The following is a 283,217-nucleotide window of genomic DNA, read 5'->3' as shown; positions in this document are numbered from 1 at the left end:
ATGTTCAATAAAAAAAACAAAGTTCCTCCTAATACTTGCAGATGTATGCGCATTTATATCACATAAGTAATTTTAGAAAAAAAATCAACTTTGACCAAAAAGTAGTATTCTTAACTGCATTAACATTTGACATCATCCCTTGATACTTCCAAAATACTCTTATTATTAAATAACAATGAATCATTCCTAAGATTATTCCAAATCAATAGATATGTATAAGGTAAATGAATTTGACTTACTCAAATATAAGTAGAAAATTCCAAGACTTTTATCTGATTAAACTTGTTATTTGTTTACTCTGACATAGTAGCTAAAAATAAGGAATGAGTAATTTAATTTATCAGATTGGATAAGCCTTCTTATCAATCCAAGTGACTTATATCAGGTTGTTTTGCAGATTGTATGACAATACATGTATTTTTTACCATATATAGGTGGTATCAATATCCAGTTTGATACTAATAAAAAAGATTTATATAATGTTATGTCATGATGTGACCACATATTTTCTTATCATTAATAGTAACATTACATTATATATATAAAAGGAATGACTACTTTTAGTAAAATCATTAATAGGAATTTTGTCTTTTATAACGTGGAATAAAGTTTTTTTTTTTTTAATTTCTACCAGTTGTTTGTACTTCATACAATCAATAAATTGCAAATTGAAAATATTTTTTATATTCATTTTTAGTTTATTTTATTTTATTTTTCATACAAACAATAAATTCTGTAGAGCGCAACAGCCAGCAGTACTTTGATACTATAATAATTTTTAATTGAGAACATAATATGTTGTATTTTCCTTATTGTTTGTCAAACTACACTAAAATATAATAGTTTTCAAAATTTTACAAGTTTTCTTTGTCTGATTGTCCGAAGTATTAGTCTTTAAAAGTATAAATTGCAGTGTAACCTATTCTCAGAATTCTGAATTTATATTTGACCACACATTTATTCATGAGGCTGTAGCAGGAAGTTACTAAAGTCTGTACTTAATATCAAAGTTTTGGTAAACAACTACTAGTTCCAACATTTAAGGTGTAAAATTCAAATGATTCAAGGTCCTAACATTGTTGAATTCTTCCAGAAGGCAAAGAGAACAACATAAACATTGAAATGATGTTTAGAAGTTTTTAAACTCTCATAACTTACATTTATGAACTTGGTTTCTCGTAAAATGTAGAAGAATGTGACATTCTACTAGTTTACTTACCGTAAGCAAGGATCTAGAGGTCGGTACTGAAGAAACGAAGTCATTTGTGGACGATCCTTGCGATGATTGACTGTCGCAGGAAATGTCAGACTGGTTTGATTGACTATCACTGATTTCTAGCTTCATCGTCATCAGTTCAGATTCACTTAGTCCTAAATACACCACAAGATACGATTTACGTAATTTCCACGGCAAACAACGCGTATTATCAATGCGATCTAGAACTTCAAACAAAGTTTAGTTCCGCGAACTTGCGAACTATCAAATACTGCGAAGTTTCTTGTGACAGTTCACTAATGACAGCAGCCGAATCAAAATAAGGCGCCTTGATTATTGAAAAAGATTATCCAACGAGAACACAACAATGATGACTCATCATTGCAGTTTGCACACACAAACGAATAAACGATGACGTAGTCCGTCGCTTTGGGGATGCCCTTCTCTCCTAAGAATTTGTAACGTTCCAAAACAAAACGACTTAAGTGCCTACTTTTATCATACACAGAGTAACTTTTTGGTAGTATTGTCATACTTCAGTCTGAACGAAATTGAAGGGTGATCTCACCGTCTAAAAATAGGAAATAGCGTGATATTCAACCAATAGCAGAGCCTTGTTCCATTGACGTCATATAAAATTCGACGATATGACAGAAGTCCTTTGTAGCAACTTCGGTACCATAAAAACTCATTTGCTTATCACCTTAATGAAATTGACTGACAATAGTAATTTATTAAAATCATCCAAAAAAATTGTGCTTCTTTTTTACCGATGTTTTTTTTTTTAGCATTGCATTCACTTAGTTTTTAGGAACAGTTGGTTTCCGAATATTTGGTTTGCAAAATATCCGATCACAAAAATTCAAACTGTTCACAACTTACACAATAATAAGCTATATTACTGTGTAAGTTGATTAAAATGGTACAATCTTATGAATTCCATGTGACTATTATATTTAACTATATAGTTGTTGGGCGTTCAGGGAATTTTGAAGGATTTTTAAGAGGAGAGTGATCCATTTATGATGAGCAAAGTTATCACTAATCCCGATGATAAAGTTCGAAGTTGTAATATTGTTTCTGCAATTTTAGGCTAGTAAATAAAAAAATCTAGTGCCTAGAAACTGAGCATATATGTAACTTTAAATCAAAATCAAAATTCATTCATTCATGAAGGTCAGATTACATTGGACAGCACCCAGTTTCGCCTACCCTTCACCGCTTCCTAAGTGTTTACATGATTAGTTCATTTCTATTCGATTTTGACTATTATAAAACGAAGCTGGCTGTTAGTTGGTATCCCAAATAGTAATATTTTGAAGTGGTGCATCACTTTAAATGTCACTGCAGTTATCTGTCAACTTTTGTGTTTTTCCTGGTTTCATGGGACAATGCAAAATACTTAGATATTTTTAATTTCAGCCCTGCCTGTCAAGCTATTGGTCTTGCATCTTGTGAGAGTTTTAATGGACGCATACACCCTTTCATAGAATAAGTTATTATATAGTTAAGGTGAACGTTTAATCGTAATTATTTTAGCTATTCTGCCAGGTTTACGTTTACCTGATGTTGGTTACCATCTGCACAGCTAATTAATTAGCTCTTGCCTCCTAATTACATAAAATTAATATAGTGGATAGTTTTGTCGAACTTGTGCTCTAAAACATATTTCTTTCAGTTTTGATAAATCTAGTTCTATTGCTTTGAAAGTTTCTTTTTTGCACATAACCTATATCAATGTTTACATTCAATTTCTTTACTTTAGAAAAATGTCTGGGAAGAAGTGCAAGCACTGCGGGTCCTCGGACATCGAGGTAGACCCGGCCCGTGGTGATGCAGTGTGTACGAACTGTGGATCAGTGTTGGAAGACAATATTATTGTAGCTGAAATAGAGTTTCAAGAAAATGCTCATGGTGGTGCCTCTACCATTGGACAGTTTGTGTCAGCAGAATCTAAAGGAGGTGCCACAGGATTTGGGCGAGGTAACTACAATATTTAAATAGAATTTGAAATACACAGTCTCTTCTAGTTTTTTTGGTAATGTGTAAGTCATGTTAAAATCGTATGACGGAATTCTCTCATGATTGTAACACAAAACTAGATGCTGATATAAAGCATACTCATTTATACAGCATCTTAATTTAAAATTCATGTAGGTACCTTATTTTCATGAAATTGTATCAAAATTGTAAAAAAATATATCAAATTGTCTATTCCATTCATGCTTACCATATACATGATAAGAGGTCATAATATATTTAATAAGAAACTTCATCAATATTTGTATGCCAAAATGATAGAACATAGGATTACTGTAACCTCTTGTATATTATATTTTACAGCATTTAACGCTGGTATTGGCCAAGAATCCAGAGAAGTCACATTAAGAAAGGCTCGGGAAGGTATCACAGCTCTCTGTCAGCAGCTGCGCCTCAACCAGCAGTGCATAGACATAGCCTGTAACTTTTACAAGATGGCCCTGTCTCGTCATCTCACTATTGGACGGCCTTCAAGTCATACACAGGCAGCCTGTGTTTACATGACATGCAGAACAGAAGGCACAGCCCGTATCCTTTTAAAGTTTTAGCATAATAGGTGTAAAATAGTTATGTTTTGAATATCCATTATCAGTAATCCCTTTTAGTTTTGGAAGTGGTAAATCCATATTGTACAAATATATTTAAAAAAAGACTTTGAAATACATTCTAAATAATTAAAATGAATAATGAAGTAACCTACTTTTTCAAACAATATTTATTTCTTAGTTTCTATTCCTATATCATTGCTTATCTACGAAGAACAATATTGTGAAAGAAATCTATTATATTCTATTTTTTACATTACATTCAAGTTACAAAAGCTCACATTTAACTTTAATTTCCTGAACTGTGTATCTCAGATTTACTAATTGATGTGAGTGATGCTGTACCAATATGTTGTTATCAACTTGGCCGCACATATTTCAAGCTATCAAGAGCCCTCTGCATCAACATACCTCCCACAGGTAAGTCTAATATTTATTCTTATCAGCTTCTTTTTTTCACTTAAGCTAAGATTAGGACTGTTAGTTTTAATAAAATGTATCAGCATTATCTTCTATTTGTCTCGGAATCTCGCCGCTATACAATAACAACCGGTCTAGTGTGCGACGGTCTCGCGACGACGAGAGATTCGTACGAATAAGCTAAAAAACTATGTAACCCATTTATAATGTTGTGTTATTATTTATTTATTTTTATATTTCGGAATAAAAATGTATTGTCCTGTGAATATTTAACTGTATAGCTATAATGGTTCATGAGATACAGCCTAGTGATATACGAGCGGACCAATAGCAGATCGTTAGTATAGTAATAGGGTTTCGTTTTTACTCTTGGGTAGAGACACCGAAAAAGCGCCGTCTTTGTTCTGTCCCTTGCAAAGAGAGAAACAATGGTTTATGCAAAATGTTTCATATCTAAGTTTCATTAAATGACACGCCATTTTTTTTCGGTCCACTTTTAGAAGATTTGGCTTGCTTGATGAGCTCCAGTTGTGCCAGACTAATCTACAGATTATAACTACTTACTGGTGGACCACTGGCCATTAGCTGCGCCACATTTTGATTTGTCGCTTTCCGCTTTTAGTATCGGTGTTTTTATTTCTTTAGCTATCATCTCGTACACTTTAGGATATCCTTAGGAGTCATATTTTAGAAAATTAAAACAATTTTCAAATTTATAATTATTTACTATAATATATTGCAATGAATTTGTATCATAAAAGGTCTAGAACCTATGAATTTATAGAGAGCTTTTACGACACCCATATCACATTCTTAAGGTACGAATCTTATTTCTATCCAAGTTCAACACTATACACAAGAACTTTAAAGTTTTCCAACTTAACAATTTAAACATTTGGGAATGGTTAAGTACCTATAATAAATTTTAATTGAGATTTGTCCAAATATTGAGAAAACTAAGTGATCCGTTTATTATACGGAATAATAGTTAAAGGGTCGAGATCTAGTCGATTGTCAGTCCTCATTAGTGGTTGTGTTGGCCATGGAAGTGTTGACTGTGGGTCCATAATAAATAAGTTCTGGTATCTGGCCTCCTTGTACCCCAGTGCCATTAGTACTCTCAGATGAACAATGGAACTGGAAAGTCACTGTTCCCATGTACACCTCACTCAAACCTTCTTGTCCAAAATAACTTAGTTCACTCCCATCTAGTATTGCTGAAGCAGTGTAAAAACACTCTGGTTCAATTTGTATGGGATTTTCGAAGTACACATGGAATGTGTTACTTGATCCATCTGAGAAGAACTTTGTGTTGTTCTCTGCCAGCACTCTGCCCAAGCGTTTCAACTCAATCTTTACATTATAATCAGCTGCTCCATTAGACGATCCATATAGACCGAAACCGACGACGAAAATTCTCTTGTCTACACAAAACTGTATGGAATCGCATCTGCCGCGATACCGCCATTGATTACTTCTGTAGGCACAGGACTGGAACCTGTGGCAAATCTGTAAAAAAATAACAAGTTAATTAAATATGGTATATTTGAATTTTTTGTAATTTTTTGTAATTTAATTTTGAAATATGGATGTTTATGTAATCTTAATAATTACCTGAGCTTTGAGTCCTGCTCTTGATTTTATAGGATAAGATAATAGTGGTTTGCTTGATGCAGTAAAATGCAAAAATATATCTATAGTCTCTTGTGGGGTTAAGATGCCAATCTGAGCTGCACTGTTTGCAAATTCTTCTAACGACATAGTAGGAAATCTTATCAAGTATATGGCACCTCCAAGCATGGCCCTTTTGTTTGTAGGAGTGGGATCAATTTCTCTTCGCAGACATTCAGCATGTGCCCAAGCTAAAGCTGCCTCAAACAAGTTTATTTCCTTGCAATTAAGTGTTTCCCTTGCTAATACTGATTCTAATGTTGATACATCTATGTCAACAAAGCCATCTGAAGTCAGGGCCATCTCTGCCTAAAAGAAAATAATTTGTGTTATTTTAGGTGAAGGTATATTGAAACTGCAATACAATTTGTTCAATAGTTTATTTATCTATATTCATTACATTAAAGATGTTACAAAATTGCTATTTTAACATTTACATGCATTACACAACATTCATAATGTATGACTAACACACCAATGCATATTTATTCAAGCAAACTGTATTGCAGTTATTCTAAATCACATAATTATGATTATGACTAGAGGTACATAATGAGAGCTTAGTGGAATGTAAAATATTTGTTTAGAATTATCTTAAACCTATATCACAACCTAAAATTGAGTATACAAATGCTTTACTTTTGTGGCACATATTAATTTTAGTTAACTTTGATATGAAACAACACCGAAATAACTATGAATAAATTACTAACTTTTACTGTCTAATAATAAATACTTCAACAGTTGTTTGTCTGTCTTCCTATTGGAATATAATAGATTTGTGTATTTACTTGTTTGTTACAAGATCAGTCAATAATTTAAATAGAATGTTACAAATTGTTTAAAAATGTCTCTGTACTTAATTATAAATATGGACATTCTCCATACTTCCTGGACTAGAGAATATTCGACTGGACGAATCAGATAGTTCAAGCATTAGACTGCTGTATGATGATGATTGTTCAAGACACATAGTGGTGAGATTCTCTGCTGATTCACATACCTGGGCATCTATCACTTCCCAGCACCTTTGCATCAGTTCTGGTTCCTCAAATAAACGGGACTGGCTGAGAAGTAGACATGCATTCTTAGCTGTAAGACTAGTTTCCAAATAATTGACACAAGCTTTGGCCAAATGTGGGACAATGTATTTTTTGGCGACATACAGTGTTGATAGCACTGTATCTGCCTCTAGCTGTATTTCATCACAGTAAATGTACCTAAAACAAGCAAAATGTTAGTTGATTAACAGAAAACAACTTAACATAATTGATCAAATACAAAGCTGAAAACTTACTTTAAAAGTGTGAGAAAAGCAGAGGGTTCAACATCAGGAACTTCAATCTCTAGCTTGCATTCTGCTAATCCACCATAAAACATAGCATAGAAGACAGAGCTTGCTGTCGCTAATACATATTTGTGGGCAGGAATGACTTGAGTATGGCCTGAAACATATAAGAAAAATAAATTAGTTTAAACTTGTAAGATTATTTATTTAAATTGCTACGCAATATCAAGTATTCAGTATTATGTTATAGAATGGATAAACAAAACCTTGTGTACAAAACAAACTAATACAATAATACTGATAAGGAAACATACCGGGTCCTCCAACTATGAATGTGATGTCCGACATAAGTTGGTTATTGAACATCGCAGCATTTCTCTCCCGCACTGTGGGTTTAGTGGCTTGCCAATTGGGGTCTAAAGTGGCAGTGCCGGGCGGAGGGGCCGGGGAGGTCGTGGGGGAAGGAGTCGCGCTTGTCGACCCACAGGGGGACGGCGGCCCGCTGTAGCACTGGGACACCTGCGTGCCAGTCTCACGCTGCGACACCGTGTGCGGTGGTGACAACGATAATCCACCACCATTGTTGATATTTTCGGCTGTAAAAGACCAATACACAACGTTCGTAAATGACATTATCGATGAGTTAAAAATACAACAGATGTAACAGTATTTAGGTCGTGTACTAAATTAAATGTCGCGAACCATGACACAGAATTGTATTCGTTAAGCCAAACAACCGTAATTAACCCATTTGTTGACCTTTTCAACGTCTTTAGCACTTATTTCAATTGACACATAAATAAATCAATATTTACAATGCTTCACGAGCTCACCATTCATCCAAGCATTCGTTTGTGCAACAGACATACTATCCTGTAACCTTTTCGGAGGTTTTGAAACGATTCTAGAACACAAATTCGACATACTGAATATATGACCTCACAATATTTTTAAAATTATCTCGCAAACATTTAGGCCGCGAGCTTCAAGCAGAAACGTCAGCCATTTTGTTTTTACTACAGAGCTGAGAGCGGAAAAGTCAATGATGTTTATAGTGTTGTCACTTTGGGACACAAAATACCTTTTGAAATTACTATTTTAATATTTTATTTTTTATTTTTCGTCTACTATAAGTATTTATACATGTTAAATAAATATAACTAAGCATTTAGATGCTGAAAATTTAAGACGCTGTAGTCAACCATTGTATTATTCCTAACTGACTAAAATACAAGTTTTAACTAAAGCTTGTTAAAAGGGACCGGACGTTGATGCAATTCTTAATTTATAAATAAAACCATTATCTTTGTCTTTTTAATAAGGCAACACTGAGTCAAAGCGGAGGTCGCGGAGGCCGCGCATGCGGGAAAATGTACTGGCACTGGGCACTGGAATAAAATGACATTTGGTGCGTTCAGATACCTGACTATAAAGAGATATATCCGTTATGTGTTTTGTACGTACCTTGAGCTAGTTGTCTCGGACGCGGTCTGTACCCTCGCTCTCGCGGTTCTTGACAATTGTTTAATTCGGCGAAGCGCCCGTCCTCGTCAATAAGACTTTCAAAGAAATCCACGCTGCTATTCATCGATGATCGTACGTGTAAATGACACGCATACCATATAAACCTGAAAATTAAGAGAAACTATTTACAAACAATGAATTAAAAATATATATATTTTTTTTTTAATAGGCCTGTTATATTGAAGTATTTTGTAGTATCACTACACTACTATACTTTATTTTACAAAAAGCAAATGTCATACACTTCTTATCGAATATTTTTTTATTGGTATCCTCAATTCGTGGAATCTGAAAAAAAAATATCGTGCATCTCTCGGTTTTGCAAAAATAAAATGTGCCCTAACCGGGATCAAACAGGACCTGCGTATTATCTGTCTTCGAAGACAATTCCTTCATATCAAGCCATTTGTCATAAGTAAAAATAATATTGTAAAATTGTTGCAAGTAATACGACAGCTGTTATATTGCTTAAGTTTTTTACAACCTTTATATGGGAAAATGATTATCGAGAACATGGGAAGATTATTGTCTTTATGTGAAGATAAGTTGTATTAATTACTACAACAATGCCTGCAATTCGTTTGTCCGCACTTTCCTCCTTTTTTCCCCTTGTCAAGTTTTTCTTTACACATTTTAATTGATTGATCAATACCCAAATCGTCCCTATAGGTTCGTGGGACATTTTTTGTTTAATTAAGGTTCGTTTCCAGTCAGCGGATGAAAAAACGAATACAATTTGAAGACAAGTGAAATCTTAAATAAACTTGTGTTTATTTTCACTATAAATTATTTGAATAATAGCTATTGAAATGTATGAGATTCTTTATAGTATTGTGTGTGTCGATTCTAACGACGTATTCTAGTATTATTGGGAGAAAGTTCTAGGGCTTACTGTGAGAGCTGGGCTTTCATTCTAGTGTTCGCAAGTATGACACATTATTCTGATGGCCCTAGACATTGAATGGAGATATTCTATGCATAATTTTGTCTTTGTGTTGAGTATATTTTCTTTTTATGTCAACGTTATGGCTTTTACTATTTTATTATGCTGTCAACTATTGCTTTTTAGTCTTGTGTATAGCTAGAAAAAATTAATGGCCTAGGTACGGACGGATATGACATAAGAGGAAATAGTCAGCGACAACTTTTATTTTTAATGCAATTGTCACGGAAAGATGTTTCAAATTTCTCATGGACTGGAGGATTAGGTAAAGGAAAAGTTCAAAAGACGTTAAAGATTCCAATAAGATAAAAATATCAGGGCGTCTCTCCTATCTTTATCCTAAACCGATAATTTTTCTGTTTAACTCACCAAGAAACAATCACTGAAAGACTCTCCCGAGTCATTCAATCATTATCCGTATAATATTTGCGTGCATGCAGTTTTTGTCTTGTCCCATTCAAGCGAAAACTATTAAGGCCACCCCGCAATAATGACGGAACGAAGAACTCACGCAAATGTTTTCAAGGAATCGTCGGCATCCTCCTACCAGAACAAAGATGATTTTTGCCTGTTAATTGAAGACAAACTTGTGTCGAACTTTTTACTTTCCGAGTAGATGCAGGTTACCGTTAAACAGTTTTGTATTCAACATATGATTTGCATTTACGAGCTTAACCAAAATATGCAATTTGAATACCGTTAAGGGGAATACGTTAAAATTGATGAGTTTTTTTTCGTAATGTTTTCTTTAGTGGATATTAAAGCAATCGTCAATAAAGTATCTATGATTATTAGTCGGATGGCAGACACATGTAGGTAAGTGGTAAACTTGGATATAAAATATTCTTTTTATTACGGTGGTTTTACTTAATTTAACCGTAATTAATATCGTAAGTATTTTTATTATCTTAAAAACAGAACATCGTATTTATTATTTTCAGTTAGTTTTCGTAATAAGTAGTAATAATTATGTACTATAAAGATGGCCATGTTGGGATAAGTTTCTTAGTGCTTTTTATACTGATGACAGCGGTCCGACAATTTAACCACAATAGTAGAAAAGCATTATCAGGTTTGTTTCCCTTAAAACATAATATTGGATAGGATGGGAATCTAATAATTCCTTCCGCTTTATGTTGAACGGAACGACTTGCCAGACCCTTATTGACTAAAACCCACCCATGTTCCTTTCTTTGACCTTCGCGATAAGCCCGTTGTCCCGGAATTCAAATTTGCCTAACCCTATTTCTACGACAAAAATCTTAAACTGAAATTTCGTAAATATCTGTCTGTTCAACGACAAAGAACATTCTGGTAACATGTTCGATAAACGATACTCTGTAATACTGTCATGTGTTGGACGAGAAAGGACGGTGACCATGAACTGAACAGCTAATAAAAAGTTACTCATAGCGGATCAGTTTAACGGCGACCTGACCTTGGCTACTGGGGATCCCGGTCCTGCAAGGTTAGGCACGCTATTGCTTATAGGATTCATGGTTAAAGTAGACGTGCTCCTTATCATTCATTTTTTTTTGAGTTAGTTAGGGCTCGGTTACTGTGGATAGGGTTAAAACGTGAAATAAAGAGTACAAATATATTTTATTTATTTAGGAGAGGGACGGGAGGAGACAAGATTATTTTTTCAATCAATAATTACGTTGTTATCATTTCAGGTAGGTAACCAGCTTAGAAAATTTTTAAAAAGCTTTTTTTTTGTTACTTTCGTTTTAAAGACAGTTTTTTTTTTGCATCCACTGCAGAACAAAAGTTAGGATAATTCAGACGACTTTTTATGGATCAGGTTTTAATTATATATTCTGCAACTTGTTTTGAAATATCACTATCGAGAAGTTATGGCGAAGACAACCGATAAAGTTTTTATTTCTTGAATGATATTATAAATTTATATTATAACGCGTCATCAAAGAAATGCCAAATCAGAGATCAAAGTTCAATTCAGTACATTTATCGATATCCAGTTTATTATCCAATGTCCAATGTCCAATGTAGGTACAATTATTTTTGTTGACAGATCCTAACTCGTTATCTAAAATAATCAAAGAAATGAATCTATATTACTTATCTAATTATTTACATGCTGACCATAAAAGTGTATTTCAGTAATTTAAAGTCATTTTATCGAAAATTAAACCCAAGAAAAAGAATTCTTTAAGATTTACGCGTCTGTCAATTTTTTTTTGTTATTTTCTCGAAATTACCAAAAGAACCAGCGTAATAATTTTTGATACCGCAACGTATTTTGATATTGAATCGAAACTTCGTTTCGCCTTCTATATTGTGAAGAAGACAACGGGCACTGAATACAAATTGCCATAAATATTGCTCGTAATGAAGCTAGCCGACAATTAAGATTTTTTTTTATTGTCTATTATAAATCTAGAGGCTTTTGGTCATACTGAAATTGCCCATTGGCCATGCCAACCCCATCATATACAGAAATCGTTACGATTTCATACGAGCAGTTCGGAATGTTTACGGAAGCAAAAAATATAAATGTACATGAACAGACTCCTCGACAGTAATACTAATATCATCCTCACGACACTTGCATTCGCTATCTCTGGTTCAGGATCTTCGTTATGCTGGTTATGCTACGATATATAATTATATAATTGGCATAATTGCCTATGAATCACACCCCTGAAGGTGTTATAGAACTGTAGATATATATACTGACTGTAGGGATGTTTTTCCAATATGAAAGCCAGTTAATCCCACAAAAATCTTGTATTTCGTTATACAAAATATACCAATTATTTATTCTTTGTTTGTTTTATACGTTTTATTAATCTCCACTTTTCATATGAACGATGATTGCACTAATTAGTAACTCGTATTTATTTAATTGGATATGACATTTACGAATCAGTGAATACACTGCCAGTACGACATTTGACCCCATTTACATTCAACTGTGTTTTGGTTTACACAATTGTTGGTAGCCTGGAGGTTTCAGACCGGTTCTTATCACAAGGTTGCTGAGTCAAAACCTGGCCAATTGCCAATATGACTTTACTGGAGATTATTGGTTTATGAATTTGTCAAATCGTGTCAAGTTCCTTTCAAATTGATAGCTAACGATATTTACCTATACTGTCTTCATTATTATTATTAAAACTTTCAACTTAGCACTGGCAGGTCCAATAAAGAACTTTAAACATGAAAAATAGAAAAAAATATAATTGTCAAACCTCAAAGTACCTACTATGACAGATCGTTAGCGTTTTGATCAATTAATCATATTATTCAGGCTAGTTATATTTGACAATTGATCAAATAAAACAGCATTTGGACAACACTAAGAATTAAAATACTAGTTTTCACCAATCCCTTTCTGTCAATAAGTAATTTAAATTAGGTCAATAGCGCCTTGAGTGACTAACTCACAGTTTGACGTTACAAGCAGTTTACTATTCATAAAATATGCCAATTTAAAGTACAGATCGTCTGTTATACAAACAATAAAAAAATATAATAAAAATGTAATAACACCGCCTTTGGTATCAAACCGTGACATAGCACCACTTGGGCTCACTAGACCGTTACGAGAAAAAATTAAAAATTGAATAAAATCACGCCCATTGATTTGATCAACCTGTTATTAATTCCGAACTTTGACTGTAAGTAGGTATGCAAGAAGGTTCCGCATATGTAATATGAAGTTTAGTGCAGGTATTCGACCGAAAAAATACAGCTACATGCGGTCGCCCAAATTGCTAATCCCGTGTAAGGGATAATCCCATTTTTCTAAAATTGATTAAAACCAGCCCTATTATTAATTCTAATCCATCCCAGAACATGTCTGCAAAGTCATTTACATTCAAATTTATTACATTTAGTGTTTTATACTGTGTGCTTTTTGCTTCGTCTACATTCGACTCTGACCATTTAGGTTTTAAATTTTGCAATTGTGACACGTGATAAGTAGAAGAACACGTTTTGATTAATTGTAAAATGTACACTTGTACAAATGATCTTTTGCCGGCCATGAAACTAAAAGTTATACTTGAACCTTTTTGTCAAAATGAGATTAAGGTCTTGTACCACATTTTTAACAATAATACTACTTACGTTCTAAATTTGTTCCTTTAAAAGCTTGTAATTGTAGAGACGATTATTTTTATCTGCATGCATTTCGACTTATCTGTTTATTATTCAACGATGGTAATCAGACATTTGGATTTTTGAGAACTGTAATTTTGTTTTAAGGTAATGGATTCCGACGTACAAAAAACTCCTACACGTCTACTTTATTTATTTTTATGATAGGATTGGAAAACACGCTTATGTTTATTCTTTTAGGGTCCTTCTCCGTAACTTCCAATTTTCAGATTATTATTGATTGTTTTTGAGAACCTGTGAAATAATCTAGCTAACTAAAAATGTACATCCCAAAATTTGCAATGTAAAAAAAATCTTTTTTCGCAAAAATAACTTATATTTTTTTTTAAGTTTTCAGCCACAGGGTTTTTAACCCAAGACTGACACATTTAATATTTTGAGAAAAGTTCCTATAGGGTAGTTAGTTAGTTAGTGGCTTTATTTTCAAAACTTTTCCCGGATTTGATACTTGAGAAGATTTTAAGTCTAAAGTTGCAAAAATAAAATTCGATGTTTGTTTAGGGAATAAAATTCAAGTATCTGTTTATCAAGAAATTATAGAATTTCTAAAAGAACAGTGGGAGCAAACCTTATGGATTCCAAAGATTTGCAGTTGTTTTCGTATGAGTTAGGAGAACCTCCGTAAATGAGCTATAAGAATGGACATTGTCGTAGGGAAGTCAATAATTTATTTATTTTGTAGGTAAAGCATTAACATCACACTACTTATAAATCTAGGAAACTACCTATTGAATTTGAATAAAACATTAATTATGTATAAAATGTCGGTGTTTACAAACAAGCATTACTGTATATGTATTGATAACAAACCGGTAAACAAAGAACACGAGGTCGGCTTTGGTGAAGAGCCAGCGCAGGAGTACTTTCCCCACCACGACTGGAAGCTGACTGGGCGCCCTGGAGCTCCTCCCCTTCATTTCATTCCTGAGGGACACCGAACGTGCCCTTGCAACATGACCACAGTCTTAACCATATGACAAACAATTGACAACACAACACTATGCTCACTAACACGGGTAAACGAACTAATAATTTAATATTACGATCGACCGAACAGTTACAGTTTAAATCCTCGTGGATGTATGCGCGCGCGCCAATGCGCTAGGCCGACTGCGCTTGGTATCGGCGCGCGGCTCACGATCGGCGCGCTGTGCCTCCGGCCGACTCTTGCGCAAGGCCACTAGGGACACCTGCTTCCAGTGCAGACAACTTGGACCGAGAAAGTAGATGATGTCATAATATCAATGCAATTCGTATAAATGCAGTTTCAGCTAACGATATGCGATTATGCGAATCTGATCGCCAAATGTAGATAAGACAATTTTCCAGTTAATTTGAGCCTGTTTGAATTTTGAGATTTTAAAATGATCACGTACATTTATGAAAATCTCAAACTTGTGCAAAAATTTTAGTGCAATACAGTGAAGGTAGATCAGACTATAATTTCTGTGGAGCAGTAAAACCTGAGAAAAACTTTACACCGCGCAGTTTGAATGGAAATATCCTGTACTTAGTAAAAAGGTAGTTCTCACACGATCTTGTTTAAAACTAAACAATTTCGATACGTATCCGTAACGTGTGAATGTGTTACGACATTTGCAAAACAAAAGTTCACTTGATTGTCAACTGTAACTGCAAAAAAAAACAATTTTCGCAACGTTACGATAAGTGCTGTGTCAGCATTAATCGGCAAATACTTGACCCTATAGCATTATATCAGCTGATGATAAGCCAAAGTATTGGTGCCACTCTTATTTGACCTTAGGGTCACGGTTATTTTGAATAAATGACTGGTCTAATCAATCTCTTTAATTAACAGAGAGGTAAGAAGCTGTGTATTACACGTAAGATTAAGCTAGTTAGTTTGCGATGGTACAGCGCCAACGAAACCCGAAACCCCCAAAAGATGGCAAGTGGAGACAAACTGGTCCCGGATCCCGGACACGATATCCTGTATCCTACAACCTATTATTGCAGTTTTGTAAGCACAGCATAGAGCGGTTTCTCTCTTTTTCAACTGCAATTTACTTTAAGTTGTCCTGGTAGGCTTTATGGACTCACGTAGATTATGTGTTCCTATTGCATAGTCTTTTTTTGTATAATAAGGAGTCTAGATGTCTTAGTGTAGGTACATGGATTAGGACCCTACCAGATACTAGTTGTGTTTAGTCACGGTGAGTTCAAAACCAGTCTAATATTAGTAATCTTTTATGTTACTCATCTTAATACGGAAGAAACAGTACAGTTTTTGATCGTCATGCTCGAACGGGATATTGTTTGCAACCTATCATGCTGAGGATAGTTTATTTTTTCTTTAATTTTACACTGTCGCTAATATGTTAAGTACTGCAATGTTTTTTTCTACACTGTTTTACTTGCGGCGAAGGGAAGTGAGTCAAGTAGAAGTAGTTAATAATATAACTAACACGGTTCATGAGGTACAGCCTGGTGACGGACATACGGATAGGTAGATAGCTCAATAAAAAGGGTTTTGGGTAGGGAACCCCAATAATATTGGGACTTCTGTCACATATTCATTTGTAGAGTAAATCGAGAAACCCAATTGAAAATTAATTATTCAAACTGTCATTTCTATAAACTTGACCTCATCTCAAACACTCAAACACCCTTTTTCTCGAATAATTAATTTCCAAAATCATGTTTATATTTTGAAAGCGTTTCGAGGTCCTTCATTGCTCAAACGTGAATTTTATGTTTATTTAATTCACTCTTCATATTCATACGACGAATGAGGTTAGCGCGGGTGGCATATAGTGCCATCGGCATTCAAACCGCGCATGCGCAGCCTGTAAGCAGACCATATACATGCTATTGCTGAGCGAGATTGCCTTTGTTTTCGAACGAAACACGTTTGGTGGTGTGGACGTGAATGCCGTTACTCTAGTCGGAGATCAGGTTTTAATACGATGATAATGTAAGACACGGTTTGTCGATAATCTGGTGGTTTACTTGTTCTAGAGAATGTTTAATTAAATCTTTGGTATTTAACGACGGTTTTATGTCTGGAAAGCGGATTCATTTTGAGATGTATTTCTTCTAACATATCATGTTTTATCAAACATACTGATAATACTGACTAAAAAAAGTAGCGGCATATTATTGTCCTTTTTTCCAGTCTCTACAATTTTTCCCTTACTGCTTCCTCTTGAGGAAACTTTAGGGAGCTCAAATATTCAACCAAAAAACTATAAGAACTAAAACTCATATCTATAACACGTTATGTTGTCTTTGTCTACGGTAATTGGGGTCAGTTTTTCTGATGAAATGAAAAGTTTATCTACATCACTTTGTTCTTATAGTGCCATGAATCCATGGCTATAGGAAAACTGAAAAGTATTCCAAACTAAGGTCGTTGCGTCACCACAAGAATAGATAGCGTTTATTTTTCCTTAAATTGATTTATTGAAGCGAATGGAAATAGTATGATTTAATGCCATCTTCAAAATTAACTATAAATGTTTAGTTTACGTTACCAATTTCTTATGTTCCGCTTTAGGATTCCGTTATTTCTTGCTTTTTAGTTTCCTTTACTCGAAAGGAAAAAACAGAACCTTATAGGAAGCACTCCGTTGTCCGTCTCTCTGGTTGTCTGTTAAAACTCTTTCTCTCAGGAATGTTTGGAATTTAAACTGAAATTCCATATCAAATACCCAGGTATACGAGTTCATTAAAGCTGTCAAAAGAGAAAAAAAAAACTTGCAAGCCAACGGAATCAAAATCTTATTATCTTACAGCCGCTTATGCCGAAAATTTTCGATACTCGTGAGACAACATAATCTACAGGGTAACTAAGAATCTTGAAATTTGGTACTAAGCAACATTTTTTAGCACTGATAAAGGAAAACCAGCAAAGTCATAATTTCTGTTACTTTAGTACTCTCTATGACGAGGCTAAATAGTTCGTAATTCTCGTTACGAATAGCTACGAAAGACTACGGAAGTAGAATCAGGAAATAGTTTGAATATATTATCTGCATGTGTATTGATATCATCAACGTACGCTATCTGGGTATTATCCTTGATACCGCTTTTCCTTAACATAAAGTACGGGGGGTCCACGATGATTCTTGTGAAAGGATGTTACGCAACCACTGCCGATGCTAATTAATTTGCCACGAATTTTACATCCACCTTGGAGTTGTGTACAATTGTTACGCAAATTATGTGAATATCCAATATATGTATTTGTTGCTTTATGTGTTCGGTTAAGGTCGAGAGGTTGTAGATTATGTAGATAATATTTATTAACAATTATCGTTATGTATCTTAATGTCAAGTGTTTAAGTGAGCTACAAACTTGGATTGAGTAGTGCCTAGTACTACTAAGTAATAGTTTTGTTGATGAAAACGTTGATTTATAAAAAACCGTACCTTAAAAATTATATCTGTTTGGTTAAGGTCCAAAAGACTCCGTTGTCTGTCCGTGAGTCCACCTGTCACCAGACTGTATGTAATTAACCGTAGACAGTTAGACAGTTTTAAATTTTCACACATAATCAATTTTATGTGGCCGCTATAAAAAATAACAAAAATATTTTGAATACGAAAAAATGATTTTTTTTGGGACTTTTTTGAGTAACTAGTACACACAGCAGACAAGATAAAAAATTGATACGGAACTGGCCGAGGGCGAAACCGACTCGCATTTCGCTAGTTTTAATATAATATCCGTTCATAAGTTTTTATATTGGTGCCAACAGCCGTGAACTGACAAAAATTGTTAATATCTGTAACGTCAGCATTTTGGAAACACGTGACATTTAAATTAACAACGATTGATTAAAATTTCGTAATGCAGACGTAGAAAATTATGTAAATTCCAGACAAGATGATAATTTGCTGAGACTCGTACATAATGAGAAGGTCATTGGATGCTGTAATTATGGTTTAATGATAGTTTTCAGTGCTAACACTTGTAGATGACGTTTCAAGTTTACTTATGGATCAATTACGAGTGGTCTACATAACTGGCCCAGTTTGAAACCAGTGTTTAAAGGACTATAATTAGTATGAATGAAGTCTATTTTTTTCTGATGATTGCGGTAAAACAATTGCATAGTTTTGTCCTGAATTAAGTTTTCTCGGTACTGAGACTGTACGCATGGTTGTTTGTTCACCTGTTTATACCTGGCATATTTTTAATTTTTATATGTTTTGCAACGTCAGAAGCGTCCTATCTATAGCCGGAATAATTAACACTAAGGGCCTGTTTCACCAGCGCGCCGCCACAAATGTTCCCGTTAAGTTATATGTCAGCTTTTTTCATACAGACAATGTAAAATTTTGCAATTCAGTGATTGTGAAACAGGCGCTAAATCATACTGTTCGAATACCGGAAAACATTCAATTTCAAGGAACGAAGAATTTAGTTTATGTTGTATAACTATTTAACTTCACTTCCAAGTTACACAAACACTGCATTTCGTATCGCACGCCTCACTAGAGGGTGCAGTTCCGTATCGTGTAGTTAATCAGCAATGCATCAGGCGGTCCTTGGTTCAAGTCGGAAACATCGCTTTGAGGTGAAGGTTGCACTCCCATACTTTCTAGGCTAGTTTTGCTGCTTCAGATAGCATGTAAAACGGTTTCCTCTTACATTATACGAAGAAATTACATTTCTATGTCAAGGACGTTTGGATATGCAAATACTGGTAACATAAAACATGTTTGCGTGGTGTTAGAAGTTACTATGGCTTAGAAGTAGTAAGGCCTTGCGGTTCTGTGCATGGATTTTTATGCAAGAGGTTCGAACCCAAGGAGAAAAGTAGCAATGTAACTTTTTTAAAGAAATATGGTTATATTGCACTTTCTATTATAAGAGAAGAAGAATATTCTTTAGCTCATGAGTTTCGATTGACATAGATTTTATATTTCTTTGGCATTTTTTATGCGTATACGTTGAGTATGTTACCTACATATTGTTGTTAACCTCGGCCTAAAGTTCTTGAACTATAACTTAAGATGGAGAAATTTTATACAGCACCGCGATTACTCATTACCTCTGTACGAGCATTGTATTCTTAAAGCAAGCCCGCACTGACCTTAAGGATCCAATAAAAATTCAGCCTTAAGATGCAATTGCAATTAAAAACTCATTAAAATTTGCCTTATTTGGCGGCAATTGTTAGTTTCGCAATATGAATAAAACAATTGCTATTTAAATAATGTGTGAGCGACGCTTGATTACGTGTGTCGGGTTTATATTGCCGATTAAGATGACTTCTGATGTGTACTTGGTAAGCATTCACTTTGCTTTGGTCCTGCTTTATTTGTATTATCACCTCCTCATGAAATTGTATTTAGCAATATTGTGTTAAAAATATTTTACTTTGAAAGTTGTAAATTCGTAATGCAGAATTTTCGTTCGACGAGTTTGCAGCATAGCTCCCCGAACAGATTGACTTTTGTTTTTGTATCGGGAATTTTAGACATAATTTACTCGTAAAACTTCAGTCTGATGTTGTCTTACCACATTGACGAAGCTTTGATGATACATTCAATTTAAAGTGACTTCAAAAAAGAAAGGTTCTTTTACAAGTAAAAAAAAATTGCGGTCGGAGTAGTATGTTTCAGAGGTTGATTCTATAAATACTACTTACTTTCAATGAGTTTAAATATAACGAGGTTTATTGATACAACTTTTACGACTTTGATTCAAGTCCCCAATGTTTTAAGCCGTGTACATATGTATGTATGTTATAATACGTGTCATGGGTGGATAGTATGCAAAATTTTTATTTTAGTTAAACTAGCTATTGCCCGCGGGTCTGCCCGCAAAAAAATCGAAAATGATCGAACGGGAACATAAAATCGGAATAAAACCGTCCTGTCTTATATATCTTTGGTATATATTAATAACCACGTTCAAAAGGTACAAATTGCGTAGTGATGTTCATGTTAAGTATGTATTCGTCTCAACATTCTTATTTACAAAGACGGTGTGACACTTAAGGTTGCCTTTTAACTGAGTGACGTTTGCGAATAAGGCGGTTTCATCTTCCAAAGGTACCAAGCAGACAAAAAATCGGTTGAACTCAGTTCATTAACACTTTGAAAAGACGTGCTAAGGTTACATTAATAAAAGAAATACATGTATGTACCATTAACTAAACTCGTCGTTATTGAAGTAAAACCTTCATAGAGTAATTATTCATTGTTTTGTTTATCCATCTTTGTAGTCTTTGTTTAATCGTACTTATGTTTTTTTTTATTGTTATTTAATTAATCTCTATATCTATTGTTAGTTTGTTATCGTGTTTAGACATTTCAAGTAAGTGTACCTCTAAAGGTTACTGTCAAGAACTCAAGACGTTTTTATTTTATTTATGGTTATAAATTATTTATAATTTAGTATAGAATTTAATTGGACAACAATTAAGTTTATTTGCAAATCCTTGGGTCTTGGAGGGGTTCTCAGACATAAGACACTCAGAACAAGCCTTCGCGGATAGGATATCATAAACGCTTGCCCTACGCGGGGAATAGAATCCGCGAGACGTCGCTCAAAGTGGGTTACTGAGTTTAAGTATCTCATAAAGTGACAAACGTAATATAACGTAGAAACAAATAGATGTAATTAAAAACGTTACTTAATAAAGATCTGTTTGTGAAAACCGTCTTTAATGAATTATGTATAAGTCGACAGGTAGCAAAGCATTTTTGTGACAAACAATATGTTTTGTTTATAAAATGACATGTATGCTAAAATGTGCAATCCGATGGAAAATTTACAAGCTCTGAATCTGATTGATATAATTTAAATATTTATATGAATAGTTATGCGTCATATTTGTTTAAAACTGTTTTTATTTCTGTCTGTATTTAAGATTGGCTCTTAATTTTATTTTTTGACGCATCATTGCTATAAAAGCGTCTTGGATACATTTTCTTAAAATAAAATTAAGTTAGAGATTTCTACCTGGCTTTTTGTTCCGCCATTTTTTAACCTTGACATCAATCAAAAAAATATACAAAATTATAAATTAGGAACTCTTCTTGCCTAAGGTCGTTCTTTATTCATTTTTTTTATGTTTGGGACAATACCACAGAGGTGTTAAAGGTAATACAAAAAAAATCTTTAACGTTAGGTACTATATGGCATTGTCTGAATTGTAAGTTAGTTAAAGTCAGAAGAAAAATGTAATTGGATTATTTATATAACCATTTTCTTCTTTCCGACGAGATAACAATACAATAAAATATGTTTTCGAATTTACCCAATTCACAAACGAAGTGCGCTGTTCTAATAGAACTGGAAGTTCCTACATTATTAAATTTATTACAAAATGTTACATATAATATTATCCGCACAAATATCTTTCAAACACATTATACACATAAACGCGAGAAGTCTTGTCTAGATAATTTTAACGTTCACATATTTATGTAAACATTATAAATCACTATTAAAATGACAATTTGTCTCTAATTTAAATGCATTTTAATATTTTTTTTACAAGAATAAAGTCAACATAGCTAGTTTTGACCTTTGCCATCGTTTCAACTGTTACTATAATTCATTTTGTGACTGCGTCAGCACATATTTAAGGACTCCGGTTGGTTCCGAAACTAGTCGTGTGATCCCGATAAGTACCTGTGATTTTTTTCAAACACGTCTGAATTTTGAATAGTTAGTTGGTACTAACGAACAGTGCTAGTATTATTTCTAATATTTAGACATACCTATTGGCCCATTGCTCCATATATAAACGAACAATGCTATCTTAGTTTACGTCACTCTAATGATGTTAGTCATCTTCTAATGCATGAAGTAAGAAACCCAGATTTGCGGTTTTTGAAAAATAATGGTCGTGTTTTTTTTTATGAATTCTTTGGCAAATTACCACTAATATTGGCCTAGCCGTTTAAGTATTAATAATGAACCTATTTGTTTAGCTAATGCTTAGTTTGGATTCGGTAATTAATACTTCCACGTAAAAAAATGTCGTAAGTAAGTAAGTAGGTAATATGAGCATTATTATGTAATTCTGTTCTATGCGGAATACCACTTATCATCAGTTATTAAAGCAAATTTCTTGCCTGTGTAAGCCAGAGGCTGCTCTACGCTGTGTAAATCCCCCACGCAAAAATGATTTTGACGTGTCTGCCTGTCTGTCTATCTGCGGCATCATAGCTCCTGAACTGATTGACGGATTTTAATTTAATTTTGAAGGTGATTTGGAATTATTTGCGTGTCCTTGGACATGTTTGACAAGAATCGGTCGAGTCGTTTAAAGTTGTGGGTGTTGAAGTTTTTATTGTCCAGGATTTCACAATTTTTAATTTAATTTTGTTTTTTATACATTTTCGAGTAATCTTGTTAACAACGTGCGTGTAACAAGTTAACGCCTTAATCTTTGAGGAAGCCATTTACTATCGGATACGGATATCCTTGTTAGGTTTACGGTAAGTAACACCTACTACTGTATGTGGGTTAGCGTCTACGTGCGAGAGTCAGCTGTTTTGTTTACGGTCAAAATACACACGAAGACGTAAAATTACAATATTTTTTTTATTTTTTTAATAAATAAATGCGGACAACATTACATACATTGTTCTGAACCCAAAGTAAGTTGCTAAAGCACTTGTGTTATGGAATTCAGATACAACGAAGGTACCACAAACACCCAGACCCGAGACAATGTAGAAATGTGAATTTTAAGAATTTTTACATTGACCCGACCGGGGATCTAACCCGGGACCTCAGAGCTAGCGACACCTTGAAACCGGTCCGTACGCCACTCGACCACGGAGGTCGTCGAATACACTATACATTTTATTCTGTTATTGTTAATCGTAATACTTGTTAATAGTTCTCTGTAACGCACCATTGAACGGATTCAGACGAAACTAGGTACACAGATAGTTTATAGCCAGGTTTAAACATAGGACTTTTATCCCGCCTTTATGTTCCCGTAGAATAATTTTCGATTTGAAGAGGGCGAATCCGCGGGCAGCAGCTAGTTATATTAATAAATAATTCGTGTTCAATGAGCTTAAAAAAACGTTTTAGTTTATTTCGAAGTTACGAAGTTAAAAATACTAAATTGCTCTATTTGGAAAAAAACACAAAAAACACGCAAATTAAGCAATGATGAAGATCTCAAAAAGTTGAAGTATTTTCCTTATTTTTGTAACAGCATATAGTCCATTATATGCTGTTGCAGATATGATTGTTGAAATCTCACGATTTTATACCATTAAGACAATATGGACGCAAGATTCTTTCTTCACACTAGATTAAACTGTTTCTAACGAAACGTGTAAAACAATAGGTATAAGAACATTATCTGAATATGTTAATTTTAGCAATTCAATCTGAATGTGAATTTTTAATTCAGAAAGTCTTAAAGACCAAAAACTATGAGTATACTAAGATAATACGAAATTACAAACTAATTAATACATTTTGCACAGATTTTTCCTTAACTCTAACTTATAAGTCAATTGATATCAAGACATGTTGGTTATTTATAACTTGGTATTATCGGCTAATCGGAACGAAATTAAGCGCAGACAAACAGATTTCCTCACTTGAGATATTTAAGTAGTTAATTGACAAGGCCATTCTGCAAGGATCGATTTAAAATGCACTCTACTGTACTAGCTAGTTCATGGCTAAACAGACCAACGCTAAGTGCAGCAATTTTGTTTAAACTATTTTGCCACCGTAGCCCTCTAATTGGTACTTAAACACAAATTGAAGTGAAGACGTTGTGCCAAGGCACATAAAAGCTACGTATGGCACCATGGTGTTTGTCCAAAACATTTAGTATAATGTGATAGCTGTGATATGTAATTATTTTACCCATAAAGACGACTAGCATAAGGCTAAGTGGCAACTTTAATTAAAACGGCGTTTCATTAACTGGCTATATTTTTGAATAAGGGAGACTACCAGGGACCGTCCGGATACTCATTGAAAGGGTTTTTGAAGGGGTTTTTTTAAGCGCTTCAAGAAAAAACCCTATGACATATGTTACACCTTCGAACGGGTTACTGGAACCCTGTTCTGAACAGGTTACCCTTTACTACCCTGTAACACTGTAACAGGGTAACCCACTCCAACCTAAGACAATGCAATATGCACTCTTTATCATAGACATTAGTTTGAAAATAGTATAACCACGAGCGCACGTGACATCTTACCGCCCAGCGGCGCCATTGTTGCATTTACCGAGCGACTTGTAAACATGGAATAAAAATCATTGTAGATATGATCTTACAGTTTAATTTTGCTTGTCGCACTTTTCAAACGTTGTGATATATATTTTTCGTGTCTATACTTGTAGACCAGGGTCGATAATTTTTAAAACCAAATTAAAAAATAGTAGGATGAAACCCATTAGAAAAGGAGGGGAATATTATAAAAATGAAAGGAAAAATAATTTACGGGTGATCTGAGGTCGGGAAGGGGGTGGGAGTGACGTTTGAAGAGTAAAAAACGGTTTTTATCAATTTCCGGCAAAACTAAAATTCGTATCGAAAAAAGTCAAATGGCAAAGTTCTAAAAGAAAAAGATCTAAAACTTTTGTGTTTACATTTTTTTCACATAACGTCAAAATTTATGTGAAAAATCTAAAAAACCAAGATTGTGGTTTATTATTTTTATCTTTTACCAAAATTTATTTTTGTAACGAAATTTGGTGAAAACTTACTTTTTTGTGTTCCAAATACGCTGTAATTTATTTGATTAAAAATATTTATTTTTTCACCTTATTTTGAATTAATATAAAAAAACACTCTAATTTTCAATCGAAAATTCACCCGTCAAATCTTCTCAGAAAATGCAAAAAATGAAAAAAAAACTTGTATTCGATTTTTTTTTAAATTATTATAAATAATTTCATCTAAAAAATTTGATCTCATTTTGTGTTCAATAGACCAATAATCGAGGAAGGTTTTAGGCTAGGTATATAAAATTACGCTGCAACTAATAGGAGCGAAGACTTAATGGAAAATGTGGCAAATACGGGGAAAAATATTAATCTTCGAGGGCTTTCGTTCAAAAATTCCTAACTTATATCTTCTAACCACGCGGACGAAGTCGCGGGCAACAACTAGTTACCTATATGACGTTTCGCGCGTAGGTAGTTTGTCCGAGAGGCGCGACGCGTCGGCGATAGAAGAAAATCAGCCGTAGTCTTAGTAAAGCAATGAGGGGCCGCTAGGGTGCAAGTATGCAGCTCAAGTTTAGTGGGTAATTCAGGGTAACACGAATAAAAGCCTTTCGTGAAGGTAACCACTTCAAAGGGTTAAGTTATTGAAGGGGTTAACCCCTTCACGTGGTTACCATAATGAAGGTGTTAACCATTTCGCTGGGTTTCGAGGATGTAACTCGAACAAAAGGTAACACTGCGATATGAGTTACCCCGTGTACGGGTTACCCTGTCAAACGGCTTAACTCTAAAGTGGGGTTGTCCGGTCCCTGGAGACTACTTAAAACAATTCAGTTTGTCAGGGATATTTTGAAAGCTTTTAAGAACTTTACTTCAAATTTCAATCTTTATTTAATATTAATTCTTACATATTTTCGTCAAAAATTACAAGAGCTTACCCATCCATTATCTTTTCCAGATCCGTGCCTGTATATTCTTCGTTTCTCGTCGCAGCTGCAGTTTGGGGAGAAGTCGCACGAGGTCAGCATGACAGCACTGCGCCTCGTCCAGAGAATGAAGAGGGACTCTATACACTCCGGACGAAGACCTTCTGGGATTTGTGGAGCTGGTAAGATGGCCTACATTTTGTTAATGTGATTTTTTAGCATCTAGTCTCACTGTTGGGTCATAGCTCCCCATTCTTCTTCTACTTGTCTTGTAAAAACAGATTTTGAAGTTACCTTTCTGGCGTAGAATAGATTTTAGGTGATAATAATTGGTGTAAATAAAATTGCATTGAAGGAGAAAAGGACAACTCTTTGACAAGCAATGTGAAGAAAAACCCAGTTGTTGTTTACCTAATTATAAGTAAATAATTTATGTCACACACATGTTATCACACTATGTCACCCGTCCCTTAAAATTAAAAGACAGTTACTAACTATACGAAAACGTTATAATTTAAACCATATCTTGAATTCTTCAATCAAAATCTTTAATTTAATATTCGCGGAAAATAATCAAAATACTATGCCCCACACGGCACAAAAAGTTAATTGCAGAACGGGAGTTACCTTATTATTTATTTTCGTCATAACTTGTTTACCGAAACAAAGTTTCTCTTTATACAAACAATACACAATCTGACCTGAACAGTGGTTATTTTTAAGTTTAACGCCTTCAGTGTGTTTTAAAACTGGCTTTTGGCCTCTTTGAAATTGCCAGAAATTGGTACTTACTTATTGATATAAATAAATGTTTGCAGACCACAATGCATATGTTTGACGCCTAGGTATAAAAGTATAGATACTTTTAACCTGTCACATACATATTTAAAAACTAGCTGTTGCGCGCGACTTCGTCCCCGTGGGTAGAAGATATAAGTTATGATTTATACCTGCCCTGTTTTTTTCACATTTTCCATTGTATCTTCGCTCCTATTAGTCGCAGCGTGATGGTTTATAGCCTAAAGCCTTCCTCGATTAATGGTCTATTCAACACAAAAAGAATTTTTCAATTTGAACCAGTAGTTCCTGAGATTAGCGCGTTCAAACAAACAAACAAACAAACTCTTCTGCTTTATATATTAGTATATAGATATAGATTCATACGCAGAAGTGACGTCACGCGTATCACCTGTTCATTATATTTTGGTCAATATGTTTGAAAATCCTTATAATTCATTAAATTACCTGACGGACATTGAAAAAAATATCTAAATCACTATTATTTTATATTAACACTAGCTGTTGCCCGCGACTTCGTCCCCGTGGGTAGAAGATATAAGTTATGATTTAGGTATACCTGCCCGGTTTTTTTCACATTTTCCATTATATCTTAGCTCCTATTAGTCGCAGCGTGATGGTTTATAGCCTAAAGCCTTCCTCGATAAATGGTCTATTCAACACAAAAAGAATTTTTCAATTTGGACCAGTAGATCCTGAGATTAGTGCGTTCAAACAAACAAACAAACTCTTCAGCTTTATATATTAGTATAGATAAAATTTTGATAAATTGTACCACAAACCTACTTTTTTTAACAACTTCGACTAAGCCTGCACTTGTCTAGTTTTATAATGTATTCTATTGCGTGTGATGGCATTAATTTGAAGATAGGTAATGACATAATCTTCTTGAATATCGAGAACTTGTTTGTTCGCTGAAATTCTAATGAATAGTAATTGCACGGAAGTAACCGGGCTGGCCGTGATCTTGGCAAATTTGATTTCCTTTGCCTGACGTGTGTATGAATATTTGGTTGACATTGATATTTCCGCATCGATACCTGAGAATAATAGTGATAGGACATGCTATGTTAAGAAATAAAAGTCCCACAAAACATTGATTTCTGCTATAAAATTGTATGTATAACGCCACCTACTCTCAAACTAAGCAAAATTGTAAAAAGAGATTTTTAAAAAAAAATGATAAAAAGCGCCTCCCGCTGTAAGAAATGTAATCATTGTGTCGCGGGGAGTTTTACAAACACTTAAATCACTTGCACAAAGACACCCAGACTCAGAACAAGCATTTTTGAATCAAACAAATGGTTGTCCTACGCGGGGATCGAATTCGCGACACGTCGCGCTCAGTGGGTTTGGCGTGGTGACCTCAACCACTCGGCTATCCGTGCAACTGATAATCGTATTTATTTATTTCTAAAAGAACTAGAAAATATAATAATTAAATTACATCGTACTCATACTACTCATCACATACACATTGGTCTAGAGTAGGAATAGTACACATGACCTCCGTACAGCATTCAGAGCCACTAACCACTAGACCATCATGCTCGTTATCAAATAAGTTAGTATCACAATACAATAGCAAGACTCATATCCTAATATCCGTTCTTTTTGTTATCCACAGCATTGTTAATAGCAGCGCGGCTCCACGAATTCAACCGAACACCATCCGATGTGGTACGAATAGTCAAAGTGCACGAGTCGACGCTACGCAAACGACTCCTCGAGTTTGGAGACACGCCGTCCAGTGCCCTGACTCTCGAGGAGTTCATGACAGTGGACCTAGAGGAGGAACAAGATCCACCGGCGTTCAGAGCAGCCAGAAAGAGGGATAAAGAACGGTTACAGAAGGTATAACATTTTTTTAAGGTTTTTTAGGTGTAGGGAAAGCAGAGAAATGTAGAGCTGAAATTGTAATAAGGCAGTGATTAAGTAATAAATAAGGTTAATAATAGCCTATAAATGGCCCACTGCTGGGCATAGGCCTTTTCCCATTTAGGCAAAGCACTTGAGCACCATGTTAGCTGAATGCGGATTGGCGATTTCAGACTCCAATACGTGGAGTCCAGGCTTTCCTTTTCCGTTTGTCAATATGCAACATCACAACAATAACAATATACAACAACTTACATCAAAGAAACGATGGATGGATTGTGGGAAAGATGATATGGCTGTAAAGAGAGTTTCTTGTGAGATGACGGCCGATAGAAAGGTATGGAAGAACTAAGAAGACGACATGTTGCGCCGACCCCAAATAAAATAATTGGAATAAGGACAGGGGAATGATGAATATGCACTTACATTAAAATATAGAACAGTGCGTTTAGATTTGATTTGATCATTTTATAATGTAATCTTAAACGTTTATAATTGTACAAGGGGAAATTCCCGGATACAAAAACAAATAATTGAGCTTCGTATATCAATTCATTGCTGAAAATCAAAACATTGCTTTCCTACATCAGAATAGAATCGCAGACAGAAACCGGTTGAAGGATGCTTCCGCATTATTAATCAGCACAGGGCGAAGTAAAGTTCAAGTCATAGGAGGAAATACCCAAACGTGTTTGAAATGTTGCTAAAATTAATGTGATATTTTTGAATAGCAAAATATTTGTTTTTTGCGCTGGCCCAAAACACGTTTGTCGTCTATACTCTGAGGGAAGTCACGGATATTCCATTTTTTTTACATTGCGTTATTTTCCACCTCGGTTAAGAATATTTATCAGAATATACGTTTTTTCCAAAAAAATATAAACAGATTTATATTATTACAGACGTTTTCGATTTCGAAAAATGCCTCGTAAATATTTTCGTACACTTGTTTTTCTTGGACATTACTACGAAATAGTATAGTGTAGTAGGGGTCACGGCCGTACGCCGTGTTTACGACTGCAAAATGATTTAGTATTCCATGCAAATGTTATAAACGTAACGCGGAAACTGTTGGTTTGGATTATATCTGCATGATTAGTTGATAACAAACCCGTCTTGAGATGACGAATTTTTGTTATTCTATTCATAGTTTTTTTTTGCTCTTATAAAATGTATTAAGTTATTGTTTGCTAAAATATTTAGCTGCACAGCAAATCTTATTAATCTGGCTATCGCATTAGATTACAAAACCTGTAATGATAGTTGTAGAAGGAGATATTGAATGAAGATATTTGAATAAAGAGCATTGAAAGGTTGTCTGTATAAGACGGCTTTTAGTGATAAGACTCCCCATCGTGGCACCATGTCACTATTTTCTTTGTCGAATCATGTGCAATAAATAATATTCTATTCTAAGATAACGAATATTTCACCTCTTTTGATGCATATAAATGTTTATTTCTTCATATACCTCTGGTTTACCATAGTTTTTTCGTACGCATATCAAGGAACCCCGTTTTAATGTTATAACTGGCATTAAAAAGTCCTGTTCTTTGTATAGGATGATAAAATATTATTGAACTACTTTATTGTATGGACAAAACTATGAATGCTAATAGGATTCATTCAATAAATTGTGAAACATAACATTTATGCTTGTCTTAAATTTCACAAGAATGCAAACTGGTATGGTCAGAAACGAAAGTCAATTAACAGAATCAGATTTTCAAATAACTATACACCATAGCATTAAATAAATAAGTAGCATTTAAAATAATAGGCTTGGGTACATAGAAAAGTTACAAAAAAACAAGACACCACTTCCTGCGAGAATATGAGCTATTCGTTAATTGGAATGTTTCTATCGACTTATGTTCCTGGCTGTACCTATTTACTTTTAAAATCTTATAACAAATTGATTTTCCGAATATACATATGTTAAGCTTGGCTTTAGTTCACGTCATCATATTGATTAATGTTCGATTAAACCAAGTTTAACATTGATCCTAGTTGTTGAATTCAAACTTTCTAATAAGTTAAAAGTGCTCTTTAGATCAAGGACAGCTTAAAAAGTGGATTATTGCCATTAATCAAATATTGTTTTCTTTAATTCTAGTTAATGGAAGAAGAAGACGGTGAAAGGGAGCTGACAGATCTGCAGAAGGAGATAGAAGCACAGCTTGAAAGAGATGGCAATAAAAGGAGAAAGGTGGCAGCAGTTATCGGGACATCCACAGCGGTCTTGGGAATCGGTTTGTTATTTTATGAAAACTTATAGCATGAAAATGCTTGGCTCATCCCTATAAACAGGTTAAAAGTGACCTTATCAGACTCAAGACAAACGTATTTAACGAAAACACCCATTTTTTTTTAATTGATCGGCGACTGGTATTATACCACATGGTTTCACAGACATCGTCGTCATGGCTTAGGCAAAATTTATAGTTTAAAAGTAAATGAAACAATATAAAACGGTCTAAAAAAAATTTGCTAGTCATGATTCTTAAGATACAAATTACTGCTAAAGCAATTGAACGCAACCGCAGATAGTCGGGTATCATTTTAATAGCTAGCATTAAGATTTTTTAATTATTAATGTAGCAATAAATGTTCCATACACCATAATAAAAAAAATCTGAAATTAAATCAGTGATTTTGCGTTGCCTCCAGTAATTATTTATGAATATTAAAAAAAAACGTGATAACATAGGATCGGGATATTGGATGGAATTTGGACTTTAGATCTTATAGGTCTTATACTTGTAACTTTAGTTCTACTCAGCATACATAATGTCCTGATTGTTTTTAATGAATGTTTAAACATAGACAATTAGTATGCGAGCCCGTCCGCTATATCGATGACCTTGAACTAGTAAACTAATTTCGATGAAATATGTCTTAAGAACTGTCACTAAAAAACCTGCTTTCAAATGCAAATATTCGTCTAAATTGCTTCATCCGTTTAAGCGCTACGTTATCACAGATTGATTCGATAAGCAGATATCACTATTCAACCTGTAATTTCGATATTGTCGATTTTGAGATCCTCGTTTAAAAGGAACCAAAAATAAATGCACTCGAATGAAAGCAATCTAAAATGAAAAGATAATAAAATGAGAAAACATGAAATTAAATGAAATGTAATGACCGACATAGATGCTTTGATACCTATAGAACTTTTACCAAAAATATAAGTCTAAAAATACAACAGTGCATATGCAAGTGCATGTGTTAATAAGTCATCTCTTCAAAATAAAACCGCGTTCGTTTGTGTGTGTTTAAGTGACGTTTTACATGTTTATTATTTAGTTTAATTATATGCTCTTTATTAGTGTAAGTGGTTTATGCCGTACTAAGGATAAGTAATAATTATTTATTTCATTTATTTCAGATGAAACATGTTCAGAAGACGCAGAGGCTTCAAGGTTCGCGGTAGAAGACACACTGGACCGCATCGGGGAAATAGCTAAAGATGTAGAGGATGTTCCCTCTAAAGACGACAGCAGAGTAAGAAGTGATAAAACGAAAATGGAAAAAGGACTTGGTCTGTATTTTGTACAAACTGCACTATTAAACATTTAGCTCTAAAACGTTGCCTAGTAAGATTTTAAATTATTTCATACTGTCTAAATGTCTTAGGTTTTTTGATTATGTGACATTTTATACACATTTTTTTGTATTTATACAGAGACAATCAAATTGATAGCCATCGAAACTGGCTAACTCATAAACACTAGACCGATTAAGAAAACAGTTACTTATTTTCCAATTGCTATTACAGGTCCAGACTTAGCCGTAATAGGACTTGGAGAAAACAGCAGACAAACAGACGACAGCGACAAGTTCGTGAGACCGGAACCGAAGCAGTTCAGCAAGGACCTGCACACCGCTGAGGAGTTGGTTCTAGAGGAGAAGGACGAGGATTACATCAGCTCTCTGATCATGACCGAAGAGGAGGTACGGCATAAAGCTATGCTGTGGAACAAGATCAATGCTGGCTATTTGAGAGAACAAAAGAGTAAGTATTTTTTTTGCCCTTGCCCTAAATCAATGTGGAGTAGCGACTTGACTTATTAAACTGATTTAAGTTTATAGCGCAAATTCTTCTGGGTATATATTGTAGTAATGCCAATTTTTGCACTTGCCACTATGCGTGGTTTACCCATTAAGATGATTTCAGTATTAAAAAAAAACACTTATTAGTAGTTTATTTTTTAAGTAAAAGAAGAACTTCGGGCTAAAGAGAAGGAAGAAAATAAGGACAAAAAAAAGAAATTGCGTGGTTCCTATAAAAAGAGAACTCCGTGTAACGCTGCGACTGCTGGAGAGGCCATCGAAAAGATGATAGCCGAGAAAAAGATTAGCTCCAAGATCAACTATGATATTCTGAAGAGTTTAGACCACCCAGGGACGCCGTTACCACCTACGCCGAAGGAAACTGTTGTCGCTGAGTGAGTATTTTATTAAAAGTTAGTGCATTGTGGTAAATTTAAGTAAATTTAAGGCCCTTATGTAAGTAAGGTATTCAGAGTGCATTCAGAGTTTTTGCTCATTTAAGTTCAAATATTGCACTTTCCGTCTACAAAAAAACGATTGAATTATTATGTGGCTTATATTTAATTCTTAACATTCAATTTACACCTCAAATTATACAATACCCTTCTTGTATTCATCAGTGCTACACAATACAAATTTAAAGGTAAATGTTGTTATCTTACAGGAAGAGACCTCCGCCGACGCCTAAGAGAACAGTTCCAGCATCGCCAGTGCCGGCGTCCCCAGCGCCACGCAAGCGCAAGAAGAAAACTCCCGCCACCCCCGCCACCCCCGCCACCCCCGCGGCCGCCGCCTCCCCCGCTCCCTCTCCTGCGCGCGCGCCGCCTACGCCGCAAGCTCCCAGCACGCCTGCTGCCGTTATTGGTCAGTACTTAAATAAGCCTAATTCTCTAAGACTTAATACGTAGATTGCCTTTTTTATTCTGTGCTTGCTTTAAACATTCAATTTTCAAACGATAGAAAATTGTGGTACCAAAGAGTGATGATTGAATTAAATTTGGCCTGGGATAAGGTGCTGATAAGTTCGATGATCGACCTATTTTATAATAATTGCTATTTAACAGATATCGCGGACGACTACGATGATGAAATCGAAGCGGAGGCAACAGATATGACTGGGGAACTATCCCTGGCCGCTATGCTGCAAAATGGAGAAGACGACGATTATTACGATTATGAGGAATATTGATACATGTATAGAAGTAAGGGACGGTAGCCATCACCCCTCAGCGGGAGTACGTATCTTTCAGAAGCAATAAACAGCAAAATGAGCACAGTTATTGTCTGAAGCAATAAATTGAGCATAAAATTTCTATGATAGTTTCGAAATTCAGATATGTCAATATTGGAAATACCAAATATTTCATTGCATTTCACACTCATTGCGTTACCTTAGGCTTGCTGACATCATTCAAACTGCAATCATTCAAAAAATTTACTTAAAATAGTAAAAATAGGTGATGTGGTAAATTTAAATATGGAGACGAATCTTTTCTTTGTTTCGTGAGTTAACGTACTACCAGTTGTCAAAGTTCTAGCCAGCAAAAGGCTCAACAACGGTGGGCTGGTTTCCTCACAGATGTTTTAAATTACCAAGTGTTAAATTTTATAATATGAACGTTAATAAGAAAAGACAATTGTAGTTGTTGGTATCCGAACCTACGACCTTTGACTTGGCGATTCAACTATTCTATCACTAGGCTATTACTCTGCTATTTTCATTTCATTTAATTACAAATATAAATACGACAAATTACAAAAAAAACAACAACTGTTCGATGTCCTGAGAAAGTAATCATTTTTTTTTTACATTTAGGCTTGTTTTAATTTTACGAAATTAACCTTTTCATTCAGTAATAAAAAGTTTATAGCAGTTTGTAACCTAGAAAAATTAAACAATAATATGATTAATGTAAATCGCATCTGAATCAAAAGTAGAAATGTATTTTAGATCTCATTCATTCAATTTAGTTATAATTTTATATAGTTGTTCCATCGAATGGCAATTTAAGGTACACAATTATTAAAGATTCTTAAAGGTTTTGTCGACTAGTTGAATTCGCGCCTAGATTTTTTCTATAAATTTATTTCCCATTTGCGAATTTTACTCTGTTTAATAATTGTGTCATAGTTAAAGCCGATTAAATACAGTTAAATTCTTCTTGTGATAATGTAGTTGTTTGTAATGACTACATGGTATTAACAAATTGAATATATTTTATTCTTTATAATAGAAAAAAATAAGTTACGCTAATCTTTACCTCACCTATAAAAGTTACAAAATTTAAAACATTATTGCTAAGGGGTAGATGAGCAGTTTTAAAATGTAAGATAATACTTTATAATTTCATGTATAAATAACACGAATTAATACATTCGTTTAAAATCTTGACGTCACGAATATTTAAATTTATTTAATTTTATTATTAAGTACATAATGAACTAAATACGTTTTTCGTGTCCCCACACAGCCACCTGCCCTATTGTTAAAAGAATATTTCCAATAGCGAGAAATTTTAACTAATTGTGTGAAATTATAGAAAATAGACGTGTTTCCTGCATGTTGTTTGACTGATCTATATTAATTTATTGAATTTATTGCGGTGTAGCTCGCTAGTTTGTGTATTAAGTTTTAATGTAGTTGTATTATAGAGATTAGTTGAATATAAATTACACAAAACTGTTCTGTGAACCTACCTGTGGATGTAAGTGGGTTGGTATCTTAAGTGAAATTATTTTACTTGGTGTATGTGTAAGATGTTATATTGAATTAATATTAAACCAATATTTACTAGTTAATTTATATGAAAATGCATATATTTTCTTTCGCCTGGTAAAGGCTTAGGCAAATCATGTGTTAGGCTTTTTAGCTTAGAATGGAACGAAATGTAGAGACATAACGAGTGTAGATTTAATGTAGATGTTGTCGCTAGTGATTCGTGGCTTTGCAAAAAGAATTGGATGTTTGACATTTCTGCTCAGAATAGAGTACATATTATAATTCTTCAAAATTGCTAATTTGCTATAACTTTGTCGTATTAAGAGAAACATGACGTAGTCGAGAGTAAAAATAACTCGCATTATTAACCTACTGTAAAATTTCGTCAACTTGTTCATGAGTTAAATTATCACTTGTCTATGTGGTAAGGTATTTATTTTTTTACGTGAAATGCAATATATTAGGACCTCACCTAAAATATTATATTAAAAATATTAAGGTTTTCCCGCATTATAAAACCCACAATAAGATAAGATTGCGCTTACACAACATTGTGTTAGATTATCGATACCTGCTTCTTAAGTTAAATTTGAAACAATTATTCCATTAATTTATACTTATGGAGCTACATACAGACACAGAGATTTTTTTATTTCATAAAAAAATCTGCCAGCAGACCCGCGATAGCAGATGTGGCTGATAAAGGCAGACTTCAGAATGTGACTTGAAAAAATTGTTGATTTTTAGGTTTATTATTTCAATTTAGTACTTTGTCTTAAGCAGGTATGAATAATTGTTATTTCTTAAGATTTGATATAACTCGAATGGTCTACATACGTATAAATAGCTTTTCTTGTGCTACGGTTTACATAATTGAAGTTGTACACCATTAATAATAATAGCAGCCGTGGATAAAAATAAAAAAGCCTGGAGATAAATATTATTGTTAATAAGTTATTATATAACAGTGTATATTTAAATACCTAAAGCAATAAAGGACTTGTTTTAAATCAAATTTTATTATTACTGGCACCCATTAGCCATTTACTGCACTCGTAGAATATTTAAAATTATGAATTTGTCTTGTTAATACTTATTGTATCTGTGAAAACTGTATCAAAATCTGTTGAGTCGTTTAGAAGAAAAAATCGGAAAAGAAATATATTTTACACCTTATATTGATAAGATCTGGTATTTGAGAATATTTACTGAAGTATACGTTCATTTATTTTATTACTCATAGAACACCAGACATCTTACAGACATTGATTAGAGGTATTTCACATGAAAATGTTAAACATTTTTATAAAATTATCGTATTGTGGTGTGGTTATTATCAATTCATATATCTGATTACATCATAAATTCGCCGCCGCAATGATAAGAAGAATCATATTAATATCGACTTGTCGAAACCTGCATAGAATACCGTTTGATGTTTTCCTACTGCGTTGCCGTGCCTCTTTTGTGTCGACCGTCGGCCACTTTTGAATGAGTAAGCGCGGTGCGTCATAGAAGTGACTCTAAGTACACATTACACAGTGCAGATGTGTGCCTAGCTTTGAAACGCTCTCAAGCAGAGGCGGTGAAGTGCATAGGGTAACGCAAACATTAGTGCTGTTCCTAATGGTTTGGGATTTCTTTGAAAGTTTTAGAAAGATGCTTGAGATGATGCAAAATTATTTTATAGCTCTTATTGTACTACATAAAGAAAGGATTTGGTGATATCTTTTTTATCACCTATTTAGCAACTTTATATTATTGTTACAACGCACATTTGATTTATAGATTATGGAGTGTTAATGAGATAGGTAAACAAAATATTTTGGATTTTCGTTTGCTTTGCTCCAGTTTAGTGACTTTCAGCCTTGACATTAGAATTCCTATAGCGGCCTTGAATAAATTCATAAATAATGGTTTACCACGTCAGTGCAGATAATATTTTAAATTTATCAATGATGTAAACTTACATCATTTTTACATTTTTCAATTTTACCAAAATAAAAAAACAAATGCTTGATCTGAAAATGTAGTTAGTGTGCCTAACTACATTTTAAATCACGTAAAAGTGATTGATTATTATAATGATAGTAAAAATGGTCATATACACTACACGGTAGGCATATAATTGTCTTAAATTCCTAGGATTGAAATTTAACACAATTTTATTATAATTTATTTTTTGTTCTTAGGTCCCATGTCCAATTATTATAAAAAAAAACATTTGCAGATAACAAGAAATTATTTCGTTGTAGGTATCTTGCCGCTGATTCGCAATAAATATGACAAAGTAATAGGTAGTGGTTCGAGATTGAACAGCACTATAACTGACGGACAAGTCGCTACACGACCGCACCTCCCTGTTGTTCAACGCGGTTTCAAAGCGACAAGCTTTCAAACGAATTTTATTTTTCGATCCGAAACGGGGTGTAGTGAACATAAGGTATTAAATATCTTCTAGTCATAATTTAAAACGAATTAATATATATTAAGTTATTTATTATGGGTTTATTTTGTCAATTTCAAGAGAGAAGAATAAAAAAATATTCTAAAAAGAAAATCCTCGAGAGAAACGAAAATGTCAAATATGTTTGTTTGAAAACAAGGCACGGCAGCATTATAATAAATTCTATTTATTTACGTTATTTGATGGATCAAAGTTCACGGATTCGACTGAAACGGTAAGTCTTTTGATTTTTCAATGGGTCTTATTCTGGATTAATTGTTTGGTGAATGAAACCTATATTTTTGTTGTTTATTTAATGTTTGGTAGCTAGTAAATAACTAGAAGTGCGCTTTCTAAGTAGCGAATATTGTTAACTTACCCATAATCATGGACGTAAAAATTCTGTGTAGGAAATTTCTAATAAATCTAGTGATGTAGGTAATCGAATTTGATTTATTTTGGCCTTTATTATATTCAATGTTGTTTTAATGAAAACAAAACACAGTGTGTTTTATTTTAAATTTCGCGCGGTAAATAAATGCGTAATTCGGATGAATTCCTAGCTTGTCAGTGCCTGCGTCAATTCTAGTAAATATTTGCGTGACATTCTTGGCTTTCTTGAAAATATAACAACTTCTGCCATTTTAAATATTTTCATGCGCAGACCAGACCTAGCATATTTGCGCTACGCTTAAGACCTACAAAGCATGCGAAAGAGTAGTTACGAATATGAACTTTACCCTCTATGAAAGAAAATGACAACCACTGACGTTTTAGACGTGCTTTTACGAATTTAAGCTCTTATTGACGCTTGTAGTAAAAATTATAATTTAAATACACTCCAAATTTCATTACTACCGGTTTAGTAGTTTTGGCGTTAAAGCGACATAGACAGACAGATAAAAAATCTTTTTATGATTTAATCATTGAAACCCGATTTATTGTGATTTAGAATTGTGAAATAAATATACTGATGCCAACTACTTTTTAAACTATGAAAAAATTCGAATAAAAATATAAGATTGAGGAAAACTTTTTAGCATGCCGAGAATATCAATTTTCGACAAACCTCTCTAAGTCGGTATGTTGGCAGCAATGAAGGCACGCATTTTAAAATTTGTTCAGCTAAAATGCGAAACAAAACTTGAATAAGCATCAGTTAAGAATTGTAAGCATTTATTTTAACTTGTATGCTAACGTGTCAGTTTACAATATAATCATTATTTTTAAAACCTGCCTATAAAATTTTGTAGAACTTAACTTGGTTAGATTCCGATATGTTGGCTGCATTGTAATGTTGTCCTCACACTTCGCTCTGTTCGGAACGCATACTGTTGTGAAGTTCGTGCTGTTGTGTGTATGTAATCTAAAAACACATTTTAGTTTTAGTTTGTGTTTATGAGATTCAATGTTCACCAAAGTGGAGTGCGAATTATACGAAGTTTGTGAAAATATGAAGAAAAGTGTGTTGATCGCTTTTTAGCGATGTGTGATTTTGATAAATTGAATTGATAGTGATATAATAAAATTCATGGTGTTGCCGATATTGTTAGTGCAGTTTGTAAAGTATAGTTCGAATCATAGGGTCCACAAACGAGGAGACGGATTCTATCATGGTCGTAAAACGGTAAGGCTAAGTTTATATCTTGATTTACTAACTATATTTCATTAGGAGGGTAGAATCCTGCCTCGTGATCGCTAATGTAATAATGCTTTGTTTCATGGGTGGCTATAATATCGTGCATAGTAGATCCAGACTGTGTTATAGGCAATAGGAGTCGCATAGATGTATATTTCTGTTTGTTTATGTTTGATATCAATTCGTCGAATACAAGTTTAAGAATTTCTGCGCATTATTGTATGATTGCTTCGTAAAGTACTGGTTGCCATGCGCTTTATTGCACGTATTCACATGTTATACACGCTAACGATGCGTTTTTGTCTGAGTTATCGATTATAAAAAACGTAGGTCATGATTCTCGAAACATATACGTAATTCGTTCTAATTTTGAATTTTTTTGCAAGTGTAACTTCAATATACAGCTGTTATTTTATGTGCTAATTCATTATGTTGGCATACCCAAAACCAAACAGTTTCATTTTATAACCTATTTGCTATTTTAATATAATTTGATAAATACATTACATTTTCCTTAACACTGTGCTTTTATTCATATGAATGTATTTATCAAGACATTGTCACTGTCATGGGTGTCAATGGTGGAAAAAGTACATAACAGGAAATTAACATGAATAACTGTATCTGAATAGTCAGTGGGCAATGGAATCAGTTTGTATTGAGGTTACTGTTACAACTACCAATATAACATATAAAAACATATATTTTTCTAATGTGAAGAAAAAAAGGACAAGCTGTTTGTTTACATTCTTTGTTCCTTTTGACAAAGATTTTTTATCAAAGTTCAGCAGAACTTTTGACATTTCTGTGTCCATGTTGAATTGTTTATTTATTTTATTTATCTAGACCACTGTGCCCCTCTGTGTCCCACCCTGAGCAAAGGCTTCTCCCAAATGATTCTACGATTCTCTGTCCTGGGCCACATGAAACCTTGTTTATATCACTAGTTTTCTTATATGTAGCTTAAATTGACTCAATAGTAAAGGACCTTAAATTATAATTTGAAAAATACTTAGTTTACACAAATTTTTGTTAGGGATCTATGTAATGCTCAGTTCAACACTAAGAACTGTTATATTTTGCTGATTCATTTTTCTTTTTTCTTTCTCTCAACACAGAAAACTCACAATAACTGTTCTTATTTATTCATTGTTCAGGTCAAGATGTCTTGATAAATTATGTTCGATAAAATGAAAGTTCAACAACATACCTTGATCATTAATCTTATTTAAGTCCATAAGACCTGTTTAAATATTGAATTATCATTTATTTAAGTAATTGTTCGGTATATAAATACTTAAGTTGGTATAACAAGCTATTTTATTTTAGTAAATACTGTAGATCAAAATAAGTAATATAGTCTCAGATTGAAAGGATATCCTTGTAAAACGACCTCAATACAGGATACATTTTTACTAAAATAAGCTAATTAGATCGAGGTAATGATAAAACAATTTATTTTCAAATTAACACTTTAAATGGTTTAAATATCTCTTCCTGGTTTTACTGTAAATTGTATTGTTCAATAATGTTATGATTTGGAACTTAATGTTGTTGATTTTGGTGTTACATACAAACCACAGTTGCCCTTTTCATGAAACAAGGTTTATATTATGTAGATAGACATCTTTGAAGCTTTCTTTTAACCGTGAAAACCGATGACCATGATAGTGACATATAGCTAACGTTTATACATAAAAAACCAACAACCATGCCCATCATTGGTTTTTAAATTCACATTAAAGTACTATTAATATCTTGTATTTCAAAAAAGTTTTATAATTAACAATCGAATACGTGAGAATATGTGGAATAAAATAATGCGGTGGATTTAGAATCACGCAGAGTAAACCGCGGCCGACATATTTTTAAACATCTCGCCTAAAATTAAAAACGTGACGTAAACTTTGACATAAATACTCTGATGTGCCTTTAAAACATTTATTTTCAATACTCGACGATAAGGATAAATACGCGTTATAATAAGCATACATTTTCATTATTTATATTAAGTATCAATCAAACTGCGTTCTGAGATACGACGTTACTTTCTCCGAGTATTTATAAGTTGTCAGTATTCGTTTAATCTGCTCGACACAGTCATCTTTAAATCTTAGTAAGAAATTCATTTTAATATTTACCGTATGTTATACCTGTGTTATCATGACAGGGTCGAGACCAGACAGCATGATTATCTATGTCAATCATTCCTTACCAGTTTTTATTGATAATGATGCGTATATCGTCTTAGATGGTTCCGAGGCGCATGTAAACGGGTGATTTGTTTTGTATTATTCATGAATAATAAGTTAAGTACGCATTTAATATCGCGTTCCTTGACTATTGTTCTCTTTTGCTAATTTATACCAGATCTAAGCAATTAAGTTTGTTTTGTTTTTAATTTTTGTGTACCTACCAATAATAGTTTTGTTTTTAAACAGAAAAGAGATTAATTTTAATGACCTTCAATGTTTACATTGAACGTAGATTGCTATACTAATTATAATCGTAAACTATAGATACAAACAAAAATAGTTGTGTTTGCATACTTAAACATTAAATACGTGATTATAATAATGTTATTGTAAGACTTCCTTAATAACAATACGTATTTAGGAACTTATAAAATTATGCGTCGATCCTTGTAATCTTACTTGCGACCTTGCATGCCTTTATTGCATCGTACTTCGCAAGCACTCGGTACAGAGTACAGACCGCCATTAATGTTATTCTTACGTTGTTATCTCAGCCTGCCGACGACCTCAGGCTCAACGAGTAATCGCTTCCACTTTTATGGTCCATATTCAAACAAAGGAATGCACATCCAGACTCCTCAAAAGTATTTCTTTCAACCGTCAGGAAATTTATTTGTTTGTTTATTTATTCGCCTCAAACACATTTAATGTTCAGGTACTTGAAGTATGACGTTTAAAAAACACTTGAGTTTTATTTTTAACGGAACCGGTACAATGGACAAAGCTGTGACGTTTGCGTGAAGCCCTCTTCGAACCCTCGCTCATTAAAGTTTCATCTTGGTAGGGCTGCGCTACGTCTCACTCGGTCCTTTTTGCTTTGTTGAATGCGGAAAATGTGTCGCCGAATAATTTTTACAATATATTAAACATTATCTTACCCTGATTTACTTTAGATTTAATTGTTTTCAAAGCTTTCATTTTCATTTACTTCCCAATTTGTACGACTATTTACAATGTCCATTAGTTATATGTAAATTAAAAACATTTCAAAGGTATTCAATGTAGGTGAAGGTGATATGATATGAGTTTTGAGTATCGAGTAATTTGTTACACATACATATATACATTATAAATAATTTCTTAGTATTATGAAATAAGATATAATAATGTGTAATATCAATTTGCCGGAAGCAATTTATACTCATGACTCTGCTTTGTACTTATCAGTTTTTAATTGATAAAAATCTAAGAAAATGACACAAGCTGAAAATATCTCATTAGACTCCTACAACGAGATATATTCCTCCTACTCCGTTAACGATAACTTAGGGATCTATCATCACTCGGTTTTCACCGATTCCTATTAGAGTATAAGTTGCAAATTATAGAGAAAGATGATTAATTTCTATGACCGACGATATTTTTATGTTGCTTTTATAAAAACAGTGACAACAATGCGATATGATCGGTACCTAATATTACTTGCACGAACATAGAGTATATTATTTACAATATATAAGTCCTATTACCTACTAACTAGTCACTATAGATGCTTATAATAGGATTGTGATTTATTGCTTAGTCATAGTCAAGACGTTTATGCGTAAAACTACTCGATTCGGCAGTCACTCAGATAACGGAACGAATGATTCAATAAAAAAGGAAAACTGTAAATGATTAAAAATGAGGTCATGTCTCTGAAGACTTGCTAAATGTAAACCTAGAAAAAGGTTATTGTAACAGACTTGAAACTACTTGAAAGATTCTTCGAAATGTTTCTTCATCCATCCCTGTTTTGTAAAAAGCATTATTTTTATGCTAAAACGATGTCCTTTTGTATTTCTACATATATTATAAAACCCCTATTTCTAATGGGTCGCCTCAACAATTATAGGCCGCCGGCAGTTCGACACCTGCCTCTAAAAGGTACGCGGGTGTGCTCACACCTGCGCGACAGATGTGTTTATCTTGTCATAGAAAGACCCTCCGTGAAGTAATTCCGATCAGGAAAGTGCTATTTCCGAGTTTTGAAATTCAATTTAATAAAACAGCGATCCACTCTGAGAAATCATTAAGTCAAATCTCGAGTGATTTAATGCACCCTTTTATTATAATGTTCAAGATGAGCACGTGCCTCTTTCTTAATCCTATTAAATTTGGAAGTCAATTGTATGCGGTCAGTCGATTCAAATTGGTTGGTTATTCGGAAGGTCACCCCTCCGAATGCGGCGAGTGCGCATGGACGCATGCGAGTGCCGACATGTTACAGTTCGCTGACCGCATGGCATCACTTGGCCTCCTTAGACAGTTCGATGTAGAGACTTGCTATTTTTTATCAATTGGTCAAATCAAAAATATTCAATATCTATACATATAATAAAATTGTAGAAAAGTAAAAACTGTACATTGTATTTTTTTTTAAAGAATAATTGCTGGGTGGTCTACGAACGATCCCGAAGCCAAAAATATGATTTTTAGAATTTTTGTCTGTTTGTCTGCATGTATGTCCGGAAAGATCTCGGAAAGTACTGGAAAGATTTGATTCAAATTCTCAGAGAATATCAACAAGAGGTCCGGTCAACATACTTTTTACTTATTATCTCGATTTTCGTTACAGGGGATGAGCAGAAGCCTTTTATGTCTGTCAACAAATATCAAATTATCTCATAAACTAGTCTAATATAGGCCTAGCGCGACTATTTCACAAGTAAAATGAAAGAAACATAAACTATTAATACTTTTGTTATTTTTTTGTTGATGCAATTGTTACTTCGTAATCGGTACATTCTTGACACAAAGGAACTTAATCCTTAACTGGAATCGCGGGTCCATTTTGACCCAACGACGACGAAAAAAAACCTTTTAATTTCGAAACGCGTTATCAATCGTTACTATTAAACTTCATTGTCTTGAAAATCACGCTGACAAAGTCGCGGGCAACAGCTAGTCAGAAATAATATCTACATCTCAATACAAATTTTTAATTGGAATTAGTGGAATCTCATATTCTCAAAATAACACTGAAGTTATGTATTTAATGTAATTATGTCACTTTCTTTACGCGTCGGGTTTGCAGTTTGCAGTTATTGCAGTTGCATATCTCATTCGTTTAATTGCACTAAATGGTTTAATTTTAATCATTGATAAACGTTAATTCTAGTAGCCTATCGCAAGACATTCCACGTGCGTTTGACGAACGATTGCAGAACGCCAAACCTGTAACAGTTTGAGTGAGTTATCGTTCAATTGTTAACACTTCCATTTAAAATATTTGTGCATCATGAATGATACGATTTAATTAGCATTATCTAGTTTGATATACCCGGTAATACGACGAAAATAATATTAATGCTGTGGATAAATAGAAAAAAAAAGAACATTGATGTTAAGCTTTATAGTCATTTTAGAACCTGCTATTTCAACATTGGCTAGATAGTATATCTAAAATAAATCGAAGTGCAGGACAATGTTCAAAAACAAACAACCACACAATGTACGTCTAAGTAATCCCTTGGTCGCGCCTCACGACGCCCACTTAAAAAATATGGGTGGTTCACCACAAACCAGCTTTCTTAAAGCCAAGCCAATATTATGTTTCAAAGGATTTGTGATGTCACCATAATCCTTATCAGCTTATAGGTTCCACAAACAAATCTTGTTATTGTTTTTTTTTAAGGAGATGGAATTATTCATTTATATACTGATTTAAGCTTAATTCGATTAAGATTCTTGTAAACCTGTCTGTTACATACACAGGTCCGACTAAAAGTAATTAAAAAGGAAAGTAGGAGCGTCTCAATAAAATGGATGCATTGGATAACAATTGAAAATTTATCATGGTTTGTGGTTGGTTACATGTTTCATTATTTGGTAAATAAATATACTAGAATCGGCATTACGATAATGTTGCCTCGATGAGTCCCAGTGGAAACGAATTATATAAGAACTAGGTCAAAATAATATTTCCGATCGATTTTAAGCTACATACATTTATAATGCTAGTTCTAAATTTGTAGAGTAAGCCTATTTAGTATTGTTTACCTTTACAACAAGAACTATAATTATCTACAATGACAAAACACAACCGCACAGCTGTATCTAAATATTTTGGAAGTTGTCCATCATAAATTATGTCGTCAAATCTGACGCAGACAGGCTGTCCTGATTGCGATGAATCAAAGTAATTTCCGCATCTTGTAAAAAATGACCGTTGGCTCGGCGTCCGTTGCCTATTGCCAGTTGATTATACTACACTTTTAATACCTCGCCTATGTTTTTTATCCTTTATAGCCATTTGTATTGAGATTAGCATTCATACAGAGAGGATACATGTCAATTTAATGTCCTTTATATCACAATCTGCTCCGCAAAACGATGCACAAAAGGTTTTTATTGTACTTTTATGACTGCCATTCTGTTCCCTTGAATGGTACTACGAAGAAATTTAACTGAATTGAGATGCAATAAAGGTGAATATAAAATTTTATCGAATTACATGTACGAAATAGATTTTCTTTAATAAACTTAAATTACTTTTTAAACTAATCGATACGAAAACCTAGCGGACGGTCGAGATAGAAAGTGTTTTAGTCTGACTTCATGAGAGCTTAGACTTGAGATCGTGACTGCGAGCGGTGAAAGTACAGACGCAAGGGATTCAATAGAACATTTTATAACAATTCATGTTATTTTCGTTGTCTCGGAACCTTCAATGAATTTATCTGTAAACGGAACTGGTTTAACTCTAGTGACAGCGACCACTGCGTAGGTGTATGTATGTACTGTATAACATTGCCGGCTACATCATCGTTTGTCTTTTAAGAAATGAGCCAAAGGAATTCTCGTCGTGTAGGAGTGATTCTTCGTAAACTTCCGGCGTTCCCACATTCGCCGCATTTGGTGTGTTGCGACGAAACCGGATGCAGCGTAGCCTTTTATCGCCACGTGCTTGGTTTGCCGAACAGTCAGTTCGCCATACCGGCGTCACCCTTATGACGAGCTGATTCACTTCTGTTGTAATTCTCGGAATGATCACTACGATTACACATTTCACAATTAAATCTGACGTGTCTGCAATGAAATCCGAGTCAGTATCTGATCAAAAATTGCAACTCTAGACAAAGGTGAGACTAGCGGAAGAATTATACGGAAAATATTGCAGTCAGACATGCAAATGATGTTAATTGCTGGTGTCACGGCATCTACTACCACGTTTTTATGTAATACCTCAAACGAGGAACATGTCATTTAGACTTTAGACGACGAGATAATCTAACTGGTAATTAAAGATAAAATAATTCTTCATATCATCGTTTATTAATATATCAACCGTGATTTTTCGACATTTGAAGTTAATTAATATTATTTAATATCCAATATGGACAATGGGCAGTCCAGTGAGCATTATTTTAATGTTGGCCGTAATTGTGGGTCGGCTTTAGCGGAGTGGCCTATCGTCGAACCGGGAGAGAAGGGGTGGCGTCGGGAGGCGGAGGGCTTTGACCCCGTGCCCGTAATCAGGGCCGCTGCGACCGGCGTTGTCCTTGCTTTCCTGCCTTTTTCAATTAGTAAGCATTTTTAGACGTCATCTGATAATGTTCTTTGTCTTCATAATAAAACAAAATAGGATCAATCATTATCTTATCGGTCAAAACAAAAGCGATGATTAAATTGTGCCATCCCCAGGTACTTGGTCGTTTAAGTATGTTTAGAGATAGAGTGGCCTAGTTCGCAGGCCGGCACCGATAACTTATCGTCGCGACGATCGATAGAGCACTCAAAGCACTAAGTTGCTTTTAGGCCCGAGAACAGAGTAATTCTAATGGTAGGGTGACGTTAGTTGACGCTTAATTACTACATGAATAGGTCTCGGTGAAGGGTTATGAACGAGTTATTGTTTATTAACCGATGCACTTAATAAATGTTAGGTTTATGTTGCTTGCGTAAGCGTCGGTGCATCGGCCGCAACCGGTTCTGGCGGGCGTGGTCATAATTTACTACTAATCTTGACCCACAGCTGTCTTGGACCAGTTTCTCGGCCTGATCCAAAGGCTTGACCCGTCATATCAATAAAATCTCACTTGGGCGGAAGTACAATCGTACTATATAAAATTTTGTGGGTGGTAACATCGTCGATAATTATCCCAACAGAGTAACTTTTAATAGAACATGATATTTTCCTTCTGATGTCTGATGTTATTGCTGTGATTGTTTTCGTTGTTGTGTACAAATACAAACACCTTATTTATCATTACTTATTTTGTACTATTTGTGAGTATTGTTATTTAAACATGTTTTATTTATTGTTACAGTGCTGCGGACAGTGCGGACTCACCAATACTGGAGGAAGCCGGCGAGAGCGGCTCGGAACAGAAGCCAAAGCCACTCGTCAAATATGGAGAACTCGTCATACTCGGGTAAGCATTGTCTCCACTTGACAAACAACCTGTTAGGCTTTGTTCTAAAAACTGACATGTTTCGAATTACTTTCATGCAATCTTCTCAGTTATAACCAGACAAAGACTGTTTCTTTTGGTACCGTTTGAGTTTCTGCGTAACTTACACGTAAACAACATAAATGTCCTTTTTGTACAACCGTATCAGAATATATTGAAAGATGCCAATCGGATTGTGAAAGGCAACGAACTCTTGTACTGAGTATAGTACGCTCTTTGAGTGTTCCGTCTCGTAAAAGACCGCTTGATAAGGAAAAGATAAATATCGTGTCGTAACATTCAACCAGCTACCCAATAAGGAGAACTAATCGCATCACAGAAATCGGAATACAATATCAGGAAGAAGGCTGTTTTATCGAACTCCAATTAAACCCATTTTAGATGTAGTCGCGATCGTCATGCATCATTCTAGTCCTTGGGTGTTGAAAGAATATAGAAAAAGAAAACCTTGTCGGTTATAGGTATACTGAATTAAAAATATAGGATATTTTTAGGGTTTCGCAACTAAAGTGCGAAACGAAATCTATTACTGAGACTGCTGTCGAACAAACGGACACGTCTTACCGTTCGTTACTAAGTTATATACCAAGAGCTGTGATAGCTAGGCAATTGCAATTTACACAATGGGCAATAATGGGCATGTATAGTATATTATGTATACCTGTTAAACAGCAGTTGTTACGGTCATACATTTCTCGGGTGACAAATGGGTGCCCTAATTTAATAATCGTTTATAAATAACAGATTATTTTTCTTTAGCCGCTTTCGTTTATTTATTACGCGTTGTGCTATAATCCTATAATTTACACGTAGAACAACAAGGTTGCTTCTGGACTAACATTATAGCTAGTATGTGCCAGTTTAACAAAACGTTAATGTGTATTAAGGTATCATCTTTATTGTAATATAATTATTATTTATTACACTCTGATTTCCCATTACATTCACGATATAGGGCAAAGAGTTCCTTCCTATATGACACCTTCGTCTCTTGTGGGTGCATTACGCACCTATAGAGTCAATAGCCTCATTGTAAATACATGCATACTGGTTTACATGAAGGGTGTTTCACATGCTTCAAACAAATACACAAGTCGGTTCCATTTCATAGGTTTCCCTCGTAAACAATGGGAGATCGCAGTGCAACATTTAACGAGACATTTTTTCTGAACAATAGTTTTCACACTTTTAAAGCTCGTTTGAAAGTATTGCATATTTGATCTAGATACTCGTATAAAAACTGCGTTGAAATATGTGTTCGTTAGCAGTGCTCGCTTTATATCAAACATTGTTCTATTAAAATGAAAATGTACATACATTATTTATTGCTTGTCAAAACTTTCTTCAATTATCAATGTTAAGGTCAATTTAAATGGTAAATACAAGTACGTATCAACGTTTAGTTTAGATCCTACTCTTATTAACTTTTTATTTATTTACTCAAGAAACAGTGTTTGCAGTTACTTTTGAGCCGTGCGAACTCACCCACGTCCCACAGACATGAATCTCGCACAACACCTATACAAACTAGAACGTCTAGCTCATAATTCTAAAAGATCGAGTTAAAATTCACTAAAAAAAATACGTGTTTCAAGAGTTTAGAAGGCCTAGGAATGACTCTCGACATTGAGGGATGTCAGACGATGTAAAAAATGTTCATTCAAACATACCAGACCAAAACCTGCAAATCAATTGATTTCCTACGGAAGCCATTTATTCTCTGGCCATTGTTTTAAGTGATTGAATAGTATCGTTATAGCAACAGAATTGGGTGCCCCTTACTCGTAGATATAAGCTTTAATTTTAATAATAACGCATTATAGTCATATCCTGCAAATGGTGTCTAAACGTTCAGTGAAATTGCAATCAAGACTCTCATATAGAAATATAAGAGAATTATTTAATATAAAAATGTGTTTGTCAAATTATAATTATCACTGTTGAATCGCCGTGTGAACTCGTGTCTAGTCAAACAGTCGTTTTCCCTTCAAACAACTTATAGTACAAACAATAGAAAACGTTATTGACCAATATATTCAATTGTCTTGCATATAATAAGATTTAGGTCGCCTTTGAATGTCACCCTCTAAAAGGCTTCTGGCTTGCAGTAGACAGTATTAATCACTATAATATCGTGATGAATAGCTGTGATGGACCGAGCTCGTTTCATAACATAAGCTGAACGAATTTTATAGCCGACTAACTAAGTTTTTTTCTTCCCATTTGTTATTATATCCGCTTTGTAATTATAACTACGCGGAAATTTAATTTTATAAGCCACGTCTGAACTGAACTAGATATATTGTAACACTTTGTTGGAGTTACATGTCCGTTGCAATATAAGAACGTAGTTAGTACATACGTAACGAAATAAAACAATCGAATTGATAAACATATGTACACATATAAAACTATGTACGTATGTATATTTGCTCTACAAAACATTTAATACTTTGCTGAATACGCACAAGAGAAAGTATAGAAATTCGTTCCCATAAAACAAGACAAAGCAAATAAACATTGATTTTATGGCACTGCGTAAATTGCCTCACAAAATGGTTGCCAATTTAAAGACAAATTGAAGGCCTTAGGCAAATAATGTAAGCACGTAATTACAATTGAAATTTTGTCGGAAAGTAAACGTAAATATTTGTACATGGATTTATTTATGTCTGTTGACATTTAGATAAAGGGAAATGATAATTAAATTTATGTGTGTATACAAAAATCCTTTGTTTATACTACAATTAAAGTCTGTGAATAAAGACGTTTAATTCAATAATTTATCGGCTACCAGCTGAATTTATAGAACTAATAAATTGCTGCATAGTTTGAGATAAACATATCTTTGTTACTTTGTTACTATTATAATCATTTTCTTTATTTAATGCTACGTATAAGAAAACCTGTAATAGAGTCAATAGTACAAGAAAACAATACAGTATTGGCCGTTTTTCCTTCCGTATTGATAAAAAACATAAACAATATAATCATACCAATACTACGTATTTACTATTTACCTTTGTTTTACTATTTTGTATGTGTTTTTGTTTCTTTCTTTCTTTATCTTGCTCTTAAGTTTGACATTGTTATCGGGGCATTGGGCGATATACTAACAAAATATGTTACTGTTTTCCTCTATATTTATTACCTATTTAAACTAGTTTTTTTTTTTCAACGGTGTTTTATTTCATAGAGTCTTTATCATTGCCTTGATGAATGCTCAATGGATGATGAGGTGGCTTAGGAACACTTTAACGATTAAAAGTAAAAACCCTGTATAATTATCTCACCGACATGTATTTAGAATAAAAGTATAACGTATTCTATTATATTTTTATTTATTTTGGTGAAACAAATCTTACGCGTGATATTATCTATACCTTCGATTATTCAAGTAATTCCTCTGAAATTAACAGACTAAGTACATAATAACATAAACCTATAAATACAAGTATGATCTGGTTATAAAACCAATCAGTCGTAAGTACTGTGAAATTCGCAGGATGGCTAGATGACATCACTAGCAGTGTTCAGTGTTGTCTCATTTCTTTATAGACTACGCGAGCACGCCTGCCTTAAGAGGCATGTTTACTTTATCACGAACAGCACTAGGGTATCACTTTCAATTTCCTCTTAACCATGTTTTATGTACTTAAAAGCTTTCGCTTTGGTCACAATACCTAGTCTTCTAGGTACTGTTCTAATTTTATTTTATTTAAAAATAAGAATTTGAAAAAAAAAAAAGCTTTGGGAGTGCGTTACAAATTATCTACCCCATACTCTAGTCTCTTTCCGACCAAGGCCTGTGTAAACTGGTGGAAAGTCAAATCTGTATAGTTAAAGTGCAAGTATTCGCGTTAATTCCCGAAGCTAAAATGGGAAGGCTAAGGAAAAAAAAAAACAAGATTCATCGTTTGTAATATTAATATGATGCATCGAACAGGCATTTCATATTAGACGGCCGTTAGAATAGAATTTATGAGGTCTCCGATCGAGCCCATTTGTACCCATATGGCAACGATGTCTGCGCTAACCTCACCATGTAATTTATGAACATCATATATTCTGCCAAAAGAACGGATAAATCATACCGTCGTGATCAAAACAAACAGCACTTAGTTTCTGTAATCTACATACAGCACGCATGTGGATTCTCATAATCACGGTCATGACATGAATTCATAATAATTGTTAGAACTTATCGAGTTCAAGACCAGCTGACCGCAAAATGGGTTTCTCGTGTTATGTATTCCTTCATGTTATCTCAAATTTATACTTGCTTATTAATATCATGGCATATAGCCTTAATCGTAATTTTTGTCGGGAGCCGACAAACCTTTACGTAAATGGTTTCTGAGCTCCCAATAAAATGGCAGGATTTCGAGCTCTACAGTTTAGAGTCTAAACCTTATTATTTGTCCTCCATATTAGTCCTTCTTATTAGTCCTCAGATTTCCTTAAATATTTTCTAATACCATATCAAAAACGGCATCCTGAATTATTCAGATCTTAGGTCGCTATCGTGCCTACGGCTATTGAAGCATATAACAAATTTAAAAAATCTTCTGACGATTCAAAATCCAAACAGTTATGTTACGTCGTTGGACAACATAAAAGCGCCTCTAGAATATAAAGATTTCTATCACATTAATAGGTCAGTATGTCGGGGTTTAACGTTTCTAATGCATCTGTAAAAACAGCGCATCAAAATGCTTCTTTAATGTCAGTAGTAATGTTTTTACAATACTAACGTAATTTTGGACAGTCCATAATACTCTGGTATAACTTGGTGTTAGGAATTCCAATAACGATACAATGTGCTGCGGAAGTAAGTCTGCGCGGGCGCCCGATGCTGCCAAAATAACTTTACTCCCATACGTTACCTTCATAACAAGCTAGATGCGTTCCTTATTCATTCGAGCAGATAATATCCTTGGACGTATCTTTTGAGTGTGAGGTTTAGCGCAATATGCTTAGGAAATATCGACCACCATTCTTCATACCATTCCTTCATTTACTTCAGTAAACGTAACCATGGCCAAGGTTTACCATTTTTAGAGCAATTTAAAACACAACACTACCTGCTATCTGTTCTTGTCAAATCACATACGTAATTGCCCTCTAGACGGCATTGTAACAAGTGACTGAAAATTTTGAATGCGTAACCATACACTCTTGCAATAAAATACATAACGAGCATGCATATTAAAGATTTCCGCCGAAAATATTCTCGTCGCTAAATTAGATATCTGATCGGCATCTCCAGTTAGCTAGCAGTCATGCATACCGAATAACTTTATTTATTTATCTGTGTGCTTGCTTGTACTACTATATAACAGTTTACTGTCTAGCCTATTAATATTCCGTTGGCACGTAAATACATACAATACTTGCGCAAATAATACGTTTTCTAAATCGATTTTGGCTAACGGAAGCCTAATTGCTTCACTTTGACGAAATCATTAATTTCAAAGACTTCTTGATTTCTATTAATTGTACTTTGAGTAACGTTTGAAGTTCCGAAATACAAAGTACCGAAGGAACTTTCTAGAAAGTGTAGGCGTTCGACTTGTTTTGATTGAAAGCTAAGGTCGAACAAATTCACATGGTTTGTGCTAATGTGGCCTTTGTTTTCAGTTATTTGGACACAGTTAACATACGGTCACGTGCATGGAGCGCAAGTTTTTTCACGATACACAAAACGTGCAAACTATTTGGCCTGCTACTTGTGAAAATATTTATATTGTAGAATGTAGTGTAGGTATTATATTTTATCAGCAGGTGCAGGTGGCGTGCCGCTAAAAATATTTACATAAAAATGATTATGGAGGGCTACTGTATTAAACTATTTATTTTAGGGTCTACTGGCTGACTAAATTATTCAGATACTCTCTCTAAGCTATTTTACCTCGGAACCGTGTGCGGTGATTAAACTGGGGTAATGACATACTTAGTTGTATGCAAAAATTAAAAGGAAATTTGAAAGTGTCGGCTAACCTTTTAAAGTGCAACACGAGCGTGAAATTACTTTCCCGCAATGGCAATGAAGGAATGTAATACTTTGGTAATCTGCATCGAATTATTTAAATGAAATATTTGTGAAATCAATACGGTACATTTGTCTCAATTGTCTAAACAATTTCTAGTTACAAAACAACGTCATACTCGTTTTATCTGTAGCTAATTCTGCCTGTCTGATCCCTGTTAATTAAGCCCTTAGCTTCGTCTTGCTTTCGACGTCATAGATTTGGAAAAAAAGAATCTGAAGAAATCATAATAATTTTATGAGTCTGAAAAGCAGGTGAAGATATTGAATATGTATTTATGACTAGATTTTTTAGTCTTATATAGATTTTTTGCAACGAGCTATTGAAATAGTTTCCTCGAACTTAATGTATTTCCAAAGGACCACTGGACCAAGATTCAAGTTTCAGTTTGTAAATTGCAGGCTAAATGAAAACCACTCCAATCATATACCGTGAAAATATAACATTTACTGGCAAATAAAATGAAGCACACGCTTCAATATATCACCCCTTGTGGGCTCGTAATACCCGCCAGATTCTCGTAATAAAATTTCATAACTCGGGTTGATATGCAGGGAAGGGTATGAGGACTTCGAAAACGATACATCATGATCCGTAATCCGTCAAGCAACTCGCAACCTGCCATACCCAATAGGGATTTACTTTACCGTTTGTTCATATAAAGATTGGCACGTCTTATGTAGTAAACTAACATTTTTGTTCTACCGTGCAGAAAAATTCGTGAAATAAAGTTATTTCCAAGCAATGCCGGTTTCCTTCAAGGCTTAATTAACAAATATTTCTTTCTATTATGTCAAGCTTTTTATAGCGTGTCAAACTAAACGCCGAGCATAGTGAAACGCGATGAGTTTGTACAAACCCAACTGTTTCTGCTAACATGCTGCACTGCTGGTATTATGTTTATATGAAGTCTATTTTGAGCTCCAACAAACTGTGCGTATATCATTAAGGTGTATTATTCAATACTCCTGGTACGGACGTCTCAAGCTGTTTGCATAATTTCCGTGCAACCGCACTAATTCCATTATACTGAAACGCTATCCCTATTTCTTCCCCACCGCTTAAAGTATAATCGTTTGCTTACGGGGGTGCCCGGGACTCATATGTCGGCAATGATCGATTTATTTCTAATAGGATTTTCCAACGTCGTACGAGGCCCTACCGATGTAAATACCATCCATTCTATTTTAAACACGACAAGTGTTTACATTATTATTTGACTTTTCTATCGATTTACTCATACAATAATTATAACAGAAACTATAATCTATTGCATAATATATAAGGCTTACTGATTTATGGTCAGGTTTTTCTTTTTCTGTTACCAGAAACAATAGTGCTTTTACTCAATTAAACCGTTTTATTGCTTGGACGTAATTCATTGCTTTCTCCTCGGCTATTACGAGTTGTTTTTCTAACACATTAATATAATAGCTATAGGTATATTTGTGCTCGTGTACACCGTCTACCTATTCTATATTCGGTGACCAGGCAACCACAAATTGTAGGCTCCCGACCTTTATTGAACTTAATGTGGTTAATTATGTTGAATACTCGCTGTGCTCCGTGGTTTCTCCTGGATAGTACAGTCTCTGTAAGAAGTACCAATAATTCTATACTTTTAAATTACTAACCATTTTTTTTATTTTTGTTAAAGAATGTTATTTTATAAAGGTTTTTAAGTATTGAATTTGTTGATTACAAAAGTGAACGCTTTCCTTTACAATAGCTGCCTGGGGGGCTGCATAGGTCGCAGAGGTTTTGATTGCCAATTGCTTTTATTCAGAACAATCTGAACGACTGACTGTTGATCAAAAAAAAAATACTTCTATCGCTCTCTGTCAGATGTTTTACCAATGGGCATAACAAAATTATAATATACAATATTCTCTAACGATGCCTTTTATATGTTAATCACGAAGTGTCTGTTCAAAATAATATGTAAAAAGATCATGAAAGTTCATGCTATTACTGATGTTTGTTATTTGGCAAACCAAAAATATTTCTCTGTTATTTTGGTAGCTTCAACAAATTATAAAAGAACTTTTTAATAGCATAACTGTGAAAATCACTTGGCCGTGCGGAAACGTTCTTCTGCTGGGAATCCGCGAGACTAAGGTTTTTTTTAACAAAAACATCTTATGTCAGACAGTGTGTTACGCCGACTTATATAACATCATACAAAAGGTTTGCACTTGTGCAGCTTCCCATGCGTCGAGCCGCCAACATTGTCTGATTTCTTGCCATTTAATAAAAATACTTTACCGGTGTGAACTACTCGAATTGAATTACCGACGTGTGTAGTTATGAAATGTATGATGATTTAACGCGTCTCTTGACGTCACTTTAGTATACAAATGACGTGAACTTGAATTTTGCGTCGAGTTGTGAACCTGAACTCGTTAACGCAATAAGCAGTTTTGTTTACTCGTAACGTGGTAACTTAATTAAGTAGTTAATAATTTATATAACTGCTATTTTAAAATGACCATGATTATATCCATGTTTATATTTAGCAGCTTAGCTGTGGGAATAGAGCCGAAAGATACAGTCGGTACGAGTCGATTGTTCGATTTAATTTCTCACGGAAGTTTAACCTTTCCCATCGACGATTAATGCATAATGGCTATTACTAAGTACTAATCACGTATTGTTGTAATTGTGACCGTCGGGTCCTAGGACTAACGTGATTATATCTGTGGATTTTGGAGGACTGTCGTGAATGTGTTGTTCTACATCATTCATCATTCTATGCTTCTAACATACACAATTTATCATAGAGGTTCTGCATTAAATGACAAATTGTTTAGATTCGTGGTATCTCGACAGTCGTCTTACTTCATATTATTATACATACACGTATCGTACTTAAGAATATGTCGGATAATATCATTTATATCTCCGTATTTTTACTTTGATTTCTATCATTTGATGTTTCATGGTTGAGATAACTTTCGCTGTATCATAATTCAAAATTAAAAATCGTTGTGATTTAAAACGTTTTCTTCGTTATTATTAGACCTAAATAAAGTAGTAGTGACGTAAAGACCTTTTAGTAAATGCATATATTTATTCCAGTTACAATGGATACCTGCCAGCGGGAGAACGGGGTCGTCGTCGAAGCAAATTCGTGCTATATCGGCGACCACAGGCAAACGGTGTCAGGCGCTCCAAGCACTATGTGGTCAAGACGCCGCACAGCAGCAAAGCCATCCTAGACGCCAGCCAGCACTCCATCTCTTACACACTCAGCCGCAGCCAAGCGGTCATCGTCGAATACACAGAGGATCCCGACACGGATATGTTCCAGGTAAGATAACAGCTGCTTTAATTCCTAGTACAGATGTGTTTTCCCCAATGGAAAACAATGACAAATAGGCGTTTTTAATAACTTAAAAAATGTATGAATTTATGAACCCACCAAAGTTTCAGCGCGTCCTCCGGATACACCGAACGTAAATTTTTAAAGTGGAAGCTACCGGACCTTCGTCTGGTTGACCTTTGCCCTTATTAATATAACATGCGAGGTCCGAGTTAAAATTATATTTTGTTTCATTTTTAATATGCACACAACGCTCTCTCTTTGTTGTGGCATACTTAAGACACGTGACTAAAAAATATCAACAGGATTTACGTTTGTCCGGTTTCAACGTAAGGTTTTTCCAAGTTAATCTTGAGGTAAACAGTCCACGTTTACTCAACTGAGCAGCTGACAGTTTCTACTGCGCAGAAAACCTTTAATTGTTCATTCTTGCTTTATAATACCTAATTTTTTATGTGTCGTCAATACTTTCTCCTACTGTGAACGGGGACGCACCTACGTACACTTAAATATTTGAATAGACATTGCTACACTATGGTAGAACAAAAAAGTCTTATGGTTTCAAAATCATATCACAAGATCCCCTCGCGTTGGGTCCTCTTATCGTACAGCAGACGTTGTCTGTTTGCTCTACAAAACATCAGAACAATGTGCTATACGAGCACAAACAATGGGCCTTGATACACGATTGCTAAATGGGGACGCGTATTTCACCGGTATGGACACAACCCTCGGTACGGAAACGCTTTAAAAAATTCGCAATGCGCAAATAAAAGCATGACACTTTGCCACGAGGAATGTTACGATTAAAAGGTTATTATACAAACGCAAAAACGTTGGTTTGCTGCCAAAAAAACGCTGCGGTCTTGTCGGTTTTTATTAAACGATACATTCTTGCATGATTCAAATCGATCTGCGAAATTAGGACAGAATAATCCGTGTTTTATTCATAAAGTTGCATGCAAACCGTCAGATTGTTGTTATAAATCGTTTTGTTTACGTTTTGCGTTGTGCGTGAGGAGTGTTTACCCGGCGGCGCGGCGTGTCGTCGCGTCTCTCATATCTAATCGGCGCATATGGGTTAGTGCCCCCGGGAGAACAATGCGTTGGTCCCTACAAGTCATTGATGTCCTGACCGCATGCGGAGCCTCAATCACATTATCTGATCTTTGAAAAACACTCCTATTTATGATAACGTTCAAATAAAACACAATAATACTCAATAAAAGATGTTGGTCCTTAATTTCATTGTTTTGTTCCAAAGAAGTCTTCAAAAAAACTAAGTTGTTGTTTATATCAACGTTTGAACAGCTAATTAAATATACATTGATCATAGAAACCTGTAGTATATTTTAATTTTACATTGTTTTCCTTTGTTTGCGGATCTAATTGTAATACGACAAAGCAAAATAATTAATTATAATTATTTATCAGAGTAATTAAAGTGCTTAACAGTTATGATATCGATTTTATTTCCGTGTACTTTAATGTAATTGAACAGTTAAGGTAACCGACACTCTTACTAATTTCTATGGAGCGTCAAGTTCGTTGCCGTCGCGGTCGTCGCACTTTACCACATCCTGTTCAAATGATTGAAAGCCATTTCCATTGTTGCTAACACATCGCAAACTTGCCGTAAAACCCTACACGACCGCCCAAATAAATATTTATTCCACTTGGAGTGGCACAGTGTGCACCGGAAGCGCCCCAAACATTAGCATATATCGCGTCATTGTTTACGACTAGATATGAAGTCGAACATGATATCTCATTCATACCCCAGCTTAAAATCACTGGTTTCTTATTATGGAGCCATCTAGCAAAGTATTCGATCGCATATTTTCCCGCAAAGATTTCGTCTACATCAAATATTTATTCAAAACCATCTATCAAAACATGTTTACAACAAAGAACGGCCTTAGTTATACAGATGCTATTCGCGCCTACCAGTTACGCTGTTCTGTCTAGGCCTCTGTTTTTATCTACGTTCTACCGAGCCACCGAGCTGTGAGCATTGACCGATTTGGACAAGGCCATGCTGGCTCCGCAAATCATGGAGATAACAATCTATTATATTGTTTAGTTACATTCACCAAACTTTACAATGTAACATCACATACGAGAAGGGTGTTCACATCATAAACTTGAAGTAATCTCCAATTCACATCTCTACCGGGTGTGCAGCCATGATTAATCAGTCATTGACCGTGTTCCACTGAATGCTATATTTACTGCAATTTCTAAGAGTTCGTTGCCTTAAGATATAGGTCTAGTTTTTTTTTATAAATATGCTAATGTTTTCTTCATACTGTGTTCGAGGTGAACGGAGCACGACTTTGCTTCTTTTAGCGATAACGCCACGCCTCTTCAATATACAGGTTTAATGACCTAATGACCCACAACTTTAAAATTTTTCTAACCAACTAATGTTAGTAATTTATTATTAGTATGTACGTAAACTTAATTAAATAGTTTGCTAATTTACGGATATTTTATAGTATTTTTTGTAACGTATGCTCAAGCTGTTGAAAGCCGTTATCCAAAAATATAACAACGTAAAAAATGCATAAAAAATCCGACCCCGAAGCGACATCACCGGCAATAATCATAAAAATTCAATGATGCATCACGGTTATACCGTTAACGGGGTGACACGTGACGTCACAGATGACCCGATCTGCATGTCAACGAGGGTAGGGCGTGACGTCAGCCTGGGGTGGGAGTGAGACACGGCGTGCTCGGGCCAAGGACGTCGCCGGGCCGACCGGCGCGCAACACCCGCCGCAATCGATACCGCGACTTGACAACCGCGATCTGCAATCAACTGCCTATCCTCACATCAAGATAAACATTTACCTAACCGTTCAAACACAAGAAGAGACGAACATCACGAAAAACGTTCTCGTTCATAGTAAACAGATTGTGTCTTATAAACCGTTATTCAAATGTAACCTTGCAACAACAACAATTTATTAACACTTTTAAACGAGTCTTACTTAGCACCCAGGCGCCAGAAGATAGAACCGGAATATTTGCACAAGATGTTTTTAATTTAATACGTATTTTAAACTAGTTCGTACAAATGAACTCGTTTACATATTCGTAGTAAATCCGAGTTATATTGCAATACTATGCATATTAGATGGAAAGGTTTTCTTGAGCGTACATTTGGGTTGAATTATGTCAGTGGATGTTAGTTTTTATTACGGTTCCCTGCGAAATCATGTCGAGCTTGGGTTATTTGTCTAACGGTCGTGCACCATCTCATGTATATTACATGGAGCAGATTGGCTACGTGTTCACCCCGCCCTGGTTAACTTACTTTCACTAGTGTTTTATCTTCGTGCAGCCTTCAAGATCACGAACGGAGAAACTGGTTTTTGTTCTCATGAATTTACTATATATTATGTCACGTTAAATAGTACGATTGAATATTATAGTTCTGTCTTTCACCGAATGATTGACCGTCCGTCGGTCAACTAAGCAATTACATAGTCCCATACTTCATTCATTCGGTATCACAACTGAATGTTAATGTGTTTGTATGAGTTATTAAGTGTATTCTTCACACACTTTCGATGAATAAAAGATAATTCAATGCATCTTAATCACAGTTCGAAATAGCACTCTGCGGAAATCTCTGGTTTTATTGTCGAGAGTGCAGCCTTGGCCGGTGTCCAGGAAATATCCCCGTTTTACTGGTGAAAGTATTCCTTTTGGATAGCTTTTACAGTTACAATAATAACGGTGTAAGTACAGCGCTGAAAATACCGGCGATAACAGAAAAATCTTCACGTTTCGTGTGCAATGAAATAAAAAGTGCATTCAAATGTAAAATAAATATAAAACAATGTCCATGCTACTGTAATTTACTAGCATCCATCCATAACAAAGTTGACCATTTGTGTAGAATTTCCATAGTACCTCTCGTACTCTCCCTCTAGGCAAGCCGCAGAACTTACCTATAGACTAAATTTAAAGCCATACTTCACTCACAGGAAGTTAGAAGGCTGTTTCGATATTGTTCTAACAACGGAACTTTCTTTATAACACAAAGTACTTCCAAGTCTTAAGTTTCCCTTTTATCTTTTAATGAAGTGTTTCACCCTGAAACGCTCTCGAACCGCTTACAAAGGTTATATACGCAATTAAACTAAAACTTTTTAAATTACGGCCAAAATTTTCAAATTGCTTAAACAAACACTGCATTGAGAAAAATTATAAATTTAATACATTTTAAAGCTTTCGTTTTCACAGTAAATTATTGTAGATGGTTATCATCGTTGTGGTCCAGACAATATTAAACCAATGACTTAGGATAAAGAACATGCTGAAAATTTACCTAGAAATCATAAAATATATCTTTAGCGCGATTAATACTAACTTCAAATTTTATGAAGATCCCCGTATTTCTAGTATTTTGTTGGGGTGGCGAGAGGGGTGCGGCGAGACGGTTCATCGGACCCCAGGAGATGGAGTCGCGACGCTCAGCGCTCATTATTATCCCTTGTATGTCTAGACGAAAGATGCTGTTGAGCTGGCATAACAGGGTCGTCCGTCCAGATCATTAATTGAGATTGTTAGTAATCATGTAGGGTTGCCTCCTGCCCTTTAATCAGCGTTAGAACACTTAAAACTCCATTGAGTTTCCAAGTCGGCTGTCTCCACAGATGACGCATTAATGGCAGTTAGCGGTTTAGATACTAAGAAAAATATTTATATTACTTATGTAATCGTGTTTTTCTTTCTATCATCAACCATCAAACCACTGTTGAATGTCAATTAAACGAGTTCGCTTGTGAACCTAAAGATAATAATTATGAATTTGAATATAAAAGCGATTTCTAAATATTTTATCTAGACTGAAAATGTGGTTGTTATTTGTAATCAATCCTTTTTTCTTTTTTATTAAGCGACTATTTCTTAGAGCATTAGAAAATAGAATCAAGGCTATTTTATACTGTATCGATCCGAACATATTGTTTTAAAGGACGACGTCGCGTGAAAAAGCACACCATAATTCATTCACCACACGAAGACTATTATAACGGAACCGTTAGGTTTGTGCATTTGACCTCCTTGTGGGGCGGCAGTAAAACCGCTCGACACACGAATCAACTTCCCAATAGATCGCTACACATAGATTTTACTAAAACGAATACATACCCGTAAGAGTGCAAGTGTGTATAACCACGCAACGATCCAGGCCGTTCTTGGATTGTGCCGATATTTAATAAATAACAAGTTATTTTAAACTCTTATAAATGTAGATTTTGTAACAAAAACAGCGATACGAACACCGCAGCAAATTGATAGCCACATCCTCGTTCCAATTTAATTAAAAGCATAACATTACACATAATGCCTGTGTATAGCGGAACTTAAACGAAATCACAGTATACTTTCACGGCTGGAAACGCGATGCCAGCTTCGTAAAAGGAACAATTTTCGCCTTGGGGACTCTCCAAATTGGGCCATCTTTAGAACCGCTGGCGTGCGACAGGCCATTTCATTTTTTAAACACCACAAGGTAAGGACGTGAATAAGATTGTACTTGCCGGCCATCTTGGAATATGGCCTTTGTTCGTAGGACAATGGTGCCGAGAATTGGGATGGCCTGTCGAGAACATGTGCGAATATGTGGACAATGGGAAACAATCGGCCACTCATTACGAATCATTGTAGTGATAATTTTAGTTGTGTAGGACATTTGTTTTGTTACATTGTATTTACACCGTACGTTTTTCTACTGAATAGACGGTGTTCGGTAATTTACGCACTGACCGTCAACATTTTAAGGTCAAGTTGTTCAAAACAATGCTGTGAAAATTTACCTTGCTAACAAGTTTGAATTACAACTGATTGTGGAATCGAGCGTCATGAATTCAGATTTTACAGTTTAGATACTTTTACCATAATGACCTTTTAATGAACTAAACAACACAGGTAATTGTCGTTAATAGCTGACCAAAGTAATACAGCAAAAAATCGTAATTATATCACATGGTTTTGCGTTTTCTCGAAAGCTGAACGATTTATAATAATGTTAAGAATGGCTAAGCATGTTGGAATTCCCCTGATGCTCTATCCCGCAGGCAATATGTTAATAAATTCCTCACGTCATTCCTTACAAAATAAATTTAAATTAATCGCATGGAATATAAAAAATAATCATAGCACATGATTCAAAAAGGAATACCTTGTCACTAATAAACGAAGTTTTAATTAATTGACAATATTTTGATTGAATTTCCTTATGACCGACCAACTTTGCTCTAATTAATAGTTAATACATAATTTCCTTAATTACGGCTATAATATTGCATTTATTATTCAAAGTAAAAATGCTTTTTTATATGTTCCTTCAAACATGTTTATAACCGAGAGAGTAATTTTACAATTTTTCTGAGTAATGTGCAACGTGCATGAACGTTTAATTAAATAAATTATTTTTATTCTTTGTATCGTGCGCGTGCTGGCTGTATTTAAGTGTTGCTAATTTAATATTATCAGATTATCGAGCAACCAGGGTTACTAATGCAAGTATAGAAAATATAAAATCGATACCAAAAATCAATAAAAAGTGTTTGTCAATTCATTGGTATTCCATTGAAATAGAGTAAGATTTTGACGAAAGCCACTTTTTCTTCTAGAATTTTTTACGTTTAAATTGCGGACTACATTTACTTTGATTAAAGTAATTAAAATTCTTAACTGCAACGATAATAAATCTTAATACAATTAGAAAATAATTCAAGGCGATGCTACAGTTATAACACGATTGTGTAAACAAATTAGATTAATTAATGCTCTACACTGCGCTGGCTTGCGAAAGAACAATGCAACGCATGCAACTAGAACGAAGGATGTCCCATTTCGCGCCATTTTGCGTGGGACGGCCTCATTGAGCGCCGGAATTCGTCCAATATCTATCTATACCTGTTATGTTCTGCGCTTTGTACTAAAAGTCAATGTTTCTTGACCATTATTTACGCAATTGACCAAGTCAATCTCGTATCTTTCGATAAAGAGTTGCTTTCGAAAATCGGTTTCTTATGTTGCTATGAGTAACGTAAAAGTAAAGAATGTAGTTGCTATAATTATAAAATCATTTTCTGTATTATCATATGTTTATTTATACCTGTTTAATTTTTGCATACTAAAATATTATTAAGTTGAAAACTTTAGGAGGAAAGTAAAGGCTAAAACTTATACTCGCTCACTCGTTTCAGTGTTTGTGCGCTCAAAGTTTGCAAGTAGTTACCCCATGTCCTCATGAATCCATACGTTTACACTTGTCACAGCCACCCGCAGTCTGCAAAAGTTTAATTAAAACTGTTGTTTTTGCATTCTTAACTTCATGTTTTCGCTACTGTTCCCTTCTTAAATTAACCTACAATCAAATCCACAACTACCATAGTATAAAACGTTCAAAAAAAGTATAGAATTCAGCACCTCTTGAAATAAGAATGTAGGACTTTTAGGAGCGAAACGACAGGATGGAATTCGTAGAGCATCGTCACGCTTCCACAACTGCAAGTTCCACAATATTACTTAAGAGGTGGTTGTAGTCCCCAGAAACCCCGTACTCATCAGGTAGTCTATACTTTGCAGTTGCAGTTATGTATTGTAGATGATTAGTGGTTATTTGGATGGTGAATGTTCCATTCCAATGCGGCATAATGTCTGTGTAGGTAGCATACAATTGGCATTAGCCTTACATGTCCTAAATTGTACGGGACTTTATTGAAATGCGTGTGAACAACGGCTGTTTCAAATTCAATTGTAAATTTTGTATTTTTATTTTATTTTTATATTCAGTAAATACCAATTATTTTTGTTTTGTATTGGGTAATTCCGATTGACAATTAATACTAAAAATCAAGCTTTATCATAAGCAGTTAATGGTATCATTTGTAACGCTCAAAAACCCATTATTATGTAACTAATTATCAGTGAGGGTTTTTCACGTGCTACACAAATCTCACAGTGTACCGATTTCTCATTAACTCTTTAAAAAGCCGGATGATAACAGAAACGTCTTGACTTGTCTTGACTTATTAATCAGATCAGTCTGGTAGGACCCAGACCACATTTCTTTGGAAAACACTCAACGTATATTTGTGACTACAATCTTATTGATAGATGTAGCTCTAAGCGATGTAATGTTATTTATCGTCCACGATATTCTTGCTGTTTAATTTACAGAGTTGTACGACTGTCTCCTCTCTCGTTATTGAGTGTTCGTTGATATGTTCGTGTAAAGCACTCAAAGGGAGGGAAGGAAGGTCTATTGACAGTTGACAGCCATCCAGCGGTATGTCTCGTCTACAACGAGACAGGACCTCCGGGCAATTTCCCTTCTTTCACATTTTCATATCAGTTCCCGATATGGAAATATAGACCTTATTGTCGTACCTCTACATACCGAAATCGAATATCATGATAGCCATGAATTTTCAGGTAGCCAAATTTAATGCAACATTCGTATATCGACGAACATGTGCGTCGGTACACGTGCTCCAAAACGCTTGTGACATGTGGGGAAGTCGGCCACAAAAGCTTACTGGGCTAGTGACAAGTGACAATAAAGTGATATTGGGATATTTAAGGTCATTATATTATCCTGGTATTTTATAAATACATACATAGATGTCGACTTTTGGCATGTCCGACGTAAAAATGTGAGCACTACCGGTACAAGTTGCTACAAAATGTACTTTTTATATTAAACGACCGATAGTAATATTTTGCGGTAAGCGAATCGCGTCCGCAGTCTTGTCAGTCAAACTAACTCTTTACGTTTTGGCATCCTAAGTATAAGTATACTATAAATTACACTAATTCAGACTGTATTTGTAGATGCAGTACTAGATAAGGGAAAGAAAACGTCGCTAATAGTTTATTTCTTTCATCACGAACCTAATTTGATCGTTCTGATATATTAAAGGTTCATTGTTCAGTTAATGCGGCCTAATTATGTATACTGTATGTTTTGGAGATAGTCATGTGTAGCCCCCGTATTTTCGCCTACATGCCGCCTACGTTAAACAATAATTGAATGCTCAGTTCCAAATCGCAGTCACGACATGTCCACTCGATATTTTATCCACACTGAAGTATTTGTTCTATTAAACTATTTTAAGTCACTTTTCTACTAATTAAAACGGCATTTAACAAGTAATTAGTCATTTTCTAAGACAACTGTGAATTCTATTTACTCCTTACTATTCATTTTTTAATAACGGTAATATTAAGTAGTTTGTCGGTTTTGGGACTAATGACTGTTGAAAACTGGCCTGTTTCATTCAAATCAACCTCAACCGGACACTACACAAACGGATCAATCTTGTATTATTCAAGTAAACATCTAACTCGGATTATATTATATCTTGTATGCCTGGCTGACTTAATAGGTATCCGTTTTCAATAAGGTAGAGCGACCAAACACTGTTCACAAATTACTTGGACGTCCGCAAAGAGCATACATCTCATATGACTGGTCAGGTAACACGAAACCCACTTGGTTCTCTGAAAAAATAACGTGAGTTAAATACTTGAATTGTGCGTTTTGTAGTATTCTGCAGTACCTGAGTTTTTATCGTCGCTTTGATCCGAATAACAGGAAGCAGATGAATGCATAGTCAGGTAAATGGAGCCAGTGTATGCCCGATGGCACTTTCTAGAGAATTATTTTAAAGATCATTCGTACTCGTGTATATTGCATAAAAATCTTCCAAGGATTAAATTGCATACCTTCAAAAAGTCATGGTTCAGTTACTATTTCTATATGTTCTATATTGGACAGACAAATGGTGTGTATTTCATTCGCTACCTTGTCAAATTAGATTGTGTAGCAAGCGGAGCGTGGTGATAACGCCAGTATCGAGTTAATGTAAAGGAAATTGCCTTCGAGTAGGGGCTTCAGTTGCCAGGCGGGGTAACACAGCCCCTGCTGTAACTGCTCACACCTGCGGTAGCCATGAATGTTCTAAGACGGGGATATTTATTGTCTCCGTTATACCACTACATTATTGAAAGCAATAAATTCAATTATTTATGGCAGTAAAGTCTTTCAATAAAGCAAATTGAAATTCACTTCCCTATACAATAGAAATTTCACTTCACAAGAGAGCTGCAGCCGGACGTAACCGACGGCACCTACAAAAATAATAGAGGAAATAGCTAGAGAAGAAGCAAATCGAATTTCCTTTCCAAATGGCAATCTTGAAGATGCAGCACGCGCCAGACACAATGGATCCTAAAGCACTAAACTGTTCAAAAGACCCTTTTCTTACGAGCGCAGCAATCAAACCACGTACAATTTTAATTCTACTTGACTACTTTTGTAGGCGAACAATTAGCAGTGAAGCGTATAATGGAAATTTATTAACGCTGCCCCTTAATTATATTTTAACTGTATTTCGAGTTTGTTGAGACAATCTAACGTTTGTTACATAAGCATTGTAATATAGCTGCGGTTTCATTATGTAGGTTCTACTTACTTATCTAGCTGTGGTCAGCTGGTATCAGTTACGTTGGCCACTGCGTTGCCTTAACGATAGCCAGCCTAACATGACACAGCTCAGACGTCTCTTATTACACCTGATTATAAAAAAATATGCTTGTCTAATTTCCTGTATCCGCTAGCATATCGATGTGCACTTTTGTCACAATATTTAATGACTATGCAAAAAATAATGTGCAAATTTTCCTTTTAGAATAAAAACTTCTTTTTAGCAGTAAATGCATCGATGAACATGGGCCAACACGATATTAGAGCGTAAAAGTTAAGATATCTGTTGTACTTCTTTTACCCTTTGCTTAGTGAGTGTTGAGCATAAACTTGAAAAGACTACGCAATTAAAGGCTGTTAGAGAATAATAACCATTCGAAACACGCCCGATACCCGTGCGTGACAGGGTCCTTATCTCTTTGCACAAGATGTAATAATCGATTGTTTTGGTTAATATTGGACCGTAGTCCGATTGGATTTGTCTTGGTGTTAAGATTCTAACGCACTAAACGCTAACGACGGTTTATAACGGGACAGTCACCGGATAACATTTAATCTCCACCATCTTTATTTACTCGTCACGCCTGCTGATCCAATTCTGTGGTTTGGTGAAAAAAATACAATTCAGAGTTGCTCAATTGAGACCTAGACGCAGCTGTCGTCGGGCAGTAGATTTAGTGCCACTCAGATTGAAATTTGACTGATGGAATTGAATTAGAATGATGTACATCATAAAACTCTAAAACCCAATTGTATCATCGATGTACTTATATTTTGCTTTGCGCTCTATTAAAGTAAATTGTTGATTACGATTAAACGACTTGAAATAGAGCTCCTTTAATATTTATACCTTTAGGAAGGACAAGCCAATTACCTACAACTTAAAGTTCAAAGAAGTTTCCACATTACCTATTCACTATTCAGCCTTGAAAAAAGGTAGGCCGATCGATTGTCATAAAGTTAATTACACAAGTGCATAATGCAGGGCGGTGTGTGTTCGTAATGCAGTCGGTGGCATCGGGGCGGTCGCCGGGCCGCGTCAGCCTCGTGACGCAAACGCCTCGTCGGCTGCCTCAAGTTACCCAACATCGGCAATGCGGCTTCGATCACGCTAAGCTGCATTCTTATGCCTAGTGCCCCTACAAACAATATTACAAACACACCAACAACACGTTTCACGCAACAAATTCCGATGATGACTTACTGATGCCTGTCTGCTTACCTTTGTCTTCGCACCGCTAACAAATCGAACATGATGTGCGTGATCATGCATGTGAACATGCCGATAATTCTGTAATTTAAATTATTACACTCCAACGCTTATCTTACCTATTTGTATGTAACCAAGTAATAATCTAAGTGCCACGGTTCAATATGTACGCGTTTCCGACGTATCGTTATGCTCATAAACTCTTCAAGTTATTATTAGTTAATTGAACTCAATCTTACCTAACATCGGGTGAAATTGAATTTCGAGATTCTCGTAATTGGGAATTAAAAGGTTGCTTCGAGAACGAACTGTGTAAACGAGCATTAATTACGAATCACTTGAACGTTTTCAGTTTTGAAGGTAACCTCAAACGCTTAAACTCGAATGTTTTAATACAATGCCCGATGTTGATGTAAAAATAAAATGATGCTGACGTCCCAGTTGGCTCACAAAATAAGGCGTATGATTGCCAAACGACGAATGGGCCAACAAGGCACTCTTGAGAATGTTTATAAAAATGGAATTCACTCCGCAATTTACCAACAAAAGTTAAACAAGATTACGAATCTCGCATTGAATATTTAAATTTAAGATATTAATGATTTCCTTCGGCCTCTGCGGTACATTTGGAGGAGCACTTGACAGAAGGCTCGCGAATCTCGCCATTGACAATCAGAGCGCTACGGTCACTCTTTGGAACGGGTGACGTAAGGCAGCCTTCACACTCCTCGGCTGCTGGACGCTGTTCCTGATGATTTACCCGATAATCTCGTACCTTTCAATAAGCAAAAACCTTTTTGTCATTGTAAACTATAAGCTAAGATGTTAGTCTTGACGAAAATTATAGTCGATCCTTAAGACTTATTTGCTAAGTCCGTAGCCCCGTATTGTTGCTAAGCTGTAAATCAGATGTAATTATGCGGAAACATTAGATATCATGATTACTAATTATGTATCAACAACAAATAATACAATATTAAACTACGCACATTTCTTCGTATCAGCGTTACAATTAGTTGGGATTTCCAACCTCGTAAGCAAAATATTATACATAATATATATTTTTATGAACTGTTTTAAGTGTCTGGTATTCCCCATTACCGATATTAAAAATATATTGAACGGTATCTTGTAAGTTATCAATATATAGAGATAATAAATTATTATTTTCTATAGCTTTTGTTGATAAATGATGCACTCGTAACGTTTTAATAATTATTGAACTGTCTCTGCACAATTCGCAGATCTCTTTTAACCAGAGAAATGCACATTACAAAAGATTGTTTAGGTAATTGTACTGTTGAATACTTACATTTCCCTACTTACTCTTTGACGGTAAAAATAATGGTTTGAATGTGAACTGTATTATATAAATTAAGCACGATTCTTAAGTCTGAACACAGTCAAAGACACATTTTGTCTTCGGAACAGTACATTCGCTGCAGCTCGGTGTTCAATACGCAAAATATACGTTATTTATAATGTTTTATCATTTGTCAACAGATCGGTAGATCTTCAGAATCGCCAATAGACTTCGTGGTGATGGATACAGTGGCTGGCGACAAGACCGGCGACACCAAAGTGCTGCAGAGCACAATATCGCGGTTCGCCTGCCGTATCATAGCTGACCGTACCGACGTCAACAACTGCCGCATTTACGCCGCCGGATTTGACTCTTCCAGAAATATATTTTTAGGGGTAAGTAAGCACAGGGCTTTTTCCTGTTTAATGCCTTGAAAAGCCTTGGTTGAATTAAACAGTGATGCTCATTTTTGTAATTAAATTAAAAAGTTTTATTCAAGGGTAAATCCGTCGACATCGACATTAATGCTTTCAAGTTCTGGACATTATCATAATATCTTGCCTATAAACCTTCACAATATCTTGTGGAAATGATATTTCTTTTCATTCGATATTCTATACTACGATGTTTTTTCTTGACAAGTTATGTTGGTAATATTCTACAGAATTCGAGGGTTTTGACGTCCTATGTAGGCGGGTGTGACGTCGGCCTCGTCACGTAAATGAATGCCAAATGCCAACGATTTACTTGGCATTTACTCTGAATGTACTGTGTTGTCGACACTAAGCTAACTGCTCGCCTATACTGTTACATTCACGACTTCGTAGAACGTAGTCACATTTATACAGTACCGAAGACAACTATTATTTGTTTTTAGTTTGTTAAGCGTATTGCCTTTAAGAGATCGGTTCCAATTTCAATTCTTTAAGTCTTCAGTATGACTGTAGTTATTTTTATTTAAATTATCACCTTTTTGTTCTGTGTCAAACGAATTGAAATCAAGTTGATACTCTAGACCCGATACTAGCGCTAATTCGTGCACTCGATCGACGGGTCATCGAGTTTGGATACAATACCATTTAAGGACTTAATCGGATCCAAATGAAAATCAAACCAGTGTTAGTAGAAAGCCTGCTGAACTGCAAGTCATATAAGTCACACTACAATACAAAAGAGGTCAAATAATTTGGCAAAAAATATGTGGAGGTTGGTAACAACGTTACAAGTAATAACATTTCGTACACCCACGCTTTGCTATCGATTCTTAATGATGACAGAATTCTATCGTTAATCGAGGAAGTAAATGCTGACTCACGTAATTTATGTTGAATAGGTATCAATACTATCAATCAATAATATTATCAAACTACTGGTCATTGTATTTTTTTCATATATACACTAATCTAAATAGGTCGAGATAAAGGGTAATTGGAATTACAAAATTCCCGTTCGGATTTCCCTAAGTACTTAAGGAAATGCATCAATGGTAATGTTTTACTGATTTACGTTCTGATAGACTTGCTTATTTTAATATTTTAGTCACTTAATTGATGCATAGCAACAGTTGAACACAGTACTTGAAAGAAAATTTATTTATTTCGACATTACATAAATGTGATATATTTATTAATATTTTATATCAATACGAAATAAACCACAACAAGAATACTCTACTGCTATTCTGCAACAAATTAAAATGAGTCACCTCGGGTTTTTGTCTACGGTCAGAATAACCCAAATTCTATAATGATTTCCAGGAAAAAGCCACAAAATGGACAGAGAACCACGAAATTGATGGGCTCACGACAAATGGCGTGTTGATAATGCATCCGCGCGGCGACTTCTGCGGAGGAAGTGCCACCTGCGGGCCGTGGCGCGAGACGTCTGTCGGAGGCGCTGTCTTCTCGCTCAGGGAGAGTCGCTCTGCACAACAGAAGGTTGGTACACAATATATCAACTAGAATTAACGTGCCATCTTGTACAACGCTGTACTCAACAAACCCGCTCACCTGGTGACGTACTCCGATGATTTATACTACTAGCTGTTGCGACGCTGTCCGTGTGAACTTCTGTTTACACCTCCCACAATTACCCTACCTTCAAATAAAAATACCCTAACACCACTGTGCACATATTACATTCAACAGATTTTAAAGATAGATCTTTAAAATCTGCTTAATTCACAATGAGCTATCGACGTTAATTAACATTTTGAATGTTAGTCGCCGTAACCTTTTCAAGTTGTGTACGTTCGAGTATACCTTAGCACGCAATAGTCGTCGTTGGACATTGATTATCATAAAATAAAGAAAATAACAGCAGATGTTTTTGATCAATTAAAAAGAAGAAGAATGTGCTGTTAATATTCTAAATGCCAACAGATTAGGTGACATTTATAGAACTGCCGCTTTATTAAATTTGTTCGCATATTTCTTCAACACCTGTTCATTCTACTACACGAAATATTTAATAAACCACATAAAATGTAATAACGCTGGCAGCAAAAAACTTTTCATTTCAATACAGACATATAGAAAAAAACTCAATTATTTATATAGCCCTACAATAAATTAAATCTTTGTCCTAAATTATAAACCGGATCAAAATCTGTTCTTGCAATAACATATGGAATGAAAACTTACAACCACGTGCTGTTGTAGGTCAAACAAAGCAACAGCTGTTTGCAAATTTAATGGTACCTAAAGTACCGTCAGTTGTTTGACCGGAGCCAGTTGTGTAACAGAAGGGACATCTGTTACATTAGCATTTAGTTTTTCGAATTCTGCGCTAATTTTAGTCCTAAGCCAAACTTTTATATTTAGGCATAAAATAATATTATATTTATTTATAGGTAGCTGTATGAAACAGTAACAAAGCATTGAAATACCAAGATTTAGCGACAGTATCAATACATTTTATCAATAAAACACTAGCATTCGCTTTTCTTGGATTCCATCTAGAATATAAAGCACGCGTGGGAACCCGAAGATATATTCCTCAAACGTTCACACACAATTCAGTTGACAATATTTATGTATTCTTTACGCTGTGGGCATCAAATCAAGGATTATATGGTTCGTTTGTGTTGTAGGGCCTACCCTGCCAAGCAGAGACAAACGTCCTCAGAGACGGCACGATGATAGACTTATGTGGCGCGACACTGCTCTGGAGGAGCGCTGAAGGACTTAAAAATTCACCGGTAAGTTGATTCGATGATAATTTAATAATAAGGTTGGCCATTATAAATGAATCCTTATCTGATTTTCCTATTTAGTTTAAAACAAAATAATGGTTTTAAATTGTAGCTGATACAGAAATATATTTAAATTAAGCTTCCTATTATTAAATAATGAGTTTTCCTTAAAATAGTTCAAATGTTGATAACTTGATATGTTGCTTGTATAATAGCCTACTCAAGACCGAGTTTGTAAATTCATTGGAATGATTCTAAACAGAAAAAAATATAATTAGATTTACATCGTACTTCACGTAACATTTGTACCTAAAATAATAATATTACATGTTAAACATTTACAGACAAAACGCGATCTTGAAACTTTAGTCGACGAGTTGAACGCGGGCCGGCCACAATGTCCCGTGGGTCTGAACACGCTTGTCATTCCGCGCAAGCTGTCTACCGCGCACCAGGATCTCAACCAGCCCTACGTGTATCTTAACTGCGGACATGTGCAAGGTAGTTACCTTATTTATTTAGTGTTAACGAAAAACATATTAAACAAGTAGTTTGAATAACTCTTGTATTAATACACTTTTATTGTACAAGACACTTTTAAAGTAAAAAAGTTTGATGTGCTTGCAGTCCTTGATCGGTTCTAAATGATGAGGAGTTTAAAGATTTGATTTACCTGTAATCCCGACTACCTTGTTGTCCGGGAACCTTTTTTTAGAGTAAAGTATCTCAAGTCAAATAATTAACTCACAGAAAACGACAAACGACCACAAAGTGTCGATAAGAGTCAAGAAGATTGATCAATGATCGCTTTATTTTTGTTTTACTTTAAGTTTCAATGTTAGAATCAAATCTCAAGAGCTATAAAGTAGCTATAAAGATAGATATAGATTCACGATGCCATCATAAGGAATGTTAAGAAATAGTTTTAAATGTATTCCGTCCCCACCAGGCGAGCACTCGTGGGGCGCGGACGGCAGCGAGTCGGGCGCGCGGCGCTGCCCGATGTGCCTGACGGCGGGGCCCGTCGTGCGCGTCTGCATGGGCATCGAGCCCGCCTTCTACGTGGACGCCGGCCCGCCCACCTACGCCTTCAACCCCTGCGGACACATGGCCTCCGAGAGGACCGTCAAGTTAGTATACTACCATACAATAACAATAGTTGCACATCGCAATATAAACCACTTGCAAAATGTTGCTCATGTTACGACGAAGCTACTTTCATACTAAGTTTCAACGACATGGGTCAGCCATTTGAGCGTAAAAGAGTAATGAACATTCAATAATATCAACCAGTAACTATCTCACTGCTGGAGAAAAGCCTTGCAGAGTAAGGTCATCATGGGCTGGCGATCCCAGATTCACAATGGTGTTCTTTACTTTTCTTTTAAGATACTAAAAGAAGTGTTATAGTTATTCTGGATGTTAGTTATTTTTTGTCAAGTCTAAGAATTTCGAACACCGAAGAAGAAGGCGCACTATAAACCATGTAAATAACTTAATTTTCTTAGAATATGAATATTGAATAAATAATATCTATTCATGTGGGTTTTAGTTTATAAATATGTGAATATTTAAGGACATGTGAATTAATTTTATGGTTTATCGTGACAAAGAATCGTAAATTCCATCCAAGCTTATTTATTACCTAATAATTCGTAAGCGAAAATGTATTCAAACGACGTACAATAATGTTGTAACATTGACTACGACTTCAATGCTGGTGGTTTCACCACTGGTTAAAGTAGAGTGATGGGAAACGCAGATTTATACCATCTCGTTTCCACAAATGCAACAACCTTACAAGAATAAATTATGGTGGGCTACCTTTTTGACTGTGATGCATTAACTTTCAGTGTAACTAATATTTAAAAACTGACAAGCTTTAATTAGTCTCAAACAAAAAAAAGTACTACTAATATTGTAAAAGCGAAAGTTTGTATGGATGTTGGTTCCACCTTCACGCAAAAACCACTGAACGGATTGAGACGAAAGTTGGTACACAAATAGTTTCTGACCAGGATTAAAACATAAGACAGTTTTTATACCGTATTTTATGTTCCCGAGGGATCACTTTAGATTTTTATCAGGCGGACCCGCGGGCAACAACTTGCAGTTAATAAATATACTTATTAATTGAATATAATGTAACTCTCAGGTACTGGGCGAGTGTGGACATCCCGCACGGCACGAACGGCTTCCACGCGATCTGCCCCTTCTGCGCGTCGCCGCTGCAGGGCTCGCCCGGATACGTGCGGCTCATCTTCCAGGACAACCTTGACTGAATCTCGATACACTCGCACAGGTAAACTCATACTTAATTTTAAGTTGTCACCGTGCTACCTGGCAAAACGGTCATGCCATTAAATATATTCACAGTCGATAAACTTATTGTTGTTGCAAAGTAAATAAGGGGCAGTCTGGTAACTCAAATTTTGATTGTATAACTTAAACGCAGTCGGAAAACGAAAAATACTTCCTTTTGTTGTTTAATGATAATAAATGACTTCAAATGTGTGTAACATATTAAAACAATGACTGACAGGAGGACGTTATTAATTGTTCTCAAAGGCTTCAGGATACAAGCTAACATACAAACAAATCGTCATTGAGTTACATAAATAATTCATAAAGGTTGAACACAAACGGAAGCAGATGTTATCGCGGTAAATGAATAAAAAGTATACTAAACACGGTAAATACTACCTAACAGGTTTTACATATTTTTATTTATATAAAACTTACATGGTCCTAACTTTTCCTTATATCTTTGCCTAGCATCAGTCTAGTTTATGTACTAGATACTACGTCGTCCATAGCTCCGCAGGCAGTCTTGTTTTTCCATATTATCAAGGTTAGACCAGAATTAACATAATACATTTAAAACAGCACATTAGCCTGGCTTGTTTATTTTTATCAGTACGCATTTTAAATATAAGCCAAGTATATCGTATACAAAAATTATGAGAAAACAAATTTTATAGAGGAGAATTTAGTTAAAGCAAACAGTACACTGTTGGTATATGGTATGACTATGTTAAGGCATCATTCTAATTGTTTTTGTATGTTAAACATTGTTGCAGGTCGCCGGCGGCTACTTGACGTGTGCGTACAAAGTGCATTAACGGACGTATTACATGACGGTATGCCATAATGCTTCGAGCTCGTGACGACGAACACCAAGCTTCCGCTGCGTTATCGTTGTAACCACTGTAACCCTAGTTATGGCGATCCTCACCCCGTGAGGGTGTTCACATGACTACGTCGGCCCCCCGACCGCGTTACTGGCTAGCACAGGACGGACAGAATCTCACTGTACACTGTGGCTTCACCAAACCTTACATTTGCATCATGTGATCGACTAAACAGTTAGACAATACATTTATTAATAACAATTATATCCGATTCCCCTAAGATTTTCATTATTTATTACACTAATTTCGCAATTTAAATAGAATTCATTTAATCGAAATATTATAATTGAGAATTACCTTTGTATGCAAAATGTTTTACTTTCTTAAAACTCTGTTTACGGTGTCTGTATGTTTAAATTAAGAGTAATAATTATACATTTGCGATAAACTATTAATATTTATTTGTTGAATTCAACATGTAAGATATGGTGAAAAGAAAATGCAAGAAATTACAAAAAATATTTAAAGCTTTGTACATTGCTGTGCTGATTTATTATATAAAATAATTATTATAATTGTTGTAATTATGAATGAACTGAATTATTTAATTAATAGAGGTTTCGTTTGAAACTTATCTAGAGTATATAATAATTTTGATTGCACATGCCTCTCAATATTTTTATGGATCCACCTGTGCTTTTTATCGGGTACTACACTAGCAAACGACCGCGGCCTCGACCGCCATGTTATGTGACAAACAAGCATTATTCAATGGTTGTAAACATTTGTTGGTAGTGTAGTACCAGCCCTATTAATGTAATAAGGTAATCAAATGTAAATATTCAATGTATGTTCATTTCTAACATGGTAGTTAAGTAATTTATGTTGGTTAATTCCGTAGCGTGTGAAATGTTTATTAGATAAGTATGAGCCAGCCTTTAATCGGTAGAACTATAGTGCTAACCTGAGTTAGCTTCTATCTGACAGTTGATATATGTTTAATAAGATACAATATCGTTTCAATATGGTCTCATTTCTTATTCGACAATTCATCATTTATCCAAACAAATATATACAACTAAATTAGATATTAAGCAGTTATTTTTAATTTGATGTTCAGTTATAAGTGTCGTCTTTTAGTATAGTATACAGTGGTTTGTTATACTTAGATGCGACTCGTGTTGGGAGTAATGTTGTATGTTTAACTGGCTGTTATATTATATAATGTCAATATTTGGGGATTATGATAGCAACATGCTGTGAATAATTGGTGTAGTCATGGGGAATGATGCTTGTTTGAATGACTAAACACCATGCATGACTATATCTTTGGACAGTTGGATTTTATATTGGAAACAATTTGAATTGGTGGTCATTGGCAGGTAATGCAATTTGGCCAACACACTTGTACAGTGTTTATGTTAGTCGATCTGACTTCACTGAGACAGCCTAGCTTAGTGCGTGTTATCTGCCTTACCTACAAATGTCAGTTCCTATAAATTGTATATTTGATTTTGTCAAACTCCAATATACAATCTGTTATAGGTAAGCATCGAGAAAACTATAACAAATAATTGAAATGATTTTCTCGATTGTAATCTCGCCTATTCAACATTTGACGCTGACAAAAAAACAAATCGAAATTAAAATAAGTCCATCATACATGAGAGTGTAAAAATAATGTAAGTTTTATAGAAGTAGTGAATAGCTTATGGAGTATGAAAATTTAGTTTTTGTACAATTCGAATTCACTAGTTAGGTTACACGTAACATTAATGCCTTCGAGTGATGAGATACAAAACAACTACAGATGTGTTGTCCGAATAAACTATGATACCAACATGGATATGATATGATAATGCAAGTGGATTGCACATGTTTTAGACTAAACATAAGATTTTGGTAAAAAAAATGAATGCTTATTTAAAGAGTCGATATAATGTAGTCGTTAAAATCAGCGTAGGAATGTTGTCAGCATGATATGAAGGATGATTTAATATTAATTTCATTAGCATGATTGCATAATTTAGAACCATAAAGCTACGGAAATATTGGACCATACGTTTATCTTTGTAGCAATGGTTATAATATCTGTGTTAAATATTGCGTTTCCTTAATAAGATTTTGAATTAATTAGAATTATTTTAACTAGAATGAAGATATGTGGAGAGGTAGTCAGTCACGCTTTGTCGACTAATCGTCGCGACATTGTAAAGTCGGGGATGCGAACCGATAAGAGCAATCTTCATTTATCAATGCGAGCTATTGAGTAACTGCGCAGTGCAATGAGCCCTGAACGACTTTAGGATGGAGTGAACGATCATTCAACTTGAAAATTATTAGTGGTCATAAGAACTGAATGCTAGCGTTTATTTTATTTATAATGTGTACCTAAGTACTAGGGCTAACAATAAATCGCTCTTTTTAGTTAGAAAATTGACATGTTGTTTTATTTACCTGTTTGTTTTACCTAAGTTATTTTGATTACTTACCACTAAATAAAATGAAAGTGACTTCTGTTACCCAAGAAAATGTATAAGAAAAACAAAACTTACTTAGAAATAATAAATATATTTTTTAAGTAACATTTAAAAATACGTACTGTAAGGCCATTGGACAAACAAATTCTTAAATGAATACCAAGAATGTTACTTTGACATGTGCACAGTTCAAACAGAAAACGTCTTATTGTATCATCCAAACATGATGTTTTCCTAACATTACCGTGATGTAGATGTATATGCACTTGAAAGCAACTCAGCAAAAACTAAACTATTGCAAGTTAAGTTTAGTAGTGACTAGAATTCTGACGTATTGATCGTAGGCGGTAGCCACGGCTAGACCAAGATGGTCGCGGTTCCAGTCCAGTGCGTTGATTGGCTGAGTGCTGATCACCATGCGCTGCAGACGCCGCAGCTTGCCTGGAACTCCACTAGACACTCCTTGGTGGTCAACCTGATAGCGGTGTTCGGGATACTCGCTGGAAATTGAAGAAACTTTCTGTAAATAGTGAATAGTGCCAAAATTTTGCCTAAATTTTTATGATTCTGATTTATATTAGGAACGAACTGAAAACAACTGCGTCTTTCTTTCGACTAGGTTGTTTCAGTTATGCCCTATCTATTGTAGCAACAACGTCGTAAAGGAATCAATATTTATCGAAGGAGAAGTAAATAAAACTACTTACTATTTCCACAAAGAAACTTGACCATTGCCAGCGCAAGTCAAGAATATGTCCCTGTTCTGAGGAACGTGACGTGCTACCCAAATGGTCCCACTTTTGCTTGAGTTATCGAGTACCTAGAAAATAAAAATTTACGAATACTTCTAGGAGAATCTGTACTCAGTTATTTTTGAAAAGATAGTTTTCTTACTTGAGCAAATCCTTTGGTAGGATTCTGTGTTCTCACATCAAAAACATGAAACTTTCCTTCTAAAGTTGTGGCAACTAATTTATTCATCGGAATATCCTTGCGATCGAATTCAGTGCTGCATACCTGCAATTAAGGATTTTAATTAAATAATGACAATTGCGATAGTAGTGCCAGCTAAATAGTACGAAAGTTACTTTGTAGAAATATAAAAATAACAAAATTAAACAAATATTTTTCTTTCAAATTAGGCAGGTAGTTCGAAATTGTTAGACCACCTGGCCTTGAAAAACATAGCTCAAACACTTGCTGATGTTTTGATGGCATAAAGTTTATAGTTCCATGTTTAATGGTTGTATCTAGTATCTTGATACTGTAACTTACTCCATTTTTCAAATTGCATTCCCATCTAAGTGACATGGTGCGCAAATCAAACATTTTGAGGTCTCCATTATCATAACCAGCCACTACAATTCTTTCAGCATCATTGAAAGAGTTTCCAAAAGTGACTGCCCAACAATCGCGTTTTGTTTCGCCCTTCATAGGCTGCATGTTGGCAACAGGCTTCCCTCTTTGGCGCGGATCCCATACTTTAACTGTGCCTAAAAATTATAATCAACTTATAATATCACAAAGCCGCTAGTGTTTATTACAGCTATGTTGATACCATTGCCATGACAACCACAGTTTTTTTTCTTGTAACATACTTGATGGGTAAGATACAAAATGGAGGTAAAACAATTAGACAGAAATATCATAGTTACCATCTCGACTCCCAGTTACTATTTCTGGTGCACCACAATTTACAATATTGCCTCCCAATCCATCTATAGAATTAATTATATCTGTATGTTCCTTTGTTATGTATACTTGACAACTTTTTTCTAAGTCCCTGAAAGTTTAAAAATTATATGATACTACTTACTACACAATTAAATTTGGGGTATATTGGGGAGTTTGAAACCTGTATATTGTTTACAATCAAATTTCCTAGTGAGGTTTCAGTGTAGTAATGTTTATCTTATCGATAAAACTTTTTTGCTGTATGTAAGCAACAGCACATGCCATATGCCAAGTCTAGTATTTCATTAGCAATATATTAATGACCTCTTACCAATTTTATTGTTCTACATCTTATTGATGAGCCGTAATAGCAGATTTATTTATTATTGCACAGAAAACTTACCATATTTCTAGAGTGCCTTTAAAATCACCAGTTGCTAATCTCCTCTCCACATCACTGCTGGCGCCAAACGTTCCACATTTAAAAGAATTCGGCCTCTCTATTTCTTTTATTTTACGTATCTCACCAGAAGTAATTTCAAAAACTTCTAAGGTGCCTGTACCTTTGGGCAAAGAGCCGATAACAACAAACTTTGCCGAACATGGAATCCATTTAGTATCGAATATGGAATGGTTAATATTATGTTCTATATGCGTAATAATTTGAGGGGTTTCTAATTCTTCCATTCTAAGCCAGATATTTCGAAAAATATAAGCGAATAATCAAACTCCTAACCTCATGGAATGAAGATAAACATTTTTGTTGCTATGGTTACAGGTGTAAGTGTCAATGAGAAGCAACTTGACATTTTGAAAATTGCGTCTAAAAATTAAAACTTTCCAGCTATGTTCATCTTGTGGTATTTACGATATAGAGTTAATGCTAATGCGTTCAAAACAATTAATTTGAAGAAAGATGTTAATCATTTCAAGAATTCTGAGCTATATAGCCTCTAAAGAAACAAAATTTACAAAACTTTTTAGTATGTCTCTCATAGAGCAAAAATGACGAAATTCATAGCCGCTCACCCGGCCGTCACTTTCATGTGTTTAGTCCAAAGACATTATAAATATACAGTCTACTAGTATAATGTCTTTTGTTTAGTCCGAGTTATAGTAGGGTAAAAACCTTAGGTAAAAACGAAAGTACTTATGTCCCAAAAAAAAAACGAAAAGTATGGAAAATATAGTGAATCTGTATTTTTGATTATCTGTAGCAGTGGTAATATGGACGACACACGACGACCTGCTAGAGTTGTTTTTATGTCTAATACTGTCATTCTAAAGAAAAATTAAGGCAAATTTTACGAATTTGATCAATAATTTAGGTTACGTACGTTAAATTGAGAATATAACATCATGGGCGACAAAAAATACAAACAGAGTGTAAGTTTAGTTTTTGTTGCAAAAATTTAGTTTTTTTTTTGTTGGTGGTTTAGCTAACACAGTTATTTTTACAGAAAGCAGATATAGCGAAGCAATTCGATCTACCGGAGCGACAATCTAAAATCACAACGCTGTTAAATCAAGCTGGACAAGCGTACTGCATATGCCGGTCCTCCGACAGTTCACGGTTTATGATGTAAGTATTGCTGTGTAGGAACCACTTTTATCATACAAGAAATCCAATACATAGTATGGCAGAACCTGAATGATGTATTACTAGTTATGAGGTTGATATATAACCTCTTTTAATGTAATATTTTGGTTTTTAGAGCTTGCGACGCCTGTGAAGAATGGTACCATGGTGATTGTATTAACATATCGGAAAGAGAGGCTAAATACATAAAGAACTACTTTTGTGATCGCTGTCGTGAAGAAGACCCTACACTAAAGACCAGGTTTAGACCTCAGAAGAGAGAAAATGATGGGGAAGTTGGTATGTTGACTGATTCAAACAGTTTAGTAATCAAGTCAGTGGTTTTAGTTTGGCATTTTAACCACCTGTTTTTCAATGTGTCACATTTGCAGTGCACCTATTGTTTATGTCTTTAAGAATAAATTCATTGTTTACTTGTTAACGCATAGAGTCACTTGTTCTGGAATTAGAACTAAAAAATATTAGAAATAAAAACATTTTTCTTGTTTCCTCCTTTTACTGTGTACACAATAAAATTGTTATCATAAAATTTTCGAGACCTCTAAATATTGTGGGGTAGGTACTACCTAATATTGTGTTTGTTGAACAATGTTGTAGTAATGTTCATTTTTCTGTAGCCAGGGATGATAGAAAGAAGAAGCGGAAGGAGAAAGACCACTCAGAGAACAAGTCATCCAAGAGACCGAGCACTAAAGATGGCTGCGGAGATTGTGCGGGATGCTTACAGCTTAATGATTGTGGACAGTAAGTACTTATTAATTTGGTTATTAATTAATTCTGTACACATTAATAAGATAATTTTATAGGGGGTTAGATTTCATTAATTATATACTATTTAATTTCTACCATGTAAATAATTATGTTCAATGAAAAATGTACACTCAAGTTGGTTAATGACGTAATATTTTAAAACCACTGTTTAGATAAATTTTAAGTCAACAATTAACTTAAATATTGCCTTGTAAGAATATTTTAAAACATAAACTGTGATTGATACTTTTTCCAAATACACAAATTTTTCAAATTGCACTAATGAACCTCCTACCAACCATTTATGACACCACTGATCTACATACCTAGCATGGTGCAGAGACAATTGAAAATATATTATCATAATAAGAAGGGACAGTAATAGTTTGCTTACCCTTTAAACATAAATATTATACCAACCTTATTCAATATTATGAAGTTCAATTCTTTTGTCACATCTAAAACAATAGAATTATTGCATTCCAGCTGCGAAGCTTGTGAAGACATGTACAAGTATGGGAGCAGCAATAAATTGAAACTTAAATGTAAAATGAGGATTTGTATCAAAAGTAAGAAGACATCTAGGCAATCCAGGTATGTTATTTTAATTGTTTGCCTGTCTGCATAGTGTTTTTTCATTTTTCCTAGTGATTCCAGTATAAAATGGTAGCTACTGTTTTTGATTTTTCCCTGAGTCATAGAAATTTAAATTTTGTTAGATACCATTTGACCAATACAGCATTCAAAGGCTAAAATTACAAGATTCTAAAGACCCAATTCTGAAAAAAGGCAGTCTGCTATTTTACTGACAGTGTCCAGTGACCTTGTGACCTATGTCCTTTTTATATAGGACCTCAAAAATAAATACTAACTCCACAGCAGCAGTAACAGAGTAAAGAAGAAGCACCACGAGCGAGAGCAGCATGAACCAGAAGAGTCGTTAGCTCACCTGCAGACCACGGAGGCGCGGCAGTGCTACGGGCCGCAGTGTACGCGCGCCGCGCAGTTCGGATCCAAGTACTGTTCCGCGCAGTGCGGGATGAGGTTGGCCACGGCTAGGATATATCAGGCAAGTTATAGAAAGAAAGGATTGGAGTGTTTTAAGTTGGTGCAAGAAAAAATCTGTATTAAAGTCTTTTGTGGCTTTTGTGTCTACTCCTGTTGAAAATATAGATAATTTTGAGACTGCTAATCCATGCAAAGTACTAGTGACAAATTGTCGACTCTAATAAGATTGCACTAAATGTCAAATAAAAGTCATACATACAAATAAAGAAATTAATTAAAATACAGCTGCCTATGGTTTTGGTTTTGAAAGAGTGCTATATAGTTGGCTACTTGGTATAGAGTTATATGTTTACCCTTTTCTAATCAATTACTACCCACTAGGTCCTCCCTCAACGGATTCAAGAATGGTCCCTGTCCTCCTGCGTAGCGGAGCAGAAGAACCGCAAGGCGCTGGAGGTGGTCCGCGGCGGGCTGGCGCGCGCGCAGGCCGCTCTCCGCGCGCTCGACACGCAACACTCCGACCTGGACGCTATCGTGGCCAGGGCCAAGAACGCCACTATAGTCCATACAGACGATAAGGTACACATTTACTGCGTTATTAATCTTAATATGGATAAAACGTTATGATTGTTTGCAGTCAACTAAATACACTAGCTCAGTGGATTCATTTCATGACTTTGACCACGAATGATAGATGGCACTGGCAGTTATGAATAGGTATTTTGTTATTATTTATAAAAAATGTTTATACCTTTTTATTTTGAGTGAATATAGGCTCAAACCGATGTGAGTATCCACAAACAACTTTCGGTTGAATGTCACCATTACGTGTTACGCAGATGATGCTGTCTCTGTCCTCGTAATTTGGAATGTAGACGTAAATAGAGAGAATGTTGTCACTTTCGAAACATCGACTAAACATAAACCAAAATATATGCTTGCTATTTTCTTATCGTTCTCCTTATCCACTAGGACGCTGACGACGAGACCTCAATGTACTGCATAACCTGCGGCCACGAGATCCACTCGCGAACAGCCGTCAAGCACATGGAGAAGTGCTTCGTGAAGTACGAGGCGCAGGCGTCGTTCGGCAGCAGACATCGCACGCGCATCGACGGGCAGAGCATGTTCTGTGATTACTATAACCCTATTAACGCTACATATTGTAAGCGGTTGAGGGTGAGTTATATGCGTTTATGGTATTTTTTTGTTTTTGTTATCGTTAGTGTTTATGAAAAAGATAAAGCAAAAGACTGCAACTTGTTGTTCCGATTTTGTAAAATTTAGATTTAATCTTAATGGGTAGATGTTTGGGGGCTCCAAACTTTAAAGTTTTAGTATAAATCCTATTATTATTATAAACAAGAAATTTTATAAGTATGGATTTATGTTGATACTCCTTGGCGAAAAAACCACAACAGATTTGGACGAAATTTGCTACACTCAAAAAACCCATGGGATTTTTTGTCATCATTTTCGATTTGTAGCGGATAGATCCGCTGGTAGTAAATTATAATAATTTGTAGCTTAGTCTGTCTCTATCATCAATATTGCTCATTACAAAAATAACTCCTAATCACCAGGTAATGTGTCCGGAGCACTTCAAAGATCCTAAAGTTGGCGATCAAGACGTGTGCGGATGTCCACTCGTGCGCAAAGTCTTCAAGCCGACCGGAGAGTTCTGCCGCGCTCCCAAGAAGTCCTGCTTGAAGCATTACCAGTGGGAGAAGCTGAGGCGAGCTGAGATAGACATGGAGAGGGTCCGGCAGTGGCTGAAGCTGGACGAACTGGTTGAGCAGGAGAGGAGCATCAGATTGGCTATGGCGTCTCGGTGTGTATGGAATTGGTGACATTATAATCTGATGATACTTTTTGAAGTCTTTCAAACGCTGGCTATTATTCGCCCTTGAAAAAGCACGCATTGTGAATTACCTAATGTCTTTATTAAATAATAGCTGAGTTCCGGGGCTTCACCCATATTCTTTTCCAAACTTTTATGTTACACAAGTCTCTCATGTTAAACAGAATATCCGACAGTAGTAATATTCTGTAGTAGTATGCACCTTAAATAAACGTTTTAATAAAATGAAACAAACACAATTTTTATAATATTTAACGCTTTACACACTGTGCCTTAAAGCTAGCATTACGATTCGCCTCTATCTTTCAAGGATCTCGAGAGATTCATCATTCATTCCTAAACAATAACCAAAGTACCTAACATCGCTTTCCAATTACAGAGCGGGAGTCCTTGGCCTGATGCTCCACTCGACATACAACCACGAAGTAATGGAACGTATCACAACAAAAGCCACGGAAAACGGGAAGGTTAAAGACGGCTCCTGACATTCGGCCCCCAGCCGCGAGAACGGCGACACCATGCCCAGCTCCGAGCAGTCCTACGACTCTCAGACCACTAATGGAACACAATAGGATATATTAAATTATAATTAAGATAATAAACTTTACTTCCTATTTTGGTGACTTTTATTTAAGCTGTGTTTATTCTCATTCTCAAGTAGAGAGAATAAGAACGGTCAAGTGTAGTTGGACTCGCGAAACTGACGGTTCCGTACATTTTGGCTAAGAAACAAATATATTTGTGGGCATATATCCATTAGCAGATTTATTTATCATATTTTACAAAGATATTAAGTCATCTTTTCCACGAATGTCAAGTCATTATGCTACGCAAATCCTCTTAGGTACGATTGCTAAATCGCCTCTGCTACAAATGTGGCGTTACTTTGGCTACAAAGTAAAATGTGGGCTGCGTGTCAAGTGGGCTTTGCTACGAATGACATACGTGCTTCAGGTATAAAGTTCTGGAGGAACTCAAGTCAACTTAAGTTACCATTGCAAGTTTGCAACGAATGTCAATGTCCGTTTGCTATTGGTAGCGAATGTCAAGTGGACTTGACTACGAAAACATAATTATGACAGGATTTCAAGTTATGTAAAATAATATCACAAGATATTATTTTGTGGAAATAGTGCATTTTTTCATAGGCAATCTTATCCGATGGGGTAAATTTTGTAAAAACAAACGGTAAATATAAATAATTAAAATAAAACTTCTTTTACCTACTGACTATAAAATATTTCTTCGTATTATTCTTTGAATTTATAGTTTAGTTACCCTATATTTTCGTCCCCTACGGTGCAATCCTCTCGGCATGTGGATGTGTGACCAAACGCCAGCATTATCTACGGTTCCGAGTTATTAAAATCATATTATCGCATTTGCGTCAAAAGCCGATTTTACGCTCGTGTGGAAATTGGTTTATATTAAAAATAAAGTGTTTGAAGCATTGTTTCTTGAATAGGTATGCTCATCAAAGTAAGCGAGAGAGTCAAGAGCCCCTTAATAAACATTTTGGTATAATAAGCCGTTATAAGGCTCAGTAGTCAGTACATATCTGACAGAAAATGCATTAAAACGCGTACTATCTAATAAAAGACGCTGAAAGCTCGACGCACTATGCCATCTTCGGTTGGGTGTGAAAGGTGTTGTTGTGTGTGTAAGTATGTATGTTTCATTATTTATTCGTCTGTTCTGCCGTTTTGCGACCGATATTTCGTGCCAAGGTTTATAATGGCTACGAAATTATTATACACTAGCTTTTCGCCCGCGGCTTCGCCCGCATCGATGTCGGTTATATCGCGTTTCCAAGAGAACTCTTCAAAAGTCCGGGATAAAAAATCTTTCACGAGGTCAACTCTATCTCTGTACCAAATTTTATTAAAATCAGTTCAGTGGTTGAGACGTGAAAGCGTAACAGACAGACAGACAGACAGACAGAGTTACTTTCGCATTTATAATATAAGTAGGGATAAATCAATATACCGGATAATAAGTTCCGACTATCCGTATTGCCCCCAAAATCTATAATAGGTACTTAGATAACTTTCAGCCCGTAACAGGAAAAGCAAGTTGAATGGAAAGGAAAGACAGAAAAATAAGTAGGTATCTCATTTAAATTAGAACGAAAGAAAAACTAAGTTACACAAAACAGGAATAAGAAAAGATGCAAAAGCTCCTGCTTCTACAACGAAAAGTTGACATACCTACCTTAATTTAAAAACACTTTATTTAAATAACAAAAACAATATCGTACACTTGCGTAACAAGGCATCACCCCACAACAATTAGATCACAATAAAAAGCATTAGTTATCATATCAAAACATATTTTGTCCCCTGCCGCTCCGTCACCACGTGCGGCCCTGGGACCCCTGTTTTAATATCATCCCCTTTTGCTCGTAATTGAAGCGTGTAATCAGTTGACATGTTTTGCTAAATCTTATAATTTGACACGGATAAAGATACCCTTGTTAGGAATTGACTTTTAAGATTTGGAATTTTTCGATCGGATCGTTTGTCGAAATTTGAATGTGCAAGTGAGAAAGATTGTAAGAGATTGTAGTACCTAAGCAGAGAGGATTCACCAATTAGTTAGCTGTCTGAGTTTCTTCTTTTCGTTCCGATCCTTATCTTTTCTATCGTCATGCTATTGTATCAAGATTGCTTTTTTCCGACCACTTTAACTTCGGAATTCCAAAACCTTTCGACGAATAAACCAAAAAGTATTCACTCGGACTTACAAAAATCAATATTGAGATTAAATACAGTAATAATCAATGCGTATCACCACCCGTCAAGTGTAAATTAACATTTCAATACAACCCCTGCTAACAACTCTAACAAGTGACGTCTGTTTTACCCCATCCGCTCCAAATTCGCATTTTCGCGTCAGATTTGACAAATATGCCCAATTTTGGCGTTGGACAATGCACGCCATGACCAATTGGACATCTGTTTGTCACGCCCGTCGTACGAATTGTATGATCAATAGCAGATTAGCAAATGCGATTCGAATTACTTTTATTTGGTGCAGGTGCAGGAGAGGAGAGTTAGTTGTCGTTTCGTAAGACAAAGTCGTGAGTTTATGTTTTGAATACTGTTCTAGTTGAAAAGGCTTCAGTGGTAGCTGGGGCTGAGGAATTGGTTTACGCTTAAGTACAATTATTCGACTGTGTTTTGGCAAAAGCGTTGGCAAAAATTAGATGCGTTAAAATATCCTCTAAGTATTAATTTATTTAAATATTATAATTCTTTGTTAGTTGCTATTTTCAGGTACTTACAATTAACAGCAAAAGATGATCAAAATTAGAAATTCAATACAAATGAATAGACTTAAGACTGGAAAAAGATTTTACCTAGATGATGTAGGTACAATTAATAAATTTTAACCAACTTCAATTACTTTAAAAACGAGTCCCAGATATTTTTTCTCATTTCGAATAGGTACACAACTCTCAAGTCACAAAACGAGAGCAAAAATAGTATCGTTGTAATGTAAAATGTTAAGTTATTTTTTATCACTTTCATCCACGTTAAATACATATATATCTTTTAAAGAAATAGATAAATAAAATAGAGGTATATTTTCACTGAAGAGTTTATTCTGCAATTGTAATTAAAACTTTCCTACACATTCTTGTGAAAAATCGAATACTACATAATAGCAAGATAATATTAAAACAGTTTTACAAAGCCTAACATCACGTTAGTTTACACGAAAACGGCAATTTTGCAGTAAAATGCTGAAACAAGAAGTCGATACTGACCGCCTACTGCAACTGCTGGGACCAATCACAGCCGACCACCCTTAGTTCACCCCTCAACCAGCCAATCACGACCGCGAAGACTGACGGTAGCACGGTAAGGGGTGAAATTGAGACAACTGCGAAGGAAATTCGACTTTAGGGGGTTAGGTTTTAGGTGTAAATTGGTGTGACAGGAGATATTAATAAAACTGGGATGTTCAGATTTGGGTATAGCGTGAAGATATAATAATTTGATTTAGTCCATTTTGATTCTTGCCCCTGGTCGGAGCTGTGGTCCGTGGTCAGTGGTCTGGTAGCTTCAACTGTTGGTGGGTGGTGGTGTGTTTCGTCCAGGAGTGTGTGCAAAGGTATCAAGATTCATTTCCCGCTGATGTCCTACGGCAGCGAGACGCCGCACGTTTGGAGCAGCTCAGCAGTACGTATGGTATACTTAGCTGATCACCAATTGTAATTTAATTTTAATCGAAAGAGAGTTATCATTTTCTGCCATCGATGCCATCTGCCATTTTCTTTCTTGTTTCCTAAAACCAGGTTTTGAAGTTCTGTCTTAGGATAAGATCTTACAATTAGAGTAACTTTGCTAAATTCGCTATAAACGGTATAAAGTTATGAATATTTTTTTTACATCTAAAAATCGGTTTTAAGTTTTTTTTTTATAGGAATATCACAAAATCCTTTACTTTAATTTTGTATAGATACGTATATTTTTTTTTATTTAAACAAATTATTAATTTTTAGAGTAAAATATAGTGTGAGAGACAATTCATTTACAGATTAGTAAAAATTTAATGATCAAGCAGGTATTTAATAAATATCATCAACCCTGAAAAGAAGACTTGAATAAAAAAAACACGTTTTTTTTTTAATACAATATTCTATTCCAAAAAAATAATGTAATTCTACTCACATTTAGATCAGACAGACTACTTTTTATTATGGAGAATTCGGTTATTTTCTATCCATCTATATTCTTTGAAAAGTAGACAGGGGTTTTCCTTTTTAACACGTCGCGTACGTAGATTAAACTATTGCACATAATCATCCAGTTCTATTCTCTATAACTAGCTGTTGCCCGCGACTCCGTCAGAATTTTCCCCGTTTTTTCCACATTTTCCATTGTATCTTCGCTCCTATTAGTCGTAGCGTGATGTAGATGTTATATAGCTTATAGCCTTCCTTGATAAGTGGTCTATTCAACACAAAAATAATTTTTCAATTCGAACCAGTAGTTCCTGAGATTAGCGCGTTCAAACAAACTCTTCAGCTTTATATATTAGTATAGATAATTCTCTTCTTCTTTTCGTATCGTGTTGGAGTTGTAAACTGAATATTGTGTTTCTATTGGCTAAGCTAGTTAAAGATTATCCAAAAGACACAAGAGGGAGATGGCTCCCGGCTGTTATTCGTCGTTACGGCTAGTTAGAAGATAGAAAGCCTTACTGAGAAGTATCGTGTTGCTCAAATTACATGGTTGAGGAGGTCAGATGGCCAGTCGCTCCTTGTAAAACACTGGTACGTAGCTGCATCTGGTTAGACTAGTATCCAGCCCCAATTTGTTGGGAACAGGCTAGGCTAATGATGCTGTTGTCCCCCCAGTGAAAGACGCCCTTGATGAAAATAAAATCAAATGGAGTTTGTCAAAAGTCAGCCACATATGATTGCTGTTGACCTCTGATAGTTTACTTTTTGTTAAGTTATAGTATTTCCATCTATATCAGCGTTTCGTTAGGTTTGGGTTCGGCTACCAGTCTAACCAGATTCAGCTAAGTACCAGTGTTTAACAAAGAGCGACTGCCTATCTGACCACCTGAGACCTAGGCAACACCGGCAACACGACACCACTTCGTTTGACTGGTTGTCAGACTCTCAAGCTTCTGACTACCTGTAACGACTGACAAAGATGTAGGAATAACAGCTGTGACCCACAAATTAACGTGCTTTCCACAATTTAACGTGCCATCCGAAACACGGAGAAGCTCGTTATAACAAAGGTGGTCATCATCTACTATGGACTAACCGCGTCAAGCTTCAACCTGTGATCGATTCACCTGTACAGTTATAGCCTAGCGAAAATAAAAACTTGTATATACATGGTGTTGTTCTGACAGGGTAGCGAGGTGTCTCCGTACGGGCCGCTGTGGGACGCGCCGCCGGCACCCGTGCCTTACCCCGATATCCTGGCGTTCCCGCCGGCCGACCTGGGTAAATACTATGTTAAACTTACCTATAAGTTGTTTAGTTATTACTTTTAGATATTTTCAAATTGCAAACCTTAGATTTTGTTGTATTTTTAAAGGAATTGAATTTGAATTTTGTTTAGTTATTATTTTTTGATATTGTTTTATGTTTGCGTAGAACATGTTATTGCTTCTAGCACTAGTTACCTAGTGCCAAAAACAAAGTGCAACGGCTCTGGTTTTCGTCTATTTTAATAAACATGTTATCTTCGTTAGAGGCGTGCGTGACATATGTTGAAAGCATATCAATATGAGTTTGCCCTCGTTATTTCAACTCCTATTAGTAATCCCACCAACGGTTAAAAACTTTAAAAAGGTTTACTTAGTTACTTATTACTCAGCGCTACGAATAATGTTGCCAATCAACTCTATTAAAACATACTCGTACGATGTCATACTTAATGCTTACACTTGTATCTTGTAAAAATTAAGAAATGAATTTACTAAAATTGATTGATTGCGACTGACAAGCTATCATCAAAGAATCGCAGCAAACAATCGTTAGATGTTTCCGATATTACTATTGAAAGGTTTGCCCAAACATTTGATTTTCTCCTTGATTCCAAACCATCTGTATTGATCCAAAAGAAGACTTACTATAATTGATAAAAATTAAAAAGACTACGCTTTTCAAATTTTGCCGTCTGCGATCATTCGCCTTCTGTAATAACATGTCCAATTATTTGGACAGACAAAAATTTATTTACACTTGACAGCTGTTTATAAAAAATATCGTGTGTTTTTGATCAGTGTGGTCAGCGGCGGGATGCGGCGGGCGCGGCGGGTCGCGTGTTCCGTCGGGCGGCAAGAAGCCGCGCCGCCGGGTCGCGTCCGTGGCGCAGCGCCGCGCCGCCAACATCCGCGAGAGGCGACGCATGTTCAACTTGAACGAGGCCTTCGATAAACTTCGCAGGAAGGTTTGTAGTTGATCTGCTGTACTTATACATTCACGAAGAAAGTGAGACTTGTAGACGTTGGAGTAATTTAACGCAAGAGAATTTGAGGTGGTAGTAGATATGAGAGCAGTTCTTATTAGAGAACTTAGAGAGAAGATGGTAGGTTAGTTAGGCCCTTTAGTTAATGGTATTATGAAATCTGAACGCTATACGATCTTATGGCCATCCCAGATAAGTTTGCGTCATCTCAGGTATTTGACGTTCGGTTATAATATATCAAAACTTCTCAAACCCCAAGTCAGTAAGCCTGCATAGCTAACTAAAATGTATAAATCTAACAAATTTAAATTCAATTAGTTGGCAAGTAGGTACCTATGTACATCTATAATGAAATGCTTGATCTACGATATAGCCGAAAAACTTAAAAAAACCCACACCGCAATTAAGAGCCTAGGATTCGTTTTTCCAAAGTCTTTAATCATGATCAAGTATACACTCGTCATAGTATTAACCCTCAATTTTTCCATACAGGTGCCAACATTCGCTTACGAGAAGCGTCTCTCCCGCATCGAGACTTTACGACTAGCCATCACCTACATAAGTTTCATGTGCGAGCTGCTGCATGGCTCCCCACAGCCACACCACGCCCCACACGCCATCCACTCCTCACGACATGTCTTCGATGCTGAAGTGCCCTGGTGCGCTTAAGAGCTTGACAAAAGGAAGTAATAGATGAAGATCAGATAAATATCTAATAGACGGAACACAGCTTCAGAATTGAAGAAATTATGGCTTCGGTTTTTTTAATTGTTTTTTCCTGGTTTATGTGAATTTTGCTTGTGTCTATTCTCGCTGCAGTTGTGTGAGTCTCGCCATTTTGTATCCATGTTAGAAAAAGTTTGGTATGCGTAAAGAGGTACTGATTCTTCTTTATTTGAATAATGTACTGGTTTCGGATGTGGATTTCGCAATTGGAAATGGGGCGTTAGAATGGAATTGACAGAATGAAATGTTGTTGAAGAAAACTTACATAGGTGCAAACGGGTGTAAGATTGTCTCATTGAACTCTGTTTTATTTACTCGGTGCCGATGTTATTAATCTCTAGTCTAGTCATATAATTTTATTCTAGTCCATCATATATATGTAGTATTACTTTTATTTTGGGTACTTATTTTATTGATCATTTGTAATAATATTATTTTCTTAGTGTAGGTAAGATGTACTTAAGCCAAACATTTTTATCGTAGGCTAATACTTAAATATCTCATAAGAAGTGATTTTAGGAAGGAAAGTAGAAACTGGTAATAATGGAATAATTAACGCATATTTAAAAGATTGTAACTCTTGTCTTCCAATAGTTTTAATAAATATAATCCTAATAAGAAAAACCGTTTTTGATTAAATCCCTATTATTTATAGTAAAAATGCATTGATTTTTCTTATGGATAAGCATCTAAATTGTATGCTATCCATTTAACTGATCATAGAAAAATATTTAATGAAATGAACACACAAATGCTTGTCGAGAGTCTGGGTATCTTTGTGCAAATGACTTTTTTAGTTTGCTTACAAAGCATATGGTGATGGGATATTCTATTGAATATACAGGCATACAGGCAGTTAATACTAAAACACCCAAAGTGAAAGAAAAAATTTCAACTAACAATAGGTAATAATAAAGCACCTAATTCTTACAAATAATTAAGGATAATTAGGGTTATTAATTGCGTGATAATCATTTAAGACATTCGTTACCTGTACATGTGATTAACTAAGTACCTTGTGATTTTGATTCCCTAATGATCCCTTAATCCCCGGGCTATATAATCCAGGACATTTTGAATTATTCATCAGTAGCTACCAGGACATGGTTGAGTGCAGTTGGATTAGTAAATTGTGAATTTCAAAATGCGTCGGATTTTAATAAATGTAAGTGCTTTTGACAAGTTTATGTGTTTAAATTGACTTCATATATTTTATTTATAACTAAGTCCGTTAATCAATATTTAAAATTATTCTCAAATTTATTTAATTTGGTCACAGTGTTTTTTACATGGTTATTTTTATATTTTATGAATGTCCTTTTTATACGACTGAGTTTCAAAGTGTCTAAAACTAAATAATTGTTTTGTTCTTTTTCAGTGTTTGCTTTTAGCAAGTTTAGCTCTAGCTTTACCAAATGGACGAAACAAAAGAGACTTTTCGTATCTCAGAAACTTGGCGCAGAAAATACTTTACGGAAACAATGAAATCAATATTGAATTGACTCCATCATCTGAAGAAGCTAAAGATACAAATAAATTCAGGCTATACGAAGTACCTGGTTATGATATTCTAATTAAAGTACCAGTCGATGATGAAGGACAATATAATGGAGAGGTACCAGTCAATTTGAATGCCTTTGGGGCAACAGTCGGTACCAATACTCATGGAAACACCTTCCATGCTTTACGTAATGTAAACAATCTAGTGTCATCTGGTATTTTAAATGACAACCATGATCAAATGTTAAAAGGGTCTTTTGCACCTATTTTTCCAAATAATTATGAAGCAAATGAATCTCATGAACAAGATATAGACTTAGCGACAGTCGGAGAGCCAGATTATACTGAAGAAAATAGATCTTATGAAGAGGTTAATGATTTAACCCGACCAGGAACTATAATAAGGCCATATAGTGAAGAGCAGAGTGAAGAAACACCAATGGTGTTTACGAATCAAAACGAACCGGTTGTTAATGTACCAGAAGCAATTGAACCACACTCAGATTTACCAAACTGCGACCAAGTGAGGGTTGACACCGGCGTTATGCTTCGGCCTGAACAATATCAAGTAGTACCTGTACCAGAGCCTTATCCTGTACCTTCACCAGCGTTTGTAAACGTCTTCTATCCAAATCCAGCGGACCAAAATACCAAGGATCCAAAAACAACTGGTCATTATCATCATAAGCATCACATTCCTCATCATCGTCCGTCGCACCATCGTCATCACCACCACAGGCCTCATCACCATGGACATAATAAAACAATCGAAAACTCAGCGGATAATGGGACTACAGCTGATGATAAAAGGAACGGATCAATAACGGAGGACCCCATTAATTACAGAGTTCAATTTGTATCTCGTGTATCCAATACGGAAACTTTCCAAGGAATAAACACAGGACAAACTCTGAATAATACCGCTGTAAATAATGCCACTAATCCCATTGGTGCAAACTATGGCTCCAACCAATTTGTTTATAGAAATCAAGACAATCTTAAAATGGTAACTTACGAAGACAAGTTGAAGACCAATAATGGTAGTATTAATAAGTCCCCAGTTACCAACTTAAAGGATAAAGTTTCTGAAGATGTAAAACAAAATACATCCTCAAACGTAACGGATGACCAAAACAATAATAACTCTACGGCTAGTGAAAAGGCAGGAAATGAAAATGGCAGAGAATTCACACCGGAACGATCAGGTAATAATCATGTTCATCATCAATCAAGACATCCGTCTTACCGAGGTCATCACCATCATCGGCATCAACATCCCCATCATCAGCACCACGGTCATCACCACGCCTTAAACCATCATCTTTTACCTTTCCAAATACCGCCTGTTTCTAATTCAAACCAAAACCCAAGTGAATGGCTTGAGCATAGTAACGAAAAAAATGAAGCTCCCGAAAATAAAACTCCAGAGGAAGTACCCCTACAGCGATTTGAAGACAACTTGAAGCCTGTTGAAAATGGAACAGACAGCAGTGTTACTTCCACAACAGAAAACACTATTACAGGTCACGAAGACACAGCTGATCTAAATAAGCAGACACAGACTCGTAGACCAATGTCAACCGATGAAGATCCCCAAGATCCGAATGCTTCATTCTCTGAACGATTAAAAAATATCCACCTTCATCACAGAACAGGACATCCGTCTAGAAGACACCCACATCACCACCGCAGGGGTCACCACATCCACTTCAATAAACCCACAAGTAATAATGGGCTGTTAGCAAACCTCTTTGATCATTATCCAGAATTAAAACAAATGATGAATGAAAACACTCTGCATACGAATACTCCCAATGTTGCTGAAGAAACTACAACGGAAACTTACGATAAATTCAAAAATAGTGAGTGGAATACAAATGCAAAAACCAATGATAATATTGAAGACCAAAACAGTCCATCAAAAGAAGAGAATAGAAGTGACACTGGAGACAGTGGATCCAAAAATAGGGGCGACGTTCCAGATGAATAATTGAAATAAGTAGACAATTAGGTAGTTTTAAATATTTATTATTAGATTTACTTAATTACATGTCTAATTATAAGCTTTAAGTAATAAACAATCATATAATTTAAAGCCTGTTTTTATTCGTTGGAGCCTTTTTGGGGTTCATGGCACAGACGTATGGGGTATACTTGTGATGGGTGTAGCGTTATACATAAAGTAATAAATGCATTTGTCTATGTAACTATTAAAGAAGATAGTTTTAGTGAAGACTGATGCCTCTTTTGACAATCGAAATATACTAGTTCCTATGTAAGAGATGAAATTCATTTCTCACAAGATACTATTAGGGTTTTCTGCAAGTAATAGTGACTATCCTTGATAATGGAACCTGGGCAATACTCATATATCACAGCAACTTTGAGATAATGTTATACAGAATACTGTCCCGAGTATTTTCGGAAGATTCCGGTTAAATAATTTTATCTCTATCTTTTTTTGGAACTAGCATAGATTGAATGCCATGGATTAAGATCCTTCATATACGACAAAGATTTGTTTGAAGGGCATTTTTCAGAGGCTGAAAACAGTATTTATAATATAAAATCTATACATCACATGTTTTCAAAATTGGCAAAGTAGAAAATGTTTTCCGTGCACGTACATCCTCTTTGCACGTTTACAAGTTTTCAACAGAGAAAATATAGTATTTAGGCCTTGATCGCATTATAACCATCAGGTACAATATATTTGCTTTTAGCATGTATTATAAGTAAATATATTTTTTTAATCTGTTTCTTTACAGACTACGTAGAGTAGTTACATTTCTAAATATGATTAAAATGTCTGGAACAGATTAAAGAAATGTCATTTCCAATAAATTCCATAAATTTATGTGACATGCGCAACTTGTCCCGTAAATGTAACTCGTCCATGAAGTCGGTTTTCTTTAATAGATATTTATCGTACTTTCAGTCAATTTTATAATGCGATCTTTTTCAAGCACACATTTTTGGTTTTTTAAACCATAAAATATTGTAAAGTATTAACAATGATTTGCGAAGCTTATACTTACAGAGAGCATCAGTTGTCATAGTAATTTCTTTACATATATGATCAGATTTTTAATACATTATAACAGATTTCTCAACATACTTCTGAGTCGACATTTTTTATCTGTACAGCGCGGCAGTGACATTCAATTACCGTTTATTTTACAACAGATTAATCCTAATAACATCCATTTTTCTTTGCATAATCAGATATAATTTCAGTTAAAACTGAATTTAGTATGTGTATCATACATGTTTTCACAATCAGTCGATATAAACAGTAACAATCCATTTTAGGATTTTTTCGTATTATTTTTTTACAGCAAGTCACGTTACGTTGGCATTCCAAACTTCGAATAACTAATTAAATCTTGTTAAATTTTAAATTCGAGATGTGAATACTCGTCTCAAAATCATATATCTTCACGTATTTAAGTCAACCAACTCTCGATAAATGATATTTCTACAAGCGTTAAACTCGACAGAAAACTTCACACAAATGCGTATTCATTTTCGATAACTACCGTAACATTTATACATTTGACAGTTTCTCAGAGTGCTAACGTTACAGAAATATCATTCATTGAAAATTACAAGATGACGTCACAACAAATGGCAATCAAACTTATTTTTTTTATAGCTCCCAGGCTTTTTGCCCTGGATTACAAAGTCCACAAGCGAGACATGCTCGATTCTCTTACTTTATGATTGAATGTTCACGAGGGCAGTTCACTCAGACGAAGCTTTCTTCCTCTATCCTGAGTGTTCCTGTCTCCTCGTCCGGTTCCAGTCAGACGGCGCTCTCTCGGTGCAGCGTGAGTGTGACGTCAGGGGGCGGGGGCTCCCAGCGCTCCCAGGGCTTGCGGCGCGCCCCCGCCGACTCCACTGACGCGTCTGAGTAGCCGCTGCTGCACGAGCGGAGGCTGCATGAGGCTCGGACCTTGTGCTCTGGGAGGACAAAGAAATAGTGTAAAGATGGATAGAGTTAGTGTAAAAAAGCTGTCCATATATGGCGTTTGGGTCTATCATTATGCTGTGTTGTAAGTAGAAAGAGCGAAAATAGTGAACCATTTGGATGAGAGCACCATCTGTAGGATCATTTACAAGCTATGTTTTTTCTGTGAAAGTTGTATCTTCGTTACGTCTATAATCGTTATGCTTTTTTTGTCTCGTCTTTTATCAAACTGAAGTCTTTTTTAATTGCAATATGTTCTTTGTCTGTTAGTTCATTTTGCAATAACAGCAATACAAACTCCATACTCACAAGAACTTCCATCACCTAAACTAAATTTCACCCTTATACACAAAAAACAAAAAAGTTCTAAGTACCTGCAATATTATCGAGGTAGTTCCTGGCGACGTCGTCAAGCTGTAGCACCTGTATCACAGGCGGCTTGCGTCGCGGCCTCCTCGCGAGCCGTAACAACAACACCGACGATATTATGAACACAGCCACCAAGATCACGGCTCCTATTGATATGCCCACGTCTTTTTCTAAGAAAACTGGAACGAAAAGACAGTTGAATTTAAGTTTTTGTAAGGTATTACTGGTTGAATACAATATTTTTTAGAACAATAACGTATCAATGACCAAAGGGTAGAGCAAAAATATACAGACAAATTGAGAACCTCCTCCTTTTTGAAGTCGGTGAAAAAACGGGCAATCGGGCTGTTCTAACAATATGGATGATCAAGGTAAGAGTCATAACAATTTTTTTACATGTTCATTCATTCCACTATTGACTATAGCACTACTACTGATTTCAGAGTATTGGGCAAGATACTCATAGCGCCATCTATTATGAGTTAATGTACAGCTTTATTCGGAGGGGGTTGAGTGAAGTTGTTCCTTAAATTTCCGATAGGTGGCTTAAGTTATCTCGTTTCGGTTCGTAAAGTTGTTTTCGTGATATTTATATTGAGATTGAAATTCAAGTTAATATGTTAAAACCATTTTAATATAACATTAATCTAAGACAACAATATGATACACAAAATTCCTAGAATATACTTTTTTAGGCATTTAAATTTCTTAACTAATTAAGGTAGAGACAATAACGTATATTTTCCTTTTGGTTTGTATCATTATTTTTGTGAGTCTTACAGTAGATCATCGTTATCCTAGCCTTTTCTCAACTATGTTGGGGTCGGCTCACAGGTCACAGCTCAGTACCATTATTTTACTAGAAGTGAATGCCTATCTGTACACCTCAACACAGATACCAGGACAACACGATACTGTTCAGTCAGACTGGTTGTTAGACTTTCTAGCTTTTGACTACTCGTTATTACTGTCAAAGATGTGAAACAGCCGGGAAAAGTGTCAATAACGTGCCTTCCAAATCACGGAAGAATTTATTATAGCATAGATGGACATTGATGGATCCATATACAGACCGACCGTATCAAGCAGGAGTTTTGCTAACAGTCTAATATAACAGGACACATTAACAGTACGTAGGTAGTATCCTGTCGAAATAAAACCCAGTACAAAAGACATTCCTTACCATGCCACCAAGGCGGGTCAGCAGCACGCAGCAACGTATCGGACGGCCTCAGCAGCAGCGGCCGCGAGCAGCCGTAGCGGTTACAGGCGCGCGCCCCCGCCTCGTCCCCGCGGCGCACGCGGCCCAGCGCGGCTCGGGGAGCAGGGCCCCGCGCCCCCGCGCCCGCGCCCCCCGCGCCCCCGGCCGCCAGCGCGCGCCCCCCACCGAACCCCATGCTCGCGCGTCGCTCTAACACTAGGGAAGCGTTGCTCTCGGACATACGCCACACTGACACTTCGTAGTATGTTGCGTTTTCAACTGAAATTATAAATCAGCTTTGTATTACATTTTGTCTACAGATGAAATGCTGAAAGTGGAACATAGTGGGTCTTAAGGTGCAAAGGAAATTCAAGTAGTTTACATCTTGAAGTTCTGAAATCAGCATACACAAGTAATGTAAATTCAAATAATTCACGACAACTACCTACATTATACTTAATTAATCCCTGTAGCAAATATAACAAAAAATCATATTTTTAGAAAAGGAATAACAGTGCAAGTACTTTACCTGGAACACATCTCATCTGGAACTCTCCAAATTCATAAGCTATATCACATTGCTGGGGCTGCTGCGGCCTCAGATGTTCAAACGTGAAGGTTCTGTCACACGCCTCTTCCTGAGAGGCCACGTCATTATTGGCCTCACAACTGGCCCTTAAGGTGTCTCCCAAAGGGCCCGTTATCTGGTCCAGAGGTAAGATTGGGGATCCTGTTGTTAAGTGTTGGACTTCGAAGCCAGAAGGCTGTAGGTGCCAAAAGAATGTGTCCGGGATAGGTAGAGCTTTGACGTAGCAGTGTAAAGACTCCTTGACGAGTCTGATGCCGTGGCCAGTGCATTCTGGTGGATCTATAACGGAGAATGAGGATACATTTGTAGAAAAAACACGTTTCACAGACAGAAGGATAGGTGGATAGTCAACGGAGCCGTGTTAATAGGGTTCCGTTTTAAACTTCGGATGCGGTAAAAAGTATGAAGTTTATTTCCTGGTTGGCTTTTATTAGTTTCATCTCAAGAGTAGACGAACGTGTTTGTTTCAAAACATCTGGGACTGTTTAAAAACCGTTTCAAGATTCTTCAAAAAAAAAAAACTGTCAAACTTGTGTAAACTTTACCGCACTGCAATAGTATACAATTTTATGAAATGAGCTATAAACAGGCGAATGACTTTGGGTCATATTTAAAACTGTAGTTAATCCGTCACGCAGGCCTTTTATAGATTTAACACGAATTTATATTTAAGTAAGAAAGCTACTTACAGAATACCGTAATAACAATGGTGTCGGATCTAGTTTCTCCCATCGCGTTTTCTGCCGCGCAGGAGTACCGTCCGGCGTGCGCACGCGTCGCTTCCTCTACGAAGAGTTTCTCTGAGGAGATATCATCACCCCAAATGCCCCCAGCCTTAATTTCAATATCCTGAAAAAAATAGTTCAAAGATTTGTGAAAAGTCCAAAATTTTTCCGCATTTTTTCGCCAAATTTTCAAGTTACTATTAAATTAGTCAACATTTTAAGCTTCGTCTAGACGCTGAATTAGGCTTGCTTGTTTTCTTAAAATATCAGAAAAATATATTTTTTTGCTGCACTGTTGTTTTGTTGTATTAAGAATCACGCTACCCAAAGCTGACGCGAACTCCATTCATTAGTATTAAACACTCCATTCATTAGTATTAAACTCTCCATTCATTGGTAATTACCAACCGACTTGTACCGATTGACAACCAAATGACATTAAAACGGAAAAATACTACTCGTATCAAGTTTTAAATACCTGTACCTCTACCATGAGTTTTGAGCGACCGGGCTCGCTAGCGTCTGCGTAAAAAATATCTATGACAAAATGTACAGCGCCCCTAGCGGTCACTTGACAAACTAAAATCGGTAGTATGAGTTGACAAATAAAACCTATCGAAACATTCAAAACGTCTTCGACAGCGAGTAGCGAGCGCGTAACGTTTTGCGGTGGTTTCTCTAAGAAAACGGTACCATGAGTCACAAATTTGACAGATGGTATCGACAAATACCATTACGATTGTAGTTAAGTAACTCACTTGCTAAACAAGGTGTGAAACGGTATTCGGTTTATAGTAATGATTTAGTTTTGAGTATTTCTTATGAGAATCATGTCGGCAAGAGAGTATTTAAAATCAAGTAGCACTAGTTAAAAGTCAATTTACATTGAATACACGCTGTCACTTTTTTACAATGAAACATACACACATAGATTCATTATTAAGGAAACGCTGGAAATAAGTCAGTGTTCACTGAGGGCTCCACCCGAACCCAGTTCATTAAGTAATATTAAACTATATTAAAATATACTGAATATTTTATGCTCTATGAAGTTTAAAATTATTAGGATTATTCAAACACTAGCTGTTGCCCAGAACTCCGTCCACGTGGACTTCAGTTTATAGCGTTCGGTGGTCCCCGTTTCCATCAGGCTATCTCTCAAATTCAATACAATCGGTTCAGTAGGATTGGCGTGAAAGCGAGACAGACAGACAGAGAAATTTTCACATTTATAATATTAGTTTCAATAGATGCACAGTTTATCGGTATATGAAACAATTCAACAAAACTATCGCGATCAATCGCAAGACATAGGTACTCCCCAAAGTTGCGCCACATAACCATTCCTAGGTACCCACGACACCGCTTTCAATTAAATAATGAAAAATTACTAAAACCCAAAAGAGCAAGAAGAAAAGTGTCTATCTATTTGTGATATCAAAAGAGTTCGTATAACTACATCAACCGCATATTTAAAAAAAAACACTTTGCGAAACTTCAACGGCAAAGATGGCGACTTGAGCGGTTTGTTTTTTGCCATCGGAATTTAACGAAATTCTCCATAATCCGAAATCTGCGGATATATGTTGTCGACTCAAAATCAATATTTTTTTATGTTTTGTTATTCATATAAGGTTTCGATCGAGTTTACCGTAGTCCTGCATGAAATTATTAATGTAGATTTGAAGCTTTTCGGGAATATATATCTTACTCTGTCTTTTAAGCAACGTTAGAAAGAAACAACTACATTAGGCGTGAAGTTAGGCACGTTCGACAACATGACAAGTGTGACAACACGAATACTACAATAACAATCGAGCTCTCGATAGCGAGCGCGTCAAGGTTTTTTAAACTCATGGTATGAGTCCAATCGAAAACTATTCGATCCGCGTTTATACGCTATCGGCTGTAGTAAAGTCATTGACGTTTTCGATAGCAACTCATGGTAGAGGTACAGTACCTCTATCATGAGTTTTGAGCGACCGGGCTCGCTAGCGTCTGCGTAAAAAATATCTATGACAAAATGTACAGCGCCCCTAGCGGTCACTTGACAAACTAAAATCGGTAGTATGAGTTGACAAATAAAACCTATCGAAACATTCAAAACGTCTTCGACAGCGAGTAGCGAGCGCGTAACGTTTTGCGGTGGTTTCTCTAAGAAAACGGTACCATGAGTCACAAATTTGACAGATGGTATCGACAAATACCATTACGATTGTAGTTAAGTAACTCACTTGCTAAACAAGGTGTGAAACGGTATTCGGTTTATAGTAATTGTTTAGTTTTGAGTATTTCTTGTGAGAATCATGTCGGCAAGAGAGTATTTAAAATCAAGTAGCACTAGTTAAAAGTCAATTTACATTGAATACACGCTGTCACTTTTTTACAATGAAACATACATAAATTCATTATTAAGGAAACGCTGGAAATAAGTCAGCGTTCACAGAGGGCTCCACCCCAACCAATAGTTTATTAAGTAATATTACATTATATTAAAATAAACTGAATATTTTATGCTCTATGAAGTTTAAAATTATTAGGATTATGCAAACACTAGCTGTAGCCCAGGACTGCGTCCACGTGGACTTCAGTTTATAGCGTTCGGTGGTCCCCGTTGCCATCAGGCTATCTGTCAAATTCAATAAATAATAAATAAATAATAATTATCGGTATAGGAAACAATTCAACAAAACTATCGCGATCAATCGCAAGACATAGGTACTCCCCAAAGTTTCGCCACATAACCATTCCTAGGTACCCACGACACCGCTTTCAATTTAATAATGAAAAATTACTAAAACCCAAAAGAGCAAGAAGAAAAGTGTCCATCTATTTGTGATATCAAAAGAGTTCGTATATCTACATCAACCGCATAATTTAAAAAAAAACTTTGCGAAACTTCAACGGTAAAGATGGCGACTTGAACGGTTTGTTTTTTGCCATCGGAATTTAACGAAATTCTCCATAATCCGAAATCTGCGGATATATGTTGTCGACTCAAAATCAATATATGTATTTTTATGTTTTGTTATTCATATAAGGTTTCGATCGAGTTTACCGTAGTCCTGCATGAAATTATTAATGTAGATTTGAAGCTTTTTCGGGAATATATATCTTACTCTGTCTTTTAAGCAACGTTAGAAAGAAACAACTACATTAGGCGTGAAGTTAGGCACGTTCGACAACATGACAAGTATGACAACACGAATACTACAATAACAATCGAGCTCTCGATAGCGAGCGCGTCAAGGTTTTTTAAACTCATGGTATGAGTCCAATCGAAAACTATTCGATTCGCGTTTATACGCTATCGACTGTAGTAAAGTCATTGACGTTTTCGATAGCAACTCATGGTAGAGGTACAGCAGAGACTTACGTTAAAATACCAGCGGATCCTTTCGAGCGGCGGGTTGGCCTTGATATCACATTTCAGCTGGAGCGGGTCCAGCTCCACCACGTCGTTCAGCTTCCCGTCACCAAGCTTCATTATATCCACCATAGGACTATCTGGATATATACAAAAAACATTATATTAAAAAATATTAGCTTTTAGATATGTGCTCTGTTAAATAATTCACAAATAAAATAGTAAATGTTAATTATCCTAAATAAACCTAATTAATAACTTTTTAGGATTTTGTTTATTAATAAAGAAATATAATTTTTGAATATTTCTACACTCTACACCATTTTATATGCATCTTTTATAGAAATAAAAGATGTTATTATTGTTATGTAAAAGATAGATGAATGATTAGAATAAATGACATATTTCACGTTAATTGAAACAGATCATAAAAGGTAAAGCCGATATTTATTTGTCATATGTCTATACGAAGTTATTCAGTCCAACGATCATTCAGTGAATCGTTAAAGAAATGAAATCAGTAAGTTTACTCATTTAAAGACCTACTGACCACTGAATAATTTAACTCTTCATAGTCAAATAAACCGGTCAAGTGCGAGTCGGGACCGCAAAACTGAGGGTTTCATACAAATAGCAAAACAGATCCCAAATAATTTTGAGACAGAATTTATGACCGTAACATCCGTTGCCTGACCGTAACACGATCAGAAAAATACATCTTTCGAAGAAAAAAAATTGTCTATCACGGTTCCTGAGATACAGCCTGGTGAGAGGCAGATACACAGCGGCGCCTCAGTAAAAGCGTACCTCACAATTTACAAACGGAACCCCTAAAATAACCTTATTTTAAGGCAATTAGTTTGAAAATCATTTATCAAAGGAATTTTATCGCTTGACAGAATTTAGATTGTCAAAGAGTCTTGTTTCATTAGTTTAGAATTCTAGACGAAACAGGCCTAGAACTACAGGCAGTCATCCAAATAAATAACAATTTAAATAAAAGTCGTACTTAATTGTATTTACTTGTGCATGCTTTTCATGTACTCAATTATTTCTTTGAAAATTAGTCGTTTTTTTCTCAACTTTCCAACAAAAAGTTGTTTTTGAATTTTAAAGAAAACCGCATTATTACGCGTAACGTATTACGCATGTATCATTCCAATCATCGTTTTTTTTTTTCATTTTGTAAACTTATTTAAACTTATTTAGTAACTTTATTAAGAAATACTCATCTAACACCGTCATATCCACCACATATCAGTAAATCAGCATTATTCTCATCAATCGGTTAACCTTTTTCGAGGACACGCAGATAAACCGAATACAGCCAAAAATTCAATAATTTATAATTTAATAATGTTTTTTATTTTAATAAATTTGTAGTGATAATTATAAAATGGAAACAGGTTTACGATATTATTATATATTATATAACATTTTGAATTGGATATAAGTACGGTAGCGTAGCGTTCGTTTAAGTTATAAAACTTTATTAATTAAATTAATAACAAATTTATTTCGGTTGAACTGAACTTAAAACTGAGTTATTCAAATAAAATTGAATAATTAAAACAGATAAACGAATTTCTCTCCTGGCAATAAATACGGAATGAAAACAGAAAGTTGATAAACAGGATTGAAAATACAGATTTTACTAATGTGTTTAAATTATAATAAGCATTTTTCTAGTTTTGGATACCTACCTTTTTAGAACATAAGACCTAATGAATCAGAAGGCGAGTTCATTGCCTTTAGGACAATCAACAAACGAATTGACAGCACATATTTATTAATTGATTAGTTTTAAGTTAAATTATATAATCAATACCTACACTTAGTATGTTTAAACTTCGATATCAAAAATTCAAAAACTTCCTCATTAAAATTATAAAACTGTAACGACTTAAATAAACTTTCATTTAATAAAACATACATACGATTTTATAATAATAATAAAAAGGAAATATTCCAATTCGACTTACATGTAACATTCAAAGTTATGACGTCGGCGTTGGAACCCCTGTTGGGCGCCATTACCGGGTTCGTCGCGACGCAAGCGAGCGTCGCACCGTTGTCGCCCACCGCGGGATTTAACTCCAAAAATGATATCGCCGTTAGCGACGAGTTGAACCAGCTCTGAAAGATAAAAGTTTCAAGTTGAAATGGATAGTTTATTGATTGATTGGTAAGATAAATGCTATAACCAGTATAAGAAGATCTGTGATTCGTTTGTGTATGTTCTTGTGTTCAAAGTTACAAGATTATCTTGTTCTCTTATGATTAAAAAGGCTTTCTTGATTTGAACATAAAATTATATTTAACTTTTTGAAACGTTTGCCCTTAGTGTATCCTTAGGTATCCACCCAATTCAAAATTGTTTTTGCTAAAATTAATAACCAAAAAACATCGCAAAGGCTAATTAAAAAAAGGCAAATTTTTTGTAACAATACCAGAAGTATTTTCAGAAGATTCTGTATTAGCTAAGAATCGTCCCACTGTTGGGAAAAAGTTCCTTATTTTAGTCGTGTTTGCTGCTTGGCCTGCGAATTTCTTTGTATTCTTTTATCTGTGTAATATATTAAATAGTCTTTGGACTAATGTGAACCGATCAGCTGTTCTCGTTAGAAAACCTTGCTGTTTTCTCGTACGTGAGCACTTAATCATTAGGTGTTGGTACCATTTGTAACTTTCTTCCATTTATGCTTCATTTGTCTTAACGTTTAAAATGGAATTCATGTCGTTTTTGGTGGGGTTCCAAAATATTATTTTTATTTTATTATTGTAATTGTTCTATATAGGGCATGTGCTTTTGACCGATTTGGAGCACATATATAGATATATTCGAAATGATTAAGTTAATTTCAAGTAGTGTTCTGAGTCTGGGTGTCCTTGTCCATATTTGGATTGAATGTTTGTAAAGCCCCAGCGACACAAGGATTCAACTCCTTAGTGCGGGATAAAAAAATAATATTTAAATCTGTTACAAAATAACTGCTGCCACGAAAAGACTTTGACGTTTTCATCTGGATGAAGATATAAAACGTTTAATCAACTAGCAATATTTAAATTTCTATATTTATAAGGTAAGACCTAAGATATTTAAACATGTGTCACACAATTATTCCAGTTTTATTCACAAGACACCCAGACTCAGAACAAGCATAGCGACACAAATGCTTGTGCAAAACTAGACCGTTTAGCACTCCTATACTATAAATAATACCTACATAATAAAAATAAAAATAATAATCTTCAAATGAACCACCTGATCTATTAATAATTTACTTATCAAAAGGTAATAAACAACCAAGACAAACAATATGTACCTATAAGTAAAGTAGGTCGTTCAGAATAAGTGATTAATTATGAATAACTACAAACAGACCCTCGTCTCCATCATTGTGGCAAGTTTCAAGGTGGAAGTTTGTTGGGCCTGTTCATATCAGGGGTACATGATTCGTGTTATTTGGTAAAAACAGGTAGAGATGCCCATTTATAACTAGTCGACGTTGAACTTGTTCTATTTCATAGACATTGATTATTCTCTTTATATTTAAGGTGAATTACTAAAGTAAAAATCCAGTTAAGTATATAATAGAGTCAAGAAGAAGTAGTCAGTTAAGTCGTTGCAATAGACTGCGGTTCCTTTATTCTTCAGTTTTTATCTTCGCGTCGAAACCCCTGATAAACACGATGGTTAAGTTTTTTTCCCATTACAATAAGGATAAAGAGCTGTTTGTAGAATAAAAATATGATATTTTTTAATGAAAGGAAAATATGCAGCTATGATTATGAGATTAACAATTTACGTCTGCATCCTATTGTTAAAAAAAACATCTGCAGGAGAATACCCCATACCCCTTAATCTACAAGTTCAAACTGAATCCAACAAAAAACAGAATCAACAAAAAAGTCTTTATTCCAAAAGAAAGTCAAAAGTGATGGACATTGAAAGCCTTTTGTTCTTAGATATTACTACAGTTGCGAGCGCTTACTACCCTCGCTTAAAGTTCTACAGTAGCTGCGGAAGCAGGACAGCGCTCTACGCGATATAGTCCCATCTCGCTTCCTCATCAAAAACTGGCTGTATTGAAGCCTCATTGGTACACCCTTGTTCATTAACGAAGCTGCAATGTAATCACGAGTATTGGAAATGATTGACGTTCAGTAATTACCTGTATCTTGGTTAATTGATTTTCTTGCTATTAGCTTCCGTTGCTTGTTTTTTGTTTCAGATGAAGGGATGGTGAGTTTGTGCTTTCGTTATTGATTGTTCTTAATTTCGTTTGATTGATAGGGATGAGACACGCAATGTTTGGGTGACGAAATTATGACTTTATGTCTATTGTTATAAAGATGTTTATGAGGTAAACGTTATTGCAATAATTTACTACTTGACTGTCGTAGCAGATATGTAGGATGTATCACTATTTTTACATTCCATTTTTTTGGGCACGCTGGGCACTGACAAGAATGACGAAATGAATGAATGATTCTTATTTCTTAGTTTTTAAGGTTAAGAGGTAAAATATATTTGTATTTAAATAGTTTTCCACAAAACAATAGAACTTTGGAATTTCAATGACGACTACATTGCGCAAAATGAAAAAATCGAAAGCGCGGTGTGCTGTGAAATTTAAAGAAACTAGTATAAGAAACCAATCTTTTAGGATGCTTTTTTTCTTTGGACTAAAAGTACACGACAAGGCAATTCAAACGAATCTAAGCTTGATGGTTTTCTTTAGCCGAGCTCTTTTTAGCTCCAGCATCGTTTGAAGAGGATCAACTGCAACTCGCAAGGTTTGATAACAGACAACGGGGTAGGAAAGTCGCAATAAAACCTCCATTTTAAAAAGACTTTTTTCAATTTCAGTCCTAAAAATAATAGTCCCAGAAAGCCTTCTTTTTTTTTTTTTTTTTGTCCAGTGGAAATCCTCATGGACATCCTTCGCCCTGGGGAAGGCGAAGGGGTGTGCCGGACTCCTACCGGCTAAAACCACTGGAATGCTTCCCGCTTCCTTTAGTCGGGGGCCAAGCGGGAACGCTTTCGCAGTCTACCGCGAACCCCGACATGGGAGCTCCTAAAAGAGCTGCATCATCATTGAGAGGAAGAGCAGTGTCTTCCTCATCGCTTTAAGAGGCGCGCTGAAGCATCGCGCGCGCCGTCCTTGCCTAGGTACAGTACAGCAGTCTTCCCCAAGACTGCTGTCCGAGGCTAATCAAGGTGGCTGGAGAAGGGCAAATTGTGCCCTTCTTCTGCCCCTTGCTCGTCGTGCGCGTAGAGGATTGTCACTTCTCTCTCGTGTTCTCTCTGAGTCCCAGAAAGCCTATTCAAACTTATGGAGTTCCAACATATGAAAAAGTAAATATTCAGCAGAAAGTTTTTATCAGGGTACGCATAACTTAACTGTGGAACTTTGGACATGAAAACAATCGTTTCAACTATGAAAATTAAATTCACGATGGAATGATTCTATGGTTCATAAAACCAAAAACGTGTATATAAAGTATATTTTACTCAAGTTTATAAGTTTTAGTACCTAAGTCTTTAAAAAGTTTACGCTTAAAAAATAAAAGAAATAGTTTTTATCCATTTATTCTCTCGTAAAATGATCTAAAATTGTTGTTATCAACTCCAATATTTATTATCAGTTGACAACAAACAGCACGCAAAAAAATGTCTCTTTTTATTTGGTAATTTAAGTGTTCAAAGTTCAACAATCAAGTGATAGGATATTAAAATAATAATTTTTCACTCAATTAGATATAATAATTAACGCGAAAAGTACGTTTAAAACGGCTGTAATTACTTAGTCTTGAAGAGAAGCTTACCTTTGCCACTATTAATTCCAACATGGCCGACTAAACCCGTTTGACAAAAGAAAAATGTTCGTCCATTAACAGAGAGAATAGGGATAAAAGAAAATTGCTGTAAACGCTACATACGCTGCGGGCGATTCCGAACTATTGATTGCAGGGAATCGTGAATTAATTATGAACACTTACGAAGTTTTAAAACACGTGTACATTTCCACATGCGTTAAAAATGGAACGATTTAAATGGTCTTGTTGTAATGTGTTACAGGTAACCTAGATGTAAGTGGATCTGAAATTCTGAACTGTATTTTAAATGTATTTGCAAAGTGAATAAATAATCTTTATAATTGGTTGTTTTATTAATAAAAGTAGTTTTTTTAGGTCAATTGAAAAATATAATATTATGAAAGTTTCATGGTATTTTCAAGAGACACAACAGTAGCTTTAAACCTCCGATAATACGTCAAACCAGAACGTTTGTGGGATGTTACAGGTCATGCGAAGTGTCAACAAACACTTTGCCTGATATATAAGCTCTTGTAACTTGCCCATATTTAATTAAGACAATAATAATAACATTCCACAACTTTCCAACAAAACCATCTATTCTCAAATTAAAGAAAGTAAATTTAAATTATTTAAAAATACATACTTATCATAGACACATTAGAAAAAGACACAGAAAAAAATATAGCGTTGATCACACAAACATTAGTCCTATGGTGGGAATCGAACCCACGACCTCCGGTATAGCAGTCAGGGCTACAAACCACCAGACCAACAGGTCAATTCATAAAGCTTACCTGATTACTATGATGAGTGAGGTGCTTTCTATCAAGCCACCAGGATAGCTCCGGCTGCGGGTACGAGCCGCGCGCCGTGCAGTGCGCAAGCGCAGGGCTGCCGGCGCGGAGGGCGTCCCCCACCGTGCCGCGAACCCAGTGGATTGACACGTTGTATGCTGGTACTGTGGAGGAGAAAACACTTGCTCATGAAATTTAACGTCTTGTCAGTGATGTCTCAAAATAATTAAGAATGTAAACATATTTAGCAAAAGTAAAATTGCAAAGAATCTGTACCTTATACATAGGAAAAGGACCATTAATAGTTTATGCAAAGGTCCTCAAATATATACTTTGATAAGCTGATGATAAATTGTGTATAGGAAAGACAATATCGAATGGTTCATCACATTATACACTGTGAATAGTGCCTTTTTACAGTATGAAAGTAATTTAGATAATGCGGAAAATATACGGTTGATATATCGTCCAGCTGCGCGATTGATTGTGATAAGTGATCGATCAGTAAAATTAATGTAATGCAGCTTGCATTATATAACTAGCACCATCTAAAGTTAGCTGCGTTTCTTTATTTAACAATCTCAGCATCATCATTAGACTAGCCTTTCCCAACTATGTTGGAGTCGGCTTCCAGTCTAACCGGCTGCAGCTAAGTAGCAGTGTTTAACAAGACCCGATTATCTGTCTGACTTCCTCAACCCGGTTACCAGACTTTCTTGGTTTTTTGGTTGTCAGACTTTCTAGCTTCTGACTACCCGTAACGACTGGCAAAGATGTGTAAATAACAGCCGGAAACCACAATTTAACGTGCCTTCCGCAATATGGAGGAAGCTCTAATAACAAAGATGGTCACCCATCCACGGAATGACCGTATCAAGTGTGGCTTAACCTGTGGTCGATCAACTTGTGAAATTGTAGTTTAGCTATGAGCTCCTATAGGTATCTAAAAAGGTACAACCTATAAATAGAATCATGTCCTTTTCTGGTGTTCAATCGTTTTTAATATGAGAAGAATGTATCAATGTCATTGAAGCTGCACTCGAAAATACTCGTTCGTTTTCAAAAAAATATCCAAACGTTTTCCGAAATTGTTCTGATATTTTTAGTTTCGGTTATGGAAAAGTCTATTCTCGTACAATATTCTCGTGTTCAAGCATGTTTCGGAAAAATCCGAGTATTTTTGGACACGATTGCTGCTCTTCAAATATCGAGGTCACAAGTTCGGCTCGGTCAAGTGCACTCGGAATATGCTCGAGAGTAAAACCACACATATTCTAACTTGACGGAACGACTCGGCGCGGTTAGAATACCAGGAATTACTTAGCAGGAGGTTATGCTATTTTTGATATTTATATTACGAATTTTCAGACTTGAATGTGGCTACGTGATTAAATATTAAATTTAAGGTATTTTAATTTCAGGAATGAACTGCACGAGTTTTGGGTAAACTGTTGCATAGCTCGAAAGATTCACCCGAAATTACAAAATTTGGGTGAATCTTTCCTCTTCTGTTTGAAATAACCGTTTTTTACTATATGCGTATGAATATTTATACGGTACATAAAACTAAATAAAATTTTTTAAAATTTTTGTCTGTTTGTCGGGCTAATCTCTGAAATAAAAGGTTTGTTCGGCCAATAAAATAAAAAAAATATTGGCAGGTAGCTTATTTAATAATGAATAACTACTTTTATTTCCGAACAAACCTATTAATTAAAAAATAACTTATGCTTAATTTAATTGAAAGCGGACATAGTCAGCAGATACAGCTAGTCGGCTAATAAACGCCTAGAACTGATTATTCACCACGCTGATACCCCTATTGACCATATCCCCCTACCGCGCATCAGCTCATGATTAAGGTCTCCTTATTAATTTAATAAAGCATCTAAAACGGCATGCTTTTTCTTGTTCTAGTAAATATGAGCTCTAAAAAAATTAAACAAAAGCAAAGAACATAAATCATGGAGAGTAAATAAAGGATTTGTAACCTTATCAACTTACAATAAAGTTCAACTTCCAGCACAGCTACTATAGGCGGCGCTAGTTCTGTGTTCTGGGCTCTGCAGGAGAGTGCCGCAGCGTTGTCCCTGGTCAGAGGCAGGTACAGCTCGTTCTCCCTCACGGCTGGGATCTCGCTGTCTCCATCTGATGCGTCCACCATGGTGTCGCCGGAGTACCAGCTTATTCGTGGTGGTGGACGACCTGAGGAATAAAAGAATTTGGGAGTTAGTTGGTATCATTATTTGTATTGTTTTTATTTTCACGTGGACAATCGTTTTTATCTGAAAAAATTATCGATTAAAAAAGTCTAAAAACCCCAAGTTTTTAAATGTCTCTCCATTCAAATTTTATCAAAAGTGGTCCAGCCGTTTTCATAGTTGTAAATTGCATTGTCATCGGATTTGTAGCTACCCTGAAAATTTCAGCCTGCTAGCTTTGCGAAGTTGAGTTTTGAGCAAAATTGAGTTGCAAAAAATAATGAACGACACGCCTTCAGATCGAGGAAAGGCACCTTTAGAAGAGTTCGATAGTAAAAACACAAAATATCACGAGTTTTTGATATGGGTTTATCGCAATTTTTTATTTAGCTGTGTCCCATTGCTGGGTAATAGCATCCCTAAATACTTCCACGATTCTCTATCCTGATTTACTTGAAACCAGCTCATTATATTATGGTCTTTATTTAAGGACTTTTAAACGATTTGCACATGACAGGCCGGTTGTAAATTTAAATATTAGTAGTAACAGGATTCTGTTTCCGGGTCGAAATTTAAAAAGACATCGTTAAATAGGATTTATAATAGGTCAACCTTTTTGTTTTTGCATTCAGTAAAAGTTTTTTTAGAACCAGTATAGCCATAGAAGACAATACTGATTAATGGAAATGTTAATTATTATTAATTATGATTAGGTATTATGTAACTGGCAGCCAATTATAAGGCGATTATGTTCTATTCAATACTCGTAGTTAGTCTATTGTCATAATTAGCCGTCTTTAAATGCTTTGATACACATTATGTGACGTGTTCCATAGACATATTTATCACATACATATGTATACCGGCATTTTTAACGACTCCCGATCTAATAAAATTAATTATTTTGTCGCGAGGGTTTCCAAACATTGTCTCAACATTGCAACACAAAGACACCCAGACTCCGGACAAGTAGTCACGGATCAAAATAACGCTTGTCTTACGCCAATTGAACCCGCGACACGTAACGCACAGTGGTTTTGAGGTGTCTTCATTCACTCTGCTATCAATTCACTTTATGTCTGATCAACCGAAAGCTGGATCAATCGCTTTCAATTAAACTGCGTAGAACAGCGTCGCTATTCTATGACTGTCTGACTGACTAAGTTTCAGTCGTAAGATTTTGGTCTGAAATACTTCAAAACCGCTTGAAGAATTCAGACCTAATAATATCTAGGCGTACAGTAATAGTGACTTTATACTTAATTGTAGCCAGATGCCACTTTCATTGTATTGTATATTTAAATTGCGCAAAATGGCCGCTTTGTTGAGTACTTAAGCTGTTAAGATGCTAGTTAATGCTTAATTAGGACATAATTGTGAAGATTGAAGATTATATCGAGAGAGTAGTTTAAGTATGTCCTTATACAAGTGATTAAATGGAAACTTCGAATGGTCATTATAAAATGTCAAGTAAAAATAGTCTCGTTACAAGATATCAATGATTTAATACACATTTTTTCTGTCACTATGTTCCTATTTTTATTACAAAAGTATTAGCGGACTATAAAATGGTAACATCGACTTTTCAGTAATTCTAGTTTCCTCTGCATTGAAATAAAAAAAAACTACATTAAAAAAGAACATACAACATAAACATCAAAACCCACAACATTAGAAGCTCCGTCCGCATGATTAACCTAACCCGAACGTAGATCTATCAAACGATACAACCATTATTAGCATTCCTTTACTGAACCATTTGTCCGGGAGTTTCGTCACAATAACTCACCAGGGCAGACCCAACCCTTTACAACTACTGCTTAACATTCCCTCGGCTGTTATCGCTTCATTTTTCCTCAACTACCCTTTGTTTATCCCGAAACTGATGTTTTATGAGTTTGGGACTAGATACTTTGTTAGTTACACAATTTGCTTTTGAAATGGTCAGGATTACTCTTATCAGCTGGGCCGCATTTATGTTGGATTAAAGTTGTTACTGTGGGCCTAACTTCAGCTCTTAAAGTCAAGCTGTGGAAGCGAGATGGCACTACACGATATTCATCAGCGTCTCTCTTTCACAAGTGCAATAGTTTTACTTTAGGACGTGTTCCAGAGGACAAGCTGTCAGGATGCCGCATTACGCATGTCGTTTAGTTGAAGTAACTATGTTTTATGCCGACTTACTTATGTAACATAAAATGTAGAGACCTATAGGCATTTAAAAACTGAGTTATTTCTTCAGTAATGGTCTACTAAGTATTTATCGGGATCGCCCGACTAGTTTCAGTCAAAACCAATCATGAAGTTCGACTCCTCTTTGGCCCAAAACTAGTCGAGCGATCCTGATAAATACGTAGACACTTTTTCAATATTTTTATAGTAAATATCGTGAAACTGATTCATTATTAAATGAGGCAACGGTTTACTCACACGTTACTCTTTAACGAATAGTTCAATTCGCGATCCTGCCGCGTCAGCTCATGATTAAAGACTCCGGTTGGGTCCGAAACTAGTTGGGCACTCCCGGTAAATACGCGTGAGTAAACCGTTGCATCATTTAATAATTATTCATAAAATCATTATTAATTTACGGAAGTTATCATAATGATTTCAGAGATACATTACTTATTAAAATAAAAGCATTTCAGTCTTGTGTTGATTTGCTTGCTAAGCTCAGTAGAAATCAATCGGCACGTCTATGACAGAGCACTTTTCTTTATTGAGTTCACCATTGTCAGGGTATGAATGGAAATTATAGTTCATTTCTGGAAATAGTTTTTTTGATGATATGACGATTTTTACGCACGGGACAAACGTGTTTGTCTTATTAAAACCGGTAAAGTGTGAGTCGAACTCATGAGACTGAGGTCATCAAATTTGGCTCCGTATTTTTTGAAGCGGTGTATGTTTTTGTGATTGAAAAATATTATTTGCAAGACCTTTCTGCTACGGCACATGCGGTGTATGAAATTGCTATTGCAGAATACAGTAAGATTAGTCAGTCAGTAATTAACCTAATTAAGAACAAAGCACCTCCCATGAGCACTAAAAACTTTCTTTTGAACTTCCAGTCAAGATCGTCTAAGTGAATAAATTTATTTCAATTGCGTCCTACCATTTATCCAACCCTCATCTGAAAAACGGTCTTAAATCTCTTTTTTCTAAAACTTAGGAAATTAAAAATCAATTTGCAAAATTAGCCAGTACGGGATATTTCTTTTATTTATTTTTTTATCTTTAAATGTAGACCGGTCTTTACTTAACCGTAAATCATTAAAAACAAGCAAATTAAATGCAAATTAAATGGTTAAATGATCATCGTAGCACACGATGGAGTTTTTTAAATAGTACATTTAAACCTTCATGCCTTTACATCTCAAGCATTCCTTTGGAAGTCTGTCTCCAGCCTGTCCCATGAACCGTGATAATAAATATATAAAAATGTTTATCTATACTCTATACTATACTAATATATAAAGCTGAAAAGTTTGTTTGTTTGTTTGAACGCGCTAATCTCAGGAAGTACTGGTTCTAATTGAAAAATTATTTGTTGTTGAATAGACCATTAATCCATAAACCTTCCTGGTTTAGGCTAATTCCAGCAACACATTTTTTATCATAAGCAGCAAAGCTTTGAAGCTAAAGCTGCCTCAACAAGCTTGGTAGCGCAAATTTTGTTCTTGATATATTTATAATTTCATGTTCTCACTGAAGAATAAATAAAACAAATGTTATTATCACTGAGTAACTAACTCACCTGTGATTCTCTAGAAAAGATATATGTTCTAGGAAAACTTGGGAAATCATCATCATCGGCCTAGCCTTTTCCCAACTATGTTGGGGTCGGCTACCAGTCTAACCGGTTTCAGCTAAGAACCAGTGTTTTACAAGGAGCGACTGCCTATCTGACCTCCTCAACCCAGTACCTGGGAAACATGGCACCCCTTGGTTAGACTGGTTGTCAGATTTTTCAAGCTTCTAACTACCTGTAACGACTATCAAAGATGTAGGAATAACAGCCTGGACCCACAATTTAACGTGCCTTCTGAAACACGGAGGAACTCGTTATGACAAATATAGTCACCCATCTACGGACCAACCGCGTCAAGCATAGCTTAACCTGTGATCGTTTCACTTATGCGGTTATAGCTTAGCCACCAGCTCCTCTGTTTATGTATGTATAAAAACGATATATGTTCTAGGAAAACTAGGGAGATATGGATGTCTAAAATCTGTACGCAGTGAACTAGCGCCGGTTATAAATTATCTCAGCTAGAATGTTGTAAGTTGTTGCTCACACAGATAATATGATTTATTATTCACGGAGAAAATTGGCTAAAACATTACCTAGGAAATTCTTTTAGAATGTCTGAAAAATTGAGCGATCATTTGTTATTTTTTCGAGTCTATTGTTACGTTCTGGTCAATACAAAGTAACATGATAAAAGGTTTTTTTTGTGGTTGTGTCAAAATTGTAACTAAAAAACATACACCCGCCTGCCTTCAAAAACTACTGAGCCGAATTTGATGAAAAAGAAGGAGGTTCTCAATTCACTGATTCTGCATTTTTTTTACATTTATTAACCCAAAACTTACTGCAGAACCAATTTTGTTCATTTTAATAAATATCGAAATAGCTATAATTTGGTCTCGTAAATATTCCATCAAGTTTGGCTAAGTATTATCTATAATGTGTTAATGTCAGTTTTATGGGTAGGTGTCTAAACATGTTATGTTCCATAAAGGTTTAATTATAATTACAACTTAAAATCTCTTTAATCTCTAGAACATATTCTGTATATCCTTGATCGAAGCTAAATATAGTATAATACATACCCCTCTTTTGTTTTAGTCGGATTAAACACGACTTATAGGCCCAAAATAAGTATTGTATTTATTTTAAATGAGTGTAGCGACAGAAACCGCCTATTATAATAATTTTCATCATTAAATAATTGTGTATCATTTATCATATTAAAGTATTATTGATCGCTTTATCAATCATTTTGTTATTTTCAATCAAAAGCTTTTAGTGAGGATGTTATCATTTTTATAAAAGTTTTTTTTGGTATTAATTTCTGTTATATTTTGTTAATTGTATCCTTTGAAGTATTTGTTTTATTTGTAGAGTGTTCTATTTACGATGCAAAAGAAATAATGTTTTACTTTTAATAAAATATCATAAGTGTGTGTACAAAGCAAACATTTTTTCTTTTTTAGTATTGAATAAAAATAATTAGATTTATTACAAATATCGCTGTATTTATCAATAAATGAACAGTTAGAGATTTTTACACGGTTTTTATTTCCGATATCTATGCCATTTTTTTTTGTATTCGCGACTAGTGGTTCCGTACAAACAGGTGAGAGGAAACAAACACCCAAACAATTATTTTCACCTTAAATTAATGTCAGTCTCAACTATACCTGAACCTCAATTTTATTATTGGTTGTTATAGTAGTAACAGGAATACATCTTCAGTGAAAATTCTTAACCGTCTAGTTATCACAATTCATAAAATATAGCCTTGTGACGGACAGATAGACAGACCAGTTTCACCCTTTGGTGAAAAAAGGACCTAATAATGATACATACAAAACCCCTTGTATTATACTCTGGTCCAAATGTACCTATTGTAGTAGACGGGCCTATTGGTCTAGTGGTTAGTGACCCTGACTGCTATACCGGAGGTCGTGGGTTCGATTCCCGCCCAAGACAAATGTTGTGTGATGAGCATAATCATTTGTTCTGGTGTCTAGGTGTAATTTATCTATAATATGTATGTATTTAGAAATATATAAGTAAGTTTATCAGTTGTCTGGTTACCATAACACAAGCTCTGCTTAGCTTGGATCAGATAACAGTGTGTGAGTTGTCCCAGGATATAATAATATAATAATAGTAAAAAAGGATATAATAATATGTAGTGCTGAAGACCCTATTCATGTGTTACATACATATATTATGTATGAACTTATGTCTGGGATCTAGACCCATATCAATACGAGGTTTACAGATAGTTTGGATTACTTTAGATCACATAACACATATTCTATCAACTATGTGCGAAGTTCTAGTGTTTACTATTACAATAGAATATACTACATGTACAATATACCTAGTATTAGCAGTACTTCTGAATGTCTAATTTTTTTATATAGCTCACTATGTCCCATTGCTGGGCAAAGACCTCCCCAAATCTTTCCACGATTCTCTGTCCTGGGCCTCATGGAACCAGGACTTGCGGTAAGCGTTAAGACCGGCACGCCACCGCTACCTAGGCCTCCCACAGCGATCGCTGTCCATGCGGCTGACGTGACCCACCCAAACCCATTTTAACCTGGCAGCCTTTTTGCCGACGTCTATAATCCCAGTTTGGTACGCAGCGTGGTGTTCGGAATGTCTGATTCACAAATATGCATTTGAAAAAGTGACTCTCGCTCTTGTGTCGCGGGAGTTTCACAAACATTCAAGTCACATGTTCAAAGACACCCAGACTCGGATCAAGCATTCGTAGGTCACACAAACCCTTGTGCTACGTGGGGATCGAACGCGCGCTCAGTAGATTTGAGTGGTGACCACAACCAATCGGCTATCGGTGCTTTGTAGATTGACGGATAGACACGCAATATTAAGCTTTATTTTCACAAATCGTTTTTACTTAAGCGGTATTCCCTATTAACTGAAGTTGTTTTTAGCTCTTAACAGGGACCAAAAAATAACTTTCTGTAAAAAATAATATCCGTCTACAGGTTACCTTCACATTTGTATCACCCTGTATAAACTTTACAGGATGTTTTATATTCTTGTTTTGCAGGGCCGTACTTTTTTTATCCATGTTTTATAACTTGCTTTAAATTTGAGGAATTTTGATACGTTTTTTATTTTTCCTGATCTGTGCTTTTTGTATTGATGTTCGTGTAGCTTATTTTGTCGGGTTAAAATAAACCTTACGAGGTCAGAAATAAGGTATACTTTAAGATATTATTGGTTGAGCAAATATATCAATAACAACAGTATTTTAAATGTGTCAGAAATTAATTCATGCCTTTTATTCAGCTAAATTAGAGTGTGTATGTTCCAAGTTTTTTACTTCTGGTAACTAAACATAATTCCTTGTTATCCCAAGAACTAGAGTAATGCGTGTTTAAGCCCTACGTCTGTTCCCTAAAGGAATATGTAGACATATATCCTACAGCCTACATCAGGGTGTGGGCGGATGTGGGTACAACCGGCACCACAAGTTTCTAATCAGACTTTTATTTTTTAACACGCCTTTTTTTTAATATAACTGCGGCATAGTGTTGAGCGAGATGGGTTGATGATATATGTAGAAAAAGGTCTTGGGTCGAGTCTCGATGAGGCTGGCACAGGCCCGTAGAAATTGGCACGAGAAAGGGGAGGCCTATGCCCAGCAGTGGGAGAACAAATAATGATAGTCATAGATGCCTTTTCTAGTGTCATGGTATATCTACAAATTATGTATTCAATTGTAGTTTTAATAATTGTTTATTTTTCCTTTTCTCTCTTTTCAATACAATCTGTTGATTTAACTTTAATGTTACCTATTATTTAAGTATTATCGTGAACGGTATTATCATCAAACTGTACCCAAACAAATTGAAAGACGTGTTTTAACCCAAGAACAATTCAATTTGTCGAATTTCGTCGAATCGTGTTAACGACTGTGGCTGACTGTACTACCTGTAGAATATTTTGGACAACTTTATATACACTAAATTTCTATTCTATTGTCTGTTTCTTGATATTCCTGGATCCTATGTTAACAAGGGTTTGGATTTGAACAAAATTATTTTATAACAACTTTGGAAACGTGACAGCGTACGTAACATGAAGTGGCGTGTCCCTTGCACAACTGCATTTAAAATACGTTTTTGAAAATTTTAAAACAATGTGCTTTACCCGTATGTATAAATTTATAGCATTAAAACATTAAAAAATAAATTACGCTTGCCGTTTTTGAAGGGTAATTACATGCTGGTATTTCTTCATTCTTGAATCAAATAAGTACTCGTACCATTTCACGATAACTTCTCCGCGAACTTTAGTATCATTAATTTAATATGTCTTATATTTTAGACGTCGACGCTTCATTCATGATTTTTTCAAAATCTTTAGTTTAACAGTTTAATTAAAAGTTCCATTCGCAAGTGTTGATGACAAAGCACTTCGGAATCTCAATTTTTTCTCTCAACGGAAAGAAGACAGTTAAATAACTTCAATTTTACAGACATTTCAGAACATTATTCATAGTGATGACACGTGTTATTATAAAAACGAGCCGCTTTTCAAATGTTTTCTTGTTACTTTCACGTTTGATTACAATATAACAACTTTTGATCTAGCTTTAGCGGGAGTGCAGGCGAAAAAATTTCCAAAATTATAAACAAAACAACGACATATTACATTGAATACCAATTAGGTGTAAGCATTTTACCGAACAGTTATCTGAAAATTCGTAAAAACGTTACATGTTACAGTAAAATAAAATGACCGTACGGATAGCCCAGTGGTATAGGTCACCACATTAACTCACTATACGCGACGAGACGCGTGTTTGATCCCAGTAATCACTCAATGTTCCACAATCTCACAACTACTCCTTCTGAGTCTAAGTGTCTTGTGTAAGTAACTTGAATGTTTAACCCAAGTAACATAAGGATTGAATGCCTTCGTGCGAGAGTCGTTAAAAAAAGTGATCTAGAGTAACACAACCATTAAACAAATTAGTCTCAAAATCCAGCTTTATTATAATCTCAGTACCTACATGTTTTAATATAGGTTGAACAAAAAAGGTACGAATATTATGCAAAACTCTAAAGCGTCGAGTTAATCCATTTTTCTCGGGTCGCATAAACATAATTGGGAGGAATTATGTGCGCCTCACGTACTTTTTAAATAGTATGTTAATTTTAAATTTTCACGCAAGATTACGAAATTTTTACCGAGTTTTTAAGTTAAATTTTTAATCCTATCTGTTTGAGTTTATATGCTTAACGCCCTCGGGAACGGTATCTTGTAGAGAGCTATATCAAAATCTGCATAATCCTTCGAATATCCTACTAATATTATAAACGCGGTAATTTGTGGGTATAGATGTGTGAATGTTTGTTCCTCTTTAACGCCACAAACAGTGAACGGTTTGAGACGAAACTTGGTACATAGATAGTTTATAAACACGATTAATATATGATTTCTGTGGAGGAGGATTTATCCCGATTTTATGTTCCCGTGGTATAAATTTCAATTTATCGAGCGGGCCCATAGGCAACAGCCAGTTATTTATGTTATAATGATAACAAATCATGTTCAATGATATTGAATACCAGATTTAAATGTCAAAAGTAAAATAAACTTTTAATTTTTCGATTGCTGTCGCTACATTTTCACACGAAACTGCGCCAATAGAGTAATCCAAAACCTATTATAAATATCCGTCGGTCACCCGTGACCGATGTATAACTGGACCGACAAGTAATGGTCGTTACAAAGGCCTACTAACTAATGTTTCGAGTAATACATACAAGCGTGTCCTAAAACTAATTATGGTCGACATGCGAGCTTTTCGTCTAAATCGTTTAGCTGTCAAGAAGTGATTGATAGCGAATACCCAGTCGCAGAAGTATGTACAACATTATTTTTTCGTAGGGACATAAATAATGAATAGCGGTAAGAGTGAGATGCTCTATACCTTATGCCTGGTAGAGCGTTGTCTCGCTTCCACGTTTTAAAACATTGCTGTAGGTCTTCAGGAACCTGTTCATCATTAAAGTCCTATTGCAGATGATTATATTAAATTAAAGAAGAATGCTTTTTATCATTGTGGGAATATGTCTGCAACAGTTATACTTCAAGAGATTGTGTCATACCAAAAAAAAAGAGATGAAATAGTTTTTTTCTGTAAATAGGATGAATATAGTCTTATAGTATAGTAGGTAGACTGTCATGTAGGTCAATCTTTTAAGAAAAAACAAAAAAGTTTGTGTCAGTTATTATAACTATTAAGCATTTTGTTAATAGAACAATTAGTACATTGGTATTACAGAGATAAAAAAGACTATGAAGCGAAAATCGAAAATGATAATTGAGTATTAGTTTAGTCATGCAAAACACAGGTGTCCCAATTCTTTCCTCGTAGGGGCCTATTCTGTTCTCAGGTTAATAGTTTTACCAGCCAAGTTAATCAAAATGTGATCCAAGATTAGTGTGATTTTTACTGACCTCCAATAACTAGACATCGTAGAACCAGGGTGTCTCCGTCGTGATAGGGCCCCACCCTGCCGGTCACCTTGTTACTCATCTCATCCATGAAGAATGGAGGACTCGGAAGTACTGGAATTAAAAGGGAAAATTATTATAGATGTAGTGGAAATGAGAAGTTTCAGATTTGAGTCCTGTTTAAGGCATAAAAGCGGTCAAATTGCGAGCAGTGCTCGCTACACAGCGGGTTACTTATAAATGGGCTAAGGAATAAAGTATCGTTTGGATGACAAATGTTAGACCTTAACAACCATTGTTTAACCTCGATTTTATTTTTTCTTGTAGCTGTAACAGAAATACATCATCTGTGAAAATTGCAACTGCCTAGCTATCACGTTTCACGGAATACAGCCTGGTGACGGACAGACGCAAAGATGCTGAGCCTCAGTGATAATGTTCCGTTTTTACCCTATGAGTACGGGACCGCAAAAAAATCGATACGAAATTCGTATCTTTTTTCACGTCGTAATAAAACACTCATGCGAAATAAATAATACAAAAATATTGTTTCGTTTTCGCTTTGCCTCTAGTTTGTATATTCTTATAGAACCTCATTACGAGAGTCAAGGTTGGAAAAGTAATACTCAAAATAATATATTGTAAAATCTGTGCTACACTCATTTGTAGTAATGAATCCGCAGTCCTTATTACAGTGTAATGCCTTCTGCAACGAGCCGGTCATTACGCACACAATTATCACGTAATTTCGAAATACAGCTATTTTTCGATTACACAATATTTTTGCAATACTTTTGCAGTCAAAATAACTCACGTATTTTCTCCCAGAAACTATAAAGAGTGTATTTTTGACTACTCATACATATTGTAAAATATGGAGATTTTAAAAACAGTCACCAAAGAGTTTCTTTCCCGTTCCATATTTAAATGAAGTTTAGTTTACGCAAATATAGCATTGGCCGCTAAAAGTAATCGTTTTAATTGAAAAATGGGCTTATGACATTTATGTAAAAATTAAATACTTTTTGTTCGAAAATATTTTGAAAATCGATCATTGAAACGAGCGCACATTTAAAACAACCTTTTGCGTTTTACTTGAACTATCTTCGTGCAGTTCTTTATACTAATTAGGCATTTTATTAACGTTTTGTTTTAAACATGTGAGTCTTCATATATTTCAAAAAGAAATACCTAAGGCAAAACTATCTAGTATAAAAGGAGAGCTGGCCTCACTGAATAGATAACTCGAACCTACGTTACGTCATAAACTTTGATATAACATGACTATTTTATATAGAGCCATTGGTCTGTTGAGAAAAGATCCGAATACTATTGAGTCGAGTTGTCCGGACATTTCTTATGATTCGATATTATTTGGGAGCGATATAATGAACGTTTGTATTGCCCTTCTGAGGGATGCCGGGGATTGGGTCCATTTATCCCAACAGATGGCACGCATGAATCAGTCATCATATAGCTGTATTTTGGATCTACCATTTCGGCACATTAGCAACGTACTTTGGACAGAAGCCCGTGTAATCGGTTCGGGTTAATTATTTCCTCGAATTGTCTATTCTAGTGAGAGTAATTTCAAAAAAATCTAGCAAAGAATGTATAGATAAAGGAACGTCTAAACAAATCGTAAAATTGTATGCTTTAGCATTATTGTTTTGGGTGAAAATGGTGAGGGTTTCTTAGTGATAACCATTAGGTGTCACACGCCACACCCATGGGAACCAATTGAATGGAATTGTTATTTTGTTTTCTGTAATACTGGAAAATTAACTGCAGAATTATGATTGCTTTGCTTTTTTTTGTTTTTTTCGATTAAGATCCTTCCTTTGAGTCCACCATTTTCATTCGTTTCTCGTCTAACCTGTATGATTTAGGTATTGCGTTTAGTGGAAAAACGCTTTTAAAAATACTTTTATGTCAAATTGACACTGATTTGTGTAACTTTCAGTCACGTGAGTTTGGTAGAATTTTTAGTGTCGGTCTTATAGTTTAATACGTTATATTTGATAGGTATTTTTCGTCAAACAAATGTAAATTTATTAATTATACACTTTTAAATCTCTGTTCAAGACATTAAAGCAGTTTATCTTCGCCAATTTTTGTTGATCAGAAATAGGCAAAATACCTGTCCAAAATTTTTCATTATGTAATTGAGGTACTAAACAGATTTCACTTTTTCATCATCATCCCTGTTGTACTATGAGTATCATTTTTCAAATCTAATTAGGATAATTGTAGTATCTTTAATTATCATAAGGTATTTATTACTCCAAGATTAGCAAAGAAGATCTAGTTTATGGCCTTTAGAGCCCATCTCATTAGAATGCGGATGAAAATAATTCATACTCCGTAATCTACCCCTTTTAAAAGATTCTTGCACGTTTATCCGTTTAAGGAAATTTTCTGCAAAAAGGTTTTATAATTCTGGACTGGATTTATTAAAGCCTTCTTTTTGTAATATTATCAGCCTGTAACTATACTGCTTGGGATACTGAAAGTTGTTTTTTTTAGTGTTCAGTACTAAAAGGAAAAATACGGTGAGATATTTCTCGGCTCAGTTTCAAGGCAAGGTACAGGGTTCGCAGGATTTTATATCATAAACTGAGATGGCTGATATGAGGATACGAAAATAAACATTATGTATTTTGACTGCCGATATAACAACATATAAAAATCGAAGTTAAGCACCGATTAATCGAGTTATAAATTTGATGGATATGAAGTCATGGTTGTTTTGGTATTCAAAAATACAAAAAAAAAACCTTGACTTCATATTCAAAATTATGATTATGGGCTTAACACAATACTGTGGTAGGTATTGTGTTAAGCCTATAATCATAATTTTGAAAGTTAAACAACTTTGTTTGGAAATTAGGTTTTCTTTGTTTTATTTGTCCGGAATTCTCAATAGGTTTGACTCGCAAATGAAAACCGAAGTCATAATATAACAATTCTTATCTAAATTAGTATACAATAAAATCTATCATAAGGTATACGTGGGTAAAGTAACTCAGAGAGAGAGAGTAAAAAATCCAGTATGTCCATATCTTCAGCTTGCATACATTTCAAATGCATGCGAGCTGAAGATATCAGTTTTGCCTTTAAATAAATATAAAACTTGGAGTCTAGATTTCATATTCCATTTCAGAAACTTTTGCCCCTCAGATCCCTGGATTAGCGTTCGTCTATAAATCGAACTTGTCGTTTCCTGTGCACTCGCTGTTTCCGAACGAAATGTTCATCCTGTTACTTCAATGGTTTATTCCTTTGCGCATATCAAAGGTTCAAGATAGCTTTGAAAGCTTTTCTTATAAATAGAACTAATGTATCCCATTGTGTCTGCTAGGGATGTCAACAGACGGTGTGTTGGAAAAATATTTTTTACCCAAATGGGAATAAACGTTTGGGGTTGGGTTGCCGCAATCTTTTTGTTATCGTTTATGCAGTTAGTGCTAAAGATTGCTAAATATGCAAAGTTTAGGTTTTTATTTAGCTTGCTTCAGTCACAGCTAACTAAATAAAAACCTTAACTTTGTTGTTCTTTTTGCCTTGATTTACGGGGTTGGTTTGGAGTTCAAATGAAATTTATACGGTTCTAACAGACATGAAACATGAGACAAAAATTTTTAAACGTCTCGAAAGAGGATTTATTCGCAACGGAAATTGGTGAGCATAAAGTTATTTTTTATGTCAGTTACTGCCAGTTACTAAACTTCAAATGCTTAACTCTTAATTAGCGTTCGATCATAAAACTTACATAAATGAATATCAAGTAAGAAATCAGTAATTAATTCAAAATTGTTATGACACCTGTAGCTTTGATAAGTGTTGAAATAATTAAATAATTATTCAGAAAACATTATTAATATTCATATTTGACTATAATTCATTGTTGCTTAAAAATCGTATTTTCGGATGTTTCAAATGTGAGGTTCGGAATTGCGTCTTTTGACGAAATATATTTACTATTAATTACTTGTTTACTTGTCGGTATTTTAGTGTATGTAGGTTTTCTGTTATGAATATCGTGTAGCTCTGTTCATAGTTCATACTAGCTTATCGCCCGCGGCTTCGCCTATCGCGTTTCCAAGAGAACTCTTCAAAAGTACGGGATAAAAACTATACTATGTTCTTTCTCAAGGTCAACTCTATTTCTGTACCAAGTTTTATTAAAATCAGTTCAGTGGTTTAGACGTGAAAGCGTAACAGACAGACAGAGTTACTTTCGCATTTATAATATTAGTAGGGATAATAGTGGGGATGATAATAAGAATTATTAGCCTGATCTATACGTTTAAAGATATCATAAACAATTTCCATTGCAATGTCACAGAAGAAGAGATAGGTAGTAGTTTAATCAACAGCGTATTTAACAGTTACCTACATAAAAAACCGTATCTTTATTTTATTGTTTTACTATAAATTCTACCTTCATTTCCAAAATGGCAGCCCTGTGAATTAGTTATGTTTATATTTACGTACGATTAAGAATACAGAGAGAGAGAGAGGTTTTTTCCTTACTAATGTTAAATGTCGGCTGACAGTTTCATTCGGCGGGTATTTGTGCGTCTGTGTCAAAATAAACAGCTGTCAGAATGATATTCTCAACGTTTATGGTATGTATATTCTATCTGTGTTCTTTTGTTCCTCTATTTAAAATTGGAATAGTTTAGGATGTGTGATGTTTAAATATCTAGCGTTTGTTTTTTTTCTTTAGCTAATGGGTGATGATAGTTTTATGTTGACGAAGATTTTATACGAATGAGTTTCAAAGTTATTACAAAGTTATTGGTGTTTGTTTACAGACCAAGACAAAGTTGTTGGTGTACAGTATTTTGATACTGTGTAATTCTTGAAAAATATTGTAGGAAATAGATAGATAGTCGCACTACTTGAAATGCTTTTGTGATTGATAAGATTGGAGATTAACTATAGCTTAAGACAAAGCTATAACGTTTTTTTAACCGATCCCTCCACATCTTTGGAATTTAATCCTAATGAATTTTTGGCACCCTCCGCCAGTTGCCAAAAATTCAAGTCAAACATGCAAAAAGATAACCAGACTCAGGCAACACAAGCATACGAGGATCACTCAAACGATTGTCAATCGCGGGGATCTTACCCGTTGCGTAAAGTCAGTTTGGCGTAGTATCCTCAACCACTCGGCTATTCGTAGGTGACAAATTCAATTCCGTAATCGTCCTGTTGTGTAGTTTAAAATCCGTTGATAAATAACCAATTACACATATATTTTAGCAAAAAAATCCAATTGCAATATATTCGTTTAAATAAATTGTTTATATTTATAAACTGTATAAATCTGTTTAGTTATGAAACTAAGCAAAACTTCCGTCGATATTTTATCAATTACGTGACGTAATAACCTATTTCCCTAGAGTGAACATGGGTTGAGGCGTGGGAAGAAATAAAGTATTATATTTAGAAGACATACCGGCGTGTGAGACGTAAATAAAGGTACATATAAATGTTTCTTATTATATGGATTTAGTGGAAACAGCGTAAGGGAAGGAGAGAGTGTCATGATGGGACGGAGAAATGGAACTGTGGAAGAAAAAATAACGTTTTCTTCTGCTCTTTTCATCGTGTAGATGGCTCTTTAATAGTTTTTTTATTCTCCTTTCCTTCTGAAGATTCTTAAAGTTTAACCAAAAAGACTAGTGGAAAAGCAGACAAAGTCATCGCTTAGGCCAACCTTACTTTATCCCGGTCTAAATCTATACTACTTAATATATAAAGGTGAAGAGTTTGTTTGTTTGTTTGAACGCGCTAATCTCAGGAATTACTGGTCCAAATTGAATAATTCTTTTTGTATTGAATAGACCATTCTTCGAGGAAGGCTTTAGGCTATAAACCATCACGCTGCGACTAATAGGAGCGAAGATACAATGAAAAATGTGAAAAAAAAACAGGGCAGGTATAAATCATAACTTATATCTTCTACCCACGGGGACGAAGTCGCGGGCAACAGCTAGTCTTAGATATGGAGGTTTTATTAGGCCTTTTTAGTTGCTATTCATTGCGGTTGTGGTAATGATATCATCTATAGGCCCATAGTTCAAGGACGGATATAGGTAAGGGTATATCAGCCATCGAACTAACCTTTAATGATAGGGCAGGGGAAATACTAAAATCCACGTTTTTAAATGTCACTCCATTAAAAAGTTGTCAAAATCGGTCCAGACGTTTTTACAGTTGTAAATTGCTATGTCATGGAGTTTGAAACTACACTGAAAATTTCAGCCTGCTAGCTTATTGGTAAGTTCCTCAAAATTGAATTGCAAAAATCCAACCGGAACGACATACAAACAAACAAGAAATGTGAGTGTATAAAAAAACGTGGTAATAAATAAATATGTCTGTCTGTTAATGCATATGTCTTGTAGAGAATTATTTAAAAAAAATATGTCTTATAAACAAACTCTGCTCGAAATCTAAACGAAAATAAATGAATATATATATGAAACTTAAGTTATCTTTATTATGCGGAACGAACCCGCTACCCTTATCACGGTAAGCCTTGATGATGCCCATTGCGCCACTGTCAGGCTAGATCAAGTTTCCAACCTCTCATTTCAAGAAATGCAATTGTTGAAATACAATAAAAAAAACAATTACCAACAAGTATCTCAGAAGAGATTTCCATGTTATTGTGGGTTGTATTCTATATTTTATTATTAACTAAAAACAAAGGTATTATTATTATAACATTATTGGTAAAAGTTGTTGCTAGAATCGGAAACGTCCTTAGAAAGGTAACGTTCGTCCCTAGGTAGGTAGAAAGCTATATAATAAAGCATATACTTATTTTTTTTAATATATTAAAGAAAAATAACACAACTTCAACGGTCAAAGCTCGTCGACGGTATTCCGCGAAAAATGACGTCATTAGTCATCAATGAATAAACAGACACGACGCGGTTTATTTAGATAAGATTAGAAAGATCCTTCTCATAACGGATTTTGGTTTAAAACTGATAAACGCCCTCATGTAATCATCAGATCGGTCAGAAGATAGGTCCCTGGAGAACCCTCACACGCCAACCAAACCACTGAACTACGCGGTGCTGTAACATCCCAAATAGCAAGGAATTTGCAAAACGTATGAAAATAAATCTTTTTTCGTAATGAAAACAACAAGGTTACTACGGCGTAAACAAACAACGTTCATGTATTCAATTTTCAGCTTCGCTTAGTGTAACCCGACGCCAGATAAATGATTGCTATACTTTTAACGTAATTTTTTACAGTGAACACATACCTCGGAGATAGGGCCCTGGCTTTCATTACATCCCTAAAGATTTATTAAAGCTTAACAGGTAATCAATAGTAAGCTGGATGTTGTAGAATTTCTTCAACGATGTGAGCTTTCTCATATTTTTCCTTAGCTCCGAGAATTTTCTCAGAAGTTTTGCTTTTGTAATAATACTTGTATTGTTGTGGTAAATGGTGTTTTGAGATATTATTTTTTAAGTTCCAGGACTTTGCTATGTTGAGATATTTATATAAATAACAAGATATTAATAGGTATAAAAGATGAAATTGTAAACTCTTAATTCGATGGTCATGAGTTTGATAAAGACAAAAATATATGGAGGAAGGGTTATGTATTTAAGTATCACTTTTCATTTATATGAAAATATTTTGTGTTGTCCTCATAGTAAACAAGAATTTCAGACTATTATTTGATAGTCTTAGTACGAACCACAATCCGAGATAATAAGACAAAAACCAATACCTAATCTTACCAAGAATAACACCACTTGAACACCCGTCATACATGATAATGATGAAATGACGTGATACACTGCTCGTGAGTAATGGTGTACCAGAAATAAAAACATCTGAGAATCTCGCAAATGATTCTGTTTGACCATAATGTTGGTACAACCGCAAATTGTAATTGGACAGGTTATATGACATCATTCTGAATTGGATTTGTCAAGAAAGAGTTTGGATTAGTCGGAATACAGTTTTGTTTGAAGATTCCGTATTATTTCAGAGCAAGGATCTTTCGTCTCTCGCTATCCGGGGTTAACCTGAGTTAGGTTTCGTTAAAGGAGTCAAACTCATTCCGCAATCTTAAGCTGGGCCTGAGAAAAATACCTACGTTTTTCAGTATTTTGATTTTCATTTGAATTCAGTTATTTTTTTTCCCGTATGAAAGATCAGGCGCGGTTAGATCGTGTCGCTACCCTTGTCGACCGACAAGATAGAAAGACAGCAGAAAACATTTTATCACAATACAAGTCATTTTTTTCTCTCACATTATGTACTGCTAACAACTATGTTCATATCATTAGTAAGTAAAAACTCCAAGTAAGTCGGGATGACAAGTGGCCTATATTCTTCATTGTCAGAACTTAGGACTTTTTCAAGTACAGATTTTTGCGCTAAGTGAAAACTCAAGTTCTTTTGATGCCACGTTACGGATCACGCGTCAAGAAAGGACCGGGTTTTCTATAATTCAGAATGTTTTTTCTCGGATGACAGGAGCGATGAATTTTGTATATGCTTTATCAGCATTTTTTTGAATTTTATAAAGCGTGTTGAGATGTTCTACTGGTTATGAGTCAATGCGACACTCCAGAGCATTTTAAGTACCTGTATTCAAATCTGCGTTCGTCCGTATTTTAAATTCATCCTAATGAGATGATGATGACGATTCCCGCAAAGAATAAAAAATTGTGACTTGTGTGATTCACGATTGCTTGTCTTAAAATCTAGTGAAGCAGTCAAAGTTTTCGCTCAGGCTATTTGAAACAGCCGTGGTAAAAAACCTTTTAAAGTAGGGCAGTTGACATTTTGGACGGGGAAAGCCGCAATGCACAATGGTAAATAAGTTCCGCTTAAAGAGGCCAGAAAGCTGTCATCGTGTCATATAAACATGCATGGATTTTGACTAAAGTCATAGGTCCATCAAAGAAACCGGTCAAGTGCGGGTCGGATTTGTTAAACTGGGAATGAGAATGAGAATAAGATTTTTTTATTTATATCGTTTTTGCAAAGTTCCTGTGAGGTCAATGAATTCTGAGCTAGGTAAAATTTTGTGTATCAGTGACATTTTCCAGTTCTGATTGACACAAATTGATATTACGAAATAAATGAAGTACTTGTAAGATGATGGTGAGTAAGTGATGGGTATGTTTCCTTATGTGATCATAATGCGTTCTACACTTAGGGCTCCGTAAAAATGCAACGAAAATTGGTCACCTATTATTTATAACCTTACCAAAAACTATAGTTTGATTTTTGAGTACTACTTGTATACCACAAGCGAATAAGCCATGAACAAACAATATTCTATAACAACAAGATTTACTACGTGAGGTTTAACCACTGCCGATCAAGTTCACTTCATAATTACAAGTTTGGCATCGAACTAATCAGAAACAGATTACCGACGCTGTGTCAGCCTGTATCGAGGACATAATCGTGTTATGAAAATGTCAAATTCTATTTTTATTTGACATTTTTTGCTTTGTCATTAGCGGGACGCTTTTGACCTATGACACAGTGGTGGTATAATATTAATGTGCCTATGATTCGATGTTGATTTTAGGATAGTAGTAATGAGTGAATTATAATAAAGTCCGGTCGATTTAGATTTCCTTTCGTTACCAATACAATTTATGATCGTAACAACCTTTGTTTTTCCTTTATTGTGTTATAGACATAATCAGAATCTGTGAATTAATGATGATAGACGGACAGATAGACAGCGGATGCTCCCTTGGGGTAGAGAACAAAGAAAATGTACTATTAGTTTTTAATTGAAAATCTACTGATTTAAACTTACAGGGACAATTGGTTTTATATTTCACTTGTTTCCACAACTTAGATATAGATACTAGTCCGCCACATACGCCCGTCATTGCAACTCTTGTAAACGAGGATCTACAATGAAACCAACACGGCAACAAGATACCGATTGGTTAGACTGGTTGTCAGACTTTTCAAGCTTCTGACTACCTGTAACGACTGTCAAAGATGTAGGAATAACAGCCTGGACCCACAATTTAACGTGCCTTCCGAAATCAGATATAGATAGAGTATAGAATTATAAGATATAGTCCTATCAAGGTTAGAGTGTAAATATACTCATTATTCTATTTGCCACATTCCACTTATTACGTTGTTAGTATGTAGCAACAAATTACGAAGGCATAAAGCTAATGTATGTACATGATAGGCGTTAAGTTTATGATTACTCAGAAACTAGTTATCGCGCCTTCTTGTACTGAAACTAGTAGTTAATGCTAGCAACAAGATTAAGGAAATTATTCCAGAAGTACTGTCTGGAAAAAAAAGAGTAACAGTGGTTCATTTTCAAATCAAATCGATTCGTAAATGAAATTGATGCTAAGTGTCACATACATTGCTCTCAGTAAGAGTGTAGCGTTTGTGTGATCCACGAATACTTGTCCTGCCTAAAAATTTTTACCTAGTAACTGTTTATGCTAAGATAGGTACTTATTGGTAGCAATAACAGGACATAGCCAGATTAATTATTTTTGTCTCTTAAATTTTATTTTGGTGTTAGATTTTTTCTGCTGACTGTAGTGGTCGATTTGATTGGCACTTTGGCTAATCGTTTGAACCTTCTAGGAATATTTGAGATCACATTAATATTTAGTATTGTGACTATTGTGATCGAGATTGAGGGTTTGTCTGTTGGTAGGCAACTTAAAGATGAAGCGCTTTTGATAATCGACTTTAAAAAGGAGGAGGTTCTCAAATCGTTTGTATGTTTTGTTTTGTTAACTCATAACTTTTTACTGGATGAAACTATTCGTTGCTTCCTTCTACATTCAATGTGAAATAGCTGTCATTTTATCCCATAAACTAAATCGAAAGTTTTCATTTGAAATCGGAGGTATGATTTGGTTTCAAAAATATATCAGATTGAATCGAAATTCGAATTTTCAAGCTGCATTTAAATATTTTAAATCCGTGCGGTATTAAGCTGTGATATTTAGTTAAGCTAACTTTATTTTAATTCGCGCTATATCTATAGAAATCAAATTTGAAAATACGGAAAATGCTGAAACATTAAACGAATGCAAAGTAATAGTGCGGAAGCAATACCATTAATTTATAAATAATCCGATTTATTTAAATTGAATGGCGGGCGATACCAGTAGGTATTACTAGAGTTTCGTTTTTTACTATTCTATCGCCACAGGGACCATAAAATTGTTCTTTTTATATCAATTGTGATCCAATTCAACCTGGTCATTGATTGCCATCAAGTATGAATAGGTCACAGCTGGATTTTGGCTAGCCATTGTGGCCAATATCCTTTGTTTTCGTAACATCCACTTCGTTCGCATCGATCTTAGTAATTTCCAATTTCGATTTTCACGACAAACTAGATTTAGGGTTTTATGTATTGTCACTAAAGGTTAGGCTAAAGGTTTTGCTAGATTTGTTTATAATTGCTTTTAGATCAATTAGTACCCGTATCAATCTATTCAAATTGGACCTAAAATTGAACCCAGTCGTCGGTATCCAGCAACTTTTCTAGACCTAAAATACGCGGTGACAGGCCTGACTTTGTAGATTTATAGACGAAAAATTGGATGCGAATTTATCGGAATTCTTTTAAATTCAAAAAGATATTGAAGTCTTATTAAGATCACGTTTCAAATTGGAAAACATCTCAACGAAAAAGTTGAAATTGCTGATTTCAGTTTGACTAATGCAACTCTTAGAGATCCTTTAGAATCTAATCTCATTTAGGTCACCGGTCCATTTGGACAATATCACCTACTCTCGGTTCCATTAAATTCACGTTTCTAGTCACAGTAGTAAAGTTAAACATGGTATTCATTCTATCTCGAAACTTGCCTCTCGAACTATGTCGCACAGGTGGTCAGGCCAGGCCATTAGTCGTTATTCATTTCGTGTACAAACCATTTCCATTTTACAAACTTATGGTTAGTAGTCGAAAAATGCTATAAACCGTTTTTTTAGTAAACATTTTTCAAACGGCTATTAATTTTTTATAGTTCCATAAGTCATATTTATTCGGAAGCAATTTATATGGTTTTTTTAGTGTTAATTTATTAATATTTTGACGGGATACCGACGTTTGTTTGATGTTCTCACACGGATTAACGTTTATGGTGAAAATATTTGCGGTTTATTGTATTTTCGATCTACCATAAAATTGGTCTTGACTATTGCTTATATAATTAATCAAATTTGAATTTAAGGGACAGGTTCTACTTTTTACTTTTGCCTGCGGTTCCGCCTCTCTTATATCATATTTTGACGTTTAAGTTAAGCTACCCTGATAATTTCTATGAATACCGCTTGAGCAGTTATCCCAAAAGTGGAATAGACAGACAGATATAAAAACAGAGTTACTGTAGGTCATCACGCCAAACCTCTAAATCAGCAATTTCAACTTTTTCGTTGAGATGTTTTCCAATTTGAAACGTGATCTTAATAAGACTTCAATATCTTTTTGAATTTAAAAGAATTCCGATAAATTCGCATCCAATTTTTCGTCTATAAATCTACAAAGTCAGGCCTGTCACCGCGTATTTTAGGTCTAGAAAAGTTGCTGGATACCGACGACTGGGTTCAATTTTAGGTCCAATTTGAATAGATTGATACGGGTACTAATTGATCTAAAAGCAATTATAAACAAATCTAGCAAAACCTTTAGCCTAACCTTTAGTGACAATACATAAAACCCTAAATCTAGTTTGTCGTGAAAATCGAAATTGGAAATTACTAAGATCGATGCGAACGAAGTGGATGTTACGAAAACAAAGGATATTGGCCACAATGGCTAGCCAAAATCCAGCTGTGCGCGGCGTGTCGCAGTTTCTGTCCGCGAAGAACAAGCATTCTGGTGATGCAAAAAATTGTTCATATGTCTTGAATGTCTGTGAAACTCCCTTATAACGGGATAAGTTTTGTAAAAAAAAGATCAATGCCTTATTCATTCCTTTATGAAAAGATTCACCTGGCTAAAATAGCAGTGGGCATTTCAAAGCTGTTATCTACCTATTAACATGAATAGTAATCACACAATATTAATTTTACTATCAACCATTACGTTAACATTTTACGAGTTGTTTCCGACATCACTCGTCGTTACTACATCTCATTTCCTCTACTCACGCAGTAATCAATTTGACTGCAAATCCCATCATTAACATTAACGGCTAAGCTTTAAGTGGATCGATCACAGGTTAAGCTGCGATTGACGCGGTTGGTCCGTAGTTGGGCGACCATCTTTGTCATAACGAATTCCTTAGTGTTTCGGAAGGCGCGTTAAATTGTGAGCCCTGGCTGTTAGTCCTACATCTATGACAGTCGTTACAGGTAGTCAGAAGCTGGAAAGTCTAAAAACCAGTCTTAGTACGGGGTATCGTGTTGCCTAGGTAACTGGGTTGAGGAGGTCTGGTAGGCAGTCGGTCCTTGTAAAACACTGGTACTTAGTTGAAACCGGTTAGACTGGTAGCCGACCCCAACATAGTTGGGAAAAGGCACGATGATGATGATGACTACTTCTAATAGTAGGTAACATTTCTGTAAGTGTGGAAGAGAGAGGCCGCTCTTCGTCATATATCGCACTATCTCCCTCCTACAACTGAAGTACTTTTACCTTTAACGGTGGCAGGTATTCAGAGAATCAATTCGACTGTAATACAGTCGCTGTGACCGCACGCCATTTGTGGTTACACGAAATTTGGACCTCAGACTCGTTCGTAAATTTTGCTTGTATTGAGTCGAAGTGTGTGGTGAGTCAGAATTTATGTTCATTTATGAATTTAATGAAGACGTGGTCTTGCGGTTCTATGTACGAGGTGCAGGTTAGAAACAAACGTATGCAATAAATGAGGTTTTTTATGATATGGGTACCTTTTTTAGTTATTCTATGACACTGAGAGATGGTGAAGGAAAACATCGTGAGGAAATTGACAATCTGCAGTAAACTAGCGTGGTGACCAATAAAGCTAAAAATTAGTTTAACAAAATAATATATTCAATCAAATCCGCTAAATTTTATCACAATTTTATCTGAAAACATGACTTTTGTAATAGAAATCAATATTTTGTACTTCCAAATGTCAAAATATTTTGGTGATAACGTTCTCGTATCGTAAACTGAAACTGGAAAACATTATTATGTAAGTTGAGGGTAAAATAAAATTTTTGAAAAGCGATTCATTTAAAATACTCTTACAAGCTCCACAGACGGATTCCTTTACGTAGGTCAGTGAACTTCATATACAGGGTGAAGTTTCGCCTTGTCTGATACATAGGTGATGCCAGTTGGGGCCGTAAACTTAAATCTGCTGTATCCTCACAGGGCCAAACCTTGCCTATCTTACGTTACGTTTGAACTTTGAAAGTGACCTTGACCTTGCCTGTTTTGATATTCTGAGAGGTTTTGGTAGAATTCTAGTGTTTGTTATTATTTAGGTTTTCGTACGGAAAGAGTAAAATGAAATCTTATTACTGAGGCACCAAGGTCTGAAATCAGGCTGTACCTAATGAATAGTGAAAGCTAGAGAGTTTCATTTTTCAGATGAGTATTTCTATTGCCACTATAATGAGAAATACGAATACTAACCCAAAGATTCATCTGTCACGCAACCGATTTATTTTCTTAAGCCTGTTTGTAGGGAACCTTTATTGTTGCTTGTCCGAGTCGCTCGTTTTAACTTTCCAATACTAAGCTATTGATTTTAACTATAAATTTTATAAAATAAAAGTTATAAGACTTTAAAACTGACTAAAAGGTGTATTTTTTCTAACGATAATTATCGAGAAATTACATGAAAATGAAATATTATTTCGTAAAGTATTATATTAATGAATTGCTGATTCTTCAAAACAACGTTCAATATATTTTTATAGGATTAAATTAAGCGAGTTTACTTTGACAGAGTTCTCCGTAGTCGATGCTCGTAATTAATAGATACCTTATATAGGAATTTTCCTTTGTATTTGATTTGGTTTGTAAAACAAATAAAGATCTCATATGTTTTGTAACCTTATACATTGAATGGAAAAATCCGGAACATCCTACTGTATAACAAACGCAATAGTTTGTGTCTATAGATTTATGGATGTCTGTTCCTCTTTCACCCAAAAACCACTGAACGGATTTCGACGAAACGCAGATAGTGCTTCACAGATAGTTTATATCTAGAATTAACATAAAGGATAGTGTGTATTCATAAAAGAAAGAGAAAATCAAAAAATAAAAAGCCAGTAATTCATAAAATCAAAAATTACAAAGACTTTTGAGGCTCGAAAAAAATATCTATAGACAGCACCCCGTAGTTTTTGTTCATGTCAGAATCAATAGGATATTAACGATCTTGAGCTTCATGCTAGGTTCTACAATTTACTTCAAAAGCCAAGATTCGAATGTCCACCGTAGAAAAATAATTAATGAACGGAAAAAACTACACTAAAAATAGATAGGTCATTGCTGAGGCTCTGCTGTCTGTTTGTCCGTACGGTGGTCACCAGGTTATATCTCATGAACCATGACAGCTTGACACTTAAAATGTTCGATGCTTGATTAAAAACGAGGTTAAGCAAGGTTGTTTGGGTTAAATATTTCTGAGTGGGTAACTAATCAACTTGCGGGTTGGTTCCCACAAATTTATTTGTCACCCACCACTAAAATTGATTTCGGCATTCAGGATTTATGGTGAAATAGAAATACCTCACATACATTCGACTTTAAAACAAACCGCCATCGTAAAAGTTTACCATAGCCATCTTTGATTTTAAACCCACGTCACCATCTAAGGCATAAAATAATTCACAGAACTCACCAACAACAGTAACATTGATGCCGACATTCCTGGTGGGGGAGAGCCTGAAGTCCACGCGACAGTGGTACATGGCCTGGTCCTCCTCGGAGAGCGAGGAGATCGTGACGGCGGTCGGCTGGGACCTGATGTCGGCCTGGAGACGAGAGCTCGTGTTGAACGACGGCTCCGACCATTGCTTGTTAGGGATCTCGAAGCTGATGGACAAAAAAGGAGTTAGTAAATACCCACGTTCTTAAATAACTCTCCATAAAAATTTTATCAAAATCGGTAGTTGTAAATTGCATTGTCATCGGGTTTGAAGCTACCCTGAAATTTTCAGCCTGCTAGCTGATCGGGAAGTGCCTCAAAATTGATTTACATAAATCCAACCGGAACGACTATTAAACGAATAAGAAAGTTAATAGAAAGAGTTTATAAAAACGTGGGGATAACATGTAAGTTGATATTAAAATGAAAAAGCTAATAAAAATCGAATTTATAATATTCTCGTGTTACGGTTCGTCACAAAATTCGAAAACGGTTTCAATTCTCATGAAATGTTGTGTGCATATTGGTTAGGTATGAGAATCGGACGCCTATTTTTCATAGCCCCTTTTTTATTCCCTAAAACTAATTGGTATGGTATTCCCCAAAACAACGTTTGCTCAAACAGCTAGTACAATAATAAAGAAACCATTCAGATCGTTTTTTTACTTTGGAATTACAGTACCTACTCGAAAAGACAATTGAATGGAAACATAAATCGGTGGTGTTTGTTTGCGGAGCTAATAATGGATTCTTTCTTCTTTATTATGCTGTCAAAATTTCAGCTCAATCGGAAACCGAGAGTAAGATGAATCCATTGTGGAAACCAAGTATGTGTGAACTGCATTCAACTGTTAATTTTAACCAGCCCTAAACCAAAAAAAGCTAACTTTAAAGCTATAAAAAGTTATTAAGCTTTGAACTATAAGAATTTGATGACCTTTATTCCTAATATGAGGTCAACCTGTTGACTGTAAACATTTAAAGAATGAATAATTTCTCACTTATTGAACAGTTTTTATTTCAACTGTTGTTATTATGATTACCGTTTAGTTTTCTGTACAATTTCATTCAACTGCGTGGGGTGTAATGATTAGTGTGAGTTCGTTGTGTCTAAATGAGGTTTCGAATTTGTTGTTCAATTGTTTTTCTATCTGTGAATCAACAGTTCACTGCTTTGCCATTCAGTGCGTAGACTCAACTGTCTGATTCTTAAAATAAAACAGATTGAGTCATTGGAAATCCATTGGAAGGTCAATACCCGAAGACGATTGTAATTTGTATAAACGATAGTGATGATGGAGATCGATCAAATATTAACATAGAAAAGAGATTTCTTTTCAATTGGATTGCTTTTCTAAATTATGCATTTTGTTGTATCTGATTTGTCATTTCCAAAAATTCGAGCAGTTTTATCAGCGTCATTGCTTGTTGGTACGTTTATATGACCTCCTAAACCCAGTTACCTGGACAATACGATACCCCTTAGTAACACTGATCATCAAACTTTATAGCTTCTGACTACTCGAAATGACTGTGATATACGACGACATATTACTCATTAGATATGTTAATAATAGCCGGGACCCACTATTTAAGGTGCCTTCCGAAAAACAGAGGAACTTGGTATGACATACACGGTCACCCATTAAAGAACCAACCGTATTACTCGTAGCTTAACCTGTGATCGATGAACTTGTGCAGTTGTAGAACCCACAATTCAAGTTTCTTCTCTGTCTACTATTTATTCCTTTGTCTACTTTGTGCCTACAATTTATTCCTCTGTCTACTCTGTGTCTACTATTTACTGTCTATAGTTAAAAGACTAATCTACTCGTACGTGTTCCATTTCACTTACGTTTCACTAAAGGTATTAAGTACCGTGTAGCAGCCTTTATTGCCTTTCCGGGCACAATTCCAAACCTCAAAGCTGCTAATGAGAATTTCCTAATTGAAAAACCCATTAACAATTTGCTCGACCAGGTCGCTGCGACGAAACTTGTAAACTCAACTAATGTAGAACCAATATTTGATTGTATTTTCTATCATTGTTTTATAGGAATTTAGTGATAATATTTTGAGAGAAATTGACATTATAATCTGGTGCATTCGTTATAGTTCTTAGTTATTTCTGTTCGTGAGAAATTGGTAGGATTAGATACAAGTTTCGAGATTGTAAGGGTTTCTTACCCAAGAGTTAATATTGTACTTGTACCCTATAACTGAGACAAATTGTCACTAGCTAAACAGTTGACATTTTTACAGACTGTAAAAAGAAAGGCAACTATTGTACGGCCGTAGCTTAGTTAACAAAATAATTATTTTTTCATAAAACCGGTTTGTTTTCAACCCCCAGTTTTGCGAATTCGTCTCGCATTTGACTTGTTCTTTTTAATTAAAGTATCGATCATACATTTTATCGTAAGGCTATGTAATATTAATTAATACCGTTTAATTTGATGTTCATTTCGTTGCTACTATCAGCGTGTTATAAAATACAATATTAACAAAGAATTCTGTAGTGTAAATTAAAAAAAAATGTTTTATAAAAGGTCTCAAACGCGAGTCAGGGCACATGACGCGATCGAAAAATACGAAAACAAAGAGATAGAGTTTGAAACGAAATATATTGTGTGTGTACCTATAAAAATGTATAACGTTATTAATAAACATTGTAATCGCCTTATACAGTATAGTGATTTATACTGATAATTTAAACAATTCGTGGAAAAAATTTCCCTAACCCTTCCAAAACATTAAAAATGCGCAAGGTTATATTCAGGTTTTATCTCTGCCGGCACTCCGGAGTGCAAACTGTTCGTTTTTTTTATAATCGCCCCTCGCGCATCCTCTTTGGCTTTTCGTTCCGATTTCAAAATCATTCTGTATTTGTCATTCCCTACGTGTAGATTACCTACCCATAAAAAACTATATAAAACTTTTTAAAAGTCGAATTAGAGAACGATATTAATACTCCTTGCAAAATGACTTCATGTACCGATTTTTAGTTGACTGTCTTAAAAACTGGGATAATTTCCATATAAAATTTCTCGAGGATTTTTAGAGGTAGGGTGTCTGTATGACGTACCACAGCGGTTCAGGTTTAGTCAGTGAGAGTCTGACACTATCCATTTCGTCCCCTGAGGGAGTGGGTGTCCATGATTCAGGTCAGGATTCCCGCGCTTAAGCAAAAAAAGGGTAGGGTGTGAAACTTACCTGTAAATGGGCATATTATTCTTGTACCAAACTAATATCATAAACTCGTCATCGGCGGAGTCAGGGGTGGAGTCACAGAACAGGGTGACGTTGCCGCCTTCCAACGTCTCCACGTTCGATACGGGACCTGAGTAAACAAATAATACGATATTAAAAGCTGAGTTAAAGAAACTATACTCATTAGATATCTTTGTCCATCGGTGGGCTACGAAGCAGCAAGATTGCAAGCTTTGACTATACATCAACAACAAAATTAGGGGGAAAAACCTAACAAAAGTCTTTCTAATCCATCTTTTAGTTTTCGTATCACAAAAGCACACAATAAGAACAATTTACATTGTTCAACATTCTGCAAAACTTTTTACCCAACATAGACATCAAAATCACAAGAACACATGCGTAAACTGTTATTTATTCTAGCCAGTCAAACACGAACATTCGTTTAGCTGTGTTTGTTTCTGTATGTACGATTAAGCTTGTAAACACATGAACGGTTCCGCGAAACTCGGGTAACAATGGCTTCCTAAGGGTTGCCGAATTTCCCATGAATGTTCTTCCATGTTTCCTTTAGCCTTATCTTCGCACCAAGCTGCAGGATATGGCAATATTTCTTTACGACTTACATCACAGATAGCGCTGTATTCAACCCCCTTGTTCAATGCCTCAGCTGTTCACGTTTACGCGCTAATATCGGATTTAGATTGCGTCATTTTACACAACCAGCCGTAAATCCCAGACTGTCCTATCAATCTGTGTAACAGTCACGCCTATTTAAAATCCTGTATTCAGCTGACACTAGAAAGAATTATTAACCAATAAATCTGTTTCGGTACAGTTCAAATCGGTGGTTTATATTTCGGTATTTTGCAATTTTTATCTTTTTCGCTCAAACGCGAGAGCCGAAGGTTTTTGGATGCAAAAATAAGCAAGGAAAACAAACAGATAGGGGTGTAAAACTTCGGGCTTTGCTCTGGGGGGTTGGTTTAAACGAGGATTTGTTCGGGACTTTGATTTGGGTGTTATCTTGGGAATAATTACCATCGACGCCGGGTATAAAGGCATAGCCACAGGTACAGATGAGAAGGAATATGTATAGCGGCGCCGCTGTGAGGCGCATCCTACGGCCCATCCATGCTACCGCGCCGCGCTCTCATTGGGCGAGGGAGGCGCCGGCCTCGCGCTACCACACTACTGCCACCGCATCACCTCTGCGACACCACCATTGCATGGATCTGAAAAAGAGGGAAAATAGGTTATTACTGAGAACTTTAAAGCTTTCACAATATGTTACTCTATTTTCTGAAATATTTCTCTTAGTCTCTCTCTCTTTCTGTTAAGGGACGGTAAAAATACAACCCTATAACTTAGGCTCCGCTGTTTGTCCTAATGTCCTTTTTAGTTTTTTACTGACAATATTCTTAGGTGCAGCTGCCATAACAAATAATTATTAAGATAAAAATCGAGCCAACGCAATGAAATAAATTCCTGAATTTGATAGGTGATTTTTTTTTGTAGAGTTAATTTTCTTTAGTTCTCTTTAACGAAAACTTCAGTGACTGGCATTTAAGCTGTCCTATTTCAAAATTATCATTGCAAGCCATTAGCTTATATTACATTCTAGTCTAGCTTTCTATAAACATTATCTTCGATTACTACTTGGTTGGAGTTAGGAATGCTTCGATCCTCACTCCGATAAATCCTCCACATATCCATTTAAATACCCCATCAGGATATATGGGTACCGACGTTTGGAGTATCGATAGCCGTTTGTCTGATTTTGTCTGTTACCGGTAACGTTTTAGTTACAATGCCCACATTAATGCAAATGGGTCTTTATCTGTGGATATAGGATTATTGGCAACGTGATGATACAGATTTTTCGTAACGTACAACGAATCCTCTACAAAGCATTTTAATCTATGAGTAACTTTGGATTTCACATACATTCAGAACACATGCACAAAGACACCCAGACTCTGGACAAGTTGTCGTTTTCGTGGATCACACGAATGCTTGCCCTACGCGGGGATTGAACCCGTGACACGACGCGCGACATACAAATATAAATAAGTCCATGGGCCGAATCTTTTTAAAATCATTCTACATTGAACGTACAAAAGCAACCACATATTTTGATAATAACAAAAAGCAATTTCTGTTCTTAAATGAAATGCGTATTATTTTATACTTCACATTCATTTTCAGTCGAAATTGCAAAACCGACAAAAGACAAAAAAACTTTATCAAATTTGTCACTGGTCACAAAATGAGAAAGCTGTTCTTAAAATCGCGAGCTATCCGAACATCAAATGTGTGTCATTGTATTGCAAAATTAAATAGAAAAGTTTGTTCTCTACTGCATAATGCCGACCCGTGCCGCAGCGAAACAGCCTGGGTCGAGACGGCTTAATACAGTAAACTGTTAAACCAGGAATTAAATTAGGCTGGAAATATCGCTGGATAGCTGTCTAGCTAGACTTGTAGTGGTAGATATGTTCCAGTTTTGTTTCGCGATCGATTCTTCGTTTGTTTATTTCGTAAAGGTAAAGCAGACAGGGTAAAGTTTAGGATTGATGACTCTTGTGAAGTTTACACCTTGGTTGGTTAGGTAGGATGCCAGCAATGATGTAGGATTGTAGATTTGGTTATCTACTTTTGTGCTGTGAAAGTAATACCTTGAATCCGTCATTGGGTTTATGGATGACTGTCCCAAGGTCCTGTCTGTCTTTGTACGGATAAACTACAGTTGTAAGTTTAATTCTGATAAATTCGACTCATTTATAATTTAGTTTCATTGGGTGTATGATGAGATCAAATAAGCAATTAATTTTGAAAGAATAGTGTATTCTTATGGGTCTATTAAACCTAAAAATAGACTTTAACATACTTGTTAAGGAAACGGGTACGCCATCTGCGTATTTGATTTTTTTATAACTTAACTAGCTGTTGCCCGCGACTTCGTCCCCGTGGGTAGAAGATATAAGTTATGATTTAGGTATACCTACCTGCCCGGTTTTTTTCACATTTTCCATTATATCTTAGCTCCTATTAGTCGCAGCGTGATGGTTTATAGCCTAAAGCCTTCCTCGATAAATGGTCTATTCAACACAAAAAGAATTTTTCGATTTGGACCAGTAGATCCTGAGATTAGCGCGTTCAAACAAACAAACAAACAAACTCTTCAGCTTTATATATTAGTATAGAGTATAGATAAACTGGCGTAATTTATATTATTGATTTCTTCACTTCATTTACCAAGAGTCTAAATAATAACAAAATAATTCCTTACACAAATAAATGAATTACATCATTATAAGGCACCAATTAAGGGGCTTCTCAACGAAACAAACTTCAAGGGACAAATAGCGTAGTCAACGTTTTAAGATTAACGAAGCAATTGTAAACATTACACTGTTAATTAAACTTAATTGGTTAATTAAACTCTTTGTCAACAGTGTTTGATGCTTATGCTGTTATTGGGTATCGCGAATTGGGTATACCGATGTACTTACTAAATGGTATTGAATGAAAATGTCTATTCAATAGGTGAGTTATGTTTTGTAAAGTTGATCCCAAGGCCTTGGAGGGACATTCCTCTGAACAAGATACCTTAATCAGAGTAAAGTAAGCCTAAAGACAGTTTCAGAACTTTGTTCAGTTATTATTTAATGGTCGTTCGTAGTATTTGATCACAGGTTGGAAGTCGGGCGGTCAAAGTGCCAATTTATAGTTTCCAATGAAAGAGGCTCATAATAGAGCAAAGATCAGAAATCGTTTTTGTGCTATTCAGATCCTAGAAAACCAACAAAACGAAAACATGAAGGGTTGTACTTTAACTTTCTCTATATTTGTACCTACACTAAACAACGGACATGGGTAAAAGAAATCTTCGTGACAAAAGAGGGATTTGAAAATGGAATCGGAAAGCATCACAAAAAAAGAGTGGTAATCTTTGATCATACGTTCATTTTTTATTATGTGAAGATGGAACTGCTTGGCTGTATGACATTAAACGTTAATCCTACTAATATTATAAATGCCTAAGTTTGTTTGCATGGATGTTTCTTCGTCTTTCACACCTATTTTTTTATTCCGATCTAATGTTCCCGTTTGTCCATTTTCGATATATAGCGGGCGGGTCAGCGGGCAATAGCAAGTTATAAATGTACCTAATTTGAAAGAGTGATCATTAGTCGCAAATACACAGCGACATTTATTTAAGCAACTCTTTGTGACGTAAATTTAACTCATTATTCGTATTGTGTGGCATTCAGTTTTAGTAATTCGTAAATAAATTGATTGGTTTCGCTATTAAAAATAAAATGTCATGAAAATTAACTTTTTCTGCTTCGTCGAGCAATTTCATTTTTTGTTTCATTAGTTTTGTCCTTCAAATTAATTAGCAGAACAAAAACTTATATAGTACGGTTGATGTGGCTGTGGAAATCAGACAGCGCACTGGATAGAGCGGCGATCTCTTACTCAGTATAAGCGCTCAGATATGATGGTCGATTTATAAGTGCGAAGGAGTTTGATGTGCTACTAAAACTAAAATGTACACAAACATCTTTTGGACGTTTTGGAACCATTGTAAGCCACTACTAAGGCGTGATCTTATTATTGAAAACCCGACAAGAGCGAATCTGAATAGGCACCAAGGGTATTGAACAAATTTTACTTACCACGTCACGGTTAATTTAGCTATATAATTACAACATTAATCGCGTTAAGATAGTTATAAAACACTGTCAGGTAGTTCGTCTATCTGTGTCACCAAATTTTGAATCGTTTTTTTTTATTTCATGGAGTTTATTGCCGGTTCTTTTCCATAGGAACGACATTTTGCCACCAAGCTGCTAAGGTCGATAATTGAATGTTCCAAGAGTACCTCAAAATTATTTAAGCCCTAATTAAAACTTTTTGATTTTAAGACGGACGAGATGAAACCAAATAAATACTCCTATGGCATTCATTCTTTTACTCACAGTACACTGTATAAGGAACCCCTTAATATAGATAACTATTAATAATTCCAGGTTGTTCCCGTTGTTTTAGAATCCAGGTAGCAATGAACTGTGACGTCATTGTGGCTTGCTCTCTGATTGACGAGAAACGGAAACCAAACTTCATTGGCTGCACACGAAAACGAGTCCTAATTGCTTCTGTAGGGAAACTGAAACTGTCTGAACTAGGCCCGTTCGCTATTGTTACATGCAACGTCAGAGTCAATGCAGTCGTGAGAGAATTCAATGTATTTTTTAAATTGATGGCCAGTTTTAAGTTTTAAATATCGTATTCTAAATAGTCGGGATGATTGTGGACTATAGTGGATTGGGTATTATTGATAAAAAAAGCATATTTAGTCCGTTACTAAATTTAAAAAAATATATTAGGAATTAGAAACGTTTTTTTCAACGATGAATAAAAAAAAACGATACACTTTTTTATGAATAGTAGATAAACACCTAGTCCTTTAGTCCGTCAGATAATTTAAAATAAGAAAATTAGACCTTTTATTGCTATGTGATTAATAAAAATTAGCAAACTTCTTTAGGACGGAAAGCTTGTGACGTAGCCAGTAAGTTAATTTTATACATAGACGTGACGTCAAGCATAAGTCATATCAATTAATATTAGCGGAGTAAAAGAAAAAATATGTATCCAATATTTTTAATAATACTGGCTGGAGGAGTCAAAACACTTATCGTCATCCTTATTTCTGCATTGGAGTAAAGAGAATTCAAGTTGAGGAGTGGAGCTTGCAAGTGAAAGAATCGAATAATGACGTCACTGACAATGACGAAAACAATTTTAACAAATAAAATGTAGTTAATATTTATATTGTGTGTTCATTGTGATCAGTGTGGTTTTTCGTTTTTTGAAATTAAACAGATCAAGTGCCAGATAGACTCGCAACAAAGCTGCTTTCGTACAAATTGATTTAAAAAATCATAGCCTTCATTATCAATGCCTTATCGATTAAAAATAATAATTAAAATCAAAATGATTTCAAGTAGTTTATAGGTTCAAGGAGTTTTACGCTGTTTCGAAATGTTCATATTAAAATCTATTTGCATTCTCACTTAGGATACGAATCTAAATACGAAAAAAACGCACCAGCAGTGGAAAATTTTCAAACCAGTATCCTCTAAAATCATGATTTAGATTTAATGATGTTAATTCCAAGTAGCTTCTGCAGCCTTTTGCCTTTACCTACATCTCATAAATTTTCTATATAAATATAACTTAAGCCGATTAATTAATTCTTAGGAAATCAATACAGGAGTCAGCTTAAACATTAAATATTGAACAAGACGAACTTTTGTTCCGATTTAAACTCAAATTACATAAGTTACTCCGGCAATTAGTGAATGGTGTCAAATATCTTGCGCTACTTATAGTATAAATGCGAAAGTTTTTGCGGATGTTTGTTTGTTTGTCTTTCACGCAACTCCTGAACGGATTTTAATGTGAATTATTAGAAATATGGCGTTTACATCGAAATAACACAAGCTGTAAAAGTTTCGTTGCAAGCCTATTAAGTTGATAATTTAATAATTGTTAGAAATGTGTTCTTACTTTCGACCAGCAAATATAAAACAGCAAGATACAGTGTGTAGAAAATTGGAGTTACGTCACTACTTGTTATAACTTTTAACACGCAGTTACGTAATCCTCACTCTAAGCCCACTCCCGAAAAAAGCACGTTATATCAGTTTTTGTTATGCACATAAATGCAAAAATACTGTCAGACTAATTAAATTTATTCTTTTAATAGGTCCTACCTCGTCGACAACTCTATTTAGAAACTTTATGTGACACTAAATTCGATGCGAGCGGAGCCGCGGGCAAAAGTTAGTGTAGATATAAATCTTTATAAAGTGCCAAAACTGTGTTCATTGTGACGCGTTAATTGGTGTCAAAGTTAATGAACTCGTTTAGGCGTGGTACGACATGTTACGACATACAACAACCGCTGGATTGGAACGATAATCTATTTATCTATGCGTAAAACAAATTGTTTGATAATTAGATACTTTAGTTTTTTTAGAAGAGTTTTTTGTCTTAAACAGCATCAAGACACCTTATAAATGTTTCCTATTGATAATGACGGTAAACAACAGTTTTTTGTGGTATCTCTATAGACTTGAAGTGCTGGAGTTAATTTGAGAGACCTGTAAGCGAATTTCATTTAAAGTTTGGTGTAAACTTGAAATCAGAAGCAACTGCAAATAATACTTGCGATAAGATGATATATAAAAACAAACCTGTTCGGTGGTAAATGAGTTTGTGGCACGTCACGATTCACGAGATAATCGAGATATACGTACGGAATCCTAAAAACAACCAAAAAAAAATCGTAAAGCGGCCTGAGTCCAGCTACTTCTCGTAATTAAATTGAAATTATAAAATAACTATCCTAATTATCTGAGTCCAAAACCCTGTCAAAACTAGTCATATTGTATTGACATGAAGATCTAATATTTTCTTGACAGTAAATCATTGATCACTTTCGTGGTTTGATTTTCGATGAGTTTCAAATGAGTTGATAACTGTCTTAATGACATTTTGATTTGAAAACTATTATTATAATGATTTAAATAAATGTCATGTACTTACTAAAAATAAACAAAATTAAGTCAGTATTATATACCTACATATGAATCGGTTTCGTTAGCTGTGCTATTTGATGAGTAAAGTTCGCGATTACCTTCTCATTTGAAAGGCATAGTTTAGTTTAGGCGTAGTTTTACAAAATATCCTTTGAAACAGACTAAATGTAAGTTACACTCCCAAATTCACGATTTTTCGCCAAACATCCCCCAAGCTGTTGGACATTAAATTTAATGTTCCATTTTCATGTAAAAGTTGTGATCCCTCGCCGGCGGCGCTGTACCTGCGCGACTAAAGTATTAAGTCAGGTCAACGTGTATTGTCCGCCGAGAAGTTTGTTGACAGCCAAAGCCGATACCGCTGATTTTCGGCTTTCGGCGAAACTTTCGGCTTTAATGGACTATTGCACTATTTTAAACTGAAACGTCTGTCGTTGTATGAGGCAAGAACGATTTGGCGTTTGCATGTGTTGAAAGATTGGTCTAGTTTTGATCTTGGATGAACGATGAAGTTTTCAACCATGAATTGGATTTGGTATTCTGGTTCCATGATCATTTAATTCGAAAGATATGGGTCTACCTATCATAGGAAATAACTAGATTAGAGTCTACCACAACTGGGCTTACAAAAAGTTTTAGCAATCCCGGCTTTGGTCTACCGTACTGCTACATTCCAGTCCTTCAGTTATACTGTTTACAACTTCTACAACTTCGTATAAAAGCATCAAGCCCTTTGGTCCAGCTCTAGTGTCCGAATTCCCTTTACTCGGCGACGAAACTTCTTGAATTCGACCCTTCGCTTTATTAACATTTAATAGCCCAAAGTTTGCGGGGTTTTGCCCAAATTAACATGTTGTCGATCTAATATTTTCAAATGGGTCTGGTTTGAATACGACATGTTATTACCCCAATGTAAGTCCGTTGCAATTTACTGGAAGACTTCCAATTTGGAATGAGACCTAGATTTTTTCCGCAGAATTTCTTAATTAGATTTTTTTTTGATGAGGAAGATATTTGGGAAAGTGCTGTTTGGAGGAGAAATATACATAATATAAAATATATATAATCGGTCTCTCGCTGTGTGGTTGGCAACATTTTTACAAGAACATTATACAACCTAAATGAAATACAATCCTATTAACATTATAAACGCGAAAGTTTGTATGTATGCATGTTTGTAAATAGGATTAGCTTGTACCCGATTTAATGTTCCCCTCTCTAATGGCTTCATTTTTGATTCGTAGCGGGCGGACCCGCTGGCAACAGCTAGCTTTAGATAAAATAGCAAAAAGCTTGTAAATAATTAATGATAGATTTCCATAACACAGATTACAAGATTAAGAAGTCACGTTTTATTATTGTTTATAAAACAATACGTTACCGAGTCTGGATGGATTTAGATAGCCATAACATTTCGTTATCGCCGGTCATTTTTAATTTCTACATACAATGGGTCTGTCGTATCACGATGGAGACCAGATGACAATCGGACACGTGCTTTATGAGAGTTAAGCTTATTTATTATGTATGGTATACTTGAATGTTGTATGAGATTTTGTCAGAGTATAGTACTGTAGAGCTATTTTGAATCGTTTTATATTATTTTGGAAAATATTTTCTCGATATTCTCCAAAAAAAGTGAGGGTTATACTCCCGACACTGAGGTTTCCGTAAAAATAGGACAAAGAAAGACAAATTCAGAAAATAAAATTATTAGGAAGTATTTTTAATTCTTGCCCGTTTGTTCCGGGTAATCTCTGAAAGAGCTCTACCAATTTTGACGCGACTTATATTGGTAAGTAGCTGATATAAAAAGGAGACACAGAACTACTTTTATTAAAAAAAAAAAGTAATGTTATGTCTAAGTATTGTTTGGTGTCATAACAAAAATATTTGATGGTAATATTTTTTTCAATAAAGCTGGAAAATAAAACTGAAAATTAAATTAAAATAGCAAAAACCAAAAAATACCTTTTGTTAAATTCCACACGGACGGAGTTGCGAGTACAGCTAGTGTTATATAAATTAAGAATGACTACATGTCGTCTTTCCAGCTATAACGAAGCTAAAAGTAATATACATGAGAGATATAACTATGATAATGAGGCCAGGCTTTTGTCGCAATGTAGGCAATATGCAAATTAGCTCAGACATACACATTTATGTAGTATGTACTAAGTACTAGTAATTTATTTGAAACATTGAGTGTACGTTTATTTATTTATTAAGAGAAAACTCAGGACGACACAATACAATTACAGTGATTCGAATGAAGACATATAAAATATCACAATAACATCATTAATTATAACAGATTTTTCAAATCTTCAAAAGTTAATAATTTCACACTCCACAATTTTGAAAATGGTTTGACCGATTTTTTTATTATTACGTGAGTTCAATTGCAAAAACCAAAATAAAAATTACCAATTAACATGTTTCCGAATTAAAACAATTAATCACTAATATTTATCAAGTAAATATTTGCATGTAGCAACACTCACCTCAGGCCGGCTCCAAATGACGTTAATTGTCAAACATAATGTTGCCACACTTCGTTATCGTTTGTTATGCGTTCATCAGCGCATATTTTACCAGTCAACATGATAAATGTTCACTTCATTCAAATAAACTGAATCATTACGTTTAGAATTGCCCAATACAACACTAATTGTCCGTAGGGTCTTTATCTCGATTCAACATTTTTACATAACCATTGCGTACTCGGAAAGGTTGTGCTCTTTGTTAAAAGGTTACGACAAGCAATGGTGTGTAAACAAAATTAAAATCACGTTTAAATTTCCGCTTTATCGGCTTATGGTGTTAATGGTACAGTCGATCACAGAGCTTTGGCACTCATTGCAAAAGCGAGCTTATGACTCAAACTTAAAGTCCAATTTACAATAATTTGTTACTCGTTATGAGGGCTGTATATAATTTAGTTATATAATATTTAATTTTGATCGAAGTTAATTCAAGGTTTAAGCGTGGGCGGTAGATAATGATTTATATATCAATAAAAACCGCGAAATCTGTCGTAACTTCTCTATGAATGCTTAATGACAGCCATGTTTTCACAAGTATATTTTTGTCTCGATGGTCTTTTGTTATTAAATAAGAAGTGCTAAATGAATGCTTGTTTGTGTGTTGTCAAGAATGTACAGTTTAGTGTTAATAGTCAAATAGAAGGTTGGATTAACATTGACAGACTTATAAGTATACTCAATTGGTTAATACTTAAAAAAGGTAAACAATTTTCATCAATCTTGGTGTCTTTTTGTACAAATAATCTTAATTTTTATTAAGTATATATAAATTCTCGTTTTATTTGAGGATTGAATTATTGGACAGAAAAGAACACCAAGATCGTTCACCTTTTTAAGTAGGTACACATGCTTCGATATTCTAGTTTTTCTTATATAGATTTAGATCTAAAACTCTTCGTTATCGGCCTGACCTTGATATGATCAGCATAATATTTACTAATTTATATTTATTTGTTTATTATAGCACCATTACAGTCACAGATAAACCAAAGCGATGTTATAAAATAAGATTAATACAAGATCAATTACAAAATAAACTAAAGAATAAACATAATAATAAATAACCATGAAAGAGTAAAACTTAACATTCCTTAAGAATGTAGTTTGTTTTAATATCCAGAAAGCTAACTTAATCGCGAGACGGCGCTTTTCTTTTACAACTACAACTCAATGAGTCAACAACTGACTCTGCATCTAAAAGCAGCCTGCACCGATAGCCGAGTGGTTGCGGTCAACGGGTCAACAAGCCAGTACGCGTTGTGTCGCGAGTTCGATCCCCGCGTATGACAAGCGGTTGTGTAATCCACGTATGCTTGTATTGAGTCTGGATGTCTTTGAGCCTTTGACTTGAATGTTTGTGAAAATCTCAGCGAGACAACGATGAAGTTCTTTACTGCAGGAGTCGTTAAAAAAATGTCTTTAACGAGAAATTCTTGCAAACCGTGGAAGGATCTGTTAAAAATATAATGTTATTCAAGTTTAAAAAATAGTTTTATTTAAATATTTTATGTCGATTAAATACTACGAGTAGATGAGCTTTTCGGTAAATTAATGTTAGCTAGTATATCATTCAATTAAACGATTTTTGATGTTTTCAATAGCATATTTATGTAAAACACATTATTTAAACTACATTTTACACAAAAAATGCTGATTTAAAGATAAGGGTATGGAAAATGTAGATTCATTCAAATAATCCTTTTACGACGCCATTATTTAAAACCGTTATGATAATAATATGCTGCCATATTTCACGTTCACTGATCGCTAGAAAATTAAAAACAAGTTTTTTTTTATATCTGGCAACACAACTATGTATGTGATTTCATATGGATGAAACAGAGATCTAGACGGATACATAATAAAGGAATAAGTGTTAAAGGCTAAAAACCGAAATAATTAGAAAGTACTAATGGGAGCTCCGTACAATCTTGTCAAATTAAAAACAAATCGTAAAGTTGACACAAATTTGGGCGATACCCTCAAATTTATTCGACAAAACACCATTTCTAAACAGGAACAATCATTGCTTAACCTCGATCTGGTTGGTTAAGCGGAAATAAAAATATATCACTTCAGCTATAACGGTAAATGAGATACAGACTGGTAAAGCGCCAAGCCCAAAAAGAGAGGCCTAAGCCGTCGTACACCTATACTCTCAATTCTGCGGGTCAACTTTACTGCAGCGCTTGCGACCGAGTGTTTAGATCCAAACTCGGTCTAGCCAGTCACATCAGGGCTCACGCTAGGAGGTGAATTGCCAATGGTCGCCGTTATCGAAAACGATAAGGAGGACTATACAGACTGGTGACAGACAGACGGCATGCCCTTAATTTTTTAAAGGGTTAAGTTTTCACCACTGGTTTCGGATCTCTAAAAATGGTGTCAAAACGTTTCATATTTAACACAGATTGTCGATACGATAATTTATTTAAAATATAAGAACGGTAAAGCACGAAACAGCTTTAAGTTTTTTTTACAAGACAAGTAAGTATTAGGTTTCAAACAAAAAAGATAAATTATGGTCGAATTTTGTTTGTATTAAATATTCACATTTTGGTATTTTAATGTTATCGTCGGCTTCGCCCATAAGTCAAATTTAAGCATAAAGAATTAAAGGCTTTTGATATATTTCATACCTGAGGCTCAAAAAGGATGCCAAAAACTAGCTTTAAAATGAATGATTAGTTTTGTTGTCTTCCATATAATAAGAATTCAATTATATGGAAGTTATTCCATATAATTGAATTCTTCAATGAATAGCTGTTGCCCGCGACTTCGTCCGCGTGGTTAGAAGATATAATTTATGATTTGCTGTTTTTTCCACAATTTCCGTTGTATCTTCGCTCCTATTAGTCGCAACGTGGTGGTATATAGCCTAAAGCCTTCCTCAATGAATGGTCTATTCAACACAAAAATAATTTTCCAATTTGAAACAGTTCCTGAGATTAGCGCGTTCAAACAAACAAAGAAACTCTTCAACTTTATACTAGATTAATTAGTATAGATATAGGTTCAAAATAAGTGTTCAATTTAATATTAATGATTGAGAAGTAAAAGAATATAATCTTATAATTGTCAATATGTCTTTTCTTCACATCTTAATGAACCAGAACGACAATGCCTGCATAAACACTTCACTACTATTCAGCCACAAATCACCTAAATGATAAATACCAACGTATTGCTTAATTTATTCTCCTGAAAAGATAAGTTAATTAAATTCAGCTCGTATCTAGCGAGTCCCCTCACAATCTTCCCGTGTCCCTATTTGATTGCTAATTACTCACCGTTCCCAAGAAAAAACATTAATCTAGGCACTCGAGATTTATAGGATTGCCAAATAATAAAAAAAGAGAAATATTGCTGTACTTGATTCTGAATCTAATCAGATTAATGTTGGGATTAGCTTGTGTAATAAATCTTTCCAAGTGTAAACGGTAGGAAGACGATATTTCAACTCTAGAATTACTTACATTTATTTTAAGCGGTTTGGTGTTTTTAAGTAAGCCTTTGAATTTTCCAAATAATTTATTGTTGTATAATTGTTTGGTTAAGTATCAAGTCCCAAAATGCGCTTGCAAAATACAGTAACATGGAAAATTTAATGATTGTATGTTTTGGTGATAGAAAAAACTTTAACCGAAATAATGAAAAAGATTTTACTAGTCATTAGTACGTTTGAGCGATTCGATCAACAAGAACATACTCAAAAATGTAACGGGTTTCTCACGAGTATTTGTAGGGATAGCCCGATTCGTTTTGGACATAAATGGAATCCCTTATCATGAGCTGTGGCGGCAGCGGGTTCGTTATGAGAAACTTTTATATCCTTTAAGTATGAATCATCCTCACGGAAGCTACAAAAATAGGTACAACAAGAAAAATTGGCAAGAAGTTACAGAAATCTATGACACGGTATCCAGTTGACATCTCAGACCAGTTTCGGCTAACATCGGTAGATAATACTAATTTACATACTAGATAACAGCTGTACTTTAAATAACTTTATTTATGTTGTATTTTACACTTCTGTATTTTTTTAACTAGATATATATTTATAACCTCATTAAAATAGTATTTGCTGAATAAATTTTTATTTTTTGACGTTTTAACTCATTTAGAAATATGGTATGGGTTCATTGACACATCGGGCCTAATATAGAGCCATTTGTAAGTAAATAGTTTAGTTATAGCTCAAAAAACAATAAAGATTTCGTTATTTTATCTGTTTCCACCAAAAAACATGATTTGCTATTTTTAACACATTTACATAAACTTTTATTATGTAAATGGTTAAAAACATCCGAACGAAATTGATCCAATATGTTTGTGATCTTATGAGGTAATTTCAATGTAAAAAATAATATTATTAAAGGGTAGCGTAACCAAGAGTGTCAACGGAACTACCAAACACTAAACACAGTACTACTATTTTATATTCTGTGCCATAAGTCTATCTGCCCGTTTGATCTCCAGTCTGACTCCAGCCCATATCACATTCACCGTGATAAGTAGACAGTTGAAAATTTCACAGACGACGTAACTGCAACAGTTCGTACAGCCATAAATGTTATGGATAATATATTTTTTGCTTACATTATTCTTTTGCCTATTTGTAAAGAACCTACAGATTCAGGAGGCCGACTCAATTTTTTTTTTCCATTTTTGCATATCTGAAATGGTCTAGACGTATCATTTTCAGTTCATATTTCGTTAGAATATTAGAGATGTTGAATAATAAACCCATGCCAATCACGCCTCCAAATCACAGTTAATTATTGATTGGCCTTTCAAGCTTTAGTTGAAAACCTTGTTAAATTACGTAAGTATCAATTAAAACAAGCTTTTCGATGTATTATTAAAGGGATTGTCTCTTAAGAGCTAATTAAGCCACTCAGCGCGCTACATTCTATAAATAACACAATTTTAATTATTGGATTTTGAGTTAATGATTAATCATATTTAAAAGGCTATTATCCAGAAGTAAATGATTTAATAATACGACTGAACATGAATAAATAACATTTGTTTAATTATATAAGGATAAAAACAAACGACAAACGCATTAAGGAATTCAATATTTATGTCTCGGGGGCTCAACAAACAGTCAAGTCACATGCACAAAGACATCTAGACAAGCATTCGTAGATCACACAAATGTTTGTCCTAAGCGGGGATCGAACATGTGGAGTGCGTTTGTCGTGGCGACCTCACCCACTCGGATATCGACTGTACAGTCGATGTTTAACAGAGGTCGTTATTCTGGCTGAGATATTGTGATATCTATTGTTATCAAATTCACGCGTAATTAATTTTCAATCAAGACTCGTTGGTTTGTGTAATCGTGTCTCAGATTCTATATCGCGAAACGCGGATATTAGTTTAAGCTGATTTACTTGATTTAGATAACAATATTAATAATGTTTGGTTGAACTATGTTTAGAGAATTGAGAGCATTTAACAGTCAAAGCTTTGTATTGATAAATGAGTGATTAGCAGGTGACAGCGACCTCAGCATTCTTTCATTTAACGACTTAAACAAATCAGTACTTCAAATGGAAAAATAAATCTACTTTTACTATTTTTTCGCGTTTTAATTTTAGATAAAATAGGTTCGCAGGTATCATGGTCAGGTATCATGGTCACGGGCAGACTAACCGGGTATGATACCTGCAAAGGTAGTTTTATTTTAATGTCTAACATTCGCGTAAACCTAAGAAGTGGTTTCTTAGGTTAATGGAAAAATAACGTGAATGACTAATGATATTATCATATCAGCTAACAAATTATAGAAGCACAACAAAAAAATACACGAAAATCGGATCCGAAATCTCGAAGTACCAGCAAACATACATAAAAAGCACCTTTAGCAACATTTTACGAAACAAACCGCATTGATGAAAGTACCACAGTATAATGGAACCAGTATCGCAGTAAAATAAAACATAAACATATACCATGCATGTTTATCGCGGATCGGGAATCCTGGATATAGCTGAGACACTTCATACACACGACAGCACAAGTCTCTGAAATCCGACTTCAGTTTACAAGTTATTATGGCCAAACTCCAAAGAGGTTAGTATACGCATCTTTGGAAACTCGCCTTTAATAATATCGTCGGGTATTGGTAACTTACGTTGCCATATGTATCTAATAGTAAAGACGGTTTTATTAGGCATGCAAACTCGAAGTGATGGGTAGCTCCCTAACCGATCAGGTTGTCGAGATTTCAGCAAGCTCTGTGGATGCCATTAGGGCTGATGGCTGCCGGACCAGCTGGCTGGCAAAGCAAGGAACATGAACACATTTTAGTCAGGTAAAGTCTGACATTCCCTTCCGCTCAATCCAAAGCAGCAGGAGTCTTCTCTTGATATTCCAACCCAATAAAGACATGCAAACTCGTAAGACATTCTAATTCACATTGTTACAGAATTGCGTTCGCTTATATTGCTAATATCGGCGAGTATGCGAAACTTGTGTTTCCTCTTGTACTGACCAAAGAAGGTTTTACTACGAATTAAGGTCCAGCACTTCACGAAGTATTGATGCAAAATCAGACAAGAATGTGGCTTGAAGATATTTAAAGGGAAGTTACTACGAGACCTGTAGGAAACTTTTTATTAGATCAAAGGCTTAGTAAGAATTTCGTGGCAGCTAGATTGAAATCCTCTTAACCCATAAGCTGGCGACCGCTTTGATAAACTTTCTGAAGTACTTCGAACACCTTTTAAGGAATTTTCTGAGCACTTATGCTGATGTAGGGAAAATGTTTGATTTCCTTTTCATGTCGTAACCTACTTTATTAATTATATATCACCAGCCTTTTTTGTCCCTATAGCTGGGCATAGGTTCCTTTGTGTATAGGGAAGTTTTGAGCATTGATCATTACGCTAGCTTACTGCGGTTTTGCGATTTAAGATACTAATATTTGGAATCAAGGTTTTTACCAGTTTTACCTCTACCGTTACGTATAACTGTAAAAAACTCATTAGTACATTGGTACTTTGCCTGCGTTGTGATTGAACCTGCACCTTGTGCATACCGGAAGGCCACCACGATTATTAATAAAAGTGAATAAACTAATACTTGCTGTGAATTTGATCGTATGCTGGGGTAATAAATAGCAAATAGCGACTTCACAAAAGTAAACATTCCATATTTAAAATTGAAAACATTTTTTAAACTACGTAGTGCCTGCGGTTCGTTAAACTAAAACCGCAATATTTTTGATGAAAACAGTTCAGAGAATTTATATTTATGGCGGCAATAAACAAAGGTATCATTGTTCTCATATTTGCAAACATTTAAACTACATATTATTATTAAACGAAACACTGAAAGAAAATGATGAATTTCATTTTGCTACGAGCATATGAATAGGACGTACAATAGGTGTATTTTTGTTCGTTACTCTATTGCCTGTACCACGAGCTTTCCAAATACAGCAAATTTCGTTGCGGAAGCGAGACAGTTATACTCTCAAGGTATTGCCATCTCCTTTTCACACAAGCGACATTATACTTTTAAGAGTTCTTGATACAGGTATAGTACATTACAACCGTTCTGGTTGTTTCTAGTGTAATTTATGTTTGGTACACAGTACGGTTGGACGGACGTCTTCGGTCAGTTGTGAGTGCGACGTGAATAATGAGGTTGGTGATAATTAGGTGTGTTAGAACGTTTTAATTTTTGTTTTCATGGAAGTTATTTCAACTGAAAAACGTATTACTTTAGTTTATAAATATACTAGCAGTATTTTCGTATCGTAAATGTGGAAAGCAACTGAAAAATTAAATTAAAAAACCTCTCTTCTTTTAACACAAGGTTCATTATCTGTGACTAAATGATAAAACTCAGACAAAGGGAGGACCCAATAGTTGTATATTTATGATAGAATAAAATAGAATTTAGAAGTTGATGATAAATATTAGGGTTTTGGCGTGACAATGAATTATTAAAAACAAATGATTTATTAGAGACAATTACGGAAAACATTGCAAAACAAGTCTATAATTGCAGGATGGTGGGATAATCTAATTATTATAAATCAATATCTTATTTTGAGTGAGCATTTTTAGGCGATCTGCACTTATAATAACCTTTTCTAGTTTTTAGACCCATTTAAGCTACATAGACAGTCTCAATCAATATAAAAAAATATTATAGAGCATATACATACTCACTACGACACTCAGCAGAGTACCAAAAAAACCTTTCAAGCTGTCTTAACCAGACTTTCCATCTAAATCAACATTAATTTTAAGTGCAAATACAAAGAGAATCTCTTTATTACCTCGTTTTGATACATCGTAAATTCACGAGCCTGGAACCCATCATTTACAATAAGGAACTTCATAAGTAGTTATTTTCACTTATTATCATGCACATTGAGAAAATGGAGGATACTTTTTTAATAACGTCTTTACGGCAGCGGTCGAAGAATATTAATTTTGTTCGTGTGAACTTTGAGTAGCTAAGTTGTTCTTATAGCGGTTGTTTATTGCTAGTAGCTTCTTTGTGGCTTAGGGAGTAATGTGGTGGAGGATGGTATTTTTTTCTTTAGGATAGTTATGGTGGAAGGTTATGGGGGTAAGAATAAGCTGGATTTTTAACCAGCAGTTCTACTTCCGAAACGAATCCTGATTTAATTTCAATTTGGGCCTCGATTTGGTCCTGAAGTAGGTCTATCAAACCAACTGAATTTCAATGTAGATTCAAGTGTAGTTCTTATTAATGCCTCTTCACGAATTAGCGCTACTGTCGGTGTCGACACGACTTCCACGTGATTCAAAAAGGTTTTTTACAAGATTACAAGATAAGTTCAAATCCGGCGACATACAACCTCGGCTTTAAAGTATAGACGTATTGAATTGCTTGAAATACATAAAGAGTAACTGAAAAAGTAGTGACGACCGGTAGTCCATTGATTTGAGTAACTTAGAGGTGATAAGATTAACTTCATGTTTGCTTAAAACAACGAAAAAGTCTTATAACATTGAGTACACAACTAAAATCGTGGAACATACATAGAGATGGTTCGGTTACCTCTGAGTTTCTTCTTTTGCTGAGCAACTGGCTGTCTGAAATTCTTTAGAAATCTTGTCCGGATTTGAATAATTTTCCCATTAAGGCAGATTTTTTTTTTTAGGAAGCTTGTTCTCTTCTAAAGAAACTGAAGACAAAATAAGTCGTGCCGAACAGCTAGGTACAATCAAATAAATAAAATAATAATAATACAACAATCCAATGAAACTTAATAAGAAACAATCCCGAGAATTTGTTTGTATAAGTCCAGGTATACCAATTTATTGGCAAGCTTTCTAACAAATTCGATAGCTTTTTTGGGTCTTACTTAAATCAATGAGATACAATTGAGAGAAGAGCCGCCTTGACAATGGCCTTCATTAGTTGTGATTTTGTTTGTGATTCGTCGCGACAGTTTTGACGAAGGTTATTCACGATTTCAAAGAAAGACAATAAAATGGCGGCCGGGCGAGAATGTTATCAAAATGTTGGGTTGAAGGAAAATATAGTAGGATTTAGAGTGGGATTTCGTTCTCTGTACTAATGTCAATCAATTTGGGTAGGTATAGGAGATGGTCGGCCTTATCAGATATCCACGATGACTGTGTTTCTTTCTGAAAGTCCAATCCAGCCCTCGTAGATTGAAATGACGCATTTTTTAAAGATTCCTTTTGCATCTAAAATACTACTGGTTCATGAGGTGTGACTAGGCATTAAACGCTAACTTTTCTCTAGTGGGTCATGTAGCTAGAACAAATCAACTGGAATTTACGGATAGCAATGTGGTGCCCCGAGTTCGTACTCTCGGGCCTATTTTATTATATTTTCGACGAACCTAAACAATAGGATTGTTAACAAATATTACTACCGAATAATTTGGTCTGTGCCATTAGTACGAATTTGAATAAAACAATTTATTGCTTCAATCATAAGAAATTTCAATAAAATCTTAAAGAATTTGGACGCTGACTAATAGAAGATGAGAAACTTGATTAACAAGTTATAAAAATAGAAATAAGAATACAATAAAACACGCTTATCCAGTTTTTGCGTTTGATGATTATGAGTCAATGAATACAATGTTATTTTATAAAGTATGCAATTAATTACAGATTATAAAAAGGAAATAATACTTGTGGTATTGGGATAAATAATCTATACTAATATATAAAGCTGAAGAGTTTGTTTGTTTGTTTGAACGCGCTAATCTCAGGAACTACTGGTTCGAATTGAAAAATTATTTTTGTGTTGAATAGACCATTTATCAAGGAAGGCTATAGGCTATATAACATCACGCTGCGACTAATAAGAGCGAAGATACAATGGAAAATGGGGAAAATTCTAACCACGTGGACGAAGTCGCGGGCAACAGCTAGTTAACATATAAAGCTGAAGAGTTTGTTTGTTTGTTTGAACGCGCTAATCTCAGGAAGTACTGGTTCGAATTGAAAAAATATTTTTGTGTTTTATAGACCATTTATCAAGGAAGGCTATAGGCTATATAACATCACGCTGCGACTAATAGGAGCGAAGATACAATCGATCACGTGGACGAAGTCGCGGGCAACAGCTAGTGAATTAATCAATCACAACGGAGATGTATAAAAAATATTATTTATTCAAATGTTTTTGCTCGCAAGGTTGTCGGTATTGTATTGTAAGCTTTTGTAGGTAACTGTATACAGAGTAAACTTTGACCTGAGTTAAGATTATGTACCGGATATAGTAGGTACCCATCACGTAATTTGCAAAAACAAAGCGGTGGCAAAAAGTGCGCAGTTTTTGTTGTATGCATAGTTTGCGCATTGTAATAATACAATAAAATTAAGGTCGTTCAAGGTTTTTAGGCATTAATTCTGTCGCTTCTTTTAAAGACTTTAGTACTTTTCATTACCTAATCTAAGTTATTTGTTATGAATTTAGTGGATACTTTCACACCATGTTCTTTAACGAGTACATAATTGGACTAAATAAATGAACAACAATTGGCCATAATTTAAACGAGTAGCTAACTACAACTTTACTGCACTGACATAATTTCTTCATATTATTCAAACCCAATACACTTTAATAAGATAAGATATTTTTAAATTTTAAGTTAATTATAAAGTCTGCTTAATTAAAAGGTAATACTAATCCCAAAAACCTAATTAAACAATGCAAAAAATGAGTAATTTTCTATCGTTAAATAAACAGAATTAATGATTAGATTAGCATCGAACAAGATTCAGGTAATTGAACGGAAATGCCGAGGCGAGGTGAGGGTCACCGCGGTTCCGGAGCGTCTTGGTTCACAGCGGATTAATAATGGTGGGGCCACGAGACCAGCGCCCTGATAACTTTAAGTTTCGATAGATTTATGAGGTTTGTCAAAAGTGAGGTAAATAAATTGATAGCTGACTTGGATCTCCATGTTTTCCTATATGAGCTACGTTCAATTAAATAGGTAAAAAAAACTTTGATTTGTAGCAGGCAGGCCCGCGGGTAACAGCTAGTATACAAATAGGTATATAGGAAAAAAAAGACATCGACAAACTGTCTTTACAGCCATAACGTCTACTAAACATGATTTGATGATCATGATGACGTTCTCAGTGTCACAAAATCAATAAATCAGATGCTAGGTTTAATGGCAGTTTAAAAATGGTCACCGGCCAAACTGTCTACAAAATACATCCTTGTGTAGTATTGACTCATATGATGATTAGTATTGTAAATTATTTACAGTTCTCTTAATATCATCATAATCTCATGTATTTGAAGGTTATACAAGCCAAATCATTTGCATAGTCATATTCATAACCAGTTTTAAGAACTGTTATTATTTAGATTTCAAAAATATAATCAATGTGAATGAAACAAAATTCTACGATATATATTTCAATATGATTTAAAGTTCTTAAGATAAAGAAGCTTGCTGACAAACGGACGGACAGCGGAGTCTCGTTTATAGGATACCGTTTTTACTTTACTGTACTTTTTTCTTAAATAAAACAGTATTTACTATTATTTATTACTCGTAGGTGTTGTAACCTTTTAAACAGATTATAACTTATTTGACAGTAAGTTAAGTGTAGGTTAATACTTAACATTGTAAGTTTAGTTTCTACTTACTACAAATAAATTTTATATATAAGATCTACTAATATTTTAATGCTGAAGAGTAAATTTGTTTGTTTCTTTGAACTATCTAATCGCAGGAACTACTGGTCCGATTCGAAAATTGAAGTTTTATATACTTATCGCATTTATTGCTATAGGACATATACTATCACGCTATGTAATATAATTTTGTAAAAATCAGGGCAAGTTGCGTGTAATCAAAAATTAACGAAACGATTTAAAAAATCTTAATTAATGTTCTGAACCACGCGAACGAAGTCGCGCGCAACAGCTAGTCAATCGATCATGGTACCATAACGAAAAAAGTAATTTATCATTTTTTTCATAATTAACTGATGACGTGATGTCAAAATCTATTGACCTGACTCGTAAGTTAATAGGAACATAGTTAAGTTATTCATACATTTATTTATTAAAAATGTATTTATGTAAAACTTCTGAAAGTATCTTGAGTCTTGTATTAATTTTAACATTTTCTTCTTTTTACACACATATCGTTTTCATTATTCTCATTGTAATTATTTACTCGTAATTGTAGCTCATGGCTAAACTGCTACAACGCAAGTTGGTCGACCACAGGTTAAGCTTCACTTGATACGGTCGGTCCGTAAAAATATCCCGGATCCTTTCTACTGCATGAGCTATAGTCACGGGATCCCCGCGCATACACTGCGACCACATTGATACATCACATATTATTCTTAATATGTTTACCCATCAGGTATTGAAATATAGCATTAAAGCTTGTAAACTTAAACATAAAGGAATTACTTTTACCACCATTTTTATTCTAAAAGCGTAGCTCCAATTTTGACTTTGAAACCAATGTGATGAAAACAATAGCACAATACACAGACGTGAGATCTATCAGGCGAAACACCGCAGTTCTATTCCAAGTGCGTATCCTGCCTACCATGAAACCTTAATGTAATAGTAGCGCAGCTGTAAAAGAGAGATGGCGCTCTACATTGTGTAATGCACTGTCTCTTTCCAACAACCGGAACAAAAATACTTTAAAACGTGAGAGGGTAGGGGGGTGTAATCTGCACTGAGACATTCAAAAACAATATCAATTGCGGTAATTGTACAGCAACATTTACGCAAAACAATTTGCATTCTTGAGAACTGGCGACAAAGTTTAATGCGAACGTAATGTGTGTAATTTCAGCGAACGCTATTCAAACAGCTGGCATTGTGTACAACGAACTTATTTACTTGGTTAGTTTGATGCAAGGGTTCAGAGTTTCTACTGCTTCTAAGCGTTGGACTTTAAACAGTGGGGGTTAAGATTGTTCAGAAGTTTTGCTTTGATTTGGGTTGTTTTTAAAAGACAATTAAGAGGAAATTTAAAGTATGATTGGAATACGTAATAATATTTAAAGATGTCCCACTTCTGAGAGAAAACTTATAACAATGTACAGATTTACTAAGTTTAGTGACTCCCAGACTCAGGACAAGTATTCGTTAATCCCACCAATATCCTACGCAGTGATCGAACCTGCGAGGTTCGGCTATCCAATTTTAAAATGTCCGATATTTTTAGTCCAAAAATTGGCTCACTAGTAGCGCCACAGATTACAAAAAACTGTCAAAAAAACAAATAATATTAATATAAATAATGAGAATGATAGTAATAAATTACGTCAATGTATCTCGCTTATCTAAGGGCCCGATATTGTACGTGATCCTCGGAATCTGGTCAAATCGTAACCTTTTTATACCGGTATGCTTTATAATATTGTAGACCACTGTTTCTTAATTTATGTAGGTGTATGGTACGGCTGTTGTTTAAAAAAGGGTATTTATCGAGAAAATACTTTTGCATTTACGTTCTATTTTTGTGTTATTTTTAATGTGAAATGACTTTTCTGGAATACCATGCTGTGGTTCATATGGTGGTAAATTTTGTAAAAATATAGCAATCTAGTTCGTTCCTCCATGTTCTTCTGGGCCTACCAAGAAATGTCTTTATGTTTTTTTACAACTGTTTGGACATCCGAACAGGTTGTAGTCTAACCTAAGTTCAGTATCAGTAGAATAACCTAAGTTTTGTTAGTGACAAGTTAAACAGGAGTAAACTGTTTATTTTGTACAATTCATCTTAGTACTCAGTAACAACATTTCATTCCAAAATAATCAAGTTCCATGCTCCTTAAATTAATTCTGTCGATAACAGATTATTTCAAAGACAGTTTTCCTATTAATAGTTACTTAACTTTGATACAAACATAACGACTTCTCAGTTCATCTACCTGTTAAAGTGAAAAGTGGGAGCGAGATGGGGCTCTATAAAATGTAGTGCGCTATCCCGCTTCCACTTCTGCTACAATTTCTCATTTACACGATAAATTGGTAAGGCTAGAGGTCGTTTAATGCTCCAACTTAAATTAAAACAGTCGCTTTGTCTTATTTACTTTAAAGGTTTCTTTTTACCGTGTAGAGTGCCAATTGTGTTGAATAAGTTTAAACTGGAAACTGTAAGAAATTGTTGTCAAACTATTTATCGGATGAGATTGGAAAAACATAGATTGTTGTCTGAGAGAGGTGTTCTAAATTTTGAGATTGTAAAAAAAATAACTACGTTTTAAGGCGCATAGCACGAATAAAAAAACATTCAATATTATAAAAACTTTCATGAGGTCAATTCATAATAGCATAATTGATATCGGCTTACTCACGAGTATTTATCGGGATTCCCGACTTCGAATATAAGCTAAACTGAACTGACTAAACTGAAATTTACAATCCCGGAGAAGAACAAAAGAAACTAGTCAAGAATAGCTTACTACAAATAATTCGCATGCTCTCACATGGGTGCGTTATCAAACATTTTTACTTTTTAAGACACTGCATTCAAACTATACATCACACAAAACGAACACATTCGAATTAAACTAACAGAAACCACAAAAGTCACAGATATCTAACAATAAATATAACAACACAAACATTCGAATTTTCGAATTAAGCGAACAGCATTTTAATCACAATATACCTTGCTCCAATCTTAAGGAAAGCAAGAAATCAATCTAAACCGACAGTTGCGCTTCGTACTTATTTCGCAAACAAAAACTTTGATTAGACGAACTTCGTAAATGCAAAGCCAACTTCACGGCTTATCAGGCGATTCCATCTTCGAGCTGACTGAGATAAGTATCTACATTTGTATAGGAAATCTTCTATCTTGTTACGTAAGATAATGAGGAGATATTGGTGAAAAGGTTAGATGTCGAGTTTTCTGTTAGGGAAGAGATGGTTTTTGAAAGCATACTCTTTAGTCAGGTATATATCTTTATACTAGCTGTTGCCCGCGACTTCGTCCCCGTGGGTAGAAGATATAAGTTAGGATTTATACCTGCCCTGTTTTTTTTACATTTTCCATTGTATCTTCGCTCCTATTAGTCGCAGCGTGATGGTTTATAGCCTAAAGCCTTCCTCGATGAAAGGTCTATTCAATACTCAGTTCAAAAAAACAAACAAACTCTTTAGCTTGAAAGATTAGTATAGATGATATAATAATCTATACTCTATACTAATATATAAAGCTGAAGAGTTTGTTTGTTTGTTTGAACGCGCTAATCTCAGGTGAATGATCTATTCAACACAAAAAATCTCTTTGTGTTGAATAGATCATTTATGAAGAAAGGATATAGGCTATATAACATCACGCTGCGACTAATAGGAGCGAAGATAAAATGGAAAGTGTGGCAAAAACGGGGAAAAATATTCATCTTCGAGGGCTTCCGTTCAAAAATTCCTAACTTATATCTTCTAACCACGCGGACAAAGTCGTGGGCAACAGCTAGTTACATATATATCTTTTAAAACATCTCCCAAACTAAGGAGTTCAATCGTTCTGAAAAAAAATACTGTTTATTTTTTCTGCAACTTTGGTGTAACAAATATGAATGAAACAGCCCTAGTTAATAGTAATTAACGTCTGTGTTTAGATTGTCTTTTTTCTCCCTGATTAGGGCTGATTATAACAATTAATATCAGCATAGCTCGAACAGTGTCGATAACACCAATTTTCAAAATATACATATATTGAAATTTAAAACTTGAACATCAATAACATAATTACATAAATTAAATTTACTCGCTTAGCGTTTGAATCATACAAGCGACATGATCAAAGGCTAACTCAGGAAAGCGTTCATAAATCACACAAAAGCTTGTCCTACGCGAGGATCGAACCTACGACTCGTAGCGAACAGTGGATTTGACGTAGAGACATTTACCGCTCAGCTATCCGTGTATTCGAATGTGAGCTATGCCCAAGTGACCTGAAGATCTACCTCCTTCAAAGTAATTAATATTACGTACGAAATAGGTATAATTTACAATTAGTATCAAGTTATCAGCTTTTGATAAAACGTATGATCCCAATACCGGACAATGTATAATAAATTATGCATTATTACGATTCGTTAATAAAATTATCATTGCACGAAATCACTAGTACAGGTACTTCACTGGATGTACCGGCAACAGTTTGATGTAAACGCCTTTATTGCAAGGTAGTAAGATATATTTTCGAACTTACTTTAGGAGATTTATTACATTATGCATTTAATGAGATGGCAAAGGTAAGGTTATCACTATCATTTTTGTTACGTGTTTTTGGTTAACACGTAATTCATAAAGGATGTGTGGCTGGGTGATTCTCCAGAAAAAAGTAAAACAAGTTAAAAACGTCATTATCCTCACCACACTTTTGATACTGCAGATTGATGTATTCTATATTATTTTTATCCAAGTTCGTAAAGTACTCAGACTACTAATAGATGACTTAAAAAATATAAACAATTTAGTACTACAGTTACTTAGACCAGTTGGTGAGGACAATGACGACGTTAACTTGTGTTATTTTTTTCTGGAGAATCACCCGGCTACGAAATACAGGACGGTGAATTGACCAAACAAAAAAAGATTTATTTTTAAACAAAACCCGCACTAAGGACTTCCTTCTTGTAATTATTTCAGGTTTCACTTTTTTATTAGTGTAAACTAAAAGTTTTCACTTCGCGTATGTGAATAGACATCTAGACTCAAAACAAGCATTGTTTGGTCTTACGCGGGGATCGAACACGCGACACGTCGCGAGCACTGAGTTTCGCCTGCTGACATATTATATGCCACTCGGCAAAATACATTACTGGATGCCAGAATTTGAACATACGTAATTCGACTTGACAGGCCAACGGTCATACCACTAGGCTATCAGTGACTCGAACAAAGATCCTTATCCTTGTTTAATTAACTTATAAGATTTTAAATAATTATATTCCATTTAAATTGATATAAACCTCAGTCTTGCCCAACTGTTTGTAACATCTTTTTAACACTTACTTTCCAAAAATCGTATAACTCCGGGCCAAAACGAGAATAATAATACGACATGATATTTTCTGTTTTACAACTCCTAACCCTCACCATGTCAAGTCTGACCGCGTTTATACTTTAGGTAAAGTAATCACTTAGGGGTAAGCTTGGCCCGTCAGGAACCCATTGTGGACTCAAAAGCGCGTGGTATAGGGTTAAGTATGCATTCGTAATATGACCTAAAAATATAACAATGACTATGTAGTTTAGTTTTTTTTTTTAGCAGGGATACGTTTTTGTAAAGAATTTCTGTTTGTGGTATGTAATTGTAGCAATGCTTGGCAAAGGCCTCTTTATATAGAAGAACAATGATTGCTGAACACCATGCTTCCTTGCAATTAGATTGTAATTTTTTAATTTCAGAAATCTTATCAAAAAAATATTTTTAATTTATCAAGTATTTAATGTCTTCAGCAAATTATGTTTTTAGGCATAACTACCATATTAAAGTGCTTGTCTTCCTTATTTTTGAATATTGTAACAAAATAAAAAACAACAATATTTTTAAATAGATTTATATTTATATAGATATTCTCTGACTCTAGTTGACATACGTACCACTTCATTAGAAAAGTCTTTATATATTGAAGGGTTTAATCGTCAGTACTCAGGCAAGCACTTAGCCCACTACTTAATTAGTACAATCACGCAGCAAAGTGATTAGGCACCATATTCATTTATACGTATGCAAAAATTTGCAAATGTAATAGAAATAATTTCCATAAACACTTAACATTGCTGTACAGTAATGTCCGAGTTACTTAAATGTCTTGTGACCTCCAAAAGTCATTAGGTCAAGGTTAAGAAAGTTGTATTTAAAAAGCAACGTTGTGTCAAAATTAGAATAGAATCTAGATACACGGTAGCGTGTCGAGCCAAGTTCAAGTATCAGATGGCGAGCAGCACCGTGTGTAATATTTATGCTACTTACCAAAGCGTAGCTTTTTCTTGTTAAATATATTCCAGTACATTTTGAAATCACTCTTTGCATTTCACTAACTTTAAATAGATATAATATTAGTAAACTTAGTACTGTCTGGAAGTAGGGCAAATTATTGCTCTATTTATTCTCTTTAGTTCTGCAATCATCTCTCCTTTTCAAGGAAAAACGGAAAATTCCCGGCGAAAATCCGTTCATGGAATTCATATATTTTAAACATTACAATCACTCAAATATTTAAAAGGGAATTAAACTTAAAACCTTCTTCCTATTACAGCGAAAAACTAAAGAAAAATACCAACAATATACACTGACCAATCAATTATACAGCCTGAATTGTTTGCATTTAATTAATTCAAATTAGATGCCAAACCTCATATTTTATTTAGTTGAGCGGTGACAAATGACTAATGCCTACACGGGAATGTACTTTGAGATCGATGAGTCACTGCTTCTGAGGACCTTGGACTTGTAAGAATTCCAATTTTTGTATTTCTCTACAAATATTTTACAGATATTAAACAGGATAGTCAGGAAATGCAACTTATACATATAGTCAGGAAACGTAATATAATAATATGTTTTGTTTAAGTAAATAAATAAATCGATATTTTTACCTACACACAAACGAAAGGTCGCCAAGCAAGAATTGTGATTAAGTTTTACAACAGTGTCATAGTTTAAAGTCGAAATGTGACTCCTAAACTAGGCAAAAATCCTGTATTTAAGAATTATAAGAAACGATAAGCTTTTGGAGCTGTCATAACATGTGATATGGTCAGAGGCAGAATAAACCTTAATTCTATGTTTTCAAATCATATGTGGTCATTATAAACGTGAAACTTACGACTTACAGATAGTTTTGTTTAGGATTTTAAGGAGTATCAAAGAGCTATTGAGTTTTACTATTGAGTGTACCACAATTATCAATCCCAACAATCTAACATAACGACTTTTACCGTACCACAAGCTCCCCTTTCACACAGAGTTTACCCAAAATATTTTCCGATCGAATATAGATTTTATAAACATCAACATATGTGTTTGTAGCCACAGATGTGCATGATATATTATCTAAATGTAAACTCCATTATGTAAATATTAACTGATAATATTTACTTGGACAATGGACACGTTCCACGCTACTACTAAGGTCGGGATAGACGATCCTTTCAAACGAAATTTATTTGTTTTCGAATTTTCGAGCTTTTAGTAAATAAACCTGTTTTAGAATTTAATAGACCGTTGTCTATTTAAAAGTTACTTCAAACTGCTAACGTTACCTTTATATATATTGAGTCTATTATAAGTATTATTATATTAAGTCTGCTTGCATAAGGAATGGTATAAAAATCTCCAATCGGAATTTGTCAGAATCCGCCATCTTGAAAAAGGAGTCAAATACTTCTAGCTTCTATAGTTTAATAGGAATGACGACTGGGTATAAAAAGAAAAAATCTCATTAGTCCCTCAGTTAGATAATTGAAAAGTATTAGACACGTATTTTTTCCTTTTTCAGGAAAACTAGAATTGACAAAGATTAACTGTTTTAAAGTTTAGGAGAGGGAGCTTGTGACGTAGCGATATGGTAAAATTTATACACAATCGTGACGTCACGCGTAAGTTTCATTCACTGTAATTTGGTTAATTTATGTTTGCGGGACAAATAAAAAAATACGTATCCATTATTATATAAAAAACTACAAGACGGACACTGCAACAAAAAATAGTAATAGATAAATGCCTTAGCATTTAGCATGCAGGAAAGTCTGCTTATTGCAACTTTTCAACGGTCAAAACTGCCTCCTACTCTTTCGGGCAGTTTGAAAGATCGTGTGTCTCAACCTTAAGGGTGTAAGAAGAATCCGTTGGAACGTGAATCGATGTTTGTATTAAGTTTATGATGTTAACAGTTCTCACATCAGAGGTTGGTATTTTGTGAACTCGTGGATGAAAGGTCGGGGTTAGTTTGTTAGTTCTAGTTTTATTGCTGTCGGCAATATAGCCTCTTGATTTCCCAAAATTTGTCGAAGAGAGCCCTTTATTGTTGGAGGTTTGGAATTAAAATTTAAATAGATAAGTTCTTATAGTTGGTGGTTGTGTAACTAATATAACAATATCAAGATCTTGTACAAATTTTAAGCGATTTCTATTGTCTTGTATTTTTTTTAACACAACCATCTGCGTAGGACAATTATTTGTATGATCCACGAATGCTTGTCTTGAGTCTGGGTCATCTGTGTGCATGTGACTTAAATGTTTGTGAACCTCCAAGATACAAATTTATTAGTACGGGAAATGTATTAAAAGAGACAATTACCAGAAGTTGGCCAGGACAGTTTGAGCATTTATCAACACGCCAACTCAATGCCGGTTGACGATATCATATTCCAATAATTGGGATCCAAGATTCCTTTTTTTTCCATTCCATTTTTTTCTTAAAAAAAAGTCACAATGTTACTTTCCCTGCGTTGGGATGGAACCTGGATCTTGTGCATACAAATCCAAACACAAAACCGCAAGTCCACTAGAATACTTTTACATACAAATGTTTTATAAGGTCTCAGGGAACCCCTTAGAATATAAATTGTGCAAAAAGTAATATCATCCCTTACGGTGGGTGCACATCGAGTGCCAAGTTACCAAGATGGATGGCATTCCGTTCAGAATCTACCTCAGACCATATGTATATTATGTTCCTGAATGATTTTAAATTAGGTGCATAAAGTTCAGCTGAATGAATATTATATAATTCATTTTTCTTCTCTATCGTGTTGCCCAGGTAACTGGGTTGAGGAGGTCAGATAGGCAGTGGTTCTTTGTAAAGCGCTGGTACTCAGCTGAAACCCGTTAGACTGGAAGCTGACCCTGAACATAGCTGGGAAAAGGCTAGGCCGATGAATTTCTTTTTATTTTCATCCTCGCTCAGCAGAACGGATAGCCGATTGGTTGAGTACCTACCACTTTCTGTGGATTTACGAATGCTTATCCTGAGTTTGGGTGTCTGTGTGCATGTGACTTGTGAGTTTGAGAAAACGTTTTATATAAAGCAATGTAGAAGAAAGAAGCGGACACAGAAGTTACCCAGATTTGGATCAAATATTTGTAAATGACACGAATGCGGTGTGGTGACCTTGGCACCTTTAGTTTAAGTTGACCATAGATCATCAAGTGTATGCCCTTGCAGAGTATTAAAATTTTCGAATATTTTTTGTCAGATCAGAAGTCGGGGAGCAGGAATTCCAAAATGACCTAATCTAAAACTCTGTGAAGTGCATCTAGCAAGAATAATAAAAGTCATAAAACAAAAACATTCGTAGCATAAAAATGAAACTTTTTTAATAAATGTTGTGTCCTCAATATTGGCGCTTTGTATTTAATGTTGTCTATGATTTATCTCACCTTTTGGTTATTTAATAGTATACAATAAAGTAAAAATTTGATGTAAGGTGTGGTTCATAAAAATGGCGTTCGGCCTTATATGGCAAAAGCTTGAACGATGTCGCTTTTATATCGAGTATTTTTATTGAGCTAACCCTGCATTTTTTGTTAGAGCACGAGAAAATAAATTCTCAATTAAAACCCTGACATTATACGATCACAAAAATGGTTGTCCTAAGCGGGAATCAAACCTATGATCGTCGCGCACAGTGGGTCTGACTTGCTAACATATGCCACTCGTCTATGCGTGCAGTCAAAAACACTAATATTAAAATTGCTTTTATTTGAACTATCTTTCACCCTACACATTTCACCAATAGATATCGCTAGCATTATTCTCATATACAACTACATACAAAAAATGTAGGTATACATATACGACTGTTCTGAAAACTGTACAGCCCTGCTTATTACGAAGTCAGTCAGCGTAGATCACAAGTTTAGCTCTCACGAGACGAGCCTTCAATTTCCACCACGCATGCCTTGTTTTCACAACGTTCGCTTCCTGAAGTAGTTTTGTAAACTGATAACAAATAAATTGACATGTTTTGTTACAAAAGGAGGTTTTGTTCAATTATTTATTAGTATCTAGGTGTTGTCGAATCAAGGTACCTAACTTATTTTAACGACTTTACTTTAAGTAGACTTTAAGTAAGAATATAAAGTAATAAATAAATAAATAGACTTTTCTATAATTATAACTTACTTTAAGAAACTTTTAAATAAAACCGGCTACATGCGCAAATGCGGCAATACATGATCAAGGAAAATTTATATTGTCTATACATCTCTGGTGTCAAATGGACAGACGTCAAAGATTTAAGTGATAGGGTTGCGATTACCCTTTTATTACGTAGTCAAATTTAGATCAAGCTTTTGAAGGTACATAAATACTTATTTTAATGAATGTTATTGGCGGGGTTGGAGTCAATGGCAAACCACTCGCTTATTCGCGCAGTAAATATTCGATCCCTCTTTGAAAATTTAAACAACGAGCTGTCAATTTCTGTTTTCGTCATACCTATTTTATTGCGTTCCATCTGGTTATGTAAATTAAAGAGTGGCATGCATTTGCCGATTAGACAAGGACTTGTCAGCTTCAACGGTCATCTTTGATTCGTCAGAAGGATCGAATACTTGGTCCTTACTTCACGCAATTTTAACATACAGATTGAATCCCATAAAAATATCTAGCCATAGGCCTCTTGTTATGTAGCAAAAACTCCACATTTCAGAAATACACTACCATTATTTATCTACCCGGGTAGTAAAAGTTGAAGGCGTAGTACTAAACTATAATTACGTGAGCGTAGAAAATAAAATTAATTATTAAAGCTAGGTTCAGTGGTAACAGCAGACAAACGTTATGCCCGCTCGTAAACTGTAAACGGACCGCCTTTGTACTACACCGTCTTCTTCGTATATTTTACTTCTTGGAGTTCGGGTATGAATTAGTTATAGAGTGCAGGTCGAGGTGGGTGAGGTATGGTTTTAAGGTGTACAAAGTGCTTGTTAAATGATTGAAAGGTACATGTAAGAAACAGAGTAACTATTAATTTATTTATTTTAACTGTTTACAATGTATTGAATTACATATTTTTAGTAAATATAGTGATTGAGAATGTAAGGCTGTGATTTTAATAAAAAACAAATATTATATAATTGGTAGTTTACAAATTAAATAGTAAAGGCCAATAAATTAAATAGTATGTAATGTACGCAAAACCTATTGGTAATCGTTTATAAACATATATTAATGTAGATATATTCGATCCATTAGTTCCTAAAAATATGCATCATTCACGAAAACAACCTAATAGGACACATCATTCATCCTAGAAAATCATCTAAACAAATAAATTACCGAATATCGTTGGTTTTATCCAAACAAAACAACGCAAAGAGAACAAAACGTAGAAAAACAAATACAACTATTTTAAAAACGCCGCACTAAAACATAACACAGTAAAAACGAACTTCATCAACTAACAACATTTAAAAATGCTTATTTTACACGTATTAAATATTATATGTGAAGTAATATAAAATTTTATTGTACCAGTAGTTTGTAGTGCGCACCCAAAATATTACTTTTTATGGGCAAACAAATGTACTTTTATTTTGACAACTGACAGCTGATTCCGTTACAAACAATTAAATATTTTGAGAACAGTTTAATAGACATTCTTCAATAAAAAGGTAGCTACGAAAGAAAGAAACGATGGATGGATGGTGTGAAACGATAGATTGTGTGAAAGACAAGGCTGTAAGAGTGTTTCTTGTGAGATGACGGCCGATAGAAAGGTATGGAAGAGGATGACATGTTGCGCCGACCCCAAATAATTGGGATAAGGGGAATGATGATGATGATGATGTTAATAAACATTCTTAAATAATAAAGTAGGTACGAATATGTGACGGAAATATTTTGTTTTAGTAACAGAAAACAGCAAAAGATGATCAAAATCAGATGCAATAGTAATGAATGGAGTTCGCGTCAGCTATGCATGATGTCGAAGTGATTCAAAAGAATGTGAACCATAGTACCAGCTAGCTCAGTACAACCGAAAAAAGCGGTTTTGACGCGAACCTCGATCATTAGTACGTATTGAATTTCTGATTTTGACCTACTTTTGCGATTGATTGTATAAAATAATAATTGTTCAAAGTAGTTTGTCTGTAAGTGACGTTCGATCATCATTGCAGTATGAAGACACTGCCAAAAATGACGGATCCACTCAATAGATTCGAAATATAAAACAACTTAAAAAAAAACAAAATGATAAAAATAATAACCTTAAAAAACCTTAATACAGTTCAATAACATCAAAAGTATAATTTGTTTTGAGAGATTTAAGTAACTTTAAATAAGTGTTTTAAGCATTTTCGAAAGCGAGCGTCCTGACAAATTTATATTGTAAAGTCTATCCGCAGTTTTAAAAATGAAATACATATTTAGACAGGTATGCATTTTACGCCCGTCGAGCAAATACAGCTGCTCTAATTAATACTCTAAGTTTCAAGACAAGTTGTAATTCCTTCTTTCAAAGGTACCGAGGATTATAACTTTAGTTCTTAGACGTGAAGCTTGTCGCTAGTTCTGAGTTCTCGCTATTCACACAATAGCTAGATTCAAACAGCTTAGACGCTTAGTTAGACTAAGCTATCGGCTTTTCACACGAGCAATTCCATTCAGGAGTTTGAACCGATTTGATTGACGTCAAATTTATTATAGTGTGCAATTCGAGATTGTAGCTACATTTTCAAGTGAGTATTTTAAATTAAATATAAGACAGAGAAAAATCTGTTAGGCCATGACACAGATTTTCGAAAAATATTAGGTACGGGAAACAAAAAAAATAAGGGGATACAGTGATTTTTTCTCGTGTGACGTCACTTACCAGTACGCTTTTTACTAGCAAGTGATGTTTTTAGCCCCCAGTGTTCAGTGCTTTATCCTCCTTGCTTTTTAATGATGTAAGTACCGTATTCCCCTCTATATGGGAGACGGTTATCCAGGAGCATGACACTTTTGGTCTGGTATTATTGTATCAATTGACCTAACACTGTATGCCTAATCAAGCTATTAATTAGTAATTCCTTTAGGTCCCCTTGTACAAAAGTTCAGGAAAGGCACTATTTCGACATTTATCTTATCAAAAAAAATACGAAGATAAAGCGCTTAAAAGATTAAGACCGGGAGCGTGACGACACGCTTCGGTCAAAATTATAGCTATGAATGACGTCACGCGATATTTCCATTCACATTTTTCAAGCTTAGTTTACGAGACCAAAAAGAATACGATTTCGATTTCGGTACTTTCTTGACATTATCAATATTACGAATAATAAAAGTGATTGTAAAAATTGCCATTATCCTTTTTAAAATGTGATGTTAAACTGATGTTATGAGTTCATGATTAAGGGGCATTTTTAATATGCATGAATGTAAAAAAATGACAGTTCTAAGTCACGTCACTATACGACACGAAATTGTAATTTAGAAATATAATTTTCATACATTTCTATGGACGCTAGCGAATGCTAGAAATAAACCTTGGCACCTCTGGAATTCTGAGTTCTTTGACTACTACATATACTAGTTTTCAACGCCTCAACAAAATGACTCACATCCATGCTTCTTCTCGTGTAACCAAATTTGAGAATCTATCACCCATTAGAATCCAGGCTCTCCCAATTAGTTGTCTTTCAACGCTTATCAGTGGAGTCTTAAATTAAGAAAATACATGTATCTATAGAAAGTCGTATCAATTGATACTTTCCCAGCGTTGAAATCGCACCAGCACTTTATGCATACAAATCCAAGGTACTACGCCAAAGATTCCCATTCATAGCTTTGGGTGAGCAATGTTTCTCACAACTATAGTAAGTTCAAAAACTATAAATACCCCATGTAAGGAGAGTCACAACAATAAGTTATCCATTAATGGCTTCTGTAAAGGAAGCGTCCAGTGGTTGTTCTGTAACATGATAGGCCATACACAACCATACATCCCATACATCCCTAATAACCGAACACGAGGAAATCGGATACACCGAGAACAAATCTTGTTGCGTAGTTAGCGTGAGCGTGAGAATATGTTAATGCTTGAGGTATTGCCTATAACTTGGACCTTAGCGACTCACTTATGTGTCGGTTGTGCACAAGTGAATCGTTTGACGGGTAACTGAAGAAAAAGTGACTTGTTAGTCTAAGCGGGCTTCCCCGAATAAGGGCTTTGAAACGGGGAAAAAATATTGCTTGGGTATCTTCTTTGAGAATAGGTGGTCTTCGGAAGGTATTTTAGTCGTTGGCCAGGAATTAATATTCTGTCTGACATTAATTTTGACTCACCTATGAATACTAAAATAAGAGAGAGGTGATGAGGAACCACATTCTTGCATGCCTTCCGAAACATGTAAACTGTGATGTAATTTCTAAATCACACGCAACATTCGAAAATTCGGTGCGTGTGATCGGGATCGAACTTATGACTTTAGTATTTCTGCAATCTATCACATGCTAATCTATCTGTAACTGTTTGTATTTTTTTAATATAAACTTGTTGTCACATTACATCTTGAACTGAACACTGCAAGCGACTAACTACGAAAGTTAGTTAAAGTGGCCATACATAAACTGAAGTTCCTCCATATAGTTTATAATAAGCTCATGGGCTTGTGGAATAAGGTCGGTAATTAATTATAACGAGAGATACAAATGTGAATAAACTAGGAAAGTTGAAGCTTAACTGAAAGTTTCTAGTAATGTTAGCGAGATAAATTAAAAAAAACTTTGAGGTGCCTTTTTGTACTGCTTGTTAAAGTTGTTGTGTATACTCATTAAGACTGAATGTTTTTCCAAATTATAAATCAGGTAAGCATAAACAGAGAATTTAGTATAGAGGTTTTTAGGGCTGTTGGGTCTGTCGAAGCGAGACAACGCTCTACGTACTTGGTTGTGTCTCGCTTTTATAATGGCAAGGATCGTTTTTCATAAAGTTGATGGTACAAGTAGCGAGCCCCAAAACGCTGTTTGTTATTTTTATTACGTAAGTATTTATGTAGAGGGATCATCTAAATCATATTATTCGAACACAACGCAAAGCAATTTAGCTTTATCTTTAAATCTAGTATTATTTGCAGTCGGTTAAAGGCGAGGAAAAAGGTACACGAAAAAAAAACAGTTTGGTGACACAAATACGAATAAATTTGAGGACGTGTAAGCAAAAATTATAACGGTTCATGATATAAAGCCTGGTGACAAACGGATACACAGCGATGGCTCAATTTCGGATATTCTTCCTTTTTTACCCTCGGAAATCCAGAAATTCAAAACGACAAATATAATTTCAGCATCCCCATCCACTAAGGGCTTTATCCACCATATTTAATATCTCAATAAAAAAATCTATGTTTAAATACGCATTAGCAAAACCAAGTAAATATAAAATCCCTTTGTGAAATTTCTTATACTATAGATACACTTTAATTACATTTCAAATCTGAGAGAAGAAACAAATTACTACATTGTTCCTTTGACTTTCTGCATATTTCGTCTACAAATAAATTCTTCTTTTAGATATTTTCGAATTATATATCAAAGTTGTTTATTTGACATTGTAATAATATGTGATCTTTAGTAGGTGTGATTTAATAAATCATGTATCTTGTTATCATTGTTTTTTATGAATATGGATTTTTATTTGCGTACTCACCAGAAACCTATATAGGACCAGAAATGGGAAAAACATTGTCATTCTTTCAAAATACAATGCGCCAAAGACGTTAATGAAAAGAGCGGCGCTGACGCGGCGTCACAGCGACACGAGATACATAAGACTTTTTTTTTATTGAATTGACTGGCCTGTTGGCCCTGACGGCTACAAAGGTCGTGGGTTTGATTTTCACCCAGTAAATGAAGGTGTGATGTGCACGATCATTTGTTCCGTGTCTGGGTGTAAGTTATGTATAATATGTATGTATTTGTGAATATTTGAGTTATAGTTATAATTGTTTTATGATAGTTATGTAGGTAAATGTAGACAATCAAAGTGATTTATCCGTAACGAAATCAGAAATGTTACTACGGTTCAAAATCACCTCATAAAAAATACTTATCAAGAAAGTTTGTACAAAGGCAAGCCAAATAAACAAATAACAATCATATAATTATGCTCAGCTTTGTTCCATTAGCTACAAGTCGAAGTTCTAACGCTATTTATGCGGGAGCCAGCGAGACATATTTCATTAAGACTAACTTTAAGTTTCAGAAACGCAAGGATACTAATTTAGACTACATGTTTAAATCTTCTGTCCCGAGATATTTTAAATGTCGTCTGCGAATGAGAACTTTCTTCATAAACTATTCAAGTTTTATAATAGGCTTTCCATAGAAAATGTAATCATCGGATCAAGATTAATATGGGAGGCAGAAGGAACGATTTTAAAGGGTTTTTACAGGTAAAGCAGAGCCTTCGGCCTCGGCTGTCTCTCCTTATGTCAGCAAGCTGTTTTGTTATAAACCCTAATAGCTAGAGAATTAAATCTTTTACAGATGATGTATGTTATGATAGGTTCCCGTTGCCGAGTAATAAACATGGAAAGTAGAGTCATTAGTTGGATATGCGACAATTTTTTTTTATTTTGTATTTCTTTAGCCTACTTGTAAAGGCCCTTAGCTTCGCGAGTCCAACTTGTTATTAACCGGTTTTTATTTTTCGGTATATGCTACCGCATTCATTTGAATTTAATGTAACAAAGAATAACGGTCACGTAATCATGTTTGTTTTTTTTTCTGGTTTTTGCTATTCCTCCGGTGTAACTAAAATGTAAGGTGTAAACCTATTATTGTATTAAGCGTTTCCTAATTTTTATACATAAACTAGTAATTGTATGTTTGTTCCAACACAAAACAATAGTGGATTAACAAGGCATATCGCAAACACTATATTGAATATTAATAAACAAACACTTCAAATAAATAAATACTAGCAATGCTAGATTAAGGAATAAAAGAATTTTAAAGCTTCAACGATTGGACTCAGTTTTAAAGGCAGTAAATAAAACAGTGAAACAAACTGCGGAAATCCGTTAAAGTTGTTTTATTTTGGTCGACACTACGGATGTCAACTATTCCTAGACTAGAGGGAAAATGTCTCTGGTTTTAAGGTTCAGAAGAATTTTGAGATAAGGGCTAAATTTAGCCTAACTGGAAAACGTAACGGGTTCACATTTTACATGGGAGTAACGATAATTCACCCTTGATAAAAAGGCTGATGAATTTGTTGTCATCTACTGATCATAATTTAGATTATTTTACAATAAGACTATTAACTAATCACACAGGGAGTTGTCTCAAAATAGTTTTGATAAGTGATTAACTCTTTTTTCAATTCACTCCCTAGAAACTCGGACCATTTTTTCCCTTTGACAATGGTTGTCTTCGTTTCTTCAAAATTGGTGATAAAACATACTTATTGTGTTTGAAAGAAGATGTTGTGAAAGGTTTACTTCATAATAACTCCAGAAAATCTGTCAGTTGTCTAAAATATAAATAATGAACTGCGTGTAAGCCATGCAATAAGTCATAAAGTAAATAATAAACGTGTTCGTAAAAATGGTTATAAATATTACCTTATTACTTCAGCCGAAGAAACCGCCGCTGTGTCAGCGTCTGCCAGTCTGGGAAACAATAAATCACTGTGAGCATTATGTTAATGTTGGCGACCACATACTGGGCCAATATGTCGCATGTTGGCCGTGTTGGGCCAACATGCTTGTCGAAAGATTTGTTGGTCTATTTTAGGTGTACAATCAATTGATTAGTTGCCTTTTTTTAATTTGTATTTTGATGACTGTAAGGATGTCTAATAAGGATTTAAATAATGAAAAAATGACAATTACTCGTATGGTCCGGTCAAAAGTCCACTACTACATATTTAACATTGAACCTTTAGCTACATAGACAAACAGAGTATAAGATAAACAAATCAGGTGGATTAACAAATGATTTTTTTATCATCCATGAATAAATTTATTACACTCGATCTTATTTGGTGTTTTTAGTAAAATTGGGCACAGAAATGATATCAACCGTCTAGCAGTCCATCACGGTTTATGTGATACGCTCTGGTGGCCGATGATCAGATAGACGGACAGACGCTATCAGACAGAGGCACAAACACAGACAGATAAAAAGTTTAGTATAAAACTTCTGTTTTTAACCTTGCTGAATGACATCCTAAAAAATACTGAGTCATTTTAAAATTTGAAAATAAAAAAGTAGGTTTGAATAAAAAAATATTAAAGTATATTATATAATTAACTTAGTTGTATTTAAGCCGAAGATTTTTATAACCAGCGAAGTAAAAGTGGAGATAAAAACATCGGAAAATTAAATACCCCAAAGGGGTCTCTTCAAGTGCACATATTCAAAATGGAATAAAAATAATTTGATAAGCAGGAACAAGTTCATGTTACGTAATAAGCCGTTAACTCAAAAATAACAATCAAATGTATGTCCTAAGGCTGTTATACCCGGCAACTGATTGAAACGTACGCATGGGGTATTTATAAAATGTATGTTATTTGTGTGACGATGCAAATTCTAGGCTTTGATTTCTAGTTCTGCTAGTTTTCACAGTGACAGTCAAGTCAAGTTGTATTGCGAAATCAAAGGTTTTAGGGTCAAATTTATTTAAGAATTCAAGCGCTTAATACAAATTAATTATCATTTATTAACAATTTTGTATAGTAAGTGTGTTTGTTCCCTCTAAGGGCTCAACTGCTGGACTGATTTTAATGTAATTTTGTATAGAGGTAGCTGATACCTTAGTTTATCAAAAGGGTAGTAGGAACAAAAGGAAAGCTTACGAACTGGACTTGGATAGAAGAAAAAAGATATAAGTAAGTATTTTTTTAATCATGCTAATAGTTTGAGTAGACGCAACTTATTCCAATTTTTGTAACACATTTAATTACTGTTCTGCTCCTGTTAATCATAGCTTCATGGTTTTACTTCCACATTCTTCCTCAATAAATGGATCATCTAACACTGATATAATTTTTCAAATCGTACTAATCGGTCCAGACATTGGAGTATTCAAATAAACTGTTGAGCCTCTTTATACATATGGTTCAGGCAAGATTTCTATAGCTGACGATTTTGATCTCCAAGTGACTACGGCCAAAGAAACTCATAGAGCAGTGGGTCATACAAATGCACGTTTCGTTGGAGATTCAAGTGGCGATTTATGTGACCTCAGCAAATAAGGACACGCGAATTTCACTGAAGGATGTATTCGTTAAATAAGGATAAAAACCAGCATAAAAATATATTTTAAACGACATATTTTTAATACTAATCCATTCAGAGAGTATTTAAGTAACTCTTATTCAATCCGTAATTTGTATAAATACTTAACAGGTTTCCAGAAGCCATTTTACAACGACGTACAGTTGAATGAACATCAATAATTACATTTTGATATTAATGACATCCTTATGTCAAAGGCAGAAAGTTCTTATTCGCTTCAGGATTCTATTTGTATCGAGCAATCCACCAGTATATGAACAATTACAAATAATTATATGCTAAGTGAGGTCAAAACAGTAATTACGTTTTTCTGCTATATAAATATAGAGTAATTTGCTAGGAACTGTTGCCAAATGGCAGTCTGAGGCTATTTTCATAGAACGACCTAATAAAATCTCCTAGAGCTGGATAAATAGACAAATAACAAATAAGGCTTCCGCACATTTGTGGACGGTACGGATGCAGGCTTTCCGCTAGATTGTGGTCCCAAACTGTTTCGTTACTGTAATTTAATTTCGCTTTTTCCAAAAAATGTTGCCATTCTCTGAATACACAACGAACAACAAGCTTAAGGATTAAAGGCATTTGAATGAAGAATGGCATCCTAGATTTGTTGAAATTAAGTTTTGCATTTCAATTCTGAAATAAATACAGAATTTGCAGCGATACTTTAAGGTCGTCTACATTGAAATATGAACACTATCTGTTGAACATAAGTATCACATTACTCTGATCAATGCTACATTCCAGTTGCGCCAGTCGGGGTGTTCAGACCCTAAGTCGCAGTAAAACATCGTGAGATATGTGTTCTAAAGTCCGGTCCTTTTTCAATCCGAGACATGTCTTGGGTTAATATCAGCCGAGGTAAAGTAGGACGAGCTGAGGAGCTACCTACTGGCTCAGGAATACTGATGGCTGGTAATTTGATGGATAATAGAAGATGCTTAGGCGATGATGGCTTGAGGGTAAGGCATGGCAGAATTTGATTGGTGAAATCAAACGTCATTGGAGATCATTTTTGAGAGTTGCCATATTTTATTCTTTGGATTTGTTTTTTTTTTCACTGGTACACCCAGACTCAAAAGATTCAGACGAACGAAGCATTTACAGGTTTGTCATACGCGGGGATGGAACCCGTGACACGTCGCGCACATTGGGGTTGGGTTTGATATTTTCAATATTTGTTGTTTGATGCTTGATCGAATGTCTTTTGAGTAGGATTTTGTAAATTTTCATGATAAAGTCCATGATAACCATGGGTTCCAACTTCCGATCATCATAGATCCTGTAAATTTATAATATCCCACTTTTGGATCCGTCTTAAGGAGACCGAAAGCATCAATACCCGCAAAAAAAAACAAATATAAAGATATATTACACCGATATTTCTTTTTCTCCAAATAAGAAAGATACATTTCCAGCTGATTCAAAGATAAAAGAATAACATAATGAAGGTATTACCTGTTTATCATTCGACACATGTTTTGTGAGTTAACTGAGCGAGACACATGGGCGGGGAATATTGTATCAATTTGTTTTATGGTCTAAGAGCCCGTGGACGCCAGACCTACGTTATTTTATAAAAGCTGTAAGTTTGGAGGAATAGGTAGATGTTTTCTCATTAGCCACTTTTGACTTTAAATCGATATTTTTGGTACCTTTGCACCTTTAGTACCGTTTATCTGCCAAAGCCAACATGACCCAAAGTCCATAATCGACCATTGTTCTTACCTATGTTGGGAGCATCCGATGACATGCTTTCGGCTCTTGGGCCGCGGGCTCTTACTCTACTAGCTACTGTTATTGTATTTGTAGGCGTAGTTTATTGGGTTCCATAACCAAAGAGTTAAAACGAAACAATATAACAATGTCTTCACTGTTTCTCCATCACCAGACTGTAGATTTTGGACTGGTATAGCTAGACAGTTAATATCTTCATAGGTGGAGTTTCTGTTGTCGTTAGGACAACAAATATAAATTTAAGTTAAGCAACTGTACTGCAACTATTTGTACTGTCATTATTGTGACTGATGATCACTTCTTTTTAGAAATAAATCTTTCTTCAGCCTATTCGTTCGGAATCCTGAGTGACACGACACTGGCTCGCATTTGATCACTTCTTTTGCACTCATTTCTTTAGCCCATTTATACAGAACACTCAGTTTTGCGAGTCCGACTGGCACCTCACTGGGTTTTACTTCATGAATCCACATACTATTACCTAGTTTTTGCTATAGGATATACCTGAGATCGAGTTAAGCCTAGAAAACTGCTGGCGCTTCATAAAAGTTGGCAATTTTCGAGCATGAACTAAACAGTGTATATCGTCCATAGGCCTTTTCTTGCTGACTTATTTTACTGTAGATGTTTTCCATATTATGTTGAAGATAAATTATATATTAAAAAAAATAATTGATACTTTATTTATGCCCAATTTCGGAGGTCTAAAAGAAATACATGTTCAAATTATTCGTCATAATATAAATAAATTTCTCAATGAAACCAAATTCGATACTTCTATTCAATTCTAGAATGAATTCATTATTTCCGAGAAAGAAAACTGTTATTTATTTATAGGAACATTGTGATCTCAATACCCCTGTCAGTATCATACGTGTTTCCAGGAAGTTATTTTATGAAATGCTTTACATGTATATACAAAGTATCAGGATGTATGTACCTATGTTTGTAGAGTCAAATTGTGCGAACAAAAGATCCCTTTCGAATCGGTTGTCTCAATAATCTTCTGTTTTATTTTACCCCATCATTGACAAACACTTAAGTTAAAAATACAAAGGCAGCACTCAAAAAGTAATGTCGGTTTCTTTTACTTTTAAATTAGTCATTCAATCTGTGTTAACAAAATATCTCTTAAACATGGTCGAGGTTCGTAAATACTAAAAATTTTTGTTTCAAAACGAGTTGACTTGTACTCTTGCAAAGGATGTAAAAATGTTCGGATATTCATCTTTTAAATATAGTACCTACTATAAACTTAACGATCCATTGTAGGATGCAAACAAGTTATTTCACAAGAATACAAAAATGTCTATGAGAAGGAACATAAATATTTATAGCTTAAAACAAGCACTCAGGCAACGCAAATCGGATCGTTACTAAGCACTAAGAAAAACCAATATTGAATGGAATTGAATTTCCCTCGGTATACTCTATTTATTACGGTTAAAACGCTCTAAAACAATGAGATTAAGGTACATTGTGGATACCAATATAACTTCACACCTTTGGTTGAGGTTGTTTACAGCAATGTTATTGGAGATAATCCTATATCCGACACGGTTTTGTAGTGTAAGATGGGAGCCAGAATATCCGGAACATTGTTATTTTATTGAAGCAAGATTGTCGTTGGAAAGGGGTAGAAACCGTTGCTTTTGATTTTAGAATAGGAAATACTAAACAAAACGTCTTATTTCAAACTTGAAAACTAGATCATGGATCAACTTTTGCTGTGACCGACAGATTTCACAATAATACCTTTTAAGACCTTTATACATTGTGAAGAGCAAATAAAGTATTGAGTATTGAGTAATTTTACATACGTGAGGTAACTAAAATTCACTTGTAGACCTTTTACATTAAAACTCATTTGGGAGATAAGGTGTTAAGACTTGACCTAAAAAAGACTTTGTTAAATAAAGAAAAAGCTTTTAAAGAAACCTTATAGCTTTCTCTAAGGAACTATTGATCGGCAATTTGAGGCTTAAAATTATTACCATTATTTTATATTGTTGCTGTATCAGTTTTGGCCAACATTTGATACTTTAATACAACGTAATCGGATCAGTCCAGAAAGAATATAACCATATAGCCAAGGCCAATGTTTGTTCACCTATAGCCAACATGGCTGTAACTAATGGCATACTTGGAAAGCCAACATTAATGGAATCATACCGATCTATCGCATTGCCAATTACATGGACTGTTGATATACTTTTTGCCACCTTTTTTATAACTATTGGGACTCGAGTACGTATCTTTTTAGGTTAACAATATATAAACAATATACTGCCCGATTTGAACCTTGTAATTTTGATTGCCTTGTAAAAAGAAACTCGAGATTGATCAGTCATTCACCGCTGCTACTTACCGTATGAAATGAATTAGTAGAGGCTAAATATCACCATCAGCCTAGCGTATTCCCATCTATATGGGAGTAGAAAAAAAAAACTAAAAATCAAGTAAAAAAAAATGTATATAATCTTACCCACAGCCTGAATAGTTTTTTACTTCATATGTCAGATTTTTCATGTCTAACGTAGAACGAAGGTTTTTTCTTTTAACGTTTCGTTAAACGATTTCAAACAAAGTTTTCGTTATGAGATTATTGAGATTCCCTTTTTAATAACACGTGGAGGCTTATATCGCGAAATATTCGGTTATTATGTAACCTTTTTGTGTGTTTTTGGTATTCGCCTCAAGCTATAGCCGCTTTTTAAATTTATTGAAGGTAATATTAGTTTAGGTTCGCGACCGTGACGTTCGTATTTTTGGAAGCCATTCGGCAAATAGGAAATCGTTTCACTTATTTTTTCAACCATGCCTAAGCTATTTATGTTGTACAGGATAAAGCATTTAGCGTTCTGTATTAGTCTAATTTGAACCCCTCATTGTATGAATTTCGAAAAGGCAAGTTTATTTTTTTGTTAATTAGTTAATTTAGCGTTGATGTTGACAATTGACATGAGCCATACGACATAGCGTGGTAAAAAATGTCCAGTCAGCATTCATAATGGTTTCATCCGTTGTGGGTGTGTTCGTTTGTTTTTTGTTTTTATTGACTTTCACATGTAAAAACAAATGAGTAAGTAAATTAGTTTGACACGGTCCTTCAAAAGCGGTAAAATACAGAGTAAGGTGATTTGAAGAACGGTAATGGTTAGTTAGACACCTGAGACATTCCTTGTTAGGCACTTCTATTTTAGCCTTCTTAACACGTAACAGTAACTTAATATAATTATAACTTTCATATATTTATCGAGTAATAAGCAAAATGCCTAATAATAATTTAAATATAGCGAATATTAGCGAAGTATTTTGACCATAAAAAGGTGTTCAAAATAAGAAAATCTATACTAATTGTGACGTTTATGTTACGGAAGCTTTATCAATATTATAATCACGCATTTTGAAAAGCGAAAAATGTCGAATATGATCATTCATATTTTTAATCCGATTAAGCCCGTCAAAAATAACCTATATTTAAAGTTCAACTACCTATAAAATACATTAAATACTTTAAAAACGGAAAAACAACTGACATTTTCTCTTAAAAATACAATACCGTGTAACAACAGTTCCTTTCTAAAGCACCTATCTACAAGACTGGATAAGAATCGTTAGACAAACACATATCTCTTCGAGAAAACGTTCAATAAAACAAGCATTGTTATCTAACAATAATGAAAATATAGTGTTGTTTTGATAATTTGTTTGCAATAGAATATAGATAAGGGAGTAATTTCACCACATCTAGAAGTAAAGTTAGGTTAGTTGTGGGAAAGAGATGCCGCTCTACGTTTATAACTCTGTCCCTCTCCCACACCGCGACAGCTTTAGTAAGAGATGTGGCGGCAGGCCTCCGAATGTCTATTACTTAGACATTACGCTCCTAAATAAATAAACTCAAGTGTAAGGTTATTTGTGTTGCCTGGTTTAGTGGTACTAACGCAATTTAGTACTGACACTGAATAGTGCCAACGTAGTGTGTTTAGTACTCGAGTTAAGCGCTACATTTAGGACTTATCAAGGTATATGTACGCCCGTTGAAATGTGTTGAGAAAATATTATTTTTGGATGAATGGGTCGTTGTAGAAATACATATGTGAATGTTTGACAAAAATGGGAACGTGGTTATTGTCCGATCCTAGGATATAGCATTCTATATACAACTCCTATTCATTCATCGGCAATTATAAATTTGTTGGGGACATCGGTTGGGGACCTGAATCATGATGATTGATCATCGAAAGAATTTGAAACTTGTATCTAAGTGGTATGACATTAAATTACATTAATTATGATACCAGAGGATTTACGGCGTCCCAGCATAATTAAGAAAACAGATTTAACATTGAAAAACTATCACTACATCCAAACTATATGAAATAGCTTTTGATCACTAGAACCTTTCTCGAAGACTTAGGTACTTATGTCCTTTTTCCAACAATAGCAAATACATCCCAAAAATCAAGAATTTAGGTCATTGAGAAAAGCCTGCGGCAATTGCAAAGGCTCGGGTTTTTGATAACAAGAAGGGATCTAGGATACGTTATGTTAATAGCAAAAACCGCAACGCATTTTTTGGAACGGAATCCTAAAATTCTTAGACCCCAATATTGCCTGGAAATCAAATTTGGATATTTGTTGGAATCGGATAGCAATAAGCTTTCTTCTTACATCTATCTTTTGATTCGTCAATCCATATATAACAAGAAATGAAAGGATATGTAATAAATATTTTGATTTGAATGAAAACTCGTTAAGGGCAATTTTACATCAAAATAGGCTACGAATAGCGTGGAAATGCGTAGGTATACCTATACATTTTATGAAAAAACAATCTCCTTACCCCAAAAACCAGAATTTGACATATTTTTGTCACTTTCGGATTTAAAAATCCGTTTGAGAAGCTCTTTACCAAGGAAGTTTTGCCCTAATCCGAACAACAAAAATTATAAAGAAGTGATACCAGGGTTAACTTACACTCACTTTGACAACTTGATCAATTCATTTTTCAAGCAAAAGAAAAGCATGTATCCATTATTATTCATTAAAAAACTTCAGTAAAATTTTGAATTCATAGATTAGTTACTAACATTACACTTGAAATCTAATGTTAACAACGTCATTTGCTGCAATTACTGACCGTTTACCTAACTTACATTAACTATAGTTCAATCTGTCGGTAGGTATAGCTTGATCGTTTATGATGAACGGAAGCCTCAGGTCTAAGCCGATAGCATATCAGCTTTCAAAGCCTGTCACATGCAGAGACATAGGTGCTGTCGTAAAGACAAGGTAGTCATCGAGTCATAATGTGCACAGAGCTGGGAATCTATTAGACAGGGTCAATCGATAAAATGTTACAAAGGTGAAATTTTATCAGGATGTTTTAGTTTGTTAGTTACTTTTTGTAGCCGAAAAGTCTGTACCAATTGTGATTAAATTTGGTAGTTTATACATTGGAAGCATAAAGGTATGACCTAAATCGCTAGCAAATGGTAGTGCCAGCTGGATAATAAATATTGTGTGTATAAATAAAAGCAATGAAAATATAAATTGTTTTCAACCTTTTACTACTAATAAACGTAATAAAGGAATAATTTTAATTTAAGTTTGTTGCAGAAAACTGTTAGAAAATTGAGTAAAGAATTCTTTAAAGTTTTTCATTGCAAGAAGGTCCTTTGTTAAATATATAGGGAGATATTAAAACATTTGACGTTCATGAACTTTGTAGTCTATTTATAATATTTTAACCTTTTTTTCGAACTGAACCTTATTTTAGCAAAAATCTAGCTGCGGTTTTTTTTACTTGGTCTCTGTCCTACTGCGGAAAGGGTTGTATGTAATGATTCTTTTATCTCTTTCTATTCAGAATTATACTCACCTATTATAATTGATTTGTTAAGTACTTCTACAAAAATCATCCAATCTAATACTGCGCCCGAGAAAACTGTTCACAGTTTGTCTGTGAGTGAGTATGAAGTACCTAAATGACTAATCTTAATTATTCTTAATTGCTACGTTAAGTATGGAGGGATAATGTTTAAATATAAATAGTTATTTTCAGTTAAATTTCGATTTATTTAGTAAATATTCGATACATTTATTTAGATGCTTTGTATAAAATGTCTGAATCTCTGAATTTATTTTTATTGTTCATGTTTTTTTATGTCTACAGTTAGGCTATGCTGTTTCAGCATTTCAGATTCTGTTGACCTTATAAAAGTATTATCACTCTGAAAACAAGTTTCGTGCCAAGCCACCGCATCTAAACCAGTGTAAACAGGTTTTTACCAGATAGGTACCCAGCTAGTAGCACTCGGTAAAAGGCTGTCTACACTTCGCAACTGTATTAAACGTAAAACCTAGTTTTATTTACATTAAGTTTCAAGTTTTATCAAAGAAAAACAAAAGATTTTCATGCTTCCCTTTACACAACGTAAGTAGAGAATTTAATTTCAGGTTTTATCTTTAAACCTAGCCTATGTAATCTGAACCTAGATTAAATGAGTCTGGCTATCAGATCTGGGATTTTATCAGCTCAAGATTAGGTCTTCAAATAACGTCTTTATTAAAACCTAGGAATTTCGATTTAAAAACAATTCTTAATATTAGCTGTAGGTACTCATCGATTCGTTCAACTTTTTAACTGACTGCAGATATGATGTCTTATGATCATTTTTCATGGATCATAATAACAGAAATATTGCATGTCCGACTAGTAACTTGTAAAACTAAATAATACTGACCTACTAACCAACATTCATGATGACAGCTGTCACTCAACAAGCTTGAGAACTGACGTCATAAGTTTGTGAATGAATGAATAATAATAATAGTAAAAAAAAATGTTTCAGTACAATTCGATATTCTTCAAAAAAGCTACTGATCCAAACTTGATGAAAAAGGGACCAAATGACAGTTATTTCACGTTAAATGAAAAAAATAAATAACTGACTCTCCTTCTTTCTGAAGTGCGTTTAAAAAAAAACAAAAGCAAATCCTTGCACACACTTAAACTACATATATTGTCAGTTTCTATAACTTATTTCAATACACTTGTAATTAATTCTGTACCGTAATATTAATACAAATGAAACTCTATAAATTCCGAGCTCTGTGGCATGAATATATTGCAATACGATTTAGGGATTATAGGGGCGGTAGGAAACAGTTTCCAGTTGATATATCATTGATGTAGGTGTAGGCGTGCACCGTATCAATAAGAGGAGACTAATAGCTGGGATATTGCAAGCAAACTGTTTACGTTTGGATTGCAAACGGTATAGCTATGTGCTACGTAAAGGGTGTTTGAGGTAAGGAGTATGCATATTGCTGATAGGTATAGGATGATAATTATACACCGTGATTTTTTAGTCGTCTTACAAAAGCAGCCCAGTTCATGTATCCAATGACTAGAACACGTTCATGATAAAAAAATAGGTATTTATGAGATTTGAAAAAAAATTAAATGCAATTTTTATTCAATATTATGATGCAATTCGTAGTTTTTTAGAAACACAGCTCTGTTGCGAGCGCGGTCCGAGCCTTGTAACAATGGTGAGGGGCGCGGGCTGCAGCAATTTTATCATTTTTAAGAGTATATATCAGATTTCTCTCGTTTAATTTTCTTCGTACTTATTATCTTAATTGATGATAAAAAAATAATAATCGCGCCTAGGGGTATTTTACGTCGGATACATGAACTGGGCTGCTTTTGTAAGACGACTTATAAATCACCGTGTATTGTAACTAGCTGTTGCCCGCGACTTCGTCCGCGTGGGTAGAAGATATAAGTTATGATTTATACCAACTTTTTCCACATTTTCCATTGTATCTTCGCTCCTATTAGTTGCAGCGAGATGGTATATAGCCTAAAACCTTCCTCGATGAATGGTCTATTCAATACAAAAATATTTTTCAATTTGAACCAGTACTTCCTGAGATTAGCGCGTTCAAACGAACAAACAAACTCTTCAGCTTTATATATTAGTATAGAGTATAGATTGTATTTTATTTCTATTGTAGAAAAAGGTTTGACATTACTATGTAGCAGGTATTTAGTTATGTTAGTTTAGGAACCGCTTTAATAACACCCGCCTGTTTTGAATAAATGAAAAAAGTTACCCAGTCTACGTGAATGAAAAAAAATGTGATCATTTTAAAATAATCGATCTATATTCTTTCTTCAGGTTTAAAAATGTTCGATACTAAATTTCATAGAAATCTGTTGAGTAATTCAGACATTAAAGTGTAGCTAATGAACTTATTTAATTAAATATGTACGTAATTATAAGCACACACAAAATTCTGTGGTAATCAGTTTAGAACATTTTATTTGGAATGCAATTGAATAGATACAGTATATGATTGATGGCGAACACAATTTCTTCAAGGCATATGATTTATAGGCTATATTACCAATATATTCATATCCGCCATATTGTATTTTTTGTGGTGACACACATGGTGTCTTTACCTACCTACAAATAGATAGTTCTAGTAAAATATTGATGTTCAATGGTATCTAGGGAAACAGGGCAAACTGAAACACAGGAAAAACTGAGCACGAGTCAGTTTCACAACGAGTTTACGCATCGCTATACAATCCGACATTTTTTTAATTGAATTTTTATCGCGAATGCACCTTTTATTAAAATATCAGATTTCGAATAATATTCACTTGTATACAATACCCGAAAAAAGGGGTGTTTTTGGGTTCGAATGTAGGTACGTCAATCGATCATAGCTTTTAAAATCTAAACCGATTTTGATTAATTTGGTTTTGATGGAACCGTTGCTCCTCTCCTGGATGTATTTATTTTGGAATAAAATGGAAAAGTTTCAAAATTAATCGTGTTTTTTTACGAAAAATACTCCCGTATTAAGGAATTTAATCCTTGTGTGGTGAGCGATTTCACTAACATTAAGCTCGTTTAAGACACCCAGACTTCAAACAAGTATTCGGGGATCACACAACAGCACTCACTCTTTGACCTAGGCGAACTTGCGACACGTCGCGCCTAGTTATGGCATTAAATTACTCGACTATTCGTGCAGTAAATTTTCCCTTATAATAATTAAAATATATGTAATTAATAATTATGTAGTACTACTTCTAAATATCAAAAAGGCTCGATGCGGTCAGCTGTTTTAGCAGAAAACCCCCACTTTAATTTAAGTTGCTTAAACAAGCACTTGTGTTAATTACTTGGATTGTGCATGTGTGACACTGGATTACAGGGTAACATAACATCATTACTAAATGATAATAATATTTAAAAGGGAATTCATATCTGACCGCGGTTGAAGATGGTGTGGTTGTAAAGCTGAAACCGCTAAGACTAAAGTCCAAAGTTAACATTCCAATTATGCTGAGAAAAGGCTAGGTAGACTGATTGGTGTAGTTATTAATAAAAGAAGTCCTTAAAAATCGATCCAGTGCGAGTCGGAAATAGGCTTATGACTAAAAAAATAACACTAACTAATTTAAAACCGTAACACTTCGATCTTTATTTTTAGTTCTTTAGTTAATAAACAATCGTCAGTGAAAATTTTACCGTTAGATACGGTTCATGAGATACAGCCTGGTGACGGACGGACGAACAAGTAACAGAGTTCTGTTTTTGCGCTTTTCGTAAAAAATGTAAAAAATACTTCTTTTAATTTATTAGTATATAACTAATGTTTAGCTTTCTAGCCACGTAATGTTTGTGCACATCGACATAACAAAAAATATTATGTAAAGCTCTTTTCATTGTTCAACTTCAATTCAAAGTCTAAATACTAAAGTGACACTCAACAAAAAAAATATGACGTCACAAGATTATTTGATCAAAGTGGCTGTTACTCGTACCTTTCTGTTGGTATAGGTGGAAAGTTTTCGCGATTTTTCCGCGAAAAAACGTAGTAGTAGGTCCTCTAAGGAGTTAACTCTCACCAAACCAGATTATATTAAAAAGGTGTTGTAGAGAACATGGCAGAGTTATGTTTTCTATGACTAGCTGCATAAGTACCAGCACGAAGATTATATCATTGAGTTGATAGAGGCGTCAAATGTTTCCATTGTGTGTTAATTAAGTTTAAACTCGTGGAGGGTGTGTGCGTGAATGCATTTTCATTTTTTAGCCTCTGACGCGAAAAGAGGGGTGATGACTTTGACGTGTATGTCTGTAGCATTTTAGCTACCGAACGGATTTGGTCATTTCAATTCTTGCGATAAATTCGGTTCACTCAATTGAAAGTAAGGGGCATGAATCTTTTCTGTCAAAACTAATAAAATTATAGGTTATTTGATTTTTTATTTTATTCATTTAACGCATTTGCAACGCGACTAAAAGCGCCTGTGCGAATCAAAAATCATAAGTTTTTATTTTAAATTGGTCCTACTCCGGCCACTTTTAAAACCGTATTACAGTAATAAGATGGCTCTACATGCACAGGTGAAAGGGGTCTAAGATATCCTCCTGCACAGTGAGAAAACGAGACAGCTGAGCAGACAACCTAGCGGCGTCTCTCTTCAACCGCATTAGTCTTGCTTAAGAGCTCATAGTAAGTTAGTCTGCGTTTAATAATGTCACCTAGATCCCCTTATCTAATGCAATAATCTAGTGTCTGATACTGCGAAAATTGGGCACATAGTAATCTCATGATTAAGCGAGTCCCGGTAGTATGACTAAGCAATTTAGCAGCTTCGGAAACCTCCCAGTAGTCGTTTAGCGTTTTATAACAAAATATTTCCTATCTAAATATGTCTCTTGATAGTTATTGTGGTAATCTAGATTAAGATTTATCTGGCCTTTTTCAAGATATTTTTTGGTTATGGCTATACAAGTTTCTACAAAATTTTTGGATGCTTTTTCTTGTCATATTTAGTCCAAAGAGTTTTCTCATCTAGAGCTGGTAAAGCTCGAGTGATTATTAATTCTTGAACACTGAAACGTCAATCAGTTCTGAATAGCAATTTTGGTCTCGTGAAGTGTCTGTTGTCACGATGTGAATTAGAAACACATTTAGAGGATTTATGGACATTGTTAGACTAAGTTGTTTGGTCTCCATTCGTGGCTAAGTTTACCATTGAGTAACAGATAACCTTGTAAACTGCTGATATTTTAACAACAGCTGGTTGTGATGGAATTGTTTAATTGTAATCATACATGCCTTTGCTAAAAACGTTTCCGAACTTCCCAATGAAATTCAATCCTTGCGTAGCGAGGGATTCATAAAAATTTAAATGACATGGACTCCCATACTCAGACCAAGCATTTGTGGATCACACAAATAAATAGTGTAGCGTAGCGAAACTTGGGACTTTATGGGACCAAAAGACAGCTATTTCACGTTAAACGAAAAAAGAATCAACACAATCAGTTCATCCACTCCAAAGTTCTGAGGTAACAAACATAAAAAAAATACCGACCCATTAAGAACCTCCTCATTTTTGAAGCCGGTTAAAAACCATGACATAATCCTGTTTCTAAAGACTTAATGATCAAAAACGTAGGCGTCAGTTCCGTGATAAGTACTTCTAGTATAAACGGAGTTTTTTGCACGCATCACTTTAGTCATCTTGTCAGAATTTAAATATTTTAATAACAACGGTATTTCCGAAGGATTAGCCGATCATATTGGGATTTTATGTGATCGAGTAAAGCTTTGCCGGGTTTATCGAAGTTATCGCGTGCCAATATTGAATATATTGTTAGGTGATTTGGAAATACCAGAACCTCATTCCAACTTTTATAATCTGTCGTTTCCTCATGTTAACCATGAATTCTATTAAACTGACATAGGAAAATATTCGTATTTTACTAATTCGAGATCGAAACTCTTTTGGACCACACACATTTTTTGTTCACTTATTTGTTTAGCATAAAATCTTTTGAAAATTTTGAAAACGACCCCTAGCTCAAAAAGAAGACGATGCTTTAAAATTACAACTGCAGTACTACATTTTTAACATTCGAATATTACAAATTATTACGCAACAAAAAAAAACAAAAAAACCGGATCAGAAGTCATCAATTTTCAATTGCTTGCTGCGAATAGCGCCAAACCTATAATAAACAAGTAGTTGATATAATGAGATCTTATTACAAAACGTAACAATCCATCCTTTGAACCAGGAAAACCAAAGTCCATTCTCATTTGCTCAAACATTTTGTTCAGAAATAATATTTGAATAAAATGTTTTGTTTGAAAAAGTTATTTTAAAAATTACCTAGAATTCCGGATGAAACTTTAATTTTAATTTAAGGAAAAGTTGTAAACATTAAGGTCTGTCTCATACGGCAGGATATGACGCAATAAGACCTTAATAACGGGATCGTAAGCTGTTTAGACTGTTATAAAAAACCTGGTGTTTTTGTTCATATTTTCGAGACAGTTCATTGATTTTAACAAAAAAGGCTTGAAGCTGTTTTTATAGTAAACCTACTCTCGTATCAAGAGTGTGTGGTCGTCGAACTTGTTTTTATTAAGTTCATTTGGCAACATAGAAGCTGAATCGATTAAAGGAAAAATCGATTCATTTAGACACGAATAAAATTAAATCAGCAATCCGTAATTTAAAAAAAAAAGGTTTTCTTACGGCCCCGTGTCTATTGTCAGGTGTTTCAAAAATAGAACATCATAATGTGTATCAAAAAACGTTTTGAGAAAACATAAAGTGTTTTTTTATTAATATCTATTTTTAAATATAGAGGTGGGCGGGCGCGTCACTTCACTATGTAATTTGACAGCTTGTTAAATATTGCCTACACAAAAAAATACTGTTACGATTGTTACCAATAAAGCAATATATACTTAATAGTGTTAATATCAAGCAAGGAGTAATAAATATTAATTATCCTTACACTTGTGTCTTAGTAATATTAATAAACCTTGTACATCAATTTATTAAATGTCACCTTGTGTTAGACGATTGGACAGATAATACGATATTCTTGTTATTATCGGTAAAGTAATATTTGTTGAGATATTTTCTTCATCTGGAGTTATTAGATACTATTTAGAAAATTCGTGCCGTGTTGGGTTAATAATCTTGATATTGCGTCATCATTTGTAGGAATGGATATAGGTAATAATGTATTTTAATACCTTAATAAGGCGTTTGGAATTTTGGGGGGTAAAACCTCAGTTTAAAGCAGGGGTTCTCAACCAATGGTAGGCAGAAACTCAAAATACGGTTCGTGAATGTTTCAGATCGTGGGGGATACACATAATTAGCCGCTAAAATTCTAATTCTATATTGATGACACAGACATTAGATGATAAAATAAGATTATTGTTTGTTTTACATAAATTGTGCATCATCAACATCTTCAGTCTATATTTATCCATTTTTAGACGTAGGCTTCTTCCATATTCTTCCATTTCCAGGCCAAGATTGGATGCACTACCAATAATATAGTATGTTTAGTATTCACGTTTTTTTTACTTTTTCTCATCTTCAAAACTTAATTTCATGATAACTCCACATTTTTGTTAGCTTGTATAAACATTTTTACCCACGAAAATGTTTCGGTGAATTCTTCAATAAAAATTGCATTGGCTTTTTGCTGTAAAAGTGACTCGTTTTTTATTAAAACTTTTCCATTATTATGGTATTTGCGAAGTATGACAGGAATTTTCATAAAAATAAATTTGCATGCTATGAAAAACGGGTATTCTGAAACTTGTAATAGAAAACCCCTCTAGTTCGAGTCGAATTAGAGATTAAAAGGTTCCGCACCCACACAAACTAATGAAACTTACAAGGTGTCTTTGAGCACATTATTTGTATGTTTTTAAAGCCCACGACGACGCAAGGGTTTAATCCCTTAATGCGGGAGTCGTTAAAAAAAATGCTTTTCTGCCCTAATTAACGAGTCTAGATCATCGGGAAGTACAATACTGGTTTTGACCCCTTGTATAAGTATTTCAACTGTAACGTAAAAAGCCTTTCTTTCATTATACTCACTCAAGATGTAATTGTCATTTCAGTTTTACACTGAAACATTCCAATAAAAAACGACTGGATGAAACAGTTAGGCCGAAATCGAATTCATTTTATAATGTTCCTTATTTCGTTACGAAACAAGGAACACATTCATCTAGGGAATAAAGAATGCTAATTCATATTACATGATTACAAACGTTAAAACGTTTTGAGAAGTGACAGCATTAGCATAATCTGAATAGATTTGAATTTAATTTGGAGGTTTTGTATGCGCCATTAATTTGTACTTGTCCTCAATGTGAACTGTGGACGTAATTGCCTTCAATACAATCTTCTTTGGCTGTGATTAATGGGTTCTGTCAATAGAGAATGTTATTTGAACTTTTACGTTTGGATGTGGTTATGCTGAATGAAACCAGCGATATACGTCCGGTGTAAATAAGAATATTTTTTTCGGAACAAGATACTTGGAAGGAATTTTATAAACACAATATTTATTACACCAATATCAACCTTTGTATTGCGAAGTTATATTATGTCACAAATTGTAGTATTTGTTAGTGGTTAAGTAAATACCGTTTTTTCCGCAAAGTAAAAAAGTGGGTTAAGGTTGAAAACTTTCAAGAAAATTATCAATAAACAACTGACTTTTCTACTACAAAATAACTTCAGATCATCAAAAGAATTAAGCTATTTATCAACATCATCGCATTTCACATATTTATGATATCTAAAATGTATTAATGTAAATCTAAAATAATATTTTCACAATAAAACTTACAGAAGACTGGTTACCTTTTACATAAGCCTAACATTTTCGATATTGTGACAGCAAGAACAGTGTGGACATGGTAAAGTTAAATGGATTTTAAAGTTTCCACCTCGCATCGGCGCGATGATCGATTTCACGCCCTGCTTCAACAAACTTCACTATCTAACATGCGGTATAGTGATGGGCGGCAATTGTTCGTGAATTGCGAAAATCAACCTTACCGTCTTTGTCATTGGGTATGAAAGGAACTGTATTTGTAACGATTGTCATGTGCTAATAAATAATGATTGATATTTATGATATAGATAGATAGAGCCTTTTGGGAGTGGACCAATCCGTCTAGGTGATTTTTTAATAAAAAAATTATTTTATTCTAAAACTGCTTTGCAAAAAGTTACAATCGATAGAAAATAATCTATTTTCGAACCAAAAATTTGAATATCTGTTGATAAAAAGAAAATCGACAAGGCTAAAGTAAATAAGGGTGATGATGACTTTCCTCATCATCGGCCAAGCCTTTTCCTTTAGTATCTCTTCTAAATGAAGCCAGCTGAGGGACACACACGCACACACAAAACAATAATATTTCTTCTCTCACTTTAAATATTTTTCAAAGGCAAAGTGGTTTTCAGTTATAGTCGACTGTACCCCAGAATAAGAGTCAAAACCCACTGAAAAAACATTGGTGGAGTCGCTCCTTTGATCTTTGAACGTTTACTCATGTAGATGAGATTCAAAATTAATTGTTACTAGCTGTTACTAGCTTCGACCACCAGAGCAATGTCGGTAACTGCTGCAAAACTGCAAAAAGATTACCCTTCTTTAAGGCAGTGGGATAAAAGTAGCCTATAGGTGACACGTTGGATTAACAGTGTACACAAATACCAAATTCCGAAATCGGTCGAGCCGTTTGAGCGTGAAGAGGCAACAAACATACCTCCGTTACGGAAGAAAGACGCTAGAAAGTCTGACAACCAGTCTAATATATTGGTATCCTGTTGCCCAGGTAACTGGGTTGTGGAGGTCAGATAGGCAGTCGCTCCTTGTAAAACACTGGTACTTAGCTGAATCCCGTTAAACTGGAAGCCGACCCCAACATATTACGGAAAAAGCTAGGATGATGATGCTACAAAAATACTCACATACTTTCGCATTTTTGTGTCATGTGTGATAAAAGTGGCCTCCGACCCCTACCCTCTCGTTGTGAATTGACCCTAATCAAATGTTTGCATGCAATCACCTCTGCAGGGACTTTGTTAGAACATTTCATATTTCAAATAGTTTCGAACTTAACTTTAATAACATTTTTCAAGGTATTCGCTGTTGATTTTCAGTTTTTATTGCATCTTGCATATTTTCTAAGTTAAGTTTTCTTTTATGTAATATTTTCCGTTTAATTTATTATAATGCCACCCGTTATTGTGAAAGGAAAGATCTTTATCTAATGGGAAAATTAAATTCTTTAGAAGAAAAATACATTATTAAATTTGTCCTTCATTTTCATGGTTCTGTATCTTTTACTAAGGGTTCTTTTGTATCTTCGTCTATCAGGCTGTTTGTCATGCTCATGCACCATAATTGCTATAGAGATTACTCTGAAATCGAGGTTAAGCAACGAGTGTTACGGTCATAAATTTGATGCGTACTTTTTTGGCAATTTTTATTTACGTTACTTTTTTTAACTATTTGTGCGGAACCCTCAATGGTATGTCTCCGACTCGTTCTTGCCCATTTTTTTCTAGCAGTAAAACATTCCCGGTTTGTAGATTAAAATATTTTCATATATTTAGATTGACATCAATGTAAATACAATATAAATCAGTGTTATAATATTTATTATGCTAATTTATTCTTCCCGCTTTAAAATTCATGTTACAATACACCTTTTCCTCACATTGTTAACATTAATAACTGAGTGACATAACGCGGAACAAAAAATATATCCTCATATTCCATTAAAATCAAAATCAAATCATTCCGCACGATACACCAAAAATTAAAACAAAAAACAAACAAAATGCCGTGTGGAAAACAAAAATAAATCTATTTGCTCAAAATATGATTTGAGATAAAATTGTTCAAGCGCGAGTCGAGCTCGCGATACCTACTCATGGTTCCGTACAAATAGGCTAAAAGAAAATAAATGGGTTGCCTCACGAAAAGCTTTGACGTTTCGTTACCCCCAAATTTATTTGTCACCCATTTAATGTATGACCGTTACAAGCGTTGTTTAACATCGATCTTTATTTTTCTTCATTTCGTCTTAAAGCCGCAACTGAAATATATCATCTGTGAAAATTTCAAGCATGTAGCTATCATCGTATTGAGATACCGCCTAGTGACAAACGGACAGAGGTGCCTCAGTAACAGATTTGCGTTATGAAACTTTGGGTAAAAATCCCTAAAAAGGGCAAAAATATCCGTGTGAAAAACAAAAAATAAATACATTTGCTTAAAACATGATATAAGATAATGGTTTTGAACATTGAGAAGTATTCACGTATGAAAATAAATCCACCGTCATGTGTCATAGTCGCTGAAAAATTATGGCTGACAGCAGCGGCGGCCATGATGGATTTGTGGAAAAATAAAAAGGGTTGACATTGACTTGCGTTCTATCTCATAATATTGACCTGGAAGAGTTAAAATAATATCGATTCGCATAACACAGCAATGACATTTAACAATTATGGTGTTGTGTTTATTTTTTGTTACGTTACTGTGGGCTACAATATTCCTTATTTTTGTAGGGAATTAAGCAATTTTAATGTATCATTCAGATCAAGGATTTTTTTTATTCGTTCTGAAACTAAACTACAAATTCTTCATCAAATTATGAAACTGTATAATTTCAATGTCACCAGGTTAACAAAAATATTGATAGCCTGAATTAATATTAAAAGCTGTTGCACTTTCATTTCCTTTGCCATGCTCTCAGGAAAGTAGGCCAGATTCTTACGCTAAATTATTTACACAGGCTTCTCTCACTTCCAAAGAGTTATGACTGTAACCGAGTCAATAGCGGACATAATAAAACCTCTGTGGATGGAAAACAACGAAATTCAATTTTATATCCTAAAACAATTCATAAACAAGTGGCGTTTAAATACCTATAAACCCCGGACCCTACGTAGGCCGTAAAGGTATTCTAAATGTCCCACAACTAACTTAAAATTCTACTGTACACCGACATCCCTCCCGTTTAACTCCGTTCACCAACAAATATTTTACAAAGAGCAAATTGTTTTCACAGCAGCAGAAAATTGTTTCCCTAAAATTTCTTTCAGTCCGTATTCTCAGAATTTTTCATTGATCACAAAAGGGATGTGGGTAAGCTTTGGACCCCCATCCGACATGAATAACTCAAAATTAGAAGTCAAATCCGACCTTAAGATAGATTTAAGACCGGTCGAGGAGTCTCCAAGAAAATCAAAAAAGTTTTGTCGACTTAAGAGGGTCCTGTTTTAAGTTCGCTTAGAATTCATAGGATCAAGTAGGTCGTTCGGTTTGTTCATAGCTTTATTTAGAATAGGAATAAACAAGCGGATTGACTGCATGAGTGCTGCAGTCGTATACGAGGTCACTACGCCAGCTGACACTGCTCGAAAAGCTGTGAAATTGATCCCAACGTTAGTCGAAAATTACTGTGATCCCGAAAATGTGTTCCAAGACTAGGTGCGCGTCGAGTTAGATTACGTTGATATTTCCCCACCCTAGAGAGAATAAAAAATCCGAAAACAAGGATAAAAAGGTTATATTAAAAGTCTTAAATGTAAAAAGCGATTAAAGTTACGAAACCAAATTATAATACGACACAATTATACCAAGTTGCAAAACTGAAACTTGAATCGCAAAAAAATAAGTAAACACACCGTCTGAACAATGAGTACGCATGGTAACTTTTAACAAGTTTCCTAAAGTTTATGAATGCTGGGTAACGTTTCGCGATGGTTGTAGATTATGACTCCGCAACTAATTATACGGAACTGGCTTGCAATGTCGTTGACGTGAAACACTTAGGTGCAGAAGCGCGCTCACAAATTAAAAATTCAAAATAAGAGGCGGGAAACGGCGGCTTGGAGAACACGAAGCTACTCGTACATTCCGGAGTTTATTTACCGGGGAACTGTAGAAAGTGCCCCTAATTAGTCCAAACTCAACATACGACTTCTAAAAGTAATTCACAACAAAATTCTTTGGTATGTTTTACTCGAACGTCATGACGCCTGTCGCTCTACTTTTAGGGGTAATACATTCTCACTAAATAAGATAAGTTCTTGACGCTTGAGTTAATGTTTTAACTTTGTTAATCGTTTTGACGAAAATGTTAGTCTTTTTTGAATAATGATTATAGCGTCACCTACAAATTTTAATATCAATTGATGTAGAGATTAAGCTATTGATTCTTTATTTGAAAATCTCTTTAAGAAATCGAAGGAATGTTTGATTTCATTTCAAAACTAGAATTGTATGAAATTAGGAAGTATATTCATAAGCCTTAAAACAATGTTTAAGAGTAGGCCAAAGATTGAAATGTAGAGTTGTATCTTCGCTACATTCTAGCATTATAGGATGAACACAAGATTTCTTGTCGACTCCCAACCTATTCCAAAGAGTCGTTATGCAAGCATTGCAACATGTTTTACAACTTCAAAAAAGCAGTTTCAGTGTTTGACCCATATGTTCGTTTATGTTTGCGAGTTTCACTAAAAGTGCTCCGATTTTTATGAGTCTTTTGTTGTCTTTATACTCCTTGTGAGGTTTTAGTACTGAATATATTGGATCTTATGTTAAGCGAGGAAGTCGAGCTACGCTATTTTAGGCGTATCAATGACTACTTTTGTTGGAAATCATGGATTTGGAAAACCAATATTACAGAAGTTTGTATTGGTTTCGAATTTGCTTTAGGGACGAATATGAAACCAAATACATCAATAACATCTAAACTTCCTCAAATAGACAAAGCTTATTTTTTTTAGAAAGAAGTATCCATATACCTTTTTTGACATCAAAAGTCAAAAGACTTTCTTTAATCCATGTTTTCATGAACCAGGTGAAACCCTCTATTAGAATTAGCTTTTTTAATTACAGTGTTTTATTTACAATTTTACAGAGTTAAATATTTACAAGTTTGAAGTTAAAAAACAAAAAATTATTAAATTAAAGCATCAAAAAATTCATCGGCGTCGCTGCCGGCTGGGAGTGTGCCCAAAAGGCTGGCAGCATTGCCACGCTTTTGGACAATCGTCGTAAACACTGCCTCAACCAAATGTAGAGCATAACATAATTCCATTTCTAAAAACAACAATACAAACTATAAAAGCGATACATTTGTTATGGACCCATAAGAGTAAACTTTAAAGGCAGTCTTACAAGTTATTCGGAAAACCGGAATGTTTCTTACGATATTACTATACAAGACACATAATACTAAATTGTAGAGTACTGGAGGCCTACTATCATCTCATAAAATAAGACTGTTGCAATCGTGGAGGTGGGACGGTGCTCTTCATATACGCTGTCCTGCTTCCACATCTGTCTGTCGACAAGTTAAGTTCCTTCCATTATGCTGCAGAATTGCTCAAATGTACTGAACTGACAAGTCAAAGTAGAATTTTCAAGATTTCTTTTCAACGTGACAAAGACCAAGACCAGCCCGTTTCGGACGGCGCTCCCACGTACACAGATGTTAGCAAGGTCTGTGGAGCCCATTAAGGCCAATGCCTGCCGGGACACGGGGACTGCTGGAGGATAACCTTCTTGTACAATCCTTCTCGGGCCCGCTAGACAAAGGGCAAGGGAAGGTACATAGGTGGGTTTTCGTTGGTAAGTCTGATGCTCCCTTCCGCTCATCCCAAAGCGGTAGAAGTAAGTCATTTGAGGATCGGGTCGGGAAAAAACAATTGACGACTAGGACATTTTGCTTTGTTACTTTTTGAATGTCAACTTCAAGACTTTATTACCATATTTTACCGTTTACCTATCAATATCAAGGTGACTGACCTCAATTAGGTAATTTGTTAATTAATTCAATTACATATTAACTCGTCATTTATAATTCTGTTTGGCTTGTCGTAACCATGTATTTACGTTTTGACTAAACAGCTGTCGCTTCTATTATTTATTCATTAAATTAATTTAGAGAGCAGTGAAATAAATTGGTTGTTTTTACCGTTATCCAAATAGACGATAATAGTTTATTATTGTCACCAGAAAATTGGTTACAAAAAGGCATAATTATTTAGAATTACATATTTTTTTACAAAATGTTTTTTGCATCTGTCATCCGTTTGAATCCAGGATATTCGTTGATATAGTTATCATGGCATAGGAAACACGTCGTTCAGCCACAATAACTTAATCCCCGGAGCACCAAACTATCTTAATATGTTGCATATTCCAGCTAACTTAGTTTATGAACTACTAAATGTAACTTGTGTCAGATCCAATTGATCAATATAGAGAAAACGATGACCGAACACGTTTATACAGGAAATCGAAGAGAAGGAATAAGTATTATTAAGTAATATGTATTAGCCAAAAAAACAACTATTCATGTAGATTATTTTTTTTGCGCGTAAACGGAAAATAAAAACGATTCAATGATACTGCACGTTGAAGTCCTGTGTGACGTCACATACCAGTACGTTTATTGCTGGCAAGTGACGTAAGTAGCTCACGTGTAAATTCGACTTTTTATTTAATTGGCTTTATTTAAAATTACGTTCTAATATTTTATTCAAAATCTGTCTGTCTCCCTAATTCGATTTCTAGGATTTGTAAGGGGTTAAAACGGAGTCCTTGACTGATGCAGCGCATTCCGTCCGTCTGTCCGTCTGTGTCCGTCTAAAATCCTGTTTTATAAACCGTGTAAGTTAGACAGTTGGATTATTTGCAGATGATTTATTTCTTTTGCCACTATAACAACAAATAATAAATATATAGTAGTGGTTTCTTAGGTTTACGCGAATGTTAGATATATATATAGTACATAAGTAATAGTTCGAGGTTAAGCAACGGTTGGTACAGTCGTAATTTTGTTTTATGACAAATAATTATTTGTCCACTGACTGATATGGTTTTCTTTATCCTTTGAACCTTCGGTGTCGCTGGTCCGACTCGCACTTAACCAATTTAATAAGTCAAATACCCTTTGAAGTATTCAGCAATATTTAATTTTGCGGCATAATAATCATTAATGTTTTTTGTGTTCTAAGTATTCAGAATAAATTGTGTACAAATATTTATTTAGTCTAAATTTTAATGGTTTGCCGCGTAGGTAAACAGCTAGGAATAAATTGTGTTTTCACACATTAATATTATGGAGAGCGCAGAACGTTGCACACCAGAACATTATAGTCAGACAGTCATGCAAAATTCTAATGAGATTTTCTCTACAAATTTTAATTGCAATTGCTTGTAGTACTTTTTGTATTTTAGTAAAAGTATAATATTATTATGAGATGTCTGCAAATATTCTGCATAACGAAGTTTTAAAATGGAATTAAAATCTGTTTCAGAATTGGTGACGCTGCCATGACGCAATATTCATTATTTTATTAGATTCACACAAACACAACTATTCGACACTTGGAGTATTTTAAAATCAACCTTATTCAAAACAAATGCATCAAAGAAGTTTAAATCATTTAAAAAAACGAAACGAAAAATTATATTTATGAAAATCATTGTGAAGTCAATAATGTGTTCGAAATTTGGCACAATATAATGTCATTTGATTGACATTCACAAAGTTAGTAATAGCTTAAAGTGTAAAAAAAAACATGGTTCTTTTCGACAAGTGACGTGATTTAGACCTATTTTATATAACTACGTAGGAAGTTTAAGTGACCTTTCCTTAGTTAAGTCAATGGTTCCGTGAGATCTAATGACGTAACGTCAAAAGTTCAACGACGCAAGTTTTTTCGAGATGGCAACTCTTCAGTTGAGCCGTGTTATATAAAGTTTTGAGGTCGAATTGCACCAAGTAAACCTATTTTGAAGTTATTATTAACCTTGGTTTATCGTTTGTTATCTTGTACGAGATATTATAAGACTATTTAGTCTCATAGCCAAATACTGAAGTGTGCTTTTATCTTTTCATTAAATTTTGAACTTTAAGATACTGTGGTGCTTCGTAATATATATTATAAAGGTCAGTCATTCTCGATTCAAATACGGTAATCAGTGAATATATACCTTGAGAAAAGGCTAGGTGGACGAAAATAATAAAAATGGGCCAAAATGACAAAAAACGGATATTGTCTTCCTTTCGCTGTACATTACTCACAATGTTGTCAAAATCTCATAAAATACATTCACACAATAATTTATTTTTCAAACGTTATTTTGAATTTCCGTAAATGATTATGACGTTCTCAACAGTCTCACATGTCTTAATCTAAAGAATTCCTTTACTGATTTCTTTGAAATTGATTTACAAAAGATCCCTTTGAATATCAATAGGCTTCAATAAAACTCACCTTCGATCAATACAGTGAAAGCGGAAAAGCCTTAAAAAAGTATTGATTACGTCAAGTTTAATCGCGATTAAACTTAATCTCGGTTTTGGTTTGTGGTGTCGGTGGGCCACAACTTACAAGAAGAAAAATGTTTCTTGAACATTTTGACGTGGTACTTGGTACTTTACGTTCTAGAGAAATCTTTAGGACGGAACTCAAGTTAACTCGAAATTGTTGTTTTTTTGTTTTGAAACACCTGATTTACGGTCACAGACCAGTGTTAACGGTATACCTCTGATTGCTGTATCCGATGGTAGCGCCCTCTTTTATCAGAAATTAGTACCAATATATTACCAGAAAAACTTACTATAATTTTCTATTCACATCCTTTTCTGTATTAATAAATGCTTTTATTTACATTTTCTAAATATTAGCAGAACACACAAAAAGCGTTCAGAAAGCGTCTGTGATTTGAACACAGAAAACCTTGTATAATAGTGAAATTAAAAGTCACACTGTGTACCTCGAAACCAAATCAACATTTAAAACATTTAACGAAATACTGTGTCATATGATTTCAAACTATTTATTTTTTATTGCATTCCATTTACAAAGTTAGCGCGCGAATATTGTTTTATGGCTCGCTTGTTGGGTTTTAAATTCTATTTTATGATTTTTTGATATTTCACATCTGTTATGCGTTTGCTTGCTCTAACTTTTTTGACTACTATTTACTATTTACTACTATACAATGACCGTGTCATAACTTAAAGTATAGGCAGTCCTAACAGACCCGACTTTGAACGAAAGTTTCACAGTTTATTGTATATTTTCTATAAATAAGTAAATTATTTTTGCATTCACGGAAAGTTCGTACGTCTACTTATTTTATAACATAATTATGTTCTAGTTTGTTTCTGGATTTGTACCTAACATGGTGCTGGTGCTGCTGGTACTATCGAACCAAAACAGATCTAGTAAAGATCACGTTATCAGTCTAGCGTAGTTCTAACTCTTGCCGCTGTGCAATTTGGTGCTAGTGCCGCGTTTCAGAAACCAACTCATTCTGATTTCAATTTGAACAGAACTCAATTCAGTTTCAAAAAGTCTACTGTTTATTATTTTCGGCTGACTAAAAGTTTGTTGAAGACACCGCCTAAAATTCTCAAAACCGGTTTTACCAAAACGGCACAAATCAAAATAAGTGTGAATTAATTTATCGACATAATTATACAAACTGGTTTCCTGTTAAAGCTACATGTAACACACATGGTTTTCAATTAATTTAATTATAACCGATCTGAGATAGATGCGACATCAATTAACCTTACGAACTGCGATTTTTCAAAGTAATTAGGATACTTTGACAACTTGATAATATGGTATCGTAATTATACGATTGAGAAATAGCATCTCAAGTGCGAGTTTTTATGATACTTTTTTAGTCTTATAGATCCGACTTGCACATTATTTTTTTGCAGAAACAGCTTCCACAATAAGGTATATATATCCTTGTGTTATGGGGTTTAACAAACACAAATCACGTGCACAAAGACACCTAGACTCAGGACAAGCATTCCTGGATTAGACAAAAGCTTCTCATACGCGGGAATCGAACCCGCGACACCTCGCACTCAGTGGCTTTGGCGTGGTGACCTCGACCACTCGGCTATCAAATTCTTCATCAGATCAGTGTTTAAGGTTTTCAACGATTTTTTATTTTATTTATTCTTGAAGTTCTACAGAATAAAAAGATTTCGTTCTTGACCGATTTCTCAACAATGAAACGAAATTATACGTTCCCGAGTTAATGACTACAATTCTGGTCTATTCTACAGAAATTAACAATGTGGGAAACTGCTTAAAAACGAATACCTACCACTTGAAAAACAATGTAATAATACACAGTACAACTATTAACTTGTGTACTGTGAAGGTCTGTAATAATAACGCGACAAGTAAAGTGATTTGTCTAGTACTTACAAATAAACTACTGTAGGTATTATTATAGTATAAATATAAATGTGGACAACATCACAAACATTGTTCTGAACTCAAAGTAAGTTGCTAAAGCACTTGTGTTATGGAATCCAGATACAACGAAGGTACCACAAACACCCAGACCCGAGACAATGTAGAAATGTGAATTTTTACAGCGACCCGACCGGGGATCGAACCCGGGACCTCAGAGCTAGCGACACCTTGAAACCGGGCGTACGCCACTCGACTAAGGAGGTCGTCCGGTGATTATAGGGTTCTGAATCTGAAGAGTTAAAACGGAATAATATGACTGAGGTATCCGTCAATGGCGTCAGTAGGTAACCAGAGTCCCCGGTTCCGCTATTTACAATTGCCAAAGTTTTGGAAAAATGCTTAAGAGAATACGAATAATGACAAATTTAATCCAATTTCCATTCAATAATTGGCTATTTTAAATAGCCGACTGACAGCTAGAAAGTTGATTTTTTTATGCGGCCGCTATACTATATCAAGTCACACTAAATTAAAGATCTAGGTTAAGCAAAGATTGTTACGGTCATTTTTTTATCACCCAACCGATTTTTTTAGTCTATTTATACGGATCCCGCTGTGTCGCAAGTCCGATTCGTACTTGACCGGTTCTTATTGTTACATTTTGTCCCTGATGAGTTTCAGTTGCGGTCGTATATTATAATACCATTAAAGTCAGTTATTACTCATTTTATTCTTAGGTATGTCATTATTTTATTTTCGGCTACATAATTAACCTAAATTGACAATAATAAAAAATTAACCTACCTACTACACATTTCTATTTGAGTATAAAATTGTAGCTTCTCAACACATCATCATTGGCCTAGCCTTTTCCCAACTATGTTGGGGTCGGCTTGTAGTCCAACCGGTTTCAGCCAAGTACCAGTGTTTTACAAGGAGCGACTGCCTATCTGACCTCCTCAACCCAGTTACCTGGGCGACACGATACCCCTTGGTTAGACTGGTTGTCAGACTTTTGAAGCTTCTGTAGCTTCTCTACACGTGAAGTGTAAATGTCACTTATTATACTACGTATAGTACCTATCCATGTTGCAACATGTCAAAAGCTATCGACATCATCGATTAAATTTCCCTGCCTTCGAGTTTTTCATAACATACCTACTTTTTTCGTACGTTTTTCCAGTTTCGTATTATAGGGTTTATTTTTCGCTTGTCCGATAAGATCGCAACATCACTATGCTTGGGCAACATTTGTGTGTATGTTAAGAGTCACATTCCGGCCTTGATTTCGAGTTGTGTAACCTAACAACCTCAATCCATGCGATTGTCGTTAGGAAACCTATATTTATTTGTGCCCTCCTATATTATTTTATTTATACATATTATTCTTGAGTGAACTAGTACTTTTGTGACTTCTTCAATAGAATTTGTTGCTCCCGGTTTTACTCGCCTCCATGCAAAACTATTAATCCTTTTAAACAACGTCGGATAAAAGATTATGTTATATAATTAAGATTATGTAATAATCCAAGGTTTTAGTTTTTAACAGCCATACTAAAGTTCATCAAAATCGGTCTAGCCGTTTGGGAGACAAGGCGTAACAAGTGTACATACAAACGCACAAATATTATAATATAGTGTGATTTTATTGACAGTTATCGAAACGTCTAGGACAGTTTTGATTAATAGTAGCACTTGAAGAAACAATTTGACTACATGCCTAAAACCTCAGCATCTCCTAAACCCCAACCTACCTAAGATATCGATCACATCGTAACCCAAGAGAAAACTAATCCAATAACCCAAAAAGATTTGTCATCAAACGGGATATTACTCCAAATCGAGTACTAAAGCTGTTACAATCGATACCAGCCTTACTGAAGACATTTTATGTGAGTCGAAAAATGCGTTAAGTGATTTATACAGTGTTATGTCATTAATCTCAATGCCGACGCCTCGGACCAAGATCAAAGAATGGTCGAAATCAAAGCGCCCGAAGATCTTTTTGTTAAATGAGCTTCCAAATTTATAATTAATTCGTCAGGTCGGGAGGTTTATATAAATGTTATTGGTGTTGTTACGACAGCGGTGTATGTGTAAGAAGTGTAGGAAGATATGAAATGGTTAGAAAGATAAAGTAATAATTGATTTAATATTTTATGAGGGATGGGAGTAGAAGGTACGTCGAGATCTAGATATTATACTAAATAATAAATAAATATTTTTAGCCTATACTATCACAAAATCCAATTATTCCCATTTCATTGGATTATAGTTTTTTTTTATCAATTTTATTTTACTATACAATTATGATCAAGCTTTCCTGAAACAGAATAAACAAATCACTAATGAAATAGGTACTTATAAAAGTTAAATATAAAAACAGGTTCGTTAAAAACATGTAATAATATTAATAATTAAAATTAACATTTACAAAATTAATTATCCCGAAGCGACGTTAAAGCGTTTATTTCACGTCGATAATCACTTTGCCATCCGCGTAATCACTTACTTAATATAAATTCATTAATGATGTTTTAAAAATTAATTAAGATACATGCGCGCGAATACTGCAACGTAACTTAACATTTGGTATCTCATATCTCTTTCATCATCATTTTCTCGAAGCCTTTTTGAGCCCAGTCTTTTCCCATCTATGTTGGGGTGGGCTTCCAGTCTAACCGGTTGCAGCTAAGTACCAGTGCTCTACAAGGAGCGCACCTGACCTTCAAACCAGATACCTGGGCAACACGATGCTCCTTAGAATGGTTGTCAGACTTTCTTCTACTAGCTTCTGACTGTTCTGAACTACTACTATTGAATAACAGCCGGGACCCACAATTTAACGTGCCTTCCGAAACATAATTTTATTCAATGATTTAAAATTTTCTTTTCTCAAATATAAATACATCTCAAAATTTTAGAAATATCAAACGGCTGAATGATAGAAGACCTCACAGGGATTCTGGTAAAACCGATGTTCAGAAATTCTTGTCTAATATTAAATTTCTAATATTCAAAACCTATTGCAGCAACTTCGAAATAAATGTCACTCAAATGTCTGTTTGCATGTTACGCGATGGTAACAAGCATTCTATTCAATAGATGTAAGTCTAAAATGATCTGTTATTAATATACGATGTTGGATTCACAATAGACCTCTTACCACTTATTTCGAAAGTAACTCTGATGCAAATGTGGGAAAGAGATAGCGCTCTAAACGGTATAGAGCGCCGTCCTGCTCACACAAATGCTACTGCTGTACTTTAATAGTATGGTAATAGGGATTTGTATTTTGTTTGATGCTCTGTTCTTCTATTACATGGGAACTGATTGATTTCCATTGTGCAGAAATACGTTCAAGTATTGTTAGATTTAATTTGGTGGAAGCGTAGATATTGTCTGTATCTGATGTTAGTGGGAATTAACAGGTTTATTTATTTCGTGAGGATAGTTCATACCAAAAACAAGCTATTAAAAAAGCGATTCTCTCCCAAGTCCCCATCCTCTTAAGACTAAATGGGCCGAAACTAGTTAATTCACAACCGAATAGTTTCAAACCCATGACCAATAAGTACGCGTCAGTTAACCGTTGTACTATTTATGGTTTTCAAACTAACTGCTTATTTTACATTTAAAAATATTGTGTAATTAAAAAAAAAAACTATAATCCAATGAAATGAGAATAATTGGATTTTGTGATAGATAAATTAAATAGCCTTTTTACACCCTGTAAAATGTAAAGTAAAACAACTAAACATCATAATTATACAGAGATGCGTTACTCGCGTCTATTTATCGGAACCGTTCGACTAGTTTCGTTTAGGCCCGCAACTAGTCGGGCGATCCGAATGAACGCGCGTAAGTTCAATTATAACTGTAATTAGAAACGCCAGCTAGTATTATTTTACCTTGAAGAGGCATTTACAGGTTATTTTCTGTACTCTTGAGATATTATTGCTGACTGTACAGAGCAAAATACACTATATAATTATGATATATCAACGAATTGAGAAATAGTATTAGATTGGATGCCGAGGCGAGTGCACCGACGCGGGTCTATAGATGATATTGAAAGAATTCAGAACCAAAGTACCAAAGAGGCTTTAAAACATGACCTACAAATTGAATTGAATATGTATAATAAATATTTCGTATAGTCGTAATAGTAGTAATAGTCGGGTTTTGAACCTACGACTTGTGATTATTAGCCCAACAGTGGACTGGATACCACTGGACTATCACTGATGTTATTAAATGAAGCAACGGTGTACTCACGCGTATATTTCGGGATTGCCCGACTATTTTCGGACCCAACAAGAGTCCTTAATCATGAGCCGACTGCGTAAACCGTTACACAATTAAATGAATAATGAATCATTCTCACGATAGTTATATAAATATATTCCTGATGTGCTGCTATTACGTTAAAATAAAATAACCTTCTTAGAATACACATCAAAATCGGTTGAGTAGTTTAAAAGTTATGGTGAAATAAAAAACGCACATACAAGCATAAATAGACCCTAAAAACTTCAACACATTTTTCAATCGCGTACTAAAAGCGGAACGAAAGAGTATCCTTTGAGAGTCCCAAGCACAAATGTTATGACCGGGTCAAATATAAAAATTCAATGCTGTCATATAGTTGACCTTGACCTTAGCGGAGATACAGATATCAACAAGAAATACTAGGTCACATGATAACTTTTTATACTACAAACTATAAATCATCTTTCACAAACGTTATCTCTACGAAAAGACTTTCGCTTATAGAAATACTAGCTGTTGCCCGCGACACCGTCCGCGTGAACTTCAGTTTACAGCGCGCGGTGGTTCCGGACAGTGCCAGGATAAAATGTAGCCTTAAAATCGAAACATGGTATAATATAAAAGAGTTCTTATATAAACTTTGACCACCATTTCCCCTCTTAAAACCCTTTTTACATTATCAGACTCTAAACTATCTGTCTACCAAATTTAATTACAATCATTTCAGTAGTTTTGGCGTGAAAGCGAGACAAACAGACAGACAGACAGAAATACTTTCGCACTTATAATATTAAACTTAGATATACGTTCGTAAGTTCGTAAAAGAATTCTCGAGACTACATTTAATATACCACAGTCTTTGTCCGTATAATAAAAAGCTTAAGATATTTTGTCACATTTCTGACGCCATTGTAGTCACATTTTAGGACAGTTTAATCAACTTTGACGCTCATTAATTATTTCTGTGACGGATCTTTCCAAAATGAGTACATCTCCTTAATTTGTATGGTTCCGTACCCAAAGGACCGTATTGGGAGCTAAGGCTCCACTGTGTCGATCAGTCAATCTGTCCGGCCGTCTGTCACGAGGGTGTATCTCATAAACATGATGGCTAGGCTAGGTAGATGAATTTCTCACTCTACTAATGGCTAATAATGATCATAAACATAAAGGTTAAGCAACAATTATAAATTTGATGGGTGACCAATATTTGCAAATTAGTTTTCCCTTCGCCTACTTGTACGGAACTCTGAGTTGGAGGAGCGAGCATGTCTCACCCTTGAGCAGTTTATTCGGGACTTTTAATAATTAACGTAGAAAAAGGCACAAAGACGGTGACTTAATTTAAGACAGGAAATAAATATTTAAAGGTTCTAAAGCCTATTAACTTAAGAGGGTAATTAAAAGGAGTAGTTTCTTTGGGTCTGATAATTAGTTGACTGATACCGTAAAAAAGAGGATTATTCAAGTCTATGAGGTTTAGCACCACATCTTCAAGTAAAATTGCTGGAGATGTGAAAACGACACAAATCACCATGCGGTGTATAACTCCATCCCATTTTCATTATTGTAGTAACCTTACCATTAAACAGGTGATGGTAAAACTTCTATTCGACTAGTTGCTTTGCAAAATAATTAAAAAAAAACAAGAAAAAGTTTTCATTGAAATACAACGAAAATCTTCAAACAACTGACAGGATTCAAACCTGCGACTTCTGACTATACGTGTCTGTCGCTTTATCAACTAAGCTTCACATGTCACCGACCATGCATTGAATTTGTTTTTTGCATAGAGACACGTCTTAGGGACTGAATAAAGTTTTTTTTTAAATATTGCATATATTAGGGATACAATTATATTCGCGCTTTCCGTGTGTTAAAAATAATTTAGATAACAGAGAGGTTATATTACAATTTAATTGAAATATATTGACAATCTCTGAAGGTGTCTCCAACCGCATAAGCCATGATTACAATACCTACTTACTATGTTAAAAGTCAAACAAGTTGCGATAAAAAGAACACAAAAAAATCCACCAAATATTTTTTACCGGCCCTGATGAGTATGACCTCTTTGATTACTTGCCTATAAAAAGTTAGCGAAAAAATTGAAGTAATTTGTTCGTTCATGTCCACTTTAATTTAAATGTCTGAGTGCTAACAATATGCTTTTAATGATTGTTGCTTTTGAGAGCGAGATAGCGCAATACGCTAAGCATAATCGCATCTCACTTCAACAACGATAGTTCACTTTAAAAGTTCATAGTACAGGCACTCGAAGAGTGTTTTCTAATTAAATGTAAGAATTTATTTCAAACCGCATAACTCGTTGAACACTTTTTCGCTGGAGTTATTTAAATTTGTGAAAGTTATATTTTTCAACTTTTTATTGGAATAGCAAGATAAATAAAAACACTTGAAGTACAGTTGCCTAGTCATCCATTTACTTATTGCGGTCTAGTTTGCAAGCGTCCTTATTGACTGACCAGTCTTCGTAATTATTAATTAGCAAGGTAACTAGTCTTTTTTTGCTACAATTTAAATTTGTCTATCTTTGTCGGGTCAATTTCAAGTCTGTCAGGATGCGGCTAATCACCAGCGGTTTGCTTGGAGCAACTGTCTATCGGACCTTATCAACCAAGTTACCCATTCGTCCAAAACTTTATCCATTTGTTATACCAGTTGTCACTCTTTGACTGCCTTAAACGCTTGTTAAAGATATAAAAATGATCAGACTAGTTTGTTTAAAATTAAATAAAGAATAAAACAAAAAAATGTGTCTCGATGATGCAATCATCTCTAAAAGGCAACCAAATTGTGTCTGGAGTTTACAGAGTAATTCGAATACATCCGAAAATTTCAGCTGATCAGTACGCTAATCCGACGTAAAACTACCTAGGCAGTCATATCTTTTAAAGTCCATTTAATAGACCTGTAAAGAGTCTAGACTCTTTAGACCATATACACAGACGTATGGTAACAAATGTCAGTCTTGAGTGTAACTGAGTCATATTTCATTGAGCTTAACGACACGACAGACAAAGCCGCGATCTTCAGGGCATTAGGATAAGTTATGGGGACATTTGAGGAACAAAACACCTAATAGAATACTATGTTCTTTATTTAAGTTAATTTATTGAGATTAGTTCGTTGATTAATGGTGTTATTTGATGAAATATACGCAGTTTGAATGAACTCCCATCGTAAACGGAAATAATTAATGTGGTATTTGTTCTTCGGTTAAAAGAAGACAAAACTGTTAGCTAGGGATGTGTGATCAAATAGGAACTTATTAACAACCGTCATCGATACCAAGTTAAGCAATGAGTGACGCGGTCAGTCTGTGAATGGGTGACCATTTATTTTGTGACGAGTTCCTAAATGTTTCGAAAAACATGTTTAATTCTTGGTCCTGGTTGTTATTTCTACATCAGAAAATTGCATCACGAGCCAGATAGTCTTACAACTGGTCATACCAAAGGGTGTTGTGTTGAAATGGTAACTGGGTTGAGTTGTGGGATGCACAGTCAGTCCATGTAAAACACTGGTGATTAGCCGCATCCTGACAGACTTGAAATCGACCCGATAAAGTTATTGAAATTCATAACGACAAGAACGAAACATCGTAAAATTTTTGAAACGGCGATCAAAGACTTGCTATTACCATAGATCATCAACAAAATACAAAAATCGAAGTGAACGTTCACTATACATTCAGTCACCTACAAACGAAATGGAAACTCCTTTGAGCAAACCAATTCGTAGCGCAAAGGATAATGATTGCCTATAGCTTGCTGTCATAACCATATACAATGACTTTGAATGGAAACTTACATGATTCATATCCGCCTTTACTTATACTCATACAAATACCTAGAGCTGTCAAAATGATGATACATCAAAATTATGAAGTTTTTGGGGTTCTGTACATGTATAAACGGAACTTTGTTTAATAAGGCTAAGGTGTCTATCCGTCTGACTGCACGTCTGGAAGGCTAAATCTCATATGCCATTTTAAGTATGGCAGTTGAAACCATCACGGATGAAATATTTTTGCTGGCGCTGTAAAAATAAATAATGAAATAAAAAATCGAAGTTAAGTAACGGTTAAGCAATGTTTATACCGTAACAAGTTTGGTGTGTGTAAATTTTCTTGCGATTTTTTTTCTTTAGCTTATTTGTACAGAACCTTACATAAAGAGTAAAAACGGAACTATGTTAATAAGGCTACGCTGTCTGTCTGCCCAACAGTCTGTAACAAGTTTAAATCTCATATGTGTTATATTAATTTTTTTTTGCCGATAAAAAAAAGTAATGTTATCCAAGATCAAGGAAATGCAATGTCATAAGTTTGCTGTGGGACAATTTTCCTGCGAAATTTTTTTTTTAGCCTATTTTGTGCGGAATCCTAAGCGTCGCGAGTCCGACTCACATTGGACCGGAATTTTTTGTCCAATTCCAAACACTGCCTCAGGTCACTAGTTTGTAAAGTAGGAGGTAGATGTGTAGATCCGGATTTGAAGATGTTACCGACATTTTTTGGTTATTAATAATGAATATATAGTTTTTGTGCAACTTTTAATGTTGTGTATGCTAATTTATATACTGGTTTCGCTTGCTCTTAAGCGGTTTGTTTGGTGCTCGTACGCGATCCTATTAAATAATTATGATATATTATAGCAAATTAATGCGGTGTTGTAAATTAAAATAATAAGCACCTTTTTGTTAATAATAAAATTGAAATAAGAATGTCATAAAAATAGATTTGGCGTCATCCAGTGGCATATATAGGGTGTTACAAAATTAAATTTTTGAAGAAGTCTGCGATTTTTCAACATGATAATTTTGTAACAGATATGTTGCGGGAGGTATCACATCTCAACGTACAGACGGACATAATATTCCTTTTACCGAGTAACATTTTACGTTTATAAAAGCTAGAGCATTTTAGGAAGAGAAAACAAAACACGATAGACAACAGTGTGAAGAAAATTGTGCCTTCGTGTTACAAATTTAATAGCAGTCTATAAATAGGGTTGCCTCTATCGCAGAGGGACTACCAACACGTCTTGGACTAATACAGACACGATGGTGGAAGCGAGACGCCGCGCTATACAGCGTATCGTGTCATCTCGCTTCCACTTCTGTTCACTTGCTAATGCTTGTACTTTTAAAGGCAGCTCCCAGGTTAAGTGGAGCTGTGTTACAAAACTGTTTGTTTATGCGCAGCGCCGTTAGGTGAGCGACAACCCTGAAATTCGATATGGTTTTAAAACGAAGGCGTGGAATCAATTTATTTTTTCCCCTTAGATTTTTTTCTTGGAATTAAGTTATAAAATTTAATAAGGTTTGGTTTACGAATTATGTGGGTCAAGTTAGATTTTTTAATATCCTTTTTTGGGGTAAATTTAAATTTCTTAAGATTAATGTATTTTTAGCTAGATAAATTGACACGGTTTTATATATAACTATTGAGATTCAATCCACAAAAAAGGCAGTAGCTAAAATCCAGGTTATAAGTTTCTTCTTTTATAGACATAGATTTCTAGCCGCAAATTTTCTTTTTTTTCTAGTATTAATACAAAATTATTCATTTCCCTTTAATTGAAAAGTTCATATTTGCGTTAATGTAAACATCAGTAAGAATACAATTTTGCATTTCCAAACTGTGAGTGAAAACCCTCCTGTTTTTTATCTATACTTCTATATATACTAATATATAAAGCTGAAGAGTTTGTTTGTTTGTTTGAACGCGCTAATCTCAGGAACTACTGGTCCAAATTGAAAAAAATATTTTTGTGTTGAATAGACCATTCATCGAGGAAGGCTTAAGGCTATAAACCATCACGCTGCGACTAATAGGAGCGAAGATACAATGGAAAATGTGAAAAAATCAGGGCAGGTATAAATCATAACTTATATCTTCTACCCACGGGGACGAAGTCGCGGGCAACAGCTAGTGGTGGAAACGAAAATAAATGCTTATACAGACTTACTAAAGACAGTTGATTAGGTTACCTTTCCTTTAATATATAGCCAAAGCATAAGGAAACATCATGATAAATCCTGCGATACAATAGAACATACATCTTTGGAAATGATATACAATACTCAACCTTATCTGAATAGGAATAAGTGCGAGATTAGTGAGTTTATGATATAATATCTGTGTTAATGTAAGGTCAACAGAAGTTGTTTGATACAATTCGATGTTCAAAATAACTGTACTTAATTAAATTCAATATACTGTTATTACTCTATTAGGTAAGAAAAAAAAGACTTGACTGTTAGTAAATTTAAAAAGCTAACTCGACTACACGGTTAGCCAAGTGGGTCGCGGGTTCGATCCCCGCGTAGGACAAGCATTTGCCATTTGTGGATCACACAAATGGTTGTTCGGAGTCTGGGTGTCATTGTGCATGAGATTTGTATGTTTGTGGAAACCCCCGCGACACAAGGATTAAATTCCTTAGTGCGGGAGTCTTTTAAAAAAAAAATCCCACGCTAAGGAGTAATTCAAGTCACATGTAACAGACACCCAGTCTTACAACAATTCATGCATCACACACATGCTCAACACTCAATACTTGATTTTCCCATAGTATACAATTTAAATTTAATAGATGATAGCCTATAATTGAGAACAGCATGGACCCTGTCGCGCTCAGCAATGCTTGTCCTACGTGGGCATCGAACCCATCACGTCACAAAGTAGGTTATGCTTGCTGAACGACCCGATTCGGCTACCAGTCGGCATACAGACAAGTTAGAACTTAATATCATTGGTCTAGCCTTTTCTCAACTATGTTGGGGTCGGCTACCAGTCCGACCGGTTTCAGCTAAGTACCAGTGTTTTACAAGGAGCGACTGCCTATCTGACTTCCTCAACCCAGTTACCTGGGCAACACGATACCCCTTGGTTAGACTGGCTGTCAGACTTTTTCAAGCTTCTGACCACCTGTAACGACTGTCAAAGATGTAGGAATAGCAGCCGGGACCCACAATTTAACGTGCCTTCCGAAACATGGAGGAACTCGTTATGACAAAGGTGGTCACACTTCTACGGACCAACCGCGTCAAGCATAGCTTAACCTGTGATCGAATAACTTATGCGGTTATAGCTTAGCCACGAGCTCCTCGCATTATTAAGTTAGAACTTAATAATGCGTCCAATTGTTGCTCTAGACTAATATCTCTTCCTATATAAAAAAGGTTTGAAAATTGACCACCACATCACACTGTTAGAACATACCTACTAATAATGAATATTGTAAATCGGGTCATGATAACCTACTTCTTTTGCTGGCTGTCCCTACTTATAAGTTAAGGAAATCTTTGGATATCCAAAAGAAATGGATTATCTTGGTAAAAGTGTAAAGATTTGGAAATGAGGAAAATACATAATATACAACCTTGCAACGCACCTGTAGGTACTAGATATGTTTTGGTACTTTAAAAAGGTAAACAATCTAGGTGCATTTTTATTCAAAAATTAAAATAAATAACCAAGTGATATTTCTTAGTGGTAGTTATTTATTTATTTAGGTTTAAAAAACTTATCATTTTATATTTTTGAAAAATCATTTCATTTGTTTTTATGATTCTATCTCCTTTGTCTATCTGCCTGTTACCAATCTATATTTTATGGATAGTAATTATAGCTATGTAATATCTAGTTGATATTTTTCCAATAGAACAAAATACAGTCAACAGGGTTACTGATGCTTGGAGAAAATCTCGAATCCCTAAGTTTCTAGACATTAAAATTTCATGCCTTTTAAACGAACAGTAACATCTACATAATGCTATGTTTTACGAGCGTCCTAGGACATTCCAGTAATCCGTTTTTCCGATTATCCGTCGTCATCCAACGTTCATACATAATTAAACAATCCGTAGTGTTGTTCATAGATATTTTTCTGTTCCAACACTGCTAGATGTCTTTGTATATGTGCACTTAATGTTTGTGAAACCCTTCGCGACGCAAGGATTAAATCACTTACAGCGGGAGTCGTTGAGAAAGTATGTTTTCAATTGTAAGCACGGGAATACTTTATTCATCCTGTGAAAATATGAATGTTCTGAACGGAATTTGTTTAATTAAAACTTGAAAAGCAAATTACAGGGCTAAGTATTTTCATTACTTTGCTCTACAAACTGGTCACTAGCGACTTTTGAGAGATTAAAGTGGTGAAAGAGTGGGAGGTCTTCGCCTAGACATAGAAATAGCGGCTAGAAACAAGTCCGGCTAGAAATAGTTGTAGGAAACTTAAGAAACAACGAAATAAAGTCTTACTTATTTATAGGTAGTAGAGCAGTATTAAACTTACTTACTTAATTTAAAATACTAATCCCTAGTAACGTAATGAAGTAATTAATTATTTTATCTTCCTGAGAGATCATTTTCGATTCGTAGTGTGCGGGCCCGAGGGCAACAGCTAGTTGTGAACAAAAATGCTCATAATTTAAAATTCTTCTTTTTGGAATGCGACAATTTGACAGTTGGCTGACCTGACGCGTTCAGAAATTAGCACACTTATAAAATATTTATCAAATTTGACATTTGTATGATGGAGTTCCATTTTCAAACAATTGGCTTTTATGTTATAGCCTCCAAGGAACCGAACAATGATTTTCTTTTTTTTTTGTAAATTCGTTTGTTTTTTTTTTATACGTTTCTATCTATTGTAGATGGTATTCGTGTAATGGGGCTTTGATTAATCGTAATATTTGTGTCAAATCCTTATAATAGTAACTGAATGAGAATTAAAAATAACAAGTAGACTCATCATAAATACGGTTTTACGGCTATGAAGCTAGCTAGCTAGTAGCTAACCTTGACAAAAATAAATAAATAGTTACTATTCTATACACATGCATGTATTTTAATTACCTTTGCAGTTAAATCACAATTCCTTTCAAAAACGTAATATTTTATTCTGAATCAACAATAGCTCAACCTAGATTGTTCTGAGTTAGTCTTGAAATTACGCTAGCACTAATACGTTTAAAATTGACGCAACAGAAAAAAGGCAGAACTTTAATTGCACCCAGTTTCTAGGTATTCATCAGTGCTAATGGATCAAAGAATAAAAATCTTTGACCTCAATACTGGTTTTTAAGAAATAATCCTTTGTTTAGGTTTCTGTTTATACGCGACTTTTGTAACCGAATGAGGTATCGATTTTATTGAAACTAGCTAGAATTAGAAAAACGTTAACCCATCTTACATAATAATTACACCAAAATGGGATTTCGTCCCAAATTATTATAGTAACTATCGTGAGAATGATTCATTGTTAAATGATGCTACGGTTTACTCACGCGTATTTATCGGGGTAGCCCGACTAGTTTCGGATGAACCGTAGTCCTTAACCATGAGCTGGACACGAGGTATCGGGCGGGAGCCGGGTTTGTCCGAAACTAGTCGGGCAACCCCGATAAATACGCGTGAGTAAAGCGTTGCATCATTTAATGCTAGAATAACGTTTTTACGCATTTTACATAATAATTACAGCAAAACGGGCTTTCGTCACTAATTTCGTTGATTTTACAGATTTGTTTTGTTTGTCTTTGTTGATATGTTAACAAATCTTTAAAGTTTTATAGCCCCACTTTCCGGTTTTCAATCAAGCTGTAATTTTGCATACATGTATGTTGCGTGACAAGCCTGTATTATGGTGACATGGTGTTGAAAGATGGCTATAAGAAGTCCGCGGTAATACGACAAAACCGAACGAGTTTGGGTTATTTTGAATTGTCTTTACGATTACTTTGATACGAAAGCAAGAAAGCAAGCAAAATCGTAGGTATATAAATATTTTTTTTATTCTTGTTTTGCTTGCAGTTATAAAAATCCAATGGTTTAGACGAAACATAAGTAACTGATTTTTGAATTTGACAGGGATCAAGATGTCTTTTTATTTTTTATTGATATGTAAGATTAGTTTAAATTCGTTTTAAAATATAAATATAAGGTGAAGATTTTTAGGTATGAGATATTATTTAAATATTGTATTAATACTGACAACTTCTGGAGTAAAGTAGTGTTCAAAATGTTTCTTAAGCAACTGCAAATGTATTCAACAACCTTCAAGTTAACTTCATGTCAATAGTTTTCATCTTATGAAAAAGTTTTCATTGTTACAAACTCCTTGGAACTTTGGCATACCTAAACAGCGAACGAACTAAACTGTAAGCACGAGTAGTTTATTACACTTTCCTTAATGTCTTCCTGGTTGAGTGTCAGTTAGGAAGCTAAAACGTCAAATTATTTGATTTAAAACGTGTTCAGAAACAGCTAAAACTATATATTTAGCCTGTAAGTGATTAGCTAATTAGAGCTTTACTTTTTAACTGCCTTTTAAAATGGAGGAGATTGTCAATCCGTCAGAATTTTGTATTTTTTTTATTAACTCAGAACTTCGAATTGGATGATCCGATTTTGTTGATTATTTTCTCATTTAAGGTGAAATAGCTGTCATTTGGTGCCATAAGTCAGTTGTATGTTTGTGCTGTTAAAACAATATTATAACAGTCAAAGTTTAACTTCACACTTGCAAAGCACGTGACGACATAAAATTAGCTCGACGTATTAAATTAATATCGCAAGCCGAGGTAAAGCCGTGGGCAGAAGTTGTCCTTTAATAATACCTGGGACACGTAGGAAATCTGGGAAATAAGGTTAACAAAAGTTCCCAGTTATTCCCGTAAGCGATTATTGAATAACAAACTTTTCTTCGGTATTAACTGAGCCAGGCCTTTACTATGAAGTCTTACAACAACATTCCCGCCGTTGTGCGAGCAAGATGTCACTCTAAACTCCGCATCGCGCTCTCTCGCTCTTGCCACAGCAACAGTCGTTATTACAGATCTCGTGGTACGAGGTTACTGCGTAAAAATGGATTTCTCAGTTTACACAAAAAGGACTGTTAATTAAATTTTACGAATCGAAAAGTAAATATAAGAATTGTGCTTTATATTTTGTGAGAATACTTTATTAAGATATTCGGAATTCGGTTATGAATTTAAAACGAAAACATATTTTATAACGACACACCGATTTCTTAAAAAATAAATACTGAAATGTTCGATATTGATGGGAAAAGCAATACCACTTTAAGTAGTTAGTCTAAAATAATCTAAACAATAATATAGGTAATTCACATCCTGCGCTTACCAAAGTATACAAATCGTTGGACGACTGTATGATTTTAAGTGATGAAATTAAGTCAAGTTGATCAAGATGCGATGTATCATCAAATATTTTGACAAACTGTTTATTATGAACCTAATTTAACTTCACATTGTATATTTACTCATCCATGTTTATAAATTTCAAAGCGATTTGCAATGCACGCTACTGTATCATTAAACGCACTGGCAGCGAAATTCGATTCGCAACATTTGCTATTATACATCTAATTAGTCATTCTAATTAAAATGGGCCGGCGTATCATTTAGTATTTGTCCGGTATAAAGCTATATCCCGAATCGCGTCGCTTCATTTTGTGGAATTTTGTAGCTGATAAAGGCGTGGTCAAAGGGAAACTATCCCGTCACTATTTAATGTGTTTTGGTGGGTTTATTAACGCTTAGTATAATATATTTTTTTATATTCGAAACATCAAGCCTGTGTGTTGTACTTGTTTTTCAACCAACTTCATAAATTAAGATCTTCTCAATTCATCTGTTTTTTTTTCAGAACTTTTGACTAGATGAACAGCTTTTGTCAATTCTTTTTTTATCTGTGAAATAGCTGTTCTTGGTTTCATAAAGATTACTTACATAATGTTTGACTCAGCAGTTTTTTATTTGAAGTCGCTTGTGTTTTTTGGTTGTTAAAACAATGTTATACTATTTTCGGCGCATAATATATTTAATAATCATTTAAAATAAGTCCTTGGGTACATCAGGGTCATGTCACAACGTTCAATTGTGCGCGTACCTATGTCAAATACTTATTCCGTTTTCCAAATTTCGTTTGGACGTCCGACTTCCTACAGACGTCTCAAGGTTGTGTTGTTGTTCATTTTTGTGCCTTACGAGTTTCAACCGACTTGTCATTTGGTCCCCTAATTTCATCTAGTTTGGCACAGTAGTTTTTAGTTGAAAATGGTTTTACAATTTTATTCTTGAAACATTTTCTATTCCATACTCAATCATTTAAAGCTAACTAGGTTCAAATCGGAAATGATACCACGGAACGTAAAATCAGGATTAAAACTATCCCATGTGTTAATCCAGGTTATAAACTTATCTTTCTTACTATTTTAGTTTTTGCATAAAAGTGCATGCAAACTTTCACTTTTATAATACTTATATTAGTTGGGTATTCTTTTGTTTCTAGTCAAGCACTTTTGCAGCGACTTCGTAAGCAAGGAAAACCAACATTCATTATAGTTTTCCTAAATTCAGATTCCATAATACGACATACTAAGCTTTATTAAATAGATACAACAGTTTAACAAGAACAGTATAACAGACAAACAGACGGACTTGATTTCGCATTTATAATATGAATACCAGACTGTCACATCGAAGTGCCGTTATTGGCAACATCATATGCGTATGCCTTAGTTATGGGACTGTCAAACAACTTGACATGTGCCGGTATGGCGACAGTCCATATGCCTATGCCCTTACCAATGTGCAGTACCGACGGGGTGTAAGACGTGTTCGATTGATTGCTTGGTCGTGTAGCTATGCTGTGGCGATACAACACGCTTTGCTAAGTCTATTACGATGCAAAGCATGCGTGCAGTCATTAAGAAGAAGTAGGATTCAATTACAGTGATAGACAGATAGTTTGTTTGATTTGTATAATTAATTGACTTGCCTGTTGGTCTAGTGATTAGTGGCCCTAACTGCTGTACTGGAGGTTGTGGGTTCGAATCCCATCTTGGGCTAATTTTTGGGTGCTGTGCACGATAATTTGTTCTGTCTGGATTTAGAAATATTATAGTATGTTTATCAGCTGTCTTATACTCATAATATAAGCTTCGCTTAGTTTAAAACTAGGTGGCGCTGTGTCGAAGTTGTGGAATGTGATTATTATTTTTTGTTTTTCATGTCGTTGCTCTTTTAATTTTATAATGGATTTTGCACATCATAGAGTGAGTTACCGAAAATATCCATTCGGCTATCCGTCCAGTAAAATATAATTGGTCACTTTAATATTACCTCAGGTAAAAATTGTCCCCTAATATTAGATGGAACGACATCGACAATACTTCGCACAAAACGTCAGAAATAATTGCAAAACAACAGAACAGCGTACTTAAATTCTAATTTGAAAGGTTTCATTTTACATTAAGTACATTTCCACATTTCGAACTAAATTACAGTGACGGTTACTATGGTTCCGCAGCCATTTTAATTATTTAGAAGTAGTTTGTATAGTTGTGGGATGTATTGACAGACCGGTTGTTTACAATTTGCGGTAAATGTGTGTATTTTAGATCGATTCCCAGTTAGAATTAACGTGGTTTCGCTTGATTACTGTTTTAGGGGACAGATTTCATTTTGTAACAGAGTGTTGCATTGAGTCATAAATGTATTGAATGAAATCATCATGATTATAGCTTTCGCGCGTGACTTTTGCTGTGTGATAATTAAGATAAAGCTTATATTCTGAGAATATAATTAATAGTTTAAAGTGCACGCAACTTCTCCCCGTTTGTGTAAAATTGTTCATTACTGCTCTACGCCTTGAAGTCATAGCGTGTTGTTATACATCCTACATCTTCAACAAATTATAAATCGAACATTAAAATTTCATCAAACTGGGCCAGTAGTTTCAGAGATTAGCGCGTTACGTCTTACATGAGGTTGATAATGGATCAACAAATGTTTATGTCATGCGAAGATCGAATCGGTGTACATCATTTATTAGTGTTTATGGTCATTAGCTCGATGATCTATTGATCTATAGGATCTATCGGCCTAGCCTTTTCCCAACTATGTTGGGGTCGGCTACCAGTCCAACCGGTTACAGCTAAGTACTAGTGTTTTACAAGGAGCGAATGCCTATCTGACCTCCTCAACCCAGTTACCTGGGCAACACGCACACGGTTAGACTGGCTGTCAGACTTTTCAAGCTTCTGACTACTTGTAACGACTGTTAAAGATGTAGGAATAACAAAATCGGCTATCAAAATAATGTGTCAAAATAGTAACCAATTATCATTGAATATGATAAAACCACTGGTTTCAGTTGTGTTTATAATAATCTTAACACGTTAAATATGTGCTTAAGTTTATATCTCGTGTTACTTCGAATAAAGTAGGGAGTATTAGTATAATATAGGGGTCGGTGACCGAATTCACGAGCACGCTACTCCTTGCTTAATCCGATTGAGTGTTCAAAACTAAACGACTTATTCTTGAAGGGAAATTGTTGTATAGTTTCATAGGCTAAAGTTTGGAGTTTTTTTGACCCGAGACGAGCTGTAAACTTTTTAACATTATTTAAAAGGAGACTAAAGAAAATAACATAATTAACGCAAGCCGTCAAAATAACATTTCCAAATCAAAATGGTTTAAACACTATCGAAACGTTGAAATTAATGACTCTGGTTAAGAAAAGTCTTATAAGAAATGGGTTGCCAATAAATATAGAAGTAGTACTCTAGTATATCATAGTCATATGTAGAAAAGGCTCGAAAGAGGTTTTTTTGCCGTGCAGTTTCAGAATATAGGCAATGTGACGAAATTAAAATATTACATGTCTATAGATACCAGCGTAGTTTGTTTAAGTCAATCTTTTCCAAAATTTTTTTTCAGATGTCTAAATGCAAATTATCGTCACATTACTTACTTACATATTAGTGCAATAGCTCCCAATGGATCAGTTCCAACATTTCCATAATTTATTTCAGTACCATCCACTATTCAGTCCATTGGCTACAGGTGCGGGCTACCTCACAAGTGCAGATTACATTTTCTATGAACATCTCACTAATACATTTTTGATAGCCGTTTCAGGCTATGTAACATTCAAAGATATTCTACGTTTTTGAATTCTAAGATGCCTTTAGGTTCGTATTAAGGTATTTAAGTGATGTATTATTGCCATATTTTTAACAAAAAGGCTACATAATTCGGCCGGTATTTTTCTTTCATGTATGTGCACCTACTTTCCTCAAAGCTTAATCCCGATTTTTGTTTATTTGAAATAGTAAATAGGTCACTTTGTATGTTTTAGTTTAAACATTTAATCATGGTTATGCACGTAAATATCCGTTTATCTGCACATTAATTAACGACCTTAAGCAAACCACTTATCTCAAACTTAACATCGCTATCTACTAATAGGGGTCAAAGGCTCGAAGAAAAGAAGCAAATAGTCAGTCAAGGGAAAACCTATTAGCAAAGACATGCAAAAATAGAAAATGTAAGCTAGTAGGGTTACTATAAAAACTCATGAGCGACATCAAGAGAAAAAACAAGCTACATAATCATGAATTCTTAAGTAAGAGATAGCGCAGTAAGCCGTAGTGACCGCGGCCGCGACCGCGACTGCGGTCTCTGTGTCACTGTAGCCCGATGTCACCGTGTCACGTGACACTCCATTAAAGCCGCTCGATCTTAATGGACTAATACCCTGAATGTCACAGCTCGTCACTTGTACCTGCTAATGATGTCACCGTTCTATAGTATTATATTACATTGTTAATTCATGCCTATAATGAGTTTCAAATTGAGTTGGCGACGTCACTCGGAAACGCGGCGATTTGCGTACGCACTGTAATGCTAATCATGTTCAGTCTAATAGGCATTAGTCTCCGTTTTGATGACTAGGATATAGGAAATGTAATTTTGTTACGCAAAACGAACTTTAGTTGAGTTTTAGCTGCGTTGTCGTTTGATCTTTAATCATCCAGGAACAGCCATCATTTTGTACAATTTATTATTGTTGAAAAGATACTATAAACTGATACGTGATAGTCTTTTTGATTTCCTAGTCCAATCACTTTCAAAGGCCTTGAATAAATCTTAAAATAATCAAAATATACAGTGGTCCATTATGTAAACCCACATACAAAAATCTTCATCAAAAATCCCGACCAAATTAGAGCAAATTTGGTCAAACCACCTGAGATTAAAGAAGGAACACCTACATATAAATACACACAGACGAACTTTCACCTTCATAATATTTGTATATATAGGTATTATTACAAATTGGAATGAGGAATTTGATACTTCCAGGATTCCCTTTGACTTACCTAATATTTTGCGAAGAACTCAAATTACACATTTCTAAACTTGAAACTTTTCGCACCTCAAAGCCGGTGTTATCCTCCAACCACAAATAGGCCGATATTACTTAAGGCCAATATACACTTCAGCCTACGCATCTGAAAGGCATGAACTATACCGTCTGACCTTAAGTTCGAGTTCATTGATATTGTTTGTATTTTTTTCAACTTCGCACGTCCAAAGACTTCAAAGATGCTAATTAAGGAGCAATCGATCTGCTCAGCTTTTGGGCTAGTCAGGTCCAATAAAAAGACCATTAAAACGGAAAGTGGAAGTAGCAACTTTTGAATATTATGTAACTAATGTTGATATTAAATTCAAAATAAATGAGGCTAAACCACGTTTCCACCAAAACATCAGGTTTAGCAGAAAGTCTTCAATTCCAATTTCCTAAAAACGATTTCCGCAATCTTAGGTGTGTGAATCCAGCATAAATTTGAGAACGCGAGAGGACTTGAAGCGAGGCATATGCGAGCACATGCAAGGCGTGTTCCCGGCTTTCGATCGAAGCGGATTAAATGTAGAACTGCCTTAAAATGTTTTAAATACAATTTCTGAGGGAACGTCTTACCGCGAGCTTGATCGGAAACTTTGGCCCTGAATAATTTAATGCGTCGTCTTACACTAGCTAAGAGCATAATATATCCACAGAAATATAGATTTTATGGGCTATGTATTAAAAACTTACCCTTACTTAACTAAAGTACACTTTAAACTACGGTCATCAGAAGTTTAGTATGCGAGGTAACACGCTTTTATACTTCGGTAAAAATGCACTTTTACGTTAAAAATTATTTTATCTCGATAGTTTTGACTTATATATTTTTTCATTTTAGTTTTCCTTGTGTAATTATAATTTAAACTAAACTATGAAAGAAAACAGCATGAGGAGGCAGCACACGTTTTTAAAAGTTGTAATCCACGCGTATGGGGTTTAAAACTTCGACACACGCTTTTAAACCAACCACACGACCAAGAAAGAAACGGCTATAAAACTCGTCTCATTAATCCTCTTCGTCTTAACTCATTTTTGTTTTAATGTTAAAGTCAAAATTTCAATCATAGATAATAAAGTGTTTGACTAAGGAAATCAAATAAGTCTAGTCTCACTAGTCCTTCGGGCAAGTTAGATACTTAATTTTTATTCTAAGAGTCAATAAAAATCGAAGATAAAACACATCAAATGTGATTTATAAAGTGACCATTGACGTCACTTGTCGGTAAAAAATGTTCTGATAAGTAACTTTACACGAGATTTTAACTTAATAAATCATTTTAGTATTTAAATAAAATACGTAAACGATATTTTTAAGACAACTATTTGAGATATTGGATTTTTGACAAATACCCAATTACGGTTTATTTAATTAAACTGTTAATAACCGTCTAATTTCAATTCATAACTTACAATTTACTCAACATTCAAATCAAGAGTTTATAAATGTTTTATAGACTTAGGTTCCAGTTCATTTTGCCCTTAATTAGTTAATTAGGTGCACAAAGCGATTTATTTTGAATAATTTATGAACTCCGAGTACCTAATCAAACTACATACAGTACGTGTAGTTTCACTGCTTTTGTTTCGTGCGTTATTTAAACTATAATACACGTAGTATGTAATTATAGACCACTTAAACTGATAATATACTTTACGGTTAACCTACTGTTATCATGGTTCATTTATTTCATAGAATAGGATAAATATATCACTTAACACAAAATTTAAATGACATTGTGATTATATTATAAACCCCTCCGCTTAGTCGGCGTTTTCTTACTGAACAAGTGAACTAAGTAAATATAATTCTTTGGAGCGTTCCCCTAAAGATTTAACACGGAAAATATTTTAGGAAACGTTCAAATGATGTATCACCTAATACGAAATAACGGTATACAACATGTTTATTTCCACTGTTGAAAGGGAAATAAGAAAATTCCCCCACAATGGCGGCGAAACGGACCCATTTTGAACTGTCACTTTCGAATTCAAACATTTTTCAAATTGGAATTCCATTTTCGGTTGTTCCGCGCTTTTATTAAGAGCTGTTGTAGTAGGACGGTTGCTTTTGTGGGAGCGAGACAACGCTCTGCGCATTATATAGCACCATCCCGCTTTCACGAATTCAAAAATCGATCTTAAGACTACACCTGTTTGCCACTATAACTCGTGTTATATTGTTAAACCACTTTGAAACGTAGCCAAAGATACGATTCTATCTGTTTGTAAGCATCGGCACCTCTATAAATTTTTAAAACGTCGCCTTTAAACTTTATTTTCAGTTATACAAACTTTCAAAACTTCCAAGCAATATTCGGTTACTCAAATTTAAAACGTTTAAATTTAGATCATATGTATGCCTCTAATGAGCGTCGAACCCGAGGTAGTTATAATCAGGGACCGGCCGGATACTCATTGAAAGGGTTTTTGAAGGGGTTTTTTTAAGCGCTTCAAGAAAAAACCCTATGACATATGTTACACCTTCGAACGGATTACTGGAACCCTGTTCCGAACAGGTTACCCTTTCACTACCCTGTAACACTGTAACAGGGTAACCCACTCCAACCTAAGACAATGTAATATGCACTCTTTATCATAGACATTAGTTTGAAAATAGTATAACCACGAGCGCACGTGACATCTTACCGCCCAGCGGCGCCATTGTTGCATTTACCGAGCGACTTGTAAACATGGAATAAAAATCATTGTGGATATGACCTTACAGTTTAATTTTGCTTGTCGCACATTTCAAACGTTGTGATATATATTTTTCGTGTCTATACTTGTACACCAGGGTCGATAATTTTTAAAACCAAAAAAAAAAATAGTAGGATGAAACCCATTAGAAAAGTAGGGGAATATTATAAAAATGAAAGGAAAAATAATTTACGGGCGATCTGAGGTCCGGAAGGGGGTGGGAGTGACGTTTGAAGAGTAAAAAACGGTTTTTCTCGATTTCCGGCAAAAGTAAAATTCGTATCAAAAAAAGTCAAATGGCAAAGTTGTAGGAAATAAAAGGATCTAAAACTTTTGTGTTTACATTTTTTTCACATAACCTCAAAATTTATGTGAAAGATCCAAAAATCAAGATTGTGGTTTTTTATTTTAATCTTTTTCAAAAATTTATTTTTGTAACGAAATTTGGTGAAAGCTTACTTTTTTGTGTCCCAAATACGCTGTAATTTATTTGATTAAAAATATTTATTTTTTCACCTTATTTTGAATTAATATAAAAAACACTCTAATTTTCAATCGAAAATTCACCCGTCAAATCTTCTCAGAAAATGCAAAAAATGAAAAAAAACTTGATTTTTTTTTAAATTATTATAAATAATTTCATCTAAAAAATTTGATTTGAGGTTTTAGGCTAGGTATATAAAATTACGCTGCAACTAATAGGAGCGAAGATTTAATGGAAAATGCGGCAAATACGGGAAAAATATCAATCTTCGAGGGCTTTCGTTCAAAAATTCCTAACTTATATCTTCTAACCACGCGGACGAAGTCGCGGGCAACAGCTAGTTACCTATATGAAGTTTCGCGCGTAGGTAGTTTGTCCAAGAGGCGCGAGTCGCGGCGCGACGCGTCGGCGATAGAAGAAAATCAGCTGTAGTCTTAGTAAAGCAATGAGGGGCCGCTAGGGTGCAAGTATGCAGCTCAAGTTAAGTGGGTAATTCAGGGTAACACGAATAAAAGCCTTTCGTGAAGGTAACCACTTCAAAGGGTTAAGTTATTGAAGGGGTTAACCCCTTCACGTGGTTACCCTAATGAAGGTGTTAACCATTTCGCTGGGTTTCGAGGATGTAACTCGAACAAAAGGTAACACTGCGATATGAGTTACCCCGTGTACGGGTTACCCTGTCAAACGGCTTAACTCTAAAGTGGGGTTGTCCGGTCCCTGGTTATAATAGTCGCGTGGTGACCATGACCCATAGATACCACGCGACACTCGGTCATCAAAGCTATCGACGTAGAACGTAAAACAAAAAAGATGTTTGATAGATTTTTGTTGGGTTCCGTATCTCAAGGTTAAAATCGGAACCCTATTACTGATGAAACGGATATGTTGTCTGTCTATTCGTCACTAGGTTGTATCTCGATAAACTGAAATAGTTTGGCAGTTATAATGTTCACTGATTTCTGTTGCCGCTAGAGTAACAAAAACTTAAAAACAAAACGAGGTTAAGTAACGTTATTGCGGTCATAGATTTGATGGTGGGCGCAAAAAGTATAAAGGTTTGTTTTTCTTGTTACAAAGTGTGTTTATACTCAAACAATTGATTAATAAATGAAAAACATACATCATATCAGTCAATTATTGAGGAATTCGTGTTTACAAAGAAAATTAAATTCAGTTCGTATATTTTTCAGCGGAATATTCCCGTTAACTAAAGTAAGCTGTTTAAACTGGGAGTTTTAAGTACTTATTAAGTGCTGCTACAATTAATTAAAACTTGTTTTTTAAACTTTGTTGTAATTACAAACTTTCCGTTGGGGCCCGGCTGTACGATCTATCTCTTAGTGCAAATATGCTTGCGGAGAATATTTAGATGCGTATATGATATTTACTTAAGAAGGGAAATTCTCGCATAGTTTTATCAAGCTGTTTTGGGGTCATATTGATTAAGCTATAGGTCTAGGAGTTAGTGGCCCTGACTGTTGTACTGGATACTTGTGGATCCCATAATAGGACATTTTTGTGCAATAAGCACGATAAACTGTTCTCGTATTTAGAAATATACAAGTACCTATGTTTATCAGTTATATAGTACCTACCTCCTCAAAGCACCAGCTTAAAATACGTTATGTGAAAGGTATGACACACTTTTATTCAAATCCGTACCTATTTTTAAACCCCGACGCAAAAAGAGGGGTATTATATTATGAATAGCGACAACACATCGGGCCTAAACACACAGTTTTGTCAAAACTCCACAGTAGCATTGGCCGTCAGAATTCCTATAACAACTGTCAAAAAATAACGTATGACACTCGCCATGATCGATGGTGGGCAATCACCAACGATTTAACGTACTTTCCAAGTCAGTGAACGGTTTTGTGATGTACTAGCTGTTGCCCGCGACTCCGTCCGCGTGGACTTCAGTTTTCAGCGCAGACCACTCGGTTCCGAATGCTGGGATAAAAATAATATAGACTTGATCATCCCCTTAATCCGCCATAAAATCAAGATACCCAAAGACCTCTGTGCACATACTTCATTATTTTAAATAAAAAATACATTTTGAAAGCGTAGGTCTATTAAAAAATAATCATTTACTTTGACCTCACATTACCCTCCCATTCAACCATTTCTTCTAGTTAAAACAAAATAAATCTTTACCAAATGTCATTACAATCGGTTCAGTAGTTCTGGCGTGAAAGTAAAACAGACATACTTTCGCATTTTTAATATCAGTATGGATATACCTCAAGAACTAGCCGTACTACTCTTTGCTACAGCAGAAAATGCATATTCATACTTCCTAGCTATCGCAGTCAGAGGCAAAAACAAAGTCTGTATTGCAAAACAACTAACAACTTGAATTTTGACTTTGTTCGTCTGTTTATTATACAATTGGGGCAAATTTTTGGCAAACTTATCCACATTGTAGCTAACTTGAAACTTGAAGCGAAACAAATGAAAATGCACAACAATGTATATGAAAACATTGGAGTAGAAGGCTAAGGAAAATACTCTACAATACAGTTATTCAATTGTGGTTTTTCCGTCTTCTTGGTTGGGAAAACCACTCAGATATCGCCGCATAGCACCATTAGGTTCAATTAATTACTAAGTGATAATATTATGACACTTTTCTTCTTAATTATGTCAAAAAATTCAAACATTAACGCTGATTAAGAGGCTCAAAAATATAAAATTATTTGTACTTAATTAGAACTACGGCAACAGAAATACACCATCTGTGAAAATTTCTATCTAGTTACAACGTTTTATGAGATACAGCTTGGTGTTAGACAGACGCAGCGGAGCCTTAGTCTAGTCTTAAAGGTTCAGTTTTGGACTACAAAATCCTAGAAAAACAAGAATACAATGATTTTTGCTTTGCTTTTAAAGGATTCAATACAGCTGCAGTAACGTTAGGTCAATGGTTTAGACACGCTGACCTAATTTCAGGGGCAGACGACAGCTGATGCATCAGAGCTTTTGCGCTAACACTTTAGCTAATACCGGTTGAAACGGATCTGTACGACTCGCGTGGATATTGGGAGTCTATTATTACATTTTTGATTTTAGACCCAGTTCAGATATCACAGAAAGCCACAGGGGTTCGCAAATAGAAGAAGAGACGTCTGTGCTTCTGGTGAGAGTTAGGATTGCTGGACTAAAAGATGTTGGGCCAATTTGCAACCTAAAACCAAGTTCCGAGATACACTTCTTTCAACGCCTTTTTTGCCTTCATTGTCTCAGGTTTAAAGGATGTAGGTATAAGATAATGATACATATAGGTACAATTGAGAAGACTAGACAATTTCAATATTCAATACAGTATTTGCATTTTTATAGTAACAATAGTGAGAATTATTCATTATTAATTGCAGCTCATGATTAAAGACTTCGGTTTTGTCCGAAACCAGTCTGACAATTCCGATAAATATGCGTGAGTATTGCATTATTTTTTTTAGTTTAAATCGGAGACATTAGGTTACTATGATAACAGTACTAAAAATAATAAACAACAAATTTTGTGTTTGGAACAGAATCCGTATTGAGTGGCGAAAACAACCTGACAATACACAAAAAAAAACCCTTTACAATATAAAAAGAACTCCAAACGAAATACGAAAATCACGAACAGGGAATATTTTCCAGGCAAGTTATCGCGCTGGAAATATTAAAAAATAAAATCTTTCTTCGTTTGATAAAAATAATAAAGTGTAAAATTTAAAGTTGCCTTCAGTCGACCGGCCATCGCCGATGTGAATGGAGGCCGATGGCGAAAGCGAAGATAACGCCTCTCTGAATAAAAGATAAAACTTTATCTTCAAAATACTTCAAAATGTTGAAAATCTCCGCCATTTGTTATACGCTCCTACATAGGTATCATAATTTCACTGAAAGCATAATTATGCAGAATGGAACTAAAAGATTTTCGTCGTGAGTCCAGGTATAATGAATAATTTATGGCTAAGAGTTGTCGGCTTTCTACATATACTTAGTCTTACTTGGTATTTCCTAGGCCTAATTTATGATATTACTAGATGTCGCTCGCTCATATGCCTGAATATTTGTTATAGCCTCAAATACTTTAATTTAAGAAATTCGGATTAGAACTTTTGTGTTAATCCAACGTGGTGTCAGCTAACTCTATAAAGATTTTCATCGAAATTGGTCCAACCGTTTAGGCGTGAGGAGATAACAAACGTACAGAACACACTCGCGTACTTTCGCATTAATCATATAAGTGTGATAATACCAACCTGGATTCGCACAGCTGGACACTGAAAGCTTTCTTTTAGGGAAGATTTGACCATTGATCAGCACAATATTAAATTACTACCTATATAATATCATCAACCAGTATAGATCGCATTAATTTTAGTGACATAATGTTTAAGTCCATAAACAACTGGTAGTGTCTAGACTTTAAATAATACCTATTAAAAACTGGTTTATTTCAATAATTTGTTAATTTAAAATCAATAAATCGATTTCGTATAATATACATCTTTCTAAAGCACTTTATTTTATTCTATAACTTTACAACGGTTCTACTACAAATTGCTAATGTGACACCAGTGTATATTACAAGCCTAATTTAGTATCTTCTTTTAACGTACACCTACATAATAAATTGGTGTCTAAAAGTGCTTAATTAAAAGGCAATTATGTGGTAAAATTGTTTTAAATTACCTTAAAAAGGGTGAGCTCTCGATTCCTCAACTTTTATTAGAAGATAGAATGTTAGATTTTATTGTTTAATTTTAAATTGTGATAAGCAGTGTCCCTGGATAACACTGTAATAAGACCTTACCTTAGTTTAATGATATCAGTACCAAACGTATAGACACATATTAAGTAGTAAAACTACTGCAAAGTATTCCTAAAACAATGTACCTAAACGGTCAACTGTCAAACTAAATTTATCATCACAGAATTTAGTTTCAACATTTCGTAAGCGGTAAAATGTTTTTATGCTAATTAGGGGTAAAAGGAAAATAGAATCACCCATCCGTCCCTCTTTTGTTATTTTGTTTTTTTTTCGGGATGTTGGCATTACCTGGTGTCAGCTGTCAAGTTTGCGTGGACATCAGTGTTTACTCAGGGTTTTATCTGATGCCTGCTCGTGTTTCTAGGATTATATGTATAATATACGTAAGTATATAAATTATTTGTCGGCAACTGGACTTTGTATGCTATTTTTGAAACACAAACATTACAATTTGTTTTTGGTATGACTCTTTTTTTTCGTAGTCCTTTTTTTCCTTAGTATCCATTGCCAGACTATTAAGATATAAACTGATGAATTTGGGATCTGTGTTCTATTGAGCATATTATTGTTTCTTTAAATCTAAATCTAAAAATATTTAGGGCAGGTCCAAAGAGATTGAGATGTGCAGATTTCAATATTTTTACTTTCAATTTAGTAGCCTGGATTTACGCTTGGGTTAAAACTGTAAATCCTTCATCAGTTTTGAAGGCAGAACGTTATTCTGCCTTCACCTTTGGGGAATAAAAGTCTGATAGCCAAGGAGGTTACACCCTATCTCGAACTTTACCAGTTGCACGTAGCGCTCTGAGTGGTGAGCATACAAACTCCAAGAAATACAAACCTACCCTTAATTTCCGCTACGAAGCTTGATTTAGTCGGTAGTTTACTTAATTACCTTATCTCGAAGTTTGATATTTGCTTGATTAATTAACTCATTACGATAAAACAAAATTATTTCAGCAGTCACATTTTAAAGAAATAAAACCTGATTTATCTTTACTCTAAATTTTCATTTCACGAAACAAAAATAAACAATTCCAATTTTGAATTTACTACATAGACAAGACTTGCAAAAAGCACGTTGTATTTTTTAAAAGTCGAAGCAATCCTATGAATACACAATGAGTTAGTCCTAGCCTAACTGTCAGTCAGTCTGTGATATCGACAATAAAGTCCTATGAAACTACTCGAAACTAAGTTAGACATGAAAGAAAATGGAATAACTTCATTCGAACTTGTCATAGCTTTTATCGACCAACTGTTCTGACAAACGAGTTTGAAAATAGAATCGTAAGTCACGGTCAATTTATAAAGCTGCCAGTTTGTATGCCGAAAGGTATTATGCTTATGTATTTGTTTTTTTTTATTTTATTATTGTGTTGTTGTTACTGGCAACTTGGAGACTGTATACGTGTAAATAAATAAGAAAATAATCTCGAACCTCGTGGGGAATACCCTAATCAAAACAGGTTGGGGAAAGAAGATTGCAATTCTTTATTTTTATTAAAATGAAAAAAATATGAAAAATGTTATTTGGTTTTGTTTGTAGGAATATTTAAATACTGACTGTACTTAAATATTTAATAGATATTATCTATACTAATATATAAAGCTGAAGAGTTTGTTTGTTTGAAATTGAAAAATTCTTTTTGTGTTGAATAGACCATTCATCGAGGAAGATTTTAGGCTATATACCATCAGGCTGCGACTAATAGGAGCGAAGATACAATGGAAAATGTGGAAAAAACAGGGAAAATTATTCATCTTCGAGGGCTTTCGTTCAAAAATTCCTAACTTATGTCTTCTAACCACGCGGACGAAGTCGCGGGCAACAGCTAGTTTAATTGTATTTATCATAATCAAGTTTTGCTTGAAGATGTTATTAAATATTAATTATAGAACAGTGTTTTCTCTGCTTATTAATTCCGTTCAGAAATCAAACCTGTAATCCTTACAACAACAGAGAGCTTTGATTTCCGTTCACGTCAAAGAGCTTAATGCCCGTAAAGAATCGTTTAAACAGAATTTTCGGCGAATAATATGTTGCCGTAGCAACAAATTTACAAGTACCTATTTCTAATTTGAGTACAGAGCTATTCTAATAAAATTACGCACATTTATTGTTAAATGGTAAAAGCGAACATAAACCTAATAATGCCTAAACAAATATCCAAAAACGTTGTTCACCGAAACCTGTCGAAATCATAACTTTACAGGTAATTATGTATTTATAATTGCTACACAACTTAACAATATTCAAAGGTCGAAAAATATTACAAAACCACTTACTTACAAATATTTTTTAGTAGCCAAATTGACACCGGCCAAGGTGAACCACACCAATAATTCACAAAGTTTATTCAAACAGAAAAAATGGATTCACAATTCATTCAACAAGAACTGGAAAAAAAAACTAATTTTAGTAATTCCACACACACTCCAATTTAATTGTACGTTTCCACAACGAAAGGCTCACTGGATATATTTTCGCGTTGTATTTAAATTCAGACCGCGACGTTCGTATTTCGTAAAACACGCGTTCGGGTGCGCTGCGCAACACGCGTGCGGCTCCCTCCGTCGTCGCTCTCGGACTGTCCGGCGCGTGAAGCGTGCTTGCAGCCTGCTCAGCCGACTCATTACAGGATGAGGCTATGGAATTGAATGAGACGGCCATTATTTTAATAGATTTGTGGTCCAGATGAGTTTGTGACGGACGAAACCTGTCCCCAGGCGTGTCGGTTTTATTATTTGACTTATTTGCATACCGGAAAGTGGTTGAAGCATAAATAAGGTTTCAGTCAGGATAAAAGGTTATGTGCGAAGTATTTTTATGAGGCTAAGAAAGGTGCGTTACGAGTAATAAACTAACGTTGTAAAGTTTTTCGAATAACATTTTTAGGAATTGGATTTAGAAATATTTAGACGACGAAATGGAGTTGGTTTATAAATCGTGGTGTTTATTACATGTGAGCCACCTCGTGGAGGTTTCAAAGGAGTTCTTACATAATATATCTTACATATAAGAGTTGGCTCTCAAAATGAATGCGAGAATGTAATTCAGGAGGCGAGACCGCAAGCTATTAGCTCGGCTACACAAAATATTCTGTTAATGTTAAAAATTTTATTCGCGTTTCGTTACTCAGAGAGCGAAGTTTTTATTTTCTTAAGTTTCTTGTGAAGGCTGGAATGTTTTCATGAAAGTCTCAGATTTTTTGACAAGACGTTATTGTTTCATAGATTTTTAAAAGGCGTTCCTGAATAGTGGTTTGTTTTGTACTTTTTTGTAGCTTTCAATCTCAATCAAATTGTTCGGTTAAAATGTTTTATTTTAACGAACTAGGTCTTTTTCTTGTTTTCACACAACATTGTTTAGTCTAAAACTAAGCAAAAATTATATTATGAGTATTAGAAAACCAGTATTAAACATAAGTAGGTATATATTTCTAAATACATATATACCTAATAGACATAAATAACACCCAGACACAGAACAAATGATCGCGCTCATTACACAAATATTTATCCTGGGTGGGAATCGAACCCGCGATCTCCGTATAGTAGTCAGGGTCACTTACCACTAGACCAACAGACCAGTCAAGCACATTATTCTTTATGTATAACTAGACCGGTAAAACCGTTAACAACTTCCATACCTTGTTTGACATTCCAGAATCAATAAAAACATGGCATTTATCTTAAAATTAAAATACTTATAGATAAGGAAAATGTTTATAGACCATCTTTTTTACAAACTTAATATTTTAAGCCCACACGTTCAAAAAAACTGGTCAAGTGCGAGTCGGACTCGCAACGCTGCGGGTTCGGTACAAATAGGCTAAAGATAAACAAATGGGTTGTTTACCCACATTCAACATATTTGTTCACCCACCAACACATTTATGACTGTAACAAAGTTGCTTAACGTCGGTGTCTATTTTTAGTTTTGTTATAGTGGCAACAGTAATACCTCATACTTACAAGAAAACTTCAACTGTCTAGGACAGAAAGACGAAAAGACGGACGGACAGTAATAGAATTCGGTATTTTCCCTTATGGCACGGAACTCTAAAAATAACCTCCACACAGTCTTACAGAAGAAGACCTTTTGATTTACGTAAATTAACGTTTAATTAAGTTGTTCCAAAAGCTGTCAGGTGAAGGGCGCGATGAAGGGCAAAACGTCTTAAATAACCGTCTAATAGATCATCAAGGTGGTCTTAAAACATAATCAAAATGAATTCCAATGTCCTCGCGCTTATAACTTAGCATAAAGTCAATCAAACTGGATTCCAAAGCGAAAAAAAATGATTGACGTAACCTTAAACTTTATTTGGTTACTTCAGAAACTTGTCGTATGATTTGACTGTTTTTAATAACTGTTTTGATGTAAGTAACTGTGTGCAAAAATTTATACAGCGTTCTCAATAGCCTCATTATAATTGCCAAATTATAAATGGTCACCTGTCAGATTTAATAACTTTTTTTTAAGCGATGGAAACGTGATCAAGTGCCCATCGGTGCTGGCCGGTTTGAAAATTCGAATTCAATTAAAAATAAAACGCTTTTCTCGTTGCGTTCACTATTGGAGCAACATTCGAATGATATTTAAAAATTCTTATTTTTAAAATGGCTACTGGGAATGCGAAAATGCTATATTAAATGTAAATCCTTTGGCAAAGCCCTCGGGGCTTCATTTGTTGCCGAGTAATCAACCTGCAAGCCTTATTCAAATAATAATCAATCAGACTATATCGGTATTAAACAGACGCAATTAGTATTTGCTTTGCGCCTCATTGCCTAGTAATGTTGAATAATATTTAGTTCCTACTTTATACTCTAGATAGAGAAACAATTAGGTCATTCCGTAAAAAAGTATTGAGACTGGAATTGTGCCCGACGAAATGACAATTGGGAACCGAACAAAGATCACACAAAATTTAAATGTAGAACACGACGCCATCTTAATATAAAAGTTAGTTACAAAACAGCTGCGAACATTTAGAAATGTGACAGTTATGTGACAATATGTTACCGAATATTGCGTTACAATCAGGTCTAATGGCAATAAAATAAATAGCCAATAAGGTTGGATGATGAACTGGCGGTAACCGCGCCGCGTGAACTTAGGAGCGCCGATGTATTTGTGTTGCCAGTTATTTATCATTCAGAAACGGGAATTGTCTTTTGTCACTGTGGCTCATTGTCACCCTAATAAGATGTTGTGGAGTCTTTGTGTCTAGATGTGGTACATAAAATATTTTGCACTATCGTTTGCATAATTGTATTGTTTTAGCATTGTATGTTTAATAATCTTATGGATGTTTCTATGTATTTATGTAGGTATAGAAATGTATTTATTTAATTAGGGACATAATAAAAAAATAAGAATAAAGGTTTTGCCTTTTTAAAGCAATTTTTAACCAGACAGTGATCTTAGTTATTGCATTATTTTAACTCTAACTTGAAAAAAATCTCGTCGACGCTTTCATTCAGAATACTGTGACTGTACCTCAGTTAAAAAGAAAACTGCAGCAAACGAAAAAGTTTCTAAATCGCCAAAAAAAAAACGTAAAGGGAACATAAGTCACAGAAATCCGTAAAGCGATAAGCGAGACCAATTAAAAATCGGTCAATTTTCACGAGTCTCGTTGGACTGCTCGACTGTATCTTTTGATCAATTAGCGGTCATGCGCAACAAGCCGTGGAAATAAAAAACACCAGTATCATGTGAAAGGCCTTAATTAGTGCGATCGAGAGATTTGTAGAGCTTTTAATGAGGAGTTTAAGAGGAAGGACGTGGTTAGTGAAACTAATCAGGTGTGATGATCATGCTGATGTGGATAATACACAGGTAGGTAAGAGACAAGAGTACACAAAATATAATGAAAGAAGATAGAAAGAAAGAATCATAGGTCAGATTGAGCATAATGCTGAAATTCATTTTGTGAATGTAAATTGTGCCAATATGATTTATGCTTATCAGCTGTATACCGCTGTTGTGGGCTCGATGACACAGCCTTATCCTGAGCATCTCAACATGGTACTGCTAGTACCTTTACCAACTATGAAACTTAAAGTAAAACTTTTGCTAATAACTATACACTGCTATAAGCATTGCAGAAACTCGCTACCACAAAGTAACACTGTACTTCTACTACAAACACAACCTAAGCAGCATAATATAAATATCGTTAAAATCCAAGTTACAACAATTATTGCATTCTCATCTTTTATCATTGCATCCTTTGGTTACCATTCACAGCCATGACATTACAACTTTAACAGTTTCACACGCCATTGAATACTCAATACACGGGCTTCGACTTTACCCATCCTTCTTACCACCGAATTATTATTATGGAAGAGTAAGTGAGAAGCCGCTCTACAATGCGTTAGCGCTGTCACACTTCCTCAACCCTACTATGACTTTAAGATTAAGTGGTATGTTGTCGCCGCTTCACAAAGTTATCAATAGAAATATTGAACGGCTGAATAATTGAAAGTGGAAACTATTAGCTGAAACAGTTCTGCGCTTGATCGAGTTCGACGAGTAGGCGGAGGGTTCAAGTTTTGTCATAAGAGATGCTTGTATTAATTTGTTATTAACTAATAGTGTATCTATGGAATTAATAATTGTATTTCACTGTAACATATACCTTTAATTACATATTGACTTTTAACTTATAATTGAACATTTGTTACATTACATTTCATTTATCATAAAATATTTCTATCTTAAAAATACTGTGTCTATTACCGTATCTTTTTTGACAGTTATATCCTCTTAGCCTAAGCACAGGTATTGCTTTATTCATCCAGATTTACTAATTTGCCCGTTTGATTATATCAACCATCGAGACTCACTTTATGTCATAAATTCTTAGAGTGAAACATAAAGTTTTGTTGCTATAGGTTTAAAACCGGTACTATAAAAGTGCCTGATTACTTTATTAACATTTATTGCATAACAATGTAGTAAGTTATTAAACAAATATCGGTAACATTTACGTAAAAACAATGTGTGATTTAGAAATACAAAGTTGTGCATAATTGTACAACATTTGAAGTTAGTAATTGCTTCATTAAATTTATGAATAGCAAGAAGGCCAATTACTGATAACAATACTGGCTGTATGTTCAATGTGTGTGCGTGATACGACATAATGCCACAGATTATTAATATATTTATGGCTCCATTCGGTTCGAAATTCGAACATTTAAATAATATATACGTTGTATTATTAAGGTTTTGTTATAAAATAACAATATTTTAAACGGTCTACTTAATGTAAAAGCATCTGATCTTTGGTTTCTTAAAAATAATTTATAGACACATGTTTAACCTCAAGTAAGTATTTATAATTATATTTTAATTGTCAAACTAAATCGCTGAATAGTCTTATAATATTTTAGTATGGTAAAATTTTACTGCCTTTATTTTAATAAAATAAAATAAGTAAATGGTAGAAGTACTCATGTAGGTTTCTCAACAGGCATTTTGAATTTCATTTAGTAATATATTTTACTTTCAGACGTAATACGAGAGGCACTTTATTGGATTTCATATTCAAGGCTGCGTTTTCACCTGAGCTGTTTTAGGAATGTGTCATAACATGATGGGTAGCAGAGCTGTCAAAGTGCGCATTAATGTGCCTTGCGAAGATGGCTTTGGAACAGTTACCAGCAAAAGCAGATGATCAAAATCAGAAATTAAAGGCTAGTGAACGGAGTTCTCGTTAAAACTGTTTTTTTTAAGTTTAACTGGACTAGCTATAATTTTTTTATCATCTAACCTTCCAATTCTTCCCATCACTTCCTTCTCGGCAAGAATCCTACGCATACACCCCTCACTTGTGTTGTAGGACAATGTTAAAAAAATAATCAAAAAACCGGTCCACCCTTTTTTTTAAATTGCAAACTCCTTTTTCATCGGGTTTGAAGCTGCCCTGAAAATTTCAGCCAGCTAGCTTATCGCGAAGTGTCTCAAATTGAGTTGCAAAAATCGACAAACAAACAAGAAAAGTGAGTGTGGCAAAAACTAGCTTCGCTGAGCTCTCTCTACCAGGAATGTGGCGAACGAGGTGAGGTAAAGGAAGCAATTGTTTTGGTTCATTATAACTCGTTTAATACAGCCTTTTCCTCGCTCATCTCTAGTGGAAACGCAGCCTTAGACTTAGGTACGAGTCTCTAGAAAACTTGATTATTACTTTTTTTATAATAAGTAAGTTTTTAATATCTATTTAGCATGAATATGTTAGTAGGTCAGTTGGTATCTACTGAGTTGAACTGAATTTTTGCGTAATTGAAGTAACGATATTTTTTTTAATTTTCTTTTCCCGAAATCGAAATATGAAACCTTGTTACTGAAGCACTGCTGTCAGCTCGTTTTTCCAAAATCGAAATTTTCATTTGTTTTTTTTAGTCTATTTGTCCGAAACCCTCTGCCCCGCGAATTAAACTATAATTTGAGATTTTTTTATGTTGAAAGCGACTTTCTATACCGAATCTAAACTGATTAAAAAGGTAGTTTATTTTTCCATGGTGAAAAAGTTTATAATAACATTATGTAGGTAATATGGGCTGAGATTAACTAAAGCTTCAAAATTGAGGTCATGGTTTGACGATATAATATAACAAATTGTAGTTCACTTACAGCAACGTCCCAATCTAATACTTCTAGAAACATAAGAAAAAAGGAATATTTTTTCGTTAAAAATATTTATCCCCAAAATAGGATTGCATTAATATTATCATCAATGATCAAATGCAATAACAAAAACCTAATGTAGATTAACTAAAACCTAACATATAATATATTGACTATTATTTCCAATGTAATAGCTTTTCGTTCTAAAGCAGGATATAAAACAAGTAAAACAAGAATTTCTATGAAGTCTGTAAAACTTTGAACGCAATATAAAAAGTTTCGTCTCAAGAATAGTGCAAGAACAGTACCTAAGTAGTAACTCATTCGAAACCCATTAGAGTTCCATCTTCTGTTAAATGGACTGAGAATCTATCCAATATATAATACAGGCAATTAAATATTACTATACAATGGATTTGCAAGTCGGACTTGTAACATTTGATGATTACGTACATGTAATAGAATTATAGAGAAGAGGATAGGCAATGAAAATATTAAAAAAAAGAATGCTGTGTGGTCTACAAGGGGTACCAAAGATATTCTTTTTTTGTCTCTTTGTCAGTGCGTTTGTCCGTGATGAATTCAGCAATGGCTTATCCGATTTAATTACGGTTTTCTGTAATATCTTAAAGTGTTGTTTTTTAACTGAGGAACCATTATGCCAATTTAGAGAATCGCGAAAAAAAATTTCAAAAGATAGAGAAAAAAATACTGCCCAAAGTCACTTTTGCCACACGAACGAAGTCGCTAGCATGGCTAGTATAAAATAAAATGCCTCTTATTAAAATTACTTCATAAACATATTTGCATTTTTGATTTTACAGTGAGATATGTGTGTGTAAGTTGTAATAATGGTTAAGTACCTTTGGGAGTCACTCAGCAGTCAGCTTCACTTTGTAACTGGCTAGTTTTTTACCAAATCATTAGTTAAAATGGGAGTTTATGGTTTATTTAGGTAAAAAAAGGATAAAGTACCTTTAAAACGTATTTAAAAAAATATATTTGAAATCGGAATTCAATTTTGAAGAGTAATAAGTTTCTAACCACAGACACGATAATAATTAAAAATGAATTCTATTTTTAAATTTCGACGAAAATAATTGAAATTCCAAAACAAGCTATAAATCAATTAAAAATTCAATTTGGTTCGCGGTTAATTCTTAATTCTCGTCGAATGAGTTGGATCCTGCCGCTTCCGTATTCTCTAGATCATCGTCCAACTCAATAAGACAAAAGAGGGTGGGCTGGTAATGAATGAAGTGCTTCTGAAACGTTCGCTTTGGGAATTCCTATTGGGAATGTGGGACAGCTGGGAAAGATAAACTGATGAAATGAGGCCCAGACAGCTTTACGAAGCTATTCCACCAATTTATGCTTTTATAAAGGTAACTTAATGTCGGAAAGACAGCTCGTTTTATTAGATTCGAAGATCTGAATAAATGATTCACCGTCTCACCGTCACCTGCCGTGGTGCGAGTGAAATAGTTATTGCCCGAATATTATAGAACTTTCCGTTTTAATGTTTCAACTTGGGGTATAGAAAAAAGTTTTATAATAAAACCTGGTTTAGCGAGAGAGAGTTAAGAGTTGTTTGGTTAGTTTGTCGCGGACTTATCTCAATATGTGCGTTTAGTGTGGACGCTCTAAGTTGTTGATAGCGGGGCTCGGATACGAGCTCATTTATGACGGCGACGCTATTGCCGGCTCAACATATTGCAGGCTTACGATTCTATCTTCGGTCGCCAAATCGTTTTGATATTAGTTGCTTGTTTTAAATTTAGATAGGATATAAGGAAAAAGGAGATTAGATTCTTGACGTGCTAATTTAAATTTAGTGTTTGATAATAGAACTTCTTTTTTACTTTTATATGTATGCAGTTATTAGTATTAAAAGTCTGACAACCAGTCTAACCAAGGAGTATCGTGTTGCCCAGGTAGCTGGGTTGAGGAGGTCAGATAGGCAGTCACTCCTTGTAAAAAACTGGTACTTAGCTGAAACTGGTTGGACTGGTAGCCGACCCCAACATAGTTGGGAAAAGGCTAGGCGAATGAATGATGATGTATGCAGTTATTCTGAGCGCGGACTTTAACTAATAAAATTCATTAATTTTTGGACGTTACGTAATTGTAGTTGTAAACCATTTGTCATTACTTACTTTACCTTTAATAATCGAATCATACCGATTAATATTATAGCCCATTGAAAACATACATAAATGTTAATTAACACAATTGTAAATAGCCAAGTTCCATATTATGATATATGCTTTAATTGTTGACTTTAACGGCCTAAGAAGTGGGATCTAAATGGGTGCCAAGTACAACGGACGGTCCTGAAATTTATTTATAGGAACATAAAGTATCGTTTATTCTCATACCTTACTATAATACATGTATATATAAAGGTCTGTCTTGGTTGCTTCGTATCTACATGTACATTACATATACAATCAATACATGAGGCAAAGACATGTTTATGAGAGATAGTTTTTGAGTTATGATCGGCTCTAAAGTGGCTTCAAATGGTTCCGGTAATATTCGATACACTCGTATCGCTAGTTCTGTTTCTGGAACTTGGCGTGTAGCCCTACGCTCTAGATTTTTCACAGGCTTGACTCTTATTCTAATAACTTCTTTAATTCAAGAGCGACGCTCGTGTCATGACAACTGTATTCCATTATTTGAATACACCGTCTGACCCAAAATATGTACATATTTCATACAATGTATAGCCAAGTCCTTCACATTAATAAAGCAATCATTTTGATAACATCTTCGTTATTTTGTATTGTCATATGAACATAATTAGCTCAAAATTATTGTAAATTGTGATAAGTATTTGTTCACGACATGGAAGCTTTATACGAATAAATCAATGTGTGTTTATTGGAATAAATGTTCCGTTTCCGTGTTCCGTACTTTTCGTTTTCATCTATACTAATATATAAAGCTGAAGAGTTTGTTTGTCTGTTTGAACGCGCTAATCTCAGGAACTAATAGTTCAAATTGAAAAAATCTTTTTGTGTTGAATAGACCATTCATCGAGGAAGGTTATAGGTTATATACCATCACGCTGCGACTAATAGGAGCGAAGATACAATGGAAAATGTGAAAAAAACAGGGCAGGGTTAAATCATAACTTATATCTTCTACCCACGGGGACGAAGTCGCGGGCAACAGCTAGTATTTAACAAATAGAAAGAGTTCTTAAAATACAAGTCTTTTTTTCCAGAATAGATATATTTTTTATATGTTTATACTTATACATACATATATGGGTGTACGTAGAGATATATTACACTTATATGTCAAAGCGTTTACGAGGAATACCAAATTTATTTGAAGTTTGTAAGGCTTTTTTAGATATTGTACTGTGTCAAAAACTTGTATGGTATTGAGTTACTTGTATTCAATATGAGGTTATAAATATTAGTAGATATACCTACATATATACATATATAGAATCATTATTCTTACAGCTAATGGAAAATAGAAAAATACCTTTAACTGGGAGTTGGACTTGCGATGCCAAAGGTTCCGTAGGCGTCATATAGGCTAAGGAAGAGGGAAGAGTAAATTTACCCATTTCGTAATTTTTAGTTCAGCTGTGCTACAAGACGTTGTTTCGTACTTAATTTCAGCATTCTAAATTTACGGGATTCCTTGTTTTTTACATATTTTTAACTACCCGAATTGATGAAGCATAGTCGGATAGTTTCGAACTGTAGACTACCTATACAAGTAGGTACAGTAAAGTATAAATATTATAAAATAACGAATCAATCAATCAATGCAGCCTATCGAGGATAAATCACAGCTGGATAAAGTCCTCCCATATCTATGCTTCTATACTAATATATAAAGCTGAAGAGTTTATTTGTTTGTTTGTTTGAACGCGCTAATCTCAGGAACTACTGGCCAAATTGAAAAATTCTTTTTGTGTTGAATAGACCATTCATCGAGGAAGGCTTTAGGCTATAAAATTAATTTTGGAAAAAAATAAAAACCGACTTCAAGACTACACTAACAATATATACAATTGAACTAAAAAGTATAAAATAATATTTTAATTACAAGCCAAAGAACACTAAAGGAAAATCAACGAAATTATTGATACTTATGCATACTATTTACATTTTAAAATCAGTTATTTTTGAGGTCGGTGCCAAATGCGGGCAGACGCGTGAGGGCAGAAGACGCTGATGGTTGTGTTTTATGTTTGTATGTATTAGTTTATGTTTCTTTTTTGTGTTATTAATAGATAAATTATTTTATTGTCTTCTTTTCAATTATCGGTTGTTTTTCAATTATTTATGTAATTTCTTTTTGTGTCATTAATATATTGTTTTTGTTTTGGCTGGCACCGACTCCAAAAATAACTGATTTTAAAATGTAAATAGTATGCATAAGTATCAATAATTTCGTTGATTTTCCTTTAGTGTTCTTTGGCTTGTAATTAAAATATTATTTTATACTTTTTAGTTCAATTGTATATATTGTTAGTGTAGTCTTGAAGTCGGTTTTTATTTTTTTCCAAAATTAATTTTATTTTTCACTTTTTAGTATGGGTAGGTCTACTAAACGCGCTGCCCAAATGAGTTCTTTGCCCCCGTGAAACTGCCCAGAATTCCCAGTGATATTTGTTCGAAAGCCTCCACCCAGTCTGTTACCATTTGAGAGTGATGTTAATTATGGAGGCCATTTTGAATAACCGAATATCTCATCAGAACAAACATCTAATTATGTTTATTTTAGTTTCAGTATTGCATTTTTTGTAAAACTTTGTAAGTGACCTTGAACATTTTTTTTTCGAAATAGTTTTTATAACCTTTGTAGTGAGTACAGGCGTGATAATATGTTGTGTGATGGCGTAAACAATGCTTAGATATGCTATAGCAACAATTGCGGTTAATCTGCTGTTATTTATTGAAGAGTTCCCCCGATTTCTACAAGATCCCATCATCAGATATTGAAATGGTGATGATGGGACCACACGGGAAGCACAAGCTTTCAAATAAAAAAAGAATCATGAAAATCGGTTCACCCAATCGCAAGTTACGAGGTAACAAACATAAAAAAAAAAAAAAATACAGTCGAATTGAGAACCTCCTCCTTTTTTTGAAGTCGGTTAATAAACCATCACGCTGCGACTAATAGGAGCGAAGATAGGAAGGCAGGTATAAATCATAACTTATATCTTCTACCCACGGGGACGAAGTCGCGGTCAACAGCTAGTCTAATAATATAAATAAGTAACAATACAAAACACCAGTATCCATTTAAAAAATAAAATACCAAAAGCGCATCATAATTTATCGTTCTACCAACCACATAGTCGGATATTAAAATTGGCGAACCGACCAAGATAACTTTTTTATGTGCCTATGTTGCAGCCAGAATTTTAATTCATTCGTTCTGTAAATGCCTAGCTGTTTTACATAACAATACCATTTGGTAATAAAAAGGCAGAAACGTGCGATGTCGCGCTGTAATTATGTACCATTAGCGCTGAAGAACTAAATAAACTGCGTTGTCTATGACAAGAAAAAACGGTTAAATACGAGTCGAAGTTGCATTTGAGGGTTCCGCAATAGTAACAAAAACAATTTACAAAAAAAGGTTTACCTATCAAAATTATGATACTATACCAATCGCTCATCAGTAGCTGATTTACAAAAGTTTTAAATTTTTTTGTTTCTTCTTTTAGCTGCAACAAAAATACATCATTTGAATAGCAAAATTTATAGTATAGGTACATATCTATGACGCTTCATGAGATACGGCCTCATTCAAATGGACGGATAGCTGGACAACCGGACAAAAATGAAATCTATCTAATATGGGGTAAAATTCGGCTATTCGTTTGTATCCTTTGTTTACGGAACTCCAGATTTCTTTTGATTTTGGCACGTTTTGTTTGTAATTAACAATTAAAAGTTTTTGATAGTTCACGCGAAATTTGAAGTTTCTTAAGTGTTACTGTAGTCTAAAACGATTAAAATTAATAGGTAAACTGAAATTTAAAAGTTTAATTAAACTTATAAACTTTTCTACTAAAGTTAATTGTACTAAACAGTCTTAACTGCTCATTAGTAAATGGGATGTCTCTAAAATAAAATGAAATGTTTTTAATAAACGACATATTTCAAGTATAATCATCATCATCATCATCTCAGCCATCGCCGTCCACTGATGAACGTAGGCCTTCCCTCAAAGAGCGCCAACCATCCCGGTCCTGGGCAGCCCGCATCCATCCGCTGCCAGCCACCTTCTTCAAATCATCGGTCCATCGTGTCGCAGGGCGTCCTACACTACGTGCGGAGCGTGGTCTCCACTCCAACACGTGTCTGCTCCATCGACCGTCTGTCCGTCTGCAGACATGGCCTGCCCATTTCCACTTCAGCGTGCTGATTCTGCGAGCAATATCGGTAACTTTGGTTCTTTGGCGGATGACTTCGTTACGAATTTTATCCACCAGAGATACCCTCTCTCCATCATACGCTGAGCAACCTTGAATTTATGGACCAGGCCCACGGTGAGTGTCCACGTTTCAGCTCCATACGTCATTACGGGTAAGACGCACTGGTTAAAGACCCTGGTCTTAAGGGATTGTGGGATCGACGATTCAAAGATATGACGCAGCGAATGCTGCCCAGCCCAAACGTATTCTTCTGCTCGCTTCCTTCTCGAAGTTGTTTCGCCTCAGTTGGATGGTTTGGCCAAGATATATGTATGTATTCTTGCACAACCTCGAGAGCAGCGCCATTTACGACCACGGGTCTCGGAAGAACAAGGCCTTTGTACATGACTTCAGTTTTATTTAGGTTCATTCCGAGACCCACTCATCGCGAAGAATCGCTTAGGCCGTTCAGCATTTAAAGTATAAAATATACTATTATTTATTTAAGTTTTTACTAACGTAATGAATATTAAAAAGCCTCCCGTGTTTTTAATTTTAGAAGTATCTGCTTACATACATAACATAAAAAAACCCCTAAATATGAACAAATTAATACCTTATCTACTAATTTCAATACTAAATATAACTAAAATGCTAAGAATTATAATCATTTCAACCCTTAAAACAGCCTTATCACATAATAAGTAAAAAAATCCCCAAATCACCTCCAATTCGTAGAGATAAAACCATTTACTGCTTTATTTTTAATAAAAGAACATTAGAAAAAAATCTACTGCTTTGCAATACATAGGAGAATGATTTGGTTTGGTTACATTTTAAAAATATGTCTGATTTCTATCTGAGAGCACGGCAGTGCCCCAGCCAAGTAATAATTATTTAAAAAAGCGTCCCGTATAAATACTGCATCTATATCAAACCCGCACTCGTCCAAATGCGAGAATACAAGCCTTAAACAAATGAAAACTTCTACGCCTTTTAATAACAAACATACTTAAAATACCTTCAAACAATGAAACATTCGCACCGTAATTTTTGCTTCACTTACTGACACGAAAATTATGAAATGTTTTCAAGGGCCCTACCATCACATCCTAAAACAAGACTTGTTGTGGAAGCAGGATAGCGCGCTACAAGCCGTAGAGCGCCATCCTGCTCCCTCAACAGCAACTGTTCACTTGAATTTGAAGTGACAGGGACTTGACTATCAACCTCTTCGTTTTAAGTCAGGAACGTATCACTGAAACAACGTTTAACGTCAAAAAGCAAATACTCTTTCGTATTACTGAAGTCAAATGAACGAAGGGTAATTGAGAATGTTTTAATATTTCATTTTGTAAAAGCGATGTTTGGATTTGTACTTTGTACTCAAAGTGTATGACATAAAGAGTTCCGATTTTATTAGTATTTTGTACGATTTTGTAGCAGTTTGTTTTCGCTGATCGGAATGGTTTTTCCGTTTAATTAAAGGTAGGTAGCCTGGTTATGAATACAATGGGGAATACTAAAGTTTCTGAATCCTTATTGAGTATTTTTAACTATGTTAATGAGGCAACGCTGTTTGTCCGTCTGCCTCATGACCCGTGATAGTTAACTTGTTAATTTTTTTATAGATTATAATGAACATCGATGTCAAGCAACACTTCTTAAGGTCAATAATCTGATAAGTGACTATATTCTTTTTTTACAAATTTTGTTTTTTTCGTCCAGTTTTTGCGGAACCCTCAGTATTAAAAGACTACACACACTTAACCTTACTTTAATACATTTACTGCCATGCACTTATAGTTTTCTGAAAATGGTTAGATATTTCTTTCGAGTATCCGGTTTTCTATTCTCCTATTCTCTACCAAGTTAAATTTCAACAAAGGTAAAACTATCTACAGGTAGACAAAACAAAGTCAAAATAATTAAAGTATAAGGTATCAAAAGGATTCCGCCATTATCTAACTAAACTTAAAATTCAATTCAGTTAGACTAAAACCCAGTCCAAAAATAACTATTTATATTTACCGTTAAGATCTAAGGGAAATTCAGGCGAATTGGAAAATAGGCTTTAAATGTGCGATGAAAACACGTTAACTGTTTTAAAGTTTTAAATATTAAAGGCTAGTTAATTTGCGAATAGTGGAAAAAGTTATTTAAACTAAATTGGTTTCGAAAATACAGGAATATTTTCCAGGTATAGTAAATAATAAATACCGTATGAGTTTTCATCTTAAATATCTACTCCTTTATTTTTTTTTAAATGATACGTGTTTTTCAGAATTCCATGCTCAAAGATTAAAAACGGACACTTATCATCCGATGTCCGTCCATCCGCCTTCAGAGTATATATCTCAAGATATGATATCTAGGCAGTTGCAAACTTTTGTCAGATCATGACTGCTGCCGTTCATAATTAGGAAAATATTGAGGCTAAACATCAGTTGGTACTGTGATCAATGTGTGACAGCTGTCCGTTCGTCCGTCCCCAGGCTATATCTCCAAAACCACACTATCTAGGCCATTCTAGGCAGTTAAAATTTTCATAGCTAATTATTTCTCATACTTTTAATAAATACAAAAATATATATATACACTTGTTACTATCATAAAATGATGTATGATTTTTATTAGTATCTACGAGGTATTATTCTTGAGCAGATAGTAAGGAGTTTCGTCACGCAGGCGGAGCGTGGTGACACAATGTAGCAATTACACAGCTGATAGATACTCCGAGAAAGCGTGACTGGACTAACCTAGCTAAAGGTGTGATATACTGACAAGTTATAAGCGATGTTCGGTAAGATAACATTATTGATTGATTTGGAGTAGTTCGTTGATTGATCGATTATTTTTTTTATGTCGCGAGATTGCCGCGATAAAGCTACTGCATAGCATTTTTTATCAACTTATGCCATAATCTATATCTATACTAATATATAAAGCTGAAGAGTTTGTTTGTTTGTTTGTTTCAACGCGCTAATCTCAGGAACTACTGGTCCAAATTGAAAAATTCTTTTTGTGTTGAATAGACCATTAATCGAGGCAGGCTTTAGGCTATAAACCATCACGCTACGACTAATAGGAGCGAAGATAGGTACAATGGAAAATGTGAAAAAACAGGGCAGGTATAAATCATAACTTATATCTTCTACCCACGGGAATATATATTTATTTTATTCATGCAGTACTTTTTATATTAATTTCTCACAAACAGCTGATTACAGTCGTTTTCCAATACAACCAATGCCACCTAAAGGCGGGTTGCTGAACTAAAGAGACAAGCGTGATATTTCAAGAAGTTCTGTTTTTTATCGATAGACAGAAGAGTGGGGAGTGTTAGGTTTTATCGTTACGGAGTCAATATTCTAAATTTAATTCAATACATTAGATAATTCGATACAAAAAGGTATTTTAGTTGGCACCACAGTTATCCTGAGTGCAGGCTTTGACCTCTCACTGGACTTCGCCGCAACCAGCCTTTGGTCTAAATACACTCTTAAATTGATTTTTCGAAGTGAAGTCAGTATCTTAATAGTAAGATTTGAATATTGTAAGAAAATTCAAATTAAAACAATAAATTACAAGTGTAAACGCACCTTAATACTATAGTACTGTTGCAGCTGTCAACTAGTGGCTTTGAATCTACAATGTTGTACGCGGTTCATTTCAGAGTAATCTCTACTCGAACTATGTCCCATTTAATGAGGTGCACAGGACCTGCCGCCTGCACACACGAGGATCTTAAAGACGCCACAGCGAATACAATTAGTTGATTGCAAGACTTATCTATACTCTATACTTACTAATATATAAAGCTGAAGAGTTTGTTTGTTTGAACGCGCTAATCTCAGGAACTACTGGTCTACTACTGGTGAAAAATTATTTTTGTGTTGAATAGACCATTCATCGAGGAAGGCTTTAGGCTATGAACCATCACGCTGCGACTAATAGGAGCTAAGATATAATGGAAAATGTGAAAAAATAACCGGGCAGGTATACCCAAATCATAACTTATATGTTCTACCCACGGGGACGAAGTCGCGGGCAACAGCTAGTGGATTATAAAATTATCAATACCATTGATTCACACACTAAGACTAATCACTTCACTTGTCTGACTCGCGAAACAGTTTGTTCCGTTCAAATGGGCTAAAGAAAAACACCAGTAGGGTGACAAATACTTTTGTAACCTAACAAATTTATGAATATAACAACCATCGCTAAACCTCAATCTTTATTTTTAGAATTCGTCGTTATAAGGGCAGAAAAAACCTCATCTGTCAATATTTCAAACTACCAGCTGTTACGGTTCAAAAGATACTGTCTGATGACTAACGGACGGTGGACTTATAGACAGCAAAACTTTAAAACGTTACAGTAATGATTCTGGGTGCACGGTTCTAAAATTTCATTCCTATGTCTTAATTATAAGGTTCCTTTTCCCTCCTTTTGTATGGAATTCTCGAACGAAACAACCAACACATTTTCAGTAAGACAGTTGCAGTTTCAGAAGCGAGACAGCACTATACACCGTACAGAGGGCCGTCTCGCTTCCACAACGACATCTGTCTCACTTGAAGAGGTGTTTTTAGACCCCAATACCCTACACTTTAATCCCTCGAGGTCATAAGACTACTCACATTTTACAGCTTTAAATTTGGGCCCACTCCGGGATAGCCGAAAATTAAAACTTTACCGCCCTGGAGGCAAAGTTGTAATGTATGTACATCGTTTTACACTCATATAGTAAACGATAAAATATCTTCTTTTAAATCTACTATGTATTTTTAAACAGTTTTCTCAGTAACTGATAATTTTATTAGTATGTTAAGTACTTAGTTTTTCTTGTTGCATGTTGTTTTAGCGAAGAAACTAGTCACAACACTGGGTCTGGGCCCGATTCTACTATTTACAATGAATACCCAATTATTGTGTTGGCATAGGAGGAGGAGATTGCAAATAGTATCAAATTTAATCCAATTTTCATTCATTGGCAATTTAAAAATGCGGAATTGGTCTTGTAGTCAATTTATGCAATTATTACATGTCCGCGATATGAAGTGACACAATTTGAAGAGGAAGAAAGGAGAGGAAGCTCTTGTTCAGTGACGTCAGCTGTTTACAAGGTTAAACAGTGAATTGAGCCAGGAGTAGCAGGTTCGAGTACTGCCTGAGGCTAAAAATTATATTGAATAATTTGTATTTAATTGCCAAAAATACCTTTTTCTGCTGGATAACTGATGAATCACTCAAATTAACTGAAGTGAACTGAAACAAAGTGTCTTTCTGTACATCATTATAAGTTGCCTTATCTATTTCTATGTAATAAATACGACGTAAAATTATGGAGATCGTTTAGTAAAAAATTTTGACAAATATCGACTAGATCCAATTGCATTTTGCAAGCTATAAAAGTGTGCACTGCAGAAACACGGCATGAATTGTACTATTTCTTTTTGTTTTCTAGAAAAAGCTATTTCAAAGCAATTTACATTTCCAAGTTCTAAAAACTATAGCTATCTGGGTTTGAGACAGATCGTGGTAACATTGTTATCTAGACGCGTACCACCATCTCTTAGCCTAACACTTTTGCACGCGTGTGAGCGAAACAGCGTATTACCCACCGTATACCGCTCTCGCCTCCACAGTCTAAGTCTTATTCTAAGGGAATTGTGACTGTACGTGCTATGACGTCCTCATATTTTTTCCACGAGTCCAACTTGCAATAACTTAAGCGCAATTTTCTCTACACGAGAATTAGTTCCCAGTAGTTTACTGGCTATTACGTATTAAATGTCAATAAATGAGTGAGTATACCGTAGATAATACACTTAATGGTGCAATATTTTGTTGTTACTATAACAAGACTCAATTGCCGTAATAGCTTTATCTCATTTTCGTGAGTTTCTGTGGTTCCCTTTGTTTGGCGAACACAAACAATGGTGTTTAGGGTTCTGTACGGTAGGACCCTTTAGGATTTTTTGCCTTTTATTGTATTGACTGCACGGTTAGCAGTGGTGTAGATCGCGTTGGACAAGCATTTGTTTGAGTCACGAATTTTTGTGGAACCTCAACGGAAATCGTTCTAAAAAGATCACTACCATCACTAATCTCTGCTGTCTTATGACCTAAAAGTTATCATCATCCCAAAATTTTCCCAACTTCTAGTGTAACCGAATGCAGCAATGCAATCGATGTTAAGTAACATTAAAACGGTCATAAATGTGATGGATAACCATTATTTGTAAATTTACCATCTTCAGCCGAACCAACTCCTCAATATCGCTATTTCGACTCGTATGTATGTATGTCCGCATAAGCAGTAAGCAGTCCGCAGTATCAATGTGCAGCCTATTCGTACGGAACACTCGAATGCTGTAAATCCGTTTCGCACTTCACCAGTTTTTTCCCTTCAATTATTAATATAACCAATTAAATTAGTGATACAGCTGATGTAAGCAGTTAACTTCAAACGAAGTGGAATTAACAAATTCAGCGTTTTCTTGCAATCAGATGTACCGTCACGTGTTCGCGTTTTGTGTAAATTTAGAAAATAAAACGTGGTTTTCAAGTTTTAATTAAAATGTTGAAATATTATGCAAAAGATAATAGTGTGTGTTTTAAATGCATGCATGTTTAATTAAAAATTATAATCTATATTCTTTAACTAATTGTATAAAGCTTTGGTTAAATGATGATTTTACCAAAGCTTTCAGGTTTTCGATCTTAATCGAAGTAAAACTTCTTTAGGCGCGACTAGGAGCTAGCTGGACGAGTTTTAAACATCCCTACTATTATAATAATATAAATAAATGCGAAAGTAACTCTGTCTCTTACGCTTTCACGTCTAAACCACTGAACTGATTTTAATGAAATTTGATACAGAGATAGAGACCTTGAGAAAGAACATAGGATAGATTTTATCCCGGACATTTGAAGAGTTCTCTTGGAAACGCGATATAACCGACCTCTAGGATAGTTTATAATATTACTGTGATAAACATATCATAATCTTTCTCTACGTATACACACTTCAAAAGGCAGTTTAGTTTCCAGAACAGGTTCAAACACGTTACACAGACAAACGAGATAGTTAATCTAGTATCAGTTGCGACGCACTGCCTGCATTGGCACTGCACGTTATATATTATCTCTGCGAGTAACATGACGACAAATTAATACGTCTGGCTCTCTGAGGATTATATTCATTATGGAAATACGTTAAAGGATATAGCCAATTATTATACAAAGCTCTTTAGTGTTTATAGTAAGTTTCATAAAGGTGATTTATACTTAAATGATACAACGGTTTACTTGCGTTAGGCTTGCGACTCTTGTAGAGTCAAAACTAGGAGCGCGATTTCGATTTATTAGACATGCATGTTTGCCTTTATCTGAGCAAAAAAAAAATCAAGGATAAGCTGCTTTAAAATTTCAGAGAGCTTGTGACGTAACTACTTCGCCGAATTAATATACAGAAGTGACGTGAAAGTTTTATTCGCTTACATTTCATCGATTTTTGTCTGTGAAAAAACAAATACTTGTTTTGATAGTAACTGTAGTGAGAATGATTCGTTATTAAATTATGTAACGGTTTACTCACGCGTATTTAAGGGGGGAGGCCGGCTAGTTTCGGACCCAGCCGGAGTCCTTAATCATGAGCAGACGCGGCGGGATCGCGGGACTCCGGTTGCGTCCGAAACTAGTCGGGCTACCCTGATAAATACGCGTGAGTAAACTGTTACAACATTTAATAAAAAATACTTATCCATCGCTTTTCATTAAACAAAAAGACCTCCCTATTATTTTGGGTGTTACGTATTTAAAGTACACCTACAATTAACGCTGAAAATTGTAGATCGTATTACGTATGTTTTCGATACAATATCACCTGTATATTTATTGGAGAGGCTATTGGAGAGGTTTATCATATATGCAGATACCACGGTTGTGGGTTTCACAAAATTTAAACATCACAATCACACATTTCTGTCGATCATAAAAAAATTTTAATCCGGAATTAAATGAGAAATTCAATTAATATTGTAAATACGGTGTAGAATTTACATTGGATTTCAAATTGAAATCGTATGTGATTTCATTATGATGACACGTATCTGAAATGTGATTTCGACGTCGGTAGACGAATATACTACTTGCATTTGTGGTTGGGTATCGTTTTAGGTTGTTTACTTGGTTATTTCTATTTTTAGAGATATATTTTGACTGTATATCCACACAGTTTGACAGCCTAAAGCTGGGCTCACATAAAGCTTTGTGAAAATAAAATGCGATTCCACAAACAAAAATTCTATGATAGGAAATTTCTCGGAAAAACTTGTTTATACCAACATGTAAAAATTGTATGGAAAATATGAGCTTTGTATAAAGTACACACACAGTTAAAATACTTCAAATCCTTGTTATATTAAAAAACATATCGTTTAACTCTTTTCCGAGATTATTGTCTCCCACTTCTGGACAAGGGCCTCTTCGAAGTCCTTTATTCAATTTTTCACGTTCAGGTTCGTTAAAAAAATGTTAATTCTTCAAAAGTCAAATTTCACAGTAATGCTTAGGTACACACCTCTTTTTAATAAAAATAAATAACTTAAACAGAACAAGTGAGTCTACAAGGAGAAGATTTAAATAGAAGCAATGGTAAAAAGGAACTTCGACTATTTCCCCATATTATACACGGTCCTGATTAATTTGAACGTGAAAGCTTGTCCCAAATCTGTGAACCGTTACACTGTACATGTCACACAGGCCACCGTGCACACAACAATACAAAACGGATAACAATATAATCTTTTTGACATAATGATGTATTGGAACACACGTAATAATGTCTATTATGGGCTATTTTACGTTTTAATGTATCTCGTGTTAGAAATTTTCGAGTTACCCATAGGTATATTGTTTAAGATGTCATGTTTACGTGCACGCAAAGATTTCCAAAGGAATTAAAAAAAACATAACCAATTGAAGTGGTCAATTCTTTAATAAAATAAATAAATGGTCAAGTGTGAGTCTGACTTATGATACTGAGGGTTCCGTACAAATCTATATACTAATATACTCGTATAAGGCTGAAGAGTTTGTTTGTTTGAACGCGCTAATCTCAGGAACTACTGGTTTAAATTAAAAAATATTTTTCTGTTAAATATGCCATTCATCGAGGAAGGTTTTAGGCTATATAACATCAACTAATAGGAGACTATTAGGAGATATAATGGAAAATGTGGAAAAAGCAAGGAAATTTATTTATCTTCGAGGAGCCCTCCGTTCCAAAAATTCCTAACTTATATCTTCTAACCACGCGGCCGAAGTCACGGGCAACAGCTAGTCATATATATTAAGGAGGTAATTCCCAAGTTTTGATATTTTACAGTGCTTTTTAAGCTTTAATATAACTGACTTATGTCATTACCTGGGATATTTTTACATCTATCTACCATGTCGTGGAGAAAATGCATTCCCGAACTCATCTCGATGAATGTTGAGCATAATTATACCTGTTCACTACCTTTCAGCAAGTAAATCATAAACTGTCCCATATTTCCAAGCCGTAAGGTACTTTGACAGCAATAAACAATATGGCATTATTCTCCAATTTGTTTCCCTATGGGAGTATTGTCACAGCGATCCCTCGATGCATGAGACCGCTCTCATGTCAAGCGAATGAAGTTAAGAGGATGAGTCAAGACAAACGTCAAAATATTGAGGTCAATAGATCAATTCTGTATAAATATTTTTTAAGTTTTTCTTGTAATCGCTACGCACTGCATACAGTTTTGCGGTTTAAGATATAACATTTATAACGAAAAAAATATCAAAAGCGGTATTTTTTTTGTGACTTAACAAGATTAATTTCCATGGAATAAGCTCGAGGCTTGTGGCTTAGCTAACTGAATAAGTTGTTCGACCGTAGATTGGTGACCATCTGTCATTACGAGTTCCTGTGTTTCCGAGGACACGTCAAATTGTTAGCCAGCTTTTACCGGCTAGCGAGTTAGAAGCTAAAAAGTATTATCAAGGGTTGAGGAGGTCAGATGCGGAGGCACTCACTCCTACTTAAAATACTGGTACTTAGCTGCATCTGAGCCCAATATAGTTGGGAGAATGCTAGATTGATGATGACTTGTTTTTCCAAATATGCTGTTCCTTCCTAATTTAGTCCATTTTTAATTATCACACCGAAAGACAAAGCAACGCTACAAATAAAAAAGGTATTAAAGTAATCAATGAAACTATAGGTAGCCATATTTTACCGGCAGCAATAGACTAGTCGAGCCCCTAAAACAATGAGTCATCGAGATAAGGGCGCCCGATAAAACCGTACACAGAATTATATTGACAAATATGACAGACAGAGACCATTACGAGGACTCACGAACAATGGATTGTATTTTCCCATGTTTGTCTTGACTGTTTCGTTATTTTGATTCGTGTAAATATAAAATGAAAGGGAATGTGTATGGATCTTTACTTTATTGGAAGACTTCAGTTAAGCTTGCGTGTGTCTATCCTTAAGTGAGTCGCTATTTTTGCGCTGAAAATTTTGGACTACTTTTAAATCCTTCGCTAGACATTTATTTTTTTTATAAAAAATAAGATACATTCAATTTTTTATAATGTTTTTTGTAATAGAGCCTTCATATGACTTGGACTGTCAAAATTTAAGACTAGCTTTGGAAGTAGCTCGTATCCCGACACGCACCAATGTCTTTAAACTTAGAAAATGGTGAAAAAACATATCGCAAGGACGCAACAAAAAAATATGTACTTAAAAAAAATGTATTGAACTACTAGAGAGGCCTAAAGAGGCTGCCAGAGGTAAAAACAACTCTGAAACCAGGTGAAAAGAAGAAAGAAATCATGAAATATTGGCTTCCAGGACTGACAAAATCAAAATCACTGTACAACCCAGCACATGTTACTTCGAAAATTAATTTATTCATTCGACAAATATACGGAAACGACAGATTTGAATCACGTCACTTTTAGAACAATATTATAATTTCTAAACAGGTGAGCAGTTGCCTTGATCATTATGTATTCAAACAATTTTAAATTATTAAATCAGGCCAAAATTTACTCGTCGACGATATGAGTCACACAATTGCAACACAATAGAACTCCCATAAGCGTAAACAAAATAATTTTCAATTAAGTTCACGCTAGACCTACGAGTATTTGAATCAATCTTTTTTTATATTTATGTAATTTGGTATAATAACTGTAAAAAGTAAATTAGGTTTTCCCTAAAGAGGATTAATTATGGTTATGGTTTCAATTTATTTTAAGGAAGTAATCGGGGTAATGGTGTATTTAGCGATATTTAGTACCGACGACGACAGATTATGTTGATTTATGTCTTTTCTTAAAAAAAAATGACCCCCGTTCTGAAGAATTTAATCTTTATATTGCAGGGGGTTTCACAAATATTTAAGTTACGTACAAAGATACTAGGTCTTTTTGCACATGTGGATCATTTGGATCACACAAAAGACTGTCCTACGCTGGGTTCGAAGCTGCGACACGTCGAGCACAGGTTTGGCTTTTTGTCTTGCAGTGCTTGGCTATCGTGCAGTAAACCAGTCAGTAAAGCATTGCAACAGACTGATCTACTGCACGAATCAATAAAAACGTCTTTCAAAAGCATTTTATGCTAATAAGGCAAGCTACATAAGATGGAAGGTATCGTATGTAGCTTGCACTATTATAAACAATACAAATTGGGTTCTGTTTTAAAGATTAACTTATGGAGCTTCTTGCCGGTAATTCTCCATAAGAATGACATTTTGGAACCTTACACCTTGTTCTGAAAGTGCCTGGAAAAGTGAAAAGATGATGCCTTGGGAATATTTATTATAGAAAAAACTTTTGACATGGAATGAAATGAAAAAAAAATGCCGATTCTCTGACCTAGGTACTTACTACCTAAATTTATAAATTATAACAATGTTACAACATTATATTTTTTACTTAATTGTCTAAGTACTTGGATATGATCGCTTATAAGTGACCTTTAGCCCACCTGCTACGCCTACAGGCAATTGATATAGATTATAAATTAAGTGCTTATCTGAAATGTTAACTTTTCATATTATTTTTATATCATTATAATATTCTATAACATTGGTTTTCGTTATTACAATGTCTTGTGTAAGCTAGTAATTGTTTTAACAAAATCTTAAGCCTTAAAAGTGAGAGTAATATTTTTTTATATTTACTTCTAACTAAACATTTTCGTAATCTCATAGATTAAAGTTATCAACAAGGGCTCTGCATCTCACATTGGACCTGTGTCCCCATGCACGAATTTAAAAACGACCAAAGCCTCAATTCCGCTATTTGGCCGATAAATGATTGGAAACAGAACTAAAACGTCACTATTCGTACTCTCCTAAGTATTTTACCTACACGATAATTGAAAATTCAGTGCGAGCCGAAACACTGACGGTCAATACAAGGAACATTAAGGAACAAAGTAACATTAAAAGGTATCTTAAAATATAACCCAATCATGATCTCAGTACCATAACTTAACTCCTTAACCTGCCTACAAACAGAGCCTACTAAGTATGCAGAAAAAATAAAATTTATAACAAGAGAGAAAATTAAAAATCATAGCCAAGCGCTGTAATCAAGAAATTGAAGTAGGTACTCAGCCTCGTGGTTTCCTTATTTAAATGGGAACCCTAATTTATCGTCGACAGTAATAAGGTAAATTCCTCTAGAGGCGTTCCACCACGTATCAGTGTAAAAACGTCGCATTTGAAGGAAAGAGACAGCGCTATCCACGGTGAATAGCTGCCTCTCGCTTCCACACCTTTCTTTGTCGAATGGACCTTAAGTTAACATAATTAAAGTTTGTTAGAACAAACTTTACAACTATGTTCACACATTATATTAAGAAAAAAACGGTTTTTATGGTGGACTCAACGCCCCTTACATTTGGGTCTAATAACATCGAAAGTATGCGTTAATGAGTGCACGTAATTACACCGTTATCGTAAAACAGTCAAATAAAATATGTTAAAATGTATATGTTATTGCTAATTAAGAAAGTAAACGAGACTAATGATGCTTAACTTTGATCTTTTTAAATGTTTCGTCCGAATTCATGTTTTACAAATAGCCTGTATGTATGTATGATAAAATGAGTTATTAACTTAATGAGTGAAATCAATGAGGCATAAGTTAATAATAATTTCGATATTACTTTTGTACAACTGGTATCGTATTAAACTAATACGTATTAGGTATATCTGCCCTTGAACCCAAGTTTATATCAGGACTTTGGTTATTGTAAATGCGAGTGTTGCTTAAAGAATTAATTTCGTGTTTTCTAGACATTGTTCATTTAAAATAAAAACCGGTTAAGTGCGAGCAGGACTCACGACCCAGAGGGTTTGCGCAGCATGCGAAATGTGCGGGTTCAAACCCGCGTAGGACAAGAATTTGACTATGTGTTTCTTTGTGAGTCTCTTGAATGTTTGTGAAAAGCACAAGTTTTGAATTTGTAATGTAATTCAACCCAACATTTTAAATACATTACCTTAAGTACTGTATTTAAAATAGAAGTTAAAACATAGTTTTCATAAAGTTTGTGTTTAAACACAACCGCATCAAACCAAAGACCAGTTTATTTAAGTAGTTTTAATCTTCTCAAACTTTGAATATTACAACTGACAAGCTAACAGAGCCTGCATTATAGACGGCATTGTTATATTTATCGGGTTAAAGATAGCGTATGATATTCACAAATAGCGTCTCTTTAATTGGAAAAAGATCGGTTTAGAAGATCCTAAGATAACTCCCGGTAACGTCACGAATTAACATACTTAACATTTTTACAATTTTTATAATACAAATATAGATTGTTTCAAAAGGTTTTTAGGTAGATTTATATTCCTTGATTTGGATTGACTAAAAACTATATTTCCTCCATTTTTGATCATGTTCATTTATATGTATTGTTATTTTCGGCCACTATTTCATAGGAGACGAGCGAACATCGCAATGCATATTATGGAACATAAGCGTGGGCGCAAACCCAAGCACTTTCGTCAGCCTATGCCATAGCCAGATAAAACGGCAATCCGGCACTACAATTACTTTTCGTGCCTTCCGATACACGGACGCTGTATTGAGATTTAACTAAAATACATAACATTTGATAAATCAGTGCGTCTCGGGTTGGAACAAGAGACCATTGAATTTCCAGTCGTTTAGTGTTACCACTAGAACATCAAAGCTTTAAACCAATAGAATGGTTACTTTCCACAATAGGAGCTTGTCCAAGGATGGTTTATATGGCGATTTTATTGAATCCTAAAAAGCACGTCACTATCTCCTCATCCCTAAAGGATACATACCCTAACGGTAATCCTATCAAAGTAATAAAACAGAATATAAATTAAGTCCTAATGCAAACTACATTACTCGTTTTAACAATTCCATTTGGTGATCCTACAAACATAAAAAGTGAGTTCTTTGTGTGTTTGTTTGTACCCAGTCTTCACATATGTTTTTATACAAAAACTACATTACAATGTTTAATGAATTAAGATATTTAATTAATTTGATGACGGTTTTTTTACAAACATGTATAGTTTTTGCATTTTAACCAGTTCTTTTATAAATATTGAGCAAACGTGGTGATTCGTACTCCTTGATCAACTATTACCCTGGACGGTGGATCACGGATCACTTGTCTCGCAGGTCGATGAAGAATGCAGTTTAACTGCGCGTCATAGTGTGAACTGCAGGACACATTTGAACATCGACATTTCGCAGGCACATTGCGGTCCGTGTGACACCTCCAAGACCGATTCACTTCACAACGCCGATGACTCCTCAACAAGAGCTCTTGGCCGGGGGATTGGATATTTACAGGACTGGTATTATCTTCAATTAATCTAATCGTGCTATTCAAAAACAGTCATTATTTTTTAAGTTAAAAATACTGTAGCAATTTATTTCCGTATATGTGAGAATTCACTAACATTATATCAACAGCAACAGTCAATGAAAAAACCCAACTCTTAGGATTTTTAAGTAAAGCCACTAAAAAGTGCTTGTATATCAATAATCCTTAGAGTTACCATTATCGAAATATTACATTCAGGTTAATGTATCCTGAAAGTAAATAATGCCGTTTATACTCACCCTTAGTTTGTAAGCAGTTTGATGTCCGATCAGATTACCTAAATGTCATTTCTATTAACATAACATTTGGTTCACTTATTAACATATGATATGGCTCAAGCTTCAATCGTACAAAGGAGCTTAAAAGAACAAGTGTATGCTAACTTCAAAAGCATCGATGATACGATCTTTTATATTGAATCTGAGAAGTTTTAAGACTTGCATATACAGACAAAAATGGAAGCCGATCCAATATAGTTGGGAAATGGCTTTGACGATGATGATATACAAAAGCAAATAATGTCTATACGTACACAAGTTCACCCCACTTGATTAGACATTTTCTTTATTGCACTCGACAGTTTTGTCTTTATATTTTACTTGCTTAGTGACGGTAGATAAAACTGTCTGACTAACTTAACTGAGCAAATTGGAAGGCACAGTGATGCCACCACTTTAAACCCAGTGAACATAACGTGACGTTAGTTCGATCCTCGCGTAGGACAAATTTTTGAGTGACGCACGTTTTGGTGTATAAGTGTATTTGTCTAAAATATTCTCGGCCCAAAGAGAAGATTTGTAAGAACTTTGTAACACCACACCATGTGTCTAGCAAATAAAATTTCTGATTCTTATTAGATACTTAGGGCGGCAGGAGTTTAAAAATAGATAATGTCTTGACTTGAAAAATGAGAGGTTGCCGTAACAAGCCAAAAATATATCCCAGTTTCAAACACATTTTCGAACTTCTCAAGCGTTCTTGATACCGATATTGATAAATCTATTGTTTACGATATATCACATCTGTCACACTTGTTAACCCTTCGGTGAAGCGTTATGAACATTCCATTATATATAATATATTATTTTCAATAAATATTGAAGTAATTAGGGCAACAGTTGTACCAATATAGCTTGTTATGGTCTTACTTCAAAAATACCAACTCAGGTTTAAAATGCTTTTTTTTTCTTTTGAAAAAATTCTGAAGTTATCCGCCTATCTTTTTCATTTTAGAGTAACATTATTGCGGTTGTGGGAACGAGTCTCTCTTCTACACTTACTTTTCAGTCTTGATTGCGACGTTATTGCAATATTCCTGTGAAGTAAACAGAACGTGTTACATAACTATTACACGACCTCCTATTAGCAGTCAGGACCACCAACCACTAGACCAACGCCCTAGTCAAATATTTCTATCAAAGTTGCTGATTATAAATTAATTATTAGAAAAAAACAGAACATACCCACAACATGTACTCCCAATAACTTGACCGAAGCTTTATATCGAAACTTTAATCATAAAAAAATCCGAGCAAGACCGAGGCAATCCAATTTCGTACCGTACTACATATAACATCTCTGGATACTACCAAAGCAATATAATCCAACAAACTTGACCATAAAGACCATTCCCATTAGTTTCCTCGACACATGTGCTTGAGGGACACCATTCATTATTTTTTTACTTCATGACCACCTAGCGAGGTACTTAGCTAATCTTTTTAGGGTACCGTATGAAAGTTGTGTAGTCGTTCTAGAATTATTTTCAAAACACAATTTTTTCTTTCAAAAAGGCCGTTTTCCAGGCTCTTTCAAAACGTTACAATATTGACTGTTTGATTGAGCACAGTTTAAAATATAATTCATATGGATAAGAACCGGCAAGAAACACCAAATTCTATTGTAATTATTACCCAAGTGTGATGATGTTAAATAAATAAAAATATATCTTTGCGACTGCTGTTTTAATTTTTTTGTAAATGTAACAGAAACTTAAGTATTATTGTTTGATTTAATCAGACTGCCTTTTGAGATTTTTCACGATAATTTATTATTATTTAGCTAGCTATTATCTAGCTGTAGCACGCACTTCGTCCCTTAAGTAAGTCGGGCAAAACTAGCCTATGTTAATCCAAGGAATCCATATTTCATTGAAATCGTTACAACAAGCATACGCACACAAGCATACTCACATTCTTCTTTAAATATACTTAATATTATTCTGATACCGGTTTATCAGGATCGCCCTAGTAGTTTCAGACCCAACTGGAATCCTTAATACAAGCCTTAAATAATGAGCTTGGTTCGACTCGTGCGGCAGCCGTTTCGTGAATTAATGTTAAAATTGAGTCGTAATTGAATTTGAATGTTATGGTTGTTTTATCAACAAATAACGAAATCAGTATTTTGTCAAGTATATTAATACAGAACCCGTCGTCAACCTTCCGACTCACAATTGACCACTTTTTATTTTTATTGTGTGCTCGCTTCCATTCTTTTTCTATTTATACGGCACTCTTTTGAAGTGCCTTAATTTTTTTGGGTCAACATTTTGTTCCAGTCTTTTGTCTTATGTGGGAGGGACATGGAGGCTCGTGTTAAGTGATGACAAGAGAGACGATCAATTAACTTTAACATGAGATGACTAGAGAATTTTGTTTTGACTTGTCTTGACCTTTTAGTCGTGTCAAAATCTATTTTTTTTTCAAATAGGCTGTTAGATTAATGACTCTAGTTGCGCGTTTGCACACTGTGGCATTGTTGCAAATACAACGCCAACATCCAGTTAGTAAAATTTAGAAATGCTTATTATTGGGAGGAAGGACTTAGACTTAAAAAAAAATTGTAAATGATAGTAAGATTCAGGCTGTTGAGACGTTTACAAAAAATTGCGCAATAAAGAAGCATTTAGAAAACAGGATTTCTCGTAATTTAGAGATATATTTCTTGCATAGTGTCCGGTGCAACCTGCTCGAAACGTCAAGCCATCGAAGGTACCTAAATGCAAGATCGCGTTTACGTAGTGCTAAATATATTAAGTTTTTAGTTCAGATCCTTATCTATAGTAATACATATCCTAATAACTTACTTATAGTATCTTATATTCAAAATTTTTATACTTAAAAAATATATTCAGTCAAATTATTGTACTATTTTGACTTTGTTTTTCTTCAGGTTGTTCTTTCTTCCAGTAAAGCTAAATTAACTGTTACAAACCTTTATTTTAACACAACAAACCCATTTTTTCTTCAGTCTCGTGGGCTATATATAAACCCGAAAAATACCGGAAAACGGAATGTCCAAATGTCAGCAACATATTATTAAAAGCTTTAAAAAAAATGATACTCAAATTTTAATGTCGTCAACAAAAAAATATTTCAAAGCTTCAACACAAATAAAAATACAAAAAAAAAACGGGAACGTTGTGACAGGCACGTTTAGTAATTAATTCAAAACGTGTGTTACCGTGTAATGAGTTGGTAAGGGCGCCAGTAAGTGCCATCTGTCGGGCCGGACTTGAAATACATCCGCGACGTGGCTCTCGACGCGGAACAATACGTTTGATGGTATAATAGATACTTGTGTATGCAGTGTGGCTGTCAACGATAGCAGTAGCGAGAGTTGTAGGCTTGAAGTGGCGATGGATTTGATACTGGAATTTTTTTAGGGTTGCATAAGCAAAGTGAATACGGAACCCTATTACTAAGTTTGTTCGTCTATCACCAAGCTGTATCTAGTTAATCTGTCCCTTCAAAGCTTTGGGAAAGCCTTTGGTACTTAGGAATCTATTCCCGCTTTTCTTTTGCGGATCTACAATGATTTTTAAACCATTAGTTTCTAATTACATTATTACAAGAGGTAAATATGTAATGTCTTATTTAATTGGTCTTATTTAATTTTGGAAAAATAAAATACTTTTACCAATAGAAAGTTTAGTTTTTATGAAATTCCTTGGTTTTAGATTAACCCTTAAGTTACTGACCTTGTCATATAGACATATCAATCGGTTTATTTTTCTCCCAAGTCTGCTCTTAAGCTTATGACTTTAAAAGTTAAAATCCAAGAAACTACTAAAACGTACCTACTAATAATCACATCTTAAAAAACCCCAAAAAACCTTCTTGACCTAATCACAAAGAAACTCAAACACTTGAATAATTCATTGAATCAATCTCTCCATGAGCCAAACAATACGAAGTTTGGTAACTTACGTCACATCGTAAACATCAGTGGGTCGCAATATTGCACCGTATAGCTAAACTTGGTGACTTGTTAATGGAACATTTAAACTTGCGTATCGATCGCGGATTGACGCTAAGTACTTTAATACTGTTTTAATGTATACACCTACGGGTGATATTCATATAGTGTATGTTGATTTTATTTACAGAAAGAAGAATATTGTTTATGAATATTGTTAGGAGCTCGTGGCTAAGCTATAACCGCATAAGTGAATCGATCACAGGTTAAGCTATGCTTGACGCGGTTGGTCCGTAGATTAGTGACCATCTTTGTCATAACAAGTTCCTCCGTGTTTCAGAAGGCACGTTAAATTGTGGGTCGCGGCTGTTATTCCTACATCTTTGACAGTCGTTACAGGTAGTCAGAAGCTTGAAAAAGACAACCAGTCTAACCAAGGGGTATCGTATCGTGTTGCCCAGGTAACTGGGTTGAGGAGGTCAGATAGGCAGTCGCTCCTTGTAAAACATTGGTACTTAGCTGAAAACGATTAGACTGGTAGCCGACCCCAACATAGGTGGGGCTAAAAGGCTAGGCCGATGATGATGAAGAATATTGTTTTTGAAGGGTTCTATACCCGAAGGGTCAAATAAGAACCGTGTTCGTTTGGTTACTGGGCTGTATCTTATGAATAGTGATGGCTAGACAGTTAAAATGTCTATAGATAATGAGTTTCTGTTCCCGCAATGCTAACAGTAAAGTTTGAAATTCATCTACGTTTGTATGATTAGTGTCTCCAGTCCAGTTCATGGCTAAACGGGAGTGTTTTAAATATTACAAGAATGGAATCTTCAATCCAAGTTCCCTCGCTGTGTTATCCTTTACGGTTTGTAAGAGGTAGCTTAAAAACATAGGAAAGTAATCTGTCGTGTATACTTTGAAAGAGTTACAAATAGACATCACCGCTTCATAAATGCTCCAGCTGTGCAAAAGAAACAGCGCAACAAACTAAACAAAACTATAATGTACAAATACAGCAGTAATTACTTTTAAATACAAGATTTTTCAAAGAGGAAAACCTGAAAGGAACATTAACGGTAAGCTCTCCCGAAGTAGGTTGGAAGCAGGTATTTGTTATAAAAAATAAAACAGCGAGTTCTTAAAACGTAGGAAAGCTGTGGTCCATGCACTTAAGATAAAGACGTTGCAGGTATGGTCTCAAAACATTAAGTACAGTCGCGAGCAAAACACAACGATATAGAAACAAGAAATGTGAGAAAGTTTTAATCAAAATTTTGAATTACAGTCAACGTTGAATGTGGGTGAATTTCAACAAATGCCATTTTTTTTATCATATCGGTGCTTTTTTTTGTTTATGTATATTTTGCTTATTTTTTAGGTTTTATGTAATCTTTAGGATAGTATATATTCCCAAATTTAACATCATCAACATATCATGTAAAACTTAGAAGAAAAATCAGTTTGAATTCTGGTTTCCACCGATATGATAAACCGGCACCGATTTTTTTTTATGTACACCGATATGAAAAGGTTATCCACCGATATGATAAATTTATCCACCGAAATGATAACATATCCAGCGATATGATAATCTATCTATCTTTGAAATATAGTTAGTATAGGTGCCTATATATTTTTACAAGGGTGAATTGATTTAAAAATAAATTATACCTATTTTATTATATAATTTCTACTTTTTCTTTTTAATTATTTTACTATAGGTTCTTAGAGTTTTAATAAAGAATATACATTTGTATTACCAATGTCTTTATTAAAATGAAGCACAAAGATAAATAAAAAATCTCTTAAGGGATAAAATTGCAAAATACACATTTATTACTGTGGACGATCCAGCTAATTGTTTTACAATAATAACAACAAAAATAACTGTAAGTCTAAATACCTAATTAATCAGTCCTTTCAGTTTAACATTAAACATAACCACACTACAATAATCACAGCTTTAATTATTATTTACCTTAAAAAAAAACTTTGTTTTCAGTACAAATCACAGATTACAGATCGTTTATATCTAACATCAACAATCAACATCTAGTAAACAATCTTAACGCTACTACTAATAAGCAAATACTCTACATCTAGTCAAATATTTAGTAAAGTTAAGCATACATTAAATCTGCTAGTAAAATTATTTTGTTTTTTATGTAAATCAGCCTTTAAGTTAAACATTAATCACAACATAACTTGAATTGCCATCTTCGTACTCCGCATTTGTAAAATAGCATCATAATTATAGTTTTAAGTCAAAAGAGACTATGTATTCATAGCTAATCACAGCACTTATATGTATATTATTATTAGTTAAATACAACAATTAACACTGTAACTGTTATAATAACCGCAGCCACATCAACATCGCTCCGGCGCTGGCGCCGCGACCGCACCGCACGAAATGACACAGGATCTACCGATATGATAAAAAGACACCGAGATGATAAAACAATCCACCGTTATGATAAAGCAATCCACCGACATGATAAAACAATCCACCGATATGATAAAGCAATACACCGATGTGAAAGAAACTGTACGTCCATAACACCGATATGATAACCTAGGACACCGATTGAATTTTCTTATCATTTCGGTGTAAATTATCATATCGGTGGTAAAAAATGCCACCGATTACACCGATATGAGAACACCGACGTGAGAAAAAACACATGTTTTAGAAGATTAAAGAAAATGTATTATATTTAGGATAAATTGAGTAACAGCCAATGAAGTTAATTCACTTGCTGATGCTGTTAGAACCAAACAATAATAATAAAACTACTCATTACACTGAAAAAATGGAACCACCGATAACATAAAATAATTGTCCGGGAGCAACTGAAATGGCATACTTACGTTATTGGCGGGAAAATGCAGCGACTTGACACACGTCCGTCTTCACTGCGCGCTAGCGCAATTAACGAGGGAAATAATATTGGGGTGGGGACGCTGTCGGACCCGCCGATGTAAAGTTAGGTTTAAATTACTTTTGGCCACCGATATGAGAGCATTTTTCGAGACAAGTATGTTTGTGCCTCTCAGTAATTATAAACGTCGGTTATGTATTAAAATATGCTCTATGTTAATAATAAAACTAATAGTCTATTAAATAAAATTAGTTACATACTTAAATTACTTATTTTTACAAGTGTATAAGCATTTTTGTCAGTAAAAAAAGTAGAGGGACAGCCACCGATATGAGAAAAATTGAGGTTTATGTATTTTTTTCTACCCTTATATATAGTCCTAGGCAAATTATATTTTTGCCACAACCCAATAACTGCCTATTGAATACAAAAAAAAATAATCCAGAACAATATTTCTTTTTTCAAATACGAATTTCACTAAAGACAAAAAAAAAGTCATTTGGGAAATTCACCCATGTATGGAAGTTTCTAATGATTAAAACTTTTTGATAGTGACTGTACCCGTTGTTAATTAAAATGAAGAAGGTAAGAAAAGTGTTGCATTAGTATTCCTTAGTTAGAACAGTAAGTAGTTTCTCGCTCATTCTAATATATTACTTAGATAATAGTGCTTTTATGTACTTTACTAACTCTTGTCGTGTACTATGATATTTCAAGGACTTTTGTCTTTGTTCAAACGAGATGGCGCTATATTTTGTGAGTGTGTCTGTCTCACTTCTACAACCACAATTTTCTATAAAAACTCGTAGTAAGATTATAGTTAATATGATTGCATTTCAAAAGAATCAAGTGCTAATTTAAGTCGCAACACTGGACGTTCCGTAAAAAAGTCTTATAAAAAAATGCAAGAAGAAATTGATTTCTATCAAATACCAAACCATGCCAACAGATGCTTAACTTATGATGATGATGGTTATATGATTTTGATGCTCTTCGGCCGATGGTAAGACTTCGTTCGCAATAGCGTTCCGTTTAATGGCGTTTATACTCTTTGGGTACCTTTGGTATTCAGGAATTTATATTTGTGCACTATGGATCTCCTTTCAAGAAGTTTCTAAGCTACAAAGATTTACCGTTTCCACGCAGAAAAGACTCATGAGGAACTGCATGATGATGTTAATTAAGTAAAAAGCAGTTAAACTCCAACAAATAAGATTCAAATTGCCTTTCCTTTGTTTGCTTAGACATGTATAGAGGAATAAGGAAGTAACGGATAATTTCTAACAATAACTGCATAATTAGGGAGGTTTTATGTCTTAAGGTACTTATCTGTGGAACGTCACTGATATCCTATGGCGATAATTTGGGTCGCCATTTGTAAGAAACCGTGAAATAAATTTTCGTACAAGAGCAATAGGCTATTTAATATTTTTTCGAAATGTTCAATGTGCATATAGTGAATGTTTCCAAAAACATTAAAAATCAAGATACAGGATAGTCGCAAAAAAATGGCACTCATCAGCAGCTACCACTCCTGAATACGGAATCATTTGTTTTTCTGTATAACAAATTATGTAAAAACGTCTCCATAATAATATTAATTATTAACAGATGGGCTGAAAAGATTTCGGCGCTTTGCACATGAAGCAACTGGCAACTAACTATTTACAAAATTCAATTTGAATGGACAACAACTGTTTAATATTTTACCGGTAAGTGATCTCTTTAATAAATTTCGTACTACCCTCTATCTCTTTTCCTTTGCCGCAATAAGCAATAGGGTGATTCTCCGGAAAAAAGCAGAGCGGGTTGAAAACGTCATTATCCTCACCACACTTGATACTACAGATTGATGTATTCTATATTATTTTTATCCAAGTTCGTAAAGTACTCAGGCTACTAATAGATGACTTAAAAATTTAAACAATTTATTAATACAGTTACTTAGACCAGTTGGTGAGGATAATGACGACGTTAACTTGTGTTATTTTTTTCTGGAGAATCACCCAATAGTTTGAATATTGCTTACGAATTGCTATAAAATTGTAGCAATCGTAAGAGCTTTGCCCATGAAGCAACTAACGTTAAGACAACATTTTTTTAATTGTAATGAAAAAAGTTTTTAGTTGCCTCAACATAAGTTGCTCAATGTGCAAAGCCCCTTATACTTTCTATATCCAGTCAACATCTCTATTGACGTATCATCAGGGTTCTTCATTTACACGCAATGGCTCAGAAACGGTCCTTTAAATATTAACATAATACAGGACCATTGGATTTAGCTAATAGAGCTGAATGGAACACAAAATAAAACCCATAAATAACTCACACAACCCCATTCAAATTACGAGCCGTGTATGAGCCGTAATAAACTACTCCTTTAAGATGACTTCATATTTTGAGCGTAGCTATAGATTTTTGCTTTTGTCTTAGATGGGTAAGTTTTGTAGCCGGTTAGTAAGAAGAGCTCAATAAATAAGAATTTATCCGGTTGGTACTAAAATGAAGAGCTTGCTTGTAGTTATACAGTAGTAGTAGTAGATATACAAAGCGAAGTAGTATATACTAGCAGTTGCCCGCGACTTCGTCCGCGTGGTTAGAAGACAGATATTAAAAAGATCTACAAACCCGTAGTACATCATTTTGTTCCAGTGTCAATAGTTCTAGCAGCGTACGCAGTTTTACAAAATCCCCGGTACATAGAAAAAACAAAACACAATCGGTCAAAGATTACACAGACCACGTTTTTTTTTTTGGATATTTTTTTCGCTTAGCTTTTGTTAGTCAACCACCTTTACACCCGCGGCTCGCAACTGATAGGTTAATGCTGGGATGCTGACCTGCTATATATTATCGACGCTGCGACGTTCAATCGATAATCGATATCGAGATAGTGTTGTACACAAACGAGGTAAATGTGGAATACTTCATTTGACTAATGTCGATAGTGAAGAGTAATTTCTTTACGACTGATTTCATGTTACTGCTTTGTATTGCTAAGTACTGAAGTATATTATATGCGATTCGATCAGTGTTAACCAGGGCCGGATGTAGGGGCCTAGGCCCTAGGCCTCGAGGCAACAAAGGAGTGGAGGCCCCCTTGGTTCAAGTTATTTTCATTCAGTGAAAAATTCATCGAGCTTTTGTTTAGATGCCTACTTTGGTGGTGGGGTCACAGTGGGCCCCTAGGCAGTGGCCTAAAGTGCCTTATGGATAATACGGCACTGGTGTTAACCATTATGTAAATGCTAGTTGTCTCTTGGGGCTAATTTGTATCAAGGAATGGAGATTGATCTTGATTGATCACCTACGGGTTAAGATAAAGAGTGGGGTCTCAGGCGAACTCTCAAGCGCTAATTTGAGAATGAAATAGCTCAAAATCAAAATGGTCAGAATATACCAACTGTTCCTCTTTTGGCCCTTTGTACTTTACGGAGTTCCAAATGCGCGTTTTAATCGTGTGTTAAAAACACTTTTGGATATACCAAACAAAAATCGACCTCTGCGGCATAGTAAGCGCGCATTGTCTGCGCATTTTAAATAAGCCATGTCCTCAGAGCTTATGGAAATACTGGGGTAAGAATACGATTGTCAATCAGGGTCTGTGCCCGCAGAGTTTTACCATAAAACCGCTTTTCCACTATCACTATTAGGCGTTAACTTCATGTTAAGTGGCTATTAAAACTCTCTCAAAGTAAAACTTTATGTAAAACAGATGTTTAGCTTTACCCAACTAGAATAGACTAGCTAACTTGGATCTAGCAAAGTTAGCGAAAGGATGCGCTAAAAAGACTGCTTAATACAGATATTATTCTTTAAAGTTTTGTTAAAGGAGAAAACTATACAAGGGTTAATTTACAAAAATATTTTTGTTTAATTAAATAACGTTATCGTAGAAAAAAAACTTTTCAATCAACTGTCAAATTAAACGACTCCTCACTCTTAGGGTTGTGTCGTTTTTAGTAGAGTTTCCATGGCCATCTCCCGTTCCAGATCAAACCATCAATAAAAGAATAATATTTTAATAACTAAAAGTTTTTTATTTAAAGTAGGTTGTATAAACCTACTATATAAAATTATATATTACTGTATAAAACTACTGAGTGAGGCTTGCTAGAAACTTGATGACGTTTTAAGGGACCATACAACAGCTATTTGACGTTAAATGAAGAAGAAATAAACAAAATCGGTTCATCCAGTCCGAAGTTATGAGGTAACAAACATTAAAAAAGATGAAATGAAACCCTCCTCACATTTGAAGTCGTTTGAAAATTCAGTATCACATAATTCATGCTCATTCATTTCATTTCAATCGAAAATCGGACATTGAGTCACATAAGTTCCTAATTTTCATAACAAACACTAAGACATATGAAAGTTAAAATATGCTACAACAAAGCTTGTTAAACCTTCTTGGTGTCTATTAAGTACCCATGAACATGACCTAAAACCCAAAAAAAGGTAGACAAATGTCAAGACAACCGCTCAAGACGTGACGACAAACTGAAGAAAAATAATTTCATTCAAATTTCAAACATTTTCGTTAGCATCAAGTACTCTTACACATATTCCACAGAACATTTTGAAGCACAACTCTACCCTTTCTCAAAGCATCCAATTTTTCTTTTATCTAGTTAGATAGCTTTAATATTACCTTCACAAAACAACCAAGTCTATATTTCTTTCCAGAAA

At 34.8% G+C, this 283,217-nt stretch overlaps 9 protein-coding genes across 18 annotated transcripts in view; 5 read left to right on the top strand and 4 right to left on the bottom strand.

Moving 5' to 3' along the window:
* The window catches only part of LOC113498887 (BTB/POZ domain-containing protein 6-like), a 27,735-nt gene extending 25,992 nt beyond the window's left edge, over positions 1-1,743 (bottom strand). The window contains 1 exon segment of the mRNA XM_026879067.1: positions 1,220-1,743. Within this exon segment, the coding sequence (XP_026734868.1) occupies positions 1,220-1,263 (44 nt within the window). The 5' untranslated portion in view covers positions 1,264-1,743.
* A 223-nt stretch (positions 1,744-1,966) lies between these two features.
* LOC113498885 (transcription factor IIIB 90 kDa subunit-like) lies at positions 1,967-34,872 on the top strand. Its single transcript, XM_026879061.1, has 12 exons — positions 1,967-2,728; positions 2,982-3,199; positions 3,560-3,784; positions 4,117-4,221; positions 26,391-26,540; positions 28,784-29,010; positions 31,151-31,286; positions 32,426-32,578; positions 32,816-33,052; positions 33,254-33,485; positions 33,755-33,954; positions 34,155-34,872. The coding sequence occupies exons 2-12, from the start codon at positions 2,986-2,988 to the stop codon at positions 34,277-34,279; spliced, it is 2,004 nt and encodes a 667-aa protein (XP_026734862.1). The 5' UTR covers positions 1,967-2,728; positions 2,982-2,985; the 3' UTR covers positions 34,280-34,872.
* On the bottom strand, positions 5,151-26,393 carry LOC113498886 (BTB/POZ domain-containing protein 6-like). Of its 5 annotated transcripts, none has more exons than XM_026879064.1 (7): positions 26,371-26,393; positions 8,645-8,808; positions 7,495-7,776; positions 7,190-7,337; positions 6,896-7,112; positions 5,836-6,201; positions 5,151-5,730 (listed from the first exon to the last, which is right to left on the bottom strand). In XM_026879064.1, exons 1-7 carry the CDS (start codon positions 26,376-26,378, stop codon positions 5,236-5,238), a joined length of 1,680 nt encoding a protein of 559 aa, XP_026734865.1. In that variant the 5' UTR covers positions 26,379-26,393; the 3' UTR covers positions 5,151-5,235. The 5 variants fall into 5 exon arrangements, with proteins under 5 accessions (XP_026734865.1, XP_026734863.1, XP_026734864.1 ...); XM_026879062.1 differs by lacking the exon at positions 26,371-26,393 and adding an exon at positions 14,604-15,835; XM_026879063.1 differs by lacking the exon at positions 26,371-26,393 and adding an exon at positions 10,017-10,514.
* Positions 34,873-38,349: 3,477 nt separating the features above from the next.
* On the top strand, positions 38,350-77,586 carry LOC113498881 (protein pellino). Of its 2 annotated transcripts, none has more exons than XM_026879046.1 (10): positions 38,350-38,490; positions 48,401-48,505; positions 57,673-57,904; positions 71,146-71,340; positions 72,703-72,882; positions 74,037-74,144; positions 74,483-74,639; positions 75,088-75,268; positions 76,294-76,440; positions 77,219-77,586. In XM_026879046.1, exons 1-9 carry the CDS (start codon positions 38,459-38,461, stop codon positions 76,418-76,420), a joined length of 1,317 nt encoding a protein of 438 aa, XP_026734847.1. In that variant the 5' UTR covers positions 38,350-38,458; the 3' UTR covers positions 76,421-76,440; positions 77,219-77,586. The 2 variants fall into 2 exon arrangements, with proteins under 2 accessions (XP_026734847.1, XP_026734848.1); XM_026879047.1 differs by lacking the exon at positions 38,350-38,490 and adding an exon at positions 39,548-39,882.
* A 2,234-nt stretch (positions 77,587-79,820) lies between these two features.
* Positions 79,821-82,193, bottom strand: LOC113498883 (WD repeat-containing protein 92). Its single transcript, XM_026879048.1, has 6 exons — positions 81,827-82,193; positions 81,405-81,532; positions 81,025-81,242; positions 80,644-80,766; positions 80,457-80,569; positions 79,821-80,249 (listed from the first exon to the last, which is right to left on the bottom strand). The coding sequence occupies exons 1-6, from the start codon at positions 82,108-82,110 to the stop codon at positions 80,042-80,044; spliced, it is 1,074 nt and encodes a 357-aa protein (XP_026734849.1). The 5' UTR covers positions 82,111-82,193; the 3' UTR covers positions 79,821-80,041.
* Positions 82,194-82,643: 450 nt separating this feature from the next.
* On the top strand, positions 82,644-87,258 carry LOC113498880 (CXXC-type zinc finger protein 1-like). Of its 2 annotated transcripts, none has more exons than XM_026879045.1 (10): positions 82,644-82,809; positions 82,884-83,005; positions 83,139-83,302; positions 83,641-83,767; positions 84,260-84,367; positions 84,656-84,842; positions 85,163-85,360; positions 85,754-85,960; positions 86,365-86,612; positions 87,022-87,258. In XM_026879045.1, the coding sequence occupies exons 1-10, from the start codon at positions 82,783-82,785 to the stop codon at positions 87,125-87,127; spliced, it is 1,494 nt and encodes a 497-aa protein (XP_026734846.1). In that variant the 5' UTR covers positions 82,644-82,782; the 3' UTR covers positions 87,128-87,258. The 2 variants fall into 2 exon arrangements, with proteins under 2 accessions (XP_026734846.1, XP_026734845.1); XM_026879044.1 differs by having other exon boundaries at positions 82,646-82,809; positions 84,653-84,842.
* A 1,308-nt stretch (positions 87,259-88,566) lies between these two features.
* LOC113498997 (protein Fer3-like) lies at positions 88,567-95,550 on the top strand. The gene is made up of 6 exons (XM_026879300.1): positions 88,567-90,009; positions 90,381-90,505; positions 90,651-90,826; positions 92,520-92,613; positions 93,399-93,565; positions 94,076-95,550. The coding sequence occupies exons 3-6, from the start codon at positions 90,782-90,784 to the stop codon at positions 94,250-94,252; spliced, it is 483 nt and encodes a 160-aa protein (XP_026735101.1). The 5' UTR covers positions 88,567-90,009; positions 90,381-90,505; positions 90,651-90,781; the 3' UTR covers positions 94,253-95,550.
* On the top strand, positions 95,454-97,799 carry LOC113498785 (GATA zinc finger domain-containing protein 14-like). The gene is made up of 2 exons (XM_026878928.1): positions 95,454-95,474; positions 95,688-97,799. Exons 1-2 carry the CDS (start codon positions 95,454-95,456, stop codon positions 97,797-97,799), a joined length of 2,133 nt encoding a protein of 710 aa, XP_026734729.1.
* A 22-nt stretch (positions 97,800-97,821) lies between these two features.
* Positions 97,822-244,864, bottom strand: LOC113498465 (hemicentin-2-like). Of its 4 annotated transcripts, XM_026878466.1 has the most exons (15): positions 243,743-244,864; positions 184,394-184,441; positions 145,218-145,411; positions 144,180-144,306; positions 140,940-141,133; positions 125,095-125,205; positions 114,655-114,855; positions 112,651-112,814; positions 108,013-108,166; positions 106,040-106,170; positions 102,628-102,787; positions 101,879-102,217; positions 101,332-101,628; positions 100,154-100,327; positions 97,822-99,772 (listed from the first exon to the last, which is right to left on the bottom strand). In XM_026878466.1, exons 3-15 carry the CDS (start codon positions 145,306-145,308, stop codon positions 99,615-99,617), a joined length of 2,301 nt encoding a protein of 766 aa, XP_026734267.1. In that variant the 5' UTR covers positions 145,309-145,411; positions 184,394-184,441; positions 243,743-244,864; the 3' UTR covers positions 97,822-99,614. The 4 variants fall into 4 exon arrangements, with proteins under 4 accessions (XP_026734267.1, XP_026734265.1, XP_026734264.1 ...); XM_026878464.1 differs by having other exon boundaries at positions 144,180-145,411; positions 243,739-244,864; XM_026878463.1 differs by having other exon boundaries at positions 144,180-145,411.
* Positions 244,865-283,217: the final 38,353 nt, after the last annotated feature.

The sequence above is a fragment of the Trichoplusia ni genome, chromosome 11 (assembly GCF_003590095.1).
Source record: "Trichoplusia ni isolate ovarian cell line Hi5 chromosome 11, tn1, whole genome shotgun sequence".
Taxonomy (NCBI): domain Eukaryota; kingdom Metazoa; phylum Arthropoda; class Insecta; order Lepidoptera; family Noctuidae; genus Trichoplusia; species Trichoplusia ni.
This window is presented reverse-complemented; position numbering and strand designations above follow the sequence as displayed.

Excerpts from the sequence above, each read along its gene's own strand:
- LOC113498885 (XM_026879061.1), top strand. The coding sequence starts at position 2,986 with ATGTCTGGGAAGAAGTGCAAGCACTGCGGGTCCTCGGACATCGAGGTA. Across the intron at positions 3,785-4,116 it reads CAGAACAGAAGGCACAGCCC|ATTTACTAATTGATGTGAGT; the intron begins GTATCCTTTTAA and ends TGTGTATCTCAG. Across the intron at positions 4,222-26,390 it reads CATCAACATACCTCCCACAG|ATCCGTGCCTGTATATTCTT; the intron begins GTAAGTCTAATA and ends TATCTTTTCCAG.
- LOC113498886 (XM_026879062.1), bottom strand. The coding sequence starts at position 14,710 with ATGAAGGGGAGGAGCTCCAGGGCGCCCAGTCAGCTTCCAGTCGTGGTG. Across the intron at positions 7,113-7,189 it reads GCTTTTCTCACACTTTTAAA|GTACATTTACTGTGATGAAA; the intron begins GTAAGTTTTCAG and ends TGCTTGTTTTAG. Across the intron at positions 5,731-5,835 it reads GAGCAGGACTCAAAGCTCAG|ATTTGCCACAGGTTCCAGTC; the intron begins GTAATTATTAAG and ends ATTTTTTTACAG.
- LOC113498881 (XM_026879046.1), top strand. The coding sequence starts at position 38,459 with ATGGATCAAAGTTCACGGATTCGACTGAAACG. Across the intron at positions 74,145-74,482 it reads AAGGACTTAAAAATTCACCG|ACAAAACGCGATCTTGAAAC; the intron begins GTAAGTTGATTC and ends AAACATTTACAG. Across the intron at positions 74,640-75,087 it reads TAACTGCGGACATGTGCAAG|GCGAGCACTCGTGGGGCGCG; the intron begins GTAGTTACCTTA and ends CGTCCCCACCAG.
- LOC113498883 (XM_026879048.1), bottom strand. The coding sequence starts at position 82,110 with ATGGAAGAATTAGAAACCCCTCAAATTATTACGCATATAGAACATAAT. Across the intron at positions 80,570-80,643 it reads CTACCAAAGGATTTGCTCAA|GTACTCGATAACTCAAGCAA; the intron begins GTAAGAAAACTA and ends TTTATTTTCTAG. Across the intron at positions 80,250-80,456 it reads CAAGTTTCTTTGTGGAAATA|CGAGTATCCCGAACACCGCT; the intron begins GTAAGTAGTTTT and ends TTCAATTTCCAG.
- LOC113498880 (XM_026879044.1), top strand. The coding sequence starts at position 82,783 with ATGGGCGACAAAAAATACAAACAGAGT. Across the intron at positions 83,006-83,138 it reads GACAGTTCACGGTTTATGAT|AGCTTGCGACGCCTGTGAAG; the intron begins GTAAGTATTGCT and ends TTTGGTTTTTAG. Across the intron at positions 86,613-87,021 it reads AGATTGGCTATGGCGTCTCG|AGCGGGAGTCCTTGGCCTGA; the intron begins GTGTGTATGGAA and ends TTCCAATTACAG.
- LOC113498997 (XM_026879300.1), top strand. The coding sequence starts at position 90,782 with ATGTCCTACGGCAGCGAGACGCCGCACGTTTGGAGCAGCTCAGCA. Across the intron at positions 92,614-93,398 it reads GTTCCCGCCGGCCGACCTGG|TGTGGTCAGCGGCGGGATGC; the intron begins GTAAATACTATG and ends GTTTTTGATCAG. Across the intron at positions 93,566-94,075 it reads TCGATAAACTTCGCAGGAAG|GTGCCAACATTCGCTTACGA; the intron begins GTTTGTAGTTGA and ends TTTTCCATACAG.
- LOC113498785 (XM_026878928.1), top strand. The coding sequence starts at position 95,454 with ATGCGTCGGATTTTAATAAAT. Across the intron at positions 95,475-95,687 it reads TGCGTCGGATTTTAATAAAT|TGTTTGCTTTTAGCAAGTTT; the intron begins GTAAGTGCTTTT and ends GTTCTTTTTCAG.
- LOC113498465 (XM_026878464.1), bottom strand. The coding sequence starts at position 144,421 with ATGTATAGTCAAAGCTTGCAATCTTGCTGCTTCGTAGCCCACCGATGG. Across the intron at positions 114,856-125,094 it reads ACGATGTCTAGTTATTGGAG|GTCGTCCACCACCACGAATA; the intron begins GTCAGTAAAAAT and ends TTTATTCCTCAG. Across the intron at positions 112,815-114,654 it reads GCTGGAAGTTGAACTTTATT|TACCAGCATACAACGTGTCA; the intron begins GTAAGTTGATAA and ends TCTCCTCCACAG.